Source organism: Carcharhinus amblyrhynchos, chromosome 13 (assembly GCF_965287045.1).
Source record: "Carcharhinus amblyrhynchos chromosome 13, sCarAmb.v2.hapA, whole genome shotgun sequence".
Taxonomy (NCBI): domain Eukaryota; kingdom Metazoa; phylum Chordata; class Chondrichthyes; order Carcharhiniformes; family Carcharhinidae; genus Carcharhinus; species Carcharhinus amblyrhynchos.
In genome coordinates, this window is record NC_137336.1 from 12,517,882 (window position 1) to 12,786,326 (window position 268,445).

The 268,445-nt window shown below is 44.0% G+C and overlaps 1 protein-coding gene across 4 annotated transcripts; it reads left to right on the plus strand.

Moving 5' to 3' along the window:
• The first annotated feature begins 23,488 nt into the window (after nt 1-23,488).
• LOC145351719 (glutamate receptor 1-like) lies at nt 23,489-239,411 on the plus strand. 4 transcript variants are annotated; one of them, XM_080201294.1, is made up of 16 exons: nt 23,489-23,570; nt 23,783-23,926; nt 116,274-116,513; nt 120,342-120,526; nt 122,729-122,782; nt 126,232-126,393; nt 127,610-127,777; nt 128,828-128,932; nt 129,429-129,539; nt 136,888-137,094; nt 141,597-141,967; nt 221,253-221,451; nt 223,431-223,678; nt 228,543-228,657; nt 234,587-234,721; nt 238,801-239,411. In XM_080201294.1, exons 1-16 carry the CDS (start codon nt 23,489-23,491, stop codon nt 238,966-238,968), a joined length of 2,694 nt encoding a protein of 897 aa, XP_080057420.1. In that variant the 3' UTR covers nt 238,969-239,411. The 4 variants fall into 4 exon arrangements, with proteins under 4 accessions (XP_080057420.1, XP_080057422.1, XP_080057421.1 ...); XM_080201296.1 differs by having other exon boundaries at nt 238,804-239,411; XM_080201295.1 differs by lacking the exon at nt 228,543-228,657 and adding an exon at nt 231,792-231,906.
• Nucleotides 239,412-268,445: the final 29,034 nt, after the last annotated feature.

Below are 268,445 nucleotides of genomic sequence, written 5' to 3' on the forward strand. Positions count from 1 at the left end.
TGAGCAGGATAGGTGGATTGGCCATGGTAAATGTACGGAATTACAAGAATAGGGTTGGGAACATAGGAATATAAGAATTAGGAGTGAGAGTAGGCAATCAGCCCTTTGACCCCACTCTACCATTCCATATGATCACAGCTGATTTTCATCTTATCCTAAATCCACTTCCCTGCCTTTTCCCCATTGTCCTTTATCCTGCTTTTGATCAAATATTTATCTGTTTCTTTTGTGAATCCATTGATTGATTCTGCATTCACTGCCCCCTAGAGTTCCATCGACTCACAACCCTCTGTGAGAAGTAGCTTCACCTTATTTCTGAGTTGACCCTCCTCCCTCTTACTCTGCAAATACAACCTGTTGTCTTAGACTGTTCTAGAAGGAGGAACATTTGGTTCACATTTACTTTATCAATCCCGTTGAGTATTTTATATCCCTCAATCAAATCCTGCCTCATTCTTCTGTACTCCAGTGAGTACAAGCCCAAGCTACTCAACTGCTTCTCATTTGACAGCCCCTTCAAACATGGAATCAATCTTATGAACCTCTTCTGAACTGCCTCCACCGCCACCATATCCTTCCTCAAAGAAGGTGACCAAAACTGAACACAATACTCCAAGTGTGCTCTCACCAATGCCTTATACAATTGTAACAGCACTCCTTTGCTTTTATACTATGGAGAGGGCTTGGCTAAGATACTCTGTCAGAGAATCAGTGTGAACTCGGAGGACTGAATAGCATCTTTCTGCATTGCAGGGATTCGATGATCCTACTTCATAAATGGAATATCTCCTGGACTCCATGCTCAATACATTTTTCTGTTTGGAAATGCATGATCCATGGGGGATGATGAAGATTTCAGCTGAGGATTGCTCCCCTCCCAGCCATCTGCTGATTGTTAAACATCACTTTGTGGGTCAGTGACAGTACCGTCAATATAGCGGATCACAGCCCCAGCGTTCTCCCTTCAGATCAAAAGTAATGGAACAAAAGCATAGGAAATAAAAATGTTGAAATAAGAATACTGTAAACTTGCCACCCGGCAGGTTACACTGCAACCCGAGATTCTGAGTTCAAATCTCACAATTATGCAAATAGAATTCAGCAAAGAACAAAGGACAGTACAGCAAAGAAACAGGCTCTTTGGCCCACCAAGTCTGCACCAAGACATTCCTGTGGAATTCTTGACCACAGAAAGCCGAAAGCTGATCGGGCCAGTTTTTTTAAATAGTTTAGGTCATTTATTAGTGTCATAAGTCGGCTTACATAACACTGCAATGAAGTTTTCTCCGGTTTCCTCCCACACTCCAAAGATGTGCAGGTTAGGTGGATTGGCCATGCTATATTGACTCTCGTGTCAAGTGATTAGCAGAGTAAATATGTGGGGATAGAGGAATAGGGCTTGGGTGGGATTGTGGCTGGTACAGACTTGATGGGCCAAATGGCCTCCTTTTGCACTGTAGGGATTCAGTGATTCTCAACTTACTGTGAAAATGCCCTAGTAACACACTATGGCGCCTGTTTGGGTACACTGATGGATTTGCACAGCCAATGTACCTAGCCAGCACATTTTTTGGACTGTGGGAGGAAACTGGAGCACCCGGCGGAAACCCATGCAGACACGAGGAGAATATACAAACTCCTCACAGGCAGTGACCCAAGCCAGGGATCAAACCCGGGTCCCTGGCGCTGCGAGGGTGCTAACCACTGTGCCACCATGCCGCCCAGTTTGTTAAATATGTTCAAGAGGGAGCTGGACATGGGCCCTGAGGCTGAAAGGATCAAGGGGTATGGGAGAGAAAGCAGGAGTGGGATTCTGAAATTGCATGACCAGACTTGTTCACATTGAATGGTGGTGCAGGCTCTAAGGGGCAGAATGGCCTACTCCTGCATCTATTTTCTATGTTTCTGTGACTCCTTTCGAAACTAAAGAACTTTTGCCTCTATGCAGTCCATATCCTTCTATTCCCTGTCTATTCATATATCTGTCAAGATGTTTCTTAAACGTTGCTGCTGTATCTACTTCTACCACCTCCTCTGACAGCACATTCCAGGGACTTACCACCCTCTGTGTAAAAATACTTGTGAGCTGGTCCAGATTTAATGATTATGAATACTGTTGTGAGAGTTTCCATCAAAACAGGTGTTGGTGTTCCAGCAGAGAGCAGTTGCAAGATCCTGTAGGAGGAACCCTGGTGAGACACAAGCCTGCACAGGGATTCAAAGTCATCGCTGATAAGCTTGGTGGCAGATACATCAAGCACAATGGAAAATGAACTGTGGGGCTAATAGAAGGGACATTGGTGCCTGGATAAAGCAGCTGGGAAAGAAATAACTTGCATTTCTTCAATGCCTTTCATTACCCTAAATTGCTTTATGGCCAATGAGGTATTTTGGTTTGTGTAAAAGGCAGCAGCTAATTTGCATAACCCCATCGCAGCAAAGTGATAATGACTAGCCAATCCATTTTTATAATAATAGGCAATGTTTTCAATGTCATCATTTGATTTTTAATTCCAGGTTTGGTTGATTGAGTTCAAATTTCACCATGTGCCATGGTGGGACTTGAACCCACATCCACAGAGCATTGCCCCGGGTCTCGGCATTACAATACCATTATGCCACTGCCTCCCCTGGTTGAATTGATGGAGGGATAAATGTTAACCCCAGGATTCTGGGAGAACTCCTCTGTTTTATTTTAAAATGGTGGACGTGCAATCTTTCACATCCACCTGAGACTGTGTTCAGATATTAACATCTCATCCAAATGATGGCAAATCCAAATACAGCACTGCCTCAGTACTGTCCCTCTGACAGTGCAGCTCTCCCTCAGTACTGCCCCTCTGACAGTGCAGCACTCCCTCAGTACTGACCCTCTGACAGTGCAGCACTCCCTCAGTACTGACCCTCTGACAGTGCAGCACTCCCTCAGTACTGACCCTCTGACAGTGCAGCACTCCCTCAGTACTGTCCCCCTGACAGTGCAGCACTCCCTCAGTACTGTCCCTCTGACAGTGCAGCACTCCCTCAGTACTGTCCCCCTGACAGTGCAGCACTCCCTCAGTACTGTCCCTCTGACAGTGCAGCACTCCCTCAGTACTGACCCTCTGACAGTGCAGCACTCCCTCAGTACTTCCCCTCTGGCAGTGAAGCACTCCCTCAGTACTGACCCTCTGACAGTGCAGCACTCCCTCAGTACTGACCCTCTGACAGTGCAGCATTCCCTCAGTACTGACCCTCTGACAGTGCAGCACTCCCTCAGTATTGACCCTCTGACAGTGCAGCACTCCCTCAGTACTGCTCCTCTGACAGTGCAGCACACCCTCAGTACTGCCCTCTGACAGTTCAGCATTCCCTTAGTACTGCCCCTCTGAAGTACAGCACTGCCTCAGTACTACTCACTGACAGTGCAGCACTCCGAAAGTGCTGACCCTCTGACAGTGCAGAACTCTGTCAGTACTGCCCTCTGACAGTGCGGCACTCCCTCAGTACTGACCCTCTGACAGTGCGGCACTCCCTCAGTACTGACCCTCTGAGAGTGCGGCACTCCCTCAGTACTGACCCTCTGAGAGTGCAGCACTACCTCAGTACTGACCCTCTGAGAGTGTGGCACTCCCTCAGTACTGTGTTTCTGACATACTCCTCACACAGATAGTGATCAGGATCTGGACACATCTGTCATAAAGAGATGTCAATGATTGAGTGAGTGACATCTCACACAAACCAAAAGGAGCCTGCAGCGACAGTGCCCATCCCAATCTGTCAGTCTGTCAGGCAAGCAGACTACAGACTGCATCCTGCAATTTAGCAGCCACCGTTCAATAGCTACATTACATCCAGAACAGCATGTAGAAAATAACAGTCATAGATCTCACATTGTCCCAGAAATGTTAACAGTCCCTGAGCCTGGAACGGTCCCAGTTTACTGCAACAGGCTTATTGTTCTCTTTGAGGTGGCATTGTGTGGATAGGTGTAGCTGTGTGACAGCAAATCTGCACAGATAGATATTGCAAAGGAAAGAATCTCCAGGCGATGGGGGAAGGAAGTAGACACTGGGAGAGAAGAGGAGTGAAAGCTGGGAGAAGATATTGGATAAAGTGATGGAAGAGACTGAATGAAGGAGGAGGAGGAGGAGGGAGTAACCAACCAGAGTGAGAGAGAAGGGGAGAGAGTTTAGATGAAGGAGAGCATCAAAGGGAGGGATGGTGACGGGAGAAGAAGTGAGTGGGGAGAAGAAGGGGGAGGGAGTAGTGGGGGGAGAGGGAGAGTGAGTGGTGAACGTGAGGGAGGGAGTGGCGAGTGGAGAGGGAGGGAGTAGGGAGGGGAGAGGAGGAAGTGGTGAGGGGAGAGGGAGGGCTGGCAAGGAGAGGGGGAGCGAGTGGTGAGGGGGAGGGAGGGAGTGATAAGGGAGGGAGTGGCGGGGGGGGAGGATGGGGGTAGAGAGGGAACAGGAAGGAGTGGGGAGGCAGAGTTAGGATGTGTAGAGGGAGAGGGGGAGCAAGTGGTAAGGGAGAGGGAGAGAGCGGGGAGGCAGAGGGAGGGAGTGGGGAGGGAGAGGCGAGGGGAGGATGGGATTGGGGAGGGAGAGAGAGGAATTGGAGAGTCAGAGAGAGGGAGTGAGCGGGGGAGAGAGAAAGAGAGAGGTGAGGGAGTCAGAGAGAGAGGGGAAGCAGAGTGAGGGAAAGGGGAGCAGAGGGAGGGAGAGGGGAGTGAGAGGGGAGGGAGGGGTGAGGGAAGGATGGGAGGTGTGAGAGGTGAGAGAGAGAAATTGAACAGTCCAATTGGGATTGCTTGCGAATTCCTGATGCTGTGTGAAATATTCAGAATCGTCACTGCAGAAAGACAGGAGATTTCTGGCTCGTTATTGCCCTCGTCACAACCTTTTTACAGATTGAAGTAAAAAAGCAGAAATGAAAACGAATCTGATTGATTGTAATCCCACATAGCAACATGCAAACTCTCTCTCTTGCCATCCCGCAGTCGCTGCTGTGCTAACCCACTCACTCCCACGCAACAACCTCACTTCCCACCACACTGAATTAATCTATCAGCAAGTGATATTACCAGCTAGCTGCCTGCAAACGGCCAGTGTGAAAGCTGCACTTCTGCTGGAGCCTATTCTATTCCGATGTTGGAGTGTGAAACTTCCTGCAGTGCTTCTGGACATCATTAGGTTCTTCTGTGGAACTTGGTAAACCAGTGGAATATTTCTCAATTGAATATTGAGCTGCAAAATTGCTCTTTGTGATGCCGCGGGGAGCTTAAGATGCAGAAATTCTAAAAGAGACATGGCCTGAATGTTATACTGCCCCACTGACTCGGGGGGGTGACTGTGAAAAATGTCTGGAATGGGCTTCTTTCTGGTTTCCTCCCTGTCCCCACCTCTCCAACTTCCACTGGGCAAGCAAGGCTTTAGGCCTTTCCCTGACCGAGGTCCCTATTTGACCAATTCATAGAATCCTACAGCGCAGAAAAAGGCCACTCGACCCATCGAGTTTGTACCGACCACACTCCCACCCAGACTCTATTCCCATAACCCCATGCATTTACCCTAGCTAGTCCCCCTGACACTAAGGGGCAAATTAACATGGTCAATGCACCTAACACGCACATTTTTGGATTGTGGGTGAAAACCAGAGCACCTGGAGGAAACCCACGCAGACACGGGGAGAACATGCGGATTCCGCAGAGACAGAGACCCAAGTCAGGGATCGAACCCGGGTCCCTGGCGCTGTGAGGCAGCCGTGCTAACCACTGTGCCACTGTGTCACCAATTTTTAACCACTTAATTTTTTTGCTGGTGGGAGGATTTCCCAGGAATGGGGGAAGCCTGAAAAAGATCCGGTTCAGGCCTCAGGCATGAGGAGGATGGGGGACGGGGGTACATCCATTTTTAACTTCAAGCACCCCTACATCAGCACCTTTAAAGTCTGATAAACTCAGGACCTCCTTCCTCTTGGCATCTCGCCCATCTCTCCAATCCCCCCACTGTCACCAGGCCTCTCCTACCTTTAACTTGGGGAGGCAATGGTCTAGTGGCGTTATCACTAGACTATTAATCCAGAAACTCAACGAATGCTCTGGGAACCCGAGTTTGAATCTCACCACGGCAGGTGGTGGAATTTGAATTCAATTTAAAAAATCTGGAATTAAGAATCTACTGATGATCATAAAACCATTCTCGATTGTCGGAAAAACCCATTTGGATTGCTAATGTCCTTTAGGGAAGGAAATCTGCTGTTCTTACCTGGTCTGATCTACATGTGACTCCAGAGCCACAGCAATGTGATTGGTTCTCAACTGCCCTCGGGCAACTAGGGATGGGCAATAAATTCTGGCAGCCAGAGACACCCACGTCCCATGAATGAATAAAAAAATTTGATCTGCGTGGCCACAGCTCAAATTCCTTTTGGGCGGGTTATCCTGGCCCCTTGCATTAAAATGGTTCCTCTCCTCTTTTACGCTAGTCCTGGGCTATGGTGTCCAGAAGCACATTGGTGAAACCCAGAGCCCTCCCTCTGGCCCACTGCACCTTGTGTCCTCCTTACCCCTGGTTAGATACACTCTCTGAGACAGTGCCAAATTCTTCTGCAGCCAGCACATCTTCCCTTTCAGATAGCTGCCTTTTAAGAAGTGCAGGCTAGCTAGCTAACCCTGGAGCCCCCTGCTGAGTGTTCACCACCATGTTCAGCCTGAATGCCGCACACCTGGAGGTAAGTATGGCAGCGGCACAAAGCTTTGCCTGCTGCCCCGCACTTACCTTGAAAGAGCGCAAGGTAATCTCTCATCACCATCTTCACGTCCACAGAATGACCACAATCAACAGGTTTTAGACTCTGGTGCCTGTGTCAAACATACACAGGATAAAGAGCAGAAACAATTTTTTTCTACATGATCACATCAAACACAAGAAAAGAGGAACAAATTGCAGGTTACATAGAAATATGAAACACAGAAGATAGGAGCAGGAGGAGGCCATTTGGCCCTTCGAGCCTGCTCCACCATTCATCACGATCGTGGCTGATCATCCAACTCAATATCCCAATCCTGCTTTCTCCCCATAACCTTTGATCCCATTTGCCCCAAGTGCTATATCCAGCCGCCTCTTGAATACATTCGATGTTTTACTATCAACTACTTTTTGTGGTAATGAATTCCACAGGCTCACCACTCTTTGGGTGAAGAAATGTCTCCTCATCTCCATCCTCAATGGTCTACCCCAAATCCTCAGTCTGTGACCTCTGGTTCTGGGCTCCTCCACCATCGGGAATATCCTCCCTGCATTTACACTGTCCAGTCCTGTTAGAGTTTTTTAAGTGTGAGATCCTCTCTCATTCGTGTGAACTCCAGCGAAAACAACCCTAACCTAGTCAATCTCTCCTCATACATCAGTCCCACTACCCCGGAAACAGCCTGGTAAACCTTCGCTGCACTCCCTCGAGAGCAGGAGAACAAATCTGCATGCACTACTCTAGGTGTGGCCTCACCAAGGCTGTGTATAATTGAAACAATGCATCTTATGCAAGACTTTGTCAAATGCTTTCTGAAAGTCCAAATATACCACATCAACTGGTTCTCCCTGTCAACTCTACTAGTTATATCTTAAAAGAATTTGAATGCTGTGGAGGGAGAGCATGGGAGTGGGACTAATGGATAGCTTTTTCAAAGGACTGGCATAGCACAATGGGACCAATGGCTTCCTTCTGTGCCTTCATAGCATTATATCTATTTTATAATTCTCAATCAGAGTTAGCTGATCTTCAATCAATCCAGTGAGATTCGAACTGGGCTGTTCCGATTTTAACCTAGAGGAACTTCTTTGCCCAAATAGTAGTAGAAATCTCAAACTCACTCTCCCTCAAGAGGACTATGTCATGCATCCGTGCCCCTTTTTTTTAAAAAATATGATTTTTCAGCTTTCAACTGGATGGAAGTTGTACAATTTGAACTGAGACAGAGCAAGCTGCTTAAAAATAGAAGACCACCTTCCAAGGTGAAGGTGAGAAGCAAGCAAATCACCCTCAGGGGAGTGTGTCGAGAGAGACATTTCCTATAGCTCAGACACCCATCGAAACTCAAGGAAGATTCATTAAAGTGCAAAGTAATTTTGTACATTGTTTTAATATTAAAATAATGGCTGCCACTGACAGACACATTTAAAATCTCTTGGAAATACACAATGTATTTCAAAGCAAAGCGGCCCAGCCACTCAAGAGAGATTGCAAGTGACATAGGTGGTATCAAGAAAGGAGGAAACAGGCTGAGGGTTGTTCTCTCATCCTTTCTCTCTCTTCTGGAATAATAAGTGTCATCCAGTTTGAGAAGTCAACTCTATCAGAAATCTACAAATGAATCAAGACCTCATTATAATTGCAACATCTAAATCTGATTGCATCCAATAAAACAATTAACCTAAATCAGTTTCAGTGTTTAACCTCAAGAACACTTAACTGTATTTTCTTTACCTTTGTTTTTATTGGGCTGCCCTTAACACCCCTTATTTCTGATACCTTTGTGAGTGCCTATGTGCTTCTGTGTGTGAGCGCGTGTATGTGTGTCAGCATGTGCATGTGTCTGCATCTGTGTGTGCATCTGTGTGTTTGTGTCTGTGTGTGTGTTTCTGTGTACATATGTCTATGCATCTGTGTCTCTGTGCCAATGTATGTATATATGTGTTTGTGTCTGTGTGTCATGTCTCTGTGTGTGTATGTGCGTGCAGAATGTATATGTGTGTATCCGTGTGCCAATGTATGTGTGTACGTGTGTGTACATGTGTGTCTGCGTGTGTGTGATGTCTGCGTGTGTGTATGTCTGTGTCTGTGAATCTGTCTGTGTGTATGTCTGTGCTTGTGTGTGTGCCTGTGGGTGAATGTGTCTGTGTGTCAGTGTGTGTGTATGTCTGTGTGTGTATGAGTGTGCATTTGTCTGTGTTTGTGTGTGTGTACATGTGCTTGTGTGTTTGTATGTCTGTGTGTGTGTGTGTGTGTGTGTGTGTGCATTTGTCTGCGTGTGTGTGTGTGTATGTCTGTGTGTGTGAGTGTGCATGTGTTTGTGTGTGTGTGTGAGTGTGTGTGCGCGTGTGTGTGTGTGAGTGTGCATGTGTTTGTGTGTGTCTGAGTGTGTGTGCGTGTGTGTGAGTGTGCATGTGTGTATGTGTATGTGTGTGTGTGCGAGTGTGCGTGTATTTGTCTGTGTGTGTGTGTGCATTTGTCTGTGTGTGTGTGTGTGTGTGTGTGTGTGTGTGTGCACTTGTCTGTGTGTGTGTGTGTGTGTGTGTGTGTGTGTGTGTGTGTGTGCACTTGTCTGTGTGTGTGTGTGTGTGGGGGGTGTGGGGGGGTGGTGGGGGAAATGACAGCTTCAGGGCTGAATGCGAAACATTGTGCTTTAATTGGCTCCTTATTGCTCACAGCTTAAATAATTAAATCCACCCTGATTTGGCAAATGCCATATCCTGGTGAGAAAGAAACATTCTGACGGACCGAGAAGGTGGCATAGAGGCGAGCCAGTTCACCCATTCTCACCGGGTCATAGCAACTGCAAACGCTGGGGTTCAGCCGGTTTCCAGGCTGATATCGATACTTCTGTGTTGGGTTACTGTATCGACAGATGTGGATCAAACTGGGGATAAATGGAATTAGAGGTTTAGACCAGCCGGAATCATATTAAATGAAGGGGTGAGCTTGAGAGACCAAGTTGCTCCTGTGTCTGCCTTTGGAGTCAGAAGCTGGTGGATTGGAAGGAACTGGAAATGATGATATCCAGCACAGGACTGCAGCTGCACTCTTATCCCTAACCCCTGTACAACATCGAGTTGTTAACTGCCAAGAAAAACCCAGTGGATGATTTAGCCGAAGCAGCCAAGTGAAGTGAAGGAAGATGAGCTTGGATCAATCCCAGACTTTGCTTGGTGTTTAATCTGTCACTGGTAGAGTGATGAGGAAATGATTTGTCTGAAGATGCTGTTCATTGCCTTCCCCCAGCACTGTTTGAAATTCAGCACATTGTAACATGGAACGGTGACCGCCTCACTGGCACAAACAGCAGGCAGCAAATGGTATGCAAGCCTGCCTAAGCTGTCTTTGCTGAGAGCGAATATTGTGACTCCTGCCAGGGGAATGTAACCTTAAAGAGCTTCTTAGTGCAGGATTACAGGAGTGCAAAGCAGTGCTTCACCGTCAGATAAATACAAAAGGATGAAGTTAACCTTTTTCTCTTTCTCCAGAGTTTACCGAGACGCATGGTTAAAACTTGGTCAGAACTGAGTGAACTTCTCCACAATCCCCGTATTAATCCAGAAAGCCTGTTTCACCGACTAATGCTTCAGTGATCCCCCTTTCTCACACAATACACGACTTTACTGCACAGTTTCAAAGACATATTATCAATGTGTAGAAGATACAATTTTGAAGTATGCCACTGGTGCAAGACTTGTCAAGTTAGCACGTTGTCAACAGGATAGTAACAGACCTGAAGAAAGTTTAGATAAGCTGATGTACGTCGGAATTTCATTGCCTCACCCATCACGGGAATCAGAGCGGGCGAAGGCCAGGGAATGGGAAGGTCCATTGATCTCAAGCAGGATTTTCCAGTCTCAGGTTGAGCAAGGCCATAAAATCCAACCCATAGAATCATAGAATCCCTACAGGAGGAGGCCATTCAGCCCATCGAGCCTGCACCGACAACAATCCCACCCAGGCCCTATCCCCATAACCTCATGTATTTACCCTGCTAGTTTCCCTGACACAAAGGATAACTTAACATGGCCAATCCATCTAACTTGCATATCTTTGGATGGCCAATGCAGAATGATGGTGATAAGATTAAAGTGCTTCACCTTGACTGAATCAGCAGAGAGAGACAGCATGTTTTATTGTGATGGGGTTCAAGTGCGCAGAAATTTGGGGTACATGTTCCTTCAGGCTGGCTGGCTAGGTTGAAAAGACCATTAAGAATCTATATGGGATACCTGACTTTGTCAATAAGGCATTGATTAAAAACACAAATAACTCTTGACCAAACTTTACAAATCACTGGTTGGGACTCAGCTGGAGTATTTAAAATGAATTCATGGGATGTGGGTGTCTCTGGCTAGGCCAGCATTCATTGCCCATCTCTACTTGACCTTCGGAAGGTGGTGAACCACTGCAGTCCACGTTGTGTAAGTACATTCACAGTGCCGTTAGGGAGGGAGTTCCAGGATTTTGACCCAGCAACAGTGAGGGAACAGATATATATTTCCAAGTCAGGATGGTGTCTGACATGGAGGGGAACTTCCAGATGGTGGTGCTCTCATATGTATGTTGCCCATGTCCTTTGGCAGTCGTGGGTTTGGAAGGTGCTGACATGGAATCTTAGTGATTTCTTGCAGTGCATCTTCTAGATGGTACACACAGATGGCGGTAGAGGAGGTTAATGTTTGTGGGTGAGGTGCCAATCAAGCGGGCTGCTTTGCCTTGCATTGTATCCATCTTGCTGAGTGTTGATGGCGCTGCACTCATCCAGGCAAGTGGGGAGTATTCCATCACACTCCTGACTTGCTCCTTGTAGATGTCGGACAGGCTTTGCGGGGTCAGCAGGTGAGCTACTCAGCGCAGGATTCCTAGCCTCTGACTTGCTCTTGTAGCCTCAATGTCTATATGGCTAGCCCAGTTCAGTTTCCAGTCAGCAATAACCCCTCAGATGCTGATAGTGGAGGATTCAGCAGTGGTAATGCCATTGAATGTCAAGGAACAATGGTAAGATTTTCTCATGTGGAGATAGTCGTTGCCTGGCACTTGTGTGGCATGAATGTCACTTGCTACTTGTCGCCTTAGCCTGGATATTGTCCACATCTTGATCCATTTGGCCATGGACTGCTTCAGTATCTGGAGAGGTGTGAATGGTGCTGAATATTGTGCAGTCATCAGCGAACGTCCTCACTTCTCACCTCATTGTGTATGATTCTGGGCTTTGCATTTTAGGTAGGCTTGGATTTAGAGAATACAGAAGAGGTTCACTATGATACCAGGGATGGAGGAGTTCAGTTATGTGGAAAATTGAAGAGACTGGGATCGTTTCCCTTGGAGCAGAGGAAACGAAGGGAATACCCAGCAGAGCTATTAACAAATTATGAGAGGTTTGGTGGAACGTCTTTGGTAAGTGGATCAAGAACCAAAGCTATAGCTTCAAAATAATTGGCAGAAGTATTCCAGAGGAAATAAGGACAAATCTCTTCATGTATTGGGTTATTAGGATCTGGAATGTACTGCCTGACAGTGTGGTGGAGTTAAATTCCATTGTTCTTGATCCTTCCCACACTTTGGTACTTGTCCCATCCCTTCCACCCCTCTGAATTGTTCCACTGTGAGGTGATGATGACATTGTGATAATGGCACTAAATTAATAATCCACAGCCCAGTCTGGGAGCTTCGGTTCGAAACCCATCATGGCAGCTGGTGGAATTTAAATTCAATATTTTAAAAAATCTGGAATTGAAAATCGGTCTCAGTCGTGGTGGCCATGAAACTATCATCGATTATCATGTTAAATAATCTGGTTCACTGATGTCCTGTTGACGAGGATATTTGACATCTTTACCTACTCTGCCTCTGACTTAATCCCACAGCAATGTGGTTGATTCTTAACTGCTCAAACAACATGGCAAAAAATATCTTAACTCTGCCAGCAACTTCCACATCCTACAAACAAAGAGAAATCCCATAAATTTAAAAAGCCTTCCAGCTCACCAGTCCTTACTTCAATGGATTGTTCTCTGCCGTTTCTATCTCCAGTGTGATACAGGCACATCTTCCCATCCCCTTTCATATGCCAAAGGGCCCTTGTGTCTGGCTCATTTCTCAGTTACCCCTTTGCTCATCACATTTCTACACAAGCTCCTCCTGTCTCACCCTCCAAGGTCCAGACAATCCTTCCAGTTGTGACAATTTCTTTTAACTTAGCATTCTAATGATATGGTCTCCTGTACACTGGGTGGTAATTTTAGATTGGATGACCTCACATTTAGTTCTTTATCTGTCCCAATACCACCCCCTTTTTGCTGGCAGATTCATTTCTCTGTTATTCAATCTCTCCTGTCTTCCAGCCTATCCCAGATTTGCCTTTCAAAGCCTTTCCACCCTTCTCTCCTTCTGTCCTTTGCTTCAATCTTGTTACTCCTTGAAGCATCTCTAATTTTGTCAAACAGCCACTGATCTTTCTCTCCCCATAGATGCTGTCGAGTATTTCCAGAACATTTTTTTTCATATTTCAGATTCCAAAAGGTAATAGGACAGAGATATAAAGAGGACTAATTTACAGGGCTGTGGGGAAAGGTTGCAGAAGGTGGGAATAATTGTATAATTCTATCAAAGGGCCAGCAAAGGAAGAGTGGGCTGAATGGTTTCTTTCAATCCCACCTGATTCCAATGTGAAAGGAGAACAGAAGGGTTTGTAGACTCATTCACTCATAGGCACTGCCACAAATATACTTGTCTGTTGGCATCTCCTTCCTGTTTACATCCATAAAAAATAGATCAGAGGGAAAAACTTGTCAGAGCCAAGAAAATATTGTGAAACTTTATGCTATAAATCAAGGGAAAAGTGCACTTCGATCTTTAAAAGCATACGGTCCATCCGCCCATCTCTCGAACCTGAGCCTCTCATCTTGCCCCATTCACCACACTCATCCGCCCAACCAATTTCCTTCCTTAAAATGTTGGCTGATTGCTGGTTCAATTCCCTGCTCCACTCCATTCAACACCAATCCAGCTAAACAGATCTACACCCCACCATATCCCAACCCACACCCCATCAACTTCAATCCATCACCACACAATGCATCTATTCCACCCTGCTCTCCTCAACCTCAAACCACATCCAATTAACTCAACTCCAACCTCTCTGACTCATTTCTGTCTACACTTCCCGCTGCCTCGGAAAAGCAGCCAGCATAATTAAGGATCCCACACACCCCGGATTCTCTCTTCCACTTTCTTCCTTCAGGAAAAAGATACAAAAGTCTGAGTTCACATACCAACTGACTCAAGAACAGCTTCTTCTCTGCTGCCATCAGATTTTTGAATGATCTTACCTTGCATTAAGTTGATCTTTCTCTACACCCTAGCTATGACTGTAACACTACATTCTGCACTTTCCCCTTTCCTTCTCTATGAATGGTATGCTTCGTCTGTATAGTGCACAAGAAACAATACTTTTCATTGTATATTAATATATGAGACAATAATAAATCAAATCAAATCAAATACAGCACAGGTCCTTTGGCCCTCCAAATCTGCACTGGACACATTGTTCTATCTAGACCAACCACCTGTATCCCTCTATTCCCCATCTGTTCTCATGTGTCTATCCAGATAAGTCTTAAATGTTGCTAATGCGTTTGCATTAACCACCTCACTTGGCAGTGCATTCCAGGCCCCCACCACCCACTATACAAAAAACTTGCCCCACACACCTCTACTGAACCTTTCTCCACTTACCTTGAACTTGTGCCCCCTTGGAATTGCCACTTCTGCCCTTGGAAAAAGTTTCCAACCTTTCACTCTATCTATGCCCCTCATAATTTTATAAACTTCTGACAAAATTTGCCAAACTGGAGTTGAAGTCACAATCAGATCAGTTATGATCATATTGAATGGTGGGGCAGGCTTGAAGGGCTGAATGGCCTAGTCCCCAATTTATGTTCTATCTGTTCCCATCCTTCCCATGGCCTCTCTGTTCCATAGTCAGCATTCCCAACATGGCGTGTTTCTAATAAACCCAATGTTCACGTCTCCGCTTAACATTGCTTGCTTGCTGATCCTAATCCTTATTTTAATTCCCTGGTTAATTAAATTAGGTTTGCTCTCACTTTCACCCAGTGACTATTTTGAGGTGAATTACAATGGCGGAATGGGAATGCACAGGAACATGGCATAAGTACCTCTCCCACCAATGCACCAACCTGCCAGTCCACCACCCCACCATTTTAATGACCCACTGTCCCATTCGCAACTGGAGTCTGCGTTCAAATCTCCCCCTTAAAATTCCATGATTCAATCCAACCTCTCACTGGGATTGAGGGAGTACTGGAAAGTCTTCAGAATTAATAGGATTTCAGAATTAAAATAACTGGTCTCCCAACCTTGACTCGGGCAGACTGAAATGTTTAATAAGCAACTCCAAGCTCATGTGAGAAATTCAGATTTTCCCCATCTGTTTCCAAGGCAAAGTAAGAGAGTTTTATCCAATACAGTAATTGCACAAGACAGCCTGAGGAATGGATACTTTGCATGAATGCGGTGCTTGTGCGTGTGGGATGTTTCAGTATATATCCAATCTCTGCACACAGCAACCAACCTACAGACACACAATGCAAGCCCTCATTATTCCCTGTGTTACAGCAGAGACTGTGTTTCATACTTCATTGACTGCAGCACAGTTTGGGATATCCTCAAGGGTGAGGAATGTTACTGAGATCAAAGACTTCCTTTCTTCACCTTTCAAATGCTAGGGCACAGCAAGACTAACGCTCCCAGTTAGAGGGGGAATCTGCTACACTTCTCACTGGAAGAAAGGAAAAAACAAGGCCACGGTTCTGAGAAAGGGATTCAGTCAAGGAAAGCTTTAAATTAACTTGCAGACTGCTCAATTCGCTATGGTTATGTATTGTGAAAGCGTCTTTGGACTGTGGGAGGAAACCCAAGCATCTAGATGAAATGGAAAAATGTGCAGGCTCTGCACAGACAGTGACCCAAGGCCAGAATCAAACCCAGGTCCCTGGACTGTGAGGCAGCCATGCGAACCACTGTGCCACCCCTATCCTAGACTCTTTAATTAACCTCTCTATAATGGAAACCAATACACAGGAAGGGCAGAGAGTGAGCGAGAGAAAGAAAGGCAAAACCAAAGACAAAAAGCTGCTCGATAGGATGAGCATCTTCCATCAGGACTAACATGGGAGGAATCTAGCCCATGTTCAGCTAAGTCACCATCTGAGTTTATTGCTGGAGTTTACATAAAATTTAATAAACGTATTTATCTCATTAAAACAGTCCTACGTCTGAACTTTATTGCCAGCCCATTCCCACAATAGGGAGGGGGTTCAGGGCTGAGCAAAATTCCGCATTGAACTTTTTTTTTAAACTATCCGTGTCAATGACCCCTTCTGCTTGATGAAACTTTCCTTCATTCTGTGATGGTGGTGAGTGTTGGAGTTCACTCAGCATTGCTATGGCAACATGCACATGTTGTGGATATGCCGGCGTTGGACTGGGGTAAATGCAGTAAAAAGTCTGACAACACCAGGTTTAAGTCCAACCGATTTATTTGATAGTAAACTCACTAGCTTTTGAGGGGTTTCCCTCTTCGTCAGGTGAATGGAGAGTTCTAGCCTCAGACAGAGCATATAAAGCACAGACAGTTTACAGATTACTGATTAGAATGCGAATCTTTACACCTAACCTACTGTTCAAGTCCTAAAGTGGCCGGCAATGCGAGTGGAAGGAGCGCTGATCACAGGTTAAAGAGATGTGGAAGATCTGGTGAGACAGGGAGAAGGGGATTAGTTAAAGCTGGGAGGAGCTTCGAACTTTGAACAAAAAGTATAAGCAGGATCTTCCTGCCCTCCACTGGATTATCCAGTCTCACCAAATCTCAATGGCCTTCTGGCTGGGCCATGAGTAAGTGGGGCTTTTGGTTGCGTTAATTAGTTAGTGGGAAACATATTTCTGCAGTTTAGTGCCTTAGTTGCCAACTAAATAATGTTTAGTTTGTTTCTCATGGTTAAAGTTTTGATTTGTGAGATATTGTTTTGTTATTTCTCTTTTTCTGTTGGTCATTGAAAAGTTCTTTAAAAGTTACTGGTGTCTATGGGAACATAATAAGTGTTGGATATGATCGATGCAGTGTCGTCCTGAGAGACTTCTGCATCATTGCTGCCAGTCATCAGCAGATGCTGGCTCCTCCAGCACAGACAGAACACTCTCGGCTGAACTGGCAGCTGAGGAGCTATCAGGCTGTTGAAAGTCTACAAGCCGGTTGCTTCAGGCTGGCAGCACAGCATTGGAGAGTACAGGCTGGGCCAATTGTTATACTGGAGCCCATACAATTGTCACAGTTGCTAATCCCAGGCTAAGCAACTCTGCTCTTTTACCTTTTGTTCATTCGTGGGCATCACTGGCTGGCCAGCATTTATTGCCCACCCCTAGTTGCCTGAGAGCAGTTGAGAGTCAACCACCTTGCTGTGGTTCTGGAGTCACATGTAGGCCAGACCAGGTAAGGACAGCAGATTTCCTTCCCTAAAGGACATTAACCAGATACAGTAAAGTTTATTTTTTAGTCACAAGTAAGGTTTACATTAACACTGCAATGAAGTCACTGTGAAATTCCCCTGGTCATCATTGTCCAGCGCCTGTTTGGGTCAATGCAGTTAACCAGCATGTCTTTCAGAAACCGGAGCACTCAGAAGAAACCCATGCGGAGAACATGCAAACTCCACACAGATAGTGACCCAAGCTGGGTGGAGCAATAATGATAACTACTGGCCTACCCCATGGTGGGTTTATCAGCCAATTGGCAATGGTTTCGTGGTCATCAGTGGATTCTTAATTCCAGATAATTTTAATTGAATTCAAATTTCACTACCTGCCATGCTGGGATTTGAACCCCAGTCCCCAGAACATGAGCTGAGTTTCTGGATTAATAGTCTAGTGAGAATACCACTAGGCCATCACCTCCCCTTGATCTCAGTTTTGCACTAGGCTTCCCCAATTCTGTATACTTCAACTGCAGACTGAATGAGATGTAATGTGTAATAGATTTTGGCTCCCAATACGAAATAATTTCCTTTTTTCATGACTTTCTCTTGCTCCTTTGGCACTTCTGTTGATGGTTGCTTGGCTACAGAGGTCTGAAGTGTCCACCTTTTTGATGATGCTTTACATTCTGAAGTGGCTATTATTGGAGTCTCTACAGGCCAATGTCACAGAGGGTCTACAACCTAGCGTCACAACTATTGGATTGACACTTTAAAATAAAATATTGCATTTTGGAGGTTAAAAATCCACCTTGTTCAGGAAAATTGAAGAATGTAACTGGGACACATTGGTGTGGCAATACATAGTTCATTGAAGTGCCAAAGGAGCAAGAGGAAGTCACGAAAAAAGGAAATTATTTCCTACTGGAAGCCAAAATCTATTGAACATTACACCTCATTCAGTCTGCAGTATATAGTATGGACTGGGGAAGCCTAGTGCAAAACTGACATCAATAGAATGGGAATGATTCAGTGTAGCTTCACTGGGTTATAAACAGGGATTTAACACTGCAATGAAGCTGCTGTGAAAGTCCTCTAGCCGCCACACTCCGATGCTTGTTCAGGTACACTGAGGGAGAATTTAGTATGGCCAACGCACCTAATCTGCATGTCTTTTGGATTGTGGGAGGAATCCAGAGCATCCAGAGAGTTCTCACACAGACACAGGGAGAATGTGCAGACTCTGCGCAGATAATGACCCAAACTGGGAATCGAACCCAGGTCACTGGCACTATGAGACAGCAGTCCTAACCATCATGCCACCCTGATGAGGAAAGGAATGAGAGCTATAAAGAGAATCTTCATGTTTGGAGTTTTGTTCACTGGGGTTGAGAATATAAAGTGGTCACCTGGTAGAGATCTTGAAGATAATGAATAGTTGCGATAGAGTAAATAATGAGGATTGTTCCGACTGGGCAGTAACGAAAGGGCACAAATTTATTCCAATCACAAATAGAACAAAAGGGGAGGTAAATCTCAGACAGAAGGTGGAATTATCTGCCACAGATTGGTGTTGAAGCAACCTCCCAATAATTATTTCAAAGGTAATTAGATAGTTGCTTCAAGCAAGGAATATTAAAGGCAATGGGGAGCGAGCAGAAGGGTGGGATTAGAATGGTGGGAGGATATTAAAGGGTGTGGAGACAGAATGGAAGAATGGGATTGGACCATGCGGGGCAATAAGTAATGTGGGGGAGTGAGCAGGATAGTGGGATTAAACTTTGTGGGATATAAAAGGATATTGGGATTGAGCATGAGTGTGAGAATAGACTGGGGGAGTAAAAGAGGAGCTCAGATTTGGTAGTCCTAATGGTATGATTCAGTGCTGAAATCTCTACGATCCCACAAAGCAATAAAAAGAGACACAGAGAAGCTTCTTTGTAATCTCGCCAGGCCCCTGGAGTGCCCTCACCGTCTGATCATTGTCAATTACCCCGATTGCAAGTTTGTGAATATCAACACTTGACAGGATTGATTTTGGCTGGTGTGTGCCTCACATGGTCAAATAGCCAGTTGCCATTTGAGACTCATAAAGGGAAAATGGACCATTGAGTGAGTAGCAGAGTGCCAACACTGGCAACTGGGCCGGAAGTAGTCAGGGGACAAAAGGAATTGACTTTATCTTGGCACTAGGTACCTCGACTGGGCCAGCTAACCCCACGTAGCCATAGATCAAATCTGGACAGAAACAGGTGAAAGTAAGTTCATCTAACTCTGTGAACCGTTGTTCTGTGAACCCTTGCTGGGTTTCTGACCTTTGCCAGAGCTTTGATCTTTATTACTTCCTTGCCTCACTGTTTATTACATTTCCAGGTTTTGTGTCATCCACAAATTTTGAAATTGCTCCCAAAGCCTCTAATCCAAGCTACCCAATTAATCCCACACTATACATTCCTTATCATAGTCTGGCACATTTTAATTCTTCAAGTGCCTATCCAGTTCCCCTTTTGAAAGTCACTCTTGACTTTGCTTCCACTGCCTTTACTAGCAGAGCGTTTTAGAACGTAAGAACTCACTGTTAAAAGAAACTCTTCATATCCCCTCTAGTTAACTTGCCACTTTAAAGAGTGGCATGGTGGCACAGTGGTGGCACTGCTGCCTCACAACGCCAGCGACGCACATTCAATTCCTAGCCTGGGTCACTGTTTGTGCAGAGTTTGTATGTTCTTTCCATTCTTCCCGTGTCTGGCAGGGTTTCCTCCAGGTGCCATGGTTTCCTCCCACAGTGCAAAAGACATCCTGGTTAAGTGCATTGACCAGGCTAAATTCTCCCTCAGTGGACCTGAACAAGTGCTGGAGTGTGACGACTGGGGGGTTTTCACAGTAACGTCATTGCAGTGTGAATGTAAGCCTACCTGCGACTAATAAATAAATATATTATTTCATGGATGTCAGCATCACTGACAAGGCCAACAATTGTTGCCAATGCCTTATTACCCTCGAACCGAGTGACTTGCTCAGCCATTTCAGAGGTCAGTTAAGAGTCAACCACATTGCTGTGAGTCTGGAGTCACATGTAGGCCAGAGCAGGTAAGGACAGTAGATTTCCTTCCCTAAAGGACATTAGTGAACCAGATGGGCTTTTCAAACAATCAGCGATAGTTGGTCGCCATGAGACTAGCTCTATAATCCCTGATTTATTCATTGGATGCTGTGGTGAGAGGCAGGGTAGATCCAGAACGAATGTTCCCAGTGGTGGTGGATTAGGGGACATAGTTTGAGGAGAAGGGGTAAGAACTGAGGTGAGGAGAAATTTTTTTCGCCCAGAGGGTGGTGAATGTGTGGAATTCACTACCACAGAAAGTAGTTGAGGCCAAAACGTTATCTGATTTCAAAAATAAATTAGATATAACTCTTGTGGCTGAAGAGATCAAGGGATATGGGGAAGAAGGGGGGTGCGGATTAGGATATTGGATTTGATAATTAGCCATGATCAAAATGAATGGTGGAGCAGGCTCAAAGGGCCAAATGCCCTACTCCTGCTTCTGTCTCCGCTTTCCATGCTTTGAATTCTTGTACCCAGAATTTTAACCTGGGCTTCTGGATTACTAATCCTGTGACATCACCACCAACTTTACCTTAAACCTGAGTCATTTGGTTACTGACCTTTCTGCTATGGAAATAGTTTCTCCCTGACTTCTCTAACTAAGTGCCTAGTAATTTTAATCACCTTGGGTGGGTGAAGCAGCGTTTGTTCCTCTAGGAGTAGACTGAGGGGAAGTTTGATAGCAATGTTCAAGATTATGACACATTTGGATCAGGTGGACAAGATAAAGCTGTTCCCATTAGCTGAGACAGTACAAGGAGTAGGGGAAACAGATGTAAGTTTTGGACAGGGGTAAGGTGAGGAAGAACCTTTTTACCCAGCGTGTGGTAATGAGCTGGGATTCCCTGTCCATGAGGCTGCTGGAAGTGGAGCTGATGAATTATTTGAAAAGGAAATCGGATCTGTATTTGAGGGGAATAAACCAATGGGCTGGAATTTTACCGTCCTACCTACCACGGGAATCAGAGCAGGCAAAAGGCAGACAATGGGAAGGTCCATTCGTAGAATCCCTGCAGGGCAGAAGGAGGCCATTCGAGTCTGCACCGACCACAATCCCACCACCCCCTATCCCTGTAACCCCACATATTTACCTTGCTAGGCCCCCTGACACAAAGAGGCAATTTACCAGGGTCCATCAATCTAACCCGCACATCCTTAGGCCATGGGAGGAAATCAGAGCACCCGGAAGAAACACACACAGGCACAGGGAGAATGTGCATTGATAGTAACCCAAGCCAGGAATCGAACCTGGGTATCTTGTGCTGTGAGGCAGCAGTGCTAACCACTGTGCCACTGTGCCACCCTTTGACCGCGCAGCAGAATTTGACACTTTTGGGATGAGCGAGACCAAAATCCCACCTTGGGGTTAGAGGGATAGACTGGGAAAATGGGCGGGACTCCACAGGGAACTGACACAGACTCAAAGAACTGATGGACTGCCTCTCTGCCATGAATGATTCTTTATTAAATCGAATATATTTGCACTCTCCTCGTTTCCACCATTCCTCCTCATTGAAAACAGCTTCCTGCCTTTAGTGTCAGCACTTTGAGTTGCATAATTGTTCCTTACTGCATTCTACAAATGAATGAGGCAATCATAGAATCACAGAATCCCTTTAGTGCAGAAGGAGGCCATTCAGTCTATCTAATCTGTATCAACCACAATCCCACTCAGGCCCTATTCCCATTACCCCAGATATTTATCCTGCTAATCCCCTGACACTAGGGTCAATTTACCATGGCCAATCAAACTAACCCACACATCTTTGGACTCTGGGAGGAAACCAGAGCACCCGGAGGAAACCCACACAGACACAGGGAGAAAGTGAAAACTCCACACAGACAGTGACCCGAGGCCGCAATCAAACCCAGGTCTCTGGCGCTGTGAGGCAGCAGTGCTAACCACTATGCCACCATGCCACCCAAGATGAACACAGATTACTCAGTGGGGTTTAGAGGTTGTGAAAGCAGATCTGGATGTGGACTGAGGTAAGCCAGAATGAGGGAATCCCATGTACTGATGGCCAATGTCCATAGTATTCTCTGTGTGAACTTGAAGAATGGGTTGATGTCTCTTTCATTGTGTGACTCTTTCTGTCCCCACATGGCCCCACTTCTCTCTCTCTCCGTCCCTGCTGAATTCACTGATGGAATGTATAACATTTGAACGCACTGGCGTTTCCATTCATTCACTAGCCAGCTCTCTACATAAAGGGAAAAGGGGGGGGGGGGGTTCTAAATTGTTACCATGGTTACATTAACTTGTCTTCAAAACCCTGCCACCCAGTTACATCATTCAGTCCTGATGTGGGAAGATTCACCGTTTTACAGGCACAAGCATTGGAGTCTGCACTGATTTCACAATGCTCAACTCGCCACACACACTCTCCCATGGCAAATACCTGCACAGAGATTGTTTTCTTTTCATATATGTAGGAATAAAGCAGCTCTATTTAATCCCTGCCCCCCTCCTCCCCCCAGGCGCTGGGGGAACGCTCCTTCTCGGAGTAAATTGATAATCAAGTCATGTTGCACATGTCTCTGAGCCTGATCGCGATTTGCCTGTCCAAAGCTGCAACAGTAAACAGGACCGCTCCGAGCTGGGGCCACTCCGAGCTGGGGCCACTCCGAGCTGGGGCCACTCCACCAGCAGGCTCACTCAGCTCCGCCTGTGATTGCTGCTGCTGCCTGGTTGCTCCACCTTCCGGAACGAGCAATGTGTTATCCTCTCCGCGCTGGGGACGTGTTTGCGAGGCAGCTCCGCGCTGGAGACGTTGTGCCTGTGTGATTGTGTGAGTGAACAGCAGCTCCGCGCTGGGGCCACGCTCTCCCTCTCCCTTTGGCTCCACGCTGGGGACGTTGTGTCTGTGTTTGTATGTGAGTGAGCAGCAGCTCCGCGCTGGGGCCACACACACACACACACACACACGCACACTGGCTCCGCGCTGGGGACGTGTGCCTGTGTGCGATGTGTGTTTGTGCAGCCAGCGCGCGGCAGCTCCGCGCTGGGGACACACTCTCCTCAGCTCCGCGCTGGGGACGCGCTGGCTAAGCAAAGCTCCATCCTCCTGTGATCCAAAGCGGCGCTGAGCAGAGTAAGTGCAGAGTCGGCGGGCACAAGGAGACAAGCCAGGCTCCCGATGCAAAAGGCAAAATGCAGCCATCCATCCTCACCATCCTGTGCTCGGGATTGTTGGGATGTGTTTTGGGAGCTTTCCCCAGCAGCTTGCAAATCGGTAAGGAGTTGCAGACACTGTCTGCATTCTTGCACACTCTCATTCATTCATCACATCCACATCTTGCTGTTTTAACCAGCTCGATATGATCTCAATGTGCAATCTGTATTCTGGCTTCGCTGGAACTGGGGCTTTTCTTTTTTTAAAAAATGCAATTACAATTCTCTTTGCTGAGTTTAATTCCCAATCAATCTCCTCTCCCTCTCTCCAAGGTGCTCTCTTTCCCAAGCAACAGTCCCAGGAATATTCCGCCTTCCGATTCGGATTATCGTTCTACAACACGGACACTATGTACAAACTCATCACCCAGACCGAGAACGTGGACATTAGTAACAGTTTCGCCGTCACCAATGCCTGTGAGTGGGGAGGGAGGGAGAGGGAGAGTGGAGGGAGATTGGAGGGAGGGAGGGAGAGTGGAGGGAGGGAGAGGGTCTAAGGAGGGGGAATAGAGTGAAGAAGGAGGGAGATTGGAGTGAAGAGGGAGAGTTTGGAGGGAGATAGGGAGGGAGGGATAGTGGAGTGAGAGTGGGGAGGGAGGGAGCGTGGGGAGGAGGGAAGGAGACTGGGGAGGGAGGGTGGTGGAGTGAGAGGGGAAGGAGGGAGTGGGGAGGGAGAGTTAAGAGAGGAGGGAGGGAGAGTGGGAAAAGAGAGATAGTGGAGTGAGAGTGAAAAGGGAGAGTGGGGAGTGAGGAGGGAGGGTGGATGGAGAGAGGGGGGAAGAGTGGGAACTGAGGAAGAGGGGGAATCGATCCCGGGACTGGGTGCTGAGGGATCTTAAAGGGACAGAGGGAGGGGACGGAAAGCCTCTTGGGGTAGGGGGAGTGCTGTTTACCTCCTTGGATTTGGAGTGCTCAGGGCCTCCGAGAGACTGGTGCTGAGGGTGCAGAGAGAGAGATACAGATCCTCTGCTCGGGATTTTAGATTTGATTGGATTTATTGTCACATGTATTAACATCCAGTGAAAAGTATTGTTTCTTGCGTGGTACATAGATAAAGCATATCATTTACAGATTACATATGGGAGAAGGAAAGGAGAGGGTGCAGAATGTGGTGTTACAGTCACAGCGAGTGTGTAGCGAATCTCGGCAGTATCGGACTGCCTCTATTCTGAAGAGGCAAAACCCTTTGTTTAAAACAAGAATCCTGCCTGCAATTTGGGCTGTATCATTAGCAAACTGATTTACCAGACTGGGATGTTTGAATGTGTTTTAAGTAAATGCATTGATGCTTGTTATTTGTTGAAGTTAGGATGTTGGGAGTTTTCTCCACTCTCTCACTGCTCAGGGTGACAATCCCCTTCTCGCTCTGGGCATTGGAAGGAGCTTTTCTTGTCAGGATGTCTCATGGAGATGGAGTCAGTATGATCATTCTCAAACAGGGCGGCGTGACACCCTGGGGTGTGTTTGACACAGGGGCAAGTGTGTGCCACTCGAGGGGGCGGTGGTGGTCGCAACACCCTCTCTTGTCGAGAAATCCTCCGGATGATCCCAGTTAAATAAGCAGCAGTGATATCTCACAGTTGCAGCAACTCTCCCGCTTTCGCCTTCAGTAGGGGGTTTTGACTTAGTTAGATTTTAGTAAATGCTGGTGACTGGCAAGTCTGGGGAGGGACGGGAAAGGTTTTGAAGGTGTGAGTTTGTGTTTGAGCTATTGAGGACAGTTTGGAGACCGCAGCAACTAGCGATGACTGGCAGACAGCGCTGAGCCCACATCTTGTTGTCATTTTCACTGTGAAAGCAATATTAGATGCTCAGGGTTAATGTGAGTGGCGCACCGTGTTGTGAGTAGAAATGGTGTGGGATTAGAGTTTGGATTAGGACATAGCGGTGAGATTTTTCTGTGCTTGACTCTTATCCCAAGCTCCACTCTTGTGTGTGGTGGAAATTAGAATCGGAGTTCCTAAACTAAGATTTTCGATCATAGCCCCCCTCTCTCCCGCCACCTCTCAAACACCTTATATATAGTATTTAATCATCCGTTTTTCAATTTACTCTCATTGTGTTGCTCCTTTTAAAATTAGTTTCTGTATTGAAACATTTATTTTTAATTTTGTTCCCTGCCAAATATTTCTCCCTGTAACTCCTGCCACCACCACCCCCCTCCTCCACACACACACACACACACTTTTTTGTGTTCCTGTCTGCCCCTGAATCAGGCATGCAGTGAATCTGGGAGGGATCCATCCCTCTCCCCACATTCCCCCGGCACAGTCTGCACAATCTCACTCTCCCTCTGCTTTGGGATCAGAGCTGCGGCTTCCCCTCATGGTACATTAATACTGTCTAATAGATCCAAACATACACACAGGGCAGACACCACACACACATGCACACTCAGCACACTCGTTAGTACACACACGAGCATTCACACGGATGCACCAAGTACACGCTGTAAGCCTTTCCCAGCTCTACACATTCTCACACTCACTTAAAGAAGATTCAATTACGTCATTTCACAGAGAATAACGGCTTTATTGTGATCCCTGGGTCGCCAATTTAGCTTCGCGGACTGACAGGGAAATTTGAGAAATGCTTCTGACTTCGAGGCTGATGGAAAATTAAATTGTGAATCAGTTGTGGTTTGTTAATTTAGCAGCGCGTCCAAGTGGCTTCATCGGTTTTCCCTGTTGGAGTTAGACACTGCTCAGTACTGGACAGGATAATCAAACAGTGTGATATCCCCAAACACAGCACATTGCCCTGCTCAGTGTTTCCAGAAAGCGACAGAGCCTCTCTCTATGTGGCTTCTGGTGATAAATCGTCATTTCCCCAACTGGTGATTAATCTGACCACAAAATGTGCTGTGAATATCAGACATCGAGCACACACTGATTATTCATTGGATCCTGGGGATATCTGCAGTTAGTTTAAATGTCCTGGGACATTATTTCGAGCCTACATAATAACACTGCAGCTCCCACTGCTTTCATTTTTTTATTCTGATGGTACTCAGAATATCTACCTCATGAGTCGGCACCAGCTGTGGAGATAACAGTTTCTGCACAATTGACTCCGATCAGGTCCAATGGTTCTTTTTACCAGCGAACAGATTGTGGAGAATATTGTTATTACACATCCTTCCGAACGATCAAACGTTTCCTAGTTGCGACAAATTGAGATCTTCCTTGATTGAAATTGTGTATCTGACAGTGGACAATATTCGCACATGGTTACAGACATTGTACTCACTGGGTTACTGATATTGTATTCACTGGGTTATTGGACATTGTACTCACTGGGTTATCGGACATTGTATTCACTGGGTTATTGGACATTGTACTCACTGGGTTATCGGACATTGTATTCACTGGGTTATTGGACATTGTACTCACTGGGTTATTGGACATTGTATTCACTGGGTTATTGGACATTGTACTCACTGGGTTACTGGACATTGTACTCACTGGTTTATTGGACATTGTACTCACTGGGTTATTGGACATTGTACTCACTGGGTTATTGGACATTGTGCTCACTGGGTTATTGGACATTGTACTCACTGGGTTATTGGACAGTGTACTCACTGGGTTATTAGACATTGTACTCACTGGGTTATTGGACATTGTACTCACTGGGTTATTGGACAGTGTACTCAGCGGATTATTGGACAGTGTACTCAGCGGGTTATTGAACATTGTACTCACTGGGTTATTGAACATTGTACTCACTGGGTTATTGGACAGTGTACTCACTGGGTTATTGGACAGTGTACTCACTGGGTTATTGGACAGTGTACTCACTGGGTTATTGGACATTGTACTTACTGGGTTACTGACATTGTATTCACTGGGTTATTGGACAGTGTACTCACTGGGTTATTGGACATTGTACTCAGTGGGATATTGGACACTGTACTCACTGGGTTACTGACATTGTACTCACTGGGCTATAGGACATTGTACTCACTGGGTTATTAGACATTGTACTGTGTGCAGTTTTGGGCGCCGTACTTATGCAAGGATATTTTGGCCTTGGAGGGAGTGCAGAGGAGGTTTACTGGGCTGATGCCGGAGTTGAGGGGGTTGAGCTATGAGGAGAGGATGAATAAACTAGGCTTGTACTCGTTAGAGTTTAGAAGAATGAGGGGAGATCTCATTGAGACGTACAAGATGATGAATGGGATGGAAAGGATAGAGGTGGAGAGGCTCTTCCCGCTCAGAAAGGACAGTAGGACTAAGGGGCACAGCCTCAAGATAAAGGGGGGGCGGTTGAGAACGGAGTTGAGGAGGAACTTCTTCACTCAAAGGGTGGTGAATCTCTGGAATTCTCTGCCCGTTGAGGTGGTGGAGGCTACCTCGCTAAATATTTTTAAGACGCGGGTTGATGGGTTTTTGATAAGAGAGGGGATTAAGGGTTATGGGGAGAGGGCGGGAATGTGGAACTGAGCCACAACAGATCAGCCATGATCTTATTGAATGGCAGGGCAGGCTCGAAGGGCCAGATGGCCTACTCCTGCTCCTATTTCTTATGTTCTTATGTTACTCACCGGGTTACCGACATTGTACCCACTGGGCTATTGGACATTGTACTCACTGGGTTTATTGGACATTATACTCATGGGGTTATTGGCCATTGTACTCACTGGGTTATTGGACACTGTACTCACTGGGTTATTGGACACTGTACTCACTGGGTTATTGGACATTGTACTCACTGGGCTATTGGACATTATACTCACTGGGTTATTGGACATTGTACTCACTGGGCTATTGGCCATTATACTCACTGGGTTATTGGACACTGTACTCACTGGGTTATTGGACATTGTACACACTGGACTATTGGACATTGTACTCACTGGGCTATTGGACATTGTACACAATGGGCTATTGGACATTGTAGTCACTGGGTTAACATAGAAACATAGAACAATACAGCACAGTATAGGCCCTTCGGCCTTCAATGTTGTGCCAAGCTTTGTCCGAAACCAAGAATAAGCTATCCCACTCCCTATTATTCTGGTGTGCTCCATGTGCCTATCCAATAACCGCTTGAAAGTTCCTAAAGTGTCCGACTCCACTATCACAGCAGGCAGTCCATTCCACACCCCACCATTGTCTGAGTAAAGAACCTACCTCAGACATCCCTCCTATATCTCCCACCGTGAACCTTATAGTTATGTCCCCCAGTAACAGTTACATCCACTCGTGGAAATAGTCTCTGAACGTCCACTCTATCTGTCCCCCCCATCATCTTACAAACCTCTATTAAGTCGCCTCTCATCCTCCTCCACTCTAAAGAGAAAAGCCCTAGCTCTCTCAACCTTTCCTCATAAGACCTACCCTCCAAACCAGGCAGCATCTGGTAAATCTCCTCTGCACTCTCTCCAATACTTCCACATCCTTCTTATAGTGAGGTGACCAGAATTGCACACAATATTTCAAAAATTGGAGCACAATTGGACATTGTACTCACTGGGCTATTGGACATATTCACTGAGTTACTGAACACTGTACTCACTGGGTTATTGGACATTGTACTTACTGGGCTATTGGACATTGTACTCACTGGGTTATTGGACATTGTACTTACTGGGCTATTGGACATTGTACTTACTGGGTTATTGGACATTGTACTCACTGTGTTATTGGACATTGTGCTGTCTGTGTTATTGGCCATTATGTTCACTGGATTATTGGACATTGTACTCACAGTGACATGGACATTATACTCCCTGGCTTAGAGGACATAGCACATAATTTACCATTGGAATTTTTACTCACGGCGTTATGGTACATTGTATTCATGGGTCTATAGGGCATTGTACTTATTGGCGATAGTTATATTAAGTTCTTTCTTTTGTAAAACTGGTCTGTTAGATAATTTCCACTAGTTGCTGCACTAATGTTTCTGAATTTTGGTCAGTTTTGTTCTTTCAGTTTTATTTGACAGCCCACCAGAAAAAACACAAAGCTGGCTGATGGTGAGCTGCAATAGTGTAGCTACTGTGGGTGTCCTTGCTTAAAAATGGGATGTTACATTTCTGCTTTAGAGACAACTGGATGTGGCAGTGATGTGGGAAGAATGAAGGTCAGGGCTGGCTATCTGCTATAGGCTGCGTTGTCAGTGGGACAGCATTGAGTGAGTGTTGTACTGTCAGAGGGTCCGTACTGATGGAGTGCTGCACTGTCAGAGGGTCCGTACTGATGGAGTGCTGCACTGTCAGAGGGTCAGTACTGAGGGAGTGCTGCACTGTCAGAGGGTCCGTACTGATGGAGTGCTGCACTGTCAGAGGGTCAGTACTGAGGGGGTGCTGCACTGTCAGAGGGTCAGTACTGAGGGAGTGCTGCACTGTCAGAGGGTCCGTACTGATGGAGTGCTGCACTGTCAGAGGGTCCGTACTGATGGAGTGCTGCACTGTCAGAGGGTCAGTACTGAGGGGGTGCTGCACTGTCAGAGGGTCAGTACTGAGGGAGTGCTGCACTGTCAGAGGGTCCGTACTGATGGAGTGCTGCACTGTCAGAGGGTCCGTACTGATGGAGTGCTGCACTGTCAGAGGGGCAGTACTGAGGGAGCGCTGCACTGTCAGAGGGTCAGTACTGAGGGAGTGCTGCACTGTCAGAGGGTCAGTACTGAGGGAGTGCTGCACTGTCAGAGGGTCCGTACTGATGGAGTGCTGCACTGTCAGAGGGTCCGTACTGAGGGAGTGCTGCACTGTCAGAGGGTCCGTACTGATGGAGTGCTGCACTGTCAGAGGGTCAGTACTGATGGAGTGCTGCACTGTCAGAGGGTCCGTACTGATGGAGTGCTGCACTGTCAGAGGGTCCGTACTGATGGAGTGCTGCACTGTCAGAGGGTCCGTACTGCCAGAGTGCTGCACTGTCAGAGGGTCCGTACTGATGGAGTGCTGCACTGTCAGAGGGTCCGTACTGAGGGAGTGCTGCACTGTCAGAGGGTCCGTACTGATGGAGTGCTGCACTGTCAGAGGGTCCGTACTGAGGGAGTGCTGCACTGTCAGAGGGTCCGTACTGATGGAGTGCTGCACTGTCAGAGGGTCAGTACTGATGGAGTGCTGCACTGTCAGAGGTCCGTACTGATGGAGTGCTGCACTGTCAGAGGGTCCGTACTGATGGAGTGCTGCACTGTCAGAGGGTCTGTACTGATGGAGTGTTGCACTGTCAGAGGGTCTGTACTGATGGAGTGTTGCACTGTCAGAGGGTCCGTACTGCCAGAGTGCTGCACTGTCAGAGGGTCCGTACTGAGGGAGTGCTGCACTGTCAGAGGGTCCGTACTGATGGAGTGCTGCACTGTCAGAGGGCCCGTACTGAGGGAGTGCTGCACTATCAGAGGGTCCGTACTGATGGAGTGCTGCACTGTCAGAGGGTCCGTACTGCCAGAGTGCTGCACTGTCAGAGGGTCCGTACTGATGGAGTGCTGCACTGTCAGAGGGTCCGTACTGCCAGAGTGCTGCACTGTCAGAGGGTCCGTACTGATGGAGTGCTGCACTGTCAGAAGTCTGTACTGGTGGAGTGCTGCACTGTCAGAGGGTCTGTACTGATGGAGTGCTGCACTGTCAGAGGGTCCGTACAGCCAGAGTGCTGCACTGTCAGAGGGCCCATACTAAGGGAGTGCTGCACTGACGGAGGGTCCGTACTACCGGAGTGCTGCACTGTTAGAGGGGCAGGACTGAGGGAGTGCTGCACTGTCAGTGGGATAGTACTGAGGGAATATGCATTGTCCGAAGGGCAGAACTGAGGGAGTGCTGCACTGTCAGAGGGGCAAAACTGAGGGAATGCTGCACTTTTTGATGGGCAGGACTGGGGGAACAATATACTGTTGTAAGGGCAGTGTTGTGGGAACACTGCAATGTTGAAGGGCAGACTGAGTGTGCTAGGAGAATTCGTGTTTCAGTTAGAGTGTAAGAGTTCTTGGGGTAGGTTGGAGAATGTCAGAAGGGTGGAGACTGGGTGAAGAACACTAGAGGGATGGGGGTTGCATGTTGGAAGGGTTGTAGATCAGGGGCTGTTGAAGTGTTGGGAGATCAAGGACTGTTGGAGTGGTAGGGGGATGGTTTGGGGTTTGTTGAAGGTGGGGGATGGGTTAGGAGGTCTTAGGTGGGTGGGGTAATTTCAGTGGTCTTGAAAGTTGGAGTAGTTTGGTGTTGTTGGGGGTTGGGGGTGGATAAGGGGCTTCTGGAAAGGTGGGCAACAGCTTGGGTTTGTTGTTAAAGGGCTGAGGGGATGTAGGTTGACTGCTCTCAAAGGGGCGATTGGTAGGTTGTGGGCGTTGTAGGGGGTGGCAGTAATTTGAGTGCTCTTGGAGGGTGAAGGTAACTTGAAGGAGTTGATGAGGTAGAAGGAGATTGGGTTGAAGGGATGGGACTTGTTTGGGGAGCTTTGAGAAGTGGGGGATGATCAGGTGTTATTGAAGGGGTGGGTGGCAGGGATGGGGTGTGGGTGGCACTTTTTTTCGTTGTTTGAACTTCTTATTTATTAATTACATTTTTCTATTTTAAGCTGTAAATTCAAAATGTACAACACAGTTCATTTGACAGTTTCCGGGGGAAAAAGCTCTTGGATTAAGGTCATACTCGATTTATGTACAGTGTACCATTCTTTCTGAAAACTTCAGATCAGCAATTCAATCCATTGTACATTTTTCCTAAGTTGCTAGTCGATGTCTGATTGGCAACTCCTGGAGATAATGTCATTAGCACTAAAGGACTATTTGCCATTCATAATGTATAGTGGTTTAGTGCCAGAGAAGTCAGAATGGTAAGGTTGTATTAGTTACAGAGTTGAATAGTTTTGTAAATGTAGCGATTGCATTGTAGCCACTTTCCTACCATCAGTTGATTGCTCTGTGATGAATTATCACTGGGGAGTCAACAACGGAGATCCATTTTCATCATTGCTGCAGTCACTCAGCCTGGTGCATGCAGATGTAGTGAAAGAAAGTCAGCAGCTACATTTATGAAGCACCTTTCATGATGTTTCAATCACTTTACAGTCAATTAAATACATTTGGATTCTAGGCCAGACTTATCTCGCCACAAGTTTCCTCAGTGAAAAGTCTGACAACACCAGGTTTTAGTCCAACCGATTTATTTGATAGTAAACTCACAAGCTTTCGAGGGGACTCCCTCTTCGGGGACTCCCCGAAGAGGGAGTCCCCTCGAAAGCTTGTGAGTTTACTATCAAATAAATCAGTTGGACTAAAACCTGGTGTTGTCAGACTTTTTACTGTGTTTACCCCAGTCCAACGACGGCACATCCACATCACGAGTTTCCTGCCAGTATGGGGTGACATCAATGAGAATTCCCATTGATAGCTCAATACCAGAGAATCCTGCTGCCTTCAAACAACGTACCACCTCCTGCTGGCCCGGAAACACGCGCCTGGGAGGTTGGAGAATCTCACCCGCTGGCAGTGGTATAATGCAAGCCATGTTATCAAATGTTGGAACAGGCACACGGGGCTGAATGTATTTCTCCTGCTATTAATTTGGATTTTTGTTACCATTCTGGATGAGTGAGATGAGCTGGGCTGAATGGATTTTGTCGGCCACAGTTATCTTGTGAACAGAGGATGGAATCATTACTGGTGTTCAGTTTCTTTTCCCTTTAATGGAAGTTTACTGGCAGTAGGCTTTATGGGGTGAAATTGCCAGGATAGAGTGCATAATTAACGTATTGTGAACCAGTATCTTTTTTTTATCCTGCACATGATTCTCAAGAGCCTTTTCCATTGACTTCAGTCTTGTCCCTTTGTTCAGGTACCCATTATCACACTCTGCCTTTATGCTTTTAATAAGTTTTACTGAGGTATTGACATATTGTGATGATGCTGTATTATATGGTAGATATTGAAAATGTATTGTATTGAGAACCAGAATTTAGCAGAACTTTTAAACTGGCCAATCAAGAAAACACAGATACCATTCAGTATTTACCTCTTAAAAGTCATGTCACACAGAGATACCCGAAAACTCCAATGCTTCTCACTGATGGAAAAAATCTAAGTTATTCAATCACTCCATTTTGTTACTCAGGAGACACTTGATCTTTCTAGCCTGTTGGTAAAATAGAATCCAATACTCCCATTCTATGAAAATAATTACATTGAATAATATCATGCACCCAAGCAGAAGAAGGTCTGCTAATTCTTCAAAATAATTGAAAAGATCCTGTACAAATTTTCTGTGTTGCAAGTATGAAATCTTCCCTACTGTCATGGAGTTCATACGATGCAGTGTGTAGTACATGTAACTCAGAGTTGAGGTAGTTATCAAAATCGATGTTATTGTCTGCGTAGTGTTATGAATAACTAACAGGATATTGTTCTGTCAGATTAGCAATATTGTATGACACTGATAAAGTAAAGTAATACTCTTTGGTTTGTTTAATAGGCACAGTGGAACAGGGAGTGCAGATAATCTAACGCTGCATTATATTTTTAGGTATATTGTGAAGTCAGATTAGACCCCAAATATTTTCTATTTTGGCATTAGTGTGAGGATAAGATTATTTTGCAAGTAACATTCTGTGATTGGTAAATCTTGAAATAGGAAAAAGTTTCATGCCTGGTTGAAATGAAACAATCATGGACATTGTACTCACTGGGTTATTGGACATTGTACTCACTGGGTTACTGGACAGTGTACTCACTGGGTTATTGGACAGTGTACTCACTGGGTTATTGGACATTGTACTCACTGGGTTACTGGACAGTGTACTCACTGGGTTATTGGACATTGTACTCACTGGGTTATTGGACATTGTACTCACTGGGTTACTGGACAGTGTACTCACTGGGTTATTGGACAGTGTACTCACTGGGTTACTGGACAGTGTACTCACTGGGTTACTGGATAGTGTACTCACTAGGTTATTGGACAGTGTACTCACTGGGTTATTAGGCAGTGTACTCACTGGGTTATTGGGCAGTGTACTCACTGGGCTATTGGACAGTGTACTCACTGGGTTATTGGGCAGTGTACTCACTGGGTTATTGGATATTGTACTCACTGGGTTACTGGACATTGTACTCACTGGGTTATTGGACAGTGTATTCACTGGGTTACTGGACGTTGTACTCACTGGGTTATTGGATATTGCACTCACTGGGTTATTGGCAGTAACAGGCAGATTGGAAATTGTCTTCACAGGGCTCTTTGTGGTTTTTTTTCACTAGTTTACTGGACTGTGTGCTCAGATATTTGTGAGCCATTTTTCTCAGAAGAGTATTGGATGCCATATTAATAGGAATACTGTGTTTGGAACTTGATGGTTTTTGGGCATTATATTCAAAAATTCATTAGAGATTGAACTCACTGGAATATTGAAACTTTTGCTTACATTATGTACTGATCTCACAGGCTTATTGGTCATTGTTTCAGGGTCACGTAGTCCTAGGCTAGTGAACATTGTACTCACATGATTATTATAAACCGTACTCACAGGGTCATTAGGAATTACATGCTGATATTAGTCATCATAATTGTGGATTGTTAAATATTGTATCACTGTATTCTAGTACCTTGTATTCCGGGTTCAGTGCTCACTGATCACACACAATTTATTGACAAGAGACTTACAGATCATCGCACTCACAGGGTTACTCACCTTTCAGCCACTGGCCATTGTTAACAAAGCTGTGAGTTCATTATCCTCACAGGTTTGTAGAACATTGTACTGAAAGGATTACTGAACAGTTTTCAGAAGTTTGTTAAGTATTGTACTGTTCCTTAAAATATTTTATCAATATTATTAGACAGTGGCTGAGTAATCCAGATGCCCAGAACAATGCCAGGGGACATGGATTCAAATTCCACGATAGCAGGTGGTGGAATTTATATGCAATTAATTGGTAAATTCAAATATAGTAAATATTTGGAAGAGAAAGCTCGTTTCAGTCATGATGCTACCTAGCTATCATCAATTGTCACATAAACCCATCTGGTTCACTAATGCTTAGTAGCAATAATGGGGAGACAGATTATTACATGAATGGGTGTAAATTGAGAGAGGTGGATACTCAGTGAGACCTTGGAGTCCTCATGCATCAGTCGCTGAAAGTAAACATGCAGGTACAACAGGCAGTAAAGAAGGCAAATGCCGTGTTGGCCTTCATTGTGAGAGGATTTCAATATAGGGATAAGGATATTTTTCTGCAAATGTATAGGGTCTTGGTGAGGCAACATCTGGAGTTTTGGTGTCCTTATCTGAGGAAGGATAGAGGAAGTACAGTAAATACTAGGCTGATCCCTGGGATGGCAGATCTGCCACATGAGAAGAGACTAAGTCAGTTAGGATTATTTTCACTGGAGTTTAAAAGAGTGCAAGGGGATCTCATAGAAATTTATAAAATTCTAACAGGGTTAGACAGGGTAGATTCAGAAAGAATGTTCCTGATGCTGGGGGAGTCCAGAATTAGGGATCATAATTTGAGGATAAGGTGTAAACCTTTTAGAACTGAGGTGAGGAGCAATTTCTTCACCAAGAGAATGGTGAATGTGTAGAATTCACTACCACAGAAAGTAGTTGAGGCCAAAATGTTGTGTGATTCCAAGAAGAAATTAGATGTAGCTTTTGGGGCTAAAGGGATCAAGGATATGGGCGGAAGGGACCTGTTCAGATGAGATAGTCTTCGTCTGAATCGTGCTGGGACCAGAGTCCTGGCGAATCGTATAACTAGGACTGTAGATAGGGCTTTAAACTATTTAGGGGGGGGAGGAGGGTGCAAGGGTGGGGGAAATTACAAAATCTAAAGTAAAGGAGAGGGTATGTGTGCAGGTAAATGTTGAGGATGTTCCACTAATTAAAGGAGTAGGGGGCATGAGAGAGGTTAGTAGCATTTCTACAAATAAGGTCCAGATAAAGGCTGGTATAAAGACACTTTACTTGAATGTATGAAGCATTCGGAACAAAGTGAATGAGCTGATGGCGCAAATCAGCACAAATGAGTATGATCTAGTGGTTATTACGGAAACGTGGTTGCAGGGTGACAGGGACTGGGAACTGAATATCCAGGGGTATCAGGTGTTTAGGAAGGATAGACAGGAGGAAAAAGGGGGTGGAGTAGCTCTGTTAATTAAGGATAATATCAGGGCGGTAGTAAGAGAAGATATAGGCTCCAAAGAGCAAAATGCGGAATCGTTGTGGGTGGAGATAAGGAATAGTAAGGGGAGAAAGACGCTAGTAGGTGTGGTCTATAGGCCCCCAAATAATAACTTTGAGGTGGGGCGGGCTATAAACAAACAAATAATTGATGTGTGCAGAAACAGAACGGCGATAATTATGGGGGATTTTAATCTGCATATTGATTGGATGACCCAAGTCGGACGCGGTGGGCTTGAGGAAGAGTTCTTGGAATGCTGTCGGGATAGTTTCCTTGAACAGTATGTGACGGAACCTATGAGGAAGCGAGCTATCTTAGATCTGGTACTGAGTAACGAGGCAGGTAGAATTAGGGATCTTCTTGTGAGGGATCCTCTTGGGACGAGTGATCATAGTATGGTTGAATTTCTGATGCAGATGGAGGATGAGAAAGTAGGGTCCCGAACCTGTGTCCTCTGTTTGAACAGAGGGGAGTACAATAGGATGAGAGCGGAATTGGCGAATGTAGATTGGGGGTGCAGATTGGTTGGTAGGACGGCTGAGGAACAGTGGAGGATTTTTAAGGAGATCTTTTTCGGTACTCAGCAGAAATATATTCCGATGGTAAAGAAGGACTGTGGGAGAAGGGATAACCAGCCGTGGTTATCAAAGGAAATAAAGGAGAGTATTAAATTAAAAGCTGATGCGTTCGGAGCGGCTAAAAATAGTGGGCAATTAGAAGATTGGGAAAGATTTAAAAAACAACAAAGAATGACTAAGAAGGTGATAAAGAAAGGAACGATAGAGTATGAAGCTAAACTAGCTCTAAATATAAAAAAAGATAGTAAAAGTTCTTACAAATATATAAAGAAGAAGAGACTGGCTAGAGTGAATGTTGGACCCTTGGAGGACGAGAGGGGGATTTAGCGGTGGGCGATGAGGAAATGGCTGAGGCTTTAAATAAGTTTTTTGTGTCGGTCTTCACGGAGGAGGACATGAATAGCTTGCTGGATATTAAAGATAGAAGGATGGTAGGAGTTGAGGGCCTGAATGCGATTACTGTCACTAGAGAGGTAGTGCTTGATAGACTAATGGGACTGAAGGTGGACAGGTCCCCAGGACCAGATGGAATGCATCCCAGGGTTCTGAAAGAAATGGCAGAGGTGATAGCGGATGCCTTAGTAATTATTTATCAAAATTTGCTGGACTCTGGGGAAGTGCCGGAAGATTAGAAAACGGCTAATGTTACGCCGCAGTTTAAAAAGGTAGCAGACAAAAGGCAGGGAATTATAGGCCAGTTAGTTTAACGTCTGTAGTTGGAAAAATGCTAGAATCCATCATCAAAGAAGAAATAGAGAGGCACCTAGAAAAGAATGGTTTGATCAAGCAGACGCAGCACGGATTCGTTAAGGGGAAGTCGTGTTTATGAATTTATTGGATTTCTATGAGGATGTGACTAGTGCGGTAGACAGAAGGGAACCAGTGGATGTGGTGTTTTTAGATTTCCAAAAGGCGTTTGATAAGGTGCCTCATAAAAGGTTGCTGCAAAAGGTTAGGGTGCACGGAGTTGGGGTTAAGGTGTTAGCGTGGATAGAGGATTAGTTGTCTAATAGGAAGCAGAGAGTTGGAATCAATGGGTTCTATTCTGGTTGGCAGTTGGTCTCTAGTGGAGTGGCACAGGGATCGGTGCTGGGGCCTCAACTGTTTACTATTTACATAGATGATCTGGAGGAGGGGGCTGAGTGTAGGATAACAAAATTTGCTGATGACACAAAGATGAGTGGAAAAGCAAATTGCGTAGAAGGTGCGGAAGTCTGCAGAGAGATCTGGATAGGCTGAGTGAGTGGGCGAGGACCTGGCAGTTGGGGTATAATGTTAGCAAATGTGAGGTTATCCACTTTGGTAGAAATAATAGTAGGAGGGATTATTATTTAAAAGGCGAAAAGCTGCAGCATGCTATGGTGCAGAGGGACCTGGGGGTCCTTGTGCATGAATCGCAAAAACCCAGTCTGCAGGTGCAGCAGGTGATCAAGAAGGTGAATGGGATGCTGGCCTTTATAGCGAGGGGGATAGAATATAAAAGCAGGGAGGGGGATAGAATATAAAAGTAGGGAGGTCTTGCTGCAACTGTACAGGGTACTGGTGAGGCCACAACTGGAGTACTATGTGTAGTTTTGGTCACCGCATTTGCGGAAGGATATATTGGCCTTGGAGGGAGTGCAGAGAAGGTTCACTAGGCTGATACCGGAGATGAGGGGGTTAACTTATGACGAGAGATCGAATAGACTGGGTCTGTACTCGTTGGAGTTTAGAAGGCTGAGGGGGGATCTTATAGAGACGTATAAGATAATGAAGGGGATGGATAGGGTAGAGATAGAGAGATTCTTCCTGCTTAGAAAGGACAGCAGGACTAGAGGGCACAGCCTCAAGATAAGGTGGGGGGCAGTTTAGATCAGAGTTGAGGAGGAACTTCTTCACTCAAAGAGTGGTGGGTCTCTGGAATTCTCTGCCCGTTGAAGTGGTGGAGGCTACCTTGCTGAATATATTTAAGTCACGGGTAGAAAGGTTCCTGATAGACAAGGGGAATTAAGGGTTATGGGAGAAAGCGGGAAAGTGGAACTGATCCACTTCAGATCAGCCATGATCTTGTTGAATGGCAGGGCAGGCTCGAAGGGCTAGATAACCTACACCTGCTCCTATTTCTTATGTTCTTATGTTCTTAAGGGGGGATCAGGGTTTTGAACGCGATGATCAGCCATGATCAAAATGAATCGTGGAGCAGGTTTGAAGGCCTCAAGTGCCTACTCCGATCTCCTTGAGGAAAGGAAATCTGCTGTCCTTACTTGGGTCTGGCCTACATGTGACTCCAGATCCACAGCATTTTGATTGCCCTCTGAAATGATTTAGCGAGCCACTCAGATTTACCAAGCCACCATAAATAGTCAAAAAGAAATAAAACTGCTTAGATCACCTGGCACTGACTTGAATGACAGTCCTGTCAACCCTGCAATGTCCTCCTTCCTAATATCAGGGGGCTTGTGCCTAAATGTCTCACGGACTAGTCAAGCAACAGCCTGAAAGGGTCATACTCACGGAATCATACCTGACAGCCTGTACCCAGATACTACTCCTGGGAATGTCCTTGTCCCACTGGCAGGACTGGGCCTCCCAGCTGGCAGCACAGTAGTTTACAGCTGAGAGTCCGCAACATTGGCATCAGACACCACAAAATCCCATGGCATCAGGTCAAACTTGGGCAGGGATACCTCCAGCTGATTACCACCAGCACCTCTTCCTCACCTGATAAATCAGTGCTCCTCTATGTTTACACCGCTTGGAGGATCTCTGAAGGTGGCAAAGTACAGAATGTTCTCTGGCTGGAGGAATTTCAGTGGCCCCCTCATGAAGACTTTTACAGTAACTCAGGATTTTCACAGTAAACTTCATTGCAGTGTGATTGTTTACCTACTTGTGATGCTAATAAATAAACTTTAAAGAGAGTGTCCAGCTAGCACCAATACAGATCAAGCTGGCTGAGTCCCCAGTCAGATTGGGACTGTGGCAGATGGTGAAGGGGTGACAGGGTGGCTCAGTGGTTACCAGAGCTGCCTCACAGCACTAGGGACCCAGATTCAATTCCTGGCTTGGGTCACTGTCTGTGCGGAGTTTGCACACTCTCCCTGTGTCTGCGTGGGTTTCCTCCAGGCGCTGCACTTTTCCTCCCACTGGCCAAAGATGTGCAGGTTATGTGGATTGGCCATGCTAAATTGTCCCTTAGTGTCAGGGGTCTAGCTAAGATAAATGCATGGGGTTATGGGAATAGAATCTAGGTGGGATTGTGGTCAGTGCAGACTCATGGGGCCGAATAGCCTCCTTCTGCACTATAGGATTCTATGATTCTATGGTTCTATGATTCTAAGACCAACAGAAGGAATAAACCTATGAGACATTATTGTCACCAATATACCTGTCACAGATGTATCTTTTCATGACATTGTAGGTCGAAATAAGCATCGCATAGGCCTGGTGCAGACAAAGTCCCATCATTCCATTGTGGATACCCTTCAGCGCGTTGTTTCACACTACCATTGTGCTAAATATGATAAATTTTAAACAGATCTATATACAAACATACAAATTAGGAACAGAAGTAGGCCATTTAGCCCCTCGAGCCTACTCTATCATTCAGTAAGGTCATGACTGATCTGATTTTAACCTCAATTCCACACCCCCACCTATCCTCGATAACCTTTCATTCCTTTGCTTATCAAGAATCTATTTACCGCTGCCTTAAAAATATTCAAAGACTCTACTTGTACTGACTTTTGAGGAAGAGAGTCAAAAGATTCACAACTCTCTGAGAGAAAAAAAATCTTGTTTTAAATAGGTGAAACCCCTTATTTTTCAACATGTAGTTTCTCCCATGTGAGGGAACACACAGACCCTGTCAAGGGCCCTTAGATATTTCAATCAAATTGTCTCTTACTCTTCTAAACTCCAATGGATATGAGCCCAGGCTGTCCAACCTTTCCCCATAAGCCAACTCACTCATTCCTGGTATTAGTCTAATACAGTGCTCCACAGCCAGTGTGCTGCGCCACACTGGTGTGCCATGGAGACCACACTCCCACGCCCCCCCAAGAAAAAAGATTCATAATGATGTAAAATTCATGTAATTAAACTAAAACTAACCTTCGTCTTCAGCTCTATTGTCGACATCTCCGATCTTTGGCCTCCCACGCGTGCGCCGGCTGGGAAAGAACCACATGTGTGCGATTTAGATTTTTTTACATCGGTCAGACCTATGCACATGACCAACGGGACTTTGAACTGAAGATAAAGGTGCCATGGACTGGCACAAAAAGTGAAAATTCAGGAATCCTCGGAGACAGGAAGAGGTTAAACAAATACAGGAGAGAGCACAGAGTGATGTTAAAAATTAAGTTCCCTGTAAGAGAGGAAGACAGAAAATAGGATGAGTGCCTCAAAAAAAAATTTACAGCTTAGAAGTGTGCCATGACATATAAAAGGTTGGGAACCCCTGGCCTTCTCTGAACTGCTTCCAAAGCTTTTATTTTTCCTTAAATAAGGACACCAATACTCTATTAACCTTTTGCAATTCATGCACTCGCACACCCAGATCCCTCTGCATACGAGTTCTACCATCTCTCACTATTTAGATAATATTCTTCCAGCCAACATGGACAATTTCATATTTTCCCATATTATCTCCATTTACCAGATCTTTGTACACCACTTAAATATCCATATAATTTTGTAGCCCCTTACATCATCTTCACAACTTACTTCCCACCTACCTTTGTGTCATCAGCAAATTTAGCGACCACCCCTCCTGTCCCTTCATCCAAGTCATTTATATAAATGGCAAAATGTAGAAGCCCCAATACTGATCTCTGAGGTAATCATTACATCTTACCACCTATGTATTCCTGCACTCTGTTTCCTGTTAACCATCCAATCTTCACAGAACCACATAATTATTACAGCGAAGAGGAGGCCATTTGGCCCATCATGTCTGCATCAGCTTTCAAAGGAGCATTATAACATTGTGCCATTCTCTTGCCTTTTCCCCATACCCCTGCAAATTGTTTCTATTCAAATAATCATCTGAAGCCCTCTTGAATTTGCCTCCAGTACATTTGCAGGCAGTGTATTCCAGACTTAAACCATTCACTGTGCAAAAAGTTTTTTTTTCACATTGTATTTGCTTCTTTTATAAATCACTTTAGATCTGTGTCCTCTTGTTCTTGATCCTTAATGGGCATGAACAGTTTCTTTATCTAATCTGTCTAGCCCCATCATGATTTTGAGCATCTTTGTTAAATCTCCTTTTGTTTAGCCTTCTCCTCTCCAAAGAGAACAGTCTCCAACCTCTCCACTCTATCTCACAACTGAACCATTCTTGTAAACCTCTTCTGTGCTCTGTCCAATGTGTTCACATCCTGCCAGAATGTGAATCCCAGAACTGTACACATTATTCTAGCTGTGGTTTAACTGGTTGTATAAGTTCAGCATAACCTCCATGCTCTTGTACTCTATGCCCTTATTAATAAAGCCTGACTACTATATGCTTTATTATCTGCTCTCTCCACCTCTCCTGCTACCTCCAGTGATCTAAGCACATATACACCCAGGCCCCTTTGCTCCTACACCCCTTCTAGAATCTTCACCCCTCATTTTGTATTGTCCCTCCATATTCCTCCTATTAAAATGCATCACTCACTCCTCTCCACGTTGAACTTAATTTTCAAGCATTGAAATTGTCCCCTGCACACCAAGATCTAGATCATTCATATATCTCAGGGAAAGCAAGGGTCCCAATATTGAGCCCTGGGAAACACCATGACCCATTGACCATTAGTCTCGGCTTCTTATTATTCAACCAATTTTGTATCCATGTCTGTCTGATTCCATAAGCAATAACTTTTCTCACAAGTTAGTTTTGTATCAAATGCCTCCTGAAACTCCAAGTACACCACTTCAACAGCATTACCCTCATCGACCCTTTCTGTTACCTCCTCAAAAAACCCCAGTGAGTTGGTTAAACATGATTTCTCTTTTAGAAGTCGATGCTGGCTCTTCCTAATCAACCTATGCTGTTTCATGTGACTACTAATTCTATCCCAAATAATTATTTCCGGAAGCTTGCCCACCCTTGACGTTAAACTGACTGGCCTGTAATTATTGGGCTTTCCTCATGGCCTTTATTGAACAAGGGGTTAACATGTGGATTTCCACCATTCAATGACTGATCTGATACAATAATCCTTAACTCTACTTTCCCCTATACCCCCATAACCCCTGACTCCCTTACTGCTTAAAAATCTGTCTACCTCAGCCTTGGACATACTTAACGATCCAACCTCAACAGCCCTCTGTGGTAAAGAATTCCAAAGATTCACTACCTTCAGAGAGAAGAAATTCCTCCTCATCTCTATTTTAAATGGGTGACCCGTTACTCTGAGGTTATGCCCTCTGGGCCCTAGACTCCCCCTCAAGGGGAAACAACCTCTCAGCAATAACTGTATCAAACCCCCTGAGAATCCTACATTTCTCAATAAGGTTGCCTCTCATTTCTCTAAACACCAATGAGTACAGGCCCAGACTATACAACCTCTCCTCATAAGAAAATTCCTCCATACCCAAGATCAACCCAGTGAATCTTCTCTGGATGCTTCCAATGTCAGTATATCTTTTCTTAGATAAGGGGATCAAAATTGGGACTAGCTTAATGGTAAACAAAAAGGATGGCATGGACAAGTTGGGCTGAAGGGTCTGTTTCCATGCTATAAACCTCTCTGACTCTAAAACTGTTCACAGTATTCCATGTATGACCCTGACAAAATTCTGGCAATAGCACTAAAGCCCTGTGCTTCAGAACTTGCCAGGCCCCGAGCCCAGCTGTACCAATACAGCTGCAACACTGGCATCTACCTGGCAATGTGGAAAATTGCCCAGCTATGTCCTGTCCACGAAAAGCAGGACAAAATTAATTAAACCAATTCTCACTCCATCAGCCCACTTTCGAACATGACAAAGTGATGGTGAGTGTTATTAACAATGCTATCAAATGGCATGCAGCAATAACCTTCGCACTGATGCTCCGTTTGGGTTCTGCCAGAGCTACGCATCTCCAAACCTCTTTACAGCCTTGGTCCAAACATGGACTAAAAGGCTGGACTTCAGTTGTGAGGTGAGAATAACTGCTCTTAAATCAAGACTGCTTTTGATCAAGTGTGGCCTCAAGGAGCCCTGGCAAACTGGAGTCAATAGAAATCAGGAGGAAAACTTTCCACTGGTCGGGGTCATACTTCACACACAGGTTGTGGTGGATGGAGGTCAATCATCTCAGCTCCAGGACATCACTGCAGGAGTTCCTCAAGGTAGTGTTCTGGGCCCAACCATCTTCAGCTGCTTCATCAATGGCCTTCCCGCCATCATAAGTTCAGAAGTGGGGACGTTTACTGATGGCTGCACAATTTTGGTACCATCCACAACTCCTCCAGATTCTGAAGCAGGTCATGTCCATATCATAAGCAATACCTGACCAGCGTTGGGCAGATCAGTGGAAAGTAATATTCACAACACACAAGAGCCAGGCAATGACCATCTCTAACAGAAGACCTAACCTTTGCTCCATAGTCAGTCAAAAGCATTACCATTGCTGAATCTTCCATTATCAACAACCTGGGGTTCCTATTGACCAGAAACTGAACTGGACTAGCCAATTAAGTACTGGTTGTTACCAGAACAAGTCAGAGGCTAGGAATAACCTCTGGCAAGTAACTCACCTCCTGACTTCCGAAATCTTGTCCACCATTTACAAGGCACCAGGCTGGAGTGTGATTGAATACTTCCATTTTCCTGGATGAGTGCAGCCCCAAAAACATTCAAGAAGCTCAACACCTTCTAGGACAAAGGTGTCCACTTAGTTGTCATGCTATCAACCAATTTAAATATTCACTCCTTCCCTCACCAATGCACATTGGCAGCAGTGTGTGCTATATTTAAGATGCTCTGCAGCAATTCACCAAGCCTCCTTCAGCAGTTCCTTCCAAACCAGTGACCTCTGTCACCTAGAAGGATGAGGGAACATAACAATCTTCATCAATAATCTCCCTTCCATCACAAGGTCAGAAGTGGAGAAGTTCCAAGCCAGGCTCCATCCTAACTTGGAAATATACCACCGTTCCTTCACTGTCACAGAATCAAACTCCTTCAATTCCCTCCCTCACAGCACTGAGTGTGTACATGCACTAGATGGACCACAGCAGTTCAAGAAGGCAATTCATCAGCATATTCTCAAGTTAGTTAATGATGGGCAACAAATGCTGGCCTCTGAAGCAATGCCACATCCCATGAAAGAATAGAAAAAAACCTCAGTGCTACTGTTCATTTTCAATCATAAGAGACTGATTCAATCAGTGGATTATTGGAAATTCTACTCAGAGTTTTATAAGGTATTTGACTTACTGGATTAAGAAAGTATGTGCTGATAGGGAAATTGGATATTCTATTCATAGATTGATTGGGCATTGCACTCAAAGATTATTGGGTATTGTATGCCTTGAATGATTAGAACATGCAGTCTTGAGGTTGTTGGACATTTAACTCAAAGGACATTTATTGCCAGTCTTATGGAACATTCTTTCACAAGTTTGCTTGACTTTGTACGAAGAATGTTGTGGGAAGAGTTATTGCAGCCTCACTGCTTTGGAACAGTGAACTCAGAGCATTCTTTCACATTTACCTCGACACTATTGGATATTCTACGTATCAGGTTATTGGAAATTTTGTTTACCATGATATTTGACATCATACCCACAAGGTTATTGGATATTGTCCTCAGTTGTATGGTGCCAACCTAAGTTAGAACCAACAGAAAGGCAATTTTTTTTTCAGACAGTAATTTGCTCCATTTGGAACTAACTCTGTGAATGTTGTTACTTTATTAGTTCTGTCAAATTAATAAACAACACCGTCTCTTACAAAGAGTATCCAATTAAAAAAGTGGATTGAAAGCATGTTTCTGTACATTACTGATTTATATCAGTTGTTAATAGACCAAACAATTTTCCAGGCAGAGCTGGGGAATGTTACTGATGTTATTGACATCTGCAGTCAATGCTTAATCTCCGCATGTTGGGAAAAACTTCACCACCCCTGACTATTCAGTGGTTGTTCGTCTCCCCCATCCTTCTTTCTCACTTCCATTTTTCCACTTCTCCATTCCTGATCCCCATCTACAACAACCCCCCCACCCCTTTCAGGGCAACTGCCTGAACCATCTGTACCTCTGTTCTGCTATTCACACATTCTGATCACTTAATGGACACTTTTAGCACCTTTCTCAGCCCTCTTAAGACTATAAGACATAGGAGCAGAATTAGGCCACTTGGCCCATTGAGTCAGCTCCGCCATTCAATCATGGCTGATATTTTTCCATCCCCATTCTTCTGCCTTTTTCACATAACCCCTGATCTCCTTATTAATCAAGAACCTATCTGTCTCTGTCTTAAAGACACTCAATGACCTGGCTTCCGCAGCCTTCTGCAGCAAACAGTTCCACAGATTCACCATTCTCTGGCTGAAGAAATTCCCCCACATCTCTGTTTCAAAGGATCTTCCCTTTAGTCTGAAGTTGTTCTAAACTACAATGGCTACAGACCCAGATTCCTCAACCTCTCCTCATACGACAAGCTCTTCATACCAGGGATCATTCTTGTGAACACCCTCTGGATCCTTTCCAAGGCCAGCACATCCTCCCTTAGATATGGGGTCCAAAACTGCTCACAGTATTCCAGATGGGGTCTGACCAGGGCCTCATACAGCCTCAGAAGTACATCCCTGCTCTTGTATTCTAGCCCTCTCGACATTAATGCTAACATTGCATTTGCCTTCCTAACTGCCGACTGAATCTGCATGTTAACCCTAAGACAATCTTGAACAATGACTCCCAAGTCCCCTGTGTTTCTGATTTCCTAAGCATTTTCCCATTTAGAAAATACTCTATGCCTCTATTTCTCCTTCCAAAGTGCATAATCTCACACTTTTCCACATTGTATTCCACCTGGCACTTTATAAATTCCCTTTGTCCAATTACAGCAGCACCCACCCCAGCGTAAATCTGTCCTCATTTTCTTTGTTCTTAGCTCTTAGTGAGAAGGGCCATCCAGACTCAAAACATTGGCTCTACTCTCTCTCCATAGATGCTGTCACACCTGCTGAGGTTTTCCAGCATTTGCTGTTTTTGTTTCAAATTCCAGCATCCCCAATATTTTGCTTTTATCCAGTGGTGGTCCCTGACCAGTCTAAATCTCTCAATCAACATCATGAACAGTTAGATTCTATGCTCGGTATCACACTGGTATCTGTGGTCGTTTGTTGTGCTTAGATGTGCAGCCAAGTTTCCTACATTGCAGTGATGATTACACATCTAAACTTCTTCATTGGCTGGAGAGCCTATTTCATTCTGTTGAGGATGATCAAGGTGCTCTGTAAATGCATCTTATATTTGTTCCCCCTTTCCTTCCTATTTCGTCATTGCATTCTTGAATACATTGTCTGAAGGGATGGGTGGAAGCAGATTCAACCGTAACATTCTCACAGTAATCTGATAAATATTTGAAGGGAGAAATTTCAACAGCTGTGGGGAAAATACAGAAGGGAGTGTGGCTAACTAGATTGCTGTCTATCAGCCAATGATCCCTTATTTCTATTCCCCTCTCTCCACCTCCATATCTTTCTTTCTGTTCCTTCTTTATTTAGATGGTATTGACACTGGAATTATTCCTTATAAGCCTTAATAAAAAAGCAGATTTCTAATTTTTAAAAATGTACACGTAACGTGGAATTGTTGAGTGGCTCAGATTCATAGCTGCTCACCAGACAGTAACAAGCAATTTCCTTTAACTGCAAAGCACCTTTCATTGCTGCCGCTTGAGTTGTTTTTATGCGGCATTGCTGAGGGTCCCTTTTGTAATTGGATTTATCATATTCAAGGTTTTAATTGTCCCTCAGTTGCTGCTAAAATGATACAGCAATCTCCAGTTCTTCCACCCCCTCCGGTGTTCCATTGATACTCTTGTTTTTCCTTTTAGTTATTCTCAGTATGCTGAAATCCAGATTCCCCTCACCATCTCCCACTCAACATCCATCTTTCCCTGGAATCAATGATAATGATGGGCAACCTAGACTAGTGAGTGACCCCCCCCAACACTGAGCACCCCCCCCAACCAAAACCACCACCCCCCGCCACCCACCCCCCCCGCCCACCCCCGGCCATCTCAGTAGGCCACAAAACCATAAGACATAGGAGCACAATTAGGCCACTCGGCCCATCGACCCTGCTCCGCTATTCAATCATGGCTGATATTTTTCTCATTCCCATTCTCCTGCCTTTTCCCCATAACCCCTGATCCCTTTATTAATCAAGGACCTATCTATCTCTGTCTTAAAGACACTCAGTAACCTGACCTCCACAGTCTTCTGTGGCAAAGAGTTCCACAGATTCACCACCCTCTGGCTGAAGAAATTCCTCCTCATCTCTGTTTTAAAGGATCGTCCTATAGCCAGATGTTTGCCCTCTGGTTCTAGTTTTTCCTACTAGTGAAAACATTCTCTCCTCTATCCAGGCCATGCAGTGTCCTGCAAGTTTCAATAAGGTCCAGCCTCTTATTTCTAAACTCCAACGAGTACAGAGCCAGAGTCCTCATATGACAAGCTCTTCATTCCAGCGACCATTTTTGTGAACTTTCTTTGGACTCTTTCCAAGGCCAGGACATCCTTCCTTAGATATGGGGCCCAAAACTGCTCACAATACTCCAAATTGGATCTGACCAGAGCCTTATACAGCCTCAAGATTGAAATCGGGCTTGCTCACTAACCATGACTCCATGAATAAGATTAAAAACTTTTAATCCAGGCCGAATATTTCATAATGCATTATAGAAAATATTTACCATTCATATCTGAACAGAACTGCCATCAGATTCAATGGCAAAAACAAAAGAAATAATACACTTTAGATATAGAGGGAGCGTGCGGCTCTCACAGTCAGCACACACCTCACTTCACTTTCCCCTGCTTTGTGTGCTAAGCACGTCAGTCACACCAGTAAGGAAAAAACTCATGTGGTTGGAAATTAGCAGAACGTGACAACCTACTCATGGGCAGTGGGCAACAAACTGTCTCGTGGGCCACACTCGGAACCCAGAAAGGCTGCATGTGCCCCTCCCCACGTCCCAACCCCCAGGGCCTACCAGGATCTGCGGACAACTCCTCCTCCTCCCTCTTTCTTCTCTTCTTCCTACAGTTAGACTCACTCCCACCTGACATGTTTTCATTTAATTTGTTTTCTGTCCTGCTCCTTCCAATCACAGCAACGTCTCCTCAATTTTAAAGTCACGAAATGTGGAGCTTCCGAGACGGTAATTATATTTTGAAGTATGTGCAGATGTGTCCATGTTTTGCAGCTGGTGCTCTGTTGGAATCAAGTCTTGGAGTAATCAGTTTGTCAGAATATGGCACACAGGAACAGTGTGAAGCTTTCTGAAGCAGTTTTCCAAGTCTTACTGCTCAACTTCAGAAATGTGTAAATTGTAGTTAGAACCACAAAGCAAAGAGAGGGAGAGAGAGGTAGAGAGGCAGGTGGATAGGCATACTGTCTATCTCAGTATCTATCCATCTACTTATCTATCTCTCTGCCTATCTGTCTGCCTAGACCCTCTCTCTATGCCTGACCACCTACTGAACAGCCCAACTATTTATCTGTCCACCTAGCTTGCTGTCTGCTTGTCTTCATGTGGACAATGTTCGGACTATTTGGAATGCCAAAACAAAGAGTAAGAAGCTTGTATTCACACCATACCTTTGGCTGTGGCACACTTTGGGGTTTGCAATTGAAATGTATTCAGAGTGCTGTGACTTTGGCAAATACAGCTGCCTATTTATGCACAGCAAGATCCAATAACAGAAAAGAGCTAAGTGGCCAGAAGACATGTTTTAGGTAGGCGACCCGGGTTCGATTCCGGCCTTAGGTGACTGTGTGTCATTATCCTACCAGTTTAGGCGCAAGTCAATATCCCATGGCAGAAGGGACTAACCCCGAAAGCTTGTGAGTATATTATCAAATAAATAGGTTGGACTAAAACCTGGTGTTGTCAGACTTTTTACTGTGTTTACGCCAGTCCAACGCCGGCATACCCACATCATGAATCCAGGGAGAGGCAGGGCTCCCATGTATCCTAGCTCAATAGATTGCAATCTTGCTTCTGAGCCTGAAGGTACTGGGATCGAGTTCCACTCTGGATATTGGAGCTGGAGGACACAGTACAATACTGGGAGGGTATTCCTCTGTTGGAGAGAAAATAGAATACTGAGGGAGTGCTGCACTGTCAGAGGGCCAGTACTGAGTGAGTGCTGCTCTGTCAGAGGGTCAGTACTGAGTGAGTGCTGCTCTGTCAGAGGGTCAGTACTGAGGGAGTGCTGCACTGTCAGAGGGTCAGTACTGAGGGAGTGCTGCACTGTCAGAGGGTCAGTACTGAGTGAGTGCTGCTCTGTCAGAGGGTCAGTACTGAGGGAGTGCTGCACTGTCAGAGGGTCAGTACTGAGGGAGTGCTGCACTGTCAGAGGGTCAGTACTGAGGCAGTGCTGCACTGTCAGAGGGGCAGTACTGAGGGAGTGCTGCACTGTCAGAGGGTCAGTACTGAGGCAGTGCTGCACTGTCAGAGGGTCAGTACTGAGGGAGTGCTGCACTGTCAGAGGGGCAGTACTGAGGGAGTGCTGCACTGTCAGAGGGTCAGTACTGAGGGAGCGCTGCACTGTCAGAGGGTCAGTACTGAGGGAGTGCTGCACTGTCAGAGGGTCAGTACTGAGGGAGCGTTGCACTGTCAGAGGGTCAGTACTGAGGGAGCATTGCACTGTCAGAGGGTCAGTACTGAGGGAGTGCTGCATTATCAGAAGATCAGTACTGAGGGAGTGCTGCATTATCAGAAGGTCAGTACTGAGGGAGTGCTGCTCTGTCAGAGGCTCAGTACTGAGGGAGTGCTGCACTGTCAGAAGGTCAGTACTGAGGGAGTGCTGCACTGTCAGAAGGTCAGTACTGAGGGAGTGCTGCACTGTCAGAAGGTCAGTACTGAGGGAGTGCTGCACTCTCAGAGGGTCAGTACTGAGGGAGTGCTGCACTGTCAGAGGGTCAGTACTGAGGGAGCGCTGCACTGTCAGAGGGTCAGTACTGAGGGAGTGCTGCACTATCAGAAGGTCAGTACTGAGAGAGTGCTGCACTATCAGAGGATCAGTACTGAGGGAGTGCTGCTCTGTCAGAGGCTCAGTATTGAGGGAGTGCTGCACTGTCAGAAGGTCAGTACTGAGGGAGTGCTGCACTGTCAGAAGGTCAGTACTGAGGGAGTGCTGCACTATCAGAAGGTCAGTACTGAGAGAGTGCTGCACTATCAGAGGATCAGTACTGAGGGAGTGCTGCACTATCAGAGGATCAGTACTGAGGGAGTGCACGCTATCAGAGGGTCACTACTGAGGGAGTGCTGCACTGTCAGAGGGTCAGTACTGAGGGAGTGCTGCACTATCAGAGGATCAGTACTGAGGGAGTGCACACTATCAGAGGGTCACTACTGAGGGAGTGCTGCACTGTCAGAGGGTCAGTACTGAGGGAGCGTTGCACTGTCAGAGGCTCAGTACTGAGGGAGTGTTGCACTGTCAGAGGCTCAGTACTGAGGGAGTGCTGCGCTGTCAGAGGGTCAGTACTGAGGGAGTGCTGCTCTGTCAGAGGCTCAGTACTGAGGGAGTGCTGCACTGTCAGAGGGTCAGTACTGAGGGAGTGCTGCACTGTCAGAGGGTCAGTACTGAGAGAGTGCTGCACTATCAGAGGATCAGTACTGAGGGAGTGCACACTATCAGAGGGTCAGTATTGAGGGAGTGCTGCACTGTCAGAGGGGCTGTATTGAGGAAACAACACATTGTTGAAGGGGCAGTACTGAGGAAGTTCTGCACTGTCAGGGGGCAGCATTGAGTGAACAATGCACTGTTAAAGGGGCAGTATTGTGGGAGTGTGCACTGTCAGGGGGCAGCATTGAATGAACAATGCACTGTTGAAGGGGGAGTATTATGGGAGTGCTGCAATGTTGAAGATGCTGTCTTTTGATAAGACCCTTTAACCTGAGGCTCCCCTCTTGTGGATATAAAAGATTCCATGTCATTAGTTTGAAGAAGGCCAGGGAAATCTCCCAATGTTCTCAACTAGCATCGCTGGAGCATGGGATCGTTATCTCACTGTTGTTTGTGTGATGTTGATGTGTTCTAATTGGCTGCTATGGTCTCGAAATTACAGTAGAGACCGAGCATCAGAATCATTCATTAGCATTTGTGATTTGTGTACAATCTCGTTCTCCCTTTGTGTTCAGATGTTATCAATTCCTGTGACGAGTTCATTGTACATGGGAACAGAGTTTATAGAAAACAAATTAAATTTCATATTAAAAATAAGTGGATCCATATTTTGGGATTAAAGCTGCAACATGAAGTCCTCAATCAGTAATTTTTTATGAACTGAGTGTATTCGGGGCTGTGGGATATGGCAGATGAATAATGTTGAGCTATGATTGATTTAATGTTGGATTCAGCTCCAGGTGCAAAATGACCTCAACCTGTTTCTGAGTCTGTAAAAAAGAGCTGGAAAGTGTAATTATCTTACCGAGGCCAGCCTTCTGTCACCAATACCCTTCATTTACAATGTGCTCAAAGTGACGTTCAGCGGCTGCAGTGTACTGATCAGTGCCAAACTCTTTGGACTGCTGTCCTGAGTGGAGGCAGCTGGCATTAAACTCCCCGCTGCTCCTTCCCTATTGGGCGGGCCTCCACTCACCTAATAGGGGACCTCATATTTTACAAGGCCCGCACGGAGATCTATTAATCATCATCCGTAGCCATTGTAACATCCCTTCCCCTCTCAAGTCCATTTCTTCCCCGCCTTTTCTGCTACTTCACAATAGCCCTGGGGTCGATTGGAGGCAGGACTCGATAAGGGGGCGTGAAGCAGATTGGAAACCTTCACTTCCAAAGGGAGCATTGTAAAGCCACTGATGTCAGTTCTTTCTGAGGTCTTGCTTCAGTTGGGGCGCTAGTCTGTTTGGCTTCCAATTCAGACTCTGTCTTTCCATCTCCCGGAGAAGTAGGCGTGGGGTCGACTTAATTTGAGGCTTGACCCTGGCAGTGGCCGTTCCCCATGGCTGGGAGTAAGGTCTGCACTGGCATGAGCTCTCTAATTCTCCTATGACCCAACTTTGCCCTGCACTTGAACCTTGTAAGACTCAGGCACCAATTTTTCCTTTATGTTTCTGGGGTCCCAACTGAGACTCTCTCCGAATTTCCTCACATGGACAGATTCGCTGGTTTTAAACATTCTTTCTGCCATTGCAGAGTCATCCAGTTCTTCTCCTGGTTTCTCTTGCTGGGTTCCAGCCTAAAATGTTTGATTCCACTGGAAAATACAAAGGTCTGAAACTCAGTGCTTGCAAAGGCATTGTTTCATTGATAGAAACCAGGACCTCAAGTACCCCCGTGTGCAGAACCTTTATCGTAGTTTCTCAATAGTCACATGCAAAGTGGTGGAGCCCATGCAATGTATAACTACCCATTTGGAATGCATGTTGACAATAATTAAGAGTATGGAGCCCAAAAAAGACCTGGTGAAGTCTACATGCGCCTGCGCCTAGGGCCCGCCATTCCCACGGATGAACAGAGGCTGAAAGAGGGGATTTCGCTCCTGGCTAGCATTTTCATCTTCAAAGCGCCAGGGTGCCACTGTGTAATTCCATAAATATCGGACATGGCCCTGGGTGGGAGACAACTACACGGGAACCTCAGAGGATGATGCCATCCTCAACACTGAGCTCATCTTCCTTTGTCAAGTAGTGTTTCATCTCATCTGACGGCTGTCCTCTAAATGCCTTGTGTAATACTTTTAAAAATTTAGATAAGAGTGGGTCCTTCTGCATCCAGGTCTTGATTTGATTGCAAACACTGATGAGATGTCTAGATAATTGTGGGTCATCGCGACCTCTGCCACAGTTGGTAACAAAACTGGGCTTGTGGGCAATAGCAGATGACTCAGTGTATTGGTGTTAGCTATGCAGATACAGGGTGATGCTCTAGAAAGTATTTATGGAAACATAGAAACTACAAGGGGGAGTAGGCCATTCGGCCCTTCACATCTGTTCCACCATTCATTTTGATCATGGATGATCATCAAATTCAATACCATGATCCCCCCTTTCCTCCCACATCCCTTGATCTCTTTAACCCTAAGGGCTATATAATGGGTGACCATTTATTAACAACTCCACCACTATGGGGACAACCTCTGTCATGGACATGCTGTTTAATTGCACTGTCCCTGTTCTTGGTTGTAGACCTTTCTGTGTGGTGTGTTCCATTCTGGCCTTGGCCTTTTTTCAAATTAGCAGGCGTTTTGACTGTCCCTATATTTTTATCTCATCTGTGTTCTTCTGCAGCACTTGCAATAGTCCAGTGCCTGGTATCTATAATCTTCTGGAATATGCCCCCTCGGAGTCTGAAAGCTATCCCTCCCCTTTTTTGGCAGCCTGGTGATGTGAGATGGGTTCCACTGCTGTAAGGGATTCTGTGATATCTTACTGATATTATCGGTCTCGGTTGAGGAATAAACATTCCATGAGATCCCTCCAGTCGATCAGAGGATACTGCTGCCTGACATCCCCTGTAGTTCCCAAGCTCCTTTCTCTGCATTCTCCAATGGTAGAGCCATCGCAATGGCTTTCTTTAGATCCACATTGCGTTCTGACAATAAATTATTCTGGACTGTCACATTGTTAAGTCCACAGACCAGTCTATCCCACATCATGTCATTCAGGGGTGACCTAAATTCATAGTGCTCTGCCAATTTTCAGGACCTGGTCAGGAATGTAGTGACAGATTCACCAGGTTTGCACTGTCATGTAAAAGCGATATCACTTGATTGTTGTGGAGAATAGTCTTCAAGTAAGTCCACCAATTCATTCAAGGTCTTGGAGTCAAGGGAATTTGGGTAAGTCAGGCTTTTTATTACACTGAAGGTCAGGACCCCACATGCCGTCAACAGGATCATTTTCTGCTTCTCGTCCTCTTCAATATTGTTGGCCCCAAAGAAGTAACGCGTGCGCTTTGCATATTGGGCCCAGTCTCCTATGCTTGCATTTTAGTCTTCAAGTTTACCAAAAAGAGGCATTTTCTTATCAGAGGATCACATGTCTCGATAGTAAAGATGCTCTAGAGGGAAGGAAAGAAATATTTACTACCTCCCGTAGCCATCAGAACAGAATGAATGAGTAGAATCACATTGAATGTGGCCACATAGTGTTGGGAGGTTGTTGCAAGGGCAAGTTGTTTTGGAAAACCAAGTGGGAGAGTGAAATCCAAGCAGGAAAAGAAGGTTGAGGGGAACTGAATGAAGTACACTTTGGGTGACATCCCCGCTCAGGATTAAGAATGATTTGTGTCCATTCTGGTTCGCTGGGTCCTGAGTTGGCTGATGAGACCAATGTGTAATCTTCAGACTCTGCCATACATGGGGCAGGTTCTTGAAGCGTCGTGTGAGTGAGTTGTTTGGAGGTTTGTGAATTTCCTCTGGTGCCTTGACTTTACCTGACGGCACTGAAGGTGAATGAGACTTAGGGAAGAATTTTCCCATTCCGTCTGCCAAGGGAATCATAGCAAGGGCATGGAGGGGAGGCGGTTGGACCATAGAATGGTCTGTAGATCTGGGGTGGGATTTTCCAGTTTTGAGACGAGTGCGGCTCAAAAATCCTGCTCTTGGTGTGAGGTAGGCAGCAGGGAGCAAGGTTTTGGATGCTCCCCACTAGCTACCTCACAGAGAGTAGAATATCAGAGGTCAGCTAAGTGTTCATTGGAAAGTCCAGAGGTAAGAAAGACATGGACCAGGTTTCAGTAGCAGCAGACTTGAAGCATGTGTGCAGTCAGGCAATGTTACGAAAGCTGAAACATGCCTGTTGGTGATGGTATGGATACGTGGGTCAAGTACAACACCAGTTCACCATCAGGCAGGCAAATGGCTGGAGCATTAGGGAATGGGACTTATGTTGAGGACTGAAGCCATTGACTTTGATTTGATTTTGCATTCTTTAAAGGAAGTTTCTGCTCATCCAGTACTGGAGGTTCCAATGCTCATACTAACTAGTGCTGCATACAAATCCATATGCTCTATCTGTACATGAGGTGACTCCCTTCGAAGCGTCTTTCTGAACATAGGAACAGGAAGAGTCCATTTAGCCGCTCAAGCCTGTTTATCATTCAGTGCAAATACCATTTTTTAAGTCATTCATGGGATATGAGCCAGCAGTTATTTCCCATCTCTAGTTGCCCTTGGAGGGCAGTTGGGAGTCAGCTACATTGCTGTTTCTCTGGATCACATGTAGGCCAGATCAGGTAAGGACAACAGATTTCCTTCCCTCAAGGTTTTTCCGACAATTGACAATGGTTTCCTGGTCATCGGTAGACTCTTAATTCCAGATATCTTTTATCAAATTCAAATTCCATCATCTGCCATAGTGGGATTTGAACCTAGGATCCCCAGAAAATTAGCTGAGTTCTTGAATTAATAGTCCAGCGATAGTACCACCAGGCCATCACCTTCCCCCATTGATCTGCAATCAAACCTGTCTTTGCCTGTTTTTGCCTGTCTTTACCTCATATTGCAACCAACAGTAACAAAAATCTCTCGGTCTCAGAATTAGCATAAATAATTGATCTGGTTTCTGTTTGTGAAACACAATTTCACATTCTTCCACCTTTTTCAGGTTGAAGTGTTTCCTAATTGTCCTCCTGAAAGTCTCTTTTGATTAGGACCTTTTGATTATATCACCAAGGACCTTGGCTTCCTAACCAGCAGAAATCTTTATCTACTCTATCCCTTAACATCTTGATATCTTAATTCAGATCAACCCCTAACTTTCTGAAAATCAGGGAATTTGATCCAATTTGTGGAATTTCATTGTGTAATTTTACATTGAGAATCATTCCAGTAAATTTATATCACCTTCCTTTCAAGGACAATCTATCCTTTGAAAGGTGTGGTGAACTGCTCACAGTACTCCAGGTGTGGTCCAATCTGAGCTTTGTAAAGCTGCAACATGACATCTATCCCTCTTTGTATTCCAATTCAGTCAGTATAAAGGCCAGCATTTTGGGTTATTTTCAGTGCCTATTGTTGCTGGCTCCCCTCTATTCAAACTCCTCGGCTGGCTGCAACGAAAGGTTTTAAGTTTCTTTTTCATGAGGATATGCCTTTTCCAAATTTAATATAATATTTAACCATTAAAGCTCCAAGCATTAAGGAACTAATCAAACCAGGTTTTCTTCAGTTAAGAAAACGCAAATTTATTGACCATTAAACCTGAAAAAATAATAGCACACAGCCCTCAGCACACAGCACACACACTCACACACACACATATACACACACATTCACAAACACTCACGCTTACATTCACACACACTCACACTCATATACACATGCACTCACAAACACACACACACATACACTCACACTCACACACACTCATACAAACACACTCACACTTGTATACAACTCACACACATGCACACACACATGCAGACACACACACTCACACATACATGTACACACTCACACTTGTACACAACACACACACACATATTCACACACACTCACACTCACATGCACACACACTCTCAAGGGCACACACACAGACACAAACGCACACACACATACACACACACCAGGTCTCACACACGCACACACAAAGGCACACACACAGACACACTCACACGTGTACACACAAATTCACATACACACATGGGTACACACACACACACACACACACACACATGGGCACACAAACACACATGGGCACACATACATAATCATATCAGAGATAAGGAAATTTAAAGCTAAATAAAAGAAGATACGGTGAAATGTCCCTTGAGACACATTGGTAGAGTCGCTGGTAGTGCTGAGGATTGTCAGAGCATACAATAGGATATAGATAGATTGGGGACTTGGGCACAGAAATGGCAGATGGAGTTTAATCTGGACAAATGTGAGGTGATGCATTTTGGAGGATCAAATTTCGGTGTGAATTAAATTGTAAATGGCAGTTATGAACAGTAACATACAGAAGGATCTGGGCGTGCGGGTTCATAGATTTCTAAAAGTGACAACACAGATAGCCAAAGTGATTAAGAAACATGGCATGCTTGCGTTCATCATCTGGGGAATTGAGTACAAAAGTTGGTTAATCAGTTTGCAGTTATGTAAAACCTTGGTTAGGCCACATTTGGAGTATTGTGTGTAGTTCTGGTCACCGTACTACCAGGAGGCTGTGGAAGCTTTGGAGAGAGTGCGAAGAATGTTCACCAGGATGTTGCCTGGTCTCAAGGGCGTTATGCATGAGGAGAGCTTGGATAAACTAGGATTGTTTTCACTGGAAAGGCGGAGGCTGAGGGGAGACCTGAAAGAAGTCGACAAAATTATGAGGCAGAGACAGGGTGGATAGTGTCAAGTACAAGGGGACACAGGTTCAAGGTGAGAGAGTGAAAGTTCAAGTGGGATATGCGGTAGAAGTTTTTCACGCGGAGAGAAGTGGGTGCCTGGATGTGGTGGAAGCAGGCACATTAGCACCATTTGAGAAGCATCTGGATGGGTACATGAATAGGGAGGGACTAGGGGGGATACAGACCAAGTAAGGACAGAAGGTTTTTTTATATGGTTTAGTTAGGGCATCATGACTGGCATAGGCTTGGAGGTTCAAAGGGCCTGTTCCTGTGTTGTACTTTCTTTGTTCTTTGCAGTGTAAATTTTAAATGTTGCGGCCGATATATTTTAGCTTCTTGTTGGATGCAGTCAGACATAGAAGGTGCTGCAATTATTATGAGACTTTGGCCCACTGATAGATTTCTGACAGTTGAAGTCTTGAACTGGGTGACACACATACACGGATAAATGTGTAGTTGTCCATTTTGGCAGAACCAATGGGAGGAACGAGTACACTATCAAGGGCAGGAGTCTTAGTAGTGTAGAGCAGAAGGATCTTGGGGTCCGGGTCCACAGGACTCTTAAATCGGCCTCGCAGGTGGAAGAGGTGGTCAAGAAGGCGTATGGTGTACTGGCCTTCATTAATCGAGGGATTGAGTTTAGGAGTCGGGAGGTAATGCTGCAACTTTATAAGACCCTTGTCAGGCCTCATTTGGAGTACTGTGCACAGTTCTGGTCGCCTCACTATAGGAAGGACGTAGAAGCTATTGAAAGGGTACAGAGGAGATTTACAAGGATGTTGCCTGGACTGGGAGGCATGCCTTATGAAGTTAGGTTGAGGGAGCTGGGACTCTTTTCCCTGGAGAGACGAAGGTTGAGAGGCGACCTGATAGAAGTTTATAAAATGTTGAGAGGAATAGATAGGGTGGATTCTCAGAGGCTATTTCCCCGGGTTGAAATGGTCGCTACGAGAGGACACAGATTGAAGGTGCGGGGAGGCAAGTACAGAAGTGATGTTAGGGGTAAGTTTTTCACTCAGAGGGTGGTGAGTGAATGGAATCGGCTGCCGTCAGTGGTGGTGGAGGCGAACTTGCTGGGGTCTTTTAAAAGACTTCTGGATGAGTATATGGAATTTAATGGGATTGGGGGTTATAGATAGGCCTATAGATTGGTAGGTGTTGATGTGATCGGCGCAACTCGTGGGCCAAAGGGCCTGTTTGTGCTGTAGTGTTCTATGTTCTATGTTCTATGTTCTACGACACACAGTTTTTCCAAAAAAGAATGAAGGAAAGGGATCAGCTTTAGCCTGTTACCTCTGCTGAAAACTTCCTTGACACTATCTGTGCCACTTGCAATCTTCCTGCAGCGGCTGCAAGCTCGTTTTGAAGTACTTCACCCATTGTGTAGTTCCAAGGATTTGGATAGATTTGCCTTCTGTTTCCATAGAATCTCTACAATGCAGAAGAAGGCCATTCAGCCCATTAAGTCTGTCCCAACCACAATCCTACCCAAGGCCTATTCCTAATCCCTCTGACACTAGGTCAATTTAGCTTGACCAATTAATCTCACCTGCACATCTTTGGACTGTGGGAGGAAACCGAAGCACCCAGAGAAAACCCACACAGACACAGGGAGAACATACAAACTCCACGCAGACAGCGACCCAAGACTGGAATTGAACCCGGGTTCCTGGCACTGTGAGGCAGCAGTGCCAAGCGCTGTGCCACCATCGTTGGAATCTATTGTGTCAATATCCAACAATTTGCTTTTTAATCTTTTATCACAGAAACCTTAGAGAAATAATAGTGTAAAAGTCACCAGGAGGTGGGGTTTCTTATACTCCCCAGGAGGTTTGAGATTCCGTTTCTTTTTCTCCTACTTGGGTGGATTTAGTTTATTAAACCTCAGTCAGAAAGTAAAACGTGTTGAATATTGTATCTTTTCTTGCTTTTAATAAAGTTCTTTTTAAATATTTACACGTATAGAATCATACAGTGCAGAAGAGAAAATACGGCCCATCGAAACTGCTCCAACTCTCACAGATTATTCTACCCAGGCCCTCCTCCTCACCCAATCCCTGTAACCCTACACATTTACCGTGGTTAATCCATCTAACCTACACATCTTGGGACACTAAGTGGCGGTTAAGCATGACGAATCCACCTAACCTGCACATCTATGGAACAACCTGAAAATTGTGGAATTCATCACCTCAGGAAGTAGCTGATACCAAAACATTGAATGTATTCAAGAGGTGGTTAGATACAGCACTTAGGGCGAATGGGATCAAACGCTATAGGGGAGAAAGCATGATTAGGCTATTGGGCCGGCAAGGTGAGACAGTGGTTAGCACTGCTGCCTCACAGTGCCAGGGACCCAGATTCTATTCCCGGCTTGGGTCACCGTCTGTGTGGCGTTTTCACATTCTCCCCGTGTCTGCGTGGGTTTCCTCCGGGTGCTCCGGTTTCCCCCCATTGTCCAAAGATGTGCTGGTTGGGTGCATTGGCCATGCTAAGTTCTCCCTCAGTGTACCCGAACAGGCGTGCCGGAATGTGGCGACTTGGGAATTTTCACAGTAGCTTCATTTCAGTATTAATGTAAGCCGATCTATGACTAATGAATAAACTTTACTCTGAGTTGGACGATCGATCATGATCATAACGAATGGCAGAGCAGGCTGGAAGGGCCAAATGGCCTCCTTCTGCTCCTCTCTTTGATGTTTTTATCTTTGGACATGTGTGGAGTGAAATCAGATTGATATCACTCACGTACCAGTTACATTATTGTGATACCTCCCTGTCGCAAGGATTGAAACACAAGTTGCAATGAGCATTTCATTGCAGGTTTCCAAATATGAAGAGAATTTAAAAATACACGTGCGCCCATTCACACTCTCAATCGAATTGGATCCATTCTGCTCCATTGTGGCTCTGATATCCAGATGGATCCAAACTGTGTTAAACCCTGGATAACATGTTCTTACAACAGGTTTTCCTTTTCAGGTGATTTGTTACAAACAATACCTCTCTTCATCTGAAAAGATTGGACTGACATCTGGGTTCCGAAGTTGTTTTATATATTTTTTGGTGATAGGCATGACAGGTAGTGTTATCAGTACCTGCTTCTGGCTGTAACTCCGGATTAAGTATCATCGAAGGGATTTGGTTGGTTTACCTGGCTGTTAGCTCCCAGGTTACTGATAGCAGCCAGGCTGTTCCCTGTAGGGGTTTTCTGTGCTTCTCACTGGCCCTGTGTTTATGCATTTTAGCACAAGGGCTTTTAACACGCAATCTTTTTCAGATCGTTAGCCTGGTCTGCTCAGATTCGATTTGATTCCCCACCTTCAGATTTATTAGCTCAAATCCAGACACTTCTACAAGTCTGATAAAAGCAAATAACTGCGGATGCCGGAAGCTGAAACCAAAAGAGAAAAATGCTGAAAAATCTCAGCAGGTCTGGCAGCATTTGTGAGGAGAGGAAAGAGTTGACGTTTCAAGTCCAGATTACCCTTTGACGGAGCAAGGGGCAGCACTCTGGGGGTCCCGGGCTGGCCTGCGATCGAGCTGCCCAGCAAACTGCAGTCTGACAGTTCGGGGTCACTGCATCAGTGCAGAGATACAGGACTGTAAGATTCTAGCATGAATAGGCCCCGTTCCCACTCTGAGCTTTTAATGATATTCACGATTGTGACCTCTGCATTGCACAGAATGTGGGAGATTCGAGTCTGAACTCCCACTGAAAAAGCAATAGTGAGTTACACCATTTTTCCTGCTAATTCAGCACTTAGATTTTTGGGAGAATTGGGCCCCTGATTCCTAGAAGGGGCTGCATTGACTTTTCCATTTCTGTTTGGGATTTCTGTCTTTTTTGTGTCTGTCACTTCATATCTTGTAGACTTTCCATCTGGTTGATGTTTATGCTTTTTAGCCTTGGTCCATTTTACCTTGCCTATCAGTGGTTAACATGCATTAACCACTATTGACCTTGTGATCTGCACAAGCATTACTGCTTTGGGATAGATTCCCTTCTCTTCCTCTTATGTTTAGTGATCAGACATTCCCCAAACCTGTCTCATGTCTCCTAGGACACCCCCAAATGGATGTTAAACTTCTGCTGTCTTCCCTTTGGCTCTGTAACTAAGAGGGACATCCACCCTCACTCTTTCCTGGTCTATTTGGGAATTCCCCTGACCCCCATTTAACGCTGCCATGTGTTACAACACAGAGGTTAATACCCTTTACTTCATGTCATAATCTGCATTATTATTTGAGAAGGTGTTATCTGTTTTTAATTAACGCTGAGAGGTTCATAACATAAAGGTCTGACACTCACTTCAAGTGAATAATTAACAAGATATTTTGTTTAAATAACCAGGAACTTTAACTAAACAAGTAACTTATCAACTGAGGCACATTTCAACCTAAATGCTGTTCAAATAATACAAGGAATATTCATTACCAAAACAGTAATAACAGAATTTTAGTCAGTCTCAAAAAATATATATACCCAGGTCTGATAGTGTTCGGAAGTTTTGGAGTTCTTTGGTAGTTGCCTGCTGTCTGTAAGGTCTCTTTCTGATTAGGTATCCTTCTGTTAGATAGCTGAATAATTCTCTTAAGAGATATTTAAACTGGCAGGGGTGGAGAGCTGCTAAAGGGATGAATGCTGGCTTTTTGACTGGTTGCTTTGGCGTCTGGAAAATGTTGCTTTGGCCTTTATACCTACTATGACCTTGCAATTTTCTTACACTATGATTGGCTTGATGCTGTCACCACTATCAAATTCAAATCTGATACGCTCTTAATAGTTCAGTGTTTTCTTTAAACTCCTAGGCTAACAAAAATGCAAAAACCTGCAGAGCTGGCTCCCAAGGCAACTCTGATGCTTTTGGTTCTTTTGAAATGAATGTTGCAACCTGGAGTCTGTGTACTCTGCACTTTAGCACAGAATTCAAAAACAGCTTTTAAAGGGACCACACACTGTTTTCTTTCCCTCAAGCATCTTTTACAGTTCTTTTACATCTTTATAAACAATCTTTATATTTTTACAAACTCGACTTCACAACCCATGGAGATGGCTACTAAACAGGTCGCTGGCTCTCTTCCTTCCTGTCGAACCTTTCCAGGTCTTTCATGGGCTTATTTTATTCTGTTGGCCTGACATTGACACCTTTTTTAAATTCGAGTGGCTGTTGCTTAGCTGTTGGAACTTCCACAGATTCAACCCTGACTTGTTTGGCTTCCACTGGCCCAGTTCAGCCTTCTTAACTCTAAGTGGTTCTTCCTTAGCCACTTGAACCCTCACAGGTTCTATCACCCAGCCCAACACCTCACCTTGTAGGATGTCCAAACCTCACTCAATCTTCTGTACCCCTATTTGTGCTGATTATCTCCAGCCTTCTCAGCTTTTCTGAGCTATTCCTGACCTATCGGCAATGCTTTTCTCCATCCTGCATCAGCTGCCTCAGTATTCCCAAAAAAGGTGCTATAATGTAGGTCAGAAACTCCAAAGTGTTTTATGAAGTCCACCTGGATCAAAGTTTTGCAATTTGAATTTGGCAAGGGTGAGCAGGAGATGTTTCACTTCAGGGATGATTCAAATGATCCACTAGGGAGCTTTTATCAAACAAAGTTTGTTTAAGAATACAGTTAACATGTATAGAAAGCAAATTAGCAATGACTTTTACCAATTATGAACAAAATTTTTAAAAACATGTTATAGTATAATCCCTAATGAATATAGGAAATGTCCCAATCAAACCAATCCCATAAACAAAACCCTTTCCACAAGTGTGACACAGCAAAGACTAGTGTTCACGTGATACTGGAATTTAGTCCTTTGGTTGAATGCTGCAATTCTCTTGAGGCACGTCCAGACAAGCTTGGAGTCAGAACAACTTCAGTCATCTGGGTAGAGAATTGAAACCCTGACTTTTCAGCCTAGTAACTTCTAGTCAGGCCTTTGCCAAGGAGCAGGCCGAGCCTGTCCCCAGGCAAACTGGGGAAGACTCCCGCAGTCACCGGTCCTGACACAATGTCAGGTGCATCCGGAATAAAACTAGTGTGGCCATAGTCACGGATGACCAGAAGCTGCTCTCCCTTTGAGAGACAGAGCTGACTGGTGGTGATTTAACCTGAGGAGCCCACACCTCAGGCAAGGGGCAAGGTTGAGAAAGTGAGGCTATCATGAATAACCTCAGCCAGTATGGGAATTGAACTCATGCTGTTGGCATTGCTCTGCATCACTAACCAGCCGTCAGCCAACTGAGCTAACCAACTCCCTTTATATATTATGTCCCAATATCCTTTACCAAATCTTTAGCACTTACTTCACTGCCTGGTTGGAAACTCATGCCTTTTCCTAGCAGTAGAGTTTGGGTGACCCCTCTATCCCTTAGTATCACAGTAATGTTACTCGCCTCACTCTGGGGAAATGTGCCCATTCTTCCTTCTGATACAAAAATCTTGAAACTCTCAGAGAGATTTTTAAACTAACTCGCACTCACAGCAGTGCATCTCCGGGGATATGCTATCACAGTCAAGGCTTTAGTCTGGTCTGCTGTGCTCGCTGTCTGACTGCTATTTTCTGTGTGCGGTTTGTGTGCTCCAACTTCCCGTAACCTCCAGCAATCAGCGCCGAGGTGTCCTGTCTTGCAGCAGTTAAATCACCCAAGCTTCCTGTCCTCAATCCTCTTCCCTTCATCCGCCTTTTATCTTTCTTTGTTCTTGGGGGTAATGAGGGAAGGGTTTCCTTTGGGATATGGGACTGTGGATAGGCTCACAGTCATCAGTCTGGGTTTCTGTCTGCCTGGCCTCTGTTACTCGTGGTTCCCCTTTGTGAGCAGCTATCAGGAAGGGTATGGAGTATTGAACTTCTCGAGGAGAATCAAAAGTGAGCAGCTTAAGGCATTCAAATTGCAGCTACGTCTGGCTTGGGCAATTCCAAATGATGTGGAATTACTGAATGAGCACCTTCGGCACGAAGTGTTAAACTGTTAAAATAGCCCCTTTTCCTGCCTCATAGCTCAATAAATAAATAAACCTTGTGAACGTTTCCTGTCAGCTTACTCTGAAATAGCAGGGCCATTTTAACAGCTGTGCTAAACTTTGAAAAGAAGTAAAGGAGGGTCTCCATCTCTTCATCAAATGTGGGGATTAAGTGGACAAACCTGAGTACCTCAGCCCCAAAGTCTGAGCTTTTTTTTTATTCATTCATGGGACATGGGCGTCGCAGGCTGGCCAGCATTTATTGCCCATCCCTAATTGTCCGAGGACAGTTGCTAAGATTCTGGAGTCACGTGGAGGCCAGGCCAGGTAACGATAGCAGATTTCCTTCCCTAAAGGACATTAGTGATCCAGATGGGTTTTTCCGACAATTGACAGTGGTTTCATGGTCATCAGTAAGTTCTGAATTCCAGATTTTTTTATTGAATTCAAGTCCCACCATCTGCCATGGCAGGATTAGAACCCAGGAACCCAGAATATTAGCTGAGCTTCTTGATTAATTGTCTAGCGATAGTACCACAAGGGGTGGTTCCCTCACCAGGAGTCTTCATAGAATCATAGAATCCCTACAGTGCAGAAGGCCAATCAGCTCATCACGCCTGCACTGACAACAATCCCACCCAGGCTCTATCCCTGAAATCCCTCTGACACTAAAGGGAAATTTAACACGGCCAATCTACTAACGCGCACATCCTCGGACTGTGGGAGGAAACTGGAGCACCCAGAGGAAACCCACACAGACACGGGGAGAATGTGCAAACTCCCCACACACAGTGATCCGAGGCCGGAATTGAACCAGGGACCCTGATGCTGTGAGTCAGCAGTGCTAACCACTGTGCCACCCCGACCATTGTGTCATTGTGCCATGGTGGGTCCAGTGAGACCCTTCCTTCTTAGCTCAAGCTGTTACCATTTAAATTACCTTTCCTTTCATTTTTCCCAGAATTGTCCCTCCTTCTATTCTGCCTCTCCCTTTTTCTCTCTTTTCCCTTGCCTGTGTCTTTTTCTTTTAGTCTTCAGATTCCAATTTCCACCCTCCAATCTTAATTGTTCTGCTGCTAAGTTATCTATTTCAATGCCCTCAATTTTCACCTCTCACTCTTTCTCCGCCAATGTTTAAATTTCAGTTTGTGAGGCTTTCGGAAAGAATTCCACCTCTAAGTGCCGAGCTACACCATTTAATTTTTCCGAGCACAATGTCCTTCGCTTCTTGCCATTTCCTCACCAAAGCATTAAGAGCGGAGGTGGACATTACCCACTCCAGTTTATTCATCATTCTGTGGGAACAAATTGCAGACACGAGCTCCTTATTTTCTTCTGACCAAGTGAGAAAAGATGAACTGGCTCCTATGAGTTCAACCACCCTACTTGGTCACAACAAAGGCTTTAAGTTACCTTTTCCGAGTCAGAATGTATTTAACTATTTGAACTGTGAGTGATGGCAGCCAATCAAACTAGGTTTTCTTGAGTTTAAGAAAGAGCAAAATTATAACCGCTAAACCAAGACAAAAATAAAAAAGAAACAATATCAACACACACACATACACGCACGCATACATATACGCACTCATGCACACGCTCACACACACACATACACACAGATACGCACACACACATGCATGCACGCACACACTCACTCACACACGCACATATGCACGCACACACGCACACACACACATATACATATACACACACATATGCATGCATACATGCACGCACACACACACTTAAACACACACACTCACACCCACAATCACTCACACACACACTCAAACACACACACTCACACACACTCAAACACACACACTCACACACAATCAATCACACACACACTGAAACACACACTCACACACACAATCAAACACACACACACACACACACTCAAACACACACACTCACACACACAATCAAACACACACACACACACACTCAAACACACACACTCACACACACAATCAAACACACACACACACTCAAACACACACACTCACACACACAATCACTCACACACGCACGCGCACACACACACACACACACACACACACACGCAGAGCGGAGATAAGGGGAGTGACGGTCCAGGTACATAACAAGGTTAACCATTATACAGTTAAGTTTCCTTTAATTGCCCTTGAGGTACAGTTTTTAAGTGTCGTAACTGATTTGGGTTAGCTGGGGGGATGCAGAAGGTATTGCAATTATTACAAGATCTTGGTTCACTGCTGGGTTTCTGATGGTTGACTCCTCAAACTGGTGACCCACACCTTTTTCTCCAAAAGGATGATCAACCTGTTATCTCTGATAACTTTCCCGAATCATCCGTGCCACTTGCAATCTCCCTGCAGTGGCTACCGCTGGGCCTCGATGTACTTCACCCATTGTGTATTCCCAAGAGGTTTTGGGGGGTCTGCCTGTGGCAGCCATTGTTTCAGTATCCAGAGCTTTTGTATTTTAATGTCTATTAATAACTTTTGAAAAGCAACAGTGTAAAAGCTAACAGGAGATGGAGTCTTTCACAAAATTTGAGAGTCCATTCCTTTCGCTTCCCCTTAGGTGGGATGCAAGTTATTTTTTCTGCTTGCTGACAGCCTTAATGGGATTAGTTTCTTACAATCCAGCCAGAAAGATGAAAGCATTAGAAATTGAATCTTTTCTTGGTTTGAATAAAATCCTTTTTGAACTTTTCAGTATGGATTTAGTTAGCTGGTGCAGTTACAGATTGATATCACTGATCTACAATCACGCGTGTACATGGAAACCCAAGTCCCTTTTGACTGTTTCTTCCCTTTTCATGGATTAGATGAATTTTGCACAGTTAACAAGGACCCTCACTCGACACAATTATGGGATTGGGATGGGTTGCGCCATGAGGCAGTTCCATCCCGAGTCACCCTCACTATCCTGAGTCATTCCCCGGTTAGGCTGAGTAAGGATAGCAGATCTATTGTTCTGAAGGTGACAATGTGATAGTTTTCCTGATAGTTCACGAGGCCCCAGCTCACAAAACGGCATTAAATTCTATTTTGTAACTTGTCAGCTGGGGCTTGCATTGAGTGTGGAATTCCATTCTGTAACAGTGTTGGTGTTACACAAGGTTAAAACTTCAAAAACACCAGTTGGATCACTTTCAGTCCCTGAGAACATGAGAAACGGGAGCAGGGGTGTCGCTGATTTTGGACCTCAGCTCCATTTGCCCACCTACAGGATCACAGAATTGTTACAGCTCAGAAGGAGGCCATTTGGCCCATCATGTCTGCACCAGCTCTTCAAATGAGCATTTTGATTTAGTGCCGCTGCCCTGCTTTTTTCCTGGTACCCCTGTACATTGTTTCTATTGCAATAATCAAAAAAGTAGGTGGAAGTGGGGGAGTTTCTAAGATCCCTTTGCTTTAGACAGGCTGTCTGTGACCAGTTATTCAGAGTCCTAGGCTCTTAAAAGCTCATAAGTTCATAAGGTATCGGAGCAGAATTGGGCCTTTCAGCCCATTGAGTCCGGTCCACCATTTGATCATGGCTGACATCCTCCTCATCCCCATGTACCTGCCTTCTCCCCATAACCCTTCAACCCATTACCAATTAAAAATCTGTCTAACTCCTCCTTGAATTTACTCAGTGCCCCAGCCTCCACCGCACTTCGGGGTAGCAAATTCCACAGATTCACAACCTTTTGGGAGTAGTTTCTCCTCAACTCTGCTACCCCTTATCCTTGTCTCTCGTCCTAGAATGTCCCACTAGCAGAACCATCTGCTCCACATCTATTTTATCCACACCTTTTATCATCTTGCAAACCTCAATTTGATCTCCCCTCATTCTTCTAAATTCTAGAGATTATAGGCCTAAACTGTTAAGTCTGTCTTCATACAACAAACCTCACATCTCTGGAATCAATCTAGTGAACCTCCTCTGAACTGGCTCCAATGCCACTACATCATTCCTCAAATAAGGGGGCTAAAACTGTGCACAATACTCCAAGTGCAGCCTATCAATGCTTTGTATAGTTGCAGCAATACTTCCTTACCTTTATACTCTATTCCTTTAGCTATAAATGGCAACATCCCATTTGCTTTCTTTATTATCTGCAGTACCAGCATGCTAGTTTTCTGTGACTCATGAACAAGGACACCCTCGTGTGATGTGGGCTCATACCTACATTAAAATTCCCCACCTTTCTAGCTCTCTGCTGCAGATCATCACTTCACTTTCTTGACCTTTTGAAATGAAAGGCACCAAAAAAAAGATTCTAAGCAACTTTGGCTAACAATTTACACTAATCCATACAAAACTGATCAGTTTTGCATTGCCTGTACTGCAGGTTCCTTTGCCTGTGCAGTGCTGACCCAGTGGCTGCAGCAAGGTAGGGGGAATGCTGCTACATTTTCAAACTGGGAGACTGCAGATGGCCTTGTGGTGTGTCCTTGGGTATCTTAGACTGCACCACCTGGGCATGGATGACAGCCATCTGGGCTGGCAGGCAGACAGGCAGCAGGACGGGCACTGGCAAAGGCAGAATAGTGGGAACACTGTTGCTTTCCTATCCCTCAGGGAGAACAGCAGGTTTGTGCTTTCTGGAGTCACTGTCATTCTCCCAGAGCGGCGTTTCAGCGGGCACAGATTGTCGCAGTGCTCTGCGAGCGTGCAAACCATTCCGAGCACTGACGGCAGGCTGTGATTGCAAAACTCCCAGTCGGAGCTTTAACCACAACATCCAGGTGAATTCTGCCTGAGTTACTGGGGCAACATAGCCACCAGCTGCTGCCTCTTACCTGGATCCAAAATTGCTGTCATGGAGTTAGTCACCACCTCCATACTGGAGAGGTGGTAAAATCTGCAAACAATTCCTGTGGAAACTGGACCTGGATTCCTCCATAATCCCCGCCAGTGACAACGAGCTCAATGGCAAGTCTGTTAAAGTACCAAGCCTCCCGGGTGCACGGACTATAACTGGCTTCTATACCTTGTCCCAGTGAAGACCTCAGCTGGGAGCTCTGCAGGGTATATATCTCTGACCTCACTCCCCTGGCAGGATAGCAGATAGCAGATACTTTATTCCCCCTGTCTTGACTACAACCCATCCATGCCCAGTAATTTACCACACACTTATCCTGTATCTATACCACTCACTAACATATCCGCAGTGTCAGGATCTGAGCTGGTGAATGACATAGATTCATAGGATCTACATTTGGCCCATCAAGCCTTCATTGACGACAGTTCCACCCAGCTCCCGTCCCTGTAACCACACATATTTACCCTCCTAAACCCCCTGACACTAAGGGACAATTTGTCACGGCCAGTCAACCTAACTCGCATATCTTTGGAGTGTAGGAGGAAAAAACCGGAGCACCTGGAGGAAATCACGCAGACACAGGGAGAACGTGCAAACTCCACACGGACAGTGACCCGAAGCCAGAATCGAGCTCGGGTCCCTGGCGCTGTGAGGCCGCAATGCTAACCACTGTGCCACCTTCCACCGCCACATGTCAGACCTAGTGACACTACTGCTTCACCAGATATCCGCAGTTGCCTGCAGATCAGGGTGCAATTATTGTTCCGGCAGCAAATCTTGGATAGCTGAATTCAAAACTACAGAATGGGAGGAGGGAGGGAGAGGGTGGGAAGGTGTGCTCCATGGTTACACCATTTGCAGCTTGCAGTTCCTGGTGGAAAATAGGATTTGGGTAAAGTCCGATCTGAGTAAGTGCACATGATGGAAACATACTGGGCTGCATTATCCAGGCTTGACACAGACGGAGATTGTCACAGGCAGGATGGGAAAATCCGGGAAGCCCTTTAAAAGTCAACAGTTTTCCAAATTTTCCTGTCAAACAACAAAGAACAAAAACAGCCCGGGAAACAGACCCTTCGGCCCAACGAGCCCGCGCCGCCATCTCAACACCACCAGTCCCCCTCTCCACCCATGACCCTTGTCTAATGTTTTATGGCCATCCAGATTGAGGGAAACTGATTTAGGGACAATTTATTCCTGCCAATCAGCCTAATAGCACATCTTTGGGGTGTGGGAGGAAACCGGAGCACCCGGAGAAAACCCATGCAAGCATGGGGAAAATGCGCAAACTCCCACAGACACCGGCCCAAATCCATGTGTCTGCATAGCAATCAGTGATAGTAACTGAGCTGTCGTCTTGCCCAGTATCTGGTCCAGTTTAGGCACACACTAACGACATGAAGCACAAGGCCAATCTCGAACAACCAAGAGCAGCCCAAGTACGACCCATCGCGTGTATGCCCCTCATTGGACACAAGGCGGACCGACTTAAAACCTGTGAACTGCTTGGCGTTGGGGCTGGAAAATGTTACCTTCTGTTATTGTGATTATTCTCCACAGTGCCAGGTGTAGCAGCCTCAGTCACTGCCAGCCCGATAAGGGACAACTCTGCCTCCCCCACAGGATGTGGAGATGCTAGCGTTGGACTGGGGTAAGCACAGTAAGAAGTCTCACAACACCAGGTTAAAGTCCAACAGGTTTATTTGGTAGCAAAATCCACTAGCTTTCAGAGAGCTGCTCCTTCGTCAAGTAAGTGGGAGTTCTGTTCACAACAGGGCAAAATGTCTTTATATGCCCTGTTTGTGAACAGAACTTCCACTTACCTGACGAAGAAGCAACGCTCCGAAGGCTGGTGGATTTTATTATTAAATAAACGTGTTGGACTTTAACCTGGTGTTGTGAAGTTTCTTACTGTGTCCTCCTCAGGACTCAGGGGACCATGTACCCCAGTAGTTCTGTTGCTGTAGCTATGTGTGACCTTGTCCTGTGAGAGAAAGAGAGGGGAGCATGTCAGTGAGTGAGTTGCAATGTGTCTGCCATAGCTGAATAACTGGAATTGTGTAGAAGGTGCGAGAGGCAGGTGTAAAGCGTTGGTAAAAACACGAGGTGGAGTATCTGAATGTTAGGTATGTGTCCTCATTTCAGATCAGTGTATCCTGCTGCTGTGGTGCATTGAGAGACTGGTGGTGTGTTGGGTTGAAGATGCCATTTGAAGATGTGCTCACTGACCTTGACCACCTCTGTGAGGTTGTTGCACTTTTTCATAGAATGACTACAGTGCAGGAGGAGGCCATTTTGCCCATCAAGCCTGCCCTGAGGCTCTATCCATGTAACCCCATGTAGTTACTCTGCTAGACCCCCCCGACACTAAGGGACAATTTAGCATGGCAATTCACCCAACTCGCACATCTTTGGACTGTGTGAGGAAACCGGAGCACTTGGAGGAAATCCACACAGACACTGGGAGAATGTGCAGACTCCACACAGACAGCGACCCAAGCCAGGAAGCGAACCCGTTGTGAGGCAGCAGTGCTAAACACTGTGCTACCGAGCCACCCCTGGTGCTGTGCTGACCACTGTTCCACTGTTCTGCCCATTGTAGCCAGGTCCTTGAGACCAGACTCGGAATTTGACCTCTGTGTCCACCTTCTTTAGAAGGTCTGCCTTGAACAATAACAGAAGATGCTGAAAAGTCTCATCAGGTAATCTGTGGAGAGAGAATAGAGCCAATATTGCCAAACTTTGGCTCTGTTCACTCTCCACAGATGCTGTCAGATCTGCTGAGATTCTCTGGTATTTTCTGATTTTATTTCAGATTTCTTCCCGCTCAAAAAAGACAGTAGGACTAGGGGGCACAGCCTCAAGATGAAGGGGAGGCGGTTTAGAACGGAGTTGAGGAGGAACTTCTTCACTCAAAGGGTGGTGAATCTCTGGAATTCTCTGCCCGTTGAAGTGGTGGAGGCTGCCTCGCTAAATATTTTTAAGACGCGGGTTGATGGGTTCTTGATAAGAGAGGGGATTAAGGGTTATGGGGAGAGGGCGGGAAAGTGGAACTGAGCCACAACAGATCAGCCATGATCTTATTGAATGGCGGGGCAGGCTCGAAGGGCTAGATGGCCTACTCCTGCTCCTATTTCTTATGTTCTTATGTTCTTATTTCAGCATCTTCAGTATTTTGCCTTTATGCCTTGAACAATTCCAAGTGGAAATGGCCGTGAATCTCCCAAAAGTGCTGAATTGGCAAGAAAACTGTTCTAGATCCCAACTGTTCTGACAGTTCAACTTCTCACCTGAATCTCTGCACTCTGCACTGCAGAGGTCCCAGTCACAAATACCACCCGGGGGGGGGGGGGGGGGGTGGCGGGGCCTATTCGCACTGGAGTTTGAAGTTCTGGAATTCTGCACATGCGCAGTGACCCCGATCTGTCAGTCTCCCAATCGCTGGCCAGCCTGGGATCCCCACAGTGCTGCCCCTCCAGCCTGACCATGGCCCCCACAACAATTCCCGGGCCAGCCCCGACACCCCTTGTCCTGGAGTGCCCCAATGCCCAGCCTTTCTCCCAGCCCCATCACCCCCCTCCCAGACCCCACCACCCCCACCCCCACCCCCCCGCCCTTGCTAACCCTACCCCTGTGGTGGGACACCTCCCACGAGGTTGGCCCTCACCACGTCCCCCAGCAGACCACCCGCCCCACCCCAATTGCTGCCTTCCCTCCACCCCAGACCGATCGCCATGCAGTGTGGCAGGGGTACTCCCCACCCCCACCGATCACCCTAGGCCCTACTCACAGTCAGCCCTGCCCCCTTGGCACTGCCCGATGCCTGGTGGGCAGTGCCAGGGGACACAGGCTGGCACTGCCAACGTACCCATGCCCAGGGGCACCACGCCCTGACCTCATCTCTTCCCTCCTTTCCACACCCAATGCCAATGCCTCCTGTGCCTTATCCAAGAGCATAGGGGCCCCTTACGGTCCTATTGACACTGTCTCACCAACAACTGTAGCCTGATTGCACTTTCTCTTTACGAAAGGTAGTTTGTCTTGAAGAAGTGTCAGCTAGTTGTGCATCAGACTAGCCACACACACTGCATAGGTGTTATAGACATAAACTATGTCTATCAAAAACACACACTGCTGGGCCTCTTGTTCAGCGCAAAGCCAGCCAGCTGCACTTTTGATGCTGGCCTGAATGTTTCGATCAGATTGATGAATGCACAACCTAAACTTTGCACTGCCTGCCTCAATCGAAACCAATGAGGGGTAATTGTGCACCGTAATCCTGGCAGCTAAAAATAAGCCTTAATAAATTTTTAATCTATTTTCTCTACATTAGTAGCCCAGTTCCTTAGTCATCCAGTTGAAGTTTAAGTTTATTGGTCACAAGTAGGCTTACATTAACACTGCAATGAAGTTAGTGTGAAAATCCCTGCGTCTCCACACTCCTGTGTCTGTTCAGTACACTAAGGGAGAATTTAGCAATGCACCTAACCAGCATTTCTTTTGGACTGTGGGAGGAAACTGGAGCACCCGGAGGAAACCCACGCAGTCATGGGGAGAACGTGCAGACTCCACACAGACAGTGATCCAAGCTGGGAATCGAACCCAGGCCCCCGGCATTGTGAGGGAGCAGCGCTAACCACTGTGCCACCGTGCTGTCCTTGTAGAGAGTAGGGCATTTCTGGCTTCTGTTTGCATCCTTTCACTTTCTGGGCTTCTAGTGGGGGTCTCCCAGTTCCTGCTGCAATACTCAAAGCAATGGTTAACCAATTCAGCAGGGACTTACTTGCCACAGAAATGATATGGAAGCTTCATGAGTGAATCCACAATTAGAATTCTATGGCCAGCTGTAGCCAGTGCTTTGCAAAGAAATCACACAAAAATACCACTAAAAATCCCATGGTGAATCTATTCTTTTAATGACAGGGTACTCGGGTTACAGTCTGTATCCAGCGCAAGCTCACAACTTACCAGAGTCAATGAACTCACTTTCACATTTTTACAAGATCAGAATCAGAAGGTAGTAGGCTACAGTCAGAGAAGGTACCTTTCTGCACACATGTTACATGCGTGTAACCTTCACATCTGAGCTTTGAAACCTGCACGTTTGGACTGAGCAATCATTATCGGACAGAGACTGCATCTGGTCCTTGAGGACCTTCACATCTAATCGATGAAACTCTGATGTAACTGGAAAATGAGATCACATCTGGACTGCAAGAACTGCACATCTGGATTATAATTTTCATAACTGCATAGTAATCCTTCACACCTGGACCCCAGAATCTACACATCTGAACTGAAGGATTGTCAAAATTGGGATGTCTTCACACCTGAACCATGAGTTTCTTTCTATTTGAACCTAATGCAATTGGCTGTGTATCAGGATGAGCCTGGCTCTATGGTAAATAGCAAACACAGGTGTGACTGGGGAATGATATAAAGGAGCCATACCTGAAGGAGCTGGATCTGCAGAAGAGCTGGAACTAACGCTAGGACTGGGATTTAGCATGAGCAAGTAGGAAATGGAAGACTGTCACCACTATATCTCAAGTTCTGTTGCCTATAATGAGGTAGACGCAGATGTGATTAGTAATCAGCACTGTGCTAATAGACACAAAACCAGTTTGTTATTAACAAGTCACTGACGACAGTTAAAACTGAGGTCATTATTGGCAACTGCTAGACCAGTTGCCCCAGATTCTGTGACTCTCTACTTTATCTTAGTCTCTCACAGGATGTTGGCATCGCTGGCAAGGTCAGCATTTGTTGCGCATCCCTAATTATCCTTAAGAAGGTGATGGTGAGCTGCCTTCTTGAGCTTCTGCAGTCCCTAAGGTGTAGGTATACCCATATTGCTGTTAGGAAGGGAGTTCCAAGATTTTGATCCAGCAATAATGAAGGAACAGCGATTTATTTCCAAGTCAGAATAGTGAGTGGTTTGGAGAAAAACTTACAGTTGATGGTGTGCCTTTGCATCTGCTGCCCTTGTCTTTCTAGAACCAGTGGTAGATGCTTTGGGTTTGGAACTGCTTTTAGAGAAGCCATGGGGAGTTGCTATAGTGCATCTTGTCGATGGTACACACTTCTGCCACTGTGCGTCGGTGGTGGAGAGAGTGAATGTTTGTGGATTGGGTGCAAATCAAGCAGGTGGCCTTGTCCTGGATGGTGTCAAGCTTCTTGAGCATTGTTGGAACTTTTTTATTCATTTGTGGGGCAAGGGTGTCACTGGTTGACCAGCATTTATTGCCCATCCCCAGTTACCTGAGGGCAATTGAGAATCAGCCACATTGCTGTGGCTCTGGAGTCACATGAAGGCCAGATCAGGTAAGGGGCAGATTTCCTTCTCTAAAGGACATTAGTGAACCAGATGGGTTATTCTGACAATCGACAATGGTTCAGAATCAGGTGATTCTTAATTCCAGATTTTTTTATTGAATTCAAATTCCAGTTTCTGCCATGACAAGATTCAAACACAGGTCCCCAGAACATTGGTTGAGTTTCTGGATTAATAGTCTAGCGATAATACCATAAGCCATCGCCTTCCCTTATGCTGTACTCAACCAGGCAAATGCAGAATATTCCTGACTGGTGCCTTGTAGATAGTGGACAGTCTTTGGGGAGTCAGGAGGCTTCTGAATTCCTAGTCTCTGATCTGTTCTTGTAACCGCAGTATTTATTTGCCTGGTTCAGTTCAGTCGCTGGTCAATGGGAATTCTCAGGATATTGATTGTTACTGATGCCAAATTCACCAACTTTCAATATTGGCAACCAATTCTCTGGCTATGACAGGGGTAAAAGGTTGACCAGTTCCCACACTGTTTCTCTGACTCTGGTTCGATAGTGGGTTGTTTGACATGGATATCACCTTGGGCACTTCTGTTCAATAATTGGATTCAACAGTTTTACAACAGAAGAAAAGCGCAGATAATACAGAAAGAATTTTAATGCAAATTTTATGAGCTGAGTATGACATCTGGAATCTGATAGATTAAAAGCTTTGCAGTGCTCCAGTTTCCTTCAATTAAATTGCTAAGTGTTTTGAGCTGTCACTCAGTGCTGGGCTCAAGTTCAGCTGACCCCATACTGCACACCTCTCAAAATAAAGTCTTGGATAAAACTTTGAGAATTATTGCATTGGTCCAGGGTCAGGACGAGAGATTCGCTCTCACAGAGCGGTTAAGGCCAAAGTGTTGTATAATTTCAAGAAGAAATTAGATATAGGCATTGGGGCTAAAGGGATCAAGGGATGTGGGTGAGGAGGGGGGATCAGGATATTGAATTTGATGATCAGCCATTATCAAAATGAATGGTGGAGCAGGCTTGAAGGGCTGAATGGGCTACTCCTGCTTCTAGTTTGTATGTTTCTATTCCAACAATACTATCACATTCAGACACCACTGGGAGTAATGAGAAGATGTACTCCATACACACACAAGCCAACATGGCCTCTCTGTATCCATCACTACCTCCTCATCCCTGCCACTCACCCTCAAATCAACATCACCCTCTCTGTATCACCCCCTTCCCCATGCTACTCAATCCCAGACTAATATTGACCTCACTGCAATCACCCTTCCCAAACCCATCCACCCCAAATTATAGACCATAGAACCCCTACACTGCAGAATGAAGCCATTTGGCCCATCAAGGTTGCACCAACTCTTAACCAGGATTACCCCATAGCCCCATGTTTTTAAAGTTGAAGTTTATTTCTTAATCACATGTAAGGCTTACATTAACACTGCAATGAAGTTACTGTGAAATTCCCATAGTCGCCACATTCTGGTGCCTGTTTGGGTCAATGCACCTAACTAGCACACCTTTCAGATTGTGGGAGGAAACTGGAGCACCCAGAGGAAACCCACACAGACACAGGGAGAACATACAAACTCCACACAGACAGTGACTCAAGCTGGGAATCGGACCCAGATACCTGGGCTGTGAGGCAACAGTGCTGTGCTAATCCCAAACTAATCCCCTTAACCTACATACCTCTGGACACTAAGGGGCAATTTAGCATAGCCAATCCACCTAACTTGCACATCTTCAGACTGTGGGAGGAAACCAGAGCACCCGGAGGAAATCCACACAGACACGGGGAGAACGTGCAAGCCACACAATGACCCATGCCGGGAATTGAACCTGGGTCCGTGGTGCTGTGGCGCAGCAGTGCCGCCCTCTTTACAATCCAGACTCACCTTCAAACCAACGTGAGGAAGCATTGATCCTTTTCTGTTGCTCACTCACATTGGTACTTCACTGATTGTGAAGTGCTTTGTGCTACTCTGAGGTCAGGCAAGATATATGGAAAGGCAAGTTCTTTCTTCCTTCCAGCCTTTGAGCTTTGATGTGATTGAAATGGTTTCTAATACTCACTCACTGTTACATTAGTGGAAGAATGAAGGATGGACCAGAGGAATTGAATCGCAGTGAGAGTGATGACAGGAGTGTGGATGTGTACCTCGGGCATTGAAACCCAGTGAGCGCCAGGCAAGAGAGTAACTCTTAAGTAATGAAGACAGGTTGGGTTGTTTTCATTGGAGCAGAGAAGACTGATGAGTGACCTGATCGAGGTGTACAGGATTATGAGAGACAAGGACAGAGTGGATAAGGATAAGGATAAGGTTAAATTTCCTCTCAGTGGAAGGGTCAGTCTTGTGGTGATGTAGGTTCAAGGTGAGAGGTAAGAGGTTTAGGAGGGATATGGGGGAAAACTTCTTTTCCCAGACAGTGGTGACAGTCTGGAATGTGCTGCCTGGGAAGGTAGTAGAAGTGGGTTGCCTCACATCCTTTAGAAAGTATCCGGATGAGCACTTGGCACATCATAATGTTTAGAATTATGGGCCAAGTGCCAAGATGGGATTATATGGGAGTTCAGATGTTTCTAATGTGTTGATGCAGACTGAATGGGCTGAAGACCGTCTTCTGCACTGTATGACTCTGTGATTCTATAAGAGTCAGTGCCTGTGGGACTGAACCAGCAAGGGGCCAATGGATCTATGAGAGACAATGGCTTCAAAAGGGAAAAAGGAAAATGCGATGTTACAGAAATGCAAATTGCAAATGGAAAAAAAACATTGCGTTTAAGAACATCATTTTCCCCATAAATAATACATGATGGTGTGATTTTATTTTCTTCCAAGTGTTTGAAGCAAACCAGTTCTATCATTGCCAATTTTTACAGCCTCATTATTTTGATGAAATATACAAACTGCAAATAATGAGATTGTGTAGTTTGAAGATTAACAAAGCGGAGGCCAATTTATGGTGGGTTTTGTTATCCGGGGAGGTTTGATTGGCGGCTGCAGGGAGTTCATTGATAATGTGATTTGATTGACAGCTTACCCTGTTGCAATGCAGAAATCAATGAGGACCATTATGATCGCATCACTGGGAAATGTTTGGGTTAGAACCCTACAGAAATTAACTCTATTTGCAGAGGCGAAGCTGATTTTAAAACATGTTTTTGCTTATTTGGAGTTAAATGGTGCTCAGAGTCAGTCCTAACCTTCTGGAAATGTGACAGATTTGTGGGTGCGATTGCCAACTCTGCTTGGAAATATTCCCAGAGGTTCTCTGGTGTAACACTGCACCTTCAACCGCCCTGTCTCTGCAGTCCTATCAGTGGCCACTCAAAGGAAGGTGACGGCCTAGTGGTATTATCACTAGACTATTAATCCAGAAACTCAGCTAATATTTTGGGGATCCGGATCGAATCCCACCACGGTAGATGATGAAATTTGAGTTCAAGATAAAAATCCGGAATTAAGAATCTACTGATGACCATGAAAACATTGTCAATTGTCGGAAAAACCCATCTGGTTCACTAATGTTCTTCAGAGAAGGAAATCTGCTGTCCTTGCCTGTTCTGGCTTGCATGTGCTCCAGAGCCACAGCAATGTGATTGACTTTCAACTGCTCTCCAAAGGCAATTGGGGATGGGCAATAAATGCTGGCCAACCAGCAACACCCATGTCTCACGAATGAATAAAAAAGACATCCAACCGCATAAAGCCCCACCCCACACTCCTGCCATTGGAGGCCACTCTTTGACATTGGCCACCTGAAACTTGCATTCCCATAGCACCTCCCCACCCCCCACTCTTGCTATTGGTCGTCTGATTCACCAATCCTCACAGTGCCCTACATCTCCACTCTGTCACTACACAACTGGTCAATTGGAAAGTGAACGGAATCCTTGCTACCTGTTCAGATGCTGACGCAGAATAGTATTTTCCCTATCGGCAATGTATAATGAAATATTCCAAGCCAATTAAAACAAAACACTTCCTCCGCTGCTAACATTACTCTCTTGAGTTTTGCTTTCCAGCGGCGTCTTTGAAATTAGCTTTTAATTCCTAGAGAAGCATAGGCAATTCTTAGCCCTACTGGGAGTCAAACCTTTAGACTTAGAGGTTGCCATGGGAGATTGGCAAGGGATGACCTTCAAGCAAGCGTTAAAGCTGATCGCACACTTCACCACTTGTGAAATGAGTCAAATATGAGCAGATTCTTCCAAACGCCTCCTCCTCCAGGCGGCACAGTGGTTAGCACTGCTACCTTACAGTGCCAAGGACCCAGGTTCAATTCCAGAATTGGGTCACTGTCTGTGCTGAGTCTGCACGTTCTCCCCATGTCTGTGTGTCTTTCCTCTGGGTGCAGTGGTTTCCTCCCGCAATCCGGAAGACGTGCTGGTTAGGTGGACTGGCCACGCTAAATTCTCCCTCGGTGTACCCGAACAGGTGTGGTGACTAGGGGATTTTCACAGAAACTTCATTGCCGTGTTAATATAAACCTATTTGTGATACGAAGAAATAGACTTTAAATTAAAAAAAAACTCCAGTCATTCAATTTTCTCAATTGCCCAGCAGATAATACAGTGCACTGGGGCAAGGGATTGATGAACAGGGGAGGTGGAGGCGGGTGGGATAATGTCACTGGATTTGCCATCCCAAGGCCCAGGTTAATGTTCTGGGGATAAAAACAGAAACATGCTAGAAAAACTCAGCAAGTCTGGCAACATCTATGGAGAGCGACAAACAGCTAACATTTCGAGTCCAAATGACTCTTTTCCAGAGTCATAAGGAAGAATCATATTGAACACAAAACATTCTATTTCTCTCCCTACAGATGCTGACAGGCCTGGTGTGCATTTTCTGTTTTTATTTTAGATTTCCAGCATTTTCATACAATCCTACATCGCGAGTCCCCCTGATACTAAGGGGCAATTTAGCGCAGCCAATCCATCTAACCCACACATTTTTGGAGCGTGGGAGGAAATCAGAGCACCCGGAGGAAACAAACACAAAGGGAACATACAAACTCTGCACAGACAGTGACCCAAGCTGGGAATTGAACCTGGGTCCCTGGCATTATGAGGCAGGAGTGCTAACCACTGTGCCACCTTGTCACCCCTTTGCTTTTTGTTTTAATATTGTGGGGACATGGGTTCAAATTCCAGTCAATCAAACAAAATTAGTAGATCTAGGGTGTAAAACTAGTCAGTAATGGTGCCTGTAACAAATAACATTGATTATTGTAAAAACCCATCTGGCTCACTAATGACTTTTAGGGAAGGAAATCTGCTGTCCTTATGCGGCCTGGCCTACATGCAGCTCCACAGTATTGTGATTATGGCCTAGCTGCTCCATTCAAGGGTAATCAGGAGTGGACAACAAATGCCGGCCTTGCTTTATATCAAAAAATAGGAAAAAGGGAGACCATTCAGCCCCTCAGGTCTATACTGCCATTCATTGAGATCTTGATTATCAACTCTATCTATTCACTTCAAATCTCTTAACCAACAAAAAACTCTCAAAATAGAAATCTCCAATAAACGCCTATCAGACACATTGGAATCAACCTTTGTTTGCATTAATTCATAGAAGTTTGGCTAAAACAGGATTCATTGCCCACCCCTTGTTCAGAAGTACTAAAGAGTCAACCACATTTCTGTGGGTCTTGAGTCACATGTAAGTGCCACTTGTGAACCAGATGGGTTGTGTGACAATCAAAAATAGAGTCATGGTCATCATTGGACTTCTAATCTCAGATTTCTATTCAATTTCCACCATCTGCTGTGGTGAGATTTGAACCCAATTCATTTGACCATTGGTCTCGGGATTACCAGTCCATTGGAAATAAGAGACTACAAGATATAGGAGCAGAATTAGCCATTCAGCCCATCGAGTCTGCTCCATCATTCAATCATGGCTGATATGATTCTCAGCCCCATTTTCCTGCCTTCTCCCTATGACCTATGATCCCCTATCACCACACTACCAGCTCTTCTTCTGCTATGATTGAAGGAGTGCTTCCTGATTTCACTCCGAGAATCATAGAATATCTGCAGTGCAGCAGGAGGCCCTTTGGCCCATTGAGCCTGCACCAACAGCAATCTCATCCAGTCCCTATCCCTATAACCTCATGTATTTAGCCTGCTAATCTTCCTGACGCTAATGTGGTATGACAAATCAACCAACCTTTGGAGTGTGGGAGGAAACTGGAGCACCTGGAGGAAACCCACGCAGACACGGGGAAAATGTGCAAACTCCACACTGACAGTGTCCTGAGGCCAGAATTGAACCTGGCTCCCTGGCGCTGTAAGATGTTGTCAGTCGCTAAACTGTCTAACTCCAATTTTAAGATTGTAGCTTGTTCTGAACTCCCCCAAATGGGGGGAAAGTTTCTTTCTACTGGTATCAAGTATTTTTATTATTTTTTGAACACTGGCCACAGCGCAGAGCTCCTCCTCATCGTTCCCTCTCATGACTTTTCACTGTCTCCAAACTATCACACTGCTTGTCTGACATCCAAAACTGGAGGCGAGGAAATTTCCCCCAGTTAATTACGCAGAAGACCGATGCCATGGTCTTCAACCGCTGTCACAAACTCCATGGCCGGAATTTTACCGTCCAACCTACCATGGGAATCGGAATGGGTGTGAGGCGGACAATGGAAAGATCTGTTGACCTTAGATGGGATTTTACAGTTTCAGGATGAGTGAGGCTCTAAGGTGGAAGCAGACAGTTATATTTGACCCTGAGAAGGACTTTGAACACCATTTGTGGGATTTTACAATCTTGTTGCTCCTTCACTGTTGCTCAACATTGAAGTGATTTCAGTTTACCCTGTCTGCTCCAAAATAGATGCTCTTCAACCAAGCTACCCTCCCACCCCAACAACCCTCTCAGCCCAACTACTCCGCCAACCCAACTATCTTTCCAATCCAACTACCCTCTCAACCCAACTACCCACCCAATCCAACTACCCACCCAATCCAACTACCCTCCCAAACAAACTACCCTCTAACCCAACTGCCTCTCAACCCCACTACTCTCTCAATGCAACTACCCTCTCAATTATCCTCTCAGCACAACCATCCTCCCAACCCAACTACCCTCTCAACCCACGCACCCTCTCAATCCAACTACCCTCTCAATTCATCTGTCCTCTCTATCCAGCTACCCTCTCAACCCAACTACCCTCCCAGCCCAACTGCCTCTCAATCCAACTAGTCTCCCAGCCCAACTACCCTCCAAACCCGACTACCCTCCCAACCCAACTACCCTCCAAACCCAACCACCCTCCCAATCCAACTACCTTCCCAACCCAACTACTCTCCCAACTTGACGTCCCCTCACCACCAGAACAAATCTGAATGTGCGCCTATCACTGACTTAGACCAAGGATTAACCTGGATGACATTCCCTGGATAAACTATCCAGTTTAATCCTGGCCCCATTCTCAGTCAACAAGCTCACTGTTGAAGACATTTGCGTGGAATCGAAGGCATTGCAAATCAGCCCGAGGAAATTTGAAACTTCCTGAGCAATTTCAGCGCAGTGTGTATCAGAACTTACACATCATCCTCACTCGGGACAGCAACTTAACACCCAGGCTATGCTGCTCTGAACAGCAGATTCCTTAGGCCAATCTGTTGTGTGAACCTGTGTTAAATGCTTTCTGGAAGTCTATATAGATAACATTCAGGGATATTCCCCACCTTACAGTCTCTCAGAAAATGCTGCTCTGCTAACCCTGAGAATTGATGTGTCCAGTCCCTCCTGGGTAGGAACCATCAAAGTGGAAGCCACCTTCACAAGAAGACCCTGGCTCGAAGTATTAGTGTCATTATCACAGTCTGTATGGTATAACTGAACATAGCTCATAGTGGATAGGCTGTGAAAATATCAATGTTTAGTGATCAATGGGTTTCTGGGACTTTGTTGCTATCTAAGGCACAGCATGTACAGCATAAATCATGACCTGACACTGAGAGGATTGGGCCTCAGAAGGATAATTCCCAATCTTATTTGTGGGTAAGATGTTAATATTCCATTCCTTTGCCTGCTACTTAATAGAGGTATTTGGACGTTTTGCTATTAACTACTAATAGCAAATGCCAAAATCCATCTGTTTGTGTCCTACACCTGGCTGAATGTCAAGAGGGCTAGAATACAAGAGCAGAGATGTACTTCTGAGGCTGTATAAGGCTCTGGTCAGACCCCATTTGGAGTATTGTGAGCAGTTTTGGGCCCCATATCTAAGGAAGGATGTGTTGGTTTTGGAAAGGGTCCAGAGGAGGTTCACAAGAATGATCCCTGGAATAAAGAGTTTGTCGTATGAGGAACGGTTGAGGACTCTGGGTTTGTACTCGTTGGAGTATAGAAGGATGAGGGGGGCTCTCATTGAAACGTACAGGACACTGTGAGGCCTGGATAGAGTGGATGTAGAGAGGATATTTCCACTAGTAGGAAAATCTATAACCAGAAGGCACAACCTTTAAAACAGAGATGAGGAGGAATTTCTTCAGCCAGAGAGTGGTGAATCTGTGGAACTCTTTGCCGCAGAAGGCTGTGGAGGCCAGGTCACTGAGTGTCTTTAAGACAGAGATAAATAAGCTCCTGATTAATAAAGGAATCAGGGTTATGGGGAAAAGGCAGGAGAATGGGGATGAGAAAAAAAATCAGCCATGATTGAATGGCGGAGCAGACTCGAAGGGCCGAGTGGCCTAATTCTGCTCCTATGCCTTATGGTCTTGTGGAATACCAGAGGGAGATGCAAATTATGCCAAGGAATAATCTTACATCACAGAAGGAGGCCAGTTGGCCCATTTTGTCCGTGCTGGCTCTTTGGTAGAACTGTCTAACTCATCAGCTCTTTCCCCAAAGGGTTGAAATTTCTCCTTTCAAGAACTTGTCTGATTCCCTTTTGAAAGCTGCTCATCACTCTGCCTCCATCACGCTTTCCGTCAATACATTTCGGATCATAGCTTGCTGCATTAAAAAAAATTCTCCTCATTTCACCTCTGGCCCTTTTGTCAATTACCTTAAATCTGTGTCCCCTGGTTACTGACCGTCTTGTCAGCGGAATCAGTTTCTCCTTATTTACTCTATCAAAACCCAATCACTTTCTGTCAGGGTGAGCAGTCAGGGAAATTGCTGGATGTCACTGTGAAGTATAGAGCTGTAATTCAATATCTCCACCACATTGCCTCATTTGAATAAACAAGTCAACACCTCCAGTTAAAGAACATGTAAGGAATTTGCTGTGATTTATGTTCAGTTTTCATGTATTTTTCTTTCAGTAATAGACAAAGGCACACACACACATACACTCAGACATGTGTGTGTACACACATGCACACGGCAGTCACACATACATTCATGCATACATGAACAAACGCTCCTTTCCACACACATGTTCAAGTGCACAGAGACATACTGATGTGCAAGTTATGATGTTAGTGTACCTTTAGTGGCTATGAGTAAAGGGTAAGTGGAGCTGAGTCCAAGAAAAGATCAGCCATGATCTCACTGAATGATGGAGCAGGTCCAATGGGCCAGATGGCCTATTCCTGATCCTAGTTCTTATGTACTGACTAAAAGTTTTTCTAAAATCGTGTTCCCTGTAACTCACTTAGCTGATGACACCAGGTTGTCTACTAGAAATCCTTTTACTGTTCCTGAAGGGTTTAAATTGGGGTTATTTATTTTTACTTTGGGGATTGGTTTTATGACCCTGCATTGTCAAGAGGAAGAATGTTTATAAGTCAGGTGACAAGGAGATCTTTCATTTTCAGTTCTGAGCGGCAGGCTTTAGTTTCAGAAGGGACACCAAGCTGGAAAGAAGCCTTTCTCTCTCTCTCTCTCGTTCTCTCTCTCTTCCCCTGGTTTTGGGAAATTCTGCTGGTCAGCTGAAAGCCTTCCTGCAGTAGAAAATCTACTGTTGGTGGCTTAAGCAGAGTCTCTCCCTGGCGCTCTTGGAAGCTGTTCTGACTTCAAACTGTTCTGAGCGTATTAATAGAACAGCAGCACTCATCCAAAAGACACAGTTCCAATATCACATGAGCATTAGGCTTTGCTGTGTTAAACCTAGGGACGGGTTTTTTTTACAAGATTGGTTTGATTGGAACACTTTAGAGACATTATTGTGGTTATTTTGTTTGTAATTGATAACAGTGATTGCTAATATTCTTTCTATACCTGTTAACTATATTCATAAATAAACTTTGTTTGATAAAAGCTCCCTAGTGGGTCATTTGAATCATATCTGAGGTGAAACATTAGCCAAATTCACGATGCAAAACTTATGGTCCAGACGGGTTCCATAAAGCAATTTGAAGTTTCTGATGTGAACCATAACAATATGCACACAGCCACATACAAAAATGCACAAACACATATACATGAACACAAATACACACACATACAGATGCACACAGAAGCAGACACATACACATGCTGTCTCACGCTCTCTCATATTGTCCATCATCTTGTATTCCATTCTTCTTCACACTTTCTTACACTGCCTCACACTCTCACACTGTCTTACTAACACTTAATATCTATCATATTGTTTAACACTGCTTTGTTCACACTCCCTCTCACACATCAGTCTCTCACACTCTCTTTCACACACTGTTTTATCACACTGCCTCGCACTGTCTCTTGCACTGTCTTGCTCACACTGTCTTGTTCACACACTTTCTCACACACTATTTTGCTCACTCTCTCACACACCTGTCTCTAACGCTCTCTTTCACAGTGCCTCACACTCTCGCTCAAGGCCGCACTCATCCCAAAGCCAGAAAATCCCACCCCCCATAGAATCTTTGTGTGGTTCGTGTTACACCCATTCCCATGGTGGGCAGGATGATAGAATTCCACCCACAGCCTCACTCATACCTGTCTCTCACATTCACTGTCACACCGTTGCTTACAGTGACTCATATTTTTCTCAGACGCTCTCTCGGTCTCACGCTCTCTCTGTCTCATTCTCTCTCACACTCAGTCCTACCTACTCATTCACAACGCCTCATCTGATATCACACTGTCTCGCTCTGTCTCTCAGAGCTCTTTCTCTGTCTCAATCTTGCAGTGTGTATGATCCCTTTCATGAATATTCCGCAGAGTGAGGGAGAGCGGATGTGTATTAAATTCTGCATTGTGAAAGATTTTTGTTGCTTTAACAGCACCACCGTGTGGTGTGATCATTCAGTTACTGTTTATGATGATAATATTTCCATTTGAAGCATAAAATTGAATCATAGAATCCCTGCAGTGCAGAATGAGGCCACTCAGCCCATCAAGCCTGCACCAATCACAATCCCACCCAGGCCCTATCCCCATAACCCTCCTAACCCCTTGAAACTAAGTGGCAATTAAGCATAGTCAATCAACCTAACCCACACATCTTTGGAGTATGGGAGGAAACCAGAGCACCAAGAGAAAACCCACGTAAAAACAGGGAGAATGTGCAAACACCACACAGACAGTGACCCGAGGCCAGAATTGAGCCCAGGACCTTCTCACTATGAGGCAGCAGTGCTAACCACTGTGCCATGGTGTCGTCCACTATTACCCCACTTTTTTTTTTATCATTCCTCTCATCTACCATTTGATCCTTGTAAAGTAATTGGTTTTAATCAGAAAGCAGTTTGGTTCGACAAAGTAAGCTCTATGATTGGAGAACGATGCAGCTCCTGCCTTGGGATATACTTTCTGTGGCGTATCTGTTCCCTGGATCAGTCAGTACTGATGTTGAGTTAGCTACAGAGAGATCAACAAAAATTCTCTCCTGTAGAGAGCTGCCCTGCATCTACCTGGGATAATGTCAACTGGGCCAGTGCTCCTAGTAGTGCAGGCTGGGGCAGGAGCCTCCAGTGTAGACAAGGTCAGGTCAGAGCCTTTAGTACAGGCCAGACCAATACCCCCAGTGCAGACAGGCCAGGTCAGAGCCTTCAGTACAGGCCAGACCAGAGCCTCCAGTGTAGACCAGGTCAGGTCAGAGCCTTCAGTACAGGCCGGACCAGAGCCTCCAGTGTAGACCAGGTCAGGTCAGAGCCTTCAGTACAGGCCAGACCAGAGCCTTCAGTACAGGCCAGACCAGAGTGTCCAGTGCAGGCCAGGCCGGACCAGAGCCTTCAGTACAGGCCAGACCAGAGTGTCCAGTGCAGGCCAGGCCGGACCAGAGCCTTCAGTGCAGACAGGCCAGGTCAGAGCCTTTAGTACAGGCCAGACCAGAGCCTCCAGTGCAGGCCAGACTGGGTCAGAGTCTTCAGTGCAGGCCAAGCCAGGTCGGAACGTCAGCCTTTGTTAAGTGGCCTTTGGTGATCAATATTTGTGAATCTAATCCTTTGTGAATGGAATTTGTCAGTAAACTGAGTTGTAATAACGCAGAAACTAATCTTCTTCCTTGCAGGCAGATGGTGTGAGTTAGTCTAACCTAATAAATGGGCTGGAGTATTGTATGAAAATTGAATAACTGTTTGCAAGGTTCTGTAAAGTGAAGTGTTTGATATTCCATACTAACTTTCATAAATTTTCATTGACATAGCATCGAAATAAACTTTAGTCTGATCGAATATTAGTGTAATCCATCTATCGAAGAAAGAGAGAGAGAGAGAGAAGGTGCTCGATAACTTCAGGAGTCTGCTGTGTCTGTTCCCCAGTAAAAAGTCTGACAACACCAGGTTTTAGTCCAACCGATTTATTTGATAGTAAACGCACAAGCTTTCGAGGTTTCCCTCTTCGTCAGGTGAATGGAGAGTTCTGGCCTCAGACAGAGCATATAAAGCACAGACAGTTTAGAGATTACTGATTAGATTTGCAATCTGTTCCCCAGACCAATCCCTTGCTTTTTCGAATGTTCACATTGATACTGGGCAGGGAAGGGTTCACTCCAAACCACCGGGGATCTGGGGGTCACTCACAGGGGTTGATGAACACAGAGCAGAATGGGATTTGGAATGTGAATCTAAAGAGTGTTACAGTCTGTATTCGTTCCCTGGTTCCTGTTGTAAATGCAGAGTATTTCTGGAAATACTCAGTAGGTCAGGCAGCATCAGTGGAGAGGGAAGCAGAGTTAACATTTCAGCTCTTTAGGTTTTGATGAAGGATCATGAAGGGGTTGGTGATTCTCCCATCCCGCTGCATTGATGATTTAGCAGTGTCGGATTAACGTGATCCGCGCTGGGTGTCCGGCCCCGAGTGCGTCTCCCAGCACCGGATTTCCCGCGCCGTCAGCTCTATGCAGAAAGTAGGCGCACTGCTGCGTTATATATGCAGCCCATCATTTACATATCATTTGAATGTAATTAGCTGGCCCTGGGCTGAAGTCTCCGGGTCCACTAGCCTCTCATAAGAACATAAGAACATAAGAAATAGGAGCAGGAGTAGGCCATCTAGCCCTTCGAGCCTGGCCCGTCATTCAATAAGATCATGGCTGATCTGTCGCTGCTCAGTTCCACATTCCCGCCCTCTCCCCATAACCCTTAACCCCCTCTCTCATCAAAAACCCATCAACCCGCGTCTTAAAAATATTTAGCGAGGCAGCCTCCACCACTTCAACGGGCAGAGAATTCCAGAGATTCACCACCCTTTGAGTGAAGAAGTTCCTCCTCAACTCTGTTCTAAACCGCCCCCCCTTTATCTTGAGGCTGTGGCCCCTAGTCCTACTATCCTTTTTGAGCGGGAGGAGTCTCTCCACCTCTATCCTATCCATCCCATTCATCATCTTATACGTCTCAATGAGATCTCCCCTCATTCTTCTAAACTCTAATGAGTACAAGCCTAATCTATTCAGCCTCTCCTCATAGCTCAACCCCCTCAACTCCGGCATCAGCCTAGTAAACCTCCTCTGCACTCCCTCCAAGGCCAAAATATCCTTGCGTAAGTACGGCGCCCAAAACTGCACACAGTACTCCAGCTGCGGCCTCACCAATGCCCTATACAGCCGCAGCAAGACCTCCCTACTTTTATATTCAATCCCCCTCGCGATGAAGGCCAGCATCCCATTCGCCTTCCTGACCACCTGCTGCACCTGCAAGCTGGGTTTTTGCGACTCATGCACAAGGACCCCGAGGTCCCTCTGCACCGTCGCCTGCTGCAGTTTTTCTCCACGTAAGTAATAGTCCTTCCTACCATTATTCCTACCAAAGTGGACCACCTCGCACTTGCCAACATTAAATTCCATTTGCCATTTCCTGGCCCATTTGCCCAGCCTATCTAGATCCTTCTGCAGACTCTCCCCACCCTCCGCACAATTTGCCTTTCCACCAATTTTGGTGTCATCAGCTCTCCCTCTCCCGTCAGGAATATTTCACTCCAGCGAGGGTTACTATAGTTCCCCACTTGCAGAGAGCTAGCAGCCCGATCCCGCTGCAGTGAACGAGGGGCAATCGGGGTTCCCCCAGAGGATCAGGTGGCTGGGTGGGGGTTTGTCCCCTGAGCATTGGCACTTGGCAGTGGCTGCCTGGGTCCCTGGAACTGGCCAAAGGGCAGAGTGGCAATGCCCAGGGCACCTAGGGACTGCCCACCAGGCACTGGGGATCGTGGGGCCGGCCAGCGATTGAGCTGGCGTGTGCCAATCTCAGAGCTGACCGATGGGTGCGGGCGCAGTGGGCTGCTCAGCATTATGCTGCTGGCTTCTCCAGCGGGGATAGGCTCTGCCCCCTGATTTTTAACGGGAAGTGCACAGGGTGTGGGAGATTCTGTTCTGAACTCCCAGTGAAAAAATCCAGAACTGGAATTCGACACTTTGAATTGCTTTAGGAGAATTGCCCCCTATTTCTCTCCTCAGATGCTGCCTGACCTGCTGAATACTTCCAGCATTTCCTGTTTTTATTTCAGTTTCTGCAGATATTTATTCTTGTTTTTGTTCATGGAGTTTGCCAGATTGTCTGGGATTGGGACTGCCCAGATTGTAACAAGTTGGTTTGTATAGTTTGCCTGGTGTCTCTGAGCCAGTTTTAATCTTGATACGTCAAGCCTTGATACTTGGTTTGGTGTGAAATTTGATGTCAGGGCATTTCCTGTCAATGTCAAATGTTGGTCTTGTTGTAAAGCTCGGGTTCCTGTGTCCTGAAGCTGTTGCAGGTGTCGGAAGTCAAGTAACTAAGTGATGCCATCTCGTCTAATTCTGCAGCGGCCTTTACAGTGCTACTTTACAGAAATGTGACATGATGAATAAGGTGAAAATTGCACCAATTCCAGTCCGCTCACATCACAAACCCACGGAAAGTAGAAGGCAAGGATAAACAGGGAGGTGGGATATAGAAAATGATCACAGTTTCACCCAATTGTTAAAAGCAAATTGGATAATTACTTGACGGGGGAAAATCTGCTGGGCTTTGGGGAAGTATGGAGTGGGTCTAAATTGGTGAGCCTGATGATGGGGCCCTTTCTCTGTGCTGAAGAATTCTATGACTGGGGACTGCGTTCAGCACCTCCTGGAATTTGACCTACAGCAAAACTTGAGTTGGATAGCGATTTCAATAAACCTGGAACCACAGTCTTAAACCTGAACAGAACAATCTATGCAGGTACAAGGGCAAATTGGCTATGGCCGATTGGAAATCGAGGTTAAAAGATATGACAGGCACTAAATAATTACTTAGCAAAAAACAGTGATTATGCATTTTCCTAAGGAATAGAAACCACATGGGAAAAACAGTGCAAATGGCTAAGGGAAGGTTACAAATAGAGTATGATTAAAAGGAGAGGTTTATAATGCAATAAGCAGGAGTCATAACCCCGAGGAGGCAAAGGAATTCAAAATTCAATAGAGGAAATAATGACCAAAGGAGAGAACATAGAATATGAGAGGGAACTATATAGCAAGAGACATAAAAAGAGGTTATAAAAGCATCTACAGTGTGTGAAAAGGAATCGATTAGCTAAAGTAAAGCTAGCAGAGAAAGGAGGAATTATAAAGGGACATAAGGATCACAGAAGAGATAGTGAACAAAGTCTTTGGATGGAATTTTCCAGAAGCACTCGCCCCAAGTTCGGAAAATCCCACCCAAGATCAATGGACCTTTGCATGATCCATGTCTCACCTGCCATGATTCCCACACCATGATGCCATTTACCTATAATTGTGGCAGAAGACACAGAAAACATTCCAATAATGGTGAGAATTCAAAGGCCTAATGAGAATGATGAACTTAAAGAAATGGAACTGGAGCCAACAAATCCCTTGGACCTGAGGACCTGCATCCTAAGATCTTCTAAGTGGCTGCGGAGATGATGAATGCATTGGTTCTGATATTCCAAAATGCCCCAGATTCTAGAATGTTCCCCATGGAAGCCAGTATATATAATCCTGATATTAGAAAAAAGCAATCAGGAAAGCAAAGAACCACAGGCAAGTTAGCCTGACATTGATCATAGTGGAAACTGTCAGGAACAATTAGAGAGATGTGGCAACAGGGCATTGCAAAAATCATAAGGATTTATCAAAGGGAACATGTCTTAAAGCTTTTTGAGGTTATAACTAGTAAGTTGGCGCAAGTCAGGAGTGCAATGAAATACTTGCCTGGATGAGTGCAGCTCCAACAACACTCAAGAAGCTCGACACCATCCGGGACAAAACAGCCCCGCTTGATTGCTACCCCTCCCACAAACATTCATTCACCCACCACTGGCAAACAGTGGCAGCGGCCTGTGCCATCTACAAGATGCACTGCAGGAACTCACCAAGGCTCCTTAGGCAACACTTTCCAAATCCACAACCACTACCATCTGAAAGGACAAGGGCAGCAGCCACATAGGAACACCACCACCTGGAAGTTCCCCTCCAAGTCATTCACCATCCTGACTTGGAAATATGTCAGCCAATCCTTCCCCGTCACTGAGTGAAAGTGCTGGAATTTCCTCCCCAACAGCTCTGTGGGTGTACCTACACCACAATGCGGTTCAAGAAAGCAGCTCGCCACAACCTTGTTAAGGGCAAGTAGGCATTAGCAATGAATGTGGGTCTAGCCAGCGAGGCCCACATCCTGTCAATGAATATTATCAGGGAAACAGTAGAAGTGGTACATTTGGATTTTCTAAAAGCTTACCACACAAGAGGTCATGACACTAGTTTAGGGATTGTGGGATTGGGGAACTTGCGAGAAACAGTTAGATCTCATGGAATAAAAGGGTCTGTAACAGCTTTGATACAAAATTAACTGAGAGGCAAGAAACAGAATCCACACAGACATGGGGAGAATGTGCAACCTCTACACAGACAGATTGGTGCCAATAGCGTGGGGTTTGATTCCCGTTCTGGCTGGAGTGGATTCGGAACTTGCCTACTTGTCCGAGCCAGAGTGGAGCATGTGGCTCTGCCTTTAGATAAAGAGCTGGAGAAGATACTGGGCATCTCTTTATCTCTGTGTTAGTAAGCTTTATGTCCATTATAAAGACACAGGAGTGTATCCAGTCCAGTCCACACTGTTCATTGACTGGATGATTGATTTGGGGCCTGAGGGCAGCCCGGTGGCACAGTGGTTATCACTGCTGCCTCACAGCATCAGGGAACCGGGTTCAATTCTGGCTTTGGGTCATTGTCAGTGCGGAGTCCACACATTCTCCCTGTGTCTGTGCAGATTTCCTCCAGGTGCTCCGGTTTCCTCCCACAGTGCAAAGGTGTTCAGATTAGGTGAATTGACCAATGCTAAATTGCCTGTCAGTGTCCAAAGATGTCTAGGTTAGAGGTATTAGCAAAGGTGGATGTGCGGGGTTACAGGGACAGTACGGAGGGAAGGGGCTGGGTGGGATGCTCTGTAGGAGAGTCAGTGCACTGTTGAACGGCCTCCTTCTGCATTGTAGAGATTCTATGGGATTCTACGCGATTGTTTTTCAGACTGGAGGAAGATTTATCATGGTGTTCCCCTTGGGTCAGTGTTAGGATCCCACTTTTCCCAATATATATTAATGACTAAGACCTTGGTGTACAGGGCATAGTTTCAAAATGTTCAAATGATATGAAAGTTGGCATTATTCAAATGGCAGCGTGGTCCCTTTAATGGGTGATCCTTCACAGGCCACGTGACTGGGCCAGTCGGAAGTGCATGAACCTGGGCCAGTCGGAAGCGAGGACTGAATGGTTTAGTTGGAATCAGGGCGTCGTTGAGAGTAGACCGGTATGGTTGTGCTGTTACACAGTTCTCCCTAGTCAATAAATCTCTTAGTTTGTGACTAGCCACATCGAGTCGCCTTGAGTTACTACAATTATAATGTGTCGAATTTCAGAAGGACATAGACAGATTGGAATGGGCAGACAGGTAGCAGATGAAATTTAAGGTGGTGAAATATGAAGTGAATCATTTTGATATGAAGAACACAGAGAGACAAAATCAAATAAAGGGTACACTTCTAAAGAGGGGTGCAGGATCAGAGGGGCTTGGGTGTATATGTGCATAAGGCATTGAAGATGACAGCACAGGCTGAAGGAGAGTGTGAATAAAGCACATGGTATGCTGGACTTTATCAATAGAGGCAAAAACAAGGAAGTCATGTTAAGCCTGTAAACACTTGCTCAGCCTCAACATAAATTTAAGATATGAAAGCATTAGAGAGGCTGTAGAAAAGGTTCATGAGGATGATTCCAGGGAAGAGGAACTTTGACGAGGTAAAAAGAGTGGAAAAATTGGGACCGTTCTCCTTGGAGAAGAGAAGATTAAAAGAAGATTTGATAGAGGTGTTCAAAATGGTGAGGGCCAAGACAGAGTAAGAAGAAACTGTACCCACTGGGGGCAGGATTGAGAGCCAGAGGGCACAGATTTAAAATATTTGACAGAAGAAGCAATGGTGACAGGAGGAAAAATGTCTCCAGGCAGCGAGTGGTTAGGATTTGGAATGTGCTGTCTGGGAATGTGGTGGAGGCTGGTTCAACTGAGGCATTCAGCAGGTAAATGGATCATTGTCTGAAAAAGGAAAAAAATTGCAGGGTTGTGGAGAAAAAGCAAGGGAGTGGCATTGACTGGATTTGTCTTTTAGAGGGCCAGCACAGACATGACTGGCCTAATGGCCTCCTGTGCTGTAATTATTCCAGAATTCTGTGATAAATTACCATGTATCAGGGATCGCTTAATGGATTGAAAACAAAGAGTAGGAATGAACAGTTATTTTTCTTGCCAGCTGGCTGCTACCAGCACATTACTACAAATTTCAATGCTTGTTCCTCACTTCGCAACCTGTGTTAGTGATTTAGGTGGGGGGAATGGCAGGTGATGGGAGGGGAGGGTGGAGGGTAAGAGGGAGTTGGGGGGAGCAGAATCAATTTGCTCATGGTGCAAAGTTAGGTATGAAAATTAGCTGTGAGGAAGGTGTAAAGAGGTTGCAAAAGGATCTCGACAATCTAAGTGATTGGGCTAGAGTGTGGCAAAGGGAGTAAGTGTGAAGTTATCCGCTCTGTCAGGAAGAATAGAGGAACAGAATTTTTGTTAATGAAAGATTGGGAAATGTTATTGTTCAGAGAAAACCAGATTTTCTTGGGAAACCTGGGAGAGAAGCAAAAGTAGGATACTATGGGCCAGTTCACTTGACTACTATGGTGAAGTTGCTGGAATCAATCATTAAGGAAGAGATGAATGAGCATTTGGAAAGACAAAGCTCATTCCACCATTGTCAGCATGGCTTCATGAAGGGAAGTTCATGCTTGACAAAGTTGCTCGAGTTCTTTGAGGATGTAATCAGCAAGGTGGATAGTGGGGAGATGATGGATGTGGCTCATCTAGACTTCTAGAAGGCATTTGACAAGGTGCTGCATAAATAACTGATCCAGAAGATGAGATCACAGGGGGTTGGGGGTAGAGCATTAGATTGGATTGAGGATTGGCTGACTAACAGAAAGCAGAGAGTCGGAGTGAATGAGTCCTTCTCTGGCTGGTAAAATGTAACTAGTGGGGTGTCACAGGGGTCAGTCCTTGGACCTCAACTGTTTACAAACTATACAAACGATCTGCAAGCAGGGACAGAGTGTAACATAGCAAAATTTGTGGATGATATTAAAATAGGTCATAAAGTAGGCAGAGGATATAAAGATTCTAAAGATAGATAAAAGATAGGCTAGGAGAATGGGCCAAAATTTGGCAGATGGAGTTTAATGTGAATAAGTGTGAGGTTGACCATTTTCGCAGAAAAAAATAGAAAAGGAAATTATTACTTAAATGGAAAGTAGATTCAAAATATGACCGGGCAGAGGGATCTGGGCATCTGTGTTCATGAATCGCAGAAAGTCAGTATGCAGGTGCAGCACACAATAAAAAAGACAAATGCAAATTTGCATTTATTGCAAAAGGATTAGTGTATAAAATAGAGAAGTGTTGTTGCAATTGTATAGGATGTTGGTGAGACCACATCTGGAGTATTGTGTCCAGTTTAGTCTTTTTATTTGAGGAAGAATGTGATGACGTTGGAGGCAGTTCAAAGCGGTTTACCAGAATGATTCTGGAGATGAAAGGGTTGATGTATGAGGAGAGATTAAACAATTTGGGTTTATATTTGTTGGACTTCAGAAAGATGAGAGGCGATCTGATCGAGGTATATAAAACTTTAAAAGAGATTGATAAAGTAAATGTTTCCTCTTATGGGGCAATCTAAAACGAGAGGTCACAGGTATAGGTTGAGAGGCAGTAGATTTAAAACTGGAATGAGGAGAAACTACTTCACGCAGAGGGTGGTGAATTTGTGGAACTCTCTGCCCCATAGTCTGGTAGAATCTGAATCATTGAATAATTTCAAGAGGGAGATAGATATATTTCAAATGAAAAAAGGGGGAAGAGAGATCTGGGAACTAGTACGCTCCAAAGGAAAAAGCCTTGGCATGTCCAATCTCTCCCTATAACTCAGCCCTTTGAGTTCTGGCAACATTCTTGTAAATCTCTTCTGCACTCTCTCCAGTTTAATGACATCTTTCCTGCTCCTGCTTCTGCTCCTAACTCCTATGTTCCTATGTATAAGGCTTTGGTGACACCACAGCTGATGTACAATGTACAGTTTTGGTTTTCTTATCTAAGACAGGATATACTTGCCTTATGAAGGAGTGCCACAAAGGGTTACTAGACTAATTATTGGGTTGACAGGATTGTCCCTTGAGGAGATATTGAGTAGACTGGGTTTGTATTCTCTGGAGTTTTAACTGAGAATAGAAGATTAAGGATGGATGTTTCCCCTGGCTGGAGAATCTAGAATCATGAATCATTGTGATGAGGAAAAATTTCTTCACTCAGAAAGATGTGAATCTTTGAAATTCTTTACCTCAGAGGGTTGTAGATGATTGGTTGTTGAGATTATTCAAAGCAGGATTGGTAGATTTTTGAGTACTGAGGGAATAATGGAATATGGGGATAATGTAGGAGGCTGGAGTTAAAGTCAAAATTCAGTCATGATCTTATTGAATGGCAGAGTAAGCTTGAGCAGCTGAGTAACCCTCTTCTGCTCCTGTTATTTATGTTCTGATGTGCCAGGTGAGGGGTTGAGACCAGTTCAGTTTTGAATCAGAGGCAGTTATCACTTGTTCTCTCCTACCTCTGAAATGTGACTCACCCAGTGCCACCTCCTGAAGTTCATTCCCCCCCCCCCTCCCAGGTGTGAGTACCTGCGCTGGCGGGTGGCAGATCTGAGGCAGGTTCCCATGTGTTACTGGTGTGATCGTGACATGAGCTGTGCCAACAGTCTGTTTCTCAGGGATATTAAAAGACAGGAACCAATGTTCAGTTATGTGGAGAGATGTGAGAAGTTGGTTGTGTTCCCCTTCAGACAGACAGCTGAGAGGAGATACAGTTACAAGCACTGCAGTGTGTGAGAATGGGTTTGCCCTGGTTACTGGAGCACATCTGAAAAATGGAATTCACTCTGACAAGAGTTCATACTGATTATTGCATTTTGCTCTGTTAACTGGGAAAGTAGCATAACTGTTTTTCCAAATGGATTAAGCTAGTGGGGAACAAGACGGCAAATGAATCTTAGAATCCTACACTGCAGAAAGAGGCCATTTGGCCCATCGAACCTGCACCGACCACAATCCCACCCAGCCCCTACCCCATAGCTCCACTTATTGACCCTGCTGATCCCCCTGACACTAAGGGACAATTTAGCATGGCCAGTCAACCTAACCTGCACATCTTGGAACTGTGGGAGGAAACCTGAGCACCCGAAGGAAACCCATGCAGACACAGGGAGAACGTGCAGACTCCACACAGTCAGTGACCCAAGCCGGGAATCGAACCCGGATCCCTGGCGCTGTGAGGCAGCAGTGCCAATCACTGTGCCACCATGCTGCCCCTCAGTGTAATGTGGGGAAATGCAAGGCTATTCACTTTGCTCGTGATGAAACCATGGGTGGAATTTTCCTATCCCATCCGTCACAGGAATCATAATGGGCAGGACAGAAAGTTCAGTGGAATATGTAAAGGTCTGTTGACTTCAGGTGGGAATTACTGGTCTTGGAATGCACAGGCCAGAAAATCCCACCCTTTATCTTGATTAACTTGTTTAGTTTTGGTCTCCATAATTAAGGAAGGGTGGACTTGACTGGTGTTGGTGAATGTTCACTAGATTGGTCCTCAGGTTAAGAAAATTGTCCTATGATGGGAGGCTGAGTAAATTGGGGCTCGTCTCTGCAGTTTAGAAGAATGAAAGATGAAACCATTGAAGATTCTGAAAGGAGATGACAGGACAGACACTGAGACATTGTTTCCCCGGGCTGGGGAATCTAGAACATGGGGGCACCGTCTCAGGATAAGAGGCTGATCATATACGACTTGGCTGAAGAACATTTCTTCACTCAAAAGAGATTGAAACTTTGGAATTGTCTACCCCAGAGTGTTGTAGATGCTGCTTTGTTGAATACATTTAAGGCTGGGGTAGACAGATGCTTGGTCTCTCAGGGAATCATGGGATATGGGAGCTGGGGAGAAAGTGGAGTTGAATTGAAAGATCAGCCATGATTGAATGGTGGAGCAGTCTGGACCAGCTGTACGGTCAACTCCTGTTTCAATCTCAAACAAAAACAGGAAGTGCTGGAAAATCTCTGCCAGCCTGACAGCATCCATAGAGAGAGAATAGGGCCAACGTTTCAAGTCTGGATGACCCTCATCAGAGCTGAAGACAAAGAAATTAGAAAGAGATTTGCTTCTACCTGGCTTCTATTTCTTGGGTTCCTGTGACACGTCCTGGTCAATGGAATTTGATTTGATTTGATTTATTATTTTCACATGTATTGGTATACAATGAAAAGTATTGTTTCTTGCACGCTGTACAAACAAGGCATACCATTCATGGAGAAGGAAAGGAGTAAGTGCAGAACACAGTGTCACAGACATAGCTAGGGTGTAGAGAAAGATCAACTTAGTGCGAGGTAGGTCCATTCAAAGAGAATAAGCTGCTCTTGAGACGTTACGTGACCTCAGACTTTTGTATCTTTTTCCTGATGGAAGAAGATGAAAGAGGGAATGTCCAGGGTGCGTGGGGTTTATTCTAATAATTAGGTTCAACCACACAACAGAGGTACATGTTGATAACTGGGACTCATTCTGCAAATGGCGTTCACGTTGCTGTTTGGGGTTTACTCAAGTTGCCACAATTTACCTGAAGTTGTCCTCTGGAGAATGTTTCATTCAGTTTTCAGCCAATGCGTTATCCCAGCACAGCGCAATCTTGTGTCATTTGTTTTGTTTTCTCTTTGCTAATGTTGAACAGGCATTAAAGGTTTCATTTGCAGCCCCGAAGAACTGACTCCCAATGTGATTTCACAAATGATCGATTCAGTACAAGAAAGTTGGCCTTTGTTTAAGTAACTGGGAGTAAAAGTGGTTCAAGATTTTGATTAATAATGAATATGATGATTATCAGGAATCCAAACATGTCCTATGAGGAGATCTAGGCCATTAGCCCAACAGCAATTCTGATTGAAGTCATAATGAGAGATGGATAGTGGGGTTGAAAAGAAATAAGGCTTTGACAGACATTTCCAGAGGGTGAGAGGTTTGATGGTGGAGCAGCGGTATGGGTTCTATAGTAAATCAGTAACAGCTGACAGGTGGGGCTGGAAGGTAGAGTTCCAGAGGCCGTGAAGAGACTGGAGAATTAATATCGGTTCTTGAATCAGTTTGTTAGCAGCATGTGGAAAAGAGGAAAGTATTTGCATTTAGATAACACCTCTCGCAGCCACTAGACATCCTAATGTTCTCGACAGCTTTGGAGGTCCAGTCAGTATTGTAGTGCAGGAAATGGAACAGTCAATCTGTGCACAGCAAGATTCCAAAAGCAGCACTGAGCATGCAGAGTTTGTACTGATGTTGTTTGTGGAATAAATATTGGGCAGCCATCACAACTCATAAAATAGTACAACAAGGTGGAGGCCATTCTGCTCATCAAATCTGAACTGGCCCTTTAAGAGTTATCTAGTTAGTCTCTGATCTTTCCCAATGTTCAAGATCCCCTCAAAATTCACCTCCTCCCTTCACCGGGTTCATGATAAAGCAATAAATAGCTCATGTGGGCAATTAGTGCCTTCTTAAAGGCCTCATATTGCCATCGTTGGTATTCACCCTGTGGTGGGCAAGGACCTACCTTGCAGGGACCACAGAAAGCAAAACTCTGCCAGGTTTGCTCACGGGCTATGGGGCTATGGGGCCATTGTTCAAAGGTGCTCAACGTCTGAGCAAGAGGGACGTGACACTGAGAAGCTGGGGGTGGTTGGGGAGGTGGGAGTATGCAGCTGAGAGCCATCCTCCTGTTCTTGCTGCAGAACCATTCCCTCCCCTCTCCATCTCCTCACCACCCCCACACTGCCACCCCCCGTTCCACGCTCACCCTCGCTGACCCTGCTCCTCTCCGAGTCTGCCTACATTATTAGTCCATGCCTCTGATGTAAATCTCAATCACACAACCCTTTGATTCAATGGTCAAATTTATACGTTAGATTCGAAAATCTAAAAAAGGTGTATTTTTGTTTTCTTTGCTTTTTCTTGGAATGTGGGCATCACTGGCAAGGCCAGTGTTTGTTGCCCATCTGGAATTGCTCTTGACCTGTGTGACTTTCTTGGCCATTTCAGAGAGCAGTCAAGAGTCAAACACATTTGCTGTGGGTCTGGAGTCATATGTAGACCAGACCAGGTAAGGACATCCTTCTTTAAAGGATATTAATGAACTAGATGGGTTCAGGGCTAAGTGGTGCTCAGTGTTCCTGCTGGGTTGGATCAGGCCTATATTCACCCTTACTGTTGATGATAGTTGTCATGCTCATCATTACTGACTTTATATTTCACACTTTTATAAATTAAAGTTAAACTCCATCAGCTGCCATGATGGGATTTGAACCCATGAGCTCAGAGCCTGGACCACAGGATCACCAGTCCAGTGACATTACCATTGCACCACCATCGCTGCCAACAACATTGCAGTTAATGAAGGGTACATTAAGGTGTGAGTGCTACCCACAGGGCTGTGGCTCAGAATTACGGAATTGTTATGGTCCTCAAGGAGACCATTCAGCCCATCATGTCTGAACCAGCTCTCCAAATGAACAATTCTGAGAGATGGAGTGAAGATGAGTTCAAGGTGAGGGGCAGGAAATTTAGGGGGGAAACGTGAGCGAACTTTTTTCACCCAGGGGGTGGTGATGGTCTGGAATGGGAGGATGGTAGAGGCAAGTTGCCTCACATCCTTTAATGGATGAGCACTTGGCACATCATAACATTCAGGGCCGTGGGCCAAGTGCTGGCAGATGGGATTAGGTGGGAGTTCAGGTGTTAGTGCGGACTCAATGGGCCGAAGGGCCTCTTCTGCGCTGTATGATTCTATGGTGGAGAAAATCTGATGAAGGATTAAAACTGCGTCAAGTGGGAGACCAACGCTGATAACAGAATCATATCCAAAGGCAGAAATATTGGAAGAAACTTTCAGGAAATGTGCGGTAGAAAGTAGCAGGATGTTGAGGAGATTAGACTGGGAATTCAATGCAGTTCTCTCAGCCTGATGTTCACGATAACTCAGCAGTCCATCAAACATGATCACCACTTGTTTTATTTATGTGAGCTCTACCACCTCACTCCCCGCCCTTACCCTCCCTCCGTGTTGTTTCCCTTTCTGCCACTATTAGATTTATTTAATAATTTATACATGGCATTTCATCTAATTGAAGTACTCCCTTATATTGGCAGCAGCTTCACAGAACCTGACCCTCATTAGTGCTGTCAGCGGGGATTCCCGGCTGCTGATATCTCCCATTGTGCGAAATACTGAGCCGCACACAGTGGGGTTTCTCTCTCGCTCATACCCAGAGTGTACATGAGGAATGTGGAAATTGCTGTCTCTGTGTCTAACGATGGATATCATGTGAATATTGGACTGGGATTTGTTGCAAATTGGCCTCTGGGGATCCAATCGCCTGGGGAGTTGAAGCAAATCCTTCCAGTCTTTGCTGGCTTGCATATCCTGAGTATCTTTCTGCACCAAACAGAATAATGTATCTTTTTATTTTCCCAATGCCTTTGGTAAATTTGACTTTTCTCCCTATCAAACTGGCCTGGCTGGTGGAGAAGCCTCCCGTGTTGGTGAACACCATCTAGCTGTGCCAGCTGCATTGCACAAAGCTCAAAACTAAATTTATCTCAAAAGTGATCTTTAACATCACTCCCCGCCTGGGTAAAAGTGGAGACAGTCAACAAATTCAAAAGTAAACTGGATGAGGAATTCAGAGAAATAAACTTGCAGGGTTACAGGGATAGAACGGTGAATGGAACTGCAGAGAGCTGACACAAACTTGATGAGCCGAATGGCCTCATTCTCTGCTGTAATGACTATTGGCAGGATTCCCCCCCCTCCGCCACCACCCCCCACCACCCCCTCTCCCCCAGTTCCACACCCTCCCCCCCCACCAATTCCACCACCACCACCAACCGGACCCCCCCACCTCCTTCCCTCTCCCATGGTGTGCATTGTGGTGACGGAGGCGTTCCATCATTAGCAAGCAGCGGGACCTTTTGGCCTTCCTTCAGTTAACATTGCTCACACCCTCCACCACTCGGCAACCATGGTGGGGGTGTTGCCCCACTAGAAGGTCCCACTAATAGAAACATCTGGAAAATCTGACCCAATGAGTATGACTGTCAATGCTGAGAGGACTCAGGCCTAAGTGGTGCTTAGCTTTCCTGTTGGGTGGGGCTTCCTGTCAGCATTGTCCTTCCACCAGATAGCCAGGCTGATATTCAAGCATACTATTCTAGGCCACTTCAAATCCTCTTACTCATGTAAATCCATTGGCCATCATCTCAGTTAGGAGGACAGCCAGCTATAACTCCTGTGAAATTGGTCTCTGCCACCTTTTATTTAGCAAAGTTAGGGTCAAAATGTTTGATGGGAAATCTGTATAAAATCATTCATATTCTCCTCCCCCCTCAGGTAACAATTAACGCAATACCAAGAATATAATCCCACAGCAGCAAGGTGGCACAGTGTTAGCACTGCTGCCTCACAGCACCAGGAACCTGGGTTGGCTTCCCAAATCGGGTCACTGTCTGTGTGGAGACTGCATGCTGTCCCCATGTCTGCGTGAGTTTCCTCCAGTTGCTCCGGTTTCCTCCCACAATCAGTAAAACGGGCTGGTTAGGTGCATTAGCCATGCTAAATGCTCCCTCAGTGTACCCAAACAGGCACCAGAATGTAGTGACTACAGGATTTTCACAGTAACTTCATTGCAGTGTTAACGTAAGCCTACCTGTGACCAATAAATAAAATTTAAAAACTTTAATGCACTCCCACCTCAAAAACATAAACCCAGTAATATAATCCCATCCCAGAAACACAATCCTATCACAGTAAGATAAACTCGCTGTGTAAATACTATCTGATTCTAAAAGCACAATCCCACCTAGCAATGTATGACTCGATCAGCATCATATCATCCCAAAAATATAATCCTCTCCCAAAAAACACAAACAATCTTATAAAATATAACTCCATCCCAATAAAATGTTCCAGAAAGCCATTTGGTACAGTTTAGAACTGCAGCCAATCTTTACATATTTTTATATTGATTTATAGAGTTACACATTACGAACACACATTTCCTCAGCCAACTTATGTTTGTATCTATTTATAAGGATGCATGCAAGTGCATCACCAATTAATGTCCAATAACTGCCCACAATTAAACACAATGAATATACATTTAATATACATAATCTAATCCCTTTCCAATAATACAATCCATTCCAATAATACAATCCATTCGAATAATGCAATCCCTTTCCAATAACAATCCAATCCCAGAAACGACACGGTAACAAGAAAGTGCTCACATTGATACAACACTTCTCACAACAGCCAATCATCTGCTTTTGGAATGTAGTCACTATTGTAACATAGCAACCACAACGGCCAATTAGCAGACAACAAGATCCTGTAAATTGCAGTATGGTAATGACCAGATTATTTGCTTTTCCCTGAGGTTTGTTGAGGGATAAATATCGGCCCGGATACCAGAAAGAACTCTTTTCTATGTAGTGTCATCGGGTCTTTGAAGGCAGAAGGGACCTTGGTTTCAGCTAAAAGGTGGAATCTCCAACAGTGGAGCATTCCCTCAGTGTGGCATTGGGAATGTCAGACTGGATTCTCTGCACAAGCCTCTGGAGTGAATTTGACCTTGGCCCTTCAACCTCCTTTAATGGTCCATGTACATCCCACCCAAACACACACCTGAATCTGATGAAGGAAGGTCCTGTGTCAAACGTTCTGAACTCAAAAGCAAAGTCTCAGAATATTCATTCACTCTCAAATCTCCAACACCTCATCTTGACTACATAGAAGAGTCATTCAACCAGCCACAACCTGGTTAAAACTCTGGTATCTTTGTAATGCACCTGCAACCCAAGTTGTTAGGTAAGTATGCCACTGATTCTGCTACTGATTTGATTGCATTGTTGAGGAACCAGACACCAGCAACAGAATCCAAACCCAAAAGAAGTTTTAACCCAACTTTGGTAACTTTTGATCCCTCTCTGTGTTTCATAGAATAGGATCTCCACAGTGCAGAGGAGGCCTGGATAGAGTGGCGTGGAAGGTGTTTCCATTAGTCAGAGAGACAGCCTCAGAGTAAAGGACAACCCTTTAGAACCAAGATGAAGTGGAATTTCTTCAGCTAGAGCGTGGTATATCTGTAGAACTCATTGCCACAAAAGGCTAGGGAGGCCAGGTCATTGAGTATGGTTAATACAGAGGTGGATAGATTCCTGATTGGTAAGGGGATCAAAGGTTACGGGGAAAAGATGGGAAAATGGGATTGAGAAATTATCAGCCATAATTGAATGGCGGAGCAGACTCAACAGGGCAAATAGCCTAATTCTGCACCAATATCTTATGGTCTCGTTTGGCCCATTGAGTCTGCACCGAGTTTCTGACAGAGCATCTTATTCAGGCCCGATCCCCATAACCCCATTTATTTACCTTACTAATTTCCCCTAACCTACACGGCTCTGGACGCCAAGAGACAATTTAGCATGGCCAATCCACCTAAGCTGCACATCTTTGAGCTGTGGGAGCAAACTGGAGCACCCAGAGGAAACCCACGCAGACGTGGGGAGAATGTGCAGACTCTGTACAGACACACAAGGCTAGAAGCGGCCAACTGGTGAAGTTGTTGGTCATTGTTGAAGCTATGCAGTGACGGGCTGTTGCGTGCTCCATATTAAAGAGCAGACAGTGAAATGTAAGATCACATTCCCAGCTGTCAGGGACCCTGGACACAGGAACAAAGCTTCAAACGACGCATCAGAAATGCAAGCGAGAGAAGAATGACAAACAAGAGTTGGTCACTGGCGCCAAATCGCAGCAATTCAGGCAGTAATTCAGGCAAAGCTAAGTGGTCAGAGGCAGGGCACAAGACCCAATCTGTCGAGGATGTTCAGTCACAATGCGACAAAACATTCTGTTGCAGAGAATTCTTTATCTCTGCTTCTACTTGCTTTATCGGAACACTGCCTCACTTGATGTTGGCAGAATGGCTTAATGGGGAATGTGCTTTATCTCTGAGTCAGAGGGTGATGGACTCCAGACACCATATTCCACATACAAACCTATAACTTTGACTGAAACTGCCAGTGTGTTACTGAGGGAGTGCTGAACTGTCAGAGGGTTAGTACTGAGGGAGTGCTGCACTGTCAGAGGGTCAGTACTGAGGGAGTGCTGCACTGTCAGAGGGTCAGTACTGAGGGAGTGCTGCACTGTCAGAGGGTCAGTACTGAGGGAGTGCTGCACTGTCAGAGGGTCAGTACTGAGGGAGCACTGCACTGTCAGAGGGTCAATACCGACGGAGTGCTACACTGTCAGAGGGTCAGTACTGAGGGAGTGCTGCACTTTCAGAGGGTCAGTACTGAGTGCTGCACTGTCAGAGGGTCAGTACTGAGTGCTGCACTGTCAGAGGGTCAGTACTGAGGGAGTGCTGCACTGTCAGAGGGTCAATACCGACGGAGTGCTGCACTGTCAGAGGATCAGCACTGAGGGAGTGTTGCATTGTCAAAGGGTCAGTACTGAGAGAGTGCTGCACTGTCAGAGGGTCAGCACTGAGGGAGCGCTGCACTGTCAGAGGGTCAGTATTGAGGGAGTGCTGCACTGTCAGAGGGTCAGTACTGAGGGAGTGTTGCATTGTCAAAGGGTCAGTACTGAGAGAGTGCTGCACTGTCAGAGGGTCAGCACTGAGGGAGTGCTGCACTGTCAGAGGGTCAGGACGAAGGAGTGCTGCGCTGTTAGAGGGTCAGTACTGAGGGAGTGCTGCACTGTCAGAGGGTCAGTACTGAGGGAGTGCTGCACTGTCAGAGGGTCAGTACTGAGGGAGTGCTGCACTGTCGGAAGGTCAGTACTGAGGGAGTGCTGCACTGTCAGAGGGTCAGTACTGAGGGAGTGCTGCACTGTCAGAGGGGCAGTACTGAGGGAGTGCTGCACTGTCAGAGGCTGAGTGCTTAGAGTGTGCTGCACTGTCAGAGGGTCAGTACTGAGGGAGTGCTGCACTGTCAGAGGGTCAGTACTGAGGGAGTGCTGCACTGTCAGAGGGTCAGTACTGAGGGAGTGCTGCACTGTCAGAGGGTCAGTACTGAGGGATTGCTGCACTGTCAGAGGGTCAGTACTGAGGGAGTGCTGCACTGTCAGAGGGTCAGTACTGAGGGAGTGCTGCACTGTCAGAGGGTCAGTACTGAGGGAGTGCTGCACTGTCAGAGGGTCAGTACTGAGGGAGTGCTGCACTGTCAGAGGGTCAGTACTGAGGGAGTGCTGCACTGCCAGAGGGGCAGCAGTGAGGGAAGGGCAGGCCTGTAGGAATGTTGTACTGTTGAAAGACATATCAAGAAAATCTTGTATCATCAGAGGGGCAGTACTGGTCGCGTGCTGGACTGACTGAGGGACATACATATCGTCTTTTAAATTAGATATTAAACCAATATTACAGCTACTCCAAACGATCTCAGTAGCCTGACAAAGTACCGAATCTTTTCCCATAAGAGCAGACTATCTGACTATTACCGCATTGTAGTGTGACCCCGCTGTGCACAAATTAGTTGCCAAGTTTTTTCCCATTGGAGCAGTGATTATACTTCATGAATGGTTTGATTGGCTGGAATGTACTTTGGGTAATTTTGTCTTTGTGATTGGCACGGTCAGTGGACAAGTTTGAAAGGAGCTGAAATGATCAAATTGAACCCAAACTCCTGACTGTGAATCTTTTTCCAGTCCTTGGACAACAGAATTTTATCCAAAATGAGCACCGGAAATATGATGAACACTCAGCAGTCAGACAGTCTGTGTTAATGGCCTGGAATGTTCTCATGGAGGTGATGACCCTGTGTCCTTAGTGCTGCCTTGTTAAGTGTCAAAGATCGTGATTTCCACCCCTGTCAGGGAGGATGTTCTCCTTCCCAGAGCTGCCAGCCAATCAGAGAGAAAGCAGGTCATCTGCCTCAGCGGCACCACTCTGGACAGTGGCCACTGTCGGTACTGCAGCTTGACCCCCAATGGAAGCCAACTGCAAAGTAGATGGGGGCAGTTTTTGCCAGGGGCAGTCAATCAGGTAGATGGGAACAAGTAGGGAAAAGGGGTCATCATGGCTGGATACCTCTTTTGCGCACTCAAATAGGAGGGACCCTTCCTGAGTCCACAACCAAACTGACCACAGATTAACTGGTGGCCTAGCCACATCACTCCCTGCCATCGGTAAAATACTAGGGTGGTGGGAGGGGGTCTGTTCTGTTCCCCCACTTAAGGGCCTTAGCCTAAGGCTGGGAAGGCCGCCCAGTTCCTTCCCTTCAGCTGGTGGAGGCTGGCAGCAATGGACACAGACCCTCTCCATACCACCTGATTTTATGTCTTGCCTGCCACCTAGATCACTCCCCGGAGGTAAGGGACATAAAATTCTGGCCACTGTTTGAGGCAGATGAGGTTTCATCAGAACTGAAAAAATATTAGCGCTGTTTGTGACTTTTCCAGAAACCCAGAGACTGAGGAGAGGGAAGACCACGGGGAAAGTCTGTGATCGGTTAGGAGGCTGGAGAGGTTGAATGAAGGATAGAATGATTACCAATCTCTGTCGTCTGAAGAGAATGGATCTGAAGTGATTGAACTTGATGTTGATTAGAGAAGGCTAATTGACTGGTTGACACATGAAATGCAGTTCCTCAAACTCCTGTTGAGCTGTTTAGGAGGATCAGAGCAGAAAGTGGAAATGGGAATGGGAGTTAGTATTAAAGATCAGAGCTCCGAGTGGAAATGGGATTGGGAGCTAGTATTAAAGAACAGAGAGTTCCGAGTGGGAATGAGATTGGAATTTACTATTAAAGAACAGAGAGCTCCGAGTGGGAATGGGAATTAATGTTGAAGAACAGATAGCTATGAGTTGGAATGGGATCCGGAGTTAGTATTAAAGAATGGAGAGCTCCGAGTGGGAATGAGATTGGAATTTAGTATTAAAGAACAGAGAGCTCCGAGTGGGAATGGGAATGGGAATTCATATTAAAGAACAGATAGCTCCGAATGGGAATGGGATTGGAAGTTAGTATTCAAGCTCAGAGCTCCAAATAGGAATGGGATTGTGAGTTAGTGTTAAAGAACAGAGAGATCAGAATGGGAGCAGGATTGTGAGTCAGATTAAAGAACAAAGACTCTGAGTGGGAATGGAGTTGGGAGTTAGTGTTAAAGAACAGATAGCCCCGAATGGGATAGGGAGTTAGTATTAAAGCTCAGAGTTCCAAGTGGGAATGGGATTGGGAGTTAGTATTAAAGAACAGAGAACTCCAAGTGGAAATGGGATTGGGAGTTAGTATTAAAGGACAGATAGCTCCGAGTGGGAATGGGAATGGGAATTCATATTAAAGAACAGACAGCTCCGAATGGGATTGGAAGTTAGTATTCAAGCTCAGAGCTCCAAATAGGAATGGGATTTTGAGTTAGTGTTAAAGAACAGAGAGATCAGAATGGGAGCGGGATTGTGACTTAGATTAAAGAATAAAGACTCTGAGTGGGAATGGAATTGGGAATTAGTGTTAAAGAACACATAGCTCCGAATGGGATTGGGAGTTAGTATTAAAGCTCAGAGTTCCAAGTGGGAATGGGATTGGGAGTTAGTATTAAAGCTCAGAGCTCCAAGCGGGAATGGGATTGGGAGTTAGTATTAAAGAACAGAGAACTCCAAGTGGAAATGGGATTGGGAGTTAGAATTAAAGAACATGTTCATGCTTGCAAACTGAATGGAGTTGCTCAGCCAAGCAATCAATTAATCCGTGCCTGGGAAATGCCTCGAGTTAAGTTTGTGACACAGTGAAAAGGTTGACATTTTAAGGGGAATTCGATGTGAATGGACTCGCTCAATTGAGCTTGTGAAACATTGGTAAAATGGTTAATGTGCCTTTGACCTGAACCTCTGTCAAATCCTTGCCCCAGTCCCAATCATCACAAAAGCATAAGGAGATTAGTTGGAATCTGTGCCTGTTCACAGTAGGGGCAGTATTACAGTGTTCACCCTTCCATGGTTAAAGTTGAGGGATCCAACATTAGAAACCAGCCTATTTGAAAACGGTTCACAGGAGGTTATGCCCAAAGCTCAGAGTGAAGTACTGGTTGAAAACTACTTAGCACTCGATGGGAACAGAGTTGAAGTCGAGAATCACATAGACTCAAATGATTAACATGACTTTTATCTTTCAGCTTACACATGAATGAACTCAGAGTAGTGTTTAGGAGACTTACAAGCTTGTGATAATATAGCAGCTGGTTTCAACTTGATTGGGCATGCTTCAGCCTCAGCTGGACCCGGGTTCAACTGCGGAGGAAAGGAGTTCATAGAATCATAAACTTGCACCGTACAGTGGTCAGACCACAACTGGAGCACTGCCTGTAATCCTACTTGCCAAAAAATAAACTGAGGTGCTGGAGATGCTGCCAGAGATTTTTACAAAGGATGACACCAGAAATTCTGGGTATGTTGTTCAGGAGAGAATGAATAGCCTCAGCCTTTTCACTTGAAGGACTGAGGGGGGTGACCTAATAGAGGACTTTAAAATTATGAAAGGTTTTGACAGAGGAGACCTTTGATAGAGAATGTTTCCTTCTGTGGAAAAGAACAAAACTACAAGACATCAATATCAGATCGTCAGCAAGAATTGAAATGGAAAATTCAGTAGAAGCATCTTGGCCCAGACCAGTGAGAATGTGGAACTCACTAACTCAGAGAGTGGATGAAATGAATAGCTTAGTGCAATTTTTCAAAAATGTATTCATTTACAGGATGTGGGCGTCGTTGGAAGTCAGCATTTATGACCCATCCCTAATTGCCCTTGAGAAGGATCTAGCGGGGGAGACAAGATAAGCTTATGAGGGGGATGGGAATAGAGGGTTATGATGATGGAGTCAGATGAAGAAAGATGGGAGGAAATTTCAGTGAAGTATAAACAGCAGTATGGACTGTTTCTGTTCTGTTGCTTTGATTTTAGGAATCAGTTTACAATGATTTTAGTTCATCACTCAGTTGTTAGGTGTGCGCTGGATAAAAATACTCCAGTTTAGAGGATTGGGTCAGATGATATGTGTGAAAAAACCTGGTATTAACACAAAGGTTCAGAGTGTTTACATGGGACAAAATCTCAGTGTCAGCTTGAAACTGGACTACATCATATTCATAGTATCAGTTCAAAAGGAGGCCATTCAGCCCATCAAGCCTGCACCAACTCTCTGACAGAGTACCTTACCCAGGTCCACTCCTCTGACCTATTCCTGTAACCCCACAGATTTCCTATAACTAATCCATCTAACTGAAACCTTTCGAGATGAAGGAACAATTTAATGTGGCCAATCCACCTAACCTGCACATCTTTAGAATAGGAAATTGCAGCGCCCGGAGGAAACCCACGCATACGCTGGGACAAATTGCAAACTCCACATAGACAGTAACCAGAGGCCGGAATTAAACCCGTGTCCCTGGCACTGTGAGGCAGTCGTGCTAACCACTGTGCCACCATGCCGTTTTAATCCATCCCAGTTTAATCTTGAGAGTTAGAGTACAAAGAGGCATTACGGTTCTGGTTAGATTGTATCTGAAGTCGATATGCTCAGTTCGAGGCACTTCTCCGGAAGTATACATCGGCCCCACAGCAAAGATCCACCAGGATGAGGCAGAGGCTAAAAGGATTAAACTATCAGGACAGGCAACATAGACTAGGTTTGTACTCCCTCAAGTTGAGAAGATTGAGGGGAAATCTAACAAGGTGTTTAAGGTGATTGAAGGAGTTGATGGGATAGATAGAGGGAAATCACCTCTTCTGGTTGAGGGAGTCCAGAACAAGAGGTAATAACCTCACCCTCGGGCGTTCTGTTCCAGAGTGTGTGGTGGGGTGGATGGGGAGGCAGGCTGGGGAGAAGAGTCCTCATGAAATAAAAATAATAAAGTTGCATTTATTTAACCCTTTTCACAATTTGCGACTAATGAAATACTTTAGTCACAATTATAATGTGGGAATCAGGGAAAACCAAATTTTGCACTGGGAGATTCCACTCACAACAAAATAAATGACGAGCCATCTAATTCTGTGTTATTGGCTGTGGGATAAATGACCAGAAGATCATTAGAAGGAAGGCAATGGCCTAGTGGTATTATCACTAAACTGTCAATTCAGAAACTCAGCTAATATTCTGAGGACCTGGTTTCAAAACCTGCCATGGCAGATGATGGAATTTGAATTCAATAAAAAAAATCTGATATTAAGTCTCTACTGATGACCATGAAACCATTGTCGATTGTTGTAAAAACCCATCTAGTTCACTAATGCCCTTTAGGGAAGGAAATCGGCCGTCCTTACCCAGACTGGCCTACATGTGACTCCAGAGCCACAGCAATGTGGTTGACTTCCAATTGCCCTCCAAGGGCAACTAGGGATGAGCAATAAATACTGGCCGGCCAGCGATGCCCATGTCCCACAAATGAATAGAAAAAACTGGCACCAAGGCACTGAGGAGCCTGTGGGATTAAAATTGGCAGCTAATATCTTTTTTCTCTTTTTTGGCTGGTGCAGTGCAATGAACTGAATGGCCTCTTTCTGCACCTAACCTCTCTGTGGCTCTATAGGAGAACCCCATTGCTCTATTTCAAAATAATACCATGGAATTTTTTGAGAGGACCTCAGTAAAAGCTCCCTCCTTGATGATCCATAAGCAGAGCCCAGAAATACTGGCCACATCAGGAGGGTGCAAGAGAATTTAGTGAATCATTGTTTGAGGTACAATGTACAGATTTAGCTACCGTACCCAAGGAAGCCTATACTTTGGGAAATGGAGTGCAACAAGAGTTTATTAGGTTGATTCTGGGAATGAGAGGATTGTTTTCTGAGGAAATTTGAGTAGAATGGGAGTTTGGAAGAATGAGAGGTCATGCCATTGTGAAAGAATGGGAGATTGGTTTGAAGAAGCGCAATGCAGCTTTATCTTCATTCTGAAGGGGGAGGAAGCACTGAGGAGTCACTATCTGCCCAGTGACACTGGGTGGAATCTTCCCGTCCCACCCGTTACGATTCCTGTGGCGAGCGGGACAGAAAATTCAGTGAACCATGCTAAACCTACCTCGCATTAAGTTGATCTTTCTCTACACCCTAGGCATGACTGTAACACTATATTCTGCACCCTCTCCTTTCCTTCTCTATGAACGGTATGCTTTGTCTGTATAGTGCGCAAGGAACAATACTTTTCACTGCATACTAATACATGTGACAATAACAACTCAAATCAAATCAAATCAAAGGTGGGAATTTCTAGTCTTGGGGTGAGCATAGCAAGAAAATCCCATCCACTGTGTTCCTCTTTGTTATCATGAAAGAACATTGTGCAAAAGAAGCGAGTAGCGAACCGCATTATTGTCTGCCCTAAGGAATCAATGTCAAAGATGGACCCAAGTGAACAAATTTCACCCTGTAAGGTTCAGAGTAGACTTGGCAGGGTAGATGCTGAGGCCAGTTAGGACTTAGCTGAGGAGACATTGTCTTGCAAACCAGCTTGTGAATCTTTGGAATTCTCTAAACCAGAGAGCAGAGAATGGCTAGTATTCAGGGCCATGATCATATTAAAGGGCTCAAGGGGCTGAGTGGCCTACTCCTGCTCCTAGTTCTCGTGTTCTTATCAGATAAGCATATACATCGTGGGCTGGAGAGGGTTACAGAAATAGGGTGAGATGAGGCTATGAAGCCATTTGAAAGCAAGGATGATGATTCTAAAATCGAAATGTTGCTTAAGAGGCTACTTATATAGGTCAGCAAACACAGGCATCATGTGGGAACAGCACTTGGAGCAAGTAAAGATAGGGGACAGCAAGATTTTGGGTTCGAGTTTTTTTATTCTTCCATGGGATGTAGGTGTCACTGGAAAAGTCAGCATTTGTTTCCCATCCCTAATTGCCCTTGAACTGTGGGGCTTGTTCAGCAGTGAAGAATCAGCTGTGGCTCTGGGGTCACATGTAGGCCAGACCAGGTAAGGACAGCAGATTTCCTTCCCTAAAGGACATTAGTGAACCAGATGGGGTTTTTTTTACAACATTCGGTGATCGTTTCATGGTCACCATTACTGAAACTAGCTTTATATTCCTGATTTACTAATTAATGTTCCACCAGCTGCCATTGGCACCCAGACATTTCCTGACCATTAGGTTAGGCCTCTGGATTACTGGCACAGTAAAAAGTCTGACAACACCAGGTTTTAGTCCAACCTATTTATTTGATAATATTCTCACTAGCTTTCGAGGGGACAGCCTCTCCATTCACCTGACGAAGAGGCTGTCCCCTCGAAAGCTAGTGAGAATATTATCAAATAAATAGGTTGGACTAAAACCTGGTGTTGTCAGACTTTTTACTGTGTTTACGCCAGTCCAACGCCGGCATACCCACATCATGATTACTGGCACAGTAACATTGCCACCATGCCCCCAACTCTCCACAGATTTGCTGAGAGAAGAATGTAAGCGAGGCTCACGAGGAATAACCAATTTTTGACAACAAAGGCATAGATGAGGATTTGAGCAGCAAATGTGCAGGGTCGGAGTATGAAGGTATTATGGAGGAGATGATTGGTGGTCTTAGTCATGGTGCAGTTATGTGGTCAGAACCTCATCTTGGAATTAAGATTGTGAATAGTCTGATTCAGCAACGTGTATTTGCCAGAAAAGAGGAATGGAGTGGGTAGCTGGGAGACAATGGGGGGATTTTTCCAGCCATGGTCACCCCGAAACCAAAATATCCCACCCAAGGACCTCCCCATGGTCCGACCCTTGCCCGCAATAATTCCTGTAGCGGGTGGAATGGAAAAATTCGCCCCAGTGGCTTCAATTGTCCCAATATTTAATTGGAGAAACTTCCCGCCCAGGTAGAACTGGAGAGCAGAGAAGCAGGCCGATCACCGTGGGTGGCACAGAGGCACAGGGGTTAGCATTGCTGCCTCACAGCGCCAGGGACCTGGGTTCGATTCCTGGCTCGGGTCACTGTCTTTGCGGAGTCTACACTTTCTCCCCGTGTCTGCGTGAGTTTCCTCCAAGTGCTCCAGTTTCCTCCCGCAGTCCGAAAGTTGTGCTGGTTCGGTGCATTGGCCATGCTAAATTCTCCCTCAGTGTACCCGAACAGGCACTGGAGTGTGGCGACTTGGGGATTTTCACAGTAACGCCATTGTGTTAATTTAAGCCAACTTATGATATTAACAAATAAACTTTAATTTAACTTTATTTAATAGGAGGAACTTCATGTCCCATGTTGTACTGGAGAGCAAACAATCTGATCATTTAGCAGCAGCAGGGAGTTCAAAGTTTGACTCATTGCTTACTCATTAGATTTTGATTGTCGGACCCAGACTGCTGTGACAAGGACCCCAGCGGAAATGTTTATCCCTCAGATGTTGACTGACTCCACGTTCCCGCTGCTGATGTTTAACACCTTCTTACTTCCAAATAGATTTGTACTTTCCCAGATCTGATTTGCTGTGAGCGGCGGAATGACATGTAGTGTTTTCTCTTTCAGTCTGCTCGCTGTTTGCTCGCGGGGTCTACGCGATCTTTGGATTCTACGACAGGAAGACGGTAAACACACTCACCTCGTTTTGCGGAGCTCTGCACCTCTCGTTCATCACTCCCAGCTTCCCCGTCGATACCTCCAACCAGTTTGTCATTCAGATGAGACCCGACCTTCAGAATGCCCTGCTCAGCCTCATCGAACATTACAAATGGCAGAAGTTTGTGTATATTTACGATGCTGATCGCGGTAAATAAACTTTCATCCCATCGTACATAGGAGCATTATACAACCCTCGCGGTAACCATTACTCTAATCACAATAAGCATTACAACATCTCTGTGAATATTACCGTTCACTCATTAATATCCCGGGGCTTTCCCGATTCAGGAATCACGAGCGAGAATCACTTTTCTTTTAAGATGAGGAATGGGTGGAAGGGAGAAACTAGGAAAATACAGGCCCTCCTGTTTTTAAATGTTAGTTCTGGGGAACTCTTACACTTACACTGAGTGACTGAGAACTTGAATACATATTAGCTATGTGGGCACAGTGGCACAGTGGTTAACACTGCTGCCTCACAGCGCCAGGGACCTGGGTTCGATTCCAGCCTCGGGTGACTGTCTGTGTGGAGTTTGCACATTCTCTGCATGGGTTTCCTCCGGGCGCTCCAGTTTCCTCCCACAGTCCAAAAATGTGCGGGTTATGTGGATTGGCCATGCGAAATTGCCCCATATTGTCAGGGGGATTAGTCGGGTAAATACGTGGGGTAACAGGAATAGGCCCTCGGCGGGATTGTGGTCAATGCAGACTCGATGGGCTGAATGACCTCCTTCTGCACTGTATGATTCTATGGTCTGTCAATCAAAGAGAATCAGTGTGGATTTGTTAAAGGTCTGTCATGTCTGACTAAAAAGGAGATATTTGCAGAGCTACGGGAAGTGGGAGTAATTGGATAGCTCTCTCAGAGAGAGATGTGACAGGCACATTCTCCTCCTGTCATGCTGTGTGGTCCTATGATTGAATGATTTTATGACTAACAGAGCAGAATTTTATTTAACAGTCTTCAAACTTGCAATGAGACCTTCAAAGACTGGTGTACATACATTCCCAAGTCTCTCTGTTTCAGCACCTCCTTTGAAATTGTTCTGTTTAAATTTATACTTCCTCTCCTGATTCTTCCGAACAAAATCTATCACTTCACACTTCTCTGCGTTATATGTTTTCTGCCTCATCTCTGTCCATTGCACCAGTCTGTCTATGTCTCCCCGCTGAAGTCTGTTACTATCCTCCCCTGTGTTTACTACAGTGAGTTTCATTTCATCTGCAAACTTGTTATTCTTCCCTGTGCACCCAGTCTGTCATTGTACATATCAAAAAGAGCAGCAGTTCCAATACTGATCCCTGGGGAATACCACTGCATCTTTCCCTCCAGTAAAAAGTCTGACAACACCAGGTTTTAGTCCAACCGATTTATTTGATAGTAAACTCACAAGTTGTGAGTTTACTATCAAATAAATCGATTGGACTAAAACCTGGTGTTGTCAGGCTTTTTACTGTGTTTACCCCAGTCCAACGCCGGCACATCCACATCTTTCCCTCCAGTCAGAGGGACAACTGTTCACTGCTGCTTTCTGTTTTGCGTCTCTTAGCCAATTTTGTATCTCAGTTTTATCTGTGTCTTTAATCCCAAGGGCTTTTTTTTGTTTAAAAAAGTCTATTAAATGGCAATTTATCAAACTTTCTTGTCTATATGCCAATATCAAAGGTGTGTGCTAAATTGCCCCTTGGTGTCCATAGGTTTGTAGGTTAGATGGATTGACTATGTTAAAATTGCCCCTTGGTGTCCAAAGATGTGCAAGTTACATGGATTGGCCATGCTAAATTGCCCCTTAGTATCCAAAGATGTGTAGGTTGTGTGGATTGGCCATGGTAAATTGCCCCTTAGTGTCCAAAAATGTGCAGGTTAGGTAGGGGATTGACTGTGCTAAATTGCTTCTTAGTGTCCAAAGATGTGTCGATTAGAAGGATTGACCATGCTAAGCTGCCCCTTAGTGGCTATCATAGGATCCCTATGGTACAGAAGGAGGCCATTCTGCCCATCAAATCTGCACCGACATTTCCTCAGACTTATCCCATAACCCCAAGTATTTATCCTATGAATCTCCCAAACATATATATCTTGGGACATGATTTAGCATGACCAATCCACCTAACCAGCACATCTTTGGAGTGTAGGAGGAAACTGGAGCATCCAGAGGAAACTCATGCAGGTACAGGGAGAACATGTAAATGCCACATAGTCACCCAAGGCTAGAATCACCCTGAGGTAGCAGTGCTAACAACTGTACCACCGTACTGCTCAAAGAAGTGCAGATTAGATTGATCGGCCATGCTAAATTGCCCCTGAATGTCCCAAACTGTGTAGGTTTGATGGATTAGCCATGGGATATGTATGGGCTCACAGGGATAGTGCAGGGATGAGGGCCTAGATAAAATATTCTGTCAAGAGTCGGTGCAGACACAGTGGGCTGAATGGCCTCTTCTGCACTGTAGGGATTTTATGATTCGATGAACTGCACTGCCCTCATCAACTACATTTCTTCATCCAAAAACCTAATCAAGTTCCTCAAACACAGTTTGCTTTTAACATGTTGTTCAACCAGCCCCAGGTGAGGTTCCCCAAAAGTTGTTGATCCAGGCAATATCCCTCTTTTTTTCTGTCTGCCTGGGATAACCCCAAAATTATTCCAAACCTGGGTGCGGAGGGATAACTGATTCCTTGCCTTTGTTCAACTCATCCTCTGCTGGAGGCAATAAGATTTAATCTAATAAGGTTCCCTTTTTCTTGGATATCTGTTTCTGTATAAAAAGCTGCCAATTTAACCAGGCTGAGTTAAGATGAATAAAGCTTATTAGCTATTAAAATGGAAGGGAGAGATGATAAAACACATGTATTTACGTTCATACAGATTTAAAAGTAAGAATTATGTTCAATAATAAGTAAATATAAATAAAGGTTATATGGAAAGTACTGAAGTTGTGAGGGGTAGATGATGAAGCATTGTGGTCATTACAAATTTATTCCAGAACAGTTGACATCTGCAGTCAAATAGTTGATTCTTTGATTCAGGTGTTCTGTCGTTTGGTAGAGAAATCTCAGTTCCTTTTTTCCAATTGTGATCCCTTTGCTGGGTGGTTAGTTTCACAGTCAGAGAGAGAGTTTTAGACATTCTTAGCTATTTTTGTAGAGTCCTGCTTCAGTCACTGTATCACACACCCTTTAATGTGGGAAACTTGCAGCTGCTTACCCTCACAGCACACACACATACACATGTGCACACACACACACACACACATACACATACACACGCATATGCATGCGGTGCACACACACATATGCATGCATGTGTGCACACACATGCGCACACACATATGCACACACACACATATGCACACACACACATACGCACACACACACGCACAGATTTAAAGGGTTAAAGATAAAAAACCTTTAAAAAGCAGATTTTTAAACTCCCTCCTTTGTGTATTCCGAGAGGAAGCTAGAATACACTGGTCAGTCTGGGCAATTACAATCAGGATGTTCAAGGTGGAATGGCAATTCTGTCCCTTTGTCTTTTTACCAGAGAGGACAATTAGTCTTTGGATGCTTTTGGAAATACCTTGTCTGGATTCACAAGGAGAAGTTCCATTGTCCCTTAGAGAAACACCATACAGCCATTGCTGCCAGTGATTAACTGCACATTCATGACCACCCTCGGGGTTTGTGCCCATTTTAAAATATAAAACTCAGGTCTTTATAAAGTCCAGTATTTCTGTGTGTAATCCCCTGTTTTTTTCTGCATCTTTGTAACAATCTTTATTATTCTATGTATTTCCAAGTGACAATGTTATCTCTGTCTCAGTTTTTCTCACCTGTACTCAGAGAGAACACAGCTAATTCAAAATGGGAAGACTTTGAAGCTAAGCAAAATGATTCTCAGTGATCAGTTGAATGTTCCTTGGGTTTGATGGCAAAGACCCTGTAGAAGGTTGACATTTCTTGTTCCTGTTCAGGATTGTCCGTCCTCCAGAAAGTGCTAGACACGGCAGCAGAGAAAAACTGGCAGGTGACAGCAGTCAGTGTCGAGACCACCACTGAAGAAGGTTATCGGATGCTTTTCAAAGACCTGGACAAGAAAAAGGACCGGCACGTCATCATCGACTGCGAGGCCGATAAACTCAGCACCATCATGAATCAGGTGACCCTGGGACAGACACTAGGCAGCCGGGGTTGGGGTGGGGGGAGGGACAATTGGAAAAGAGGGTACTCAGAGGAGGAGTGGCTAAGTGGGGGGGGGGGGGGGTGATGATGAAGGGGGTGGGATCAATCTGAAGACGAAATGGAGATGGCAATGGGAGAGCCGTTGAGCTAGGAATCGGCCTGGAGGGCCAACTATATTGGAAAGTCCTACCAGTTATGAACCACTCACTTTAAGAAGTTCTCCTCCTGTAGGCAGTGGGAGATGGTGGTGTACTGGTAATGCCATTGGATGAATAATCCAGGGGCCCAGATTAATGCTCTGGATACATAGGTTCAAACCCCACCATGGCAGCCGGTGAAATTTAAATTCAATTATTAAAATGTGGAATTGAAAGCTGTCTAAGTAACGGTGACCAGCAAATTGGCATCAATTATTGTAAAAAGCCCATCTGTTTCACTAATGCCCTGCAGAAAGGAAATCTGCAGTCCTTACTTGGTCTGGCCTACATATGACTCCAGACCCACAGCAATGTGGTTCACTTTGAAAATAAACCATTTGTTTCAAGGTAAATTAGGGAGAGGATGAGCCAGGGTGTGTTCTTGATTTTGATTTGATTTATTATTGTCACATGTATCAGTATACAGTGAAAAGTGTTGGTTCTTGCACGCTATACAGACAAAGCATACCATTCATAGAGAAGGAAAGGAGAGGGTGCAGAACGTGGTGTTGCAGTCATAGCTAGGGTGTAGAGAAAGGTCAACTTAGTGCGAGGAAGGTCCATTCAAAAGTCTGACAGTAGCAGGGAAGAAGCTGTTCTTGAGTCGATTGGTACGTGACCTCAGACTTTTGTACCTTTTTCTCGAAGGAAGAAGGCAGAGAGAATGTTTGGGATACGTGAGGTCCTTAATTATGCTGGCTGCTTTTCTGAGGCTGTGGGAAGTGTAGACAGTATCAATGGATGGGAGGCAGGTTTGTGTGATGGATTGGGCTACATTCACGACCTTTTGAGTTTCTTGTGGTCTTGGGCAGAGCAGGAGCCATACCAAGCTTTGATACAACCAGAAAGAATGCTTTCTATGGTGCATCTGTAAAAGTTGGTGAGAGTCGTAGCTGACATGCCAAATTTCCTTTCATACAAATTGTGTGTGTGTGTGTGTGTGTGTGTGTGTGTGTGTGTGTGTGTGTGTGTGTGTGTGTGTGTGTGTGTGTGTCTGCACGTGCCTCTGTGTGAGTGAGTTTGTGTGTGTGAGTGTGTGTGTGTGTCAGTCTGTGTGTGTGAGTCATTTCATGTGTGTGAGTGAGTGTGTGTGTGAGTGTATGTGTGTGTCTGAGTGAGTGTGTGTGTGAATCAGTCTGTGTGTGAAAGTGTGTGTGTGTATGAGTGTGTGTGTGTGTGTGTGTGAGTGTGTGTGTGAGTCAGTCTGTATGTGTGAGTGTGTGTGTATGTGGTTCTGTGTATGTGTGCGTGTGTGAATGAGTGAGCGTGTGTGTGTGTGTGTGTGTGTGTATGTAAGTGTGTGAAAGAGTGCGTGTGTGAGAAAGAGTGTGTGTGTGTGTGTGTGTGTGTGCGTGTGCATGTGTGAGTATGTGTGTGTGAGTGAGTGAGTGTGTGAGTCAGTGTGCGAGTAATTCTGTGTCCATGGAATGAGTGTTTTTATGCCCTTTCCCATGCTCCATGCTTCATGAGGGTAAATGTTTATTGATAGCGGGATCAGTAAATAGCCTGTCCTCGCTGATGTGAACTGATGGAAGGAGAGCCTTCCGGTGGAGGAGAATTTCCTGATGGGAGATGAGCCAATTTCTCTGTCTGCAAAAAGCCCAAGGTTTAAGTTGTTCTTTGCTCAATCATTTTGTGGCCTTACATTTCTCACACCACAGGCAGTGCTGTCTATTTGTTCTGCTGTAGCAAGTGATGCTGTGGGCTTCAGAATTTTCTGAGCAATTATTTCACCTCATTTCACCCAGCTCCCTTTTAATCCTCCTTGAAGCTGGTGTCTAATTCTATACAACATTTCCTCAGAGTCGCTCCATCCTTTCCGAGTTCTCGGAGATGGAGCAGAGTTCTGGGACCCGGAGGCTGGGTTTAAGAAGCTTGCTGTCCGGGTAGATGGTTAATGTTTTCACACCCATCACATGGGACAAACCTTGAGCTGCCTTTGACACAAGTAACAGAACGTGTTGTATTTTCTGCATTTTCAGATCATCAACATTGGAAAGCACATCCGAGGATATCAGTACATCTTTGCCAGCCTGGTAGGTTTACATCACAACTTTACCACAGGAATATTAATGCTGCATTGTTGTTCTTATAAGGAGAAAGGGATGATCCAAATGATCACAGAGCAGCCAATCTAGCAACAATGGTAGGAAAATTGTTGAAAAGATGGCACAGTGGTTAGCACTGCTGTCTCACAGCACCAGGGACCTGGGTTTGATTCCCAGCTTGGGTCACTATCTGTGTGAATTTGCACATTCTCTCTGTGTCTGCATGAGTTTCCTCTGGGCGCTCCAGTTTCCTCCCACAGTCCAAAGATGTGTGGGTTAGGTCGATTGGCCATGCTAAATTGCCCCTTAGTGTCAGGGGCGCGAGCTAGGGCAAATTCATGGGGTTTTGAGGATAGGGCCTGTGTAGGATTGTGGTCAGTGCAGACCTCCCTCTGCACTGTAGGATTCTATGATTTCGGAAGGAAAGTATAAATCGTCATTTATAAGGTACAAATTAAACAGCGTGGATTTGTAGGAGACGGGTGAGGTCTGACTATTTTGATTGAATTTTTTGAGGAGGTAATGAAGGTACATTTAATGACATCTACAGGGATTTTAGTGAGGCTTTTGACAAGGATCTCCCCAGCAGCCAGGTTATTAAAAAAAACATAGAATTCAAGGACAAGTGATAAGTTGGATCCAGAATTGGTTCAGTAGTAGAAAGCAAAGACGTAATAGTCAACAAGTTTTTTTTTCTGACTGGGGTACAGCATAAAAGTAATGGTGTGCACATTCTCTCGGTGTCTGTGTGGGTTTCCTCTGGGTGCTCTAGTTTCCTCCCACAGTCCAAAGATGTGCAGGTTAGATGGATTGGCCATGCTAAATCACTCCTTACTGTTCCAAGGCGTGGAGGTTAGAGAAATTGACCAAGCTGAATTGCCCCTTCATTTCCCAAGATGGGTAGGTTTGGAGGATTAGCCATGGTAAATGTGTGGAGTTACGGGGATAGAGTGGGGGAGAGAGCCTGGGTAAGATACTCTGTCAGAGAGTCGGTGGGCCAAATGGCCTCCTTGTAGGGATTCTATAATTCTGAGTGAAATGTGGGGAGGGAAGGGGTGGGTGGGGCAGGGAGGGGGGGAAGGTGGAGGCGTGCAGGATTAAGAAGATGACACAAACATTGGCTGTGTGGTTGACAATGAGGGGAATTGCTGTAGATTGCAGGAAGGTATCAATGGACAGGTGAGCACCAAAAGGCAAATAGAATTCAATCTAGAGACGCATTTGGGGAGGTCAAAGAAGATAAGGGAATATTCAATAAATGGCAGGACACAGAGAACTGTGGATGAACAGAGTGACCTGGGATTGCGTACCTATCAATCCCTGAAGGCAGCTGGACAGGTAGAAAAGATGGCTGACAAGGATACAGGATATTTTATTACTTAAAACAGAGCACTTTCCCCAGGCGATGAAAGGATAATACAGAACACTGACTAACCACAGCTGGAGAACTGCAAACCTTTCTGCTCACGGCATTCCACTAAGGACGCGATTGCGCTAGAGAGGGAATCATAGAATCCCTACAAGGAGGCCATTTGGCCCACCGACTCTCTGACAGAATATCTTACCCAGGCTCTCTCCCCCACTCTATCCCCGTAACTCCACATATTTACCATGGCTAATCCTCCAAACCTACACAGCTTGGGAAATGAAGGGGCAATTTAGCTTGGTCAATTTCTCTACCCTCCACACCTTGGAACAGTAAGGGGCAATTTAACTTGGCCAAACAGACGTTGATGGGAATACAGTTTTACAACAGGGGAAAAATTGTAAAGACTGAGATTATCTTCTTTGGAGCAGAAGATTCTGAGAGGAGATTTTACTGAAGTGCAAAAATTATGGAAACATAGATAGAGTGGATAAGAAAAACCAATTGCTTTTCAGATAAACATGAAAAAACCAAAAGGCTGAGATTTAAAGTAATTGACAGAAGGATTAGGGGCAGTTTAAATGATCCAAGCTCAGTGAGTGAGTGACCAGCCCTGAATCCCAGCTCAGTGAGAGACCAGCCCCGAATCCCAGCTCAGTGAGAGACCAGCCCAGAAAGAGACCAGCCCCCAATCCCAGCTCAGTGAGAGACCAGCCCCGAATCCCAGCTCAGTGAGAGACCAGCCCCCAATCCCAGCTCAGTGAGAGACCAGCCCAGAAAGAGACCAGCCCCAAATCCCAGCTCAGTGAGAGACCAGCCCCCAATCCCAGCTCCGTGAGACACCAGCCCCGAATCCCAGCTCAGTGAGAGACCAGCCCCCAATCCCAGCTCAGTGAGAGACCAGCCCCGAATCCCAGCTCAGTGAGAGACCAGCCCAGAAAGAGACCAGCCCCAAATCCCAGCTCAGTGAGAGACCAGCCCCCAATCCCAGCTCAGTGAGAGACCAGCCCCGAATCCCAGCTCAGTGAGAGACCAGCCCAGAAAGAGACCAGCCCCAAATCCCAGCTCAGTGAGAGACCAGCCCCCAATCCCAGCTCAGTGAGACACCAGCCCCGAATCCCAGCTCAGTGAGACACCAGCCCCGAATCCCAGCTCAGTGAGAGACCAGCCCCGAATCCCAGCTCAGTGAGAGACCAGCCCCCAATCCCAGCTCAGTGAGAGACCAGCCCCCAATCCCAGCTCAGTGAGAGACCAGCCCCCAATCCCAGCTCAGTGAGAGACCAGCCCCCAATCCCAGCTCAGTGAGAGACCAGCCCCCAATCCCAGCTCAGCGAGAGACCAGCCCCGAATCCCAGCTCAGTGAGAGACCAGCCCCCAATCCCAGCTCAGTGAGTGACCAGCCCCGAATCCCAGCTCAGTGAGAGACCAGCCCCCAATCCCAGCTCAGTGAGAGACCAGCCCCCAATCCCAGCTCAGTGAGAGACCAGCCCCCAGTCCCAGCTCAGTGAGAGACCAGCCCCCAATCCCAGCTCAGTGAGTGACCAGCCCCCAATCCCAGCTCAGTGAGAGCCCAGCCCCAAATCCCAGCTCAGTGAGTGACTAGCCCTGGATCCTAGCTCAGTGAGAGACCAGCCTTGACTCATAGAATTATAAAATCCCCACAGTGATGAAGGAGGCCATTTGGCCCATTGAGTCTGTACTGACAACAACCCCAACGAAACTCTATCCCCGTAACCTCACATATTTACCCTACTAATCCCTCTAACCTACGCATCCTGGGACACTAAGGGGCCATTTGCCATGGCCAATGCCCCTACCCGCACATCTTTGGACTGTGGGAGGAAACCGGAGCACCTGGAGGAAACCCATACAGACATGGGGAGAATGTGCAAACTCTACACAGACAGTGATCTAAGCCAGGAATCGAACCCTGGCCCCTGGAGTTGTGAGGCAGTAATGCTAACCATCGTGCCACCATGCTGCCCCAGCTCCCAGCTCAGTGGCCTTTAACTATTGAACAGTCCTAGCACCCACAGGTAACCTGTTTCTCTTTGTTTGTTTTGTGTGGAAGGGTTTCTTGGACATGGATCTGGATAAGTTCCAGTACGCAGGGGCGAATGTGACTGGCTTTCAGATTGTGCGGCCTGACAGTGCTCAAGTCTCAAAATTCCTGCAGCGTTGGAAGAAACTGGATGGCAAAGAGTATCAGGGAATTGAGGGGCATAAACTGAAGGTAAGAAGTTTCAGTACATTGGACAGCTCACTCCCCCACTCAGTATTCAATCTTTCCTGGTGAAGTCAGTAAGTCACTCCTGCTCAGCAAAAATAATGTGGTTGAGGCTCAGAGCAACTGTTAATAAGGACAGAAGAAATAGGAATAGGTAAAGGCCGTTCGATCCCTCCAATCTGCTACATGCTTCACTCAGGGGAAGGCTGCAGAACATGTTGATAAGGTGATTAACAAGCTATAAGCGATATTTTCCCTTATAAACAAAGACAGAAAATCTAAGAGCAAGCAGGTTATGGCTGGTACAGTATGAAATGTATATTAACTGGAGTGCAGCACACAGTTCTGGTCACTGCATTACGGAAATAATGTGACCGCACTCGAGAGAGAGCAGAGGAAATTTCATAAATACTTCCATCAAATTAAAGGCACTGTGAATGAGTTGGGGTTGAAAAGTGATAGAATTGGAAAAGTAAATGTGTGTGCACAGTACTCACAATGCAACTGTACCCCTGAACCACCCAAACTTCCACTTGCTGCCCTACCTCCCTCCACAACACTGTGAGCCCCTTATTGTACAGCACAAAGATCTATCCATCTCAGTCCTGAACATCCTCAATCACTGAGCATCGACAGGCTCTGGGCAAGAGAATACCAGTGTGACCTTGCCTCAGTATTTATAGTCGCATTCTCAGTACAAAGTGTGCCATTCTCCACAATCTATGTCAGCATAATGGGAAGTGGGGTGGGGAGAAAGGGAGGAGGAGGGTCTGGGAGTCAGGGATGAGATTGAAATGCAGAACTGGATAAAGAGTGTGACTCCCCTCTTGGGGCTGATTCTAATTGCTGGCTTGTAACTTTAGGTGGGTTGATAATGGGATGGGGATGGGTGAAGGGTGCATCTTAAATGAACTCCTTCTGGGTCCTGCTGTGATTGTTAATTGTATGCAGGTTCAGAGCTCAGTGCATCCTGTCCACTGACGCGGCTGTCCAGGACAATAATGTGCAGAGAGGCATTAACAGCCCAGATAACAGTGTCAGAATAAACCCCTATTGATAGAGTGAGTCTTTCAGGCACTTGAGGATTTCAGCAGCTTGCTGTTCACACGCTGTCAGCTTCTCACTTGTCTGAAACATTTCACCAGGGTAGTCTCTGGATTCTCACGTCCCAGTTCTCAGATACATGCTCACTCACACACCATATCCATTTCCATTCTGACAGTACACATCAGCCATGACCTTTGATGGAGTACTTGTGCTATCGGAAGCCTTCAAGTATCTGCGCAAGACACGGATTGACATCTCGCGGAGAGGCAACGCGGGAGATTGTTTGGCAAACCCGGCCGTGCCTTGGGGTCAAGGGATTGATATTCAACGAGCTTTACAGCAGGTATTACACCATCACAGGGGATCCCTCTATACTGTCTGCTCAAACAATCCCAGGGCAGGTAGAGCGTGGAGTTAGATAGAAGCAAAGGATCCCTACTGTGCAAAAGAAAGCAATTTGGCCAAGCGAGTTTATATAGACTAACAAAAGGGCATCTTATCCAAGCCCACTCCCCCTGCCCTAACCCACAAACCAACACATCCACCATGGCCAATCCACCTAACCTGCACATCTTTGTAAAAAACCAGCATGTCTTTCGCACTGTGGGAGGAAACCAGAGCACTCGGAGGAAATCCATGCAGACAAGGAGAGAACACGCAGACTCCACACACACTGGAGGGAATTTTCCCATCTTGCCACGGTAATCATAGCAGGCAAGGGGACAGACCATCCAAAGGTCCGTTGAACTTGGGTGAGAATTTCCAGTTTTGGGATGAGTGAGGCCGGAAAATCCCACCCACAATCACTCAAGCCTGGAATGAACACAGGTCCCTGGTGCAGCATGGGGTTAGATACAGAATAAAGCGCCTTCCATATTTTCCCCCATCAAACACTACCAGGACAGGTATAGCATGGGGCTAGATACAGAGTAAAGCTCTCTCTACACTGTCCCCATCAAACACTCCCAGGACAGGTATAGCACAGGGTTAGATACAGAGTAAAGCTCCCTCTACACTGTCCCCATCAAACACTCCCAGGACAGGTACAGCACGGGGTTAGATACAGAGTAAAGCTCCCTCTACATTGTCCCCATCAAACACTCCCAGGATAGGTACAGCATGGGGTTAGATACAGAGTAAAGCTCCCTCTACACTTCTCCATCAAACACTCCCAGGACAGGTACAGCATGGAGTTAGATACAGAGTAAAGCTCCCTCTACACTTCTCCATCAAACACTCCCAGGACAGGTACAGCATGGAGTTAGATACAGAGTAAAGCTCCCTCTACATTGTCCCCATCAAACACTCCCAGGACAGGTACAGCATGGGATTAGATACAGAATAGAGCTCCCTGTTCGTGATAACGTTTGTTTTATTTTTGATTGCCCTCCAGGTTCGCAGTGACGGACTGACTGGGAACATTCAATTTAATGAATACGGACATCGGACCAACTACACCGTCAATGTGCTGGAGCTGAAAAGCGATGGAATTAGAAAGGTAAATGTCTATTACACAGTACCTCCAAACTATCCATATCCTCACCCCATCCATACCCTCACCCCATCCATACCCTCACCCCTTCCATACCCCACATCACTTGTTCCCCATTGCAATTAACCATCCATACCTCAAATTACTCATCCGTTGAATCCACCCATCCTCTCAAACCACTAGTACTTCCAAAGATATTGTTCAAAAGGATGTAGATGGGTTTAGAAGATGCAGAGAAGGCAGATGTGTAGTTTGGCGAGGTGGGGTTGATGGGGTTGAGGGATATTAAGTGAAGGTGAGGAGGTGGATTTAAGAGATAAAATGACATGGACAGATGGTCTGATGGCTATTCTGAGAAGGTGGGTATGAAATGATAGGTTTATCAAGTGTCCCGATTCTGGTATATTTGCAATGGTGCTTTAGCATTATTTGTCACAGACAACGAGCAAATCAAATCACCTCCTTGTCACGTTGCCCTTGCTATTAACACTGCATTTTACAGATTGGTTATTGGAACGAAGATGACAAGTTTGTCGCAACTACAGGGGACCATCACACTGGCAACGACACCAGCGGCATCCAGAATCGAACATATTTTGTAACGACAATCTTAGTAAGTGTTACAGTTCTGAGTATTATTAATGATTGGGTTTCTGAGTGACCTGAGCACTGGAACAACAAACTTCTCACATTTCCTAATGTGCAGCCAAGGCAGGTGGATAGCAATAAGTAAGAGACCCATCATGATCTCATTGAATAACAGAACAGGCTCCAGGGACTGAACCTTCACCTGTTGTTAAGGTATTTTTCTGAAATAGTTACACAATGTATGCTGCATGAGACACGATGTTCTGAAAGGCTTCAAGGATCATATTAACAGGAGGAGACCATTCAGTCTGTTGTGTCTGTTCTGCCATTTATCGAGTCAATGGCTGATAGGCACCCTAACTCCATTTACCTGCTACAGTTCTGTAAGCTTCAATGTCCTTCCATAAAATGCTACCATAACTAAAGCGAAATACTGCAGGTGCTGGAAATCTGAAGATAAAACAAAAAATGCTGAAGATACTCAGCTGGTCAGGCAGCATTGGTGGAGAAAGAAACAGAGTTAACGTTTCAGGTCAATGGACTATTCGGAAACCTCACTGACCCAAAATGTTATCTCTCCCTCTTGCTAGACCCTGAGCATTTCCAGCTTTTTCGGCCTTTGTTTAAAACATCTATCAGCCTCCGATATAACTTTTAGAATTTAATCCCACTAATTCAGCAGCTTTGTGGGGAGGGAACTTTACTTTTTCTCTAAGTGTGAAGGAGTGTTTCCTGCTGTCAGTACTGGATAGACTGGCCTTAATTATAAGTTTCCACCCACTTTCTCCTGAAGTTTTTCCACCAGCGGAAATAGGGTAAATCCAAAGAAACTATCACTTAAAAGTGTTAGATTCTGACATATTTCAGTAACTGAAACATCAGTGATGTCTACATCAAGTTTTAGCACTGAAGAGGTTTGGCTGGCTACAGCAATGTGACAGCTGCAAGCAACGACAAAGGCTCAGGCTATGTTCTTGAGACAGATCTCAGGTGGAAGTGTCATCCCATGAGGTTTGCACCAACCGTTATCTCCCTCCCAGCTGACACACTTTGCAACCTTCTGCTCATCCTAAACAATTTCCAGTATCCTGAACATACCAAGACGCATTCCCCCTTCAACTCCTTTCTCCAACTGGGTTATTAACACTACATGAAAGATAGGTTACAAAGTAGGAACACGTCTCATGAGTACAGAGTGTTCCGTTCTCTCCACTGAGTGTCCCGCGTATGACAACTCATATCACTGTTATATCATGATCTACATCACTCATTACCATGACTATTTCATTTAGTACACAAATAGGGATGTTTTACTTGTATTAATTCCTGGTATTAACCTAATGAACCTTCTCTGAACTGTTCCTAATGCATTTACATCCTTTCTGATATAAGGAGACCAATGCTGCATGAAGCACTTCAGATGTGGTCTCACCAATGTCCTGCATAACTGAAGCATAAGCTCCCTAACCTTACATTCATCCTGCTTGTTGTACCCACATACTAGCCTTTTATGATTTGTGCAGTAGGACACCCAGATCCCTCTACACCACAAAGCTCTTCAATTTCTCATGTGTCACATGGAGGTAGTGTGCTTCTTTTTTATTCTTTACTTTTCTACCTCTCATGATGAAAGGGTTAATCACACAAGTTTAAAAATCACGTAAGCTGCATAGAGAAAAATATGTGAAACCACAGGTCTTGATTAAAACAGACCCAGATAAGAGTCAAGGACCATTTAATTGAACAATGTGCTGCTGCAGCTCATGTTTACCCATTAGAACAAGGAACCATGGAAAGGGAGGTTGATTTACCATTGTTCAGAGTTATAGCTATCATTGCTTGTGATATAACATTCACAAGTTATAATTGGACATTATATCCTTATGAATGCATGATGTAACCTTAATCAATAACTGTTATTGAATAGAGATAACTCCTATACTTTTATTGGTATACGCTTATTACTTTTATTTGAAGTTGAAACTATAATTGCTTGTGTATTTCTGAACTCTGCACTCTGACTTGTCTGAATGACTTAGTAGCAGTCTTGCAGTGCTGCAGTTTCTCAATAAATCATCTTGAAACCACTTTGCAACTTTGTCTAGCTACTTGAGGAGAACAATAGTTTTAAATACAAGAAAAACATTGTGCCAGACCTGTCATACTTAATGTCACCAGAAAGTTTAGCAACTGTACTTTCAATCATTTCATTCAAGTCATTTATATGAATTGTAAAAAGTTGAGGTTCTAGTACTGTTCCACATGACACATTACTCGTTACATCTTGCAAACCAGAAAATGAACCATTTATGACTGCTCCCTATTTTCTGTTAGTTACCTATTCTTCTAACCATGCCAAAATGTTATCCACTACACCATGATATATTTTCCGCAATAACCTTTGATCTGTGACCATATCAAATGCTTTCTGGAAATGCCTTCCGGAAATCTAAGTACAGTTCATCCACCAGTTCCCATTCATCCATAGCACAATGTGACTCTTTTCAAAAAACGTATCCTCTCATGACTCTGCCTGATTACAATGAGTTTATCTAATTCATCTTGAATAATAGCTTCTAACATTTTCTCTATGACAGATATTAAACTAATTGGCCCATAGTTTCCTGCTGTTTGTCTCCCTCCCTTTATGAATAAAAGAGTTACATTCACTATTTTCCAATTTAACAGAGCCTTCCCGAATCTAGTGAATTTTGGAAAAGTAAACCAATGTATAAACTATCTCACTAGCGACTTATTTTAAGACCTAGGATGAAATCCAATAGGACCCTTGACTTGTCAATCCCTGTTCCAACAATTTTCTCAGTTCCACTTCCCTGGTGATTGTAATTTTCTTGAGTTCCCCCTTTCCATTTAGTCTTGGAGGCATAGAGTCATAGAGATTTACAGCATGGAAACAGGCCCCTCGGCCCAACTTGTCCATTCCACCCTTTTTTTTAAACCCTTAAGCTAGTTCCAGTTTCCCGTATTTGTCCCATATCCAATAACCATCTTATCCATGTAACAGTCTAAATGCTTTATAAAAGACAAAATTGTACCCACCTCTACTACTACCTCTAGCAGCCTCCTCTGCTCACACTCACCACCCTCTGTGTGAAAAAAATTGCCCCTCTGGACCCTTTTGTATCTCTCCCCTCTCACCTTAAACCTATGCCCTCTAGTTTTAGATACCGCTATCTTTGGGAAAAGATGTTGACTGACTATCTAACTGATCTATGCCCCTCATTATTTTATAGACCTCTATAAGATCACCCCAAGCCTCCTACCCGCCAGGGAAAAAAGTCCCAGTCTATCCAGCCTCTCTGTATAACTCAAACCGTCAAGTCCTAGTGGCATCCTAGTAAATATTTTCTGCATTCTGTCTAGTTTAATAATATTGTTTCTGTAATAGGGTGACCAGAACTGTACACAGTATTCTAAGTGTGGCCTTATCAATGTCTTGTACAACTTCAATAAGACGTTCCAACTCCTGTATTCAATATTCTGATCAATCAAACCAAGCATGTTGAATGCCTTCTTCACCACCCTGTCCACTTGTGACTCCACTTTCAAGTAGCTATGAACCTCCTTATTTTGCATTAATAATTCCCAACACTCACTTAGTTACATCTTTTCTTTTTAAAATATCTGTAGAATCTGTTTTCTAGCTAGGTGTCTCTTGTGCTCTAACTTTCCTTCCTTATTAATCTTTTTGCTATTCTTTACTGTTTTTTGTATTCTGTCCAATCTTCTGACCTGCCACCCATCTTTGAACAAGTAAACGCTTTTTCTTTGATACTATCTTTTAATTTTTTTACTTCACCTTGGACGGTGGGTCCTCCCCTTAGAATTCTTATTCCTTGTTGGAATGTAATTGTGCTAATACTGTCTTTGATGAATAGAGCTACCTGTGCACTTTATATAATTTGCTGCCCTCTCTAAATGTCACTTATCTTTCAGTATTCAGGTCTCAATATATGTCATCTGCAACCATGTCCCTGCAATGATTATCACATCGTACTTGTTTATCTCAATCAGCTCATCCGTTTTGTTTTGAATGCTATATGCATTCAGATCCCGAGCTGTGTTGTTATAGTTGAGATGCGCGTCTGTTGCTGAATAACTGAAGCCCAATGTGAAATCCATTTGAAAAGATCTCATCAGCAAACAATCAGGAAATCTCCAGCTTCAAATTGTGTCTATCATGTTTGGATAGAACAAACAATCCTTTCAAAATGTGAGCGCAGGTTTAAGAAGCTGGTAGTCAAGCTCTTTATTTCCATGAGAGACTAATGCTATCCCTGGGAGGTATGGTGGCACAGTGGTTAGCACTGCCGCCTTGCAGCTGCAGAGGCCTGAGTTTGATCCCTGGCTTGGGTTACTGTCTGCGTGGAGTTTACATGTCCTCCCCATGTCAGTGTGGGTTGCCTCTGGGTACTCAGGCTTTCTCCCATAGTCCAAAGGTGTGCGGGTTAGATGCATTGGCCATGCTGAATTGCCCTTAGTATACTGGGATGCATAGATTAGCAGTATTAGTGGATAAATGTGTGGGGTTATGGGGATAGGGCCTAGGTGGGATTATTGTTGATGCAAACTCAATGGGCTGGTTGGCCTCCTTCTGCATTATAGGGTTTCTTAGTACCGACAAAATACAATTAAGCACCTGGCAGTATAGCTCAGATCTTCTGGCCTTACACAATTCGGAGACCAACACAAATAGTTTACACAGTGGGAATTGAGGTGTTTTGTCTCAAGTCCTGAGGGACACGACTTCACTCCCAGTCTGACCTGCTCTGGGAGTGAGGGTAGTGCAGCCTGGTCACTCCCCGTTTGTTTGTACCCAGTGATGTGAATGAAACCACCCGGGATTTGTGCCCTGTAGAACGAGTGCCATTGACAGGAAACATCAATGAAAGAAAGATGTCAAGTTGTGGGAAGTAAAAACTCAGTAAACTGTGGATGAAAAGGTTCAAGGTTTCACTTTCAGGAACTGGGTGTTGGCGCAGACTGGAGAACATGAGAGCAAATAATTCAATCATGTGAACAAAAGAATGAGGTCATGAGTCAGCCAAATGGCTCTTCTGGCCTGCTCCAATACTCAATAAGATCTGGGCTGAACATTTTCTTTCCCACGTTATTCCCATATCCTTCATTTCCTTGATGTACAAAATTCTATCCCTCTAAGTTTTGCATGTACAACAACTGAGTATCCACCATCATCTATTTAGAGAATTCTCACCTCAGTCCTAAAGCACAGTGACTGGCAAAACAGATGCAGTAGGCTGAATGGCCTACTCCTGCTCTGCCATCTTATGGTCTTAAGTGGCCGCCTCCTTATCATAAGGCAATGAGCTGTGCTCCAGGCTCTTCAGGTAAAATAATCCCTCCAATGTTTTGTCTGCTGTAATAATATCCCGTATCATTCTTCTAAATCTCAGAGAGGATAAGTCCACTTCTACTCAATCTCTCTTCCAAAGACAGCCCCCCTCATCCTCGGAATCAATCGAATAAACTTTTCTTATAGCTGCTCTCAGTTGAGTATGTCATTCCTTTGGTAAGGAGACCAAAACTGTACACAGTAAGGTAAAGTCGCCATCATCCCAGATGGCAATAGGCTGCTGGCGATTTAACCTGAAGGTCACAACACCTCAGGTGAGGGGCAATGTTGAGAAGGTTAGCTGGTACAGGAATTGAATCTGCACTGTTGGCATCATTCTGCATCATGAGCCAGCTGTCCAGCTAACTGAGCTAAAGCGACCCCTGTACACAGCACCTATGGTGTAATCTAACCAAAGACCTCTATAAGACCATAAGACATAGGAGCAGAATTAGGCCACTCGGCCCATCGAGTCTGCTCCACCATTCAATCACAGCTGATACTTTTCTCATCCCCATTCTCCTGCCTTTTCCCCATAACTCCTGATCCCCTTATTAATCAAGAACCTATATCTATCTCTGTCTTAAAGACACTCAATGACCTGGCCTCCGTAGCCTTCTGCGGCAAAGAGTTCCACAAATTCACCAGTCTCTGGCTGAAGAAATTCGTCCTCATCCATGTTTTAAAGGATCGTGCCTTTAGTCTGATATTGTGCCCTCCGGTTCTAGTTTTTCCTACTAATGGAAATATCCTCTCCATATCCACTCTATCCAGGCCTCGCAGTGTCCTGTAAGTTTCAATAACATTACAAAAATGCTATCTTATACTTAAGGCCCAACTTTCTACTATTAAGGCTATCATATCATTTGCCCTCCTGATGTTTTACTGTTCTTCTATATTAACTTTCTGTAATTTATATGCAAGGACTCCCAAATCCTCCTAAAATATCAATATTTCCCAGTCACTCACCATTTTAAAAAAATGTTCTTTTTTATTCTTCCTGCCAAAGTGGATAATTTCAAACTTCCTGACATTGTACTCCATCTGCCACCCCCTTAGCTAATGACTTAACCTGGCTTTCTCTCTGAACAATCTCCTGACAGTTTACCTTCCTGCTGATCTTAAAATAACTGATTGGTTTTTGGCAGTTGGTGGTTGAGTGAGTGTACATGCCCAGTCAGCACAGAGCAAGTTTGATCCCAGATTTCATTATTCTGAGTTGGGACACTACAGGGTTCCACTCGGATCCTGAGTGAGATGGAATGGAGCATAGCAGCAAAGCCACCTGTGATAGTTCATAGTCTGGGCTCCAGACTATATATATTGGAAGTATATCGCTACTCCCTCACTGTCGCTAAGTCAAAATCCTGGAACTCCCTCCCTAACAGAACAGTGGGTGTACCTACACCACAAGGACTACAGTGATGCAAGAAGGCAGCTTACCCCACTCCCCCCCACCTTCTCAAGGGTAACAAGGGATGGGCAATAAATGCTGGCCTAGTCAGCAATGCCCACAACCTTTACATTAAGGGTGGCACAGTGGTTGGCACTGCTGCCTCACAACTCCAGTGACCTCAGTTCGATTCTCAGCATGGGTCACTGTCTGTGTGAAGTCTGCACGTTCTCCTCATGTCTGCATGGGTTCCCTCCGGGTGCTCTGGTTTCCTCCCGCAGTCTAAAGATGTGCAGGTTAGGTGCATTGGCCATGCTAAATTGCTTCTTAGTGTCCCAGGATGTACAGGTTAGAGGGATGAGTGGGGTAAGTATGTTGGTTACAAGGATAAGGCCTGAGTAGGATTGTTATCAGTGCAGGCTTGAATGGCCTTCTTCTGCACTGTAAGGATTTTATGCTATGAATAAAAATAAAAGATGCTGATAGCAGCCATTTGGATGAGCACCTCCAAGTGGAAGAGGGCACCCTGGAGGTTGGTTGGGTGTTGGATGAACAGGAAATGATGTAAAGGTGTGACCCTGTTGACTTTCTACTTGGTGTCTGCAGGAACCGCCTTACGTGATGCTGAAGAAAAACCACGACCAGCTGGAGGGCAATGATAAATATGAGGGCTACTGCGTAGAGTTGGCAGCGGAGATCGCCAAACACGTGGGCTTCAAGTACAAGCTTGCAATCGTGGCAGACGGAAAATACGGAGCGAGGGATCCAGATTCCAAAGTGTGGAATGGGATGGTCGGAGAGCTCGTCTATTCTGTGAGTTTGATGTTGGTGTGGTCTGTGTCATATGCCACCATCCTTGGGCTATTTGTCTTATGAACTATGTGGTAGGCAGTTGGTTTTGTCGAAGTGGCCCCCAAAAAACAAAGACACCTCTACACTGAACATTGTCCCTGAGCAATCTCTGCAGTGCAGACTAAACCATTCATAGAATCCCTATAGTGTTGAAGAGGCCATTTGGCCCATCAAGTCTGCACCAACTCTTTGACAGTATCTTTCCCAGGCTCTCTTCCCACCCTATCCCTGTAACCCTGCCCATTTTCCACGGCAATCCATCTAACCTGCACATCTTTGGACTGTGGGAGTAAACCGGAGCACCTGGAAGAAACCCATGCAGACACAGGAGAACATGCAAACTCCACACAGTCATCCAAGACTGGAATTGAACCTGGGTTCCTCGTGCTGCGAGATAGCAGTGCTAACCACTGTGCCACCGTGTCACCCCTTTCAGTCTTAAGATGACCAGTATCACTGACAGAGAAGGCAGCATTCTTCTGGTCCAGACAACAGAAGAGAAAATAGTCAAGATAGGAAGAAATAAATTCAGTGAGGCAGGCACAGGCCGACACGATGGATCTACCAGGACAGTCCTGTTTGTGGTAGAAGTGGGTTGTGGGGCATTAGGAAACTATGAGAGATGATCTCTAGAAGAGATGTGGTAAGTGACAGCTGGTGATGTTCAATGGTGGGATCAAGGCCCAGGGAGAGATCGGAAGAAGTGTCTGAGAATCGGCACTCAGCCTCTGTGAGCTAGAGGTCAGTACGCCAGACAACAACAGCATAACACTTGTCAGCAAGTTTGATCACAAAGTCAGAGTTGGACCTAAGTGCACAGAGCACAGCAAGTTCAGAAGGTGACAGAAGCTCTGAAGAAGAGTTGTACAGACTCGCAATGTTAACTCCCTCAGCAGATGCTGCAAAACTGCTGAACTTTCACAGCATTCCCTGCTGCTATTTCGTCTAGTCTGTGTTTGCTTTGTTTCAGCTGTAGAAATCCAGGAACTGAGGAGCCCAGTGGCAGGATTGAGACTCAATGTGTACACACCCCAGAATGTACTGAAAGAGAGCCCAGTGTACAAAGGGAGCCCAGTTTACAGACGGAGCCCAGTGTACAGAGAGAACCCAGTTTACAGAGGAAGCCCAGTATAGTGGAAGCCCAGTGTACAGTGGAAGCCCAGTATACAGCGTATATAGCACTTTTCACAATAACCAGATGCTTCATAGTGCTTTACAGCCAATTAAGTATTTATTAAGGGTAGTTACTGTGGTATGTAGAAAATGTGGCACCCAATTTGCACACAGCAAACTCCCATAAACAGCAAATGATAATGAACAGACAATCTGTCGTAATGCCTTTGAGAGAATTATTGGCCAGGACATGAGGAGCACCGCCTGTACTCTTCCTCAAAGCACGACCATGGGTTACTTTACATTGACTGATATTTGTGCAAACTGTCCTGCATTGGGACTTGAACCATTGATTCAGAGATGAGTACCAGTTTGGCCACAGCTGACATCCCAGGTGCAGGGAGCATCCAGCCCTGTATTTGAGGGAGCCCACTGCTCTGGATAGATTAGACAGGCTGAGCAGACAGCTACTTAACGTACCTCACACTAAATGTAACTTCAAGCAAAAAAGACCCAGTCACAATGTTGTGACATTATTTATTCTGTTACTAATAAGCGTAACAACCTTTGACAACCAAGTTTCTCCCCATCTGTCTCGAGTAATAAGAAATATTTTCCAAGCACAGTTTGAAACAAATTCTGCAGTAGTTGGCTCTCAGTAGCTGGGGGCATCACTCAGTTATACCAGGGATGTACCAGCCAATCCAGGGCTGCCACCCTCTGAGAAATGTATGAGATTTAGCCTCTTGTCTAAGACAGGTCTGCGCACACACGGAGCTAGCTGGCACCTGAGACCCTAAACGTTACCGAAAATTACAGGTCATCTGAGAATGATGGGTTCATTGACTTTTGGCATTTACATATTAATTAACAAGATGAAAAAATAACTAGGTCAGACAATGGATAAAATAGCAAACCCTGCAGATGAAGAGGATTGTGTTATACACATTGTGATCTGGAATGCGGAGTCTCAGTGGACTGTTTCTAATCATTCCAGTAGTCAACTGGGAAATGAGGTCAGCTGGCCCTGGTCGAGCTTCTACTCAGTTGGGTTGGCTGCAGCTAAGCCAGTCAAACAGGCGAATTACTGAGGAAGTGCTACATTGTCAAGAGGACAGAACTGAGGGAGTACTGCACTATCAAAAGGACATAAGGTAGTGCTGTGTAAAAGAACAGAATTGAGGGACTGTTGGACTGTTGTGAAGACTAGAGGGAGTGATGCACTATCAGGCGGCAGGACTGAGAGAGTGCTGCACTGTCAGGGTCAGGATTGAGAGAGTGCTGCACTGTCAGGGGCAGGACTGAGAGAGTGCTGCATTGTCAGGGGCAGGACTGAGAGAGTGCTGCATTGTCAGGGGCAGGACTGAGAGAGTTCTGCAGGGTCAGGGTCAGGACTGAGAGAGTGCTGCAGGGTCAGGGTCAGGACTGAGAGAGTGCTGCACTGTCAGGGTCAGGATTGAGAGAGTGCTGCACTGTCAGGGGCAGGACTGAGAGAGTGCTGCATTGTCAGGGGCAGGACTGAGAGAGTTCTGCAGGGTCAGGGTCAGGACTGAGAGAGTGCTGCAGGGTCAGGGTCAGGACTGAGAGAGTGCTGCACTGTCAGGGTCAGGACTGAGAGAGTGCTGCACTGTCAGGGTCAGGACTGAGAGAGTGCTGCAGGGTCAGGGTCAGGACTGAGAGAGTGCTGCACTGTCAGGGTCAGGACTGAGAGAGTGCTGCAGGGTCAGGGTCAGGACTGAGAGAGTGCTGCAGGGTCAGGGTCAGGACTGAGAGAGTGCTGCACTGTCAGGGTCAGGATTGAGAGAGTGCTGCAGGGTCAGGGGCAGGACTGAGAGAGTGCTGCACTGTCAGGGGCAGGACTGAGAGAGTTCTGCATTGTCAGGGGCAGGACTGAGAGAGTTCTGCAGGGTCAGGGTCAGGACTGAGAGAGTGCTGCAGGGTCAGGGTCAGGACTGAGAGAGTGCTGCAGGGTCAGGGTCAGGACTGAGAGAGTGCTGCACTGTCAGGGTCAGGACTGAGAGAGTGCTGCAGGGTCAGGGTCAGGACTGAGAGAGTGCTGCAGGGTCAGGGTCAGGACTGAGAGAGTGCTGCACTGTCAGGGTCAGGACTGAGAGAGTTCTGCAGGGTCAGGGTCAGGACTGAGAGAGTTCTGCAGGGTCAGGGTCAGGACTGAGAGAGTGCTGCAGGGTCAGGGTCAGGACTGAGAGAGTGCTGCAGGGTTAGGGTCAGGACTGAGAGAGTGCTGCAGGGTCAGGGTCAGGACTGAGAGAGTGCTGCAGGGTCAGGGTCAGGACTGAGAGAGTGCTGCAGGGTCAGGGTCAGGACTGAGAGAGTGCTGCAGGGTCAGGGTCAGGACTGAAAGAGTGCTGCAGGGTCAGAGATGTTGGGCAGGATTTTCCAGCCACGCTCGCCTCAAAACCAAAGAATTCTGCCCGAGGCCAATGAACCTTTGCATGGTCCGCTCCCTGTCTGTTACAATTCTTGTGGCGAGTGGAATGGGAGAATTCTGGCTGTTATCTTTCATTTTTAATCATAGTCTTCTCAGGGAGATGCGAAGGATCCCAAGACACTATTGGAAAAAGTGTGGAGGAGTACTCCCTGTAGTCTTCCTCTCTGCCTGCAGAAAAGAGCTTATTAAATAGAAAGGAGAACTTGCATTTCCATAGCACTTTTCATAGCCTCATATCCAACCAAAACTGCACCACAACTAATTAAGTACTTTTCATTATTGTGAACACAGCAACCGATGTGTGCTCATCAAATTTCAACATAAAGCACTGAGATAATCAGCCAGTACTTTGGCTGGTGTGACCTTGTTTGATGGGGAACAGAGGTTGGCCAGAGTGATTTCACATAGTGTCAGTATAGGAGTTGGAGTCAGCCATTAGCAGGCGAAAGATGTGGGTTTGCTTGATCAGCAAAAGTAAATATCGAGACCCATTTTTGGGTACAGTTTGTGGTTAGGGAGGATAAGGATGTTTACTGAACATTGTGTGCTAAAATGTCAAGGACTCTATACCTCTGCATGTATAGCGGTAAATATGCAAATTAAGGATTGATAAGATGCTGAATTGTATTGGTCGAAAGTGCACACCAAATGGTAATACTATTGGTCTCTTAACTGGTGTGTATTGGGTGTATAATGCTATAATTGAAACCGTTTTATGAAACCTGGTCAGAACATCATAGTGAGACCCACTGTCTTGTTCTCTTTGTGCACAAGCAATAATGCCATAGTTTTTGAATATTCACCGTGCATTGCCTTGTTAATTTTGAACATCAGAAGGTAGAAGTGAGTGTGTACCTGGGCAGTGAAATGACTGCTAATTCTGACACTTTTTGTCTTTCAGAAAGCAGATATCGCAGTCGCCCCATTGACCATCACTTTGGTGCGGGAGGAGGTCATTGACTTTTCCAAACCTTTCATGAGTTTGGGGATCTCCATCATGATTAAAAAACCCCAGAAGTCCAAACCGGGAGTCTTCTCCTTCCTGGACCCCTTGGCGTATGAGATCTGGATGTGCATTGTGTTTGCGTACATTGGCGTGAGTGTGGTCCTGTTCCTGGTGAGCAGATTCAGCCCCTATGAGTGGCAAACAGAAGAGTACGAAGACGGAGCCGATGCCCAAAGTCTCGACCAGACCAACGAATTTGGAATATTTAACAGTCTCTGGTTCTCTCTGGGCGCCTTTATGCAGCAAGGATGCGATATTTCGCCAAGGTTGGTCTTTTAAACCTTCACCTTTGTGCATTTTCGGTCCCAGTCTGATGCCATGGTGCATATATCACTATTCGCTTTTTTTTAATAGACCCTTTTTATTCTCTTTTTATTCCAAAAAAAATCTCTGGTCCAAAAGGGGATAAAGGATTTCAATTAAAAAAAGACCCTGCTTTTCTATCAGGGGGATGGAAATGGAAGAGCGATGTGCTTGTACGATCGCTGATCTATTTCCAGAAAACATTATATACACCATTCCGAGACCGTAAAATGCATAGAGTTAGTGTAGGGCACACAGTCCGCTTGGAGGGCTACCGTGTTTTTGCTGCATATACCCATTTTACGGTCCACGGTTAACGTGTATATAAATAACTAAGCAGTTCAAAACATAATTATTGGCAGTTTTTGAGTGAAAGTTAAGGCAGTTTGCTATGGTATTGCATGGCATGTGAGTGGCTCAGATGGTAAAGTAATCATCTTGTGCACAGCCTATGATGATTGGTGGCTAACCTCGTACTGCTTTGTGTGTTCATGTGCGTGTGTATGCGCATGTGTGTGCGTGTGTATGTGTGCGTGTGTGTGCATACATGCATGTGTGTGCATGCATGTGCGTGTGTGTGCATGTGTGTGCACGTGCACACATGCGCTTGTGTTTGGAAGGGGATGGGGGTGGATGATAGGGAATGGAGGGGACACGAGATAGTAATTTGAACCAGTGCGGAACTCAGGGAATTGGACCAAGCAGCTAATCTGACTTTCCAGATCCCCAAGCAAACTGTGAACTGGCCTGAGGGATAGCAGCCTCCTGTTGGGCTGGGTTGGGCTTAAATCAACCCCTGAGTTATGAGGGTGAAACTAATCTCAGGAGTTAGTGTGGAAAGAACAAGAGAAAGAATATACTGTCAGTTTTACACTGTGCTCAGTTTCCTGCCATTGATTTCAGTGGATCTAAGAAGGCTGCTACTTCCTTCACTAGTCTGGGAGAAGCATTACTGACGTGTAACAAGGCTATAAATGATTCTAAACTATCTTTTGTATGTTTTTAGACTGGTTGGCACCAGCACTTTCTAATATCACTGTGCCTATTGTTGCCTATGAACTCTACAGTATCATACAAGCATTGGACAATACAACCTGAATCATAGAGCACAGAGGAGACCTTTTGATCCTTGGTGCCTGTGTTGACTCTTTGAAAGAGGTATCTGACGCGAACCACTTCTCCTCTCTTTCCCTGTACCTGCAAATGTTTCTTGTTCAAGAATTTATTCAATTTCCTTTTGAAAGTTATTGCTGAATCTATTTCCCAGCAGCTTTGCAGGCAGTGAAACCCAGATCACAATAACTTGCTGTGTCAACACGTTGCTCCTTATTTTGCCTCTGGCCCTCCAGCCAATTTCTGTTCTTGGTAACAAAGCTTTTGTCCAGGCAAAGAGTTTCTTCTTAGTTATTCTACCAAAACCCCCATTCGTGATTTTGAAGAAGTCTCTTAAATCTGCCCTTAGTCTTCTTTACTCAGGAAGACAAGGGCAGTTTCTCCATTCTTTACACATACTGAGCTTCTGCATTCTTGTTATCATTCTCGCAAATCTCTTCTCCAATGCTGTGACACCAATATTAGAATTAAACATAGTGGGTGGAATTCTCCAGCCACAGTCACCTCAAAACCAAGGTCAATGGACCTTTGCATTGTCCACCCCTCCTCTCCCCCCAACCCCCAGCATCCACTACAATTCCCATGGCGGGCAGGACGGGAGAGTTCCAGCCAATATCCCAGCTCAAGTCTAACCGGTGTTCGGTATGTCTTCCTTGCTTTTGTACTCACTTCCTCTATTAGTTAAGCCAGAGGTTTCACATGCAATACCCCCGACTTGTTTTGCCATCTGCAGAGGTTAGTGAACACACTCTCCAGTTCTAATCCCAGCCCCTATGTGGTCAGCAGTCACACTACCCACATCAATCCGCCCCATCACTTTACTAAAAAAACTCAATAAAACTAGTCAAACGTTATTTGTCTTTAAAAAACTATGCTAAGTTTCTATAACCATTAATTATGTTCCGGATTTGTGTCTCCAAAAATGTCTCCACCACTGACGTTAAGCTCACTGGCCTGAAGTTGCTAGGCTTAACTCTCTCCCCCTTTCTGAACAGGGATTTAACATTTGCCATTCTCCAGTCCTCTGTTGTCACCTCCATATCCAAGGAGGATTGGAAAAGCCTCCACTATTTCCATCCTTACTTGCCACAGTAAGTTAGGATGTACCCTAATAAGACCGGGTAACTTGAATGTTCCTCTATCTATTTTATCCTGTAATGCTTTTGCTTCCACCTCCCTCTTTACTGCTACTTTGGCTGTGTCCTCTTCTTCAGTGAAGACTGATGTGAAGTAATTCATTTAACCCCTCAATCACACCACAAGAAACCCTCCAGCTTGGCTGCTAATCTATCGCACTCTTTTTTTTTGACTATGCCCTTACAATTTACATGTTTATTAAAGACTTTTGGATTCACTTTAATGTTAGATACTAATCTATTCTCATATTCAAACTTTGTAGGATGTTAGGTTTTGCTGACAAAGTCAGCATTTATTGCTCACCACAAATTTCCCTTGAGAAGGTGACGGTGAGCTGCCTTCTTGAACAGCTGCAATCTATGTCATGTAGACAGTGCTGTTAGGGAGGGAGTTCCAGGACTTTGACCCAGTGACAATGAAGGAACAGCGATATATTTCCCAGCCAGGATGGTGAGTGACTTGGAGGGGAATTTGCAGATGTTCCCAAGTTTCTGCTGGTCTTTGATTTGATTTATTACTGTCACATGTGTTAGTACACAGTGAAAAGTATTGTTTCTTGTGCGCTATACAGACAAAGTGTACCATTCATAGAGAAGGAAAGGGAAGAGTGCAGAATGTAATGTTACTATCATAGCTAGGGTATAGAGAAAGATCAGCTTAATGCAAGGTAGGTCCATTCAAAAGTCTGGTGGCAGCAGGGAAGAAGTTATTTTTGAGTTAGTTGATAGATGATTTCGGACTTTTGTATCTTTTTTCCAATTGAAGAAGGTGGAAGAGAATATGCCCGGGGTGTATGGGATTTTTGATTATGGTGGCTGCTTTTCCCAGGCAGCAGGAAAGATAGACAGTGTCGATCAACTTGGCTTCATTCACGAACCTTTGTAACTTCTTGTGTATGTTGGACAGAGCAGGAGCCATACCAAACTATGATACAACCAGAAAGAATGCTTGTCCTTCTAGATGGTAGGAAACACAGGTTTAGAAAGTACTGTCGAAGGAGCCTTGATGTGGAGCATCATGTAGATGGTACACACTACTGCCACTGTGCCTCAGTATTGGAGAGAGTATAAGGTGGTAAATATGGCACCAATCAAGGGATTGCTTTGTCCTGGATAATGTTGAGCTTCTTGAGTTTTGTTGGACCTGCACTCATCCAGGCAGTTGGAGAGTATTCCATTGACATGCCTTGTAGATGGTGGACAGGCTTTGGGGAATCAGGTGATGAGTCACTTATGGCAGAATCAGCCACAGTATTTACTGTCCAGTCTCATTGAATTTTTTCTCTCATTTATTTTTCTTTTTGATCTGCTGTGTACTTTTTATGCTCAGCTTGGTTCCCTATAATGATCAACTTTATATTTTTGCATTGTTATTTTTTTTTCTAACCTCTATATTTTCAGTCATCCAGGGAGCTCTGGCTATGGAAACTCTTTTCCCCAAAGAGGAATGTGTCCACTGTGTAAATAAACTGTCTCCCTAAGTCTTCCAATGCTTTACAAAATGTATCGATGAGCAGAATCATAGCATTGGGAATGTCCCTGAGCTGGGATGGCATCTAGGGACCCTCCATCACATCTCCACAGTTGACACATCTCAGAGAAAATAACAGGTTGCGGGGAGGAGAACGTGAATAATAGAAGGCTGAGGGTTTACGGAATAAGGAGGCCCTGCAAGCACTGGTTTAGGCCAACATGTACAACATATTTAACTAGTGCTGAAAAGAGAGACATGTCACCAAAGTTTTTCCTCTCTCACTCAGCAGGACAAATGCAAGAATACCAAATTTTAAATAATCGCAACAGTTTATACTACAGGTAGCATGGTGGCATGGTGGCACACATCTGCCTCACAGCTCCAGGCACCCAGGTTCAATTCTGGTTTCGGGTCACTGTTTGTGTGGAGTTTGCACGTTCTCCCCATGTCTGTGTGGATTTCCTTCGGGTGTTCCGGTTTCCTCCCACAGTCCAAAGATAGATTAACTGGCCATGCTAAACTGCCCCTTCGTGTCAGGGGAGTTAGCAGGGTAAAATGGGGATACGGAGTTAGGATATGGGTGGGATTGTTGTCAGTGCATACTCGATGGGCAGGATGGCCTCCTTCTGCACTGTCGGGATTCTATGATTCTATAATACAGGTGAAAAAATCATAGAGTCTCTCCAGTGCAGAAGGAGGCCATTTGGCCCATTGAGTCTGCACTGATCACAATCCCACATAGGCCCTATCCCCATAACCCCATTAATTTATCATACTAATCCACTGACACTAAGGGGCAATTTAGCATGGCCAATCAACCTAACCTACAGTCTTTGGACTGTGGGAGGAAACCGGAGCACCCAGAAAAAACCCACACAGACACAGAGAGAACGTGCAAATTCCACGCAGACAGTCACCCGAGCTGGGAATCGAGCCTGGGCGTCTGGTGCTGTGAGGCAGTGTTAACCATTGTGGCACCATGCCACCCCTAAAAAGTGGTGATTGATTGCAAGTTGACCTGATTGGCTGAGATGTTGCCAGGGAAAAAGCAATGGGGATCTATAGGCCCTTCCTCCCCGAAACTCTGAAGTAATTCCCTCTGTCCTTATGATGAGTTAAAGGTGAAAAGCTTCAACAACACATCTCTCTTTTCAGCAATGGCCATGTTCTGTGCCACTCAGCGACTGTGTAAAAATTGTGTAGAGGGCAGCCAGAATACTGACTAAAGAATTTTGGGCCCCGTATCTAAGGAAAGATTTGCTAGACTTGAAGAGCACCTGGGGAGGTTCATGGGAATAATCCTGGGAATGAAAGGCTTAATGTATGAGGGTCATTTGAGCACTCAGGCTCTGTACTCAATGAAGTTTAGAAGGATAAGGGGGGATCTCAAACTTATAGAATACTGAGAGGCCTGGATAGAGTGGGTGTGGGGAAGATGTTTCCATTAGTCGGAGAGACTAGAATCTGAGGGCAGAGCCTCAGAACAAAGGGACAGCACTTTAGAACCAAGATGAGGAGGAATTTCTTCAGCCAGAGGGTGGTGAATCTGTGGAATTCATTGTCACAGAAGGCTGTGAGGGCCAAGTCATTGTATTTAAGATAGAGATAGACAGGTTCTTGATTGGTAGGGGGATCAAAGGTTACGGGAAAAAGGTGGGAGGATAAGGTTGAGAAACATATCAGTCATGATTGAATGGTGGCGCAGACTCAATGGGCTGAATGGCCTAATTCTGCTCCTGTATCTTATGGTTTTATGATCTCAGAACCATGAATGCTGTTCAAAAGAGCAAAATTGAAAGCCTTGACTCATAAGGGATTCAAGGGGATGGATCACATTCTGAACTGCCACAATAATGAGCCGACCTGATGCCAGGATAAAGGATATCACTGGAGCAACTAGAGAGGAATTTTGTTCAGGAAAGAAGTTGAAAGAAGTTAGGGCTTAGAAGCTATTGTAGACCGTGTCAGGAATAGGTATAGGGATGAACAAGGAAAGAAGCCCTTTCCTGGGAATATCAGTAGCTGGGAATTACATTAAAAAGCAGGCCCACAAGAACGGTAGCCAAGAGATTATTAGCTGCGCCATGGGCTAATGACTATTGGATGAGAGAGGTGCAATTTTGGCTGCAAGTCTGGTGTAGGAAGGAGGAGGTTCCATTTTATGGGACAGTAGCTTGAATACTGCCCAGTGGGATAGGCTCCAACTGAGCCACAGTGGAACCAGTATCCGAATGGAAAGGATAGATAGTAATCAAGTAAAAATGAGAGGAAATAGACTGAGTAGAAATCGGGAATTACTAGTTAATAAGGCATTTGGTAACAGTGAAAGAAAGATTCACCAAGGTAACAACAGGCTAAGCATCAGGAACGGCAACTCTGGAACAAATGGGAAAATATGACTTGCGGGATCAAGGGGGAGTGGTGTGGATAAGATTGTGGGATGTGGCTAGGCCTGCATTTTTATCACCTGAATCTAACTGCCCTTCAGAACGTGGTGGTGAGCGGCCTTCTTTAACTCCTGCGTCCCAGTGTCGTTAGGGAGGGAGTTCCAGGATTTTGACCCAGCGACAGTGAAGGAACGACGATATATTTCCAAGTCAGGATACTGTATGACTTGGAGGACAGCTTGCAGGTGGTGGTGTTCCCTTGTATCTGCTGTCTCTGTCCTAGACGATAGAGATTGCAGGTTTAGAGTTGCTGTTGAAGGAACTCTGGGTTAGAGTTTTGGGTTGTCAAGTCAGGCTCTGTAGCATCCATTATTTTGCTGCTATGGGTGTTATTCAGGAACCAAAATAGGATCCAATGTTTGTGCACACACTTCTGCTGCAGCCATCTTGGTAAGGGTCCAAGGGTTCATCTTGGTGAGGGAGCTAGATCACATGCAGCTAATCTCTGCCGGAAAGCAAAGCAAACGGATGTACCAATCAGCATGCAACAGCAATTAGAGGCAACAGATCATAATTTGGAACTCGTGTCCTTCAAAAAGAAAGTTTATTTATTAGTCACAAGTAGGCTTGCATTCACACTGTAATGAAGTTACTGTGAAAATCCTCTTGTTATCACCCTCCAGCACCTGTTCAGGTACACTGAGGGAAAATTTAGCATAGCCATTGCACCTAACCTGCACATGTTTGGAGTGTGGGAGGAAACCGGAGCACCCAGAGGAAACCCATGCAGACACAAGGAGAACATGCAAACTCCACACAGACAGTGACCCGAGCCAGGAATCAAACCCGGGTCCTTGGCACTGTGAGGCAGCAATGCTAACCAATGCTTTCTTAACCTCATGAAGCTGAACACAAGGGATGGCAATTGGTTAGCACTGCTGCTTCACAGAACCAGGGACCAGGGTTCGATTCCTGGCTCGGGGCACTGTCTGTGTGGAGTTTGCACAGTCTCCCTGTGTCTGCATGGGTTCCCTCCAGGTGCTCTGGTTTCCTCCCACATTCCAAAGATGTGCAGGTTAGATTGATTGGTTGTGCTAAATTCTCCCTAAGTGTCCCAAGATGTGTAGTTTAGGTAGATTGATGAGGTAATACATGAGGTTGCAGGGATAGGGTGGGGCTGAGCCTCGGTAAGATGCCCTGTGGGAGAGTAAACGCAGACTAGATTGGCCTAATGGTCTCCTGCACTCTGTGATTCTAAGTAGCAGAATGGACTCCCCCACCACAGGGAACATCAGTTCCTTACAGAGAAGTTACCGGTTTATTAATTTTGTGTTGATTCAGTCACACTATGTGGTGTCACTGACTAGGCAGCATTTATCTCTCATCCCAGTTGCCCTTAAATGAATGTGTCATTGGGCCATTTCAAAGGGACATTAAGAGGCAAAGATGTTGCTATTAGGCCAGACCAGGTAAATACAGCAGATTCCCTTCCCTAATGACAGACTTCTCTGACAATTTTATACTTATGTGGTCATCATTACTGATATTGACCTTTTTATTTCAGATTTAATTATTAGCGACATTTATATTCCTCAGCTATCATGGTGGGATGTGAAACCATGGGCACCCACAGGCAGAATAGCTGGTGAGTGGCATCCCTGTCACTGTGCCTACCTACCCCAACATAATCTAATGGATGGTATAAGATAGGAGCATTCAACATGCAGCCCCATGAGTTTTAATCCTGTGGAAGGCTAGCAAGATAAAACAGTAGATGAGTTGGGGGGTGGGGGCAAGGGGGGGTGGAATTGATGCCTCTTGTTGGGCTCCGGGTAAATCAGAGTCCCTCGCCACCATATTTCCTCCCTCCCCCACCTCCCACTCCCCCACATCCCTTTGCTCTCCTGCCCTGACCAACATGCCCCAGCTCGTTGAGATCTGCATACCTGGCTCCAGTAAGATCTCAGAGTTAGCAAAATGTCTGGCTCCATCACTGAACCACCACCTTCCTGATCTACCTGCAGTACCAGCAGTGGCCACCACTCCTGCTGGCGCTGCCACTGGCAGAGCTGCCAGTCTTTGATTGGCCAGCTAGACGTCCTCCTGCGGATGGATGGAAGTCCCGCCTCATATTAATTAAAGGGCTATCACTGAACATTGAAGCCAGATCAGCCAGCTGAGTGGCAATGGGCTCACCCCCGACATTTACACTAGAATGCAGGGAGCATCTAAATCAGCCTCCTGTCTCTTAACTAGTGGCTCCCAACCTTGTCAGTAACATGGCACACTTCAATGAGACTTGCAATTCCATGACATGCTGGTTTTATTCCTATGAATCGATTGCTCACAGACCTCACATTGACTTGCATTTACCATGGTTACAGTCTTACTCAAGCAGTGGTTCTCAACCAGTGTGCCACAGTCTGCTGTGGGAACGTATCAGTGTGTGCAATACTTAATGTCTGTGTTGGTCAGTCAGTTTATAGATGGTGATACATGGAAACATAGAAACTAGAAGCAGGAGTAGGCTATTTGGCCCTTTGAGCCTGCTCCACCATTCATTTTGACCATAAAATTCAATTTCCTAATCCCCCCTTCCCCCCCATATCCCTTTATCCCTTTAGCCCCAAGAAATATATCTAATTTCTTCCTGAATTCACACAGTGTTTTGGTCTCAACTACATTCTGCGGTAGTGAATTCCACACATTCACCACCCTCGGAGTGAAGGAATTTCTCCTCACCTCAGTTCTAAAAGGTTTACCCCTTATCCTCAAACTATGACCCCTAGTTCTGCAATCCCTCGTCAACAGGAAATTCTTTTCTGAATCCACCCTTTCTAACACTGTTAGAATTTTGTAAGTTTTTTATGAGGTCCCTCTCACTGTTCTGAACTCCAGTGAATATAATCCTACTTGGCCTCTCCTCATATGAAAGTCCTACCATCACACCATGGTTATACTTTACACTGGCCTGAAGTGGACACTTCATTCTCCAGAAACCATTTCAAAATTATCCCTCACCCCTGATAGTTTTTGTCATTTTTCCTTTCCCAATTGGGTAACTTTGAATCCCAGAACCAACTTTCACTGTGAGGGTTATATCAATGATTTCTTCCCTCTAGTTCTTCTTGCTTCTGTTAAATCCTCAGAAACTTGGTCTCTTTAATCTAAACAGAGCTCCCACCTGCTATATGCATAATGTCTAATAGATTCAACATTTTCTTCATTTGAGATATAAGAATGGCTGCATCTTTTTCTGCCCTCTGTGTCTTAGATAGCTTCCAACTGACTTGTGTCTGAGTATGGGAGTGTTCTTAGAAACACTGTAACCCAATACCACAGTGGCTTACTATGGACTGTTCCCTTTCTAATGGCCATCTCCAAAATGGCATGAATCATATGGGCCTTGTATCCAGGAAAAAAGTGCTAATTATCTTTCCTCTAGATCCTAGCTCCCACCTATCTTGTAACTAAATAGAAAGTTTAGAGTATAGCCTTTATAAAAGCTTACATTCCTAGCATCTGCAAGTGAAACTTGGAGACTAACAGTCTGCCCATAATCAGCACAACTGCTCTTGCTATTGTCTACAGGTATGAACATCTTGCACCTTCCCAATGAGTCAACCTCTTAAACCTTTAACATTCAAGCTAGTACAGGCTTGATGTCGAGCAGAATTTAGAACATGACCCTCTTCACCACTCCATTAAATAGACAGTTAGATAGACAGCCCCAAACATCACAATCTGATAAACTTCATATTCATCTCACAATGATTGTAAAAGTATTTGGCATCTTCCATCGTTCTTCTGAGTTGGAAACGTGTGCAAGGATTAGTGCAGAAAATGCTACTTCCAGATAAAGGTGAAGTAGTCAACTAGAAATTCAGCATGATTGGGTGAATCAAAGGTTATAGAGCAAACTTCCCACTGTTGTTGGGTGTATTCATAAAGGGCTTTTCATCTGGTAAAACATCCCAAGAAGCATCATCACACAAAATGTGTCACTGAACCACGTTAAGACATATTAGGGCCGATGATAAGGTTTTAAGGAGCATTTTAAAGTAGGAGATAGGTAGAGCGGCATAAAAATTTATGGAGAGAATTCCTGAGCTGGGAGTCTTCGCAGACTTGGCTACTACCTTGGTGGAGTGATTGAAATGAGAGATGCTCAAGAGGCTACAATTAGGGTTGTAGGATTAGAGGAAGGATAGGGACAGAGGCAATCAACTAGGCACATATTGCTTTATAGGGTCCATATGTCAATTCTGCTATATAGCTGGAAATCTTCAATGCCTAGATGGTGTTGACCATAGATAGCAAATCACATAAGTCAATGCATGGTGTCCCGACTGCAGTAATGATACCTTTCCTCATGGCAGTCTTTTGCATTCAAACCACCTTGACAAACTAAAGGGTAGTTCCTGGATGACAATGTGGTTCTTGTACAAGCAACACATATAAAAAAAGCTATGCTGTCACATGATAAAGTTTAACATTTATTTGTTAGTGTCACAAGTGGGCTTACATTAATACTGCAATGAAATTACTGTGAAAATCCCCTTGTGAAAGTCCAAGAGAGAGCAGACAATTTGCATGCTGAAACAGCACTGCTGAATGGACTGTTCCGGAAGGAGCCCTTCACTGCTCACCTGAGGAGGTGTCAAGACTCATGATAGTCTGCTGGACATGGTGTAACCTCAACAGCATGACCAGGTAAACATTGCCACCAGTTATATGGTGAGTCGCTGACGGGCAGAAAGGGAGGTGGAAACCGAGACAGCACTTTATGCTTGAGCAAGGCATGAAGACCTAATTCAAAGATGATACAAATGCACCAGTTCCCCTTTCAATAACAGTCCCATGCCTTTCCTTTCCTGTGGTGTGGACCATTGCAATGTCTGCTTGATCGCAACACAAAAATAAAAGTACCACAAAATAAACTAGCCAAATGAATCTCATTAAATTATGCATATTGCATACAAACATGAACCTCCAGCCTTATGTTTTCCCCCTGTGCCTGTCCTGCAGATGTCTTGCCTGGGTTAGTGCTCCTACGCTGTGCTACCCAGATACGGCAGCATGCTTGGTGCACAATTGCTGATGTTTAGTGGCGAGACTTAATCTGACCTTGAAGTCAACTTCAAGCAGCCCTGGGACTAGATGGCTCACGGCTGACTGCATCCTCTCCAGCAGCAGCCTGGGCTCATTGCCTGACAGGCAACAGCAGACTGTCAGCTGTGACTCAGTAGATTGGGCAGCATGGTGGCACAGTGGTTAGCACAGCTGCCCCAGAGAGCCAGAGACTTCAATTCAGTTCCAGCCTCGGAACTTTGTGTGGAAGTCTGCATGTTCTCCCTGTGTCTGTGTGGATTTCCTTCGGGTGTTCCTGTTTCCTCCCACAGTCCAAAGATGTGCAGGTTAAGGTTAAGTTCATTTATTAATGTCACAATTAGACTTACATTAACACTACAATGAAGTTACTGTGAAAATCCCCTAGTCGCTACAGATTGGCGCCTGTTTGGGTACACTGAGGGAGAGTTTAGCATGGCCAATACACCTCACCAGTATGTCTTTCAGATTGTGGAAGGAAAAGTGAACACCCAGAGGAATCACAAGCAGACATGGGGAGAACTTGCAGACTCCACACAGACAGTGACCCAAGCCAGGAATCGAACCTGGGTCCCTGGCACTGGAAAGTGTGTGGGGCTGCAGGAATAGTGCATGGTGGTGGGCCTGGATAAGATGCTCTTTCGGAAGTTGGTGCTGATTCGATGTACCAAATGCCCCCTTCTGCACTGTAAGGATTCTATAGATTGCACTCACACCTGCAGATCAGAAGGCCCGGGTTCAACTCCCACTTCAGAAACCTGAACATGTTATTCCAGATTGACACTCCAATGTATTACTGAGGGTGTGCTAGACTGTTGGAGGTGTCTTTTTTGGGTGAGATTTTAAATGAAGCCCTGTATGCTCTTTAAGGTGGTAATGGATGACAATATTTTAGAGAAGAGCGGGAAGTTTTCCCAGTGTCCTGGCCAGTATTTATCTCTAAATCTATATCACTCAAACAGATAATCTGATCACTATCATTGATCTGCTTGTTCTAATTCCTTTTGTAACTTTAAACACCAGAGTACACATAATCGATTACAACAACTGCAGATTCAGATCTTTCATGAAATATCATGCTGCACAGTTCTGTATGCACTGTTAAGTACACCACAATCCACCATTCCAATATGTGTACTTGAGTCTTTAGTGAGCTCATGTACACAACCTAATATGAATATCCAGTATATCATGTTGCATAATCCAACTCGAGTACAACATACAAGAGGTCATACAATTCTTGTACTAACGCTGCCTCTGATGTCTTCATTCTATGCATTCTACCACTAAATTGTAGTGAATGAATGATATCTAAAACTGACATCAAAATTACAAAGTAGGGATGGAAAGATGCATTTAGGTCCTCTCAATCTCTCCCAATCATTCTGTTACTATGGTTATGTGGCCCACTTTATTTCATTACTCTAAACACCAGTCATCAAACCAATATCAGCAATGACATGGATGAGTGACATTCCAATATTCCATAATTCTTTAATCTTAACAAGAGCCCTTTGCCTTACACATCACATGTTCACCAAAAAGCTGTTATAACTCATTTTGAGTTAATCCCACAGACAACCCAGGATGTTAAGTAACACCTTAACCCCCTTTCCACTCTCCCCCACTTTTTCTCTCTGTCCTTTCCAACAGAAGTTATCTGGGTAACAATTGTACAGTCACATTGAAAGGCATCATCCAGTTGCAGTCCCTATTTTTGAATACGTCAACCCCATATTAAATCAAAATTACCTGACAATTAACTGAAGCTGCACCAGTGTAAGTATTGGGAGTGCCACAGTGTTCATTGGATTCTGTTCAAAGAAAAATTCTCATTAGCTCACATGTGATGTTCTCAATTCCAACCTTGTGATGTGCCACAATCATTTGAATCAAATATCAAAGCTGCTGAAACTATGTTCTTCATTTCCGCATCTCCCCTTTGAATGGCAACATGATTAAGCTTGACACAGGGTTGCTGCAAATCGTGAATTCTCAGGATGCCATTTTAAAGTCCATTGTTGTATGATCATTTTATGTGAATAGAATTGCAAATTAGCACCCTCCACAATTAGAATCGTTTGATAAAAAAGAATATGATCCAACTTCCAGATGCATATGTAGTTGTATCTGATAACAACAAAACAGTCAGGAGGATGCAAATTATGTATACACCATCTCCCAAATCCGGTATCCATAATTACAGCTTCATCTCATCCTTATACCTCAACGTTACATCAGCAAGATCGTTCCGTCCAAATTGCTAAATTACCATTATCCTGATTGGATATTCTTGCATACTTTTCATCAAACTTCTGACAGATCATAGGAGTTAGGAGCAGGAGTAGGTGGCACAGTGGTACAGGGGTGAGCACTGCTGCCTCACAGCTCCAAGAACCTTGGTTCGATTCCCAGCTCAAATTGCTATCTATGTGGAGTTTGCACATTGTCTCTGTGTCTGTATGTGTTTCCTCCAGGTACTCCAGTTTCCTCCCACAGTCCATATATGTGCAGGTTAGGTTGATTGGCCATGCTAAGTTGACCCTTAGTGTCCAGGGGTGCTTAGGTTAGAGGGAGCAGCAGGATAAATAAGTGGGGTTATGGGGATAGGGCCTGAGATTGTTGTTGGTGCAGACATGATGGGCCGAATGGTGTCTTTCTGCACTGTAGACATTCTATTTCTAATTCAGTCCTTCCAGCCTGCTCTGCCATTTAACATAATCACGGCTCATCTTATCCTGGTTTCGTTCCACTTTCCTGCCTGTTCCCTTTAAGCAAACAGGTGCCAGACTGTGGCGACAAGGGGAATTTCACAATCACTTCATTTTAAGCTTTACTTGTGACAAATAAATAAACTGCAACTTTACTTTTATCCTGCTTTTTCTTGGATTAATTTCTGTTGCATTCAGTTATCCCATGTCGACGCTCAATGGACAGTGTTAAACAATCCCTGAACCTTCAGACAAATTGTCAATACAAAAGTCATGGCTTGGGCCAATTAAAAAGCATTAACCTGATAATCAGGAAGCATATAAAACTGCACTAGCTGCTTGTGGAATGTTGCATTTCCAAAGGTGACAATCCCAGACATCATCAATCAGTGTCAGCTTACAGCATCCAGCTTATCTCAACCTTTGAGTAAACGTATAAAGTTTAAGCACACAATCTGGTGAGATAAATCAAATTGCCAGATATCTTCAGATTTCCCCACTTGCTTCTCCTTTCCTGCTTACATGTCCCGTTCCAAGATGAGAACATAATCAGAACCAACTCAATTTATAGACTCTGAGAAAGTGTTCAGAAATTCAAAAATGTCCATTATTTATCTCTTGTCTGGAACCAGAGGCATTCACTAAATTTTCAACAAGCGGGAATTTAATGTGGCTGCAATGAATATTTCAGATTTTCACACTTAATAGGGCAATCAATCTCAGTACTTGCAAATTAATTCAGAACATTATTCTATTCACCAAACGCAATACATCTTGAAGAAGAATGCGCAGCACAGCCAGCGACATGGTAACAGTTGCACACACTTACAATAAACAATAAATTACGTCATCTATTTTCTTTGTTTCCATCGAGTGGCTTTCCAAATTATTGGTTAAAAAACAAACAACAAAATTGAAAATGTGGTTGGCTCTCCTTTGATTTGCTTTGATTTGATTTATTATTGGCACATGTGTTAGTATACAGTGAAAAGTATTGTTTCTTGCGCACTATACAGGCAAAGTATACCATTCATAGAGAAGGAAAGGAGAGAGTGCAGAATGTAATGTTATAGTCATAGCTAGAGCGTGGAGAAAAATTAACTTAATGTGAGGGAGGTCCATTCAAAAGTCTGATGGCATCAGGAAAAAAGCTGTTCTTGAGTCGGTTGATATGTGCCCTCAGATGTTTGTATGTTTTTCCCGATAGAAGAAGATGGAAGTGAGTATGTCCAGGGTGCATGGGATCCTTGATTATGCTGGCTGCTTTTCTGAGGCAGCAGGAAGTGTATACAGTGTCAATGGATGGGAGGCTGGTTTGAGTGGTAGACTGGGCTTCATTCACAACTTTTTGTGATTTCTTGCAGTTTTGGACAAAGCAAGGACTATACCAAGCTGGGCTCCGTTCATGACCCTTTGTAGAGATAGGCAATAAATGCTGGCCAGGCAGTGATGCCCATGTCCCATGAAAGTTTCATCATTCACACCCTGTGGTGACTGAAGAAAACTACATCAACTTCCTTAATTTAAAATGTAATCCAACATTTGTGCACAATCTTAAATTGAAACAATTACATTTAACATTCACATTTTCATGCATCCATGCATCTGAGAAAAATATTAAGCTTTGTAATGAGTTAAATTGCCAAAGTTAATATGGTTATATCCAGATCTCAAGGCCAATACAGTTTCAACCAATTCCAAACCAAAAACACGGCTCATGTTCCTCAGAAGTGATACACAAGACAGACATTACAATAGCACAAGCTGGCCAGTACAATGGGGGAAACAGGACAATGGGAGATACCAGTATAAATAACTTGGTTAAACAGGCTTTCGTTCCCAGGTCAGGAAGCATCCACACACTCTCACAGACAGAAATTGAAAACCATAGACAGTAGTCTTTTCCCCGCTGAAATAAAAATAGAACATGTTGCCTACATGGTGCTCAAAGTAATCTTAACTTTTTCTGTGGGCTTTTTAAAACTTTTTACTACCTAACCCTTTTCCCTAACACAGGGATTTTTATGGGACACTTACAACGGTGGCATGGTGGCACAGTGGTTAGCACTGCGGCCTCACAGCACCACGGACCTTGATTCGATTCTTGCCTCGGGAGCCCAGCTTGGTATAGTTCTGGCTTTGTCCAAAACTGCAAGAAATCACAAAGGGTTGTGAATTGTACTTTGCGTGTGGAATTTGTACGTTTTTCCCATGTCTGCATGGGTTTCCTTTAAGGTCCTCTGGTTTCTGTCCAGAGTCCAAACTTGTGCGGGTTAGGTACATTGGCCGTGGGAAATAGCCCCTTAGTATCAGGGGGATTAGTAGGGTAAATATGTAGGGCTACAAGGATGGGGCCTGGGTTTTCACTGCAAGTTCGATGGGCCAAATTGCCTCCTTCTGCCCTGTAGGGGTTTTATGATTCTATGATGTGTGCTGTGACTCATGTTATATAGGATGGTATGTTGACAATGGTCAGCACTGCTGCCTCACAATGCCAGGGATCTGGGTTCAATTCCAGCCTTGGGTGACTGTCTGTGTGGAGTGTGTACGTTCTCCCCATGCCTGCATGTTGGGCCTGCGTAAGATACTCTTTCAGAGACTGGATGGGTCAAATAGCCTCCTTGTAGACATTCCATTCCATAAATCCTCCTGCAAAAATTCTCCAGGTTGCATTCTTCAATTTTGATATTCCTTTTATCTAAATCATGTGTCCTGTTAATTTGCAAGCTAGCTGCTGCATGCTCCTGGATTTATTCACACTATTCCTGGTTGTCACCAACTGCTCTGTAAATTCTGCAACTTTTTTATCTTGAGCCTTAGCCTTTCTCCTAACTCTGAATCCCCAGCTGGGCATTTTAACACAAGTATCTTTTCTCCACAACAGACTCATTGTGCCCTTTTGATTCTTTCATTCATTGCACATCTCATCCACAACATTCTCTAATCCTCCCGGAATAAACTAGAGATTCCTTTCAGTCACCAATACTCACACCTCAAACTGCTGCATGAGGAAACACTTCCACAAACAAACACCCACTTGAGAAAATCCAGGAGTTATTTAGGCTGGCTTTATCAAATTCTGGGAAACTGCAGCTTCAATTTAAAGAATTTTGAAATATCACATTGTAGAATCAAGATGTTGGGACTGCTTTGTTTTAACTGTAATTCATTTTATTACTTTGGACACATCAGTTATGGCAGACACAGAATCAAATATTTAATGTGACATTGTGTTACATTATTAAATAACTACATTATCCAGTATCTACACTATTCAATATCTACACTATCCAATATCGACAATATCCAGTACCTACACTATCCAATACCTACAATATCCAGTATCTACACTAGCCAATACCTACACTATCCAGCGTCTACAGTATCCAGCGTCTACAGTATCCAGTGCCTACACTATCCAGTGCCTACACTATCTAGTATCTACACTATCCAATATATAGACTATTCAGTATCTACACTATCCAATACCTACACTATCTAGTATCTACACTATCCAATACATACACTATCCAGTATCTACACTATCCAGTATCTACACTGTCCAGTTCTACACTATCCAATACCTACACTAACCAGTATTTGTACTATTTTCTACACTAGCTAGTATCTACACTATCCAGTAAGTACACTATCCAATACATACACTATCCAATACGTACACTATCCAGTGTCTACACTATCCAATACGTACATTATCCAGGGTTTACACCATCAAGTGCGTACACCATCAAGTGCGTACACCATCAAGTGCGTACACCATCAAGTGCGTACACTATCCAATATTTACATTATCCAGTGCCTACACTATCCAGTGCCTAGACTAGTCAATACCTACACTGTCCAGTATCTACACTTTCCAATCTCTACATTATCCAATGCCTACACTATCTAGTAGCTACACTATCCAGTGCCTACACTATCCAGTGCCTACACTGTCCAATGCCTACACTGTCCAGTGCCTACACAATCCAGTGTCTGGTCTCTGTATATCACATTACTCAATTGAAGAGTTGGATTTCAGTTGTGGGAAATTACTGGATTACTGCCAGGGTCACCCTAGTGAATGTAGCAGTAGCATTTTATAACAAGTGGCAGGATACACTGATAAGTTGATTTAGAAACCACGTGGAATACATCTTTCTTAAATTCTTTCATGGGACATGAGTGTTGCTGGATGGGTCAGTATTTATTGCCCATTCCTAATTGCACTTGAACTGAATAGTTTGCTCAGTCATTAGTCAGTTGCACCACTCTGGATTTGGACTCACATGTAGACCGAACCAGGTAAAGATAGTAGATTTCCTTTCCTGACGAGCTTTTACTGAACCAGATGGATTTTTAACAACAATTAATAGTTTTGTGGTCACCATTGCTAAGATTAGCTTTACATTGCAGATTTATAAATTGAGTTTAAATTCCGAGCCCACTGATATTGCCATTACACCACCATCTCCCATCTACTTGTAAATAGGGACATTGATACAAATCAGGGACTTAAACTCAATCTTTACAAATAACCAGTTAGGCCTCAGCTAGATTATGGCCATTGCACTTAAACAAGGATTTTAACACACTGGCAAGGGTACAGAAAAGATTTACTGGAATAGTACCTGAGACACGGGGCTTCAGTCATGTGGAGAGATCAGAGAAGTTAAGCTTGCTGTCCTGTTGGTTAAGATAGGACCTAGCACAGACATTCAAAGTTATGGTGGCTTTGGTCCGGCAAGTGGAGAGAAACTGGTTTCTCAGGCAGTGGGTGGGTAACCAGGGTCATAAATTTTAAATAACTTACAAATATTTTTATATCTACCCTTCAATAATTTTGAAGGCTGCTATTGGTTAACCACAAAACCTCTTTGCGGGCAATCTGATCACACGGAAGATTACTAAGATATGGAATTCATTATCTGAAAGATTGATGGAATCATAGAATCATACAATCCCTAAAATGCAAATAGTCCATTCAGTCCATTCAGTCTGCACTAACCCTCAGAAAGAACACCCTACCTAGCCTCAATCCCATGCCCTATCCCGTAACCTATTACATTGATCATGGCCAGTGTATTTAATCTCCACATCTTAGACACTAAGGGGCAATTTAGCATGGCCAATGCATCTAACCTGCACACCTTTGAACTGGAATCACATCTCATAGGACTCTCAACAGACAATTGGATTATTACATGAAGAGATTAAGTTAGAGGATTAGCAAGGATCGTGGGAGTAACTTGAACATTTCTTTCAGAGAGCTAGCACAGGACAAAAAGTACCTTGAATTTCCATAATTCTGTGATCAGATCAGAAAATCTGATCAGTCTCAGGCTCTTTTCTCGAGAAAAGAGAAAGCTGAAAGGGTGACTTAATTGAGATCTTTCAAATTATGAGAAGGTTCACTGGGGGGGATTGTTTACACAAGTGGACTCGTTCAAAACTGGAGGTCAGAAACATAAAACAGTCACAATAAATCCGATATGTAATCCAGGGGAAATGTCTTCACTCAGAAAGTGGTGAGACTGTGGAAATCTTGGTAAGGAAGAGTTGCAAATAGCATGGATACACTTAAAGGAAACTTAGATAAACACACAAGGGAGAAAGGCAGAGAAAGAAATGTTGATAGGATTAGAAAAAAGGTGAGGGATATGTGGAGAATAAATTGCAGAGGAGACCAGATGGGTCCAGATGGGCTTGTGTCCTTGAGGTAAAAGTCGATATAACTTGCTTGCTAGGGGAGATTGTGGAAGCAGATCTGACAGTGACTTTTAAGGGCCATCAGGACAAATACATGAATATGATGGGAATAGAGGGATGTGGGGTCCCCAGAAAGGGAGGGGGTTTTAGTTCAGTTGGGCAGCATGGTCAGTGCAGACTTGGAGGGCCAAAGGGCCTGTTCCTGTGCTGTAGTTTTCTTTGCTCTTTGTTCTAATTGCTTTACCTATTTGCGGCCAGTTTTGAATTCAACCCAGCTGGACAAGACCCTTCACAACAAATAAGTTAAGAATCATCACTGATGTGTTTGTTGCGATGTTACTTTGCTCGCTGGTTCAATGGAGGGGTTAATCTGTTTATACTGCAAGATAACACTTCATCTGAATAATGCAGAGTCGTATCAATCCACTGAGTTTCTGGATACTAATTGACACTGCTGAGTGAAAATCATTGGCAGAAAGAATGCCACTTTCATGGAGAATTATCGAATGTTATGCTACAAAATGAGCACTGGCAAACACTTAAAAAGATATACCTCAAAACAAAGATATATTCTATTGGGAAAGAAAGACTCTATGAGAAGGATGCATCATCTGTGGCTAGCTAAGGAAGGTAAGGCTGGGATCAATTTGAAAGGAAAGATGTATAACGATGTGAAGGTTAGTGGTTGGCCAGAAGATTGGAACATTTTAGAAACTGGCAAAGTTTGACTAAACCAATTGAAGAAGGAGCAATTAAAATATGAGAATAAAAGAACAAGAAATATAAAAATAGATAAAGGCTGCTCTGTGTCTGTAGAAAAGAAAGGAGTAGCTAAAGTTAAACATAGAATCCCTACAATGCAGAAAGCCATTCAGCCCATCAAGTCTGTGCCGACAACATTCCCACCCAGGCCCTATCCCTGAAACCCTACATATTTACCCTACTAATCCCTCTAATGTGCATGTCCTGGAACAAGAAGGGGCAATTTAGCATTGCCAATCTACCTAACCTGTACACCTTTGAACTGAGCACCCAAAGGAAACCCATGCAGATGCGGGGGGAATATGCCACCTCCATGTAGACAGTGATCCAAGGTGGAAATTAACCCCAGGACCCCGGGAGCTGTGAGGCAGCAGTGCTAACCACTGTGCCACCGTGCTCTCCTCAATGCTGCCCTTTATAGAACTCTTTTAGTGTGTGCAATAATCACCAAGCCAGGCAATAGCACAAGAAAATGGCTGAGAATTTGAACAAGTATTTTATATCTGTCTTCATGGTAAAAAACATCCCAAGAATAGTTGAATATCAAGGGGTGAAAAGGGAGAGAGAAATTTAAAACACCCACGACTGAAAAAATGTGGTTGGTGAACTAAGATGACTAAAGGCTGACAATTCCTGGACTAAGTAGCCTGCATCTGAAGATCATCAAGGAATTGGCTGCAGTGATAAAGCATGGATTGGTTGCAATCTTCCAAAATTATCTAGATTCTGGAAAGATCCCAGGGGATTGGAAAGTCACAAAAGTAAAAGCTCTACTCAAGAAGGCAGAGAGAGAGAAAGCTAGAAACCATAGGCCAATTAGCCAAACATTTGCTGGGATCCATTATGAAGGAAATAGTGCAGCAGGACATATGGAAAATCATGATACAGTCAGGCAGAGTCAACGTGGTTTTGTGAAAAGGAAATCGTGTTTACAAATTTAATAGAGCTCTTTCAGGGTGTGACAAACAGGATTGGTAAAGGGAAACATGCAGATACAATGCAGTTAGATTTCCAAAAGATATTCAGTAAAGTTTAAAGTTTTAAATTGGCAAAATGTAACTAATGGAATTCTAAAGGGATTAGAGCTGTAGCCTCAACTATTTTTAATTGATGAAAATGCAAAGTATGTTGTAGCCAAATTTGCTGACAATACAAATTAGATAGAGAAGCAAGTTGTATGGAGGCAACAAATGGCCAGATTTTGTGACTGAGATGAGTAGTTCAAGTCAAGAAATTTTCCAAGTTAAGCTTCGGTTTAAAGGACCCAGTTAAACTCAAATCTCACTTGGTGGGGAGGATGCCAGAGGGGCAAGATTGAGTTGGATATAAGAACATAAGAACATAAGAAATAGGAGCAGGAGTAGGCCATCTAGCCCTTCGAGCCTGCCCCGCCATTCAATAAGATCATGGCTGATCTGTCGTGGTTCAGTTCCACTTTCCCGCCCTCTCCCCATAACCCTTAATCCCCCTCTCTTATCAAAAACCCATCAACCCGCGTCTTAAAAATATTTAGCGAGGCAGCCTCCACCACTTCAACGGGCAGAGAATTCCAGAGATTCACCACCCTTTGAGTGAAGAAGTTCCTCCTCAGCTCCGTTCTAAACCGCCCCCCCTTTATCTTGAGGCTGTGCCCCCTAGTCCTACTGTCTTTTTTGAGCGGGAAGAGTCTCTCCGTCTCTATCCTATCCATCCCATTCATCATCTATACGTCTCAATGAGATCTCCCCTCATTCTTCTAAACTCTAATGAGTACAAGCCTAGTTTATTCAACCTCTCCTCATAGCTCAACCCCCTCAACTCCGGTATCAGCCTAGTAAACCTCCTCTGCACTCTCTCCAAGGCCAAAATATCTTTGCGCAGGTGCGGTGCCCAAAACTGCACACAGTACTCCAGCTGCTGCCTCACCAATGTCCTATACAGCTGCAGCAAGACCTCCCTACTTTTATATTCAATCCCCCTCGCTATGAAGGCCAGCATCCCATTCACCTTCCTGACCACATGCTGCACCTGCAAGCTGGGCTTTTGCGACTCATGCACAAGGACCCCGAGGTCCCTCTGCACCGTCACCTGCTGCAGTTTTTCGCCACGTAAGTAATAGTCCTTCCTACCATTATTCCTACCAAAGTGGACCACCTCACACTTGCCAACATTAAATTCCATTTGCCATTTCCTGGCCCATTCGCCCAGCCTATCTAGATCCTTCTGCAGACTCTCCACACCCTCCACACAATTTGCCGTTCCACCAATCTTGGTGTCATCAGCAAATTTCGACACCCTACACTCGGTTCCCTCCTCCAGATCATCTATATAAATGTAAAAAGCTGAGGCCCCAGCACCAACCCCTGGGGCACTCCACTTGTCACCATCCATGGCAATCACAGAAGCACATCCAATGCAGTCACAGGGCAGGCCAGTTCGAAGGCCCAACTTGGTTCTCTAGTACTTTGTTCCAGTTGTTTCTGATGCTGCTAGGGCCTCTAGCCCACATTCCTAACATGCCTCACCCACTATCAACCCTCTACATCTCTCCAATACTCTCAATTCCATCTCCATGCCAACTCATGCCCCCACCCCCAAACCTCCTCTTTTTCCTATGATTGATCATACCCTCATACCATGTTGTTAGCCACTCACCGAGTGTCTATTATTAAGCTCAGGGGCAATGCCGAGATTATAAAAACACTAACAATTGCATGCATGCACATTTCATAGTGAAAAAACTCCCATCAAGAAATCCATTGTTTTTAAATTTCCTCAAATGGTTAATCCCATATCAAACAAACTTATATTCAGATTTCACATCAAAGACAACTAATCATTTAGTATCCTCTTTAAACAGTCAATCAAGCCATGAGCTCACAAGCTCCTGCTGAGATAATTATAGCTTTTGAAACTCAACCAAGCATTCATAATAACATAATAATAACATTTGGGGAAATGTCACAAATACGTCTATTGAAACTGAATGAACAGATGCTATTTATTTTCTAATCTACACCAGAAGACCTGTCAATCAAAGTAGTCCAGCTGAGGGTTTTTTAGAGCCTCATTAATAACTTGAGCCTGGCTCTTTTCATGTTTAAAGAGCATGGTATTTAAAAAGCTTAAGATAATGACACTTAAATAGACCTTGTCAGCTTTCCAGAACATTTAGGCCTACACTATCATCTACAAGTTAAGGTCCTTCAACAGCTAAGATGAATTCTGCATTGAGTTCAATTGGATCTGCTGAGTTTCAGTTTTCCCTCCTGTGTGAGCCCATCTCCCTCCCTCACCCCTCCGCCTGACAGCAAAGGTGGGATCAGTCGGAAATTGAAGCTGGACTTCTGCATCCATAGTCTGCGAAGGAATATAGATAGGTGAAGTGTGTGGATAACAAAATGGTGCAAGGGACTATATTGTGGGAAAGAAGGAAGTTGTCTATTTTGGTGAGATAAACAGAAAAGCAGATTATTTAATTAGAGAGAGAGAGTGCAGAATGTTGTAGATAGAGGGATCTGGATGTGCTTGTATATGAGTCACAAAAAGTTAGCATACACCTCTTATTTATCCTTTAAGGTGAGAATGGCCATGTTCACCTTCTGGGGTACTGGCTGGGTTCTGCTGGTAGGTGACTGCCACAACCTATGCGCAGTACAGCAAGTAATTCAGAAGGCAAATAGAAGGTTGGAATTCAAAAGTAGTCAAGTCTTGGGAAAACTGTGGAGTATATTGCTGAGAAGACACCTAGACCACCGTGTACAGTTTTAGTCTCCTTCTTTAAGAAGGGGAGGTATTGTGGTGCAGTGATAGCATCCCTGCCTCTGAGTCAGATATTCTGGGTTCAACCCTCACTCCTGGTCGGGCAAGGTGTGTTCATAAAGCAGCCAAACAGGTTGGGTTTCAACTTGTAATTCCTTCCAATGTGTACAGTATTGTATATACTGGAGCCAGTAAAAATGGGAGCGATTCCTGGTCAGCCATGTGATACAGTAAGAAATCTCACAACACCAGGTTAAAATCCAACAAGTTTATTTGGAATCATGGGCTTTCACAGCGCTGCTCCTTAATCACTAACCTGATGAAAGAGCAGTGCTCCAAAAGCTTGTGATTCCAAATGAACCTGTTGGACTTTAACCTATTGTTGTGAGGCTCCTTACTGTGCCCAGTCCAACACCAGCATCTCCACCTCATGGCAACCCAGTGGTAGAAAGAAAATTGGAGCCTCAACCATAACTTTAATAGTTCTGGACTACGTATAAGATTGCACCCAGGTCCTTTTGAATCTCAGAGTCCAGCAATCTCTCACCATTTAGATAATAAGGTGTGTTTTTATTCTTCCTGCCAAAATGGAAAATTTTGCATTTGCCCACGTTATATTCTATTTGTTAGATCTTTGCACACTCACTTTACCTATCTATGTCATTTTGTAGCCCTTTATATACTCTTCACACTTTACTTTCCTATCTTAGCAACCATACCATCTGTCCTCCATCCAAGACACTTATATCCTCCCTTGACCTTTTTTACACACAGGAGATCAGCCCTAGCTTCTCTGATCTCTCTCTATATATCAGAAGGTTCTCATACTGAGATTGTCCTGGTAAATCTCATCTGCATTCTCTCCAAGGCTGAGATGTCCTTGCTAATTGGACTGAAAGCTTCAGCTTAGACCTAACTAATGTTTTATAGAGAATGAGCAAACCTTCCTTGTTTTGTACTCTACTCATTCTCCTATCTTCCATGATGTGGAGGTGCTAGCGTTCGACTGGAGTGGGCACAGTAAGTAGTCTCACAACACCAGGTTAAAGTCCAACAGGTTCATTTGATAGCATGAGCTTTCAAAGGACTGCTCCTTCATCAGGTGACTGTATTCATCTGATGAAGGAGCAGCGCTCTGAAAGCTCATGCTACCCAATGAACCAGTTGGACTTTAACCTGGTGTTGTGAGACTACTTATTGTGCCTATTTTCTATGTTTCCGTTTGGCTAGCTAAGAATTCTGGATTTTTTTAACAGCCTTCTCAGCTTGTTCTGCCTCATTTAAAAATTTGTGTATGTACGACCCATGTCTTTCTCTGTTTCTGCACCCCTATAAAAAACGTAGCATTTATTGTCACTCCTCATTCCTTCCAAAATCTATCACTTCACAATTCTCTGCATTAAACATCATCTGCCCATTTCACTGTTCTATAACTAATATTTGCATCAAAATAGCACCTTCCGCAACCTCAAGAAGTCCTACAGCATTTTGCCATCAATTAAATACTTGTGAATGTCCAAATATATCGAACATGGTAGCCAATTTGCACATGGACAGCTCCCACAAAGAGCATTGTGATCAGATAATCTATCCTTGTGATGTTGATTAAGGGGTACCTTCTCTGCACTACTGCTGAATGGTACCACGGGACCTTTTATCTGATGGAGTAGGCATGTCTCAAGTTGACATCTCATCCAAAGAACAGCATTTCCAATAATGCAACACTCCAGGATCAGTTTGTGGTGCTCAAGCCCTGGAGTGGGACTTGAAACCACAACCTTCAGATTCAGGGGTGAGAGTGCTTCTATCTGAGCCACAGCTGACACTTGTAACTGCTCAAAGTCTGTTACAATCCTCCTGATTATATTTTTGAGTTTTGTATCACCTGCAAATTTTGACACAATGCCCTGCTTAACCAAGCCTAGGTAATGAATCTATATCAAAAGGAGCAGTGATCCTAATAATGCCCCTGGAAATGCCAATGTTAACCTTTTTTAAAATTCATTGATTGGATGTTGGCATCACTGGTGAGGCCAGCATTTAGAGCTCTTCTAAAGAGGGTGATGGCAAACCATCTTACTGAACCGCTGCTGTTCGTGCACTAAAAACACATCCTGAGAACTCTTAGAAAGAGTGGTTGAGAGGTTTGGTCCAAAGACACTGAAGGAATAGTGATGTAAGTTCCAAGCTGAAATGGTGTGTGGCTTGGACGGGAGCATGCAAAGTAACAGTGTTCCCATGCATCTGCTGCTGTTGACTTAGTAGGTGGTGGAAGTTGCAGTTTTGGAAGGTGCTGTTGAACAAACTTGATGTTGCTGCAGTACATTCTATAGATGGTGCGCACTGCAGCCATGGTGTGCCAATGGCTGGGGGAATGAATGTCTAAGGCTGTGAATGGGGAAACAATCAAGGGTATGGCTTCATTCTCAATGATGTTGAACTTTTAGAGTGTTATTGGAGTGGCATTCACTGAGATAAGTAGAGATTATTCCACCCCATTCCTAATTTATGGCTGCAGATGACAAAACAAGCTGTCAGAAGATAAGTTACTCTATGCAGATTAACCAGTCTCTGATCAGCTCTTTATATGGCTGAATTTCCTTCAGATTTCCAACAGCATTTTGCTTATATGTCATTTGGTTGACTGAGCAATGTGATCAGATCATCTATTCTTGTGATGTTGATTGAGAGGTACCTTCTCTGCACCACTGCAGAATATTACCATGGGACCTTTCAACTTGACCTTTCACCTGATGGTGTAGGTATCTCTCAAGTTGAATTTGGGAATATGTTCAAACCTAAGTTTCACTGTTCTATGTATCTTGGTGTATACTGAAAGCCATCCTACATGTACTAATGAGTATACTAAAGCCTTTTATTCACTGTTAAATATACCATGGGGTATACTAGAGTCTATTATTCATTGTGTACTATACTGAGGGGTATACAACAACATTTTCCAACACTTGAGGAGGATAACAAAACTTATTATTTTTATATGTTCTAGTTTTAAATTCTGTTGTATATATTTAGGCCAATCATTCACTGTTTAACATACTAAGGAACATACACTCAAATCTGTCATTCACTATCTGTGTGCCTTAAAGTATACTATATCATACCACTGAGTGCTTAATATTCCGTAGGATACTGAAACATGTCACTCCATTTTTCAAGTACAAATAAGTAGCCTAAAGTTTATCTTCAAAATGCATTGAGGTGATGCTAAAGCGTATTATTCACTGCTTAATGTTCTGAGAATATACTCAAATGTTTTCCTCACAGTTTTCTGGAGTGAGAGATATAGAAAAGCTTCTCACCATTTCAGGTAGCAAAGAGTAAATGAATAACTATTCTTTTTTACCATATTCCATGCTAAGAAATACATTAATGATTTTAATTCAATATTTTATGAATTCAGAAGCAGATTAAAATCTATCTTCCACTGCTTCAGGTACCTTGACATATTGTGAAGATTATACTGCTTGCTGTGCGTAACAAGGGGTATACTAAATCCTGTTATTCCCTGTGTACTGTATTTCAGAGTATACCAATGTTTTTGCTCACTGCTTAACTTACAGAGTGGTATACTAAAGCCTTTCAATTAATGTTTGATGCACTGGGGGGCATCCTGAAGCCTACTATTCACTGCATAATGTACCAAAACATATACGATAATATTTTATGATCTGCTATGCACCAAGGACATTAACTAAGTTTATGATTCTTATTTTCAAGTTCCGTTGAGTATATTGAAATCTATCATTCACTATCTACAAACGAGTATACTCAGGTCTGTTGGTTAATGTTATATGTATGGGGGAATATACTGAGTGAAGTATTCATATTTGAAGCATTGAAGTGTATATTGAAGCTAATTATGAACTGCTCAGTGTTTCCTTGAGTATATTGAAGCCTATCTTACACTGCTTAAAGTATCTTGGTATACCAAAACCTATTATATATTATTTAATATACCATGAGGTATACTAAAGACAATTATTCATAGTTTTATGTAACAAGGGATACAATGGAGCCTTTAATTCAAATATTAAGGCACATTTTAATGTTGGTCCTTTACCATATAAGGTGCCAAAGAACATATTATAAAGATTTTAGTTCAAAGTTTTATTCATTGAGGAATATATTGAAATCTTATCGTTCACTGCTGTGTACAGAAAGTTATTCTGCATGTTTAATGAAACAATGAGTATACTAAACTTATATATACTGAGAATATGCTATTGTTCACTGTTTAATGTTCTGAGAAATGTACTAAAGCACTTTATTCACTTTATTTGTGCATTGGGGAATGTGACAAAGCTTAGCATTCTAAGTTTCACATTCTATTGTGTATACTGTCTAAGTATCTTAGCATGTACTAAATTGTATCGTTAATGAAGTATGAATTAATGGAAACATATCATGCAGAGATCCAGCTACCAGTAGATATATTAAAGTTTATCTTCAATAACGTAGGGTGATACTAAAATATATTATTCACTGCATAATGTAATGAGAATATAATAAAACCTATTACTCATAGTTTTATGGAGTGATGGGTATACCATAATGTACCATCATTTCAGGGAGCAATGAGTACACTCATGCCTAACTTTTACTGTATAAGATACTAAAGAATATTTTAAAGATTTTAGTTCAATGTTTAATGATTCAGGAACATACGTTTCACAGACTTCGTTGCATATTGAAGGTCATTCCACGCGTTGTAGAATACTAAAGCCTTTTATTCACTTTTATGTGTATGTCTTGGAGTGTATCAGAGCTTATTATTCATTGCGTAATGTACAGAGAGGAGTAATACAATGAGGAGTATATCAACACTTACTGTTCCCGGTCTTAACTTACATTGCGCATATTGAAGCTATAATTAGCATAACAAATAACATGCTCAAGCTTGTCATTCACTGCCTATGAACATGTGAGTGTACAAATCATTACTGGTTTTACATACCATAGAGTATATTGAAGCGATGTTTCAGATACCAATAAAAATGGGTCTATTTGTGATGCCACAGCTGCAGAGGGCACACTTCCCACCCATGCACAGTTGCAGTGCCTGTATTAATTATATAATTCACATTCTTTAATATTAAACATACTATGTGCTATTCATTATGATGTTTCATGCTAGGGAATGTATTAAATATTTTAATTCAATATTTTATGACTTCAGGAGCATATTAAAATCCATCTTTAACTGTTTTATGTACCTCGGTATATCCCGCAGGCCATTCTTCATGTTTTATCTGCCAATAAGTGTACAAAAGAGCCACTTATTCACCGCTTAGCGTACCGAGGGGGCATATTAACACTTATTGTTCACTGTTTAATCTGCTGAATGGTACACAAAGCCTTTCATTCAATGCTTAAGTATTGGTGGGTATGCTATTATTCACTGTTTAATGAGCCAGAGAGTATACTCATGCCTAGTATTCATTGCTTAATGGATCAAGGATTTCACTAATGTCTATTATTTACTGCTAAAAAGACTGACAAGTATACTAACTTTATTATTTACCACTTAATACACTGAGGAGCATATTATAGCCTACTATTCACTGTTTCCTTTAACGAGGTGTGTACTTGTATGTTCACCCCATTAGATGCTAAAGGACATATTGTTATTTAATGTTTCATGAATTTAGGAGTATATTAAAATCTATCTTTCACTGTTTTTAGTATCTTGCTATATACCAAAGGCAATTCAGCATGTTGTAGGTACGATGTGTGTATTAAAGCCTCGTATTTACTGCTCAATGTACCAGAAAGTATACAAAAAACATTAATTGAGTCCTTAATGTATCAAGGAGTACACTAAAACCTATTATTGACTTCTTAATGTACCAGGGCATATACTAAAATTTATTGTTGATTTTTACTGTACCAAAGAGTATTCTAAAGCCTATTATTGACTCTTCAATGTGCCAGGGTGTATACTAAAACTTATTATTGATTTTTACTATTCCAAGGAGTACTCTAAAACCTATTATTGACTCTTCAAGTGCCAAGAAATACACTAAAGCCCATTATTGATTGTGTAATGTACTGAGGGGCTTATTAGTACTTCTTGCATATTGTTTAACTACTGAGTGTTTTACTAAAGCATTGCATTCTGCTCTTAATGTAGCAGGAGGTATACTGAAGCCTTTTATTCAGGGGTTAGTTACCAAGGAGCAGATTAAAGCTGAGCATTAACGTTTTTATGTATCAATGGATATGCTGAAGACCATCATTGACTGTTTCATGCATCAGTAATTTTGCTAACATTTATCATCCATTGTTTTGATCTCAGAGTCCACATATGCTCATCTTTCAATATTATACGCGCTGCAGGATAGAATCTTAATTCACAGTTTTATGGATTCAGAAATATATTAAAGTGACTGTTTCAGTGTTTCATGTCCTGAGGAATATTCTGAAGCCTTTATTCAATTACGTTTACCAATAGGTATGCTAGAATCTATGTATCACTGTATTAAATATGATGGATTATATTAAAGAACATATTTAAATGTTTTATGCATCAAGGTGTAAAATGAAGTTGATGATTCATTGTTTAATATCTAGCAAGATCTCAAAATGCCTATCATTGACAGCATTATAGCTAGCAAATTGCTTAGTGACTTTTTGAACATAGTTTGAAGTATACTAAAGTTTATTATTCACTGCTTCATCTGTCAAGGAGTACACAAAGACTTATTTGGTGTACTAAGTATACTAATGTCTATTCATCATTATTTAATGTGCCAAACAGTATACTAAAAGTAATTAATCACTGTTTAATATACTAAGGAATGCATAAAAGCCTATTACTTGCTGTTTACATTTCTCAGTTTTACATACCATGGTGTACACATCATGCTTTTTGCAACAAGGAGTATATTAAAATGTATTATTCATTTCTTATGTATGGAGGTATTTACTGAAGCCTATTGTTCGCTGTTTAATGTAATGTGGAGTACACTACAAATATTGTGTTCAAGAAGTATAGTAAAGATCATTATTTACCGCTTCATGTGCTGGGAGTAGATCAAATCCTTTTATTCACTGTTTAATGTCCCAAGCGTTAACCTTGGATTTGTGTTGCAATGGAAAACATGCTTTAAATTGGCAATTAAGCATGGTTGTACTCATTTGGGGAATATTAGCGAGTAATTCTAAGAATATATAAATCAGTTCACTCTGAGTTTCTGGGAGAGTGTGCTTTGATGTCTTGGAACTAAAACCTGCTTTAAAGTACAGACTTCCTTCAGACTCATTCTTCCTCAACATTCATTTGTTTGAATTAACACCAAGGAGTGTACTAAAACCTGCTAAGTGCTGCTTAATATACTGAAGAGTATACTAAGGTATATTTTGAACATTTATACGGCGAAGGTTAGGACCTCTTTTTCACTATTTCATGTACCAATGAGTATTCTAATGGCTATCTTTCATTGTATTGTATACTAAGGGATAGAATCTTAATTCAGTTTTATGGATTTAAGAGTCTACTTAAATTAAATTTTCACTGTTTCACACCTTACGGAATGTTTGAAAACCTTTTATTCGTTACCTGCATCAATGACTATACTAAGGTCTATTTATAATGCATTAGTTATGAAGCAATGTCTTAAAGGTTTCAATTCAAGTATTTATTGTCAAGGTGTAAAATCAAACTGTCACTGTTAATTGTACAGAGAAATACAGTAAAGCTTAGTGTTCACTGTTTTCATTACTGGGGACTATACTAAAGCATTATTCATTTCTTCATGTACCACAGAATATCCTTAAGCATGTTTACACTGCTTAAAATTCCAAAGAGTACACTAAAGGCTATTATTCACTGCTTCGTGTACCGTGGAGCATACTAAAGCAAAATATGCATTGTCTTATACAGAGGAGTAAATAACAATTACTGATTATTCACTGCTATATACGAAGAAGTACAAATGAGTACACTAAACAGTATTTTCAGTACTTAATATTCAAAAGAGAAAACTAAAGCCTATTATTCACTGCTTCATGTACCAAGGAATATACTTAATGTACCAATGAGCATACCAAACCTATTGTTTATTACCATGTACATCAAGGAGCATAAAATTGATTAACCACTGTTATATACCAATGTATATAAGAGCCTAATGTATATAGCTCATGTACCAAAGAGTGTATTAAAACCTATTATTCATAGTTTTAGGTATTCAACTTCCATGTTCTGAAGAATATAGTAGTATTTATATTCTTCTGTATTGAGTACCAAAAAAAAAATCGATGTATTATGAATTTGGGAATGTATTATCCTTCATGGTTTCAGCTATCTTGTGCACAATGTGGAGTTGCTTGTGAATGCAGTCCAAGGCAGCAGTAAACTCTATCTAATGCTCAATAATTAGACAATTAATCAACAAGAGCTGTAAGGGAAAGTTGTAAAAAGTTTGGAGAGAGAGAAAGACGGTATGAAACTATTAAGATGTAAATAGTGAAGGGTTGTTGGTGGGTGGAAGAGGGCTTTTGGGCTGCGCTTTCTGCCCACTGATTCATCTTGGTTATATAATATATACCAATATTTTATATTCATAAGCCAATTATGTTATATACCAAAGAGTATAATGAAGCTTTGTTATATGCTGAGGAGTATACTAAAGTTTATAATTTGGTGCTTAATGTGCTGAGTATACTAAATCCCATCATTCACTGTTTCATATACTAAGGACTGGACAAATGTCCATCTTCAATGTTTTACAAGACAATAATATAATTTTTAAATCCAATGTTGCACAGAAATATATTCTCTTTTATGTGTCGTGGTATATGCTGAATGATATTCAGCATGCTCATTTACCAGTGAGTATACTAAAACTGATTATTCTCTATTGCTGATATTGAGGAGTATACAAAAGTTTATTTTTTTACTGCTTAAATGTACGAAGAACTAAACATTCTTACATAGTGTACAGCCAACCAAACACTATTACATGCAGTATATTCACTGTTATATGCTGGGGAGAAAAATTGAAGCTTAATTCATTGCTTAACATTTTGAGGAGCAGACTAAAATCTAGTATTCACCATCATATACATCGAGGTGCATACAACAACTAAGACTGTGCCAACAAGTTCAATGAAATCTGTTGTTCACTGCTTAATGCACCAGAGAATATTTAAAGTCAAATTTTCATTGTCATGTTCACTCAAGGAGTAATAACAACTGTTATATACCAAGTAGAAAGTGAAATTATTCACTGTTTAATATACCAAACAGTATATGAAAACATGTCTGTAGTTTTATGTGCTGTAGAATATACGAATGCTTATTTTTCACTGTCATATGGTGAGCCATATACTAAAGCTTATTCACTGCTTACATTACTGAGGAGTCTACAACACATATTATTCATTGTTTAGTGTATGAGAAGTATATTAAAACTATTATTTGCTGCTTAACCATGGGCTATACTAAAATTATTGCTCACAACATAACGTACCAAGGAATATTGTAAAAATTATTACTCATTGTTTTATGTGCAAAGGTATTTACTAAAACCTATTATCCACTGCTTCATTTACGAAGTGTTAATTGTGTATTGTACGTGTTTAATTGTATGCAGGTGAAGGGCATTAACTGGGTATTCACTTGTGCCCCTATCAATAGACACAAGCTGAAGTTGTGATTTTGGTGAGGAAGTGTATGCTTGTCATGTTTAATCCTATAACTAAATCTAAAACTATGGAAATCTTGGTTCTGGTCTTATCCGTCACCAGCTGAAGCCAAATACCAAGAAATATGTTAAAACTTATTATTCTTTGCTTCTAACTTACTGCAGAGCATACTAAAGTCTAGTATTCACATTTTAACGTACTGAGGAGTATACAAAAGCCAATTTTTTGCTGATTAACATCAAAAGGAGTATACAAAACCCTTTTATTTATAGTATAGTATCCTGAGTAGTGTAATAAATCATATTATTCGTAGGTTTATGTACTGAGGAATATACTATTTGATTCATTACTTAATGTACCAAGGAGTATTCTAAACCCTGTTATTCATTGCTTAGTTTACCAAGGTGTATACTAAAGCGTACTAGTCACTGCTTAATGTACTAAGGTGTATACTAAAGTGTATTGTTCATTGTTTGATGTACCAAGGAGTATTCCAAAACCATACTATGAATAGTAACCATACTGCACTTACTGCATAATGAATCTAGGAGTATTTCAAAGCTTACAGCTCACTGCTTAATATACCAAGAAGTATACTAAACTCCATTATTCATTGTTCCATCTCATGCGTAGTATATTAAAGCCTATTATTTGTAGGTTTATTGACTAAGGAGTATACTGAAGCCTATATTCTATCTTTTGCGAGCAATGAACACACTGATGCCTAACTTTATCCATTTGTGAACCAAGGACTACTCTAATGTCTAGCTTTTTACAAATAATGTGCCGTTGAATCTATTGCAGATTTTAATTCAGGAACATTTTATTGAGTCTATCTTTCACTGTCTCATGTTACCTTTGTATATGCTAATGGACATATGTGAATACAACCCAAAGTCGTTATGAAACATCATCTAATTAAATCTAGTTAAACACTGAGACCAACGGTCAATGAGAGCTGTAAGAGAAAATTGTAAAAACTTTGAAGAGAGAATTCAAGAGGGCGTGAAACCATAAAGGTGAAAATGGTGAAGGGGTGGGAGGGGTTTGGGGGTGTATGGCGCCACGCTGTCTGCCCAGGACAATGGTTATGTTTTTTCATGTTTATGAGCCAACAATTTTTTGTACCAAGGAGTATATTAAGACATGTTAGACTGAGGTGTATTCTAAAATCTGTGTTCACTGTTCAATGCAACAGGAGTATATTAAAGTCTGTTGTTTTCAGTTTTGTACACTGAGCTGTATACCCAAATCTGCTTTTCAGAATTTATGTAATGGGGAATAAGCTAAATTCTTATTTCATGGGTTCATATCCTACAGAGTATACTAATGCCTATCTTTTATTGTATTGCCTACAAAGGAACACGTTAAAGATATTAATTCAATGTTGCATAAACTTCAGAATATACTCAAGCCTGTCTGAGCATATACTGCTGGGTACTTGTAAATCCAACCCAAAGGGGGTGGTAAACTACATCCAGCACTAACTACTGGCATGAGACTAATTTGAAGAACTGTCAGGGGAAGTTTCAAAACTGTGAAGAGAGGGCATGAAACTGCTAAGGTGCAAACAGATTGAAGATTTATAGTCTGCTAATGCATTCATCTGGGCTTTCTTTCTATGTCAATGACTGACAATTATTTTCTGACTATTTTAGGAACCTGTACCAATGAATATACTAAAGCTGATTATTGACAATTATTAACTGAGAAGTGTAATTCTATCAATTATTATTGCTGTACACTGAGGAGTGGACTAAGCCAATTATTCACCAAGGCTTATTACAAGCATGTTATTTACTCTTCTATGTACTGAGGAGTGCATTGATCCTGTTATTCACTTCTTTGTGTACAAATTAGTACACCTTGGCCTAATACATATCTAGCAATGAGTATACTAAAACATATCATTCTCTATTTGATTTACCAAGAGGGATCCTAAAGACTTTTATTCATGGTTTTGTTTATCATAACATATACTAAAGCTTATCAATCAATATTACACATACCAAGGAGTATACTAAAGCCTATCTTTCAACATATTGTGTACTAAGGGATAGAATCTTAATTTGCTGTTTTGTGAATTCAGGGAATTAATAACACCAATTGTTTGTATGCTGAGGAGTGATGTAAAGCCCTTTATTCCCTTACGTGTATCAGTAAATATCTGGAAGTATATCTGCATTAAATACTAAGAAATATATCAAAAATTTTAATCGAATGTTAAATGTGTCAAGGTGTAAAATGAAGTTGATAACTCACAGTTCTTTACATAAAGAAATGTATCAAAACCTATAAACCTATGAATTGTTTTATATACCAAGGAATATATAAAGGGCAAGTATTCACTATTTTCATTATCAGAAAATATACCAAATCCTGTTAATGATTTTTTCAAATGTATTGAAGAATACACTGCAAACTATTAATCATTCCTTAGTGTACCAAGGAGTATACTAAAGATTGCTAAAGATATACATTGCTTAATGTATACAAAAGCTAGGTATTAAAAAAAATGTACAAAGGAGTGTATTGTCCTTTATGTTTCACTATTTTTTTAGCAAGTAATATATTGAAGCTGATCTTTCACCCTTTCATATAACAAGGAGTACAACATCTATCTCTTACTATATTACATCCTAAAGAATATGTTACGTATTTTAATTAAGTTAATTGAGGAATATTTGTCTCACACTGTTTCATGTATCTTGATGTAAACTGCTGGCTCTCTTGCGAGTGCGACCTAAAAGTGGGTGGTAAACAGACCAAGACCAGTAGGCAATAAGATCTGTAAGGGAAAGTTGACGAAGCTTTGAAGAGAGTTCAAGAGGTCATGAGACCACTGAGAGGTAAATGGGTGGGATCCATGTTATCTGATTGGAGAATTGAACTCAGTTGCTTTATTTATATATATATATATATATATATATCTCAATGTTTTATGATTATGCATCAACAATTTTATATACCAGTATACCCAAGCTGGATTTTTACTATTATACACTGAGGAATATACTAAAATACATTATTAACTGCTATGTACTGAAGAGTATACCTAATGCCATTGGTTCACTGCTTTAAGTATCAGAAAGTGTTCTGAATCTATCATATGATCTTTAATGTACCAATTAGTACATTAATAACATACCAATTAGTACATTATTCTTAATTTAGAAGAATAAATCATATTCTTCACTGTGTAGCAATGAATATACTGAAGCCTATCATTCACTTAATTTTCCAAAGAAAATAACAAAGTCTATTATTTAAGTACCAGTAAATATACAAAGACCCGACCCTTCATTACCAAGGAGTATACTAAAGTCTGTGTTTTATCATAGTATGCACTAAACAAAATATTGAAAATTTTAATTCAATCCTTTACAAATTCAGGAATACACCTTTCACTCTTTAATGTATGTTTGTGTACATGGAAGGCTAGTCTGCATACTCCGTGCAGCAATGAATATACTAAAGCTGATTATTAACCAAATAATGTATTAAATCCTATTATTACTCCTTAATGTACTATAGCCTATTAATTACTGTTTAATGCATCAAGCAGAATACTACAGCATCTTACTCGCTGTTTGTGTACCAGTGTGTTTTAAAAGTTTACTATTTACCGTTTTATGTAGTACAGAATACAAGAATGTCTATTATTCATTACTTTATGTATTATGAAATATACTTAAGTTTATTATTGTGCACTGCAAAATGTACTAAGATCTGTAATTCACTGTTTTATGTATAATAGAACGTACTAAACACTATTACTTGATGTTTTATTTGTCAAAGAATATGCTAAAATCTATCATTTACTGTTTTATTTAAAATTTAATATACTAAAATTTATCATTTACTGTTTAATTTAAAGTTAAATATACTAAAGTCTCTGTTTTGTGTGCCCTGGAATAGACAAAAAGCTGTTATTTACAATGTAATGTACCACACAAAATGCTAAAGTCCATTATTCACTGTTTTATATCCACTCAAATAAACCAAGACCTATTACTTTTTTATGTACCTCAGAATACACCAAATCCTATTATTAATTGTTTCATGTACCACAGAATATACCAAAATCCATTATCTCCTGTTTTATACACCATGAAATATTTCATTGTTTTATGTATGTGGAATACACCATGGTCTATTATTTACTATTTTATGTGCTGTATAATATGTTAAAGTCTATTATTCACTGTTTTATGTACACTGGAATATACCGAGGTCTGTTTTATGTACTGTACAGTGTACCAAAGCTGTTTATTTACCACAGAATTATTAAAGTCTGTTATTTGCTCTTTACTGTACTGTGGAATATACCACATCTAGTATTTACTATCTTATGTACCACAGAATGTACTAAAGTCTATTATTCACTATTTTATGTTGCAATAAATATAGTCAATATTTAATTCCTTGTTTTCTACTGAGGAATATATTAAAACTATCATTCAGATTTTATCTATTGGCAATATACTAAAAACAACAACTTGCATTTATATAGTGCCTTTAATATGTTACTATGCACAAGGTACTTCACAGGAGCATTATCATACAAACATTGACACATATGGAGATGGGTGAATGAAGTTTGGTAAAAGAATTAGATCTGAAGCTAAAAAATAGAAGGGAGAGAACTAAAGAGACAAAAAGGTTTAGGGAGGTTTTGGAGATGAGTTTTCACAGATGAAGGTATGGCCACTAAGAGTGATAGATATCAGTGGATGGGCGAGAGGCCAGAGCTGGAGTAATGCAGAGATCTCAGAACAATTATAGGGCTGAAAGAGGTAAGAGAGATAGAGATGATGCCATGAAACAGTTATAAAACAAAAATGACAGTTTTAAAATCAAGGCGTGGTAGGCCAGAAACCAATATAGGTCAGCAGCACAAAGCCCATTTAGTCACAGTTTTACGTATCGAAGGATAAACTAGTGTGCAACCTTCACTGTGATGATTACAAAGAAATATACTAAATCCGTTTCTTATGTAGTGAGATGCCTAGTATTTGTTCTCTGTTTTGTGTTACAAAGAGCTATCATTCATTGTATTATGTACCAAGTGTTAGAAGACTCATTGTGGTTGAGATGACAACAAAGAGTTGCTAACCCTGCGACAATAGAATCGCTCCATATTCCAGGCCCAAGTCGTTTTCAATATGAAATGTTAATGTACAGGAATGAGTATCAATATGGTTCTTATACGTCATTCTAAGGCACTTTCTGGCTGGCCTCTCAACATACTACCTTGTTTTCAAATCCCCCCAAAGTCTTACACCCCTCTATGTTGGTGGTCTTCTCCAGCTCCTTACATTCCAAAATATTGTGTGATTCCCTCATTTTGACCTCAAAACTATCCAGTTTAATCGTTTCCCCACCTCTTTCATTCACTGACACTAAGCTCTGAAATTGCTTTCTTAAACTCACCATCCCCCAACTTCTCTTTCTGTCTTTAAGACTATAGAGCCATAGAATCCCTACAGGGAAGAAAGAGGCCGTTCAACCCATCGAACTTGCATCAACTCTCCGAAAGAGTATCCCACTCAGGCCCTCTGCCCTATCCCTGTAACCCCACACATTTATCATGACTAAACCACCTAACCTACACATCTTTGGACATTAAAGAGGTAATGTTAATGTGGCAATCCACATAACTTGCACATCTTGGACTGTGGGAGGAAACCAGGGCGCCTGGAGGAAACCCATGCAGACATGGGGAGAACATGCAAACTACACACAGACAGTGACCCAAAGCTGGATTGGTACCCAGGTCCCTGGTGCTGTGAGGCAGCAGTGCCAACCACTGTGCTGCCGTGCCACCTCTTAAACCTTTAAAACCCATCTCTTTGACCAAGCTTTTAGTCATTTGCCCTAATAATTCCTTATATGGCTTAGTCATATTTTGTTTTGTAATGCCCTTGGGAAGAGCCTTGGGGTGTTTTATCACCTTGGGGTGCTGTATAAATCTAAGTTGTTGTAGTATTACATTAAATTTGCAAGCTTATCAAACATGCATCTTCATGGTGTTCCATTAAGCTGTATGGAGGGGCTATCTACTGCCCCCATGTTATTTGACCACATTATTTTGCATGTATGGATAGGAAGCGGCCACCACTCTGAATGTACTTGCACAAAGTACTTCTTTTTGACTGACCTTCACAGTTTATTGTATGATAATTCAGTGTCTTTGCAAATCTTTGTCAAGCTTCATTAATAAAAATTTCCAAGATGGCACCGGAGCGAGGCGACTTCTTGCAAGCTGTGCCCACCATACCTTCTAATTCTATCTGATCACTTTGACAGTATCACAATCAGTTATTTTGGGATATCATTATTAGAGCAACTGTAAACCTTACCTCAATGCCTGATTTATACAAAACATCCCTTGGATAAGAACCTGGAGCAAAGTAAGATGAGAAACTTAATCATGTAAACCCATTTAACATAATTTAACAGCGAGAAATCTACTAAAGTCTATCATTGGCTAGTTGTTAATTAAGGGATATATTGCAGTCTATTCCTCACCATTTTACAGAATAATCCTCAATCCTATTCACTGTTATATGCACTGAGGGATATCACCCAGGTACCAAGCAATGACCATCTCCAACAAATGAGAATCCAATCGCTTCCTCTTGACTTTCAAAGGCATTACAATGGCTGAATTTCACCCCATGCTTCACCCTCTCCCAGCCCCCCAAATCCCCATCAACATTTTGTGGGTGACCTTTGACCAGAAACTTCACTGGACCAGTTATATAACTTCAGTGCTCACAACAAGTCATTAGCTTGGAATTCTGCAATTGTAATTCATTGCTAACTCCCTCAAACCTTCCACAGCACATGTCAGGAATGTAAAGCAATACTTTACCCTTGCCTGCTCCAACAACACTGAAGAACTCAACACCATCCAGAACAAAGTCTACTTGATTGGCACCAAACCCATCATCTTAAACATTCATCCCCTCCTCCTCCATCACCAAACAATGGCAACAGCGCGTACCATTTATAAGATGCACTGCAACAACTTGTCAAGACTACTTTGACAACAGCTTCCAAACCCACAACCTCCACCACCGAGAAGGACAACAGCAGAAGGCTCATGGGAACATCACCATGTCCAAGTTCCCCTCCAAGCCACATACCACCCTGACTTGGAAATATATCGATCTTCCATCAATGTCGCTGGGTCAAAATCCTGGAACTCCCTCCCTGAGGTAGTACCTATGCCACATGGACTCCAGCAGTTCCAGAAGGCAGCTCACCACCACCTTCTGAAGGGCAATTAGGAATGGGTAATAAATGCTGATCTTGACAGCGATGCCCACATCCCATGAATCAATCTGAAAAAGTATAATAAGCTTATAATTCATTGTTTTATGTTTTAAGGAATATACTAATGTCTATTAATCACTATTTTATCTATTGAGTAGTATTTTAAATTCTATCATTTACTGTTGAATGGTAATGGACTAAGGAATATCTGGAATCTATCTTTCATTACTTTATATAACAAGATGTATCTTAAAGATTAGCAGTGGCTCTTTTACTTAACAATGAATTTACTCAAATGTATGTCACTATTTCATGTATTAAAGAATATACTGAAGCCAAATTAATGTTTTCCAAGCAGATGAAAATCCTAAAGTGCATCATTCACTCTTATGCTGATCAAGAAATATATTAAACTTTTATCAGCCACTATCTTTGGCATTGAGGAAGATACTAAAGCCTGCAATTAATGTTTTATATACTGAGCAGTATTCTGAAGTGTATCATTCTGCAATCTAATGAGGGATATACAAGTTTGTAACATTCATTATTTTACGAACTGAAGATTATTCTAAAGCCTATCAATGAATTATTAATTAAAGAATATGATGCCCACGATTTATTGTTCTATATACTGAGGCATGTACTAAAGATTATCATTCCTTGTTTTATTAATTTACTGAAGTGTACCTTCCACAATTTTACGTACTGAAGAGTATACATCATTAACATTTTTATGTACCGAGATGTGTACTAAAGTCAATCATTCGCTGTATTATAAATTGAGTGGTATTTTGTAGCCAATCATTCCCATGGGACAACATTGATTACACTTCAAAATAACATCATTGGTTGAAAAACACTTTGGAACTTGCTGAGGTCGTGAAAGGCACTATATAAATGCAAGTCTTTCTTTTTATCATTAACCGCTTTAAGTACCGAAGCATTTATGAAATTCTGTCGCCCGTTGTTTTATCTACTGATGGATATGCCAAAGCCTGTCATTCACTGTTTTATATACTTTGCTCAAATTTAGCTTCCCAATTCCTGGACATCTCCACCATTAGGATCGTCTCCCGACAGGCCTGCACTGGAATCCACCAGACTGCTCTGAAAAACATTGGATCACAATGGGATTCACTGGACTACGCTGGACTGCCCTGGAGTTCACTGGATGACAGTGTAAGACTCAGCTACTGTGCCTTTGATCGGTTGTACAGTTGCTTAGGGTTTTAAGATAACATGCAGCTAACATGCAACTCATGCTTCATTGCCACTCTGAGCCCGAGCCACTTTGTTTTGCCTTTTCTCTGTACCACTTAGAGACCCTCTATTATCTTGAGCTTTTCATCTTGTTCTACTCTTCTCACATATCCGTTGTGTTCCACTGGCCACTCAGGTATCATTCCAAATTCCTCAGTGAAATATCTTTACTCATTTCCTCTCTCAGCCTCTGCACCAAGAGACCTGACTGATTGCGACCTCCACCTCACTCCTAAGTTCATTGCTGCTCTAACCTCTTAGTCTCTCCTTCCATGTAAGCTCCTCTACCCATTTACAAGAATACTCCCTCCATATTTGTAACCCATGTGGCCTTGTTTCTCCATTTGTTACTCCTATTGTATCAATCACAGATGAGGTCATCTCTGACCTTGTATCAGTCTACATTCCCCCTTCCAAGTCATTTCTCCTTCTGTGTCCGCCTCTGGAAAAACCCTACTCCAATTCATAGCGTATAGCTCAGAAGAGGCTCTTTGGCCCATCGAGTCCACACCAACACATTAGAATACCTGAACTCCCGCCTAATGCCATCTGCAAACACTTGGCCCATAGCTTTGAATTTCTGATATTCAAGTGCTCATCCAGGTACTTTTAAAGGATGTGAGGCAACCTGCCTCCACCACCTTCCCAGGCGGTGCATTCCAGACCATAACCATCCTCTGGGTAAAAGCATTTTTCTTCACATCTCCCCTAAACCTCCTGCCTCTCACCTTGAGCTTAGTCCCCTTATGACTAACATTTGAACTAAGGAGAACAGCTACTCACTGCTGCCTCACAGCAGCAGGGACCCAGGTTCGATTCCCAGCTTGGATCACTGTCTGCGTGGAGTCTGTGTCCATGTTTTCCCCGTGTCTGCATGGGTTCTCTCCCGATGCTCTGGTTCCCTTCCACAACCCAAAAGATGTGCTGGTTAAATGCATTGGCCATGCTAAATAGTCCCTCAGTACACCGCTGGAGACTGGCTTCCAGTCACTAAAGTCTTCACTTTCTGTTTCCTACAACTGAACCAATTTTGAATCCACTTTATCCAATTATCCTGAATCCATCGTGCATTTACCTTCTTTGCAAGTCTCCTATGTGGGACCTTGTCAAAGGCTTTGCTGAAATTAATATAGACTACATCGACTGCACTACCCTCACCTACACATCGGTCACCACCTCAAAAACTTCAGTCAAATTTGTTAGGCATGACTTCCCTCTGACAAAGCCATGCTGACTATCCCTGATCAAGTTTTGCCTCTCCAAGTGGAAATAGATGCACTCCTTCAGAAGTTTCACGTCAGCGATAGGAAAGCTATTAGAGAGACTCACTGATCTATGGTTCCCTGCTTTATCTCTATAACCCTTCTTCAAAAGTGGAACCACATTAGCTGTTCTCCACTTGCCTGGCACCTCCCTGTGGCTAGAGAGGAATTGAAAATTTGGGTCCGTGCTCCTGCAATCTCCTCCCTTCCCTCCCACAGCAGCTCAGTGCAGAATTCATCTGGACCTGGAGATTTATCCCCTTAAGGCTGTCAATACCTCCAATGCCTTGTCCTTCCCTATATCAATTTGCCCAAGAACTTCACAGCCTCTCTGCCTGAATTCCATACCATTGTCCTCATTCTCTTGGGTGAAGATGGATGTGAAGTATTTATTCAACACTCTATAAATGTCCTCTGACTCCACCCACAGATTGCACTCTTGGCCCCTAATAGGCTCTACTCTTTCCTTGGTTATCCTCTTCCCATTGACATACTTATAGAATACCTTGGAATTTTTAATAGTGAGAGCTGTTTCATATCCTCTTTTTGCTTTCCCAATTGCTTTCTTAAGCTCCACCCTGCATTTTCTATACCTCACTAATACCTCTACTGATTTGCTTCCTTTGTGCTTTTTAAAAACCTTTCTTTTCCTTCTCATTGTATCTTGAATATCTCTGGTCATCCATGGTTCTCTGGGCTTGTTATTCCCTCCTGTTACCCGAGAGGGAACATGCTGGACTTGCACCTTTCCCTATTTCCTTTTTGAAAGACCCCTGCTGCTCTTCTGATCGCTGTTCCTAGTGTATCTTGGCCAGATCCTCCCTTATTTTACTAAAATCCATTCTCCCTCAATCCAAAACTTTTTTTTTACAGCTTGTCTATTTCTTTGTCCATTACAAGCTTAAATTATACCCTATTGTGATCGCTATCACTAAAATCCTCCACCACCACCACTTCAACCACCTGACCTGCTTCATTTCCCAGAATGAATTGGGCACAGGTTTAAAGTGCAAGGGGCAAGGTTTAAAGGAGATGTACGAGACAAGTTTTTTACACAGAAGTTGGTGGGTGCCTGGAACTCGCTGCCGGAGAAGGTAGTGGAAGTAAATACGATAGTGACTTTTAAGAGGCATCTGGACAAATACATGAATAGGATGGGAGCAGTGGGATATGGTCCCCGGAAGGGTAGGGGATTTTAGTTCAGTCGGGCAGCATGGTCAGTGCAGGCTTGGAGAGCCGAAGGGCCTGTTCCTGTGCTGTAATTTTCTTTTTTCTTTGTAATCAGGTCCAGCATAGCTCCCTCCCTTCTTGCACCCTCCACATTTTGATTTAAAACATTCTCCCGTACACATTTCAAGAAATCTATTCCATCGGAGCCCTTCACACTATGTATATCCCAGTTAATGTTGGGAAAGTTGAAATCACCTAACATAATAACCCTATTGTTATTGCTTTTACACACCTCTGTGAACGAAGCACATATTTGCTCCTCAATATGTCCCTGACTATCTGGGGATCTATAATAAACACCATTCCTAAGCTCTACCTACAAAGCTTCATTTGATGCCCCCTCCGAAATATCATCTCTCCTTACTGTAGTAACTGACTCCTGAACTAATAATGCAATGCCTCCTCCTCTTTTACCTCCTTCCCTGTCTTGTCTGAAGATTCTATATCCTGGAATGCTGAGTTACCAATCGTGTCCTTCCTTCAATCATGTCTCTGTGATGGCTGCTATACCGTACTTCCATGTGTCAATCATTATCCTCAACTCATCCGTTTTACCTGCAATATTCCTGGCATTAAATCGAGGCCATCCAGCTGGGCCTTACTCCCTTGAAACTTAATACTGCTACACTCCCTCTGACTTGTTTGTTTTACTATATGATTCTGTGTCGTTATTCTGTTAACAGCCTGTGTCCCCTCCTCTCTGCCAGATTAGTTTAAAGTACTCCCGACAGCACTAGGAGCTACAGCTACAATTTGGAAATCCTAACTTTGGCTGTCTATTCACCAGGAAACTTCTACAGCTAGTGACCTGCTCAAACAGATACCTCAGGCGAATCACCATGCCTTCTGCTCCCGAGGTGCTAATCTCTGGAATTCTCTTCCCAAATGTCTCCACCTCTCTATCTCTCTCTCCTCCTTCAAGGTGCAACTTTAAACCACCTTTTGACCAGTATCTGATTACCTGTCCTGATATCTAATTATAGAACATAGAACACTACAGGACAAACAGGCCCTTCGGCCCACAAGTTGCACCGATCATATCCATACCTACCAGGCCATAGAACTATCTGTAACTCCCAATCCCATTAAATCCCATGTACTCATCCAGAAGTTTTTTAAAAGACCCCAGCGAGTTCACCTCTACCACCACTGACAGCAGCCGATTCCACTCACTCACCACCCTCTTAAACTTAACCCTAACATCTGCTCTGTACTTGCTCCCCGGCACCTTAAACCTGTGTCCTCTTGTAGCAACCATTTCAGCCCTGGGAAATAGCCTCCGAGAATCCACCCTATCTATTCCTCTCAACATTTTATAAACCTCTATTAGGTCACCTCTCAACCTTCATCTCTCCAGGGAGAAGGACCTAGCTCCCTCAACCTCTCTTCATAAGGCATGCCTCCCAATCCAGGCAACATCCTTGTAAATCTCCTCTGCACTCTCTCAATAGCTTCCACATCCCTCCTGTAGTGAGGCGACCAGAACTGCGCACAGTACTTCTCTTGACTCAGTGTCAAATTTTACCTGAATTTCTCCTGTCAATCACCTTGAGACATCACTAAACACACTGCATTGATGTTGTCTTATGTACCAAGGAATATACAAGAACTGTCATTCAATGTCTTGTGCACGGAGTATATCCAAACAATTCATTCAATGTTTTCTATTCTAAGGAGTATGCTGAAGTTTATTGTTCACTGATTGTTGTATAGAGAAGTCTACCAAACTCCATCAGGTTTCTCATCTCACCTCCCCTCCCCACCTGCCCCGGGAGAATTGTCGCGGGCAAGTCAGAACCATGGAAAAGTCTGTTGAGCTTAAACAGAAATTTCCTGGCTTGAGGCCTGCATGGCCAGAAAATCCCACCCAATGGGATGGGATTTTCCAGCCACACTCACCTGAAACCTGAAAATCCCTCCTGAGGTCAATAGACCTTTCCATGGTCCGCCCCTTGCTTGCTCTAATGCCCGGGTGGTGGAACAGGAAATGTGGATTTATGTGGATATGGAGCAGTACAGTAAACCCCATCTCATTGTTTTATGTATTGAGGCATTTACTAATGTCTATGGGTGGGATTTTCCAGCCTTCCCTTCAGCGGGATCTTCCAGTCCTGCTGAATGTGACCCGCCATGGCAGGTTACCCGGAAGTGGGATAGGTGAGCCATGCAAAATGCTATAAACATCAGAAGGACTGGAAGATCCCACCAGCAGCCAATGGCGAGGTGCCTCCTGGAAAGCATGCTGTGGGCAGAGGGGCCGGGGAATGGACGAGTCCTGTCCTATGGCTCAATGTTTTGCGCTTGGCAGAAGATATTAAAGCCAATGTTTTATAAATTGGATGGTATACTAAAGCTTATCATTCCTGCATTACAGTAAGACTGCAATTCAAAAGGACTTCTTCAGCTATAAAGAACATTTGGACTCCCTGAGGTCATAAAAGGCGCCATGTAAATGCAAGTCTTTCCTTTAATCATTCAATATTTCATTAGAATGAGGAGTTATATTAGAGGCAAAAATTGCCAGAAATGCTCAGCTGGTCCGGGAAGCATCTGTGGAGAGAGGAACAAAGTTAATGTTCCTGCTCAGTGCATTTCCATGAGATCTGAAGAAAGTTAGATTAACAGTTATTTGACAAGTACAGAGAGAGAGGGACAAGCAATCAGAAAGGGTGGAAAGCAGGAAGGATTAAATGACATGAAATAATGATCAAATCAAAGAGAAATGGTAGTGGACAAATTAAGAGACAGAAAGATGGGTTGAGAAGAGCAGCAGCAGAACCAGCATGTAAAATTATAACTGAGTGCTGGATGGTGTAAAGTCCCTACTAGAATGATGAGATGCTGTTTTTTGGGCTTCACTGAAATGGACTAGGAGGCTGAAGACAGAGAGACCAGAGTGGGAGGGCAATGAGGAATCGAAATGATAAGTAACTTGAAGTTGCAACACCATGCCTGAAGACTTGAGCAAAGATATTCAGCAAAACAACCAGGCAACCTGTGTTCAGTCTCCTCAACACAGAGGAGGCCACACCAAAAGCAGCTAATACAGAATGCTAAAGTGAAAGGAATACAAGTACATCACAAGCCCCGGATAATGTGAAGGGAGGAGGTGTAAGGCTATTGAAACATGCCATTCTATCATTAGAATCAGGGTGTCACCAATGGAATAGGGTGGAAGGTAAGGGCTGGGGGTGAGGGAGCCCAATCGTGTTGGACTGGGAGGGAGGGGAAAGAGTGGGAAATGGGGTGGCACTTTGGAGCCCTGTCCAACCACACTGGGAGGGCATGCCTCGGTTAATGAAAAAGGCAGAATTACTGGGATGAACAGTGGTATTGTCAGAGCAGATGTGACACTGATGAAGCAACTTGAAGAATGGAATAAACTCCTTATAGAAAGCAGTGTCAAAGGAAGTGTGTTCAAGCTAGTTGTGGACATATGGTGAGAAAAGAAAATGCCTGAAATACTTAACAGGTCTGTCAGCAGTGGTGGAGAAAGAAACAGATATAAAGACTGATGCCCTTTCGACATGGGCTTAGCATAACATCATAGGTGCTAGGAGAGGGCCATTCGACCATCAGCCATGTGCTGGCCCTTTGGTCGAATGGTCCAGTTCTTGTGTTTCGTCGTAGCCCTGTATAATCTTTTCCCTTGAAGTATTTATCTAACTCTCTTTTGCAATCGACTCTTGAATCTGTTTCTACCATTTTTTCAAGCAGCATATTCCATATCACAGCAAATAGAATCATCAAATCCCTACAGTGCAGAAGAGGCCATTTGGTCCATTGAGTCTGCAATGACTCTTAGACAGAGCATCTTGCCCAAGCGCTATCCGTGTAACCCCACAAGTTTGCCCCAATAATCCATCTCACCTACACATCTTGGACAATTTTAGCATGGCAAATCCATCTACCCAATGTGGATTGATGTAGCAATGGAGCGGTATAGAAAACCTCTTTACATCTTTGGACTGTGGAAGGAAACCGGAGCACCTGGAGGGAACCCACACAGACATGGGGAGAACATGCAAACTCCACACAGGGTGGACTCCAAACACACTGCGTAAAACATGTTTCTATGTGAAATCTCCCCTTTGTTTTGGCAAATGCTTTAAATCTGTGTCCTTTAGTTACCAGCTCTGCTGCCCTTAACAACACTTAGTCTTCTTTACTCCATCAAAGCCATTTATGATCAATCAGATCTCCCCTTAACCTCTTCTGCTCTCACGAGGACAACTCGAGACACTCCATTCTTGCCACATAACTAAGATCCTTCCTCCTGGACACCATTCCAATCACTACAATTTAGGGCCTACAGTGGTATGGTGGTAATATCACTAACCTAGAGACCTAGGTTGCTGTCCTCAGGATATGAGTTCAAATCTCACCATGGTAGGCGGTGGGATTTAAGTTCAATTAATAAAATCTAGAATCATAAGCTAATCTTAGTAATGGTGACTGTGAAACCATCACCAAAACCATATGGTCCACTAATGCTCTTTGGGGCAGGAAATCTGCCATCCTTACCTAGTCTGGCATGTGACTCTCCACAACAATCCATAGTCCAAAGATGTGCGGGTTGGATTGATTGGCCATTGGTTGCAGAGCTGGGCTGCGAGGTGGCGGATGGAGTTTAATGTGGAGAAGTGTGAGGTAATTCATTTCGGTAGGAATAACAGATGTGTTGAGTATAGGGCTAACGGGAGGACTTTGAATAGTGTGGAGGAGCAGAGGGATCTAGGTGTATGTGTACATAGATCCCTGAAGGTTGGGAATCAAGTAGATAAGGTTGTTAAGAAGGCATACGGTGTCTTGGCGTTTATTGGCAGGGGGATTGAATTTAGGAGTCGCAGCGTCATGTTGCAACTGTACACAACTCTGGTGCGGCCGCACTTGGAGTACTGTGTGCAGTTCTGGTCCCCACATTACAGGAAGGACGTTGAGGCTTTGGAGAGGGTGCAGAGGAGGTTTACCAGGATGTTGCCTGGTATGGAGGGGAGGTCATATGAGGAGAGACTGAGGGATTTGGGGTTGTTTTCGCTGGAAAGAAGGAGGCTAAGAGGGGATCTTATTGAAACATATAAGATGATTAGAGGTTTAGATAGGGTGGATAGTGATAGCCTTTTTCCTCGGATGGAGAATGCTAGCACGAGGGGGCATGGCTTTAAATTAAGGGGTGGTAGTTATAGGACGGATGTCAGGGGCAGGTTCTTTACCCAGAGGGTGGTGAGGGATTGGAATGCCCTGCCTGCTGCGGTTGTAAATGCGCCTAGTTTGGGGGCGTTTAAGAGATCTATGGATAGGTTTATGGACGAAAAGGGATTGGTTTAGATTAGTGGGTCAGTGTTTTTTTTTAAAAAAACTGGTCGGCGCAACATCGTGGGCTGAAGGGCCTGTTCTGCGCTGTAATGTTCTATGTTCTATGTTCTATGTTCTATGCTGAATTGATCCCTAGTGTAGGAGAATTAGCAGGGCAAATACATGAGGTTGTGAGGATTGAACCTGGGTACAATTTTTGATGGGCCAAACGGCCTCCTTCTGCCCTAAAGAGATTCTATGATTTTATGAACAATGTGACACAGGTTTAAGGTGCTGGGGAGTAGGTACAGAGGAGATATCAGGGGTAAGTTTTTCACTCAGAGGGCGGTGGGTGAGTGGAGTTGGCTGCTGTCGGTGGTGGTGGAGCAAATTCGATAGGGTCTTTCAAGAGACTTCTGGATGAGTACATGGAACTTAATAGAATTGAGGGTTATAGGTAAGCCTAGTAAGTATGGATATCATCGGCGCAACTTGTGGGCCGAAGAGCCTATTTGTGGTGTAGTTTTTCTATGTTCTATGTTCTGTGTGACCCTCTGAAATGGCAAGCCATTCAGTTCAAGGGCAGTTATGGATGGGCAGCAAATGCTGCCCTTGCCATTGATGCCCAGATCTTATGGAAGAAGACAAAACAATTTCTTCTTGGTTGTTCAGAACTTAAGCATAGTTTAAAATAGAGACAGGCTGCTACAGCTTTTTGACTTGCCAAGCCAAACAGCACACTTTTCTCCTGAAGTGTAAATTGTGATTGTTTGAAATTTGCCATTCTTGCATTTGTCCTAAGCAGCACAAGGTGAAAAGCTTGACCAACATGTCTCTCTTTTCAGCAAGACTTAATTACCCTGATCTACCTGTCTGCTGCTTTTCAAAGAATTCAACAAGATCAGCCAAATACACACAACCTTCCCCTTTGAAGTGTATGTTCTTCAGTTTCTAGATGTTTTCTATTTGGATTCCATTCTCACAATGTTAAATTAACTGGCCCACAGTTCCCTGGAACAAAAAGGAAAATGCTGAAATTACTCAGCATCTCAGAAATTTACAGCAGATAAAGAGGCCCTTCGGCCCATCATGTCTGAACCAGCCATCAAGTACCTATCTATCAATCAAAAGATGCGTAGACCAGGTGGATTGGCCATGTTAAATTGCCCTTTAGTGTCCCCGGATATGTGAATTAAGGATTGGCAGGATAAATACGTGAGGTTACGGCTTTAGGGCCTCAGTAGGTTGCTCTGTCAAACAGTCAGCGCAGACTCGATGGGCCGAATTGCCTCCTTCTGAGTTCGAGGGATTCTATGATTCTATTCTAATCCCATTTTCCAGAACTTGGTCCATTGCCTTGTATACTATGATGTTTCAAATGCTCATCTAACTAATCCTTAAATGTTGTGAGCGTTCCCGCCTCTACCACCCTTTCAGGCAGTGAGTTCCAGATTCCCACCACCCTCTGGGTGAAAAGCTTCTCCTCAAAACCCCTCTAAATCTCCTGCCCGTTACCTTAAATCTAAAGCCCCTGATTTTTGACCCCTCTACAAGGGGGGAAATTTCCTTGCTATCCACCCTATCAATGTCCCTCGTAGCTTTGTACACCTTCAATGAAAGAGTCCCCCTCTGCTCTAAGGAAAACACTCCAGTCTAAGCAGCCACTCTTCATAGCTGAGGAGAATGAAGCACAGTTAATGTGACAGAACACTGGACTTTCATGATTCTGTTCCAGTCTAAAAGTTTTGACAATTGAACACCAAACACCCCAAAGTACCCTTCCAAGATTGGGATCCACCTACCCACATTTGGAACCCCAACCACGATGTTCCCACTTGGAACACAATTAGGGCATCCCATGACATTAGGGGGAATTCTCTGGCCTTCCAGCCATGTGTTTCTCCACGTGGGAGACTGCATGCCATTTGCTGGCAGCAGGATTCTCCAGTCCTGTTGCTGTCAATGGGATTTCCCATTGCCATCACCCCACGCCACTGTGAAACCTGTAAGAAGGAGTTTGCTGCCAGCGGGACTGGAGAACCCACCAGTGTGAATGGCAGAAGAATTCCCCCCAATATCTCTCACTCTTTCAAAACACCCACCTGCTCTTGCAGGCTTTGACTTTGTAAAGCCTGTCTGTTAAAAAATAGAATTAAACATCAGAAAAAGCAGCTGGGGAGTCTCAGACCAGGGGTCATAGTCTAAAATTTGATTGGCTGCAATGGAACCTGACATCAGCCATCAGATATGACATCACTGGCAAGATCCACAAGTGCTCTCATGGACTTGACCACCATTTCCATTCTGGAAAGGGTAGGCTCACAGCTCTGCAAAGCCCTGAGTTAAGTAGGTGCCAGCATTTTGCTTATTGGAAAAATCCTTTGAAATCTGATTCATCACTCCGAGTATTTATATTGACCCTTAGCTCAGAATGTTTAGCACAACCTTCCCCATGCACTAAATTCCCAATCTCAGCAAACTCCCATTGTTACTATGTTCAGCAAGAAGTCTCACAACACCAGGTTTGAGTCCAAGAAGTTTATTTGGAATCACAAGCTTGCGGAGCGCAGTCTCACTCACCTGATGAAAGAGCAGCATTCCGAAAGCTTTTGATTCCAAATAAACCTGTTAGACTCTAACCTTGTGTTGTGAGACTTCTTACTGTGCTCACCTCCAGTCCAACGCTGACATCTCCACATTATGGTTCCTACGTTCAACATTTTCTCCCATCTCTGCATGTATTAGATATCTCTCTTCCATCATTCACTACTTGCTTTGTAGATAAGGCGAGGTTCAATACAATATGTGCCAGTGGGTATACTAAAGCCTATTGTTCACTGCGTTATTTACTGAGGAGTACACCAAGCTAATCAGTCAACTTTTCCTATCTGAAGCGGTGTACTAGATCATCAATCAGTGTTTGACATGCCAAAGTGCATTCTGCAGCCTATCATTTCAATGTGCTGAGGATTATATTAATATAGTACACCCTATTTTAGTACTCAACTGTACACTAGAGCCCACCGTTAGGGTCTGATATGCTGTGGTATATGCTATAGCCTTTAATTTAAATTTGTCAGTACCAATGAATATATTGAAGCTTGTTTCAATATTCTATGCACCAAGGAAGACAATGAAGAATGACATTCAATATTTTGCTGAAATGTGAACTAAAATCTTTCAGTTAATATTTGATGTACTAATGGTTATACTAAAGCCTATCGTTCAATGCTTTATGTTTCAAGAAATGTTTTAAAGCGTCTTATGCAATGTTTTATTTACCAGGGAATACTAATTCAATATTTTATGTAATGAGTGGCACACTAATGTCTACCATTTACTGTTGTACGCACTGAGAAATACTTGACTGCTGATTGCAATGTTTTATTTACTGAAACATATACTAAAGCCAACCTTGCACTTTTTTAGATACCAGGAGGTACTCCATAGCCTATTATTAACTGTTTAATGCATTATGGGAAATATTAAAGCATTATATCATTTATTATTTTATATTGTAAGAAGTATACAAAATCCAAACATGTGCTGTTTTATATAAAGCTTATGTGTTGCTGTTTTATACGCCAAATGCTAAATGATTGTAAAGTGCATGTGGACAATCTAAAAGGCACAACATAGGTGCAAGTCTTTCTATTTTTTATTCACTGTTTTATCCACTGTTTTAGAATGGTATCCTAAACACATGGCGACAAACACAGAAACAGGCTATCCATCCTGTTCAAACATGCCATTGGTTGATGACTGCTCTGTATCTTAACTCCATCTATCCACCTTGGTTTTCTAACCTACATATATAATTTGACAAAAAAATAATCTATCAATCTCAGTTTTGAAATCTTCATTTGAAATCCAGCCTGAATAACGCATTGGAGGGAAATAATTCCAGTTTCCACTGCTTAGTTTCAGCTACTCGATATCATGCCTGGATGGCCTCTCTCTCATTTTAAGGTTATTTCCCCTTATTCTGGGCTCCCAATGTAATCTTTGTACCAACTTAATTTACTGCCTCAACCACCTTCAACATCTCTATCTAATCATTCCTTAATCTTGCATAATCAAGGAAATACAAGTGGACTCCATGGACCCTGTCCCTATAATTTAAAGTGCCAGACAAGTGTGTTACCTTCTGATAAAACTATGTGGTGCTTTTATGTCGAATATTAATTTGAGATGTTTGTGAATATTTGAAGTGAGCTAAGCAACGGTGCCATTCAAATCACTCAAGCTTGTTCTTTTAATCTTTATTGCAGTTTGTCTGTGAGTCAGCCTAATTTTTCTTTTGTAAATGGACCATACACCCTATGTTCAATATTTATTTGGTGTCTGGTGGAATCATTGGGCAATGGTGAACTTTCAGTTGAAGTAAGATGTGTCATCAATTTTTCACAAATCTATTTTTATTTTACCTTTTGATTTCAGATACCAATGCGTAGGTCAGGGGGCAGAAAATTGGCAGATGGAATTCAATCCAGAGAAGTGTGAAGTACAGGCAATAAATAAATAAATCAAGGTATGATACGAGCATTTAAGGAGCAACTAGACGAATAAATGAATAGGATGGGAATGGAAGGATATGAACGCTGTAAGTGCACACGGTTTTAATTTAGACAGGCATCCTAATCAGTGCAGGCTTGGAGGGCTGAAGGGCCCGTTCCTGTGCTGTACTATTCTTTGTTCTAAATGGTAGGATACTGTGACATATAGAGGAACAGAGGGACGTTGGCATGCATGGCCCAGGTCAGATTGATAAGGTGTTAGAGAAGGCAAACAGGATATTCCCAAAAATTAGAATATAGCAGGGAGGTTATTCTAGAACTATCGAAACACTGGTAAGGCCACAGCATTCAGTTCTGGTCACTGTAAGGATGCAATCACACTATAAGTTGTGTGGTGCACTGCAGTTCACTCAGTGAGTCAGAGCTGCTGTGAAAACATACACTTTCACCAGCACGTTTTAGTCTGAAGCTATGGATGAGGAGGCAATATTATCGCTGGACTACTAATCCAGCACCTCAGTTAATGTTCTGGGGACCTAGAATTCTGTTCTGGAATTCAATAAAAAATATCTGGAAATAATAATCTACTGATGACCATGAAACCACTGTCAATTGTCAGAAAAAAACAGCTGGTTCACTAATGTCCTTTAGGGAAGGAAATCTGCCATCCTTACTTGGTCTGACCTACATGTGACTCCAGAGCCACAGTAATGTGATTTACTCTCAACTGCCCTGTAAGGGTACCTAGGAATGGACAAGACATGCTGGCCAGCCAGCGATGCCCATGTGAATGAATAAAGAATAAGTTCAGGCTACAATTTCCTTCCATCACATGAGTGACCCTCCCATTCTTCCCACCTACCATTGGCATTGGTGATAAGGATTTATAGGTTGGTACTCCACCTGTTCGACCAGGTTATGAATGATTGGGACTCAAACCAAGTACTTCTAGCTCAGAGGTGGGGTATTTTACCCATTACTCCACAAGACCTCCCTCACTGACAAGAGTACAGAGCAGATTTACAAGGATGTTTCCAGAATGGGGATTTTGAACTATGAGGAAAGATTGGAGAGACCTGGAGTTCCTTAGATGAACCACAGGAGAAGTTTACCAGGATGGTGCCATCATTGAGGGAATTTAGTTATATGGAGAGATTGGTGAAACTAGGCTATTCTCCTTAGAACGGAGAAGATTATGGGAAGACCTAACAGAGGCATTCAAAGTGATGAGGGGTTTTGTTAGAGTGAGCAGAGAGAAACTTTTTCTCTGTCAAATAGGTTGATTACCGCTGAACAGATTTGAAATAATTGGCAAAGAACTGGAGGGAATTTTTTTTACATACGGGATTATTGTGCCCTGGAACACATTAGCTGAAAGGGTGGTGGAAACAGATTCCACAAGAACTTTTAAAGGATGATTGCACATGTATCTGCAATTCACAAGGCTGTGTTGAAAGAACAAGAGTGGAACTAATTGGAAAATTCTTTCTGAAAACTAATACAAGTGTGACAGGCCAAATGGTCTCCTTCCCATCTGTAAAAATATATGTTTCTCACATGAAATGTTTGCATTACCTTGAAAACTATTTATTATTTGGATTTCGCATGCATCCTTTTTTCATATCTATAGCCTTTTTCACTTTTATTTCTGCCTGAGTGCAATCCTTATTGGTTTCACATCCTTTCTACAGCCATATTTATCTCAGTGGTACAGGTGAGTCCACTCTAATGATCCAGTCCCTTCTCGCCTCAGTAGTGATGCCCATGTCCCATCAACTGGACCCCCTCCATCCCACACCATTCGTCCAGCGACATGTTCACTTTATCAATCTGGCTGTCCCCCTGCCATTTAGCCAACAGCCCTGGTAATAATGCTGAGCTTATTATCCTTGAGGACCTGCTTTTCAATTATGTTCCTAGCTTCTCTGTTTTTTCAAATGTCTCTGCTCCAAACTTGGACCATGACGACTGGATGTTTCCCCATTCCTTTCCCATTTCGTCTCCAGTCACTCTGCAGTATCCTGGCACCAAGTAGGCAATGAAGACTTTGAGGCTCTCGATTGTGGCTGCAGAGGGCTATCCTACTAATTATTGAATACCCTATCATTACAATCTTTCAATTCTGTTCCTTTCTCTGGTTGCTTCCTTCACTCTGTTGCTTCAGTCAACATCCTGACAGTCCTTCCATCAATCTTCCTCCTCATCCTCCCAGGTATGAATTACATTGTGAACTGGACGAGTGACTGAACTTTCTTCCCTCAGCCCACCCTTGTTCCCTGTACTCCTATTGATGATCAAGCTCTCCCCTTTCTGCGCCTGTGTTTTCCTCTGAGTGTGACTGGACTCTGGAGAAAACAGATCCTGTCTCTCTTTCTTGTCAGAGTGTCCCTCACTTGCAATCCAGCTCCATAATTCTGAGATAAAGTGATTCAAGGCAGAGATAACCTCTACAGACATGACTATCTGGAATTGTCTCGCATCTGGAATACTCCCACATACTGTAGGGCGAAAACACTGTTTATGCTGCCATTTCTAATTTACATTTATTTATTAGTTGTCAGTGATTTATTTCTAGATGCCATAGAGTTTGGATTATATTCAATCAACTTGGAGGACACTGAAAATAGAGCGAAAGAATGGACTGACTGGATTTCTCTGCATGGACTCAGTGAATCAAATGACCTCCTTCTGTGACATAATGACGTGATGATTCCAGGACTCTATGCATAGATGGATCTTTGAGCCATCTCATTACAACATATCATTCAATGCTTCCTGTCCTAAACTGACTGGTATTTTGTAGCAAATTATTTGGATTGATCTATAAACAGAGTAGTAAACAAATTACATCATGCGCTTACGTCATCTCACATGGTGTACACCAAAGCTTACGCATGCCAGAGATATACTATAGATACTATAGTCTGTTATTCGCTGCATTAATAAGGGATGTACAACCTGCTAGCTGTTCTATTTACCAAGGAGTATACTAAAGCCTACATTGATTGTTTTGTATACTGAGGGATATACTGGAGCCTGACATTATCTATTTTACATCCGAAGAACATACTGGAAACTATATTACTTGTTTTGTGTACCAATGGGTATACTGGAGCCTAACATAATTTATTTTACGTATCAAAAATTATACTGAAGCCTATCATTCGTATTTGTTGCATACTGGGGGATATACCGAAACGTAACAATATCTGCTTTATGTACCAAAGAGTGAGCAAAAGCCGTTCATTCATTGTTTTATGTATGAGGGATATATTAAAGATAATCATTCACTGCTTATGGAGAGGTTGGTACACTGAAGCCTATCATTCACCCTCTTATATACCGAGGGATACACTGACACCCATCATTCACTGTTTGAAGCTGAATGGTACACTGTAGCCTGTGATTCATTGTTTCATATACAGAGGAAAATACTAAACTCTAACATTAACTGATTTTTAAACCAAAGAATATATCAAACACTATAATTAATTGATTATATACAAGAGGAATATACTACTCACTGTTTTATATGAAAGACAGAATAATAATGCCTATTATTCACAGTATTATGTGTCAAGGTATATTCTAGAATAATCATTCAAAATTATTTCAACTGAATGGGATACTAAAGATTACCGATCATTGCTGTACATATTTGTGGATCATAGGAAAAGACCGACGGACACTGTGCTATTACATTGGTGTATATTAAAGCTTATCATCCACTGCTTTGTATAATGAGTACACTAAAAGAATATGGATGCAGAATCGAGTTATGGAACCAGAAGGGCGTGAATCAGCGATATTTTCATGTCAATTGACCGTACTAATTAATGCAAAGCCAGGATCCGAATTTTGTCAATGCTTGTACAGGCAACATATTCACTCATTGCCTCTGAAATAACTTCTGATAGGAGATAGGCCTCATGCTGGGGCTGATGAAGAAAGCACACAGCAAATTGCAGCTGAGGTGCTTATGACTTACTTTTGCAAGGGTAGGGTTTGTGATAGCATTGTGTTGCTTCGCTGAAGTTAATTTGAGGTATTTTCTGTGTACAGTAAGGGAGAGTGCCTTTCACAGAAAAACGGACAATTGGCGTGAGGGAAAGGAGTCGAAGGGAAAGCTGGAGTTCCACAGTCGCACCATATTTCGTACCGAGCTTCAACCACCCCCACCATCTGCCTCATTCCCTCCTGAGGCTATGCCTCCATCCAGTGAACCTCCACTGTCACCAGTACCTCCTGGGTGGCGACTGAATCAGGGAGCCCCCTCTCTAAGGCTTGATGACATCTCCCTTTCAGCTTGAATCTTTCCACTCATTATGCAGCAGACTCCTCCCCATTAGTGCAGCTTTGATAAGATTGTGATTGGGAAATCTTTCTGGAGGATGTGTTTTGCTATTGGGCTGTGAGCAGCAGCCATCAGCAGCACTATGGAGATGAGTGCAGCATGGGATCCACTCAGTGCTGCATTACAATCATAGAAATGAGACGGGAGCATCAAAATTTCCTGCTCACAAGTTGGCACGGTGGTGGTTAGCACTGCTGCTTCACAGCTCCAGGGGCCTAGGTTTGATTCCCAGCTTGGATGACTATCTGTGTGGAGTTTGCATATTGTCCCCATGTCTGCATCGGGTGCTCGGTTTCCTCCTACAATCCAAAAGATGTGCTGGTTAGATGCATTGACCAATGTTAACTTCTCTCTCAGTGTATCCAAACAGGTGCAAGAGTGTGGCAACAAGGGGATTTTCACAGTAATTTCATTGCAGTGTTAATGTAAGTCTACTTGGGACTAATAAGTAAACTTTATACAAAGTAGGAGCAGGAGTAGGCCTTCTGCTCTTTGAGGCTGCGCTGCCATTGAAGAAGATCATGGCTGAACTCTTCTTAAATGAGCGATTCCTTATTTTTAAACAATGACCTTCCATCAGAATCACAGTGGGCATGACACAAATTGCAGACCCCTTACCTAGCATGGACAAACTTTCAAATTAGCAGCAGGAATAGGCCACTCAGCCCCTCAAACCTGCTCCACCATCAAATAAAATCATGGCTGCTCGGAATGTAACCTTAACTACAGAGGTAAACCAATCACGAAGTGAATAATTTACTCGGTAGTATGTTAATACTGTTTATTCACTTTTTGTGTACACAGGTGTATATAACGCCATATAATTCACTGTTTTGCATGATGAGGATATACTAAAGCTTTCATTAATGGTTTTACATACTGAGGACTGGCTTAATGCCATCATTCAATGGGTTGTCAGCTGAATATTATACTAACATACATCATTCACATTAGTATGGACCATGGAGGATAATAGAACTTGGCAGTTGCTGAATTATGTGCTGAGGATGATAATAAACATTGAGATTCAGTGTGTTAGCATAGGATTGGTACGTTAAAACTACTCATTTACTGTTTTACCAAGGATTATACCAAAATCTATGATTCACTGCTTCACCTACCAGGAATATGCTGCAACCTAATTGGTGTACTGTACTGAGGAGGTTACCTGATGTATATTATTCACTATTCTATGTACCAAAGGGTACACTACTGTCATTAACTGTGGTTATAAACTGGCTGGTATACTATAGCTACTCAATCGTTCAGTTCCATATATTCAAAACGTACTGAAGCCTATAAATTAACAGTTTACATGGAGAGAAATATACTAAAATCAAGTGTTTGCTGTTTTATACAAAAAACAATGCTGTAAAGTATATCATTCATAGTGTTACGTACTGAGGTATATAATAATTCAAAATTTTACCAACCGAGTAAGAAACTTTTCAATCAATGTTATGTATACCGGAGATTCTGGAAAAAGACAAATATCCATTGTATGATGGACACAGGCGTATGTTAAGACTTATCATTCCTTATTTTATGAGTATACTAAAGATCATGGGTAAACATTAGGATTATGCATCTTGACTTGTAGCTGAACTGACTGATGCAAAGCCATGATCCCAAATTTGGTCAACATATGTTAGTGCAAGAGGAGTGGTGGCATGATGACACAGTGATTTGCACTGCTGCCTTACAGCACCAGGGACCTGGGTTCGATTCCCGGCTTGTGTCACTGTTTGTGTGGAGTCTGCACATTCTCCCTGTGTCTGCATGGATTTCCTCCCACAGTCCGAAAGACGTGCTGGTTAGGTGCATTGGCCATACTAACTTCTCCCTCAGTGTACCTGAACAGGCACCGGGGTGTGATAACTTGGGAATTTTCACAGTAACTTCATTGCAGTGTTAATGTAAACCTACTTGTGACTAATAAATAAATGTAAAAAAAAATCTTAAACATCTTCATTAATCTCTCTTGAAACAACTTGCATTCTGAAAGAAGATGGGCTTTGAGCTGGGGTTATTGAAGGAGGCACTCAGCAAGTTACAACTGAGGTGCTTCCGACTTCAATTTGCACAGGTATGGTTTGTGGAAGCATTGTGTTGGTTTGCTGAAGCTAATCTGAGAAATGCTTCTGCACAAAGTAAGGAAGGAAAGATCAGTACCCTGCACAGGTATGGCGGCAGTTGTTGCAATACTTCCTGGTCAGCAACATGATCCTTAAAGAGAGAAGAGGAGACAAAAAGTAGAAGCTCTGTACTGAGGGACGGGAAGGTGAACTCAACCTGCAAATGATGTTCCCCGGGAGCACCACTGCCATTTATCAATGAGACAGGAGCAGTGCCGGGGAGGCCACACCACAACAAGGAGATCGTCAGGGAGTTTTGCCACCAACTGCCACCTCAAAGCAGGGGGAGGATGCTCCTCCCAGTGTTTGTTGTCCTGACATTTTACACAACAGTGTATCCTTCCAGACACGAAACAGGCACCACATCAGTAACATCTTGCGCCTCTCCATTCATTGATGCCTCAGGGTGATCGCAGAGGCACTACACAGGAGGAGGAGATCCTCCACCCATGAGAAGGGAAGAGCAAACTGTAACAGCCAATAGTATCAGCAGGATATCAGCAGGGTTTCCATCGACTGTAACATGTGGGCCGTCCATGTCAGTGGGAGTGAAACAAGAGCCACACGTGCTGCATCTGTGATTTTCAGACAGTGTGTGATTACATCGCGAAGTTCATCTTGTGAATGGGCGCTATCTTCTCCAAAGCCATGATGTATAGCTCCCATGCTAGTCCACACTAACCACCACCTTCAGGCCTCAAAGGTGCCCTGGAGGATGGATGCTGAAGAACAAAAACTTCACCGTTAAAAATGTGGCTAATGACCCCCTCCATCATCCCACCAGGCAAGGTGAGAGGACTTGCCCTAGGAGCCTTTGGCCTCGAGGATCTCAAGGGTCTAGCTCTGGACTGCCCACCTCAACACCGGTGACAGCAGTCTGGGCAGACAGGCACTGGCGGGGAGGGTCAGTGGTGGGAGACCATCCTGTGAGGGGACAGCAAGTTTGTGTCCCACAAAGCCAAGGCCACTTCCCTGGAGTGGAAGGTCAGCAATCCCAGTAATGTGCTGGATCACAGGTCCCTCAACTGCTTGATCCCCTTGTCCTCTCCCCATGAAGCGATTGAGGTCTGAAGTCACAGCAGCAGCCACCACAGACCTCAAGACCTCTGTCTGAGCTTTCACTAGGGCAGTGAAATGGTGGGATCCTTCATCTATACTGTAAACAAAGCTGAGACGGCAGCCAGCAAATGCTCCCTCATGGGTCAGTCTGGGCGTGTTTGCCATGGATTTGTCAATCACTTCTATGGTGCAAAGAATGGGCACCAAACTCTATACAATGCCCGGCACCACATTGGAGCCAGATTCCCTTTATGCTCTGAGTAGCCAGTTGAGAATGTCTAACAAAATTGCCAGTGTAACAAACACTTCTGTACGCTCCAGCCTTTTCCTGCAGTTTGACATTTATCCACTGTTCTGTGAATGTAGGTGTGGATATCACTATATTATTCACTGTTTCACGTGATGAGGATATACTGAAGCCTTTCATTCACTATTTTATAGCAAAAGATAGGATAATTCCACCAGTCAATGTGTTATCAGCTGGTTGCTATGCTAATGTACATCAGCAACAGTCTTACAAGCCATGCAGAATAGTAGAACAAGTCATTCACCTAATTATGAGCTCATGACTATGTTAAACCCTAATATTCAATGTCTTATTAATTGAGTGGTACAATAACATTTATTATTTACTGCTTTATGTACTGAGTACAGCAAAACCTATCATTCACTGCTTTATGTACATGGAGTATACAGTCTATAATTCAGTGTTGTATGTACTGAGAAGTGTACTAATGACTATTATTGACTATTTCATATACCGAATGAAAAACTGATTTCATTGTTTTATGAACTGAGGGGTAGACTCTAGCCTATTGACTATTGTTTCATGTATGGAGGTATACTAAAACCTAATCTTCACTGATTTTTGCACCAAGAAAAATACTAAAATTTATATCAGCAGTTTATGTACTAAAGCTTCTCGTTCCATTTTACGTATTGAGGAATACATTAGATGAAATATACTAGAAACAATTGTTCACTGTTTAGTATTCTGATAAATATACTAAGGTTCATCTCTCAAAGAAAACCAGATTATCGGGTCATGATGTCTGCAATTTGTGGGTGTTTGCTATTTGCAAGTTGACTGCTGTTTTTCTGACATTACCTCAGTGATTACACTTCAAATCTACCTCGTTGGCTACAAAGCTCTTTGGGATGCCCTGAGGTCATAAAAGACACTATGGAAATTTAAGTCTTTCTCTTTCAGTGTGAGTACAGCAGGCTCCCATCATACACTGAGGAATATTATCAAAATAAATTCAGTGTTTGATGTGCCAAGAGGAACATAGAAACTATGATTGATCTCAAATCTGTGTTCCTCAGGGTTGATCTCGCCTTTGCCAAAGGCTCCTAGGAGAATGTTCACTAAATATTTTTGCTATCAGTGCAGCTACTAATTGCTTCATTAGAAATGTAACTGTTCTGTCAATATAAATTTGCTGTGGTTTACAATGAAGGAGTTTCGTTAAACTGTGCAGTGTTAATTTCAAGTCTGCTTACTGTGGGTGAGCCTGCTTGGTAAACAGATGAAAACCAGCACTTTGGGTTTCACAAACAATGAAATAAACTTGTCTTAGTGTAACAGCTCACTTTACAAATGCCAACTTTTTATATTTCCATGAGCGTTGGTGAGGTAAGTCAGCAGAGGCTGGTACCCCTTCACCAGGTTCCCTTTTATTTACAGGCTCTATTATAACTCATAGAGTGCTACAGGATTTGTGTCTCAGCATCCAGAGTACTAGGAGATTGATGCTGCCAGTTATATATCACAGCTTCCCTAATTGGACAAACCATAAAGAGCTCAATCAGGGAGTTCATATTCTCAATGGTTTTGTTAAGTTATTACAGTTGGTTGTGAAGCACTTTATGATTGTTGACCAGTTTTGTAGAGGTCAATATTTTACTGTTCTTGCTCTGCACTTTACCTGTGGTGAGGAACACAGACACTATTTTCTCTTTTGTAGCACTCTTGTCTGTTTTCCTCGTGTGTTAAACCTTCACCTAATGTTAAGGGAAGTGTTTATTCACCTATTGGTCAAATGGAAATCTAGTCATTGGATTATGTTTAGAACAGTTTTATGTTTGCTTATGTTTTGATTTGAAGAATGTGTTTTAAAATGTGAAGGAGAGTTTAACATGCAACAAAGGAACAAGCTCAAGTTGAAAATATTACAATATACTTTAACCAGAGGCTTTAACTACAGTGAAATCATACTTTTACTACTGACTGTTCCTTACTTTTGAATTTCCTGATTAAGCCTATACTTGGCAGTGAAAAGTCTGATTTTGTGTTTGAAATAGAATTATAGAATGTGCAGTGCAGAAGGAGGCCATTCAGCCCATCGAACCTGCACCGACAACCCTAATCTCATCCAGTCCCTATCTCCATAACCCCACATCTTTACCTTCCTAATCCCCCTGATACAAAGGGGCAATTTATCATGGCCAATCAACCTAGCCCGCACACCTTTTGGAGAATCACTTAATGAAGTGATACTGCAAATGAATCAAACCTGAAAGAGGCCAACATACCTAAAAGAGGCCAAATGAATCAAAATGACCAGGAATGGAAAAGGTACAAAAGCATCCAGCACTAAATTGAGGCATATGTTACGAGGGTTGGAAATTGAAATAGCGAAAGGATGGATAACTGACCAAGACACACAGGGGAGAAAGGATGGGCAAGCAAAGCTCCCACTCCCTGGATGATAAAGTTCAAAACGAAACAAAAAAAATGGATGCTTCAGATAAATGTTGAGTTTATTATTTTGTAGAAATACCAAAAATGTGGAGGAGAACAGAAAAGAGAATAATGAGAGGCAAAGTGAGAGAATGACAATACGTAGCAACTAATATAAAAGGGATTCCAAAAATATTTTCTAAACATACTCCTCTCCAATCCCTCTTTGTCCTTTTTTTCATATGGCACCCAGGACTGCATGAGATACACAACCTGGGGTAAGCCATTCAGTCCCTTCAGCCTGCTCTACTACTGTCTTCTAACCAAAGTCCACCACAAATTCAGCACTACTGCCCTAATTTACAGTTATGTACCGCAGAGTTTACTAAAGACTATTTGTGCAATGTGGGTTCTCTTTTAATATTTGACCTGGTTTGGTTTGGATATAAATCTTGTTCATTGAAATGGATTCATGTGGCAGAATACAATAAGTTCCAAAAAAGATGTAGATCATAGATCATCTAGATCAGAAATGCCATGTGGTACGTTAATGGGAGTGGTTGGTAACGTTGGCTGGCAATAAAACTATCCAGTGGAAAAGCCAAAAACACCAGTTTCCAAATAGGAACTCTCAGGATTTTGGTTAGGGTAGCATATGAGCTTGGAAGAATTAAGTGGCGTATACTAATTAAACAATTGCAAGTTTCATCATAAAATCACACACTAATTTGTTTTATTGGAGGCAATTTAGAATCATAAAATCTTACAACAAAGTTGGAGGCCATGTCAACTCTCTGTAGAGCCAGTCAGTCAATTAGACTCTTCCATTCTGTCACCAAAACCCTACAAGATAATTTCTCTGAAGCACCCATTCAGTTTATTTTGCATCAAAGTTAACCCTTCAATGTCTCCACTTCCACCATCCTCCTATGTAGAAAGTAGCTCATTACCACTCAGTGCATAAACAAGTTCTTCCTCACATTCCCACTGTAACACTTGTCCAAAACCTTTGTCTACCTTATCTAAACAGTCATAACATTATCACTGCTCCAAAAATCTTCACTCAACAACTTCCTTCGCCCCAGAGGGAAGGCATTTAAGAGGGCATTGCTGTAGGTCTGGAGTCATGTGTAGGCAGACCTGGTGAGGATGGTAAATTTCTTTCCCCAAAGGACATTTCCCCAAAGGAGTGGCACGGTAGCACAGTAGTTAGCACTGCTGCTTAACAGCTCTAGGGACCTGGGTTCAATTTCCAGGTCGAGTCACTGTCTGTGTGGAGTTTGCACATTCTCCTCGTGTCTGCATGGGTTTCCTCCGGGTGCTCCAGTTTCCTCCCACAGTCCAAAGATGTGCGGGTTAGGTTGATTGGCCATGTTAAAATTGCCCCTTAGTGTCCCGGGATGTGTAGGTTAGAGGGATTAGTGGGTAAGATATGGGGGTGGGGCCTGGGTGGGATTGTGGTCGGTGCAGACTTGATGGGCCAAAGGGCCTCTTTCTGCACTGTAGGGCTCTATGATTCTGACATGAAGCAGATTGGTTTTAAACTATCAACAATGATTTTGTGGTCATCTTTAGATTTTTATTTCCAGAATTTTAATTGATTGAATTTGAATTCTACCATCTGCTATGGTGGGATTTGAATCCAGAACCTAGAGCATTACCCTGCTATTGCCATTGCCAAGCACAATCTGTCTTTTATAAATTTGCATTGGCTGTCCTTAATGAACTCAAACCACTCCAAATGCCTGTTGATGTTTTCCCTGATAATTCTTTCTAAAATCTTACCCAATACTAATATTAGACTGAGCAGCTTGCAGTTGTTTTCCTTCCATGAATAACATTTGCCATTCCCCAATGCTCTGGCACTTCCCCCAAATCGCAGGGAGATTGAAAGATTTGACAAGCCCTTTTGTTATCTCAACTCCAACTTTCTTTAGCAACTTGGGATGCAAGCCATCTAGGCCAAGTGACTTATCCATTGTAAATAAAGCCAGCCTTCCCTGCACTTCCTGACTCTCAATTTTCATTACCCTATCCATCATCTCTACCATCTCCAATGTGACCAGGAAACCCACCACGGGAATGAGTCAAAAATTCCCAGACTGGTCTCAATATTGGTGACCGTGAAACCATTGTCGATTGTCGTGAAAACCCATCTGGTTCACTAATGTCCCTTTAGGGAAGGAAATCTGCCATCCTTACCTGGGCTGGCTTACATGTGACTCCAGAACCACAGCAATGTGATTAACTCTTAATTACCATCTGAAATGGCATGAGCCACTCAGTTCAAGGACAATCAGGGCAATCAGGTAAATGCTGGTCCAGCCAGTGACGTCCACATCCCAGGAAGGAACAAAGGAAAAAAAAAACCTGACTCATTACATTGCACAGATTCTCTCTTCTTGCATTCTGACGCTGTTCTTGAGTTGTATTTGTTTTTTACAAGTTAGTTTTTTTTTGTGTATGAGTCTCTTTATAAATGTTTAAAAAAAGAATCATTGTAGTTTAGGTAACAATTAGAAAGTTCCTAGTGAATTGTTAATCATCTGCAGGTTTGAAAAGGAATGAGAGATCAGTGGAGAGACAGAAAGAGAGAGAGACAGATTCTCTTTTAAGATAAAACAGGAGCTGACTAATTGCCTGTCAGCTCGACCTTCTCAAGAATTTCTTTCGCCATCCATTCCCATTCAGGGAATGCATCGTAAAAGCTGACTCCGCAGCCTTGTTCCAAAGAGCTAAGTGAATCAGAGAATCGATGGGCCGGATTTAACATAAGAACATAAGAAATAGGAGCAGGAGTAGGCCATCCAGCCCTTCGAGCCTGCCCCGCCATTCAATAAGATCATGGCTGATCTGTTGTGGCTCAGTTCCACTTTCCCGCCCTCTCCCCATAACCCTTAATCCCCTCTCCTATCAAAAACCCATCAACCCGCGTCTTAAAAATATTTAGCGAGACAGCCTCCACCACTTCAACGGGCAGAGAATTCCAGAGATTCACCACCCTTTGAGTGAAGAAGTTCCTCCTCAACTCCGTTCTAAACCGCCCCCCTTTTATCTTGAGGCTGTGCCCCCTAGTCCTACTGTCTTTTTTGAGCGGGAAGAGTCTTTCCACCTCTATCCTATCCATCCCATTCATCATCTTATACGTCTCAATGAGATCTCCCCTCATTCTTCTAAACTCTAACGAGTATAAGCCCAGTTTATTCAGCCTCTCCTCATAGCTCAACCCCCTCAACTCCGATATCAGCCTAGTAAACCTCCTCTGCACTCCCTCCAAGGCCAAAATATCTTTGCGTAGGTGCGGCGCCCAAAACTGCACACAGTACTCCAGCTGTGGCCTCACCAATGCCCTATACAGCTGCAGCAAGACCTCCCTACTTTTATATTCAATCCCCTTCGCTATGAAGGCCAGCATCCCATTCGCCTTCCTGACCACCTGCTGCACCTGCAAGCTGGGTTTTTGCGACTCATGCACAAGGACCCCGAGGTCCCTCTGCACAGTCGCCTGCTGCAGTTTTTCGCCCCGTAAGTAATAGTCCTTCTTACCATTCTTCCTACCAAAGTGGACCACCTCACACTTGCCAACATTAAATTCCATTTGCCATTTCCTGGCCCATTCGCCCAGCCTATCTAGATCCTTCTGTAGACTCTCCACACCCTCCGCACAATTTGCCGTTCCCCCAATCTTGGTGTCATCAGCAAATTTCGACACTCTACACTCGGTTCCCTCCTCCAGATCATCTATATAAATGGTAAAAAGCTGAGGCCCCAGCACCGACCCCTGGGGCACTCTACTAGTCACCATCCGCCAATCCGAATAGCACCCGTTGACCCCCATTCTCTGCCTCCTATTTGACAACCAATCCTCTATCCACGCTAACACCCTACCCCCAACTCCATGTCCCTCGACCTTCTGCAATAACCTCTTGTGAGGCACTTTGTCAAACGCCTTCTGAAAATCTAGAAAGACCACATCCACCGGCTCTCCTCCATCCACCGCCCTAGACACCTCCTCATAGAACTCCAGTAAATTTGTCAGACACGACTTCCCTTTAATGAAACCGTGCTGCGTCTGTTCTATCAAGCAATTCCCTTCAAGATGCCTCGCAATTTCCTCCTTAATGACAGATTCTAACATTTTACCTACAACAGACGTTAAACTAACCGGCCTATAATTCCCCGCCTTTTGCCTGGCACCTTTCTTAAACAACGGCGTAACATTAGCCGTTTTCCAATCATCCGGCACTTCCCCGGAATCCAGCGACGTTTGGAAAATAACCACCAAGGCATCCACTATCACCTCCGCCATTTCTTTCAGAACCCTGGGATGCATTCCATCCGGTCCTGGGGACTTGTCCACAATCAGCCCCTCCAGTCTGTCGAGCACCACCTCTCTAGTAACAGAAATGTCATTGAGACCCTCCAGTCCTACCACCTTTCCATCACTAACACCCGGCAAATTATTCACGTCCTCCTCCGTGAAGACAGAAACAAAAAAGTTATTCAATACCTTAGCCATATCCCCATCCCCTACCACTAGGTCCCCTTTCTCATCCTCTAAAGGACCAACATTCACCCTAGCCAGCCTCTTCCTTTTTATATATTTATAAAAACTCTTGCTATCCTTTTTTATATTAAGCGCTAGCCCAGCTTCATAGTTTCTCCTACCCTTCTTTAGGAGCAGGCTTTGGGACCCCAGCCTCAGGTCCAGATTGGGGTCATGAGCTTGCATTTGCTGGCAGTCTGACCTGAAGCACAGTCTTTGGGGAGGCTACCTCCCATTTAGACACATCCAAACTCAGCATCATGCTGCCGATATAATGAGAGGGCTGGCAGCTCTGAGGCCTTGACGGAATTTCCCTCTGGGAATGGTGGGTGCTGCGGAAGCATGTCAAAACCAGATGTGTGCTCAAAGATGGGATACCTCGTAAATGTTTTAAAGGCCTAAGGCAGGAGGCTCCTTTGGGTGGAGGTAAATCCCTTTCATCAAAATCGTTTAGGCCATCGGTAGGGCCATTCAATTGGATACATCCTGTCTTTGGGACATTGCGTCTCTGCCCCAGGGAGGCTGCCTCTATTGAGTTTGTGGCCTCTGCAAGTGGCAGGAGGCTACCTCACCGGTGGCAAAATGCTGACCGGATGACAAAATCATCCCAAATCAGGGCCTTAGCCATTCTAATTGGCTGCCTGCCTTGGTGGAGTGTGCGGTCAATCCTATTCCCGGGAAAAGTTCCACAGATGCAGGAATACTTTGGCAAGTTATTCAGATGTGGCTCCCCCATGAACCCCAGGCCTAGTAAAATCTCACCCCAAACACTCACAGAATGATGCAGCACAAAAGGAGTCCAATCAACCCATCATGTTAGTGCTGGCTGTTTGTAAAAGCTATCCAATGAATTTTGCTTTCCTGGTTATTGTTTACCCTTTTGAAGTTTATGATTGGAGCTGTTTGAACTACACTTGCAGACAGTGCATTCCAATTCACAATAATTTGCTATGCATGCATTCGACCCATCTCACCTTAAATCTGTGTCTTCTGCGTTCTGACCCTCCTGCCACTGTAAATTGTGTTTCTTTACTTAACCCACAAGCTCCCTTTATCACTTCGAACACTTCCATGAAATTTCCCCTCAACCTTGCCTGCTCTGAGGATGTGAATTCCAGCTTCTCCGCTCTCTCCACATAATTAAGGTCTCTCTACCCTGTCGACATTCCAGTAAATTTCCTGGATACCTCCTCCTTGATGTCCTTTCTAAAATATGATGCCCAGAATTAACCACAATAAACCAGCTGAATTCTAACCAGTTTTTTCTAGCTAATTACTTATACTGTCTTTATGAATAAAGCCAAAGATCCCTTATGCTAATTTAATACCAACTTTCTTAACTTGCCCTGACACCTTTAATGATTTGAGTACATGCATTCCCATGTCCTTCTATTCATTGACTCCCTTTAAAATTGTATAATTTAATTTATACTGCCACTTATCATTCGTTTAACCAAAATGTACCCTCTCACATTTCTCTGCATTGAATTTCCTGTGCCATGCCAGCTTGCCAGTCTGACCTCCTAAAGTCTGTTATGGGTGGCACAGTGGTTAGCACTGCTGCATCACAGCACCAGCGGCCTGGGTTCGATCTCAAGCTCTGGTCACTGTCTGTGCAGAGTCTATGTGTTCTCCCTGTGTCTGTGTGGGTTTCCTCCAGTGCTCTGGTTTCCTCCCACAGTCTGAAAGATGTGCTAGTTTGGTGCATTGGTCGTGCTAAATTCTCCCTCAGTGTATCCGAACAGACACCAGACTGGCCACTCGGGGATTTTCACAGTAACTTCATTGCAGTGTTAGTATAAGCCTAACTGTGATAATAATAAATAATCTTTTGCATGATCTGATGTAACGCCATGCATTCCCACAGTCATTAACATGTCTCAAAAATTAAGATAGTTCTCCTCAGGAAACTCCATTGTATATTTTTCTCAGTCTGAAGAGCAATTGCTGCCATTGCTCTGTACTTTTTGTCTCCATACAGCCATCCCTTCTTTAAGGGGAGGCAGTAATGCATTGGTATTGTTGCTGGATTAGTAATTCTGAGCACGAGAGTAACGCTCTGGGGACCTGGGTTCAAATCCCACCGTGGTGAAATTTGAATTCAATTTAAAAAATCGAGAATGAAAAGTCTAATGGTGACCATGAAACCATTGTCAATAGTTGCAAAAATCCATCTGGTGCACTAATGTCCTTTAGGGAAGGAAATCTGCAGCCTTAATTGGTCTGGCCGATTTATGACACCCGACCCACAGCAATGTGGTTGATTTTTAATGGGCAATAAATGCTGGCCCAGCCACCAAGGGCCACATCCCGTGAATAAATAAAAAATCTCATGGTCTTCAGTTTTGCTAACAAGTCTACAAGCAATTTATCAAATGCCTTTTGAACAAAGAACAAAAGGATGAAGAAAGTTACAGCACAGGAATAGACCCCTCTGCCTTCCAAGCCTGCACTGACTGAACTAAAACACCTTACCCTTCTGGGGACCATATCCCTCTATTCCCATCCTATTCATGTATTTATCAAGATGCCCCTTAAAAGTCACAGGAGCACAACATCAACCACACCTTCCTCTGCAAAACCAGCTATTATTTCATTGAACAGAATCTTAACTGGATCTGCCTTACAAAGACTCTAGCCATGACAGCATGGCAGAAGCTGGAAATTCTACACCCAGCAACTCAAATCCTGGCTCCCTAAAGTATGCCTGCCATCAAAAGGCACAAATCAGGAGTATCATAATATTCTTCACTTGCCTGGATGAGTGCAGCCACAAATTCAAGAAGCTTGACAACATTCTGGGCAGAGGACCCCACTTAATTGGCACCCCATCCACCACCTTCAACAGTCACTCCTTCCACCCTAGACACACAGTGGCAGAAGCGAGTGCCATCAACGAGATGTACTGCAGGAACTCACCAGGACTCCTCCGACAGCACCTTCCAACTCTCTGACCTCTATCACCTGGAACGAGAAGGACAGCAGATACATGGGAACACCACCTTCCCGCAAGTTCCCCTCCAAGTCGTATACGATCTCCAGTTGGAACTATATCACAATTCCCCATTGCTAGGGGAAAATCCTGGGACCGTCTCCTGATATTTCTGTGGATACCAGACATAATGCATGGATTCAAGAAAGTAGCTCACCACCATCTACTCAAGGGCAATTAGGGATGAGCAACAAATGCTGGCCTTGCCTCATTCTAAGATTAAATAATAAAAACTGCTGTATAAACCAGGTGTCACTCGTGTGTTTTTACTATGTATAAGGGCTTCTTCTGTATTTATGTTCTACATACTGGCTTTTACTGTGTCCTGATACTGTAACTACTATATGTTTGTTAATATTCTATACACCAGATATTTTTTACTGTTTATACTGAGTATAACGGCTATCCCTTCCTGTGTATTTATATTGTATATGCTGGTTATAAATATGTTCAGTTCTGAATAATCTTGAGGGTGATCATGAGAATGATCAATACTCTTGAGAGTTAGCACCAGGGACCCAGGTTCAATTCCAGCCTTGGGTGACTGTGTGGAATTTGCATGTTCTGCCCGTATCTGCGTGGGTTTTCTCCAGGTGCCCCGGTTTCCTCCCGTGCTCGAAAGATATGCAGGTTAAGTGGATTGGACATGCTAAATTGCCCTTTAGCATCCCAAGATGTGTAGGTTAGGGGGATTAGCGGGGTAAATACATGGGGCTCCGGGAATAGGGTCTGATTGAGGCGCTCTTTCAGAGAGTTGGTGTGGATTCTATGGGCCAAATGGCCTCCTTCTGCACTGTAGGGATTCTATCATTCCTTTGGGGAGTGCAGCCAAAAGCCAGAATCATAGTGGTTGATCTATGCAGGAGAGAGCAGGGAGTATGATCAGAATAGTCACGTGATTCTGATTATGTTTGTGTACAGACCAGTGTCTGCTGTCTTAATCCCAGGATGTTATATTGCCTCTCTGATGCTAGGGTGAAAGATGTCACCTGTAAACTATTCTGAGGGGCGGAGGGTAGATTTCCAAAGGTCAGGGGCCATATTGGTACTAGTGATATAGGTAGAAAGAAGAAGGAAATCATGCAGGTGGATTTAGGGAGTTAGAAAAGAGATTAATGAACAGGACTTCAATGGCAGTAATCTCCAGATTGGTATGCATGCTAGATGTTACAGGAATAGGAGAATAGAACAGATAAATGCATGATTGGAGACATGATGCAAGAAATTCCTGGAAGACTGGGGCCGATGCTTGGAGAAGCGGGACCTCTAACAGCCGGATGGATGGCAAAACAATAGTGCCAGGATGATTAGCCAGTGCTGTTGGAGAGCATTTAAACTAATCTAGCAAAGGCATGGGAACTAAGGTGTAGCGTTCAAAAGGAGACACTAGATCCATAAAGGACAGGAAGAGACAGAGTACCAGACTCAGAAATAATGGGATCAAAATAACAGGGAAAACAATAGATCTAAATTAGGTATACGGTATGTAAATACACAAAGTGTGTTATATAAGGTTGGTGAATCACAGATGCAAATAACTACATGGAAATATAGTGTCATAGTGAATTAGAGACCTGACTTAAAATAAGACCAAGACTGGGTACTAAACATTTCAGAAAACAAGGTGATCAGGAAAGGAAGGGAAGGAAAGAAAGAAGAAGAGGTAGTGATATTGATTAAGGAGAAGGCAGCATGGTGGTACAGTGTTAGTTCTGCTATCTCTCAGTGCAAAGGAGAGTTACAAGGATAGGGCAGAGGGGAGGACCTGGTGGGATGCTCTTTTGGTGAGTCAGTGCAGACTTAATGGGTCAGATGGCCTCTTTCTGCACTACAGGGATTCTATGGTTCTTTTGCAGTACTGGGTAGAGACAGAGTGTCTCAAAGAAGTCCAGGGCAGTAATTACTTGGTTATATTTAAATCGCGATACCATTACACTACGGGATGTGTTCTGTAGACCACCAACGAGGACAAAAGACAGAGAAGAATAAATTTGCAGAGAAATTGCAGAGATTTGCAAGGACAATAGACCACTAATAATGGGGGACTTTAATTATTCTAATATAGACTGATTTGAATTGTTATTGTCACATGTATTGGGATACAGCGAAAAGTATTGTTTCTTACATGCTTTACAGACAAAGCATACTGTTTATAGAGAAGGAAAAAGTACAGAATGTAGTATTACAGTCATAGCTAGGATGCAGAGAAAGATCAATTTCATGCAAGATAGGCCCATTCAAAAGTCTGATGGCAGCAGGGAAGAAGCTGTTCTTGAGTAGGTTGGCATGTGACCTCAGACTTTAGTATCTTTTTCCCGATGAAAAAAGAATGTCCGGGGTGCTTGGGGTCCTTAATTATGCTGGCTGCTTTGCCAAGGCAGGGGGAAGTGTAGACAGAGTCAATGGATGGGAAGCTGGTTTGTGTGATGGATTGGGCTAAATTCACAACATTTTGTAGTTCCTTGCGGTCTTCAGCAGAGCAGGAGCCAGCCATACCAAGCTGTGATACAACCAGTAAGAATGTTTTCTGAGATAGTGTTAGTATAGAGGGCAAAGAGGGGTAAGACTTTCAGAAGTGTGCTCAGTAAAATTTTCTTGAACAATTCATTTCTGGTCAGAAGGAAGAAGGTAGTGCAGAATTTGGTTCTGGGGAATCAACTGCAACAAGTGAATCAAGTGCCAGGAAGGAAACATTTAAGTAATAGTGATCATAGTATCCTATGTATTAATTGTTAATTGCACACAGCTGGGAAGTTAGCTGAGTTGTTATAAATAGACACTGACTATAATTATGAATTTGATGGTGTACATCAATATGTGCAACTCTGTACATAAATACAAAAACGTATAAAGGTTGGCTCCAGGTCTATCCTTCTCCAGCTAGCTTTCTGGAATAGAACAACAAAATGTAGATTAGCTACAGAAAGGGACAAAGAGTAATCTGGAGTAAAAAAAACTTGATTGGAGGAGGAACAATCTCAGTGGGTTGAGAACAGATCTACCCTGAGTTAGCTGGAACCAAAGATTGGCAAGCTAAACTATCATCCAACAATGGGCTGACTTTAAAGCAAAGAGGGTTCAGGTACAGTTGAGAAGGAAAGGTCAGGTAACACAAACCAGAGCTCCCTAGCCAGTGAGAAAGAAAGAAAAAGAGAAAGCAGAGGAAAAAGGAATGGGTGGCAAACATCAGGTCAATAATACAAGTGAGAACCAGGCTGAATGTAAAAAGCTCAGACAGCAATTGTAAAATGAAATATGGGTTACAAAGAGAGAGCATGAGAAGTAACATCAAAGAGAATCCCAAAGTCTCCTATAGGTATGTAAATAGTGAAAGGTTAGTAAAAGAAGGAGTGGGGCCAATTTGACACGTAAATGGAGACATAAGCATGGAAGCAGAGAGCGTGCTTGAGGTCCCTAATGATTGTGTTGTATCTGTCTTGATTAGGTAAGAAGATGCTGCCAAAGTTAAAATGAGAGGGAAGAAAACAGAGATACTAGATGGGCTAAAAGTTGATAAAGAGGAGCTGGGGTTATTCTCCTTGGAGAAGGGAAAATTGAAAGGAGATTTGATAGAGATGTTTAAAATCATGAGGCATCTAGACAGATAGGTCGTTAGAATTGGTGGAAGGATTGAGAATAAGGTGATACATAAAGTGAATGCAGAAGAAACAAAGGTGATGAGAGGAAAGAAATATTTATACAGCGAGTGGTTCAGATCTGAAATGCACTGCCTGAAAGGCAAATTCAATCATGTTTTTCAAGTGAGAATTGGATAACACCTGAAGAGAAAACATTTGCAAAACTATGAGGAAAGGTTAGGGAGTGGGACAAGTACATTTCACTTGCAGAGAGTTGACATTGGCTCAATGGGTGAATGGTGCAGTAACCATTTCTATGATTCAAATCATTCTATTGAATGTCCCTGTTTATGTTAAATATACTGGATGTGTGTCTCTTTATGTTCACACCGCACCTACTGGGTGTCCCTCACTCTCTCATGGCCAAACATGTTGTGCATCAACTTGTAAGTCTTTCCAACATATCCCTGTGGAAGGCAGTGGGAGAGATTCCTGCGAGCCATATTGATGGAAAGAAATTTTAACTCCATCACCATTGTACATGGCTCCAGAAGACAAGATGTATGACAGGGTGTATATTCCCACAGCAACTCAGACTCATTGAGGGACTGGCTGACTCAGTTATTTGGATGGCAGGTATGGATCAGATTGGTGCCAATAGTGTGGGGTTTGATTCCTGTTCTGGCTGGGGTGGATTCGGAACTTGCCTCCTTGTCCTAGCCAAGGTGGAGCTTGTGGCACTGTGGGTTGGACCTGCGGAGAGCTGAAGAAGATACTGGGCATCTCTTTATCTCTGTAAGGTTTCTGTCCATTATAAAGACACAGCTGTGTATCCAGTCCAAACCATGCTGTTTATTGGCAGGATGACTGATTTGGGGCCTGAGGGTGGTACAGTGTAGCAGTGTTTAGCACTGCTGCCTCACAGCGCCAGGGACCTGGGTTCAATTCCCAGCTTGAGTCACTGTCTGTGCAGAGTCTGCACATTCTCCCTGTGTCTGCGTGGGTTTCCTCTGGGTGCTCTGGTTTCTTCCCACAGTCTGAAAGACATGCTGGTTAGGTGCATTGGCCATGCTAAATTCTCCCTCAGTGTACCCGAATAGGTGACGGAGTGTGGCGAGTAGAGGATTTTCACAGGAACTTCATTACTGTGTTTACGTAAGCCTACTTGTGACAATAATAAACTTTTTTTAAAAAAATGATTGTGCATTCCTGATGTCAATTCAAGCAGCCACTATGTTAAATGGGGTTTCATTCTGGCTACAGAAGCAGGGAAACACATGACTAGAGAAACACTGGGAGCAAGTAGCTAGCAGGCACACAGTGTCTCTGATGTAGCCTTGGATGACCTGCTCAAGACAATGGATGAACAGTGAGATGCTTGTTTCCTGCCTCAGAGGCAGAAATCCCTCAAGGCAACTTTTCAATCTCCAGAGGGACAAGGTTGCTGAGGCAAACAATGCAGCAGTATAATTCACTGGATTTGGAGGAGAAAGAAAGTCAATGATGCAAGCAGCGACCCTTCACATTGAAACCTAATTCTTATCCCGATCTTTCATTTCAGCTTCTGAAAGTATGGACATTCCTTAGTCAATGGAGGTAAAGGAGGTTAGCCTTCCTGAAGATATTCATTCAGTTTCACCCTCACAATCACCAACTCAAAGAATGCACATATCTTTGAGGCTGACCTAGGGTAGGCATCAGTGGCACAGGTGTGCTGGAGCCAGGGCAGAGTGAGAGGATGCCACAAGGTGTGAGGTTATGTACTACCTCTGCTTTGGGGAACTCAGCTATTGACTCCAATGATCCAGGCAGTGTCAGGAGGCTAGTGGGCATCTATGAGGAATTATTGGTGTGACCTGGTCTTTTGTGCCGGCAATGATTCAGCAAATGGAGGAGCCCAACAACAACTGGGCTTCACACTAAGCATGGAGATCATTCTGCCCGTGCTCCAGGTCCCTGAAGGTGCTGCTTCTTTCTAGCATAGTTTGGGAATACCACTGACACTATGCAAGAATGGTAAGAGGCCATGCAGTCCCTGGTCAGCCATTCAGTATTATTTATGATAATAGATCTGCACCTCAACTCTATTCACTCAACTGTGCTGCATTATCCCTTGATAAACTTATTCAATAAAAATCTCCAACAACGTCTACAGCTGTTTAAGGGAGAGAGTTCCAGAGATATAAGTCCAATGTGAATGAGAGTCTGGGCTCTGAATCCACATTATGCCAGTTCTGATCATTGAATAAATATATACCGAAACACAGAGGATGTGAGTTGTTTGGTTGATACAATGGGCTGCTAAGATTATCTCTTTCTTTATTGATCAGGAACCATCTTGAGGTTCATGAGGTTTAGGAGGGGTTCTAGTTTCATGCTGTTAGCTGGGGGGGCAGGTCAGTTATTTGGACAGCACTGTTTAATCTTGCAGATCGACTGAGATGCATTTTGTGATCCACGGTCTCCCTGCAGCACCAGGTAAAAGAGGCTTGGTGCTAAAATTGATTGTATCGAATGGGTGAGGGATTACTAGCACTGCAGTGACCTCCCTGCAGTGAAAGATTAGAGGCACTTTGGGTGCATTGCTTCTCTGAGCCAGCAGAGACCGGAGTGAGATTTTAACTCATTCAAAACCTGTCCAGTTGTACAAAGTTTACACCAGGCCCTGGGTGCCACAGGGAGGAGATTGGAAGCCATGGTCCCGTACCTTCAACACACCACTGGGCAAAGGCAGAAAATTGGGCAGATTCCAATCATTCTCACAGTGTGTTTCAGGGCAGGAGGTGAGGCATGGCAATGCACACCATCGAACTATAAGTCTGGCAAGTGGCTACATTTATTTCTAGTGTTTGATACATGAGAGTCACTGGCATGGCCAGAATTTATTCCTAATTTCTCTTGCAAAGGTGGTGATGAGCCTCATCTCCTCGCTTGATTAGCTTCCAACTTACCGGCTCATATTTAAAGTAAATTGTTGAGTGTCATTGTCATATTTGTGCTAATGGTCAACATGGAACATGTGAGATGACAGTGATCCACCACACTCAGCTCTTACAGCCTGTCCCTGGGGGCAGGGGGGTGTCAAGAGCAGGATTTGCTTTTATATAGGCCATTTTGTTTGGACAGTTATTCAAACCACATACACATGGACACAGGACTAGTAATCTACTGCCTTTTTTTAATGCATTTCATTTCATGTGATTCCTCCAACCCCACCCACCTCCCGCCCCACCCCACCCCACCAGGTCTCTATCTGGTCGAATTGTTGGTGGAGTTTGGTGGTTCTTCACCTTGATCATCATCTCATCCTACACTGCCAACCTCGCTGCCTTCCTAACGGTTGAACGAATGGTTTCACCCATTGAGAGCGCAGAGGACCTGGCAAAGCAGACAGAGATTGCCTATGGAACACTTGATGCTGGATCAACAAAAGAGTTCTTCAGGGTGAGTACAGCACCTTTCTGCTTATTGCCCTAACTGTGAGACAGTGGTTTTAAAGAATGGGCAAACATCTGCACTGCAATACTGTGGTGATTTGGATTGAATGTCCCTTTAAGGGCAACACAGCAGAAGAGGGCCACCTGGCTTGAGAGACCAATTGGGACTGAGAGCGGGTAATCACCCCAGGGGACAAAGTCCTCTCTTAGGCAGAAGACATTGAGAAGCATGTAGGGACTGAGGCAGACAGGACCTCTGTCATCTTCCGTGCAGTTTTTCCTTATTAATAAATACCCTTCAGATTCCTGCTAAGGCCTGTGAGTGTGCTCTTTACAAATCCCCTGCTGATTATTTAATAAAAGAAAGACTGATTTCTAATGCATCGTTAAACACCTCAGGATCTCCCAAAACACTTTATGGTAAATGAAGGATATTTGACATGCAGTAACTTTGCATACAGCAAAATCCCACAGCCATCAGGCAGCACTCACCCCAGCCAGGAGGCACAAGGCTGTCCTGAAATTAACTCGTGTTTCTTAGCGAAAAATGTCACTAAGCCCAGGGGCAACCCACCCATTTGAAGGTCAATGGATCTCAAAATTGCCACTTCAGTTGCCAGTTCAGACATGAGTGCCGGGAGCTGAAAGACATTATGGGGGGGTGGGGGGGTGATCGTAACAACTATGTGGAGCGGGGAGCAGAATGCCTCCTACCTCCATAGAAAGGTTCAAGGAAATATTTGTACTAAAGAACGTGCCTTTCATTCATGGCTGCTGTTTAATTCTCTACACCCACCAAGGAATCCTGGGAATTTTGTTAATGCTGATCTGGCCAAGTCACCCCCCACCCAATCCGGCTGCTCCCCCTGGGTTCAGAATGAACCCCCATTTCTGACTCAACAGTACACAGTGCATAGTCTCAGGAAAACGGGCCAATCATTTCGGAGTGAGGTGAAGAGGGAAAGTTCTTCACTCGGAGGGTTGTGAATCTTTGGAATTCTCTGCCCTGAAGGGTTGTGGATGTTCCAATGTTAGATACATTTAAGGCTGGGTTAGACAGATTTTTGGTCTCTCAGGGAATCAAGGGATACGGAGAGCAGCCAGAAAGGTGGAGTTGAAGCCCAAGGTCAGCCGTGATTGTATTGAATGGCAGAGCAGGCTTGACAGGCCATCTGGTCTACTCCTGCCCCTATCTATTGTCTTCCCCTTACACCTGAATCTATCCATGTTTGAAGAGGCAATCACCTCACTCGCAATAAAGATCCTATTGCTTGGACTCAATGAGGGGACTGAGATTACAGTATTGAAGGGCTAATAATTAGACGTGAAAACAACATTCCCAGGCTGTCAGGACAGTTGGAATGGGAACTGAAAATACAATGCAGAGAAAGGAGGTCCCCCATGATCGAGACACTGGGCATTGTTGGTGACTTAGGGGGTCTCCTGATATTGGGGTACATTCAAACCCTGGAAAGGTGATTTATATTCACCTTGTAGAGGTTGAGGTATTTACACTGGGAGCTGCTGAAGTCAATTACTTCCTGATTGGAGGGCATGCGTGTTGTTAAGTGTGGTAACAGTGATTGACTGTTGAATACTCAGCAGTAGCTGACAGCTTCCTGTTCCAGGAATGAAGATCTGCTCTCGGTGCTGAGGTAAACGTTTCCTATTTACTTTCTCCTTATTGGGGCGGAACAGTGGCACAGTGGTTAGCACTGTTGCCTCACAGCGCTAGGGACACAGATTCGATTCCCAGCTTTAGGTCACTGTCTGTGTGGAGTTTGCACATTCTCCCCGTATCTGCGTGGGTTTCCTCCAAATGCTCTGGTTTCCTCCCACAGTCTGAAAGATGTGCTGATTAGATGCATTGACCTGAACAGATGCCAGAGTGTGACGACAAGGGAAATTTCACAATAACTTCATTGCAGTGTTAATGTAAACCTTACTTGTAACTAATAAATAAACTTTTGTAAAAACCTTGTGCAGAGATCAAAGATTGCTGTCTTTGAGAAGATGTGGGCCTATATGAAGTCTGCTGAACCTTCAGTCTTTGTTAAAACCACTGAGGAAGGTGTAACCCGAGTGAGAAAGTCCAAAGGGAAGTATGCCTATCTCCTGGAGTCAACCATGAATGAATATATTGAACAGAGGAAACCCTGTGATACCATGAAGGTTGGAGGTAACCTCGATTCCAAAGGATATGGAGTGGCCACACCCAAAGGATCTCCCTTAAGGTGAGTGGCCTAGTGTAACACTGGAAATGCACAGACTAACAGTGTAATAACTGTAATTAATATTCTGATAGTGTAATAATTGTAACTAACATTCTGATAGTGTAATAATTATAACACCCTAATAGTGAACTAATTAACTCTCTGATAGTGTACTAACTGTAACTAACACTTTGATAGTGTAATAAATGTAACACTCTGATGGTGTACTGACTGTAACTAACACTCCAATAGCATTAACTAGAAAAGTAATTGACAACATTGCAACATTATTGTTAACTGACCCAGTTATAGATTGATGCTAACACACTAACAATATAATCCTGCTAACTAATGCCTGTAATATTCTGCTGACAGTTTTGTTAACGAGATTGGATTGCCTCCTTCTGAACATCTTCAGAGTCAATGAGTTTTATTGATCTTTGTGCTTAACCTCTCTCGGCTTTCCGCCTGAGTAAATCCCCGGTGAATCTCGTAACCAGGACAATCTCCTCGTTTGGAAGAAGTTAATTTGTTTCGAAATGTTGGGCAAAAATGCAATTTGTTTCTGAGATTTGTTTCATTGTTCTGAATGTAAACACAGGCATGGCCATCCAAATACCAAATACTGCCCTGGCGCTGTCCTCCAGACCCACCCTGCCTTATCCTCCCAGTCCTGTCCCATCATGGCAGCCCTGCCCTGCCCTGTCAGCCCTGCTCTGCCCAGTCTTGTCCCATCCCCCCAGCCCTGCCCTATCCTGCCCCATCCTCCCTGCCCTGCCCCATCCTGCCAGTCCTACCTTGCTCTGCCCTACCCTGCCAGCCATTTCTGTCCTGCCCTATTTTGCCAGCCCTGCTACCTCACCTCTGCCCTGCCCTGACTTGAGCTCTTATTCTGAAATCCATTCCATCAGAGAGAGAACAAAACCAAGAAATTCCAGCAGATTTGGCTGGGGGCGAGGGGGGTGTTCACTGTCCATTCACAGTATGAATCACCTTCAGTCAACACCTGGTAACTCCTTAGCCACTGAGCTCATTTCAATCGACATTGTGCAAACTCCACAACATACTCTGAAGGGGACCATTCAGCCCATTGTACCTGTTCCAACACTGGCCCCTCCTTTCACCCCACATTTCTTTGTACTATTGGAACAAGGACACTTGCCGCTCCCACATTGAACCTCAACTGAGTTGGGACAGGTCCTGGATGTCTGGGATAGAGTCAGGCACTCCATGGCTTCACCTCATCAGGTTCTGCTGCTGCATCTGCTATTTAAGGCTGACCATGGACCTACACAGGAGGAGGTTTCAGTTCGCAGAAGAGCAGCGAATATCAAACCTTTCAGACAAGCAAACTACTGCAGAAATACTAGAAATCTGAAGTAGAAAATTGCTGGAAATGCTCAGCAGGTCAGGCTGGAGAGAAACAGGGTAAACGTACTGGATCTAATCTCTTCCAGTTCTGACAAAAGAGTCATCATCCCGAAACACTTCCCTCTCCACAGATGCTGCCATCTTTCCCAGCATTTCCTGGTGTTATTTAAACCTTATTTTTTTTTCCATTGTTAATGACAAAGGAATTGTCCCTCTCAATTCCAATGTTGGGATCTCACTGAGCTTTGCCTGTTCATCTCACAGTGGTGAAAGTTTATCATGGAAACATAGGAACAGGAGGAGGCCATTTGGCCCTTCGAGTCTGTTCCACCATTCATCAACTAAGTAACCTAATCCTGCTTTCTCCTCATAACCTTTGTTCCCATTCGTCCCAAGTGCTACATCCAGCTGCCTCTTGAATACATTCAATGTATTAACATCAACTACTTCCTCTGGTAATGAATTCAACAGGCTCATCGCTCTGTTAAAGTGGCGGCGCGGGCTCGTTGGGCCGAAGGGCCTGTTTCCCGTGCTGGGTTGCTTTTTGTTCTTTGGGTGAAGAAATGTCTCCTCATCTCCATCCTAAATTGTCTATCCTGAATCCTCAGATTGTGACCCCTGATTCAGGACCTGAAATCCCAGAGTTGAGCATTTCAGGATTGAATGTTGCCACCAAGAACTGCACTGATTCCGGGGAGCTGCCCCATTCCCAATCCCCATGCACTCCCCTGCCCCATCTCAGCATCTCCTCTCCATTCCAACCCTATCTGCAAACCCACCCCCCCACCTCAGTGACCTGCAACCTGGTCCCCCCTACCACATGTTCTCTGGCAAACCGCCCTCCCCCACCTCCAACCGCTCCACCCTCCCCCCACCCAAATCACAGCAAATCCCTCCCTCCCTTGCCTCCTCCCCACTCTGGCCCAAATTACTAATGGAGATTTTTCTTTTAGCCACAAGAGCGCGGACTCCTGGAGCTAGATCCTTCCACGGTTCGGTTTCCGGCTTCTTGTCAGTGTTATTTTGCTTGGAGTGGTGAGCAGGGGAGAGAATTCTAACTGGAGATTGAAGTCCATTCTGACAGAGCTAGAAGGCTGGGATTTGTTGTCACTGATTAAACACTGAGATCTGAGCTGTCTGGGGAAGCGACCTTTTGAAGGCTCATTAAGAGACCAAGTCTTCCCTCAGCTGTGGCTCAGTAGGTAGCAAGCTGGCCTCTGACCCAGAAGGTCATGGGTTCAAGTCCTAATCCTAGGGTTGCCAGCTGTGATTCAATGTATTCCTGGAGGTGTCATCACATGACTTGCCATTAGTCAGCCAGCACACCCACACTTGTGACCCACTGGCTTGCTACACCAATTGGAAAGCACAAAGAGCCATTACATGCTTGACTGTCAGCCAAACAGCCTTTTCTTCCCCTACCCCCCGCCGCTCCCCCTTCCCCACCCACTCCCACCCCCACAACTTTCAAAAGTTTTGTATCACATTAAGAGAAGTGTTCAAAGAAAATTACGAAAAAAAATCTGTATTTAACATCCCAATGACTTTTCCCCAGGGTTGATGTGTCCTGGAGATTGAGTGACAATTCCTGGGGACTCCAGGCCAAGCCTGGAGAGTTGGCAACCCTACCCACTCCAAAAACTTGAGTGTGCAAATTAAAGCTGGCACTCCTCAAGGGCACTTAGGGATGGGCAATAATTCCTGGCCTTGGCAGTCATGCTTATGAATAAATGAAATCAAATCCTGAGGGTGTGCTTCACCGTCGGAGGCCATCTTTCAGATGAGATGCTAAACCAAGGCCCCATCTGCTTTCTCTTGCCTGGCGTAAAAATCCCCTGTCTGAAAGAACGGAGCGGTTCTCCCTCCATCCTGGCCAAGATTTAATCCTCAACCAACATCATTGAAAACTGATGATCCAGCCAATAGCATGTGGCTGTTTTTTGGGAGCTTGCTGTGTATAAATGGCCTACTCTCCTGAATCACCATGGTGACCACACTTCGATAAAAATGTACCTCATTGGCTGGAAATCATTTTTGGGATGTCCTAAGGTCATGAAAGGTGCTATAAAAATGCAAAAAAATTTTTTGTTATGGCTTTTTCAACATCTATTCCCTTCCCTTTATAAAGGTCCTGACCTTTTATCATGTGACACACATGCCCTGTCCACCTTTTGGACCACTCTGATCCAGAACACAGGCCCCCACTGTCGAGTTGGCATCTCTGTTCCCTCCTTCGAAGCTGAGGCCTTCCTTTTTCAGGACTGCTCCAACCAATTGCTTGTCTCTTTATCAAGGCCAATTAGGATCTACAAGTTGACAAGAGGATATTCTTTTTTTTGCTTTTTCACATCCCAAGTTAGGTTCCACCCCCACTACCCACATTACCCCCCTCATCTCTTGCCACCTCCATCTTCCATCAGAAACACTCCCACTTCCACCCCCTTGCCAGTCTCTCTGGCTTCCTCCACTTTGACATGCAGAGCCAATGTCCACAGCCACATCAGGGTGGGTGGAGATGGTTATTGGAGCCATGTTCAGCTACTACAGGGGAGAGCCCAGGAGGTCACCAGACAGATGGAGAAGGTTGTACAGTGTACAGGATGCAACGTAAAAGGTGTAATGTGTACAGGCCATGGCTGGAATTCCCCACAACCGCCTCCAGTGAGAACAGAGAATTTGGTGCTTGGCCAGATCTCTCTCTGTTCACTGCTGCCTAACCAGAGAATATCAGTTGCGGGCAAGTTGGAAAATTACAGTCCCTTGTGGCCTGGGCCCACATTTTAGCAGTAACACATTACAGGGGTGTGGGGAAGTGGGGTAGGAGGGTTCAGTGGAGCAGGGAGGTTGTACACATGAATCATTATTGAATTATATATTCCCTACTGTGCAGAAGGTGACCATTCGGCCCATCGGGTCCGCACCAGCTCCCCAGCAGAGGATCCTGCCCAGGCCCTTTCCCATGACCCCGTATACTTACCCCACTAATCCCCCTAACCTATACAGTTTTGGGACAATAGGGGGCATTTTAGCATGCCGGCTAACCTGCACATATTTGGACTGTGGGAGGAAACTGGAAAACCCGGAGAAAACCCATGCAGGCATGGGGAGAACGTGCAAACTCCACACAGTCACGCAAGGTCGGAATCGAACCTGAGCCTTGGCGCTGTGAGGCAGCAATGCTAACACGTGCCACCATGCCACAGAAGGTAAAAGAAGAGGAGCATTAACACTGGATGAAGTCTGCACTTCCCTGCAGTAAGGGGGCATGGTCTGGGCTGGGGAGTTCACCAGCCTTGCCTTGCTAAAAGGTGCTCTCAGCCTGTGTTTTTGACTTTGTGCCTCCCTGGGTTACACAACTTACCCCAGCATCCTGGGTCACTCCTCCTTGTCTTCCTGTGAATGTTTTGACCTTTTAACTCACTTTAGCTCTGTGCGAATGAATGACTCCAATTCTGACTGCTGGTTTTTTTTTTATATATGCTCACAACTGATGAGTATGTTTTATCATTTCAAGAAATCCCGTAAACCTGGCAGTTCTTAAACTGAACGAGCAGGGGCTGTTGGACAAATTGAAAAACAAATGGTGGTACGACAAGGGGGAGTGCGGCAGTGGAGGCAGTGACTCCAAGGTCAGATTCAGTGTGGAAAACTAGTGGGTAAAGAATGATCATAAATGCGTAACCAGCAAATCCAACCAATCACTTGGGCCTCAGCAGTGGGAAGGAAATTAACCCCGTTACAGTCACCTCATGCTCATAATTAGATGTGCCGCCATTGACACAATGGCACTGATATTCTCAACAATCATTCCATATGTCTGTTTTACTGTGTGTCTCCATCTCAGTGACTACTGTGGCTCCAATCCTGCATCAAGATGTGGATCCCAACCTCCCTGTTGCATCAGCTTTTTATGAGGGTGAACAATAGGAGAACTTCAGTTCCGGTCAGGGATGGGGAGAGAGTGCAGTCCACATACCAGATGTAAGAAGTGGGTACACACAGTATCCAGGATGGGGAAAGGGGTACAGTCAGTATCTGGGGTGGGGAAAGGGGTACAGTCAGTATCTGGGGTGGGGAAAGGGGTACAGTCAGTATTTGGGGTGGGGAAAGGGGTACAGTCAGTATCTGAGATGGCGAAGTGGGTACAGTTAGTAACTGGGATGGGGAAGAGGGTACAGTCAGTATCCAGGATGGGGACGGGGGTGCAGTCAGTAACTGGGATTGCAAAGTGGGTACAGTCAGTATCTGGGATGGGGAAGAGGGTACAGTCAGTATCTGGGATAGGGAAGAGGGTATGATCAGTATCTGGAATGGGGAAGAGGGTACAGTCAGTATCTGGGATGGGGAAGAGGGTACAGTCAGTATCTGGGGTGGGGAAGGGGGTACAGTCAGTATCTGGGATAGGGAAGAGGGTACAGTCAGTATCTGGAATGGGGAAGAGGGTACAGTCAGTATCTGGGATAGGGAAGAGGGTATGATCAGTATCTGGAATGGGGAAGAGGGTACAGTCAGTATCTGGGATGGCGAAGTGGGTACAGTCAGTATCTGGGATGGGGACATGGGTACAGTCAGTATCTGGGATGGGGACGTGGGTACAGTCAGTATCCGGGATGGGGAAGAGGGTACAGTCAGTATCCGGGATGGGGAAGAGGGTACAGTCAGTATCCGGGATAGGGAAGAGGGTACAGTCAGCATCCGGGATGGGGAAGAGGGTACAGTCAGTATCCGGGATGGGGAAGTGGGTGCAGTCAGCATCTGGGATGGGGAAGAGGGTACAGTCAGTATCTGGGATGGGGAAGTGGGTGCAGTCAGCATCTGGGATGGGGAAGAGGGTACAGTCAGTATCTGGGATAGGGAAGAGGGTACAGTCAGCATCTGGGATAGGGAAGTGGGTACAGTCAGTATCTGGGATAGGGAAGTGGGTACAGTCAGTATCTGGGATGGGGAAGAGGGTACAGTCAGTATCTGGGATGGGGAAAAGTGTAGACTCTCTGTCAGGGTCAGGCTGAAAAGAAATCGAATCCTCTCCCAATTTGAAGATTGGAGTTTTTTAGTTCCTCTCAATCCCAACATTTGGACCAAGAATTCTGTGAAGGTAGAGACTGTTGAACTTGGCTTGACCCTGATGTTGAATAAAATGACTTACCAGGAAGTTTAAATTGATACTCGAGTGGATTTGAACCCAACTGGGAAGTGGTAAGAACCTGGTGAGCAGCCAAAAATCCTCAGTGCCTCAGTGAACCGACCTCAAACTGACCTGCAGCTGGAACTGACCAGGAATTGAGCAGGACCTGTGCAGAAACTGACTGGGAAATGACCAGGAACTGACTGGGATCTAACAGAGCCTCCCTGTTAATTGACTGGTGACTGACCAAGAAGTGACCAGCACCTGACCATGAGCTGACCAAGAACAGTTGGAACTAACTGAGAGTTGACCAGGATTGGATCAGGAAGTGACTTGACTGGAAACTGGCTGGAAACTAACCATGATCTGACTGTGAATTTGCCAGGAAATGACAGGGAGCTGACCAAGTGGCACAGGTAGTAATCCCTAGTCTTAGGAGGAGGCTGCAAGCTGTGTGATGTTCCAATATTTTTTGTACAGAATTGGTGGTGAGTCTGGCAGATGGGATTTAATTGCAGCTCAGGATTTAATATATTTCGACAATCCTTCCCAGCGGCTGGGATTCTCCGACCTCACCTGCTAATGGGATTCTTCAGTCTCGCTGCAATGAGTGGAGTTTTGGCTAAGCACCAAATTCTCCAGTTCCCAGTGGCAACAGCGGTGAGGCGAATGAGATGGGGGGGACTCTGGCCAGGATGTAAATTTCTCATTGACAACCTCAGCTCCCAAAAACCTGCCGGGAATAAACCTGGGGGCACATGGTCAGAATCACTCGTGGAGCCAGGGCTGCAGTCTTCAAATAAGCTTGTGACTTGACTGGTGACACAACCTGACCCCATCTGCACTTAACAGTGACTGCACTGGCGAGGACTTAGAACCATAGAAAAGTTACAGCACAGAAGGAGGCCATTCAGTCCATCTTGGCCATGCCAGCCTGAGGGCATCCAGGTGCCCTTTCTAATCCCAGCCCTGAATCCTGTATCTTACAGCACTGAAGCAGCTACTTTTTAAAAGAGTTTAGGGTCTCTGCCTCCACCACCAACTCGGGCAGCGAACACCAGACGCTTATCAGACTCTGCATAAGAATGTTCTTCCTCATGTCCCCTCCACACCGTCTGCCACTCATCCAGACAGAGGTGATGGGAGACACTCAATCATCAGGTGCTGTACTAACCGATCACACAGCTGCTCTTAGTTTGTCCCCAGGTGTCTGAACCATTCATCCTGTTTCAATCTTCATCATGCCAAAGAAGCTAATTGCCAGCCTCGAAACCTTTCTGGGCCATACAGAGCGTAAGGGAAGCGTAAGTGCCTTTTGCCCAGACGCTGACAGTTCCTGGTGTCGTTTTTCAATGTCTGTTGTATTCATGTGGCCTGATGTGTCCCAGCTGAGGGTATATTATCTGCTATGATCTCCCAGGCTTCACCAAGTGGTGGCTGCAGGTTGCTGGTTACGCACAGTGATAGAGTGTTTGCACATCCGGCTGGGCGCAGTGGGTCAGGTTGGAGGAACTCGACTACCCAGCCAGATGGAGCACTGAGTGCCTATCACTTGGAATTGTGAATCAGTAATGTATTTTGTAATGGATAACATAAAATAACATTGATAATGTTATTTATGTTATGTTTCACGTGAAGAAATCGAGTAAACCTTGCAGTATTGAAACTCAGTGAGCAAGGCATCTTAGACAAGCTGAAAAACAAATGGTGGTACGATAAAGGTGAATGTGGAAGCAAGGACTCCAGCAGTAAGGTTAGTCGCCGCACCGTGACGCACGTAACGCATGCTAACCGCAGGGCAACCCGCTCATAAAGCACAGGAGCTCCCAATCAGTCAGTGAAGGAGCCAACTGGGAGAATATCTTAGTAACCCAGAAACGCACAGAGCTGGCACCACATCATTCAGTAGGGGACAATCGCCAGGGCTTCAACATAGAACTACACAGAATCCGCAGCACAAAAAAAAAGCCCACTCGGCCCATCTTTACACTCCTCACCAGCCTCCTCCAACTCCTTTCATCTAACCCCATCAACACAAACATCTCCAAAAGCAAAATGCTGGAAATCTGGAAGAAGCAGCTGAAACATTCAGCAGATCAGGCAGCAGCTGCGGAGAGAGAAACAGGATGAATGTTTCAGATCAATGACTCTTATTGAAGTTCCATTGATCTGAAATGAAGTCTGTTTCTCTCCACGAGGCTACGCAAGTTTCCAGCATTTTTGTTTTCACAAAACATCTTCCTTCCTTTTCTCTTGGATGCATCCACACTATTCCACATCTTCACCACTGTCTAGATAGTGATCTCTCCTCAATGCCACCTTGGATTCATTAGTCTCTATCTTATATTTATGGTCCTGAGCTTTGGTCTCCTTCAAAAGTGGAAACAATTTCTCTCTGCCGACCCTCTTAATCCCTCTCAAAGTCTTTAAGCCCAAGTCAGCCTTCACTGTTCTAGACAAAAGAGCTCCAGCCTGTCTAACCTTTCCTGACAGTTACACTTGGTAACATGTTTTGCAATTTACAGTGGCTCTGGCATATGTGTGCTCCCTATAACAGGTTTATTATCTCAGATATTGCACATTCATCAATTCCTGCTATTCACAAGCGAATTCAGTGTTGACTCCACAAGCATCTCATTCAGTTCCTCCTGCTCACTTCCTCATTCCTGGCTTGTCTCGATCTAATATTCAAAGTCGTTAGTGTAAATTAGTCAGGTTCAACAGTAATTGTGCAGCCATTTCTTGCACAACCTCTGGCCAGCAATATCCGCACCCAGATGTCTCACATACATCTTCCTGTTAGTGTTATTCCCAGCACCCCAACACTCTGGCAGCCAATCTTCACAGTTTAGACTGTGATAAAAGGGTTTGAATAGTTACTAACATGGACCATTAGTGGTGATGAGTGACAGGCAGATGTTTGTTAACCCTTCATCTGCCATTGTGCTTTTACCCATAGCCTTGAGTCCCCATAGATAACAGAGAGGAGTCAACACAATGTCAGAAAGCAGCGAGCTGGTCACTTGGTGCTTTCTTTTTCATTTTAAATAATTTAATGGGAACTAGAGCATCTCAGAATGGCTCCAGTTGGGGTTTAATGTGTCTCCTGTGGTTTGGTCGCCAATTTGGGCTGATCTTTAAAGCCAACTTGGACATCTGCACCAAGGTGGGCAGGCATCAGATCAACAGCTCACTCATTAACTCGTGTGAATAACTCAAACAAACAAAGTTATATTTTGCAAACCAATAGCTCAGGGCCACATAAGTATCATAGGATCATCGAAACCCTCCAGTGCACAAGGAGGCCATTCAGCCCATCAAGTCTGCACCAACAACAATCCCATCCAGGCCATCTCCCCCTAACCCCATATATTTACCCCGCTAATCCCTCTAACCTATGCATCCTGGGAAACTAACCTGGCCAAAGCACCTAACCCGCTCACCTATGGACTGTGGGAGGAAACTGGAGCACCTGGAGGAAACCCATGCAGACACAGGGAGAACATACAAACTCCACACAGACAGTGACCCAAGATGGGAATCGAACCCAGGTCCCTGAAGCTGTGAAGCAGCAGTGCTAACCACTGTGCCACCGTGCCACCCCGTACATGAGTGTCTGAGGGGCTGAGATGTTAGTCTGACATGTTTTACCCTCGAGAAGGTGCCAGTCAGTGCTTGGTGCAACTTACGGGAGCCTCCTCATCACTTTCAGTAAGTGAAGCATATCTGCTTGCCTACACTGATTCTTTATTCCATAGAATTAATTTGTCAATCAGGTTTTACAAACTGAACAGTCCCTGCACTCAGTATCCCACACACAGTCCCCCCAGTCTGACTGTTTAGCCTCCCACACACAGTCTCCTTACACAGTCACTACGCCCAGTCTTCCCCACAGTCACCGCACTCAGTCTCCCCGCACACTATTCCCCACACTCAGTCTTGCCAACACCATCACTCGCAAATAGTCCCCCCACATTCAATTCCCTGCAGTGCCCAAGAGACCTCTCCCATTTAGTGCCCTACAATGTTCCTGCGCACAGTCCCAAAATGATGTTTCATGGGAATACTTGTGTCACTTTTAAATTCCCCCCCAAAACATCAGACTGTGCCAATAATAAAAGCAGTGCGTCCTCTGGCTTCAGAAAGCAAGTTAGTGATTCAGATTAATTATATGGTATTTGTGAACTTGCCAGTGTGGGCTCGAGCTTGGCTTTCTGCATCCGAGTAAAATGGGTCAACCCATCGGCGTCCTTCCCTCATTTTCTTTCAATTTCTTCTCCCCCACCCACTCATTCTGGACAGTGAAGCTGCTGTCTCCTGGTTCCCATCATGTTTCAAAGCCAAGCTCAACCCAGAACTCAAGTTATTTTTCTTTGTTTGACTTGCTAAGAATCTATTCTGAGCAAACTTATCCTCTCCTTCACCTCATTCAGGACAAGACGAGTGCGCTGAGTCTGAGTAATGTAGCAGGGGTTTTCTACATTCTGATTGGTGGCCTCGGACTGGCGATGCTGGTGGCCTTGGTGGAGTTTTGTTACAAGTCGAGGACCGAAGCCACGCGAATGAAGGTGACAAATCATTCAGCAGCTTCTCACACAACCTCCTGAAACAATTCAGAGGCTGGGCTGGTGCAAACCTACCAAAATTGCAAAATGTTTGGCATGGAAAGCGAATGGGATGAAGGGGCTAACTTCTTTGGGGTGTGAGATGGGTGTGCGATAGGAAGCAGGTGATGAGGGGGGGAGATGGCTGGGCGGCAGGGCGAGGGGGGATACTGAGACAGTTGGAGGGATAGATTGAGTCGGAGCAGCAGGGGTTTGGGAGAGGAATCTGCAATGAAGCACAAACGTTTATTTATTTGTCACAAGTAGGCTTACATTAACACTGTGATGAAGTTACTGTGAAAATCCCCCTCCAGCACCTATTCGGGTACACTGAGGGAGAATTTAGCATGGCCAATGCACCTAACCAGCACGTCTTTTGGACTCTGGGGAAAAAACCAGAGTACCCGGAGGAAACTCACACAGGCACAGGGCGAATGTGCAGACTCTGCCGGGAATTGAATTTGGGTCCCTGGTGCTGTGAAGCAGCAGTGCTAACCACTGTGCCACCCGAAATGGATGTGACCAGGTGGAGTTGGTTGGTGGGGGGGGTTATAGAGTGGGGAATGGAGCATGATATAGAGATGAATCAATGGGAGGTTGGGACAGGGGATGTGGGCACAGAAATGGGACAGAGGAGCTTGGGATGGGGGATGGGGGGTGGGGGGTGGAAGGGATTGGAAGGAAGGTGTGGGAAGGTAGATCAAAGAACAGTATATCACAGGAATAGACCCTTCAGCCTTTCTGTGCTGACACAGATGCCTCTCTAATATTTTCTTGCCTCTACTTGGTCCATATCCCTCTATTCATTGCCTGTTCATGTATCCTTCCACATGCCTCTTGTTGTAGAATCTGCTTCCACCACCTTCTCCGGCAGCACGTTCCAGGCATTTGCCACTCTGTGTGAAAAACTTGCCCCTCACATATCTTTTAAACCTTCTCCCTCTCACTCACAACCTATGTCCCAAGAACAAAAAACAAAGAAAATTACAGCACAGGAACAGGCCTATCGGCCCTCCAAGCCTATACCAACCATGCTGCCCAACTGAACTAAAACACTACTCTTCCAGGGAAACGTCCCTCTATTCTGACCCTATTCATGTATTTGTCAAGACACGCCTTAAAAGTCACTATCATATCTGCATCCACTACCTTCCCCAGCAGCGAGTTCTAGGCACCCACCAGCTTCTGTGTAAAACAAAACTTACCTCGTGCATCTCCTTTAAACTTTGCCCCTCTCACCTTAAACTTATGCCCTCTAGTAATTGACTCTTCCACCCTGGGAAGAAGCATCTGACTATCCACTCTGTCCATGCCCCTCATAATCTTGTAGACTTCTATCAGGTTGCCCCTCAACCTCTGTCATTCCAGTGAAAACAAACTAAGTTTCTCCAACCTCTCCTCATAGCTAATGCCCTCCATACCAGGCAACATCCTGGTCAATCTTTTCTGTACCCTCGCCAAAGCCTCCACACCCTTCTGGTAGTGTGGCAACCAGAATTGAACACTATATTCCAAGTGTGGTCTAACTAAGGTTCTATAAAGCTGCAACATGACAAATGAGTAATTGACTCTTAACCCTGGGAAAAAGACGTTGACTATCCACTCTATCCAAGCCTGTCCTAATCTTGTAAACCTCTATCAGGTTCCCCCCTCAGCCTCTGACGCTCCAGTGAAAACAATCCAAGTTAGTTCAACCTTTCTTCATTGCCCATTTCCTCCAAACCAGGTAACAAAGGGAATGAGATGGATCAGATTGGGATGGAGGGGTTTATGAGATGAGGAGGCTGTGACGTACTGGTAATGTCACTGCACTAAAAATTAGCCCAGGCTAATGCTCCACTGACGCAGGTTCAAATCCCACCAGAGCAGCTGGTGGAATTTAAATCCATAAATCCAATATTTCAATTCAAATGAATCAAAAAATCAACAATGAAAGGTAGCCTTAGTAATGGTGGCTATGAAATTATCATTGATGGTCATAAAAACCTAAATGGCTCACTAATGTCCTTCAGGCAAAGAAATCTGCATCCTTATCTGGCCTAGCCTACATGGGATTCCTGGCTAAAAGAAATGTGGTTGATTCCTAACTGCACTCAAAGGGCAATTAGGAATAGGCAAAAAATGCTGACAATCTCATGAAAGAATGAATTAAATGAATAATGATGAGGGGTAATCCTGGGGGATTTTCACAGTAACTCCATTGCAGTGTTAATGTAAGCCCACTTGTAACACAAATAAATAAATTTTAAAAACTTATTACTGATTTACTCTCACACTGCTCCTGCCAGCTTCGTAAAGTTAACATCTGGGTATAACAGTCTCCTCATTTCTAACATCTCTTTCACCCTGTAGTTCTGGAATTCTGGGTGGAATTCTCTGGCGGTGTTGGTCTAAAAGTCAGAAATTCCTGCCTAACTATCAAGGGGGTTTCACATTCTCCACAACCCACTCACTAAAATTCCAGTGAGTTGTGTAGAATTCCAGCCTCTGTGCCTGGCACCAGCATCCCATTACCCTCCCTCCCCCCACCCCAATGGAGTAAAAAACAGCAGCCCAGCAATAACCAGGTGCGGAGCCTAGTCACTGCTGCTATTAACAAGTTGTAATTTATCAATGAATCAGAGGCCAGAAGGTTCACTGACGTGGGACTAGAACCAGCACGTGGGTTCAAAGCTTGCTATTAAGAGGCATGTCTTTGGCTGTACAGATGGATCTCAGCTCCTGAATCAGTCTTTGCTTTGGATACGACGTAGTGTGTAAGAGGCAGAGAATAATAGACCCAGACACACAGCTGAGATGCACAGGTGATTCCCCTCTCTCAGAAAAACGCTCTGTTCACTTTGTGTTTAAATATAATCGTTGTGAAAAGCTTATGTGAAGAACAAATTGCAGCAAAATCTGCTCCAGGGATCTCAAAAACAATTAGTAAAGCTCATTCATATCACGTGGAGCGCTACACACAGCAGCCCCCAGAGTTCATGTGGTTCCGATTCTCCACCTCTCATTTATAATTGATCCTCGTTTACCAGACAGCTGTCTCCTTCTGTCACAGAAAATGCCTAATCTTCTCCCCGGGTACTCATTCCAATTACCTCTAATTATATTTCCCTGCGATTTCATTAAATCAGATTTTAATCTGCCTGATGCATGGGTGAATTGGAGCCATTCTCTTGCACAGAGGCGTTCCAGATACTGTGGTGAAAAATCACCATTTATGATTTGGATTTTACTATTGCAAGAACTCCACAAATCCTTCCAGGTGATCCTCATGACCTCTCTGGATTGGGGGTCACTGTCACTCCCCAGGTATCCCAGCTCCACATTTACTAGAACCCAGTTTGCCCACCTTCCAGTCTAATGCCCCACTCCCAGGAACCCAACAAACTCTTCATGGTAAAGAGTCCAACCAACCATCCCTGTAACTCAACCGGCCAATCTCCAGGATCTCAGATCACCTTCTTCCCACCCGCAGATTACTTGCTCGCTCCCCCACCCTGATATTGCCTCTGCATTCCTGACAGTTTATCCTCCATTCCCAACTTTTATTCCAAGTCACAGGAAGTTTCCTGCTGAGGGAATTAACTTTGGGGTCCAAGCACTCCAGAGTTTGGGATGCCATAGTAGGGTGGCACGGTGGCACAGTGATTAGCAGTCTGCTGCCTCACAACACCAGGGACCTAGGTTCAATTCCCAGCTTGGGCTACTGCCTGTGCAGAGTCTGCACCTTCTCACTGTGTTTGCGTGGGTTTCTCTGGGTGCGCCAGTTTCCTTCCACTGTCCGAAAGACATGCTGGTTAGGAGCATTGGCCATGCTGGATTCTTCCTCCCTGTATCCAAACAGGCACCAGAGTATGGATTTCATAGTAACTTGATTGTAGTGTTAATGTATACTGAGACACAATAAATAAACCAAAAAAACCAGAGAGTCTGTGGTTACATCAGTTGTGTTATGCATGAATCGGTAGGTTCAATCCAACCAGTAATCCTTAACTCTTGGTTACTGATTCCGTTATCTTATCTGGTACTTGCTCTCTTTCTCTCAGCAGCTTTCAATAAGTGAAGCAATGAGGACTGCGGAGAGAATCCCAGCACAAGGGGGCACCGGAGAAAACGGGCGCCTCGTAACCCACGACTACAGCAAGTCCATGCAGACCTTACCCCGCATGAGCCATACAAGTGGAATGAGCCTCGGCGCGACTGGGATCTCATAACGCCACCAAGCCATGCCGCACAGACAACCCAGGAATGGCTCAGAGAACTGAACAAACAAAGTTATGGGGACTTTTTAAAAATAACAATCTTCAATTAAGGAAATCTTTAAAATTGTTGCAAAATATTGTAAAGCTGCAATAATTGGGAGGAGGACTCTTGAGAGTAAGATCTATATCAAACTATTCCGCGTGGGAGCAGAACTGTGTCTGTTTATCTTCGGTGGCCCATTTCTTTCTAGTTGGTGTTTAGTATTTCTGACAGGAATCACGGTCTGGCATTAACTGCTGTGTCTGACGGAGTTAGTCACAGAGAATCTCATTCCCACTGATCGCTAATCCGCTCGCGGTACACTTTCCAACTCTCGGACAATTCATAAATATTCTAACTGCATTCGCTCCTGTTTTACTATGTTCAGCACTGAGATATAAAGGGCAGGGAGCTCATTAATGGATAAAGAACAAAACAGAATATATTACTGTGGGGAGGGCGGGGCTGGGAGGGTGGAGGTGGGGGGAGGAGGTGGGATGCTGATAAGAATCGGAAAATGAAGGGGAGAATGAAGTAAACTAAAGGAATGCAATGATGCTGAGGAAGGGATGCCAGTGATCTTGTGCTGATTTGAAGTTTTGCTTTTATCAAAGCTTTCAGATAAATACAAAATGTCAAGAAAATGAAGGTCCTGACTTTAAATATTAAACACAGCTTCTTAAGGTCATTGTTTACTTCAAGTGACTTTGCTGAATATTATTTCAGATCACCCTTAAAGAGACAAAACGTGTTAAGTTTTCAACAACATTGCCTAATGAAGCAGTATTTCTGTCTCTGTGTAGGATTCTCTCTTGTTAGGTAGTTGCTATTTGCTGTTACATGCTGTGAATTGTGCATCAGCTTTTACAGCTCGTCATTGGTGGAGATGTTTGTTTCTGTGTTTCTAGAGACTCATTTAACAGTTAACCATCTGTTAGCAGGCACAGGGCCAAGAGATGGACAACAGGCTAACAACAGATGTCATTCCAAACACTCCATGGTCTCAGCTGCACTTTGGAGTGGTTTAAAACAGTTTTATATAATTGTTTGTACAAGGACATTAAACTAAATATACATTATAACTGCCTCTTTTGATGTCTGGAAAATGGAACAAATGCTTCGTCTGATAAGATGGAGAAATAGTAAGGCAGTAATGTGTGCAAGCACATCATTAATGTCTACCACACACATTTATAACGTCTTATTCTATCTTAAAATATAGCTTATATTATAAAGTGTGTGTGTATATATATATGAAATATATCTTAAGATAATATATCTTATATTTATGAATCAAGCCATAGAAACATTGCATTGTATAATAAGTGCCAAAGGAGGACATTTAAGCCATCATGTCCACGCTAGAATTTTACTAAAGCTATCCAATTCTTCCGCCTCCTCCTTCTCTTTCCCCATTATCCCTTGTTTGGGACCAAATCACGGTGGCACAGTTGTTAGCACTGCTGCCTCACAGCACCAGAGACTTGGATTTGATTCTCGCTTGGGTCACTGGTCTGAGCAGAGTCTGCACGTTCGCCTTGTGTCTGCATGGGTTTCTTCTGGGTGCTCCAATTTTCTCCCACATTCCGAAAGACATGCTGGTTAGGTGCCATGCTAAATTTTCCCTCAGTGTACCCAAACAGGGGCTGGAGCGTGGTGACTGGGGGGTTTTCACAGTAACTTCATTGCAGTGTTAATGTAAGCCTACTTGTGACTCATAAATAAATTTTAGCTTTACAAATCAGAAACTCCAAGGTATGTTATGGAATTACTTAGCCCCCAACCTTTTTCATTTTTAGTTTAAGGGTCTGCATAAGGCGTTTCGCTCCAGGTATGATTCAATTGATCCACTGGGAAGCTTTCATTAAAACAAACTTTAATTTTAACAACAAAGTTAAAATGTAACAAAAGGAATTAGCATAACATTTACCAATTGGAAATACTTCAACAGGACAAAGTATTATTCTTAACAACTAGCTAGCTCCAAAGTTCTAATGTAAGCAGTATCCTCATAGGCATATTTTGCAATTTGCACAAAAACAGATATGCTTACATTGGTGCAATATTTCCAGCCCTTTAACCCCTCTGGGCAGATACAGAAAGACACCTATATTCTGACTCTCATGCAGCAACCTCCAAAGAAAGATCCACCTCTAAACAGCAAAATCTCAGAATAAGAGACTTATTTTCTGGTAGATTCCAGTCTCCAAATCCAGAGAGAAAGAGGCACTGCTCTCTAACAATTCCAAGCAACATCTCAGCTTGGTTTCTCTATGTTAGCCTACGCCACCCCGTCACCTGATTTTTCTGTCAATCAGCCTAATCAAACTCTACTCTGCAAAACCCCAGGGGAAAACACTAAAATAACAGAATAACATTAGCCCAGATTAAAGCAAATTTCTAGCAATTAGGACAAATTATGTTGTGGCAATAACAGCAGAGGCTGCTGGTTACAGACCACTATTAGAAAGATTGTTTAAAAAACTCTTGCACAGAAACTTGACAAGTACATTCCTTAAAGACGCAATGCAAATGTTTCCTCCAGGAGAGTTTAGTGACTATTGAATCTATTACCATAATCCTGCCCCCATCTCCCTCCCCTCCCCATTTCAGATCATAACGATTATTCGTCTCCCCTCTTTTTTTTTGCCAATAGCCTGAAGTCTGTGTCCTCTGATTACCCACTAGAAATGGTTTCTCTACATGTGATTTCTTAAAAACCTTCATTGTTTGAAATACCTTTATTTAATCTCCCCTTAATCTCCTGGCTCTAAAGAGAATAACCCCAGTTTCTCCAGTCACTCCACATATCAGAACTTTCTCAGCCCTCATGGTATTCCAGTAATTCTCACCACCTGCAGCTTCTCCTAATCTTTGACATCTTTCCAAAAGACCGCTACCCAGATTTGGCCGCAAACTCCAGTTGATTCCTAACCAATGATTTATAAAGATTTAAATTATAGAACCAAAGAACTATAGAACACTACAGCACAGAAACAGGGCTTTTGGCCCTTCTTGGCTGTGCTGAACCACTTTTGTGCCTAGTCCCACTGACCTGCACTTGGACCATATCCCTTCACACCCCTCTCATCCATGTACCTGTCCAAGCTTTTCTTAAATGTTAAAAGTGAGCCCATACTTACCACTTCATCTGGCAGCTCATTCCACACTCCCACCACTCTGAGGGAAGAACCCCCGCAATATTCCCTTTAAACTTTTCATCCTTAACCCACGTCCTCTAGTTTTTTTCTCCCCTAGCCTCAGTGGAAAAAGCCTGCATGCATTCATTATGTCTATACCCATCGTACTTTTATACACCTCTATAAAATCTCCCCTCATTCTTCTATGCTCCAGGGAATTAAGTCCTAACCTATTCAAATTTTCTCTGTAACTTAGTTTCTCAAGTCCTGGCAACATCCATGTAAACCTTCTCTATACTCTTTCAACTTTATTAATATCCTTCCTGTAATTAGGTGACCAAAATTGCACACAATTCTTTAAATTCGGCCTCACTGATGTCTTATACAACCTCACCATAACATTCCAACTCTTATACTCAATACTTTGATTTATAAAGGCCAATGTTCCAAAAGCACACTTTACGACTTTATCTACCTGTGACGCCACTTTTAGGGAATTATGTATCTGTATTCCCAATCCCTTTGATCTACTACACTCTTTAGTGACCTACCATTTACCAAGTATGTTCTACCTTGGTTTGTCCTTCCAAAGTGCAATACGTCACACTTGTCTGCATTAAACTCCATCTGCCATTTTTCAGCCCATTTTTCTAACTGGTCCAAATCCCTCTGTTGCTTTGAAAACCTTGCTCACTGTCCACTGCACCTCCAATCTTTGTATCATCAGCAAATTTGCTGATCCAATTTACCACATTATCATCCAAATCATTGATATAGATGACAAACAAAAATGGATCCAGCACTGATCCCTGTGGTGCACCACTAGTCACAGGGCTCCACTCAGAGAAGCAATCCACTACTACCACTCGCTGGCTTCTTCCATTGAGCCAATGTCTAATCCAATTTACTTCCTCTCCATGTATATCTAGTGACTGAACCTTCTTAACTAACCTCCCATGCAGGACCTTGTCAAAAGCCTTACTGAAGTCCACGTAGACAACATCCACTGCCTTCCCTTTATCAACTTTCCTGGTAACCCCCTCGAAAAACTCTAGTAGATTGGTTAAACATGACCTACCTTGCACAAAGCCAATTGATATGATTTTTTTGCTTTTGCACTGCGTGCCTCTATTTATAAATCTCCTGTCATACTGTAAAGGAAAGTTTTTGCATTATAACTTCCTTTTTCTCTTAATAATGGAGCTAGTCTATGTAAACATGTCATATGGCAATTACCTCCTCCCCACCAGTGGTAGCACTGCAGTGTCTTAGCATTGTATCTCTCCAGACAATTAACACCTCTTGCCAAACTGACATATTTTTGTTGTTAATCTACAGATATTAATAAGTAACATCACAGTATTATTAAAAAAAAAGAATCTAAAATGAAGACTGAATAACTTCCACACTTCATATCAATGACTTCAGCTAAACACCCCATTTAGCTTCTCTCCCTGTGAATGACATCACAAGAAATAAATTAATAGATGAATTAAGACTTTTTAATCTTAATGTTACATGATTCTGAATATTGCGGCTGTCCTTACTTAGTTCCCTATCTTATTAAACCACAAGTCCAAATCATTGACTCGAATGAATGTTAAATTCTTGAACATTTAGAACTGACATCCAATAAATGATTTAATTTTAGTCATTATTACCTGGAGAGGGGTGAGGTGGACACATTCATCCTGCAGAATCATTACGCTGATTATTTAAATGGAGAAGAACTGCAGAAAGCTGTAACACAAGGGAACTTGGAGGCACGAAAGCTTGCACATGGGTGCAGCAGGTAATCAGGAAGACTAACCGAATGTTAGCCCCTATTTCAAGAGGGTTAGAGTATAAGAGTAGGGAAGTCTTGCTGCAACTGTATAAGGTACTGGTGAGACCACATCTGGGGCTCTGGAGGAGTTTGGGTCCCCTTATTTAAAGAAAGGTATTATTTCCTTGGTGACTGTTCAGAGAAGATTTCCAATGATGATCCCCATTGAGGGTTTGCCTTATGTGGAAAGGTTAAACAGGTTTGGATTCTACTTATTGGAATTTAAAAGAATGAGAGATGATCTCATTGTGACATATAGGATTCTTCAGGGGCTTGACAGGGTAAATGCTGAGAGGATGTTTCCCGTCATGGGAGAGTCTAGGGCCAGAGGGCATTGTCTCAGAATAAAGGGGTGCCAATTTAAGACTGAGGTGAGGAGGAATTTCTTCTCAGAGAGTTGTGAGCCTTTGGAACTCCTTGCCACAGAGAGCTGTGGGGACAGATTCTTTGTGTATACTTAAAGCTGAGAAAGATTTTTGATCAGTAAGGGAATCGAGGGTTATGGGGAATGGGCAGGACAGTGGACGTAAAGAATGTGTGTGAATGGTGGAATGGGCTTGAGGGGCAGAATGGCCTACTCCTATTCCTATTTCTTCTGGTTTTACGATTGTCAATTTACTCAAGCACACAAGTGAATCTCCATACTATGTGAGATTGTAATTGTCCCCTCCTTCACTCCTTCCCACGCCGCCCCCCCCACCTCCAAACTTTCCCCTCCCTTAGTTTATTTTCCCTCAGTCTCTCCTCCCTGGCCTTGCTGTCTCAGTCTTCCCTCAATGTCCACTCCCTCGGTCTCTCTTCATCCATCCCATCAGCCTAGCCTCCCCTCCATTAAACTCACCCATGAGATCCCTTCCCTCCGAGAGATTGTTGAATTCCCAGACTTCTTCACTGTGGAGTATGCTTTCACTTTCACTGCTCGTAGGACTGAACCACCTGTTACAGAATAGTGGTGCCTGACATCGTGCGGGAAAGCCAGTCATCATCTCAACGCCTCGTCAGTGACGTTTTAACATAGCCAGATCCTTACTATTTTGCTTTTGGCCATCCAATCAGCAGCAGCGTGTGCGTTGGCTCTCATAACTGGATCTCAGTACTGGTAAAAGTCAAACTGAAAATGGATTGCAAACAAGAGATAACTCTTCAGAGACGCCTCCTTTGACATGCTACTTGAGTCAATGAGGAGCAGGAGACAGATGCAATTGCTCAACAATAGAAGGAAAGAACCTGATAATATGACCTAGATGGCTTGGCTGGAGGTGACCAAGGAGATTAGTATCACGTTCCTGGATTTGGTGCAGAAAGTGCTTTAATGACCTGACCAGGTCAGGGAAGGTGTGCATAGTTGCACATTCACCTGCATCCTGCTATGCACATCCCCAGTTTACCTTGCCATCCTCAGACCCACTTACCTTGCAAGCACATTCATCTTTCTCTGTGCACTTCCTCATATCTCCACCTATCCACTCATCTTCATCCTTGTACAGTTTGCTGCCGTCCCCCAAGAGGCACTCTCTTCAAAGGCTGAACACACCCCGCCATACTGTCTTAGAGTAAAATATGTGAATAAATTAACAAAGTAAGCTGTCCCCACAGCTCTCTGTGGCAAGGAGTTCCAAAGACTCATAGCTCTCTGAGAGAAGAAATTCCTCCTCATCTCAGCCTTAAAGGGACACTGCAATCAAAATGAACTCTTAAAGGAAACTTAAAAACTTAAGTTACGGTATAGTTCTGGGGGTTAATGATGGATCCCCAGACCCTGCCCACCAAGTTGTCTGAATCTAACCTGAATTATCCAGGATCTGTACTGATCACAGTTCTCAGTTTAATGTGATTGAGAGTACACAATGTCAGAGGTTTCATTACACTCATTAAACACAACTACACAATTCAGACTAAAATAGCAATATTTATACAAAATGAACACAATCTCGTTCTCGCCTGCAGTCACCTTGTTCTCAGCATTGCAACAGGAAGGAGAAGCCGAAGCAAACAATTTATAAATTAATAATGTCAATAAAACCAAAATTATCCTGCAATCACATTGCTGGGAGTTCCCCATCTCCCCATCACCAGTAGCCAGGATTGTCAAAGGACCAATCACCTCCAGTGCCTTCTCCTCTTATTCAGTGAGTGAGAAATCTGTAGAGGACCAACTCTGCCTCTCTCCCATTCTCACTCGTATTCTTCTGGTTATAATCCTGAGGTCACTATCTTTGAGGTCCGACTTCCAATTTGCTTCCTAGCTCCCTAGATCCTGATTTTAAGACCTCATCCACAGGCTTCCATGGAAGGTGGAGACCATGTGCTCCCCCTCCAATGATATCCAGCCACAAGGAGGTCAAAGAATACGTGTGAGAATGGTAGTGAGCCAAAGCTGGTCGTCTACAGATTTCTCACTCCACTGGGTAGGAGGAGAAGGCACTGGAGGTGATCGGTGCTTTAACAATCCTGGCCATTAATTATGGGGAGACAGGGAACTCCCAGCGACATGATTACAGGATAATATTGCTTTTATTGACATTATTACTTTATAAATTGCTTGCTTAGTCTTTTCCTTCCTGTCACTGTGCAGGGAGCAATGTGACTGCAGGTGAGAATGAGATTGTGTCCATTTTGCATAAATATTGCTATTTTAGTCGGAATCATGTAGTCATGTTTCATGAGTGTAATGAAACCTCTGACATCCGTGCGTTCTCAATCAGTACAGATCCTGAATAATTCAGGTTAGGTTCAGACAATTAATCTGCAGTGAATGCTGACACAAGCACAGATCACTGTTATGACAGAAACTCATTTCCTTCCAGACATGTTTAATAGAAAGTAAGGGCGGCACGGTGGCACAGCAGTTCGCAATGCTGCCTCACAGTGCCAGGGATCAGGGTTTGATTCCCGGCTTGGGTCATTGTCTGTTTGGAGTTTGCACATTCTCCCCATGTCTGTGTGGGTTTCCACCTCGTCTTCTAGTTTCCTCTCACAGTCCAAAGGATGTGCAGGGTAGGTGGATTGGCCAAGCTAAATTGCCATTTATTATCAGGGAATCTAGTCAGAATGGCCTCCTTCTGCAATCTATGAATTATTTCTGACAACCCCATTGGTTCTTAATTAGCCCAATGTAAAATAAGAAACTTCCCTCTTCTTCATTATTGTGGGTATCAAACTCTAGGACTTTCCCCTCTCCCTCTCTGTCTCTCACTCTTCGCCATCTTGCTTTTCCTCTTCCACTTGTCTCGCTCTTTTCTGTCCAATCTATAATCTCTCCTTGTTTCACTCAGTCTCACTTCCTTCTTTATGCTGGGATCGAGGATGTCTCAGAGCAGTTGCAAGACATCCTGAAGTAGGGGTGGGTGGGGGGAGAGGGGAAAAAGGGTGAACAGCCACTGATACAAATGACATAGGTAAAAAACAGATGAGATCCTAAAAGCAGAATATACTGAGCTAGGAGGCAAATTGAGAAGTCGGACCTCAAAGGTAGTTATCTCAGCGTTACTACCAGTGTCATGTGCTAGTCAGAATCGAAATAGCAGGATATAGAGGATGGGTACATGACTGAAAAGATGGTGTGAGGGACAGGGTTTCAAATTCCTGGAGAACTGGAACTGGTTCAAGGAGAATCTTCCCAATATCTAATTGGAGGAAATCTCTGTTCATCCTGGACTTCAATTTGATTTTGATTTGATTTATTAATGTCACATGTATTGGGATACAGTGAGAAGTATTGTTTCTTGTGCGCTATACAGACAAAGCATACTGTTCATAGAGTACAGAGAGGGGCAGGAAAAGGATTTGAGTTGATTTATTATTGTCACAAGTACTGGGATACAGTGAAAAGTATTGTTTCTTGTGCATTATACAGACAAGGCATACCATTCATAGGGTAAATAGGGAGAAGGAAAGGAGAGGGTACAGAATATAGTGTTAAAGCTAGGGTGTGGAGAAAGATCAGCTTAATATAAGGTAGGTCCATTCAAAAGTCTGATGGCAGCAGAGAAGAAGCTGTTCTTGAGTCGGTTGGTACATGACCTCAGACTTCTGTACCTTTTTCCTGATGGAAGACAGTAAAAGAGAGTGTGACCAGGGTGTGTGGCGTCCTTAACTATGCTGGGGTATTTCTTTATAATTTTTCTGAAACCAGTGCTGGACTTTACCATACAAGTGGAATAAATCCATAAGTGCTGGTGATAGGATAAAGATGAGGGCATGAGAGGATTGGCCAATCAAACACAGCAAGAAGTCTCACAACACTAGGTTAAAGTCCAACAGGTTTATTTGGTAGCAAAATCCACTAGCTTTCAGAGCACTGCTCCTTCGTCAAATGAGTGGGAGTTCTGACCATACCAGCTATCGTGTTCCACGCCACAATACTGTATGTTTTATATGGTTAAGGATATAAAATTAAAAGCTATACTAATCCACTCCACCTGCAGGCCAAGTATAACCTACATGCAATCTCCTGCCAACTAAGTGTAAAGTACAATATAATAAAGCGCAGAATAATAAATAACAGCAACCTCAGAAAACCCTGGGATTATATTACAGTTTCCATAATGCTTCACTAAAGATTAAGAACATTGCCTGGTTAAAGTTCAGGCCTGATTGGTTTGATCTTCCCTTCCAGTTAGTAAAATTGCAATACAACCATTATTCCAAGAAAAAAATAACTACATAGTGGTGGCCAAACATGACGAATAGTTTGCTTGTAGTCACTATCTTGGAGCAGGTAGAAACAAGCAGGACCATGAGACTGAACAATGGCTAGAACCAGTGGCACATCTCCCAACCATAGTCCACACCTTGAGAAAAGACGGAGAGGAACTTCAAAAATAAACACAACAAAAAGTAGTTGCTGATTCAATGACAGTTCAGATAAGAACCTCAGGACAGCAGAGAGTGTAGCAAGGCTCGAATCATACTTGTGCAATGCCATAGAGATGTCACTTGGCTAAAAAGCATTAATTCATTAATCAGGCCTTGGCTTTTATATATTCTGATACAGATGATTATGTCACAGCACTGACATTCTAGAAGTAACATTAGCACAAAAGGAAATTAAAAATGCCACCATTCAGTGAAGGAAAAGGCAGTCACTTTGATTTGTTAATCCATCAATCCACCACTTTTCAAGTTTCACATCAGTCTTCTAGTTTTAATTAATACACCATCAATTTATCAGCAGTTTCATGAATTGCTGCTACTAATCTCATTGTTTCTCAACGATATAATCTGTTGCATTGATGACTGTTATGGCTGACTGAGATCATTAGCTAAAGTCACAACATTTTAAATAGATTTGCTAATAAGCCTGGGGTGATAGTGGTGCAGTGGTAATGTTGAAACCCTTGATAATTCTCTGGGAGAATTCAAATCCCACCATGACAACTGTTAAAAAGTCAAAACTGTATTTATTAGTCACAAGTAGGCTTACATTAACACTGCAATGAAGATACTGTGAAAATCCCCTAGTCGCCACATTCCAGCACTTGTTCAGTATACTGAGGGAGAATTTAGCATAGCCAATGCACCTAACCAGCATACCCTTCAAGCTGTGGGAGGAAATCAGAGCACACAGAGGGAACCCATGCAGACATGGGGAGAACATGGAGACTCTGCACAGACAGTAACCCAAGCCAGGCCCCTGGCACTGTGAGACAGCAGTGCTAACCACTGTGCCACCATGTTGCTGTGGTGGAATTTCAATTTGATTAATTAATAAATCTAGAATTGAAAACTACTTTAGTAACGGTGACCATTGAAGCAATCACTGATTATAGTTAAAAAACCCATCGTGTTCACTCGGAAAGAAATCTGAGGTCTCACCCAGTCTGGTCACATGTGATTCCAGGTGGCAAAGTGGTCGATACTGAAATTGCCAAGCAAACTACTCAGCTCAAAGGCAATTAGGAATGGTAACTAAATATTGCCCTTGCCAGTGAAACCTGCATCTCAAAAGAATGAAGGTTAGATTTGTGGAGGTCCTGTGGCACAGTCAGTAGTGTCCCTGCCTCCGAGCCAGAAGCTCTGTGTTTGAGTCACACCCCAGGATTTGCCAGCCAGATAAGGTGTGCTCATAAAGTGGCCCAATGACCTGCAAATCCTTCCAACACATGCCGATGAGAAAAGGGGTCAGAGAGGAAAAGATTCTTGATCAGGCAAGTGATGGAAAGAATGTTGGAGTCTACCTTTACTGCCAAAGTGCATGTTGTCGCAACAACCCTGACTCCCTGAATGAACTGTAACTTGCCACCTACATCTGACCAACATAGAAATGCTTGAAAGGGTAAAAGGATCATCCAAAAGTTCTTCTAGGAAAGGAAATCTGCTTCCTTTCCTGGTCTGGCCTATATGTTATTCCAAAAACCTGGAATTAAGAATCTACTGATGACCATGAAATCACTGTCAATTGTCAGAAATTGTCAGATTGTCAGGACACTAATGCCCTTTAGGGTATTAGATCTGCAATCCTTACCCAGTCTGGCCTACATGTGACTCCAGAGTCGCAGCAATGTGGTTGACTCTCAACTGCCCTCTGAACAAGGGCAACTAGGGATGGGCAATAAATGCTGGCCAGCCAGTGAGGCCCATGTCCTACGAATGCATTAAAAAAATAGCAAGGCAGTTGATGCTACTCAGCTGAAGAGGTATTAGGGAAGAGCAACAAATGCTAGCCTTGGATCTCATAAGAAAAAAAAGTTAGATTTTAACAGATCTCACTGCTTCTTATCTCAGTGATTTCATCATTTGGTAAACAGTAGATTCCAATTTGGATTGTTTGCCAACCTGGAAGTGAATTGCATTAAAAAGCAGGAAAAGCTGGAGCTTAGAGTCTGACAGCAGCTTTACACGGATGGCCATATGTTAATTGATAGACAGGTACAGACAGAACAGGCTATTTTTAGTGAATGGTTTGCTATTGGCCTGACCTGCCCCTGTAGGGAGGGAAGATGCTCGTGTTTACATTTCTGTGATGGTGGCCAGGTTTAGTGACATCTGTGGCTAGGCTTCACAGTCAGATCCTCACTTCCCTGTCTCATCCCTTCTGCTGAAGTTTCTTCCTGGATTGAAGGATCGTACAATCAACACAAACAGAAGGAACTTGCTTAAGGAGATGAAGACCTAAGAATAGGGTAAACGCAGAAACATGGAAACTAGAAGCAGAAGTAGGCCATTCAGCTCTTCAAGCCTGCTCCGCCATTTATTTTAATCATGGATGATCATCGAATTCCATATGCTGTTTCCCCCCCTTCCCCCATATCCCTTGATCCCTTTAGCTATATCTAATTTCCTCTCAAAATCAGACATTTTGGCCTCAACTACTTTCTTTGGGAGTGAATTCCACACATTCACCACTCACTGTGTGAAGAGATTTCTCATCACCTCAGTTCTAAAAGGATTACTCCTTATCCTCAAACTATGACCACTAGTTGTGGAGCGACCCCCCTCCCCATCCCCGCCCGCTCCCCCCCCCACCCCCCAACCAGTGGGAACATTCTTTCAGAATCTGTCCAGTCTAACCTTGTTAGAATTGTATAAGTTCCCATGAGATTCCCCCTCACTGTTCTAAATTCCAATGAATATAATCCTAACTGACTTAGTCTCACCTCATACGGTCTTTCAGAGAGTCGGCACAATCTCGATGGGCTGAATGGGCTCCTTCTGCACTGTCGGGATTCTATGGTTCTCCGGTGACCGACATCGCAGTCTGCAGGCACGCATTCTGTGCCAGAAGTGAACTAACCACCACCTGAGTCTTAGCGTCAAAAGAGACCTCTCAGCTCCGAGTTGGGCCTTTCAGGTATGCAAATAGGATGCTAATGCCTGTTTGAAGTTGTCTTCCAGAATTTGCTTTGCATCGAGAGCAGCCAGCACAAGCTGACCTCGAGGTCAGAGCCTTCCCTCTTCCTCAATCAAACCGACCTTTAATGTATAAAATAATGCAGCCACCTGCCTGCAGATCAGAGGCAGCATCAGGCAGAGCACTCACCATGGATTTGAATCAACATTGAGTAGCCCTGGTTTCAGCATCCAGTCCTCCCATCACAACAGCATGATGATAAGCAACCAGGAATCTCACAAAATCAGAAAACAACCAACCCCATATAAACCAATTTGTTTTTAAGTGATGAAAGTGTGAATCCAGTAGGATTTCTTTGCGCTATGGAATTGTGAGGCAGCCTGTTCTGTGTCGGGCCTCCAGGGCTGATGTGGTCTAATTTTCTCCTGTTCCACCACCACAGATCAGGACAAATCTTCCTGCATTAGTAACAGCGCCATTAACAATGAGAAAAATGGAGTGGCAAATCAAAGGCAATAAGAGATTGACCATGAGTTGTAAGTCATAGAGGGGGGGCCATCTTACCATGAAAGATTCTAAATGCCAAATAAGCGTGAAAATGGAAGAGAATCATGCTGATTTTTTGGGTGTGTTTAAAACCCAACCTGCCTGCACTCTGAACAAAAAAATGAAGCAAAATCTGTTTCTCGCCAGCAGGGAGAAAGTGCGGGGCCTAAGCTCAAGGAACATCAGCAGCTCACAGCAGAGGATGCAATTGCTCATGCGCAGGTCTCTCTGCTATTGTATAGAACACAGAAATATGTCACTGCCTCCACCCCCTTGCCACCCCTCCCCCCCAAGTAATGCTGTCCTCCAAAGCTGATCACAACACCCCCCCCCAATAGCTTGCCTCTGCGGTCTATCAGACCTCCCTCCCCACATGGACCAGCTGATCGCCCCTCCCACCCCATCCCAGCCCAGTCGACCACCCTTCCCCTTCATTCCCAGTCAATCACCAGTTGCAAAGTGCACAGAGTGGGGATCCTGAGCCACACCAGAGTTAACCATCACAGCATAAACCATCACATTATGAGATGGAGATCTGACACCAGTTTGTCTGCATTGCCGCCCATAGAGGAGAAGACTGCAAACGAGGCAAACTAATTCTCGAGGGCGGCAAGGTAGCACAGTGGTTAACATTGCTGCCTCACAGCTCCAGGGACGTGGATTCAATTCCTGGCTTGGGTTACTGTCTGTGTGAAGTTTGCACATTCTTCTCATGGCGGTTTAGAACGGAGTTGAGGAGGAACTTCTTCACTCAAAGGGTGGTGAATCTCTGGAATTCTCTGCCCGTTGAAGTGGTGGAGGCTGCCTCGCTAAATATTTTTAAGACGCGGGTTGATGGGTTTTTGATAAGAGAGGGGATTAAGGGTTATGGGGAGAGGGCGGGAAGGTGGAACTGAGCAGCGACAGATCAGCCATGATCTTATTGAATGGCGGGGCAGGCTCGAGGGGCTGGATGGCCTACTCCTGCTCCTATTTCTTATGTTCTTATGTTCTTATGTCTGCGTGGGTTTCCTCCGGGTGCTCCGGTTTCCTCCCACAGTCCAAAGATGTGCAGGTTAGGTTAATTGGCCATGCTAAAATTGTCCCTTTATGTTCTGAGATACGTAGGTTGGAGGGATTAGTGGGTAAATATGTAGGGATATGGGGCGGGAGGCCTGGGTGGGACTGTGGTCAGTGCAGACTCAATGGACCCAATGGCCTCTTTCTGCACTGTAGGGTTTCAATGATATTCTATGATATTCAATACCGAGGTTATGGCTCATCCAAACTCAAGCAGGCCATTGTCCTTAACATCCTGTTGCAATGTGCAGAAAGCTGAGCCACACACTTCAGAAAGCTTTCATCAAATGCTTTCATCCATCATGAGCGTTTAATGGCAAAACAAAATCCCAAACAACAAAGTCGTTGACCTCGCAGATCTCAACACGTGGAGATCACACTCCAGAAAATCCAACTTCCATGAGAAGGTCATGCAGATCCCCAAGCAAATCCTGTGTGATCAGCACTGCTGCCTCACAGCACTGGGGATCCTGGTTCCGTTCTCACTCCGGCTTGGGGCACTATCTGTGGAATCTATACATTCACCTCGTGTCTGCGTGGTTTTCCTCTGGGTGCTCTGGTTCCCTCCCAACATCCGAAAGACGTGCTGGTTAGGTGCATTTTACCTCAGTGTAACTGGAGTGTGGCAACTAGGGGATTTTTGCAGTAACTTCATTGCAGTGTTGATGTAAGCCTACTTGTGACACTAATAAATAAACTTTAACTTATGCAGAACTGTCTCAGGGCAAGGAACATTGAGTTGGTCAGTACTGACAATACATGGATACCCTAAAAAAGCGCCTTACAAACTTTTGCATGGCATTGAAGCCCACCTCTCTTGGGAAGGCATGCAGCTAACAGGCCCATGTGGAGGCAAGCATTGAAATTTGGTTCAGCATGTCTCAAGGATCATTTAACCTTGCAATATCCAATGTACCCAAACAAGGGACAAAGGTACCACAGCTATAGGACTCCCCCAAGCACCAACAACAATGTCTATGTCAACAACCCACATCAAACTCTTGAGTTATGACATAACATAACAAAGTCGCTTATGACGTAGATATACTCAAATAAAGAGGTGTCCACCAGCAAAGACGTCCGCTGCCATGTCCTGGTGCTGGAGGGAGGTGAATGCTGGAGGTGAGGTAAATGGAGTGTCAACCACAAAGATGTGCTGGCCTTGAAGGGGGTCCTGAGGAGGTTCACAAGAATGATCCCAGGAATGAAGGAGTGGTTGAGGAGTCTGGGTCTATACTTGATGGAGTTTAGAAAGATCTAATTGAATCTTACAGAATACTGAGAGGCTCAGATAGAGTGGATGTGGAGAGGATGTTTCCACTACTGGGAGAGACTAGAACTCAAGGACACAACCACAGAGTGAAGGGATGCTTCTTTAAAACTGAGATGAGGAGGAATTTCTTCAGCCAGAAGGTGGTGAATCTATGGAACTCATTGCCACAGAGGGCTGTGAAGGCCAGGTCATTGAGAGTCTTTAAGGCAGAAATAGATGGTTTCTTGATCAATAAGGTGATCAAGGGTTACAGGAAGAAGGCAGGAAATGGGGATTGGAATCCTATCAGCCATGATTGAATGACAGAGCAGACTTAATGGGCCAAACAGCCTAATTCTGCTCCTATATTTTATGGTCTTATGGCTGCTTTGTCTCGGAGTTGCTCTTGCTGAGAGCTGGCATGGGTACTATGGGCCGAATGACCACCTTCTCTGCTGTAACCATTCCATGATTCTTTGATTCTTTTCATTTCTGAGCTCACAATGTTTATTAAACTCTGCAGTATTTACCAGCTGCAGGTCACAGTGATTATTTAAAGATTAAGCTGAGTGTAAAGAATTGAAGTGGGTGAACTGAAAGAGAGTGAGTCACCAGATAATTAGGAAAAGGTGTTACCAGAACCAAAGGTTTAATTACACTGCAAATTAAGGGCTGGAAAGACTGGGTGAGGAGAAGGTTCTGGACTGACCTTTTGCAATTTGTCATTTTGTTTAAAGTTATGAAGAATGTTTTTGAAAAAAATTGTTAATTATTCCTGTTATCTGATGTCAGCAATGCTTGCAAGAATTGGAGTGTTAACTTAATGCAGGGACCTAGCACTAGTAAATTGGAAAAGGTGATCGTAAAGGTAACACAGTAACAGGACAATGGAAGGCACTCAAGAAAGGCTTAGAAGAATCATAAAATTATAGAATCCCTACAATGCAGGAGGAGGCCATTTCACCCCCTCCCCCCGAGTTTGTATTAACAACAATCCCATCCAGGCCCTATCATTGTCACCCCACATATTTATCCTGCTAATCTCCCAACACTAAGGAGCAACTTAGCATGGCCAATCAACCTAACCCACATATCTTTGGAGTCATGATGTGGCAATGCCAGCATTGGACTGGGGTAAGCACAGTAAGAAGTCTCACTACACCAGGTTAAAGTCCAACAGGTTTATTTGGTAGCACGAGCTTTTGGAGCACTGCTCCTTCAACAGGTGAGTGGACCACTGCTCCTTCATCACCTGATACAGTAGCAATGTTTCGAAAACTTGTGCTACCAAATAAACCCGTTGGACTTTAACCTGGTGTTGTGAGAGCTCTTATTGCATCTTTGGCATGTGGGAGGAAAGAAGCCCCAATGGAAATGCATGTAGACATGGCAAGAACGTGCAAACTCCACGCAGACAGTCACCCAAGGCCGGAATTGAACCCAGATCCCTGGCACTGTGAAACAGCAGTGCTGACCACTGTACCACCGTGCCACCAATGTTGGTACAACTAATCTCACACTTCTGAAGGGGAAAGGCAGAGTATCCAAAGCTAGTACATCCTGGATGACAAAAGAAATAAAACATTTAAAATAAATCATAGAAAAGAGGCTTGTACCAAATGCCAAGGACAAGACTGAGTTAGTAACCAACAAGACTATGGAAAGCATAGAATAGATTTGATATGATTTGCAAAAGAAACAAATGTGATCTGAGGAAAATCTTTTTCACAGCGAGTGGTTCAGATCGGGAATATTCTGCCTGGAAGTGTGGTGGAGGCAGGTTCAATTGAGGTATTCAAGAGGGCGTAAGATAATTATTAGAATAGAAACAACTGGCAAGAGAATGGGACTAAGTCATGATGCTCATTTGGAGATCCAGTACAGACACGATGGGCCAAACAGCCTCCTGCTACACTGTAACAATTCTGTGATATAAGAAATAAACGCTGTGTTCAGAGAAATTTGGGTCGATTGAAGACCCAGGGAAAAATCTTCACATAAAGGCAGTGAACCTAGCTAAAGTATTAAATAAATATTTTCAATCCAAGGAAGCTAATGATGTGACAGCTACAGTAATTGAAACAAGGTCAGGCAGGGTAGAATTACTCAACATTACCAAAAGTTGGCTGGTCACCTGTTCCACCCTTTTTAAGAAATCCTTTCATGGTTTGTGGATGTTGCTGGCATGGCCAACACTTATCACCAATTCCTAATTAGCCTTGAGGTGAGCCTTCTTCTTGAACCACTGCAGTCCCTGAAGTGGAAGGTGCACCCACAGTGCATCCTAGGTCACTCAAAGAAGTGAAGAAATAGGAACATAAATAGAAGCAAAAATAGATAACGCCCCATTGTGCTAGTTCCTTATTTACCCAAGAAAAAATAAAGTTGCTAACACAAACACACACAAAGATTAGTTAAAAATGAAGATAACACAACACTTATGAACATAAATGAAGATTTGTCCACATTATGTGTGGGCCTGATATGTTTTGAAGTCGAGTGTTTACGTTGTCTGAAGTTAAGGCCCTCAAGATGTCGAGTTGTCACTGCAACAGCGATGGCTTTCATTGTCGAATTGCCAGAAGCTGCTTTAACAGACGAGGTTAGCAGGTGAAACTAGAGTTCACAGGGAGGAGAGAAGATTCCTTACTTTGGTTCTGTACAAGTGGTACTTTGAGCTGCCTAGTTAATTTACAACAGACCAGTCCCTGTTTTTCAATGTTTTTCTTTCTCTCTCCGTGGGCTGAAGCCTTTTTCCTGTCCTGTTGTTTGCAGGTGAAGCAAGCTGGCCACTGTTATCAAATATCTTGTACAACAACGACAAGTCACTTTCTACATGAGGCCAGTGGCAATTCCATTACAGTTATTCATAGAATTATAGAATGTATTCAAGAAGCGGCTGGATATAGCACTTGGGGCGAATAGGATCAAAAGTTATGGAGAGAAAGCAGGATTAAGCTATTGAGTTGGACGATCAGCATGAGCGTGATGAATGGTGGACCAGGCTCGAAGGGCCAAATGGCCTCCTCCTTCTCCTATCTTCTATGTTTCTATGTATTGAACCCCTTAGTGCAGAAGGAGTTCATTCAACTGATTGAGGCTATGCTGACCCTCTGACAGAGTACCTTACTCAAGCCCTCTATCCCCACCCTATCCCTATAACCCCACACATTTACCACAGCTAATCATAAGAACATAAGAACATAAGAAATAGGAGCAGGAGTAGGCCATCCAGCCCTTCGAGCCTGCCCCGCCATTCAATAAGATCATGGCTGATCTGTCGCTGCTCAGTTCCACTTTCCCGCCCTCTCCCCATAACCCTTAATCCCCTCTCCTATCAAAAACCCATCAACCCGTGTCTTAAAAATATTTAGCGAGGCAGCCTCCACCACTTCAACGGGCAGAGAATTCCAGAGATTCACCACCCTTTGAGTGAAGAAGTTCCTCCTCAACTCCGTTCTAAACCGCCCCCCTTTTATCTTGAGGCTGTGCCCCCTAGTCCTACTGTCTTTTTTGAGCGGGAAGAGTCTTTCCACCTAATCCATCTAACTTAATCTTGGGACACTAAGGGGCAATTTAGCATGGCCAATCCACCTAACCCTTTGGACTGTGGGAAGAAACCGGAGCACCTGGAGGAATGGAATTTAATGTTAGCAAGTGTGAGGTGGTCCACTTTGGTAGGAAGAATGGTAGGAAGGACTATTACTTACGTGGCGAAAAACTGCAGCAGGTGATGGTGCAGAGGGACCTCGGGGTCCTTGTGCATGAGTCGCAAAAACCCAGCTTGCAGGTGCAGCAGGTGGTCAGGAAGGCTAATGGGATGCTGGCCTTCATAGCGAGGGGGATTGAATATAAAAGTAGGGAGGTCTTGCTGCAGCTGTATAGGGCATTGGTGAGGCCGCAGCTGGAGTACTGTGTGCAGTTTTGGGCGCCGCACCTGCGCAAAGATATTTTGGCCTTGGGGGGAGTGCAGAGGAGGTTTACTAGGCTGATACCGGAGTTGAGGGGGTTGAGCTATGAGGAGAGGCTGAATAAACTGGGCTTGTACTCGTTAGAGTTTAGAAGAATGGGGGAGATCTCATTGAGACGTATGAGATGATGAATGGGATGGATAGGATAGAGGTGGAGCGACTCTTCCCGCTCAAAAAAGACAGTAGGACTAGGGGGCACAGCCTCAAGATAAAAGGGGGGCGGTTTAGAACGGAGTTGAGGAGGAACTTCTTCACTCAAAGGGTGGTGAATCTCTGGAATTCTCTGCCCGTTGAAGTGGTGGAGGCTGCCTCGCTAAATATTTTTAAGACGCGGGTTGATGGGTTTTTGATGAGAGAGGGGATTAAGGGTTATGGGGAGAGGGCGGGAATGTGGAACTGAGCCACGACAGATCAGCCATGATCTTATTGAATGGCGGGGCAGGCTCGAAGGGCTAGATGGCCTACTCCTGCTCCTATTTCTTATGTTCTTATGTTCTTAAACCCACGCAGACATGGGGAGAATGTGCAAACTCCACACAGACAGTGACCCAAACCAGGAATCGAACCTGATCCTGGGCTCTGTAAGGCAGCAATGCTAACCACTGTGCCAACTTATCGCCATTCAAAGCATCCTTAACTTCACGTACTGACCAAAATGGTCAAGTTCATTCACACCTTGACGTGGTTTATCCATTGTGGAGGAAAAGCCACCAAATCAATGAGCTTCTGTTTACTTTCTCAGAACACTCGTTAAGTTTTTCATCTACGTGACAGGAATGCATCCTTGTCTCCTCAGGAAGTAAGAGAAAGATGATTGAACTCCAGGAGAACAGTCTTTAAACAGTCCAAGTTTACAAGCGTGACTTTCAGAAAGGTTTTTCTAAAGAAGTACAACTGTGCACCATAACACTCCATTCAGTAAGATCATTGCAGACCTTTGGCCTCAGCTCCACTTTCCTGTCTACTCCCTTTACCTCTTGATTCCATAACAGACCAAAAATCTGTCTATTTCAGCTGGGAACATATATACTTGTATGTGGAAAATCCACAGCCCTCTGGGATAGAGAATTCGAAAATGCTGAAGATTTGGAAGCATCTTTGCAGGGGCAGTAGTGTTAGAGTTCGGGACCATTGTTAATGTTATATCACTATTCAATGTTAAAGTAAAATAGGTAAAGTCATCATAGTCCTGGGTGACCATAGGCTGACTACTGGTGATCTAACCTGATGATGACCATACCTCAGGTTGAGAAGGTTGGCCTTCAACATTGCCAGCCCTCTGATTCGCTATCTTGCCTTTGATTGCAGCAATGCCACTTCGTCTGAGCCAGGATCGGGGGAGGGCAGTGGTGGGGGTGGGGGTGGGGGAAAGGGGTGGAGTGGGGTGAAGGAAGGGTTGTGACTGGGTGGCAGGAGTGAAGGCACGCCCAGGAGCAGAAGCCTTGGGGGACAGCCGCTTCCCTGTTGAGACCTGAGGAGACTAACCCACTGGGCAAACCCACTGTCCCTGCTCTCCCTTCATCCACCACCTCCCCCCCTGCAACCCTCCCCCCCGCCCCCCCATCACCCCTCATCCCCATTGCCTATCTCCTACCACCAGCCAAAAAATTGTGGCAGTTTGTTTCATCACCATTCAAAAAAAACAGCTACCGTTAGCCAACAAACTGTCACAAAAAGCAAAAGGGAAGTAAACTGCAGGCCAAGCAACCTAACATCCCATATGGGGAAATTACAGGAAAACATGACCAGGAAAACAATAAACTCTCATTTGCAAAGTCATGGAGAGATTTGTTGAAGGTAAAATAGTGCCTGACTAACTGGATTGAATTATCCGATGAGATAACAGAGAAGGTTGATCAAAGTGGTGGAGTAGATGTGATATATCCGGGCTTTCCAAAAAGACCAAGTGTCACATAGGAGCCTTATTAAGCAGATGGAAGCTTAAAGAATTTCAGGAAAAGTGATGGTAAGGAAAGAGAATTGACTGGTTGACAGGAACCAGAGGGAGGGAATTAATGAGTATTTTTCAGGCTGCAGGTGGTCGACTATGATTCCCCTAGGGGGCCTTCTTTAGGTCAATTTTTGTAATCAATCTCTACCCAGGTGTAAGGAGTAGCATTATAAAGAGTGTGTGGTTTCATAAATTGATGAATAGAATCTAAAAAGGAAGATCAAAACTCTATAAACTGTTTAGGCCAAGTTGGTGTATGATAGACGGTTTGGGGCACCATCCTTCAGCAAAGACGTCAAAACCTGAGAAAGGATACAGAGGGCATTTGCCGGGACGTTACCAGAGATGAGGAATTTCAACCATGAGGAGAGGGTTAGGCTTCACCCCCTTGTATGGGTGAAGGTAAGAGATGACCTAAGTAGGAATTTTGAGGTGATCAGAGGTTTCGATGAAGGAAAATTCTTCCCTCTGACGTGTGGGTTAATAATCAAAGACCAGAGATTTAAAATTAATGACAGGAGACCCTGGAGAAAGATGAAGAGAATTTTGTTTCAGCCAAACAGCTGTGAGGATTCGGCAGACTTGACTTTCAAAGGTGGTGAAGGCTGATTGCGTAAGTTATTTTAAAAGGGATACCACAGCTGATTGCAGCATCTGTAGGGGGACAAACAGGATAAAAACTGGGTTCCAGGTGGGAGACAGTGTGGGAGGGGAGGCAGCAGACAGTCCACACACTTTATGAGTCCTTCACCATCTTCAAATATATCAGCAGGAACCCGTAAAAATCCAATTCCATATCATCCCTGCGATGACACAAACAGGGAGAAGTTTCTCCCGTTTGTAACATGGGTATTTCACAGTCTCATCTACAGCAGGATTTCACTCCACAGCAGAGGAGGATCAGTGACCAATGGGCCCAGATTAAACATTATTCCAAAAGAATCAGACAGAGGGATTCGGGGAATGTTGAAGCAGTGAGTTGTTGTGCCAAACAATGTGGGAGCAGATTCTGTAAAGGAGATTGGATAAATGCTTGAGATGGAGAAAGATTCTGGGACTATTGGAAGGAGCAGAGGGAGTAGGATTATTTGGAGAACTCCGACAAAGAGTTGACATAGCCATGATGGGCCAAGTGGCCTCCTGCTTTGTTGCAAGATCCTATGGGTTTTCTGGTTCAATGGGCCCAGTCTCAGAAGGTGGAAGTACAGAGTTTGAACCTGGCACTTGCAAATGCTATGATTTCAGAAAATTGGTAGAGAAAACTTTAAAAATTGGAACAGACAACACCAAGGCAGCTAACCTGGACACTGGGACATGAGGCATCACTGTGTTTAAGAATACCATTTCAAGTGGGGTATTGCTGCGTGCTCATTATTTTATATCCATAAGCAACTATAATTTGTACTGATTTAACTTATGGACATTGATCTGGACAATTTACCACAATCATGGCCTGAAACAGTTTAAAACTTGAACCAAATGTTTGCGTTATTCTGTGTGAACTTGGTCTGCAGTTGGAATGATTCAGCATGGATCATGTTACTTTGCATATTCTTGTATCCCATCACTGTCCACACAGGGTGGCATTAAATGAAAGTGATGAGGGTTGGCACTCCACCAGCTGGGGTGCCAACAGGAGCCCAGAATTGTTTCTTTCTGAGCGGTCCCACCAAATTAATGTCAATCAGGCAGACCCTCCCCCGAGTCATGGGGGCAGAAACCCACTCACCAAGAGCTGCCAACCAGTCAGAGGCTGATAGCTCGTTGTGGCTCAGCCACGCCATCGAGGAGACGAGTCTGTTACCAGCATCACCCGAGTTCCAAGATTGCCGAGGGACCCGGGCACAGGATGGAGGGGCCAAAAAGGAGGAGGGTCAGAAAGGTCAAGATATGATGGCTCAGTCCATGCTTATGGTAAATTGTCCAGATCAATGTCCATAAGTCAGATCAGTACAAATTATTGTTGCATATGGATATAAAGTAGTGAACATGCAACAATACCTTTTGTAGTTTTTTGCGATCTTGGGCAGAGCAGGAGCCATACCAAGCTGCGATATAACCAGAATGAATGCTTTCTGTGGTGCATCTGTAAAAGTTGGTGGCAGTTGTAGCTGACATGCCAAATTTCCTTACTCTTCTGAAAAAGTAGTGGCGTTGATGGGCTTCCTTAACTCTAGTGTCAGCATGGAGGGACCAGGACAGGTTGTAGGTGATCTGGACACCTAAAAACTTGAAGCTGTCGATCCTTTCCACTTCGTCCCCATTGATGTAGAAAGGGGCATGTTCTCCTTTATGCTTCCTGAAGTCGATGACAATCCCCTTCATTTTGTTGACATTGAGGGAGAGATTATTGTTGCCACACCCTTATGGTGGGACCCTCACTGGAAGGTGACAGGGTCTCCTTTTTGGACTTGGCACGTTTCCGGATGGAAGCCAGAATTGACGGGATTAGGCCTATACGTGGGTAATGGCTGCTTGCTTAAGGGTCTCAATTGGCAGTGAGGCTGGAAGGCAACGAGCTCCCTAGGCAGCACCCTCATGGCTGTTAAATAATGTAGGCAGGGGCATTAAACTGTGCCCATAAATGCGAGGCAATGTAAATCCTCCCCATTAAAATTAAACTTTGCTGGAGTGGCTGATATCATTAAAAACCCAAGAGGGATCCCAGGCAAAAAGTACAGCTTGATGCCTTTGTGTTAGTCAGACTGGGTAATGAAATCAGACAGAACTAAGATTGGGTAGCTTTGGAAACAGGAACCAGGACAACTGGGGATAGATGGGAAGACTGTCAGGAGAATAACATTCAACCTGTAAATGTGAATTCACATCCTCAAATCTTGAACCCGCTTCCATTCCACTCTCTCATTGGCTTATTAAGCATTTCCTGTTTCTATTTCCACATTCTTTGAGTTGTGAATGTTAATTGTAAAGGTGCTAATGAGGAACCAGGCATGGCGGGGGAGGAAGGTGAGGGAGGGGGGCGGGGAGGTGGGGGGGGGAATGTTGGTGCCTTAATGAGTTTGTTCGACTGAAATGAAAAATGTACCAGCGTGTAACTGCTCACTGGACATGTTTATCACGTGGGGAAACAAGACATCCTGGTGAGGAAATAATAGGTTAATATAGCAATAAACATAAAATCTTCATCCTTACCTGTCTGGCCTCCACATGATTCCATGGCAGCTGCTCTCCCCGTGTGTGTCCTTCTCTCTTCCTTGCATTCTCCTTTTCCCTTTCTCTGTATCTAGGCTTTTAAAATCAGACTTGTTAAGAATGCAAAGGTTTTATCATATGATTATGTTTTAAACTGTCCCATTTAATTCAAGGTTTAAAGGGAGCATGTAATCTCCTATTAGTTCTTTGAAGCAATGTGACCTGCGATTACCATGGGTTCAGGAGGCCCAGATCAAGTCCAGATGAAGATCCATGTACCAAGATTAACACTTGAAAACAAAAGAGCAGCTGACTTTGTCCCTGGATAGACTTATAGAATCTGTGATTTGAAGATTTTATAACAATGGTTTCATGGTAATCATTAGACTTTTAATTCTAGATTTTTATTGGATTCAGATTTCATCATCTGACATGGTGAGATTCAAACCCAGGTCCCCCAAGCATTACCCTGACGTGCTGGATTAAAATTCCAGTGATAATCTCACTACACCACCATCTCCCCATGTCCCTTCTTGGCAAGTCAGTCAGGACTAATCACACAATGGTGGAATGTCTTGTCATTGGGACAGTCGATGAGTATACCTCCCCCTGGGGAATGGAGAAGGAGGTAACTCTTTGGGAGTGTGGGACATGTGAGAAGTATGGACAGTTGGACAGCTGGCATGGGGAAGGTGGGAGCAGCATCCAAAGGAAAATGAGGGATGGTGTCCCTGACTAAACAGGTAGGAGAGACAATGAGAGTTGAAATATTATCTGAAACAACCTGAAACTCAAGGTGTGACTTCTGAACCTATGACATACGAACACACAAAAGACATGACACAATGTTTCTGCAGCTCTGGTCTGCTGGGTCTGGGTAACAGAAATCACAGCCCACTCACAGCTGCTGACTTCTTAATACTGATTATTTATTCATCATTATCACCCACATATTTAGCAGATGATCGACTGTTCCCTTATTTTCTACTCGGGTGCTCTTGTCAGCTGTTAGATATGCTGCAAAACCTCAGCTGTGCTCAATGTTTACTTTCATCGGTAACTTGAAACGGATGGGACAATAAGATGTTCCCTTGCCAACGTAGCAGCCTACTCCACTCAGGGCAACAGAGGAACAGGAGGAGGCCATTCAGCCCCACAGAAGCAGTGTGTCATTCAATTAGATCATGGCTGATCTGCCTTTAACCGGGCCGGGGTTGGGGGGGGGATTGCGGTGGTGGTTACCACTACCCTCCTGTTAAGGAGTGCTTTCTGACATCACCCCTGAACAGTTTCACTCTAATTTAAAGGTTCTGCCCTCCTTAGAACCATAGAATCCCTACAGACTGGTAAAGGGATCAAGGGTTATGGGGAAATAGTGGGAGAATGGGGTTGAGAAACTTATCAGCCCTGATTAAATTCTGCGCCTCTCTCTTATGGTTTTATATTACATCATTCAGCTCATTGTGTCTGCACCTTACCCAGGTCCACCCCCTGCCCTATCCCCATACCACACCGAATTCACACATCTTTGGACACTAAGGGGCAATAACGCATGGCTAATCCACCTAACCTGTACACCTTTGGACATTAAGGGGCAATTTAGCAAGGCCAATCCAGGACTGTGGGAGGAAACGGAGCTCCTGGAAGGCACCCACACAGACACAGACAGACGTGTAAACTCCACACAGACAGTGACCCTGGACCAGAATTGACCCCTGGCACTGTGAGGCAGCAGTGCTAACCACTGTGCCACAATGCCACCCCCTTCCACCTGTTCCAGACTGTCCTACTACAGGAAGTAGTTTGTCTCTATCATGTAATGATAGGATGGTTACAGTACAGCTGGAGGCGTTTGAGCCCAAAGTGATGGTGTCGACTCTCTGAGGTAAACCTCTTGCCCGTAATCCTGCAAGTTCTTTCTTTTTGGATAATTATCCAATTCCTTTTGAAAATCATGATTGCGTCTGCCTCCATCACATCTTCCGGTAGCACATTCTAGAATGAGAAAAGATTTTCCTCATTTTACCTTTGCTTCTTCACCCATTCATCTCAAATTTGTTTCCCCTGGTTCCTGACCCAAAAACTCTCTAAATCCTTCACTCATCTCAAACAGCGCAGTTAAGTATCTCAAGCACCATTCATCTTCTGTACTCAAGGGGATTCAAGCATTGTCTGTGTGAAGAACCCTCAAAATGTAACCATGTTAGCCCCAGTACCATTCTGGTAAATTTTGTGTTGTACCTTTTCCTAAGGCCAATGCTTCCTTCCTGAGGTGCAGTGCCCAGAACTGAAGGTAGTTCAGCTGGGGTTTGACCAGAAACTTAAGCATCATTTTGCCCTGTGTGACTATAACACCATAAGATATAGGAGCAGAAGTAGGCCATCCAGCCCTTTGAGTGTGTATTCCAGCCCCTTGAAAAGAAAAGCCAACTATCCACTGAGGCTTTTCTTTGCTTGTTGTGCCTGTCCACCAAATTGCTTGTCAGTACCCTCACATCTCTTTGTTCCTCCACAGTTTTTGGTCTCTTGCCATTTAAGAAGCATTCTGAGCTATCATACTTCAGTCCTAATGTGTACAAGCTCACACCTCCCTTCCCCCAACATTGAACCCCAAGTGCTGCACACAATCTTGATCATTCGGATAACAGAAAGAATTGTCCAATCAGAAAATAGTCTGTTTACTTCCCAATTGGCCGAGAGCAGATATATTGGATAACCCAATGGCCAGATGATGGGGGTGGAGTATTGGACTGTCAGAGGTGGGAGGTGATATGATCAAACCTCCTGGAATATCCCAGCCAAAATGGGATTATATATTCCCACTTATATATTCCCACTTATATATTCTACAGAATCGAAACCAAAATTGCTCCATTAGAATATCAAATATTCTTCTATTAACATCTCCTCAAATTCCGTGATTTCTGGCAATTAGCTAATTCTCTTAGAGTCATAGAGATTTACAGCATGGAAACAGGCCTTTCGGCCCAAATTGTCCATGCTGCCATCTTTTTTAAATGCCTAAGCTAATCCCAGTTGCCCACATTTGGCCCATATCCCTCTATATCCATCTTATCCATGTAACTATCTAAATACTTTTTAAAAGACAAAATTGCACCGGCCTCTACTATTACCTCTGGCAACTTGTTCCAGACACTCACCACTCTCTGTGAGAGAATTGCCGCTCTAGATGCTTTTGTATCACTCCCCCTCACCTTAAACTTATGCCATCTAGTTTTAGACTCCCCTAACTTTGGGAAAAGATATTGACTATCTACCTTATCTATGCCCGTCATTATTTTATAGACCTCTATAAGATCACCCCTCAGCCTCCTACGCTGTAGAGAAAAAATTCCCAGTCTATCCAGCCTCTCCTTATAACTGAAACCATCAAGTCCCGATAGCATCCTAGTAAATCTTTTCTGCACTCTTTCTAGTTTAATAATATCCTTTCTATAATAGGGTGACCAGAATTGCACACAGTATTCCAAGTGTGGCCTTACCAATGTCTTGTACAATTTCAACAAGACATCCCAACTCCTGTATTCAATGTTCTGACGGATGAAACCAAGCATGCCGAATGCCTTCTTCACCACTCTATCCACCTGTGACTCCACATTTAAGGAGCTAGGAACATGTACCCTAGTTCTGTAACTCTTCCCAACACTCTACCATTAACTGAGTAAGTCCTGCCTTGGTTCAATCTACCAAAATTTCTTTGCTGCAAATATTTGGATTTCCCTCAAGAACAGTTTATGGTAGATTGTAAACAAAAGTTTTTAATCTCTGATTCCTTATGTTGTAATTTTTATTCATTTACCAGGCTGATTCCTGGGATGGCAGGTCTGTTACATGAAAAGAGGCTAAGTCGGTTAGGATTATATTCACTGGAGTTTAGAAGTTTAAGAAGGGATCTCATAGAAACTCATAAAATTCTAACAGGGTTAGATAGGTTAGATTCAGAAAGAATGTTTCCAATGTTGGGAGAGTCCAGAACTAGTGGGTCTTAGTTTGAGAATAAGGGATAAACCTTTTAGAACTGAAGTGAGAAGAAATTTCTTTACCCAGAGGGCAGGGAATGTGTGGAATTCACTACCACAGAATGTAGTTGAGGTCAAAATGTTGTCTGACTTCAAGAAGGAATTGGATATAGCTCTTGGGGCTAAAGGGATCGAGGGATATGGGGGAAGGGGAAAATCAGGATATTGAGTTTGATGATCAGCCATGATCACAACGAATGGTAGAGCAGGCTCGAAGGGCCAATTGGCCAATTCCTGCTTCTAGTTTCTATGTTTCTACGTTCTTGTTTCTACATCACCGGGGTACAGAGAGACCTCCTGCTGCTGCTTGGAGGGCGACATGGTGGCACAGTGTTTCATACTTCTGCCTCACAGCAGCAGCAACCTGGGTTCAACTCTGGCCTTGGGTTACTGTCTGTCAGGAGTCTCCCTATGTCTGCGTGGGTTTCCTCCGGGTGCTCCGGTTTCCTCCCACACTCCAAAGGATGTGCAAGTTAGGTGGATTGGCCATGCTAAATTGCCCCTTAGCGTCAGAGGGATTAGCAGGGTAAATGCATGGGGTTATGGGGATAGGGCCTGGATGGCATTGTTGTTGGTGCAGGCTTGATGGGCCGAATGGCCTCCTTCTGTACTATTGGTATTCTGTGATTCTAATCCTACCAGCAGATCTGCTGACATGGTAGGTCACACTCATCTGTCTGAAACATCCACTGTAGCTCGTTTCCAATAACTCTGTGACAT

Excerpts from the sequence above, each read along its gene's own strand:
- LOC145351719 (XM_080201294.1), top strand. The coding sequence starts at position 23,489 with ATGCAGCCATCCATCCTCACCATCCTGTGCTCGGGATTGTTGGGATGT. Across the intron at positions 23,927-116,273 it reads TTTCGCCGTCACCAATGCCT|TCTGCTCGCTGTTTGCTCGC; the intron begins GTGAGTGGGGAG and ends TTTCTCTTTCAG. Across the intron at positions 128,933-129,428 it reads AAAGCGATGGAATTAGAAAG|ATTGGTTATTGGAACGAAGA; the intron begins GTAAATGTCTAT and ends TGCATTTTACAG.